Genomic DNA, 288358 nt, shown 5'->3' with positions numbered 1-288358 from the left:
CACCTCGTCCAAGTATACGGATGATGATGGCTCTTCAAAAGGCCTTTCTTTGCCTTCCTGAATTATAGGCTTAGATTTTTCAAAAAACTGCCTGTTGTGGTGGTGCATGCCAGTAGGATTTGATGAAGGAAGACCAGACTCAAATAGCATGTAAAAACAAAAAGCATTTGTTCTGCAGAAACAGCCTACAAGCAGGGCACAACCACTCTGACAAAATGGCGGCGACCCCAAGGGGTAGTTCACAGGCTCTTTTAAAAGCTAATAGGGAAATACTATCTGTCCCTACATGGCTCTGACTGGGATTGGCCAGCGCTGTGGAGTCAGGCCAGTAGGTTTCCTGGGAAATGTCCTGTTCTCACACGCCCCCACCCTGCCCCAGTATTTTTCTAAGTTTAAGGGCTGATACTGGGATTTCAACACCATGAGTTGAGCAGCAGCGATTCTATTGAGCTCACTCTGGGAACTCACTACTTTAGTTAAGGTTCTTAAATGCTTCTACCTCCCTTCTAACTCACTGACCAGAGGTAGGGGAGAATGAGGGTTAGCAGGAAAGGGGATTGTGGACTGGTTTAGAAGTAATTCCTTGGGGGTGATTCCAGTCTTCGTTGTCAGGATATCAGCAGTCCTGTCATGCTTAGTTGTGCTGTTGTTTGAGTTTTGTTTTGCTGCTGTTGTTTCGGCATGAGTTCTGGGAATAGAATAAAAGTCACTGTACTTGTGTTTTAAACACTTTGCTAACCAAACCATTTCCCCAACCCAGTAGCTTTCTGTCTTCTCATGCTTGTTCCAGAGGCCCCAGATCATTCTGCTTTCTGGACTATTTCATTTTACTGCAGGCAGAAACTAGTCAAATGGGAGACTGGGAAAGCTTAGGTTCATTTGGTCCAGAGTAGGGACTCTTCTTAAACATGGACAGGAATGTGGCCATCCAGAGACATCTGCCTTACAGCCTCCAGTACCTAAATCCTTGGTCACCTTGCTGCAGTTGGCAGAAGCTGCCACCCAAAAATGTAAGGATGAAGATGAGCTGTTCTGAAGCTGGCCTTCAGCCAGGCCTTTTGTTCTTAACTTAAACTTTATCACCATTTTCTAGATTTTTCAACTGTGGGGAAACTATAACAAAACTCTGTTTCACAGTTTTTCCTGATGCCTAGGATTGGGATCTCCTGAGCTTCAGCTTCTCCTCACATTTAGAATGGAGTGTGGTTCCTTCTGGTCTGGCATCACCAAGAAACAGCCCTCAAATTTTCCACACAGTGTTTTCTAGAACCTGGGCCCCCATGATCGGGGTAGACTTATTTTTCTGTTCCTCATGGTTCTTCAACCCAAAGCTTCCATGTGGCCAACTGGGAAGAGTCTTTTGACAGCTGGACATTGAGTACAGACTTATGAATCTGGTTCCTTGTTCCTTTCAGGATTTCTTTTATTTTCTTGTAAGCTCAGTTTTGCCAAAAGGGACACACACCCACCCACACCCACCCACCCACCCACCCACCCACCCACACACACACACACTCATAGCATAACATTTTGGGCTGTCTCATGCACCCACATTGCATATTTGAACTCTCCTAATTTGCCTTTCAGTCAGCACTTCAGGTGTCTGGTAATGTCCAGATACAATTTATTCCTAAAAATGTTTTTGGTTTTGTAGTTTCAGATTAGCTTGAGCCTATAATTATTTCAAATGAAAGAAAAAAAAAGATGTGTCTCAACCAATTTACCCACAAATTATTCATTAAGTAATGCTTATAATAATCCATGGAGATTTCTGAAAGTTAAAAAATATTTGAAATCCACTACATTTAATAGGCTCATTGATGAATTGTCAGGTTTGGTTTGTGGGGCCATCTTATTCAATGTCTCCTACGAGTCAGGCCATCCTTTCTTTTTTGTTTTGTATATCCACCTCTCTCAAAACATGTTTCCAATTTCACATTCCTTTGCGTGCCTTTAGAAGCTTTGCTGGACCTCTTTGGTTCATGCACTTTTTTTTTTTTTACACAGGCTTTTATATTTCTGAGAAGTCTTTTTTTTTTTTTTTGGTTAAGCATTGTGAAGATGTCGGCTATAACACAAGTTTAAACAATAGGTTGGAAAATGCAAGCAAGAGAAAAACCATGTCTTAGTTGGAACAACTGAGGATCAACTGTGGGTCTCCCACTTCTTGCTCAGATGTCTGTTCACATCTAAGTTTCACTGGCCCCATCAGGAAGATGTCTTATAACAGGATTTCAATGAGGATAGCACATACAGGAAATGCATGCAAGCCACTACAGGAAAATGTTGGCATGTGATAACGCTTTATTAGTAAGGGCTGTCTGCTTATGTCTGCAGATCCACTGACTTTTCTAAATAAGAAGTGAGAAATGTTTTGTTTGTTTGATTTGGGCTTTTTTCTTTCAGTTGTTGTTATTAAAAAGCATAGAAACAAAATTCAAAGAGGGCAAATAACTATTTTTATTTAATTTCTTATGTTTTATATTCCGTTTGCTGATTATATAACAAATCCCTCTATGGAAATGACCTCATTTTACAATTCTGCTAATAAATGATGCTATCTGCCTACACGGTGCCAGGCCCCAGGGCACAGAGCTACTTGCAAGAAAGAGCCAGCATGGAGGCTGTTGGTAAGCTTGATGCATGAAGTTTGTTCCCTCCCAGTTTCCAAGTCTGAGGGCCACATTTTGCTATTGTGTAAATGAGTTAGCTCTCCACAGTGCTCCACCTCCCCAAACTAAAGTAACCTCCTTCCCCAGGTCACAGCCAGCAAGAAAAGTAACTTTCTGATCATTTATGCTGATTACCTTCATGTAATTCTTAAAATATAAGCATAAATTATTAGGTCACTATGACTCATATCACTATATGAGGAAGTACAAACGCAGGAAGGCAAATTTTCTTTCTCTTATGAAACTTGATTGATCCTCAATCACTTCTTCATCTAACATCACATTTTTCCTTTACAAAAACAGTCTTTTACTTTCTTAGATGATGCTTCTAATGCCCCAAAGTCCAGAAAATCAGTTTTCCCCTTCTTTCCTCAGAGCTTGTGGTGGCTCTAAGGACAAAAGCCTTCAGGCTTCTCCTACACTTAGCAGAGAAGGTCATTCAATTTCACATCTGGTTTCTCTGAATAGACTCCGACAATATTTAACTGGCCAGCTAGAGGAAATCTGGCTTTAAGCTTCCAGAAATGAGCTTCCTCTCATTTTCTCCAGGAAGTCAATGGCAAACAAAAACAACAAAGTCTTAATACCCATGAGGAAAAAAGAGGTTTCAGTTGGGCTCGATGGTGCACTCAGGGAGGCAGAGGCAGGCAAATCTCTGTGAGTTCAAGGCCAGCCTGGTCTACAAAAACCCCAGAGGGGATTTTCTGGTTTTGTTCGATATATACCATGCTGAAAAGGGTTGAGGACAGTCAGGACTACACAGAGAAACCCTGTCTCAAAAACCAACCAAACAAAAAAGAGTTCTCATTCTGAATGGCTTCTAGACTAGCATTTTAAAATCATATATGTAACTGAAATTGTCTTTTATCTTTACTAGTATACATTAACTATGCATAATGGGTTTGCTATAACATTTCTATACATGTATATAGTGTGTTTTAATTGTAGTCATCTCACTACCTTCCCTTGCCCCATCCCTACTGACATCCCTCTAACAAACTAGTCCCTCTTCCACTGTCTTGCCTTTTATACTAAGTTAAATGTTTTCCATTGGGTTTCATTAGGGTTGCTTATGAGGTAAGGAAGAGGCTGTTTACAGGAGCGTGGACAACTTGCCAGTGCCTACACAACTGAAGTAAATGTTTCTCTTAACTTAAAACTTTCATGCTTTGCTGGAAGCTGTCTTGTGAGAAGGCCCGTGCTCTGCGGAAAACAGACACGCCGCGGTAAGATGGCCCTCTTTGCATCGCTGCGCCATGCAGCATTTTGCTGGTCTTCACTTCACAGAGAGAAACGCACCAGGGAACTTCTTGTGGGGTTGCGGCTGACCCTGGCCACTTCTGCTGACTCACGCCAAGTTTGTGGATGGCTCGTATCACCACTACTGATTCATGTTGCTGTTTGGTGTTTGATATTTGATTGGGGTGCTGGTATCCTAACAACAAAGAGTAAGATCACTCCAAGGAACTACTTCTAAACAGGTCCACAACCCCCTTTTCCTGTTAACCCTCATTCTCCCCTACCTCTGGTCAGTGGGTTAGAAGGGAGGTAGAAGCATTTAAAAACCCTAAATAAAGTAGGTTTTGAAACATCTAAGCTTACAGGTGTGGCCCAGGTGTGAGGCTTAGGCATAACGGGTAACTTCGGATAACTTCACTTCTAACGTGTTTGAGGAATAGGCAGGTTTTCATGGCAGTGTTGTCTAAGGAGGTCATCAAAATAGCAGCTCCTGCGGCTGGGTGGTCTCCTACCGTGCTCCCGGAGGGGGTTTTCTGGTTTTGTTTGATATATACGATGTTGAAAAAGGTTAGAGGGAAAGATGAAAACTCAGAAGGTTAGAAAAGACTGCAGAGTTGTCTATGCACTTAGAGAGTTTTCAGATACTGGTTGAAGGGCTTGCAAAGTAAAAAGAGACAGTGGGAGAACAACAGGAGTCAGACTCAGGGTCTGACACACGGAGTTGCCACACAATGAACGAAAGAAGCAAACTAGGCTGGAAGGCAGACTGCTGCCCCACCTGCTCCACGCACTTTCACTACCAGGTGCCCGCAGCACCTCCTGGAGACAAGGGGCTGGGAGGAGCCGGAGGCTTCAGGTTTAAAACTGTGTCCATATTTATTTTTATACTGAAATATAATTATGTTGTGATTAGAATGTTTTTTCATTCTTATAATTACCAGTTATTATTTACATAGATGTCATTGGAACTTGTAATTGCTGACTAACATATTAAGAAAACAATATATTATACTGTAAAGAAGTCATTAAATAATTTAAGTCAGTCAGGATGTAGACATGCACTAAATCAGTGATATACACGTGACACTAAAAATAACATGTTCTCCACAAACACATACACACACCCTGAGTACAAAACAAACCACCACATGTGACAAATGTTTACGTGCCCTGCCAAAAGGATCAAGATGTGTCCTTGGAAGACACGTGCACTGCTTTACTTGTTTGTTGTTGTTACTGAGACAAGTCTGTACGTTCTACACAGTCCCAGACTGGCCTTCAGCCCACCACTCTCCCCCTTCAGCACCCCGAGAGCTGGAGTCGAGTGTGTACCACCATGCTCAGTCACTGCTATGGTTTTTAAAGTTAAAAGTAAGCACATGGCAGCACAACAATCCTAACCACGTTTTAAGCGCCTCAAAGCAGGCTGCAACAGGAAGTACCATACTGGAACCTGCAGCCTCTGACGATGCATGCCGCGGTCAGATCACCGGATCATCTCCTGGTTCCAGCCCAAAGCCTGGATCAAAAAGCATCCAGTTCCTCAATTAAACATTTTTTCCTTTTAAAAAACGTTATTGATGCCTTAACTTAATTACAACATTTCTCCTTTCTCTTTCCTCCCTCCAAACCCTTCCGCATACCCCTCCCATCTCTTCTTAAAATTCATGGCCTCTTTTTTTTTTTCTTTTTACCTAATTGTTGTTTCATGAATATACATATATGTGGCTGGACTTTTGGCCACTATTGGATTCTTTTTCTTACCTCCCTACACTGTCTCTGTCCCTTCCAATTCCTCAAGACTAGGTGGGAGGGAAAGGTTGGAGAGAAAAGTGAGCATCAATATTCCTAGACCACTTCCTGCTGATTAGCGGTTTCGAGTTCCTGGGAGCAAATGTGATCTTTGTCAAGATATCTATCTCCAGCCAGCAACAAGCAATCTAGGAAATAGCAAACAAACAGCAACCAGCAACAGCAGCAGGTGCAAGCAGCAGCAGGAGCAGGTAGGGGCAGGAGCAGGAGCAAGGCAGGGGCAGGGGCAGGCAGGGGCAGGAGCAAGCAGGGGCAGGCAGGAGCAGGCAGGAGCAGGCAGGGGCAGACAGGAGCAGGCAGGGGCAGACAGGAGCAGGCAGGGGCAGGAGCAGGCAGGGGCAGAAGCAGGCAGGGGCAGGAGCAGGCAGGGGCAGGAGCAGGCAGGGGCAGGAGCAGGCAGGGGCAGGAGCAGGCAGGAACAGGCAGGAACAGGCAGGGGCAAGGGCAGGCAGGGGCAGGGGCAGGCAGAATAGGCAGGGGCAGGAACAGGCAGGGGGCTTGTGGGCTACTCTCCATCTAATTTTAAATGAATATTTTTAAAACACACATGAAAAGATGTTTTAAAAATATGATTAATCTGTAATTGATGGTGACTCTTCTGAATAAGGATGCAAAAGTGAAATATAAACTAAAGGTTAAAACATCTTAACTTTCACAAACTTGGCTTCCATTAATTCCATGCTTTTGTTCATTGCATAGTATATTAAATAAAAGTTCCATGTAAATCATTAACTAAGCACAGTATCTAGAATCAGATAATGCCCGCTTGATTTTTCTCTGTCAATGATTTTGAGCCAAAACAGGGTGGGGCTGTTGTCTTGAGCTGCTGCTGCTAAAGATGGGGGAGTGGCCAAGGATGAGGAACAGGCCAAGGGCTGAGGCTAGACTTCCAAGCTGGCAGAGGCTCCTATGCCTGCTCCTTTCCAGAGCCATGACTGCATCCCTTGGCTGGCTGGGTGCTCACAAATTGGAGTCATCTTTTCAGATTAGTGCTTTATTTTGTTGCCTTCCCTGGAACCACGTGAACCAGGGATTCTGGGTATCACGGAGGGCGTCACCCAATGAATTGAAGAGGAACTCTAGTAGTTAATTTGGAAGATAGAGAAATTTTCTTTCCTTAGGCATTCTTTGTGTTTCCTGATCAGGGGCAAAGGCTCTACGTTCTCACTTCTTTGATTCAATAGTTTTCAAAGCCTTGAGCCACTTCCACAGTCACAGCTGCTTTACGTGGGCCAAACACGGCTGTTAGAGATTACCACAGAGCCAGGTATAGAAGTTCTTAAGAGACAGAGGCAGAAAGACCACAAGTTAGGGGCCAGATTGGGCTACATAGTGACATAACTGTCTCAAAACAAAACAAAGTAATTACGAAAGATTGTCATAGGATCGAGATAACTATAATTTGAGTAAAGAAATCTCCATGAAAATCAAAATTAAGAGGTTTTCCCTTTCAAAGTTTGGTTCCATTATTACCTTATGGTATATAAGTCTACTGTTTAACCCTATTATGTAACTATTAATCATACCAAGAATCTTTCTATGATAAGTGAGAAAGGAGAGCTGAAAAAGTAAAATCCTGTGCTTCCTGGGAGCTTACTGTCCCTACGAATGTCATGAGTCTTCAAAGCATTAGTTGAGATTCTTTTATCTGTAATTTTAAGATGATGAGTCTGAAGTAATGACAAGTCAAATAGCTTTCTCAGGGTATAAAATTGGTCAGAGGATATTGGCGTTCAAATTAGCCTTCAGGTTTGGCGATTAGTCACCTTCCCTCTGTCATAGATGTGACAACGCATGTCTAGTTTTTCACTTTCATGCGACTCTTTTGAACAGAAATCTTGCTTATTTACACACTGCAGTTGACTCACATTTGTTTGTAAGACTGACGCAGTACCTGTGCTATTGATTGGTATTGATGAACTAAATGAAATGATTTTTTTTCCATTTACAGTTTGAAGATTGTCCTGCTTCCTGCTCTGGAAGAGCTCACATAAAACCCAGTGAGAGATGAGAAAATTAAATGTAAAGTTCTGCAGCCTACACCTACACGGGAGGGGGGGTAGGGGGGGGACAGGGCCACAGCAAGAGAAGGCAATAACGGAATGATGATTACACAGGATATACACTCTCAGGGAGTCCAGACGAGGTGGAAGATGTTGGATCGCACCGGTTTCGTTTCCTGACAATCAGAGGGTAAGGCTCCTCAGCCGCCAGCTCACACAGGGACTGATGACATGAATCCTAAAAAGGAAATTGAAGGACAACATAGAAAACATCCCACGCTGGCGTTATGAGACACAGAAGAGTCATTTAGATATTGGATTGTCGTATTATTCTTGAATAAGAGCAGCTGCCCTTATATATATTGACCTGATACTTGTTAAATCCTTTCCACAGGCTGAAGAGACACAGCACCACGCTCCCTCCAAGGCCTGATATTACACGGCTGGAGCCCAGGGAATGAAGACTGGCAGTTTATGTGCTTCAACTCTCTCAAAAGCAGATGCTGAAAAAATAAATCACCAGGCACATGTTAAATATCTATAAATAATGAGAAAATTCTATAAATAATACAGGATTTTCTGAACTGTTTGTCCAAGTGACAGCAACATGCTTTTAATAATGATAGGTAAAAAATAAGCTTGCCATTGAAATTTTCAGATGTGGATTTGTCATCTTGCCCAGACAGATTGACCACTTCCAATTTTCAGTGAGATTTGAGCCACCAGCCAGGAGAAGCAGTGGGGTATGGAACAATGGATTGTGCTGAGCATAAACTCTGTGAGGCACTATCACTCTTTCCTCCATTCTGCAGGTTAGAACACTGAGGCACAGGCAAATCAATCCTAACAGCTCTGAGTACCAAGTCTTCTCTTCCCTGACAACAAACTGGTCCCCGAAAAACCTGTAAACTGTGTTCCAAAGCACTGCATATAAGTAGCCTGCAAATGCATGTGTACATTGAGGTGGACTTTCCAAAGGGGTCCTCTATACTGCTATAGCCTATCATTTTCTAAAGGAAATCTGTTGGACACCAAAATAAATAATATAAAAAAGGAATTTAAGCTGGGCATCGTGGCACATGCATGTAATCCCAGCACTCAGGGAGTCAGGAGCAGGCAGATCTCTATGAGTTCGAGGCCAGTCTGGTCTACAAAGTGAGTCGAGGACAACCAAGGCTACACAGAGAAACCCTGTCTCAAAAAACAAAATAAAACAAAAAAACAAAACAAAAAAACAGAAAAAGCAGAAGGATTCCATGGAGCGGTTGAAGTTAGGTGTGGTGGTTCACACCTGTAACTCCAGCAGGTGGGAGGCAGCCAGCCTGGAATATGTAGTAAGATTCTGTCACAAAACCAGACCAAACAAAAAATGTTAAAAAGAAGTTTTACTCTCTTTTTTCCTTACTCGACACCTGAAGAGTGAAGCTTTTCTCACAGGGCTATTTTCTCTTAGCTGCTAAAGGAACAGAGGCCGTGAGTCAAGCGATGTCAACATCAGCAGGCAACCTTGACGGTTACAAGGTGGAGGAAAACCTAGTTTCCTTTTTCTTCTTCTAGTTAAGTGGTTACTTAAGTGCACACACATGCATTTTTTAATTAATTAATTTTGGGTTTTTCAAGACACTGTTTTTCTGTAAAGTCCTGACTGTCTTGGAACTCACTATGTAGGCCAAGCTAGTCTCTAACTTATAGAGATCCACCTGCCTCTGCCTCCTCAGTGCTGGGATTAAAGGTATGCACCACCACTGCCCAGCTTCAAACATGAGTTTTAAAATTAATTTTATAAGCATATCACATCAGATAACAGGATTCATTGTGACATTTCACACAGCATATACCATATTTTGACGTGTGACACACGCACCAGCATTTAGCTCTTACCTTGCTTCTCTCCTGATCTTTTAATAGTTTCTCCTTCCATATCATTTCCACCTCCAAGAAGTCTACACATGAGAAAAAAAGCCATGCGATACTTTGCTTTCTGAGTCAATGTAATTAGGATGGTGATTTCTTGTTTTATCCCTTTTCTTGCAAATGACATAACTTTTGTTTTCTTTACGGTTAAATATTCCACTGTGTGTATATGCCGTGTTTTATCTAATCAATCTATTGATGGGGATCTAGGCTGACTCCATGTCTTGACTAGTGAGTGTCATTAATGTACAATCTCACCTGCAGTAAATAACAGCTCCTCTTTTCCCCACATCCTCACCAGTGTTTGCTTTTATAAATTAAAAAAAAATTTATTCACTTGACATCCCAATCATAGCACCCTCTTTCCTCTCCTCCTGGTCCCACTCTTCTCCCCTCTTCCTCTATTCCTCCTCTCCTACTCTTCAGAAAAGGGGAGCCCCCCAACTCACTCCAGCACATGAAGTCGCATTGGGACTGAGAGCATCCTGTTCCACTGAGGCCAGACAGCCCCTGCTCTCTTTGCTAGGAACCCACATGACGACTAAGCTACCCATTGGCTACATATGTATAGGGGGTCGAGGTCCAGTCCACGCATAGTCTTTTGTTGGTGCTTCAGTCTCCTTATGCCCCCCCTAGGCCCAGGTTAATTGGCTCTTTTCATCTTCTTGTGAAGTTCTTGTCCACCCCAGGTCATTCATTCTTCCCCCCACTTTTCCACAGGGTTCCCCGTCCTCTGCCTAATGTTTGGCTGTGAGTCTGAGCATCTGTTTCCATCCACTACTGTATGAAGCCTCTCAGAGGACAACTATGATAGGCTTCTATGTGCAAGCATAGCAGGGTATCATTAATAGTGTCCGGAGCTGGCTTTCCCATGGGTTGAGTCTCAGGATGGCTGAGACATCCGTTGGATAGTCCCTCAATCTCTTTTCTAACTTTATCCCTACACATCTTTCAGCAGGTTAAATTTGGGGTCAAAATTTTGTGGGTGGGTTGGTGTTCTTCTCCCTCCACTAGAAGACCTGTCTGGCTAGGAAGTGTCCTTTTCAGTCTCCATGATCCCTGCTACTAGGAGTCCTAGCTAGAGTCAGCCCCACATCCTCCTAGAAGCCTACCCAGCTGTGGGTCTCCAGCCTGTCTCAGGGATGCCCCCAACCTCTGTTTCTCTTCTCCAACTCCTCTGACCTCCTGCCCACGCTCTCCCCACATCTGATCCCCACCCTCATTTTCCTCTGTACTCCGCTCCTACCCTGTTCCCTCTCTTCAACCACTTCTTCTGTCTATCCTGTTTCCTCCTTAGGCCCTCCTTGTTACTTAGGTTCTTGGGGTCTGTGAATTGTAGTATAGTTACCCTGGACTATAGGGTTAAATCCACTTATAAGTGAGTACATACCATGTGTGTCTTTCTGGGTCTGGGTTACTTCACTCAGAATGATCTTTTCAAGTTCCATCCATTTGCCTGCAAATTTCATGATTTCCTTGTTTTTAATAGCTGAGTAGTAGTTCGTTGTGTAAATGTACCACAGTTTCTTTATCTATTCTTCAGTTAGGGAACATCTAGGTTGCTTCAAGATTCTGGCTATTATGAATAAAGCTGCTATGATACATAGTTGAGCAAATGTTCTTGTTGTATGGTGGAGCATCTTTCCAATATATGCCCAGGAGTGGTATGGCTGGGTCTTGAGGAAGCACTATTCCCAATTTTCTGAGAAACCTCCAGATTGATTTCCAAGGTGGTTATACAAGTTTGCACTCCCACCAGCAGTGGAGGAGTGTTCCCCTTTCTCTGCATCCTTGCCAGCATGTGCTGTCACTTGAGTTTCTGATCTTAGCCATTCAGATGGTTGTAAGATGGAACCTCAGGGTCATTTTGATTCACAGTTCCCCAATAACCAATGTGGTTGAACATTTCTTTAAGTGCCTCTCGGCCATTCAATATTTTTCTGTTGAGATGTCTCTGTACCCCATTTTTAATTAAATTATTTGGTTTGTTGGTGTTTAATTTCTTCAGTTCTTTATATGTTTTGGATATTAGCCCTTTGTCAGATGTAAGGCTGGTAAAGATCTCTTCCCAGTCTGTTGGCTGTCGCTTTGTTCTGTTGACTGTGTCCTTTGCCTGACAGAAGCTTTTCAGTTTCATGAGGTCCCATCTATTAATTGTTGATCTTAGAGCCTGAGTTGTTGGTATTCTGTTCAGGAAGTTGTCTCCTGTGTCAATGAGTTCAAGACTCTTCTCCAGTCTCTTCTCCAGTCTCTCTCTCTCTCTCTCTCTCTCTCTCTCTCTCTCTCTCTCTCTCTCTCTCTCTCTCGCGCGCGCGCGCGCGCTCTCTCTCCCCCCCCCTCTCTCTCTCTGGCTTTTCGAGACAGGGTCTCTCTGTGTAGCCTTGGCTGTCCTAGACTTGCTTTGTAGAGCAAGCTGGCCTTGAACTCACAGCGATCCGCCTGCCTCTGCCTCCCGAGTGCTGGGATTAAAGGCGTGCACCACCATCGCCCGGCTCAGTTTCTCTTCTAATAGATTTAGTGTGTCTGGTTTTATGTTATTTCTTTGATCTGTTTGGACTTGGATTTTATGCAAAGCAATAAATATGGATCTATCTGCATTCTTCTACATGCAAGGATCCAGTTAGACCAGCACCATTTGTTTAAGAATCTTCCTTTGTTCCATTGTATGGTTTTGACTTCTTTGTCAAAAATCAAGTGCTCCTAGGTGTGCGTGTTTATTTCTGAGTCTTTGATTTGATTCTGTTGATCAATCTGTTTTTATCCAATAACATGAGGTTTTTACTACTATTTCTTCATAGTGCAGCTGGAAATCAGGGCTGGAGATACCTCCCTGACAGTTCTTCTTTCCTCCACATCTTCACCAGTATTTGTTATTTTTTGTTTTCTAAGAGACAGTAATTCTAATAGGTGAGTATAAATTTCAGTGTTGTTTGGATGTATATTTCCCCAGTGGCTAAGGATGGCTCACATTTCTTTGTATAATTATTGGCCATTTGAATGTCTTCTTTTGAGAACCGTCTTCCAGTTCATTGTTCATTTGCTGATTGGATTATTTGTTCCCGGTGTTCAATTTTTTTCCCAGTTGTTTCTAAGGTTCTTTATTAGAACAACATGCCATATAAAACAATTTTGTGGATGGTTTTGCATGTATGTGTTTGCATGCTTGTGTATGTATTTGTGTAGTTGTGTATTCATGTGTGTTAGACACTAGAGGTCAACTTTGGGGGACATTCCTCAAGAGCCACATACATTTTTTTCTGAATCAAAATTTTTCACTGGGTCCTAGTGTTTGATGATTTCAGCCCCAGAGATGTTCTTGTCTCCACATCTCCAGCGCTAAGATTCATGTGGTACTATACCCAGCTTCTTTAAAACACGGGTTCTGGGGATTGACATCACGTCCTCATTCTTGCTTGGCAAGATTTTATTGACTGATCCAACTTCCTAGCCCAGAAAGTACTTCTTACTACGATAGGCCTAGGAAAATGGGTGTACATGGGAAGTGAAAGGTCTGGACGGAGGAACTGTTGTGATTTGGGAGTATTGGTTAAGCTAACGATGACAAGAATTTTAAGTTATTCCGGCTGTGCCACTGTCAACAACTGCAGGAAAGAACCGTGCGTATAGCTGAGTGGTGGTGTTACACACCTTTAATCCCAGTACTCAGTGCTGGAAAGACCCTGCTGTTTGGCATTGCAGTCCTCCTCGTCTGGGTAGCCATTCTGAACTGAGCGTTCAGTGCAGGACACCCTCTCCCCAGCAGTGCTTCCTACTCTCTGCCTGAATTCATCTGGAGACTGTCTTAAACACAGATGCCCCTAACTACATTTGATATATGGCCTTTGACATGGCTTCTTGCACCTATCGGATAATTGGGTACTGTTGCCATTCGTATGATAGGAGCATGCTGTCAAATGCAAAACAAGCATCCATAAAATGCCTAGTTTCAACCAATTATGTGAACCTGCCCTGGAATTCCTGCCACCCACTCCTCAAGGACTATATAGTCTTTGTTCTCCCTGAGTAAAATTGAACTAGCTCCCTGAAGTGGTTCCCAGAGTGTTTGATTTCTGTGGTGCTCATGGCCATCCAAACTCTGCCCCTTCACCTACTGTATCTCCTGCCTTTGCACACTGGTGGCCAACAGCCTCATCCCTCCCCAGGGAGGAGAGGAGCCGCACTCTGAGTTTGAGGCCAGCCTGTCTAATAGAGTGAATTTCAGGGTAGCCAGAGCTACACCAAAAAACCTTGTCTCAAAAGAAAAAAAAAAGTGGGGTGAGTGAGAAGGAACAGCAACAGCAACAGCAACAACTATGTTGGTTCAAACAGTGATATGAGGACAAATGTAGACATCTTAAAGGTGGGTGCTTGAGAGCAGCAATGGTTCTATTAACCAGTCTCCCCACTTCCTTTGTTTGGGACCTGTATCATGAACACTTAATGTTTTTTATTAATACTGACAAATGTCATGGGGTCCTTAACTATGTGATAAAAATCTAAAGGAGGTTTCAAAAACATGACACAATCTGATACCACCTTTCAAAATTACCTTCAATATGTAGAATCAGTGGTAGGTCACCCATCTCTCCTGCCTACTCAGGTGTTACAGTACGGGGGCGGAGCTCTACATCTGTTAATTGCTTGCCCCTTTCCCCAAGATTCTTACTGTTTATGAACAAACCATCACATACCCCCAAGTATTGATGTTTAACCTTGCCTAAGAAATTATTCTTGATTGGCTGATTAAAAGGCCTAAACCTGGGTAGGGCAGAATGGAGTAGGTGTGGCCAAAGTTCATGGGCTTTGGGAGAGAAGGATCTTGGGAAGGAGAAGAGAGGTATCAGAGGAGGAAGAGGAAGAGGATCGCTGTGGGATAGGAAAGAGCCGCGTATGCTGAGAGGAGGAACTCTGAAGCTCAACAAAGAAAGAAATGGCCTATATGAAGAACCTTGGCAAGTACTTTGGGATTATGGACGGGAGGTAGCCCAAGTAGAAAGTATTAGAAGCAGATGGCATGGGGTGGAGGCTGAGATACAATGGAAGGTAGCTTAGGAGGTAATATCTGCCATGCCCCAGGTGATAAGGCTATTCTAAAATATATCAGGTCTGTGTCTTTATTGATTGTGGAAGCAGGTTAAATAATACTGCAGCAATAATTATAGGACTAATAATAAATGTTTATTAGGCCATACCATTAAACTAACCGCAAAATAATGGTGAACCAATGTAGGGCTTCCATCTAAGTTACACTCTGAGAAGTACTGGGTGAAAGGTGGTTTCTTGGCCAAAGGATCTAAGGTTAAAACCTAAAAACTCCCAGGTCAATTAGACATGCCCACAAGTAAAAGACAGCCTACTGAAGGCAGATAGGAGAGGACTTAACACAAGAGATCTGCCTGACAAAAACACAGCCTTGGCTGCCTCTAGCTTGTCCTGCACACTCCTGGGAGTCACAAGCTGTTTTTAAGGCAGAGGAGAGGAAAGATTCTTTAACAATTATGTTTCCCCCCTCCCCCAAGCCTTGTGTGGTTGCACGCACTCTAATTTGGCACACGTGCTTCCACTGACCTCACTAATGTGGCAGCTACTGCTCACAGACTCTCACAAAGGGCAACTGCCATGAAGGGAGGATCTTTGATGAGCCTGCAGGCACTATCCCTGATCAGTTCACACAATGGAACCTCGGAAAATTTCCTGGAGACAGCCCAGTTTGGGTACATGTGGGATAAAATACAAGGAACTCAGACTAACACAAAATGTATAATTAATTTATACTCTGAGCAGCCTAACAGTTTCATAGTATGGAGCTTTCACGGGAAATGAAAGGTAATTTAATCAGTGCTAAATAAATACTGTAAACAAATAATTAATTAATGCTCAGAACAACCTACATCTCACAAAAACTCATAAGAACTCTAACCAACACAAAATATTTAGTTAATGCCTTTAATCCCACCACTTGGGAAGAAGGCAGAGCCAAGGCTAAACAGGAAAACCCTGTCTCCAAAATAAAAAATAATTGTGTCTCTATAAAAGACTATATTTTAACTCCTTACACTCTTGTTCTAATTTATCAACATAATGCTGTTTCTATATTCAATGATAATATTATTCATCCCTTTTGGGGAAAATCAAAATGTAACAGAGTTGAATAAAAACCGGACTTCTAAACTGGATTAATCTATGCTTACAATAACTTCAAAATGGAGGCAAAGACTATATTATTCTGGAATGGAAGTTTTTATGTTTATGTTAGCAGGAAAAGGAAAAAAGACTTTGAACTCCACCCAGAATAATAAGGATCAGATATAACAGGGGAGACCTCCTGAATATCTTGGCTACAGACACAAGAAGAAAGAAATCTAGAAAACCAAACAAGACAAGCAACATAATTGCTGATCCCTCCACATGGGAACAGCTCTAAGACTGACTGAGGCATAAAAATGTCTCCAGCTAGAACATCCACTATGCCAATAAATCCTCGGCGACAATATCCTAAACACTCATTGTGCATTCTTTTAAATGGCATAGATAAAATTGGTATTACAGTTTGGTTTACAACCCAAACTGACTTATGGAAAGATGTCTTTTCTTCGTTTATACAAAAAGCAGAAAACCATCCCTAATTGATCTGTGCATCCTGCACATCTCAAACATTTATAATATTAGGACTTTAAAATGCTTATGAGAAATGATATGTTTTTAGAACAAAAGAATTGGACACTGATGACACTGGATCAGACCTGACAGGATTCATCCTCCAGGACGCTCAATGCACTGACACAGCTGTTCCAGCATCCTGTATATTCCAGCCTCAACTGCTGTTCCTCATCAGAGCCTGCTCCCAGGAGAGTTTTGAAGAAAGCAGCTGATCTCAAATGCTCCAGCATTTCAGACTATTCCAAAAATGACTTCTATTAAGCCCAAAATGTCTCAACATTTAGAGACTGGACCACAAATGTTATTGCTAGCTTGCTTTTTTTTCTTTCAATTTTATTCTCCTCCCACAAAAGGTATTCTTTGTCCCAAAGTCAGTGAGAAGCAACATTGAGAATGATGCCCCATTTTCCTTAAGGAGGGTTGAGCTGGCTTTTGGTTGTTTTCTTGGACTATGGATGTTAATTGTCATTGGGAGTTGGTAATAAGTTATTAATGGTCTTACTCAAAGAGAAAACAAAGTTAGACTTGGGGATTTCTCTCTTTTTCTTTTCTCTTTCATTCTTCCTTCCTTCTTTCTTTCCTTCCTTCCTCTCTTTCTTTCTTAGGTATGGAGATAGGGGTTTAAAAGAAGGAAGGGAGGATATATAAAATATATAGAGATGGTAGATCAAAAGGTAGATTATTGAATTTACTCCTCAACTTAAGATTTTAATTGTTATTCTCAAATAACGTTATTTTAATTCATTGGTATAGAATTTTGTATATTGATGCAAAAATACCTCATCTTCTTTGAGATATGGTGGGGGTGCTGCCAGGAGCTGATTTGTCTAGTCAACAGAGCCTTAAATTAATAAAAAAAAACTTTAAATGCCATATTCTGTACATATCTGAGGTTTTTGAAGACCATCTACTTATTTACTATTAAATAGTGCATAATCATATCATCTGTCATCTCTCTATTTATCTATTTGTATATCATCTATCTATCTCATCTACCTATCATCTATCTCATCTATCTACCTATCATCTATCAATTATCTATATCTATCTATCTATCTATCTAGCCATCTATCTATCTATCTAGCCATCTATCATATATTAGAACAGAGAAACATTGCTTGTTCCTAGCATTTTACTATCTGCTTAACGTAGAAAATATATACAAGAGACTAAATGAAGCTTATTTCTGTAATTAACTAAACTATTACCTAACAAGACTTCAAGTAAGATTATTCATAGATGACTGACTACTAACTTGCATTTCTAATTATCCTGAACAGTTTGCAATAGTAGCTTTCATAAGACTAGAATTTTACATAACATTTTAAATGAGTTTCATGTGTACCATACATTAAGCAAGAGTTGAACAAAACAATCTTACATTTCTATCAATATACAATAATCATACTAATGTAACATTTGAGACTAGTAGATTCTATAATCTACCTTTTATCCTATAATCCTATAATCCTCCCCCCCCCCCATTTTCACTTTTATTGCTCCCTTTCTTCCTCCTTCCCTCTAACCCTAGATAAGAAAGAGAGATAGAAAAAGAAGGATAGAGGGCAGAAGGAAAGAGATCCCTGATTTTGACCTTTACTTTGTTTCCTCCCTAACCATGACCAATAACAGCTTATATTTTTTCATTCCCTGTAGACACAAAAGCATAACCATATCCCCATCTCAAAACTATTTCAGGTTTCCATTCTAATGTCAATGCATCTTTATAGTATATGGGTTGATCTACTTCCACAGTTTTTTCCCCCTATAACTCAGTGTCTCTCAGCTGCTGTTCTTTTTTCACTAACATTAAGAAAATTTAGAGTTAACAAAGCATTATTTAGTCTGTCCCTGGGGGTCTTTACTCCTCCTTTTTGTTTAATAAGCATCTCTTTTAAAGTACAACTAGCTCTTTTTATAACTGCTTGCCTTGTAGGATTGTATGTTAAACCAGTAATGTGCTTTATATTGTAATATGCAAAGGACTGTTTCATCTTACTGGATACATATGTGGGGGCATTATCAGTCTTAATTTGTACAGGTGTCCCCATAATTGCTGTTATTTCTCATGACTGTACAATTATAGAATCAGCTTTTTCAAAGCAGTGGCCCATTGAAACCCTAAATATTTATCAATGGTTTGGTGTACATACATTAGTTTTTCAAATTCTGCAAAATGAAATACATCAATCTGCCAGATTTCATTTCTTTTGGAGACCCTAGGGTTATGTCTGGTGGGTAGTGGAGTTTGGTTGTACAGAGAACAAGCAGGTGCATGTGGAATTTATGGATGACACCAGCCGCTCTATCATCTGACATGTCAAAGGCCCCGTCCAAGAGGGTGATGTGCTCACCTTATAGGTGTCAGAAAGAGAGGCTCTGAGGTTGCGCTGACCCTGCTTCTGGGTCCTGAACATCTACCACTTAACCCATAGGATGACCTGCAACTGTTAAGTTAAACATATTAAAAAAAAAAAAAAAAAGACAGGCTCTTGGAAGGTTATCTCTCTTACTTTACTAGCTTAGGAGGTAATAAATATCAAGTAAAAAAAAGTTGACAATTTGACCATATATGCCAGCCATTTTTCATGTGACGTTTTGTCTGATTCTTCCAAAGCTTTATGAAGTGTTTATTATCTTAGTTTTACAGATGAAGAGACTAAGAATGTGCCGGGCCCTCACCAGTGACATATGGTAGGTTCTAACTTAAGACTCTAACCAAGAGTCTTGCTGGAGGTATGTGGTCACGTGACTTTACTTGCTGAAGTTAGTTCTTAGTTTTGTATAGATTGAGCAGAGAATTTCATGCATTTGTGGAAGCTCATCATTCCTTATTTAAATGTATTTTGTTTTGCCATGGTACAAATTCATCTCCTGGGTTTATTCTAGCATGCCTCTTTACTGTGAACAGTGGAACAGGCAGGAAAGATGTTTTGGTTTTGTTGGGCAGATATGCTGTCTTGTTGATTTTCCATTCCCAACTCTTTTCCAGAATCTTCCACTGTAAAGCAACTATAATGTGATTTATAGTGAACACTCTCTAACCTGAATGCTGGTAGAGCTCATCCTATTTCCACTGCTGTCCTCGTGTCTTCCGTGGGTATGCTTAGCACTTACCTCTTGTCTGTCCTCTTGCTCATAGATTGAATTTCCTGATGCAGGCTCCACCATGCCTGTGGCCTGCCTTTCCAATACTCTTTCCTGTTTAAGGCCTGTTACACACTGTTGTGTAAGCACCAACAAATTCCATCGGCAGCCAAGGAGAACATCTCCAGGACTTCCACTTCTCTGTTTTATGGATGCTTGGTTTCTTTCGTCATTCTATTTAATGTCCCTTTTATACAATGCATTGTGCTGTAGCTTCCTATTTTCCTTTCACAGTCTAAGCAATTTACGTGATCATTTGAGATTATATTGCTTTTTTTTTTTTTTTATCTTTTCATTTAGGCTTTTAAATTTGTTCTTGGCAGTGCTGAGAATTAGTCTATCCTGGTTCTTCATCTCCCCTCTTCACTTGAAAAGTAACAGTGCACTGAACAGGAGATACAGCCCTTGCAGCTCATCTCAGGGGCTTTCTGCAAGAGGCTTTTTACCTCTTTGCAGGCGTCTAGATGCCCTAGTCCAGATTTTACTGCTGTGGACTTACATGGTTTGCCCAAATGACTTGCTAGTTATTTTGCAAGGGGGTGGGGAGTAGCTAGCATTTATGCCCATTATGAATTTCAGAAAGAACATTGAGTTTACTGACATGAGTTTGGCTGAAGTGCAGCCAATAAGCATTATGGTTTCTCTTTGTAGATGAAGAACTACGGTGTTAAGCAGTTATTTCCCTGCCATCTCTCGTCCGCTAATGGCACACCACCCATGGATATCAACAATAGCATGAAAACTTGCAGCAAGACAAAGCACTTCCCCTCACATTGAGGCTGGACAAGGCAACCCAGTAGGAGGAAAGGGCCCCTGGAGTAGGCAAAAGAGTCAGAGACAGCCCCTGCTCCCATTGTTGGGAGTCCCACAAGAGCACCAAGCTATAGAGGAAGTGGGAGGGAGGGACTGGAAGGAGAGGAGTGAGGGGAAACTGAGGTAGGGATGTAAAAAGAAAGAAAATAAACGTATTTATGTAAAAATAAAATAAAATAATTATCTAAAAAAAGTAATTTCTCTAGTTATACAAACTAAGTTGCAATATACGGACTTTTAATTTTTATGTATGTATGTGTGTGTGTTGTATGCTCTTGCTGAGATCTTATTATGTAGTCCAGGCTTGCCTTGAATTTCATGACTCCTGAGCTCAGACATTACAGGCATACACCATCATGTCCAGCCATTTTCTTGTATTTTATCAATATTCAGGTGTATCCAAGTTATTTATGGCTTCTAGTAATCATATTGTTATTTAGAATATGTATAAATAAAATAGTGGGAAGCAAGAAGGAACAAATACATGGGGGAAATAGATGAAAATTCACAGCTTTCTAGTCCTTAACCTGAACTGTGCCATTCGTCTCCTAGTGCTGCATAAGACATTACCACAGACACGGAAGGCTAAAAAGAACACGCACTTTACTTTTATTTATTTATTTGTTTGTTTGTTTCTCAAAGCTCTGTAGGCAGACAGAGGCCTAGTGTGCCTTTGCTCCCTGCCGGAGCATCTATTACTGAGTAGCTGTTGTGCAGGTTGACTCTGGAAGCGCTAGGGAAGCGCTAGGGAAGTGCTAGGGAAGTGCTACGGAAGCGCTAGGGAAGTGCTAGGGAAGCACTAGGGAAGCGCTAGGGAAGTGCTAGGGAAGCGCTAGGGAAGCGCTAGGGAAGCACTAAGGAAGCGCTAGGGAAGTGCTACGGAAGTGCTAGGGAAGCGCTAGGGAAGCGCGCTCTTCCAACTCACAGTTGTCAGCAGACTCCTGTTCCCTGTGGTTGTAGGACTGATACCCTCACTCCTTGCCAATGTTAGGTCAGGGTTGCTATCAGGTCCTGTAAGCTACCCTAGTATCTTGATTTGTACGCCTCTATCTTCAGGGATGGGCCTCATGTTTCAAGGCCCTTAGCTCCCTTTCTGTAACCACTTAATCATCATTGCAGTCCTCAGGTGGAGCAGGATACACTATTTCAGGTGGAGGAGCAGACGGCCAGGGGGAGCACCCTCAGGTAGAACCAACGTTTTGTTTTTGTTTTTCTTAATTTATGTGGATTACATCTAAATTGTTGTCCTCTTACTTGTGTCCTCCCATTCTTCCCTCCCTCCCTCTTTCACCTTATTCTCCTCCCCTAGGTCTGTGACAGAAGGGGACCTTCTCCCCGACCATATGGTCACAGCCTATCGAGTCTCCTTGGTAGCCTGCCTATTCTTTCTCTGAGTGCCACCAGGCCTCCCCACCAAGGGGAAGTGTCAAATATGGGGCACCAGAGTTCATGCTAGAGTCATTGCCTGCTCTCCACACAACTGTGGAGAATATCCTGTCCATTGGGTAGATCTGAGTGGGGGTTCAATGTTTACTGCATGTACTGTCCTTGCTTGGTGCAGTAGTTTAAGCAGACCCCCTGGGGCCAGATTCGCCCATCATGATGTTCTTGTAGGTTTCTAGGACACTCTGGATCCTTCTATTTCCCCATTATCCCATACTTCTCTCACCTTGAGTCCCAATAGGGAGTCCCCGCATCTATCCCAATCTCCTGGTAAGTGAAGACTTTCATGGGACATCCCTTTTGGGCTAGTGTTCAATTATAAATGAGTATATTCCATGTGAGTCTGTCTGAGTTAACTCACTCAGTATGATCATTTCTCCTTCCATCCGCTTGCCCTCAAATTTCAGGATTTCCTTGTTTTTAATAGCTGAGTAGTATCCCATAGTGTAGATGTACCACAGTTTCTTTATCCATTTTTCAACTGAGGGACATTTAGGTTGTTTCCAGGTTCTGGCTATTATGAATAAGGCTGCTATGAACATTGTTGAGCATATGTCCTTGTTGTGTGGTGGAGCACCTTCTGGGTATATTCCAAGGAGTGGAATAGCTGGGTCTTGAGGTAGCCCTATTCCCAGTTTTCTGAGAAAGTGCTGGATTGATTTCCAAAGTGGTAGTACAAGTTTGCACTCCCACCAGCAATGAAGGAGTGTTCTTATTTCTTCATATCCTTGCCAGCATGTGCTGTCACTTGAGTTTTTTGTATTTCTCAGATGACTAAAGATGTTGAGAATTTCTTTAAGTGTTTCTCAGCCATTCAATATTCCTCTGTTGAGAATTCTCTTTTTAATTCTGAGCCCCATTTCTTAATTGGGTCATTTGGTTTAGAGGTGTTTAATTTCTTGAGATCTTTATATATTTTGGATCTTAGACCTTTGACAGATGTAGGGTTGGTGAAGATCTTTTCCTAGTCTGTAGGCTGTTGCTTTGTTCTGTTGACAGTGTCTTCTGCCTTACAGAAGCTTCTCAACCTCATGAGGTCCCATTTATTAATTGTTGACCATAAAGCCTGGGATGTTGGAGTTCTGTTCAGGAAGATGTCTCCTGTGCCAATGAGTTCCAGGTTCTTCCCTGCTTTTTCTTCTAACCAATATAGTGTCTCTAGTTTTATGTTGAGGTCTTTAATCCACTTGAAGTTTTGTGCATGGTGATAAATATGAGTCTACTTGCATTTTTCTACATGTAGACATCCAGTTAGTCCAGCACCATTTGTTGAAGATGCTATCCTTTTCCCATTGAGTAGATTTGGCTTCTTTGTCAAAAATCCATATGTATGTGGATTTATTTCTGGGTCTTCAATTTGATTCTATTGATCAACCATCCTATTGCTATGCCAGTACCATGCTGTTTTCTTTACTGTTGCTCTATAGTATAGCTTGAGATCAGGAATGGATATTCCTGTGGAGGATCTTTTATTGTACAGGATTGCTTTAGCTACTCTGGGTTTTTTGTTTTTCCATATGAAACTGAGAATTGATCTTTCAATGTCTTTTAAAAATTGTATAGGTATTTTGATAGGGATTGCATTGAATCTGTAAATTGTCTTTGGTAAGATGGCCACTTTCACTATGTTAATTCTTTCGATCCATGAACAAGGGAGAGCTTTTCATCTTCTGATGTCTTCCTCAATCTCCTTCTTCAGAGATTTGAAGTTTTTTTCAAACAAGTCTTTCACTTGCTTGGTTAGGGTTATCACTAGATACCTTTTATTGCTTGTGGGAGCCAACATTTTTACTTTTGGTTTTTCTCTATCTGATTGACCATTTGACTGAGGCTCTCAGCTGTTTAATAGATCACTCCTGGGCAAATATTTCACAGAACTTCCATCAATTCTTCTTCTTCAACTTCCCAAGTGCAGGATTTGCGCAACTATGCCAAGATTTCCCATTTGTTTTCTTAGACTTTGTTTTTAGGAAACATCCTGTTGCAGCCTTTGATGGTACTCTACCCTCATTTCCAGCTCTGAGGCTTCTGCTTACACACCCTAACACAATGCAAAAGGTTTCACAATGACTAAAACAATTCTTAAAGTATTTTATATCACACACTGTCAGAACAAGGTAAAAGGAGATATATATGGTGGACAATGCCTTGGGGAACAGTGAGAGAGGATCAGGGGAAACGACAGAGGGCCCTTTACCTCGGGTGCATTTGTTCCCTGGATTGTTCTTGGACTTGATTTCATGCCTGTTGTTGTTAAGTTTACCAGTATGGCCTAATAACTATTATTATTAGGCCTATAACTATTATTATGACAGTATTTTCTAACCCACTAGCAACAACCAAGACCCAGACACCTGTTATAGTTTGAAATAGCCTTAGTTAACCTGGGGCAGGGCAGATATGAATCCCTTAAACTACTTCCCGTAGTAGGGCAGGTATGAGATACCTGCCACAATACCATGCCATCTGGTTCTAATAATTTCTATCAAGCTACCGCCCATCCATAATCCCATATACTTGCTAAGGTTCTTCATCTGGGCCAAACCTTCCAACCACACTGGCCATGTGCTTCTCCTCCACCTAAGCCATGGTGACCTTTCTTGTTCCTCTCTTCTCCTCTGGTCTCTCTTCCTCCCAAGATCCTCTCTGTCTCCCCTCACCATGGAACCCTAGCCATGCCTATCCATTTGCCCAGTGTGATGGCCTTTCATTGGTCAAACAGGTCAGGCTCTTAGGCAAGGTGGGTCACAGAGACAGCAAACAGTAATTAGCATCAAAATACATTAAACCAACCTCCAACACATGCCTCCTGTGAAAAACATTTACATTCAATTCATAAGATATGTTTATTCTTGTTGGATGTCAGAATATAGCTATAGAACTCAATCTGGTCAGTGTGCCTTGAATCTGGATATGGCCTTCTACCTCGCTTTCCTCATTTCCCAGATATGATCTATAGCATATGCCAGGAAGTTGTGTTTAAACTGGTCTGTCTTGAGAAAGTTCTGGAAAGGGCTGCTCTGTTAATGTTTAGCATGTGCTCCCTAGCATTTATTTACATGTTTTTCTGAACTCAACCTTTCTTGGATGGTTGTTTTCTTGTTACACTCATGTTATAAAAGTGCACTAAAACTGAAGCAAGGTTGTCTACAGCATTAGACTGGAGTCTGCCCCATGCTTTCCAGTCCTCAGAGGCCAGGTCCAGCAGACAAGATCTGCACAGGTCAGCCAGCAAGTCAGCAAGTGGCACCTGAACAGGGACCTGAATGATAACTTGGGCGAGCATTTGAGAACCCTGCAGAAGGAGGAAAGCAGGTGTTAATGTAGGGCTAGAAGTAAGAAAACCAACACCACATACCGAGTTAATATATCATTTCCTCAAAAAGAGGCGTGCTGCAATGCCTAAAGCCCTTCTACAAGAATGTTCATATTACTAACAGAATATAACCCTTGGTTTCCTGAAAAGGACACTCTAAATCCTGGAGTACAGCGTCAAATTAAGGCAAATGTAGTGAAAGCCCATAGACAAGGAGAAAGTGTCTCAGTACAATTCTGGATGACTTGGGCATTGGTCCATATTGTGACACAAACAATAAATAGAGACAAGACAAGAGATTTTTAAAAGGCTATGAAAGGTTCTCTGCATGAGTATAATCCAGACAATGGTATACAAGAGAAAGTCTTAGAAGTGAAAAAGGAGATTTTTCTAGTGTAAGGTCAGAAGGAATCGGATGGGAGAAAAATCAAAAGTAAAATCGTAGGCTCCGCCTGAGGGTGCTCCCCCGGCCATCTGCTCCTGTTCCACCTGAGATAGTGCTCCACCGGAGGACAGCAACGATGACTGGGACAAACGGGAAAGGGGCTGATGAGGCACTGCTGTTCCTGAAAGGAGCACTAGTGTCTTCCGTGAGCGAGGACACACGGCACAGTTACCAGATTTTGGGGAAAAGGAACTTTCTAAAATCAGACATGGGACTGATAAGCTATACCAAGATTTTGTTTCTCATCTTTTACAAGTGGTCAGTTGCCTTATGGCTGATGGAGAGGCAGAAATACTTATTGTTAAACAGTTAGCATATGAGAATGCTAGTGCTACATGGCAGACTGCCAAAAGAAGGGAGAGATTAATAATTACATCCACCTCTGTGCTGACGTTGGGCCTTCGCATACTCAAGAGTTAACTCTGGCTATGGCCCGCCAAGGGCAGACAGTGCCTCAATTGTTGGCAGTCATTCAACAAGGAAAAAGGAATAAATAATGACAAATACTCTAGGTTTATGTCAAAAGGGTTTTTTGTTTGTTTGTTTGTTTGCTACTGCGTTATAAAAGAGCTAAAGAACTGTGTCCCCTTGGTTTTATTATACATTATATGGATGAAATTCTCCTTTATACAGAATAACAATATAATGAAATAATAAAATAACAACAGCAACAACAACAACAATAATGTTAAAATATCTGTTTAAAAAATTAAAATTAATTTAACCACTTAAATTTGTATTCCTCAATATAACCCACATCACAGGCATTCCATATAGCCCACAGGGCTACCTTTTGTAGAAAGAGCTAATGGACAACTTAAATGTTATTTAAAAATAAAGGAGGAGGAGGAGCGGGGTAATAGTATGAATGCGCCTCACAATATCTTATCTTCTGTTCTACATACTTTTTTTTTTTTTTTTTTTTAAGATTTGGGCAAGGACGGGCTTACTGTTTGGAACAATCCAGGGAAGAAAATGCACCTGAGGGTCAAAGGCTCTCCGCCTTTTTTTTTCTGGAGCTCCTCTTATGGCTCCCCAAGGCATTGTCCTCCACGCATCACTCCTTTTGATCACGTTCCAAAAACACACTTGCAAGAACTATCTGTAGTCTACATAGTTTGGATAGCACCAGTTTTCTTCCTGTGTGGAGATATTTTGTGAAGCTATGTGCAGAGGTGTGACTGGGGGCAAAGGCTCTGGCGTCTCGCTCTTGGGTGTGCCATGCCTTCACATCACAGAGATCTGACTCAGCATGTCTGTTTCATTGTTTCCCTCTGTTGTCAGGTCTGTCGTTGTAGCTTCCAACTGCATTGTTTCCTTCTAACGGAGCCTTCTCAGACCATGGCTTGAGAGGCTGAGTAGGGTTGGCCATGTACTGTATCCAACCTTGTGATTCAAAGACAATTAATCCACAGAAGAAACAGGATGGATGAAGTGAGTGTTATGAACATTTTCCCTATCAGGAGCCAACTGACTAAGGGGTTCTCTTTCTCTGAACTGGAAGTTGTTGAAAGAACCAACCAGTTGGTGGAAAGAGAGGACAGAAGATATAAAAAGGGGCATCTAATAAGAGAGTCACTGAGCCAATCTTAGCAGTGAAGCACTATTAAGGCTTGAAAGTAAAATGTTCCCCATAGGTTCCTAAATTTAAAAGATTGGTCCATAGCTAATGATGCTATTTGGGGAGGTTCCAGAAATGTCAGAAAATGGAGACTAGGTGGAGGTATGCCTCTAAAAGTCATAACTGGCTCAGTTCCTGTCTCCTGCTCTGCTCCCTGCATGGTATGAGGAGAACAGCCTCTGATATCACATGCTTTTACTGTCATGGTACCTTTCCAAACACACAGGGCCAACCAACAATGAACAAAGTCATCTGAAAGCATAAAGAAAATAAAATTCACCTCCTTTAAGTTGTTATCTCAGGTTATTTTCATCACAGTGGTGCTAAGTAACACAAATATTGAGGCTCAAAATAAGGACCTTCTGAGACATGGAAGTTCCTTAAATGAGCAAGATGACCCAGTGTTTGTTGAGAGTTTTCAGGAACTCCAAATCTCCTGGTCTCTCTTTGCTTAGCCAGACTTCTCTTTCTGTTTGCATATTCTACTGAGAATCATTCTCATTAATTGTATCTAGTAGGATATTTTGAGCTTCAAGTATGGAAAATGTTTCATCTCAGGTAGCAAGACACCGGAGGCATTCATTGAATCTTGTGGCTCAATAATGTTGAGAGAGGCCATGTGTTTGCTAACGTTATGCCTGACCACCTCAGGGTTATGCTTGTTCCAGCCTATGTCTTTCATGGCTGTAGAGGCCTGCAGGAATTCCAGGCAAAGACACTGAAAGACAGAAAAGGAACTTTACCTTTCCTGCAGGAATTCCAGGCAAAGGCACTGAAAGACAGAAAAGGAACTTTACCTTTCCTGCAGGAATTCCAGGCAAAGACATTGAAAGACAGAAAAGGAACTTTACCTTTCCTGTGTCCTATTAAACAGGAAGACGAACCCTCCTTCAGCTCCTCAGCATGCTTCTCCCATAGCTGCTTGGGCAGCATATGTTTACAGTACCCCATGTTTGCTCCTAATCATTCACGGGAGCCAGGGAGGAAAAACTAAGCCTCCCTGCAGCACAGGCACTCTGCCCAGAAAGCACCATCTTCTATCAGTTGAGACAAAGCAAGTGGCAGAATTTGTACCACTCAGGCAGGTGTGGTAGTTTGAGTAAGAATGACCAGCATAGCCACACAGAGTCGAATGCTTGGTCACGGGGGCGGGGGCGGGGGCGGTGGGGGTGGTGGAGGTGGTGGTGGTGGTGGTGGGGGTGGTGGTGGTGGGGGTGGTGGTGGTGGTGGTGGAGGTGGTGGTGGCGGGGGTGGTGGTGGTGGAGGTGGTGGGGGGGTGGTGGGGGTGGTGGAGGTGGTGGTGGTGGTGGTGGAGGTGGTGGGGGCGGGGGTGGTGGTGGTGGTGGGACTGTTTGAAAGGATTACAAAGATTAGGAGGTGTGACCCTGTTGGAGTAGGCATGGCCTTGTTGGAGGAAGTTTGTCACTGGAGGTGGGTTTTCATGTTTCAAAATCCCATGTCAGCCCCAGTTTCTCCATCTTTCTCTGTCTCGTCTCTGTCTCTCTGTCTCTGTCTCTGTCCCTCTCTCTCTGTCTCTCTGTCTCTGTCTCTGTCTCTCTCTCTCTCTCTGTCTCTGTCTCTGTCTCTCTCTCTCTCTCTCTCTCTCTCTCTCTCTCTCTCTCTGCCTATGGATCAGGATATAGCTCTCAACTACTGCTCCAGAGTCATGTAGGCAGCCCTGCTCCCTACCATGATAAAAATGAACTAAAGCTCTAACACGTGAGTCCCAGTTAAATGCTTTCTTCTCTAGGAGTTGCCTTTGTCACCGTGTCTCTTCACAGCAATTTGAACACAATGTTCCCTTTCAGGAGACAGGCTGGCTGTATGTTTCTTTTTCAATTTGAAAGAGTCAAATAATGTGCTGGTCATCATTAACAAGCTGAGGGTTTTTGGCAGATATGCTTAGTGTTGGGACCTGAGAGGTTATACAAATGCAGTATTTCATGGAAACCTAACAGTCCTCATTAGTTTCTCATATTTTATAGAATCCTAAAGATTTGCATGTGTGCATAGTTAACAGAAACTGAAGAAGGGAACTTTCTCTATCACTGTTCTGTGGCTATGAAGACATACCATGACGAAGGCAACTCTTATAAAGAAAACCATTTAACTGGGGATTTGTTTATAGTTTCAGAGGTTTATGCCATTATCATCATGGCAAGGACAATGGCAGGACACTTAACACTGGCACAGTAGCTGAGAGCTACATCCTGACCCATAGGCTGAAAGAGAGAGATCCTGGGACTGGCATGGGCTTCTGAAACCTAGTGATACACTTCCTCCAACAAGGCCGGATCTACTCAGGAAAGGCCACCCCTCCTCCAGTAAGACCACACCCCCAATCCTTCTAATCCTTCTCAAATAGTGTCACTCCCAGGTGACTAAGTGTTCAGAAATATGAGACTGTGAATGAATAAGGCCATTCCTATTCAAACCACCACAGGACCTGTCACACCGCCCCTAGCCTTCCAGCTTCTCAGTCCATTTCTTGCCTTCCCAGGCCTGTGAAGCAGTGTGCCAACAGCCTGGTGGATGCAGGACATGACTCCAGTCTACACAGGGGCTTTTTTAGAATAGTGGCTCCCAAAACTTCCTTGTGTCTCACAAAGTCACCTGGGATATCTTTGGAACATGAACTATGAGTCTCTACCTCCAGAAAGGTGCTGACTCACAGTTTAGAGAGTTTGTTGCTGTGCAGGACCAGTGATGACCAGTGTCCCATATGAGGGCCTGATATTCATCCCAACTTGCAGGGAAGCATCTAAGACGGTCACTGCGTAACTTTTGCTCTCAATAAAACCTACTTCAGTGACAAGCACTCCACCACACAGCAGGGATGGCTGGCCAAAGTCACAGAGGGCTCTCTTCCCCAGCAACCTTGAAGGTTGCAAAATTGCCAGGAGGAAAGAAAGGAGAAAGTTTTGGGTCTCAGAGCCCACCTAGGTGAACTGCCACAGAACACCCTTAGCTTCTTCTACCCAGAAACAAGCAGCCTACTTACCAACCACAAAGGCTACACAGGAGGAAAGACTGGTTGAAAGCACCGGTAAAGGCAAAGCTCCCCAAACCTTGGGCCCTAGTCACAGTGGAGGTGCATGGTGGTGGAGTGGGCAGAGCTACTTAAAGGCACCATGTGGAGAAGGAGCTGGCACTGTCTCCTCTGTGCTCCCTACTAGTTCACATGCTCTGAAAGCAGCTGCGCCCATTAGAAAGTGCACTCCTACCAAGCATGCAGGTGTGCCTGTGGTTTTCTTTCACAAAGAACAACACTGTGTGTTTCCTGATTTCCTAGTTCCCCTCACATTCAACTCCAGATCCCTGCAAGGACTGAGAAACCTAGAGAGACAAATGGCAAAAGAAAGCTGCTGTCTGCATGCACGAGAAGACGCAAGCAGGCTCTGGGCGGTGTCCTGGGACGCCAAGTCAGTGCCTCCAGTGCTTCTGCAGAAGACATGGGGGCTGTAAGCAGGACAGCTCCAAACATCGCTCATAGCCAGTGTCAGCCTTGGCCTGGTGCAGGCCTTTGGGCTGTGGCACCGCGGAGACCTTTTCCCTACGTCCCCACTTGCAAAGCAAGGGCTGTGCCTCTGGGTTTATGCCCAGGTCTGCATTCGTGACTCCTTAAACTCTAAGCTCTAGTCTGCAGTGCACACACTGCAAGCATCACACAGAGAGCTCCTCCACAGAGCTGGAGCTCCCTACCACAATGTCACCCTCTGTGCCCATGCAGAAGTTGCCACAGCAGTGGGCAAGAGAGAAGCCCAAGACTTCCCCTGCACAGTTGCACAGGGACTCGAAGCCCTGGGCTACAATTGGTGCTTGGAGTAGAGGGTGGGGCACAGGGGCAGTGCTGAGTTCCCTGTTCTGTTTAAGTGGTGGAGGGGCTGGCCTGGAGGCCTCTCCTAGAAGGAGGCTTGGTTCTCAAGGGAGCAGAAAGGTCTGTAGATGACTTTTTAATCTTGGTTCCGCCCGCCCGCTGTGTACCAGCTGTCCAGCCTTAAGAAATCACCTCCCTCTCTGTTTTTTTGAATATAACTAACTATAGCTACCATTCGAACTCTTAATTATTTTCCATGTACTTCACATATATTATTTTTATCTACACAACGATTTTGCAGACTTGGTGCTATTGCCCACGTTCCGCAGATGGAGAAGTAGGATTGTACCCAAGAAGTCTGACTTGCCAAGTGTATAGTGCTGCTAAGTGGGGACACATGACTGAATATGTCTCTGCCTGTGCTATCTCTCTGGAAGAACAGCAATACTAACCATACAGTTTTTAAAAGGTGAGACGCTGACGATATCATCCTTTTCTGGACCTGTCTCCTGACCAGGTCCTGAAGGCAGGGTGGGTAGCATGGCCATCCCGTGTGGAGGTTAGAGAGCAAGAGGAAAGGATTAGAGTGCTAGCAATCATATGGCCAATAATAAGAGGCCAAGGAGGCCTTGATTATTTGTTTGTTTGTTTGTTTGTTTATTGTTTGTTTGTTTGTTTTTCAAGATAGGATTTCTCAGTGTAGCCTTGGCTGTCCTGGGCTGACTTTGTAGACCAGGCTGGCCTCGAACTCACAGTGATCTGCCTGCCTCTGCCTCCCGAGTGTTGGGATTAAAGGCGTGCGCCATCACACTCAGCAAGGGTGCCTTGATTTTTATTCTGTGTCTCTATTCACTTCCTGGACAAGATGTAAAATGCTAGAGAGAGAAGGGGGGGTCAGTGCTCGTCTTATAAAATCAAATGTGTTGGTATTAATGCCAGCCTTGCCTGGCCCACAAGTGGTGATACTCAAAGTGGATGATGGACAAATACGTCCTTTGGAAATGTGAAACGCCTCAGGAGTACAGATGACGTGTTATTTATACAGGGCTCTGGAGGGTAGAGGGATATAAAGGTGAATGCCACTTTGGAACCTTTCAGGCAAGCATGGCTTTGCAGAAAAAAACACTGATGCACCACTAACGGGAGTGTAAACTAGTATACCTATTGTGAACAACACATGGAATTTCCTTTTAAAGTAAGGCACTTTCTCAGAAAACTGGGAATAGTGCTTCCTCAAGACCCAGCTATACCACTCCTGGGCATATACCCAAAAGATGCTCCACCACACAATAAGGACATTTGATCAACTATGTTCTTAGCAGCTTTATTCATAATAGCCAGACTCTTGAAGCAACCTAGCTGTCCCTCAGCTGAATAATAGATAAAGAAACAGAATGGAATACTACTCAACTATTAAAAACAAGGAAATCCTGAAATTTGCAGGCAAATGGATGGAACTAGAAGAGACCATTCTGAGTGAGGTAATGAGACCCAGAAAGACACACATGGTATATACTCATTTATAAGCAGATATTAGCCACATAACACAGGATACCTACACTACAGTCCACAGACCTAAAGAAGCTAAGTAACAAGGAGGATCTTAGGGAGGATGCTTAATGCTCATTCAGAAGGGCAAATAGAACAGACACTGGAAATGGTTGAAGAGAGGGAACAGGATGGGAGCCTCCCATAGATGTCCTCTGAAAGACTCCACCCAGCAGGGGGTTGAAGCAGATGTTGAGACTCAGTCAAACTTTGGACAGAGCTCAGGGAGCCTTATGGGAGAGTTGGAAGATGGAAGGACCTTACAGGGACAGGAGCTCCACCAGGAGACCAACAGAGCCAACAAATCTGGGCCCAGGGGGCCTGCAGAGTCTGGTGCACCAACCAAGGACAATTGCTCAGATGTATTCAATAGACAGCGCAGTGTCTTGTGGATCCCATAGTAGAGGAGCAGGGCTGCCTCTGACATGGACTCTGTTGCCTGCTCATTGATCACTTCTTCCTGGCGGGGCGGCCATGCCAGGTCACAGAGGAAGAAGATGCAGGCAGTCCTGATGAGACTTGATAGGCTGGAGTCAGATGTTAGGAGAGGAGGGCTCCCCCTTTCTGAGGACTAGGGGATGGGGGTAGCGGGAAGAGGGAGGGAGGGTGGGACTAAGAAGAGATGAGGGAGGGGGCTACAATCAGGATGTAAAGTGAATAAATTTTTAAAAATAAAATAAAAAGAACTAAAAAAAAATTAAAAGAAAAAGAGCTACCACTGGATACAATTACCCTACTATTGAGTAATCAAAAGGGGATTAAATATGTCAATCAGACATGCATCTGCACACCATGTCTATAACAGAATTATTAACAATAACCAAGATACAGAGTTAACTTAAATGTGTGAACAGATGAATAGATGAAGAAAGTGATGTGTATATGTGCAGTGAAATATTATTCAGCCACAAAAGAATGACAACCTGTAAATGTTACAGCAACATGGACGGAAGTGGACAGGCATAGGGAAAAAACAAGTGCCAAGCCATCTCATTATTATGTCTAATCTAAAGAAGCAGATCCCATAGTGTCACCCAAGGCTGGGAGTGGCATGGAGGGAAGGGACAGGTGCTGGCCCAGGTGGATGGGAAGGGAAACTAGCACCACGGGGCAAATTCACAGAAATGTCACGGTAGTTAGTACAGGCTGGTCTGCTGGTGCATTTGCTACCAAGGCAGGAGGATCAAGAGTTCAAGGCCAGCTTTGAATACACGAAACTCTGTCTAAAAAAATAGCTGTGCATTACACATATATTTACATATGTATCACATGAAATATCACAATGTACCCATAATGTATAATCCTGTCGATTAAAAATATGTGTTTTAAAACAAATATGAAGTAGTTAAAACATGAGCTACAATGCATCCAAGCATTACATGAGTACATACCTTTTTGTGAACTTAGCTCTTTTTGAAATAACAATGAATATCCACATCTAGTCTTTGTGTAAAGTTAGGATTTTAATACTGGAAGAACTCCTTTTTACAATAGCTACTGTCAATTCATCTCTCCAGTTGGCCCCGCGTTTCCCCTCCTGCTGGTCTGTGGTAGGAACTTTCCCCCCTCTTGTTTCTATAACAAATGTCCAAATTTAGGACTATAAAACAACATACAATTTAGTGCTTGACAGTTCTGGATATTAGACATCCAACATGAGTCTTACTTGTCTAAAAGTGTTGGCAAGACTATCTCTTCTGGAGGCTCCAGGGAATTGTTCTGGGCCTCTCTCAGGTTTTATAGAGTCTGTGTCTTGTTCACAGAGAATCACTGTGCTCTCTTTCATTGGCAAGTTCCTGTCCCTACTCTAAAGCCCACATGGACGCTAGAATGTAACCTGCCCAGCTGAAGGTTTTTAAGTTTTTCACGTATATTCTTTGAGGTTTTTACACATGTAATGCTGATTGTGCCCATCTCCAATCCCCCAGATTCTTTTCACATCTCAGTCTTTTTCTCTATAACCCACTAAGTCCAATTACAGCTTCCTATAAGCATATGGGTATAGGGCCATCTAAAAAGACAGGGCAATGTCCCAGAGATTCTTTGAAGAGAACTGATTCTTGGTTGGTTTTCCCCAGCACTATTAATTGCCAATAGCTATGAACTAGGGACAGGGCCTTGGGCCATCTCAAGATTTTTACTTTCCTCGGCCTGACAATGTAACATAGTCACAGGCACCAGAGACTAGGACTTCTTTGAGTGTGGGGACGGGTGGGGGCATTTACAACAACAAAATCTAGAATTTCAGATACATATTTAAAAAGAAGTATACTTGGGTGAGGCAGCACAGATTTATAATCCTAGCAACTGATAAACAGAGACAAGGGATTGTTTGAGAGCACAGTGGGCAAAAAAAAGAGAAAGGGGGGGGACCCCAAACAAAAAACGACAAAAACAAAACCAGAAAGAAATAGTTATATACTAGGAGAACTCTCCCTCTTCTTTAAATAAGTCACAGAGTAGCTTTCTCTATAAAGACTTTCCACTACCTTTATATAACCTATAAAAACAGTCCTATTGCTATCAGAGAAGATATGGGTAGCATCACACATAGATCCCACAGGAGGGGAAGAAGAGCCTCTCAAGGTTGGAAAGTTATAACCCTGCGTGCACCTCACTAAGAGCTGGTCACCGCCTTTAGAAATCACCAGTGGTTAACAGAGGTTCACCACTCTTCAGCTGTTTGATCTACAGTCCTCTGTCTCCAAAGACTTCAAAACATTTAAAAAAATCATTAAACTGAATTTTGTACAGCAGTTTCAGGTTCACAATAAAACTGAGCAGAAGGTACAGAGAGTTTCCATATACACAGGCCCCACGCCCACACCCTCCTCCACAGAAAACATTTTGAAAGCAGAGTCCTTGGCTTCTTTTCTTTTCCAAAAGTAATACCAAGATTAAAAAAAAAAAAAAATTCAAGTGTAGCGGCTGTGGCTGAAGTGGCATTTTCAGCCTCTCAACCTACGTTAGATAGAGCCTTTATGTGTTTTGAATTGTTTGTTTTAAAGTCCCCCTACAGTAATGAAATATGTAGAATAATATAGGTTAGAAACTGCTCTCTGAACTACAGAAGTAAGAATATGTTGGAAATTATTCTTCAGGCTGAAGAAGCGATAAACAACAATGTTCTGCCAAGAGCTGGATATGAACAGGCTTCCATTCCGAGACTTGATTTCCAGATCTGCCACAAAGCACAGGCTCTTTTATGCTGTGAGTCAATTTATTTTAGCTACAAGAGTGAACAGGCTGGTAGGCTACTACTGAAATGTACATGCCACCCTCACAGTTGATCTGACCCACTCCTTATGCACTTAGGGGGTTTCTTGCTGTATAGTCCTTAGATGCAGAGGGCAAATGAATCAGTTGTTTTGGGGAAAGGGGAGAGCCAAAGACATACATAGAAGTAAATAGTGAGCTCCCCTAAAATGCAGTGTTGGAAGAGCTTCCAAGAATGGCACAGGGAAGGCCTAGGAAGTCTTGTGTTTTGGCCAGTATCAAAAAGATGGAGAAGAGTTAGCATATGTGGAGGTTAGGCAGGCTGGGATCCCGTAGCTGAATGATCAAAACCTGGAGATGGAGAAGAGCTAATATAGTTTTTGGTGTTTTTGTTTTTGTTTTTAAGTAAGCAGTGTATAACTGACATTTCAGGGGAAAGGCCCTGGCTCCAGTATTGTGGGAAAGGCTAAGCCTGGTGCACTCTAATACACTGACGTATTGGTAAAGAAGAGAAAAGGAGATTTATCAAACGCATTAAGAGGAGGAACAGATAAAGAGGCAGTGACCTCAAGTCTACAGGACACTGCAGGAGCTTTAGGTTTAAACTGAAGAAGCACTAGAGCAGGAGTGAATCGCATCACTCAGCAGCCATAAACATGCAACCTGGCTGCTCACTGTTGTCTAATGCCTCCCGTCTCAAGTGCTAAACTACAGGTGTTTGCCCCACACTTGGCTCTGTCTCAAGTCCGGTTCTGAAAAGTGAAGAAATTGTTAGGGTTAACATCACTTGAGGGGTACAATGCTGGTCCTGCAAATAAGGATTTCTTCTGCTCCGAGACGCATCCTTGTCTGGGGTGGTGGTGGTGGAATGGTCCATTCTAAAAGGATTTAATTTTCTTGAAATGCAAAGTGACTGTAGTTTGGACAGCAGCTTCCTTTATGCCTTTGTCCTAAAAGAGGAGGAGACAACTTAGGCAGACAGAGTCCTTGAGTGATTAGCTTGCCTCAGCTGGACCCAGCAGGTGACAGCGACAGAGTGAAATGAAAACAGCTATGCCAGGCTTTCACCCGGCTTTCACCCTTCTTAAAGAAGTAAGGATTTTTAGCAAAAGCATCTTCTAAGTGCCTGCTATAGGGGAAGATATTGCCAACAGACCTTGAGGCCTATTTAGTTATGGACTTTCTCTAAGAGCCAAGGCAGTCCTAAAGAATTAACGGGGAGTATGATTTGCTCTTCCCTGCCTTCTCCCAAGAGATTGACCATGGAACCCCGAGGCTCTTTCCTTGCTGTGATCCTGAGCTGTAAAATTTGCGGCCTCTGGGTTGATGGGGTTCTGTGAGAAAAAGATTAAGGCGACTTGCTCATGTAGAATAGAAGACCAAAGCAGGTCTAAAATGGTCTTTGGATTTCCATGAACTATGGTTACAGACTGGGGTTGAGCGCCTCATCGGAGGAGAGTTAAGAGTTGAAATGTTGTCGAGGGCCAAGGGCCAGTGTTGGGGTATCTGAGGGTCAAGATGGAGGTTGAGGGTTGGTAATGGGGCAGCTGAGGGCAGGAGTGGACTTGCTGAGGGCCTGGACTGAAACTGAAAGCCAGAACTCACTTTGAGGGCCAATTTGGCATAGAACAGCTCTGAGGGTGCACTCCCAAATCCTCACGCCACCTCAGTTTCAGCTCTTGGCCTCTATGGAGCCTCTGGGCCCTAGATAAGGGATTCAAGGCTTGAAACCCCTCAACTTGCCCTGATCTGTCCCTGGACCTCAGTGTCACTTCTCAGGCTAGCAGCTGCTGGCAGCGCTCAAGCGTGTGCTGGCCATTTGCGCAGGCGCAGGCTGCCGCTCCAATTCTGCTAGGTGGACACCGCAGCTCTCAGCTCGCAGCTCGCTTGCACTCTCTGGTGGATGCTCAGAGCAATGGCTCGTGGCTGAGTGCACAGATCCGCTTTAGGCGCCCTGCCAAACGGGGTGATTTTCCAGGTCCACGCAGGCCAGGAGGGCGGATTGCAGAGAAACTAGACGGAAGTGCCACGCAATCCGCAATCCGGCCTGTTCTGCATTGTTTGGGAGTCAGGTGGAAGCGGTGCCGGGAAACTCGGCTCACCCCTCCCCGCCTGGGCTAACTCTGACCTTGAGAGAGCACTGGGCTCAATAGCTTCTCATTTTGGAGGGTACAGGGGACAAGAAGTCCAGATGGAGACTAGAGTTGGCCTGCGCATTCCTCCTGGGGAGTGTACAGAGTACACATCACCTCTGCTAACTCTCATTAAAGGCATAAACAACGTGAGGAGAGACACTGCCCAGGGAGGCCAGACTTCTGCAAAACTGGTTGAAGTGGAAGGGTGGCCCATGTTTAGCAGAAAGGTCTCTATTAGTCAGGCTCAGTTAGGAGATGCGAACCTCCCCCCCAAAAAAACGAGAGTTACAAGTCCTTTTCGTTAGAACACAGACGCACACACACACACACAGAGAGAGAGAGAGAGAGAGAGAGAGAGAGAGAGAGAGAGAGAGAGGAGAGAGAGAGGAGAGGAGGAGGAGAGAGAGAGAGAGAGAGAGAGAGAGAGAGAGAGAGAGAGAGAGAGAGAGAGAGAGAGAGAGTTCATTTTTCTTCCTTAGCTGGTAGGGTTGAGGTGACTGTCTCCGGTTGCTGAGCTGGCCACTGTCCTTGCTTGATCTTCTTGGGGCCCAGCCCAGTCTGTCTCCAGCAGTCACTTTGGAATGTGTTTCCTCCTGCCTAGGGGTTGACGATTAGTCATTACCACTCACCTTCCCTTTTCAAGGGCATGTTGATTCTTTCAGTTTTCCACCTGAAGTTTTGCCATTTAGCTCTCTCCCTTTCTGACTTTCTCTGTATCTCAGGGTTGTTATCTCGACGTATAAGACCGCAGATGCTGTGTCACCACTATCTGCTGCCGCCTCAGTGCTCTCTACCATGTTGGTCGTGGACTCTCTGAAACTGAAAGCAAGCCTCCAGTTAAATACTTTCTTCTATAAGTTGCCTTGGTCATGGTGTCTCATCACAGCAACAGAAAAGTAACTAAGGCAGTCAGTTGCCTTAACCACATTCTCCAGGGGGAGCAGAGAACAGATAATAAAAACCACACCAAACATTTCATAGTCTGCATCTCAGCAGCCATAGCTCTGGTTCCTTCAGTCTTCTCTTAGTAGAAGGTAGGGTCTGAATACAGAGTAATATAAAGCTGGATAAGCAGATTCTAATAGGGTGCAGTTTGTAGGAGCCCTGATGGCTCAGCTTCCCACTCCCCCAACTTGTAGCATTTATGCTTTTTGGTAGTCATCCGTCCTAATTTGTTTCTCTTCCCAAGTGCATGCCCATGTAGACATGAGCATTCCAACGCCCTCAAATGTCAGAGACTCGAAAAGCTTGAACCAAATATTGACAGAGGAAAAGACCTACAAATGGGTGCTTACTCACTCCATCTTTAGTGAATTAAAAGAATTTGTTGAGATAAAAATAAAAAGGAAAAGGGTTAGAGATACTTTACAAACACACACATGAGGATGATGCCAGAGAAGTGAAGCCAGGCATGAGAGCGCACACCTGTGGTCTCAACAATTTGTAACTTGCCCAGGCTGTGGCGGGTCATAGCTTAACGTGAAGCCCACAGTTGGATACCATCCTTTAACACAGATGCTTCCTCAAAAAGTTATCATAGATGGTGTGGTGATGTGATGTGAATATGATTTGTCCTCTGAATCTTGTGCTGAAAACTAATCTTCTTGTAAAATGTTAAGAGGTAGAGCCACATGGAACCTTAAGAAATTAAAAATTAGGACTATGCCCTCATGAGTATATTAACCCATCCCCCGACTAATAAATTGTTGGGTTAATGGGTATGCTGGGTAGTTTTATGTCAACTTGACACATGCTAAAGTCATTTGAGAGGAGGGAACCTCAATTAAGAAAATGCCTCCGTAAGATCAGGCTGCAGAAAGGCCTGTAGGGTATTTCCTTAATTAGTGGTTGGTGAGGGAAGCCCCACCCCTGACTTGTTTGTTGGCCACAGCACATTTCGTAGCAATAGTATTCCTAAGACAACTGGTATCTCAAGAGTAGGTAGCTATGAAAGCCGCTCTGACCAGGTCTCAGGATCCTTTTCTGTGTCTTGCCATGTAATACCATACACCACCCAGAACACTGACAGAAGAAAACGCTCTTATTCACATCTCGCCCAGACTATGAAACAGAAAACGGAAAGGAGTGGGCCTATACAAAAGAAGAGTATCTGAAAACTGGGTCAAGATGTAGAAGAAGACTGCTGTCCTCCTCGATCAATGCCCAGAGTTTGTGAGGGTGGGGATGGAAGGCCAGTGACAGATTACACTAGCAAGGCGTTGTAGACAAAAATGCTGCTTATGCTACCAGGGAAAGAGGGAGTATTTGGCCTTCCCGAAAGGCTAAAGAGTAGGTCGGCCTTCAGACGTGGCTGTGTTCAGGACCCCAGCCACATCATCAGAACTTTCTCTTTCTATGTTCGGAACATAACAGCCTCCAGTAGTTCAGGGTTCGGGTCCACAAGGTTGTTAAACATTAGAAGACTAAAGCTGCTTCTCCATTAGCTTTGGGGAAAAAAAGCCTGAAGAAAAAAATATGATTGCAGGGAAGTTCAAGTACTGGTTTGTGACACAATCTGAGGAGTCTGGGGTGGGGGTGGGGTTTGAATGGTGGGGCCCGCACCTCTGTGGAAGGGTGCCCTTCCTCACCATCGGTGTTCACCCCCAGGATGAAGGGCAGGCCTTCCTCCCATGGTTTTGCTAAGGGCCCTGCTGCTTGGCATTATAATTCTGCCTTATGAGCTTCAGACCCAGTCATAGAGCTCTACCAAGTGTACATGGACTCAGGTCTATAGAACAGTCATACAAATGACCAGTAATACACGGAGCACTTGCTATGTGCCAGCTATTGTTAAAGTGCTTTACTGTGCCTCACATAGCTAATAAGGGTAGCAGTGGGGTTTGGATCCAGACGCCAAAAGAAAGAATATGACACCCATATATTTCACCCTGAAATCATAACATATGCCACTTGCTTTAACACCCCATCTTGTTGGGAAAAAAAAAAACCTGACGGTTTGAGAATAAGGAACATAAAAGCAGACTCAAAAAAGCAAATGGCCATTTGGGCCTTTCTGCCGGTCATCACCTCTAACCCTGGCCTTAAGGCCACACTGGTCTGCTGAGGACTATGTTGTCTAGAGGATAATTACTCACCAATGTACCCCATTCCCTCTTCCCATTCTCCTTTTATCTTGTTGTAATTATTTGAGAATTTACAGAATAGTCAATCACCAAGTCCTCCGTAACAAACTGACCATCAGGTTTATAAAACAACCTAACAAAGAGGATGGCATTACCCACTGGTAAACCTCCTCTGCGCCTCCTACCCCGCCCCGTAGCACTTCAGTGTCTCAGAAAGCTGACAGATTAGTCCTGAACAGTATAAACATGGGGAAAATTACATTTCCTTACCTCCATAATTGATAAGAAGGATACGTTAATTTATAAAGCCCAGAGGAAGGTCCATCTGTTTGACCAGACCTTCCTGGGGAGGGGGCGGTCCCGGGAAACAGGCAACTTGCCCATCTGTCTATTTGCCAGTCTGTTGGTCAGATACCCGATTCTAGTGACTGAAACCTTCAGACAGCAGCTCAGTCTGCCCATGAGCTGATGGGGACCAAGCGCCACACTCAGGAGTACGGGCCCGGGATTGAGATCGCCATGCCCTGCTTTCTACTGTTGCTTTTCAGTATTTAAAAAAGGTACACACTTCCTCTCCCTCCCATGCTAGAGGTGGCTGTGAAGCATCATGTCTCCTGGAGGCCTGACAGGGCTTTCAAGGAATACTTTACTGGCCAAGTCCTTTTTTCAGAGGCATGGGGTGGAATGGGGGTTTCTGAGAAAATTCTAGCACAGAACAAAGGGTCTCCTAAGCAGAGACGAAGCTGACTGGGACACATAAACACTGCCATGCCCTACCCCACCCCTGCTGTGGGTGGCAAGCTCTGGTCACCAGGCTTGAGGAGATTTGGGGTAGAGATGGAAGGAGTATGGGAGGTGGAAGAGAGGCTCGGGGCAAGTCCTGGCAGATGCCACTCTTGGTTGAGATGAGAAATAGGATAAAGAAGGAATGAGAAAACCTATGGCAGGAGCTTGTCATTCCTGCCCCTGGCCTTGGGATCTGTCCCCTCAGCGTCTGTGGTCCTGTTACCTCAGTGCTGGCCTTCAGGCAAGCAGGACACGTTTCTGGTGCTTATGCTCTGAATGGGCAGCAGGGTGAACTGTCCAGTAGGCTCTGCTTTACCACGTGCAGCTCAGCCACCCTGGGCTGCACAGGAGCTTCTCTGGGTGTCTCAAGAAGTGGCTGAAGATGGGGTATTGTGGCTTGAACTGAACCCCCTAGGCTACTTCTCACTACTGGGGCTCCTTGAGTGTGTCACAGAGGTTCCAGTCTATATCTGGGCATTAGGCTGTTTTACCGTCTGGAGTTTGAGAGTGGCTATGATGAGCTTCCCCACCATGTCCACAGGAGCTCTGAGACACCTAGCTGCTCTTTGGCTTCTGAAACTAGAGAACTGTGGAAGATGCTGAATTACATTAAACGAGGCGGTCTCCTGTCTTCATGTGAGTATATTTTGCTTCCTCCCTTTTCTATGGGTGATTTTCTCCACTTCTTTGTTTTTTTTTTTCCCCTCTCATCTCATCGTCTATATTATAAACTTAATACAGTCACAGTGATACTATAAATACTCATTTTGGTTTTCTTCTACCCTTTATAAAATAAACGATTAACTTCTACATATATTTAAATTGACAATTATAATTTTAAAGGATAAAAATGATTAGCAACTCTGACCCAAGGGTCTTTCAAGCTTAAATGTAATATCATTCCATTTCATTGACTGGTTCTAAAAAAAATTATTAAAACAAGAATTATAAAGTAATGATATGTAAATTATCTAGAGAAACCAACAAAGCACTTGATTTCATCCCTTAAATGTGGCAAATAATGTTGGATGCACATCTATGGTTTGGAGAGTGAGTCCTAATAGGTATAAGTCTGAGTGTTAAAATGAAGAACTTTAATGCATCCTGATCTGAGCCTCAAGCTACTTGAACCAATTAATTTGTTTCTGTTTAAATCAGAATTTTGAACTCTTTTAGTAGTGAAAACTGTGAGTTTAGTTTGTCTCTTTGTCTCCCCAGAGCTGCAAACCATGACCAGCTTCCCACATGTTGTCCAAAGGCCAGGAACTGTTTGTTGCCTTTCTAACATTATTATTATTATTATTATTATTATTATTATTATTATTATTATTATTATTATTATTACTTTTAGTTTGAAAGTTCTGTTTGTCATTCTTAGAAGATACAGCGGAAGTGGAAAGTGCTATTTATGATCTTAAGCAGACAAGGAAGAGTGAGACTATGCACTCCTCCTGAAGTTGCCATTAAGACTGAGTAAAACAAACAAACAAACAAACTAGTCAAAATGAAAAAAATAAAATAAAAAGTGTGATACAAAATGAAATAACAGTAGAGAATAAAGCACCTGGATGTATATGCATTACCTCCTGTGAGCCCCATAGGCAGCGCTCTACCCAGACTACCTCCCTTACAATCCGATTGTGCTTTAGTTGTTAAATGCCTTCTGCAGGCTCGCGTGTTTGAACGCCTGAGGTATATTTGATCACTCAAAGTAAAATTGATACTAGTATCTGGCATAGTATTCAGTATATGAGGTTATAATATAAATGTTGCTGCTGCTGCTGCTGCTGCTGTTGTTGTTGCTGTTGCTGTTGTTGTTTGGAGACAGAATAGCTCTTTATACAGGACACTGTCTGTCCCCAACGGGGACAAAACTGTGGGAACAAAGACAAACACCAGTGAAAGAGGGGATTTTATTAAAAAGAAAAACAACAAAAGGAAACCTGGGTTAGTCCATCGGGACCTTCAGTGGTGGTGATCTTGTCTTTTTCAATGATGTAGACAATGGCTCCCATGCCTGAGATGACGTCCCGGTCCACCACATTCAGCATGGCCCAGGAAATGGTTTCAAAGAGGAGTTCCAGTTCCATGTCAGGCTCCCAGAGAGACTCACACATACCATACATCTGTTTGGAGCAGGTACCACTGACTACAAGGTCCGCAGCCACCATGGGGCAGCCAGTGAGGTCTAGAAAGAAAATGAAGGGCTTAAAAGGTCTTCGGGTCCAACCCAGAAATGGCAGGCTCTGTGTAGCAGGGACCAAACCGTTTCTCATACAAGAGGTTGGCCACCATGCTCACGAGGGTGTACGGCTCTATCTGCCAACCTTCCTTCAGCTTCTACAGAATCAGCCAGAAGTTGAAGTGCTGGGCGACTGTCTGGATGTGGGTGTCTAGCCCGGCCAGCCCTATGTAGAGCCTATTGCCCACGGGAAAGATCTTCTGGAAGTCCGTGGTCACCATCTGGGCCTGGATCTGGAAACGCCTGTCTGCAGCGATGGCCACACAGTTCTTTCCTTCATGGCCATGAGGGCCTCTCCATTAGAGGACATCACAGACATGGTTGCACTGTAGCAGGTCTCCTATGGCCACTGTGATGCCTGCACCCTGGCTCCGGCTTTCTCTGGCTAAATGCAGTTATAACATGCAAGCCATTCAAGGGGACTAATAAAGAAACCTTATGGTTGTAAAGCTTCTATACTTGAGTTTTAAAGTATACATGTGTTGTAATCTCCCGAGAAACCACAAAAAAATCATTTAGTTTTGATTTTTATAACACTTTACAAAAAGTAAAATGGCAAACATGGTTGAGTGCTGTCCTGGCTAGGGTCAGCTGTCAAACCTGACAGCCTAGAGTCATCTGACAGGAACTCCTTGGTTGAGGAGCTGCTAGATCAGAATGGCCTACGGGCAATGAGACGTTTCTGGTTGTTAGCTGATGTACACATGGTTCTTCCCACTGTGGCTGTTACCGTTTCTGAGCTAGTGGTCCTAGACTGTATTAAAATAAAGCCAGCTAAACAGGAGAGAGTGAAAGAGCCAGCAAGCACCATTTGCCCAGGGCTTCTGTTCTGAGTTCCTGCAGTGACCTTGCTTGATGGCGGCTGTGACCTGTAGGCGGGAAATAAGCCCTTTCCTTGCCTAAGGTGCTTTTCTCAAGAGACTTTTGTCACAACCACAGAGATGAGACAAACATATGCAACACAATTATGCTTGATGTTTAACATCTCACTCAGTGATTAATATACTTTGAAGATCTATTGTCTAAACCATAAAGCAAAATATTTATAAAATTACCCACTAGATTAGAGGTAATTACCTACTTTGAAGCCAGCCTGCTTTACATAGGAAGTCCCAGAACAACCGGAACTATGTAGAGAGACCCTGTCTTAAACACACACACACACACACAAGACTTTGAATGGGCTGAAGAGATGGTTTAGCAGTTAAGAATACTGACTGCTCTTCCAGAGGACTCAGGTTCAATTTCCAGCACCCACACAACAGCTCACAGGTGTCTGTAACCCCTGTTTTAGGGATCTGACAATTCCCAGCACCCACACAACAGCTCACAGCTGTCTGTAACCCCTGTTTTAGGGATCTGACAATATCCAGCACCCACACAACAGCTCACAGCTGTCTGTAACCCCTGTTTTAGGGATCTGACAATATCCAGCACCCACACAACAGCTCACAGCTGTCTGTAACCCTGTTTTAGGGATCTGACAATTCCCAGCACCCGCACAACAGCTCACAGCTGTCTGTAACTCCTGTTTTAGGGATCTGACAATTTCCAGCACCCACACAACAGCTCACAGCTGTCTGTAACTCCTGTTTTAGGGATCTGACGCCTCTTATACAAACATACCTGTAACATTAATGTAAATAAAATAAGTAAAAAATTACCCACTATAGTGCTAATTATAATAAAATATTAGGAACAATTTACGATGCATGTAAACATCGTAGATTGGTGGAATAAATCACTGTTCATTCATATATATGAGAATATTTCTGCAAAATGGTCAGATTTCCAGGAGGTATTTTCAATTAAAAGTCATGTTACATTATTATAAGAAAGATGGTCAATTAAAATCCATAATGGTAGTTCTAATATTTTCATAAGTGATACTATAATAGATAATTTTATAACTTTAAAAAATTTATTGCCACAGGATGTAGGTCAAAGCATTTGGATGTTTGCCAATCTTGTAAAATGTGTTGTTCTGGCTTTCCCTTATTCTATTTCTTTTTATATATTTAAAGACCATTTGGCCATCTTTCCTTTTATTGTGTTATACCTTGATTTTTATGAATTGTTTAGATAATAGGGGGATTAGCCATTTATATTATGATATGCATTGCAAATACTTCTACAGCATATAGTGTTTTTTTCCTTTGGTGATGGTGAATTTAGTCATGAACAGTACAATTTTAGATGTGGTTATATCAAGATCTATTGTTGATTTGGACTGTGAGCCCTAGTGAGAAGCCTTTCCTAGTCACAGACGTGAGGTGATTCTCTAATGCAGCTGTGATTTCCGTTACGCATCTCTGACCTGGTTGCAGTTTACTTGGTGGTAGAATGCATCCTTTTCCTGATGGTTATTTACATCTTTGTTGAAAATCCAGGCAGAAGAGGTGGGTGCTGCAGAAACTGAGGACCAAGCAAGGACCATGCGTGGTGAGGACCTAGACCCCCTGCTCAGATGCAGTAGACAGGCAGCACAGTCTCCTTGTGGGTCCTGCAATGTGGGGAGTAGGGGCTACCTCTGACATGGATGCTGGTGCCTGTTCATGGATCACTTCTCCCTGGCAGGGCAGCTTTGCCAAGACACACACACACACACACACACACACACACACACACACACACACACACGTTAATGCAGCACTCTCATACTCTTAGTTTTGGAAAGAGTCTTTGTGTTTGATTTGGTCACATAAGTTCTTGTGGGAGTGCAGCTACTACTATACCGTTGACTGAAGACATTGTCTGGGTCATGTCATTGTCCTCTCCCACAGAGGGATTCATATGGAGTGGTAAGGGAGAAAGGAGACCCGGCCAAGTTACTCAGATCAGCCAGATCAACACTGTAGAAAAATGGGGTGACATTACAGTGTGTGTGTGGTAACTCTGCTTAGTAACCACTTCTGTTAAGTTGTTTTATGTTTTTGTTTAATTTTATGCTACATTTGCTTATTCTTGGTTTTCACTGGAAAGTTCAGATTTTCTTATATTGAAAGTTTTATTTTCTGCTTTTATTATCATATCTAATTTAAGACCTATGTTTAGGTTTCTTTCCCTTGGTTATATCTAAAGTTTGTAGCTTGTAGTTAAAAATATGCTTTAACTTTTTCTTAACTTTTGTTTGATCCTTTCTTTTTTAGACAATAATAAACTTTACTAATCTTTCATTATATTTCTCTTGAGGCACTTTCCTGGATTTATTGTTTTGTTTTTTTTTTTTTACTAGTTTTCTAGGAATATTAAAAGCCTGCAAGGGAAAAAGGCCAGTAACATATAAAGGCACACCTATTAGAATTACACCAGACTTCTCAACAGAAACTTTAAAAGCCAGAAGGGCCTAAGCAGATGCCTTGCAGTCTCTAATAGACTGCAGTTTAGATTACTATACTATATGGCAAAACTTTCAATCAACATAGATAGAGGAAACAAGATATTCTGTGACAAAGCCAAGTTTAAACACTATCTTTCCACAGATCCAGTTCTGTAGAGGATACCAGAAGGTTAACTACACCCAAGATAACATAGGAAATAAATAATTTCACATGAGCAAACCAAAAGAATGGACACACACACACACACATAACAACAACAACAACCAATACCAAAATAACAGGAATTAAAAACCATTGGTCATTAAATATCTCTCAACATCAATGGACCCAGTTCCCCCATAAAAAAACACAGGCTAACAGAATGGATGGAAAAACACAATCTATCATTCTGAAGCATATAAGAAACACACTGCAGCAACAAAGACAGACATTAACTCAGAATAAAGGGTTGGAAAAGGTTTTTCAAGCAAATCGACCCAAGAAGCAAGCTGAAGTAGCTATTGTCAGTTCCAAATATCTATGCCCAAATTTGAGGGCACCCACATTTGTTTAAAAAATTACTAAAGCTTATATCAGACATGGAACGGGACACATTAATTTGAGGAGACTTCAACACCCTTATCTCACCAATGGACAGGTCATCCAGAGAGAAACTAAACAGAGAAATAATGAAACCAACAGATGTTGTGAATCAAATGGACCTACTGGATATTTACTAAACATTTCACCCAAACACAAATGAATATACCTTCCACTCAGCACCGCATGGAACAGTCTCCAAAACTGACCATATGCTTGGACACAGAGGAAGTCTCAACAGATACAATAGAATTGAAATAACACCCTGCATCTCATCAGACCACCACAGCTTAAAGCTGAAGGTCAACAACAATGGAAACAACAGAAAGCCTGCAAACTCATGGAAACTGAACACTTCTCTATTCCATGACCAATGGGTCAAAGAAGGAATAAATAAATTAATTAATTAAAGACTTTCTAGAATTCAATTAAAATTAATGCAAAGCATACCCAAACATATGGAATACAATGAAAGCAGTGCTAAGAAGTGTTGCTTGTGTGAAATTATTTATTTACTATGTTATCTTGGGTGTAGTTAACCTCCTTGTGTTGGAGTTTTCCTTCTAGTATAACACTAAATGCCTTCATAAAGAACTTGGAGAAACCTCATACTAGCAATTTAAAAGCACACCTGAAAGCTCTAGAATAAAAAAAAAAAAAAAAAAAAAAGCAAGCATACCCAAGAGGAGTAGATGGCAAGAAATAATCAAATTCAGGGTTGAAATTAACATATTAGAAACAAAGAGAACAATACAAAGAATCAACAAAACAAAGAGTGGGTTCTTTGAGGAAAAATCAGTAAGATAGAAAATCCCTTAGCCAGCTGAGTTATGGTGGCATTTGCCTTTAATCCCAGCACTCAGGAGGCGGAGGCAGAGGCAGGCAGATCTCTGTGAGTTCGAGGCCAGCCTGGTCTACAAAGTGAGTCCAGGACAACACAGAGAAACCTTGTCTTGAAAAAGAGAGAGAGAGAGAGAGAGAGAGAGAGAGAGAGAAAGAGAGAAAGAGAGAGAGAGAGACCCTTAGCCAATGTAACTAAAAGGCAGTGAGAAAGCACCCAAATTAACAAAATCAGAAATGAAAATGGGGACATAACAACAGACACTGAATAAATCCAAAAAATCACTATGTGTTCAAAAGCCTGTAGTCCACAAGATTGGAAAATCTAAATGAAATGGCTGATTTTCTTGATAGATACCACTTGCCAAAGTTAAACTAAGATTTGGTAAACAATTTAAATAGGCCTTTAACTCCTAAAGAAATACAAGGTGTCATTATAAGTCTCTCAAACAAAAACAAACAAGCAAACAAACCCTGGGCCAGATGGTTTTGGCAAATAATTCTGCTAGAATTTCAAAGAAGAGCTAATACCAATACTCCTCAAACTATTCCACAAAATAGAAACAGAAGAAACACTGTCAAATTCATTCTTTGAGGCCACTGTCACCCTGATAGCCAAACAAGGCAAAGAGTCAAGAAAGAGAATTTCAGACAAATTTCCCTTCATGAGCATTGATGGAAAAAACACTCAAGAATATACATTCAAATGAAATCCAAGAACACATAAAAGACACCATTCATTCTGATCACATTGTCTTTATCCTAGGGATGCAGGGGTGGGTCAACATATGCATCAATGTAACCCACCATATAAACAAACTGAAGGAAAAAACACATGATCCTCTCATTAGATGCTGAAAATCCAACACGTCTTCATGTTAAAATTCTTGGGGGAGATCAGCAATATAAGGTGTATATCTAAACTCAATAAAGGCAATATACAGCAGCCAATAGCTAACATCAAACTAAATGGAGAGAAACTTAGAGCAATTCCATGAAAACCAGGGGCAAGACAAGGCTGCCCACTGTCTCTGTTCAACATAGCACTTGACCTCCTAGCTAGTGCAGTAAGGCAGCTAAAGGAATTCAGGAGGATACAAAGTGGAAAGGAAGAAGTCAAAGTATCACTATTTGTAGATGTTATGATAGTTTACATAAATGACCCCCAAAATTCTACCAGAGAACACCTACAGCTGATAAACACCTTCAACAAAGTGGCTGGATACAAGATTAATTTTGAAAAATTAGTGTCCATCCTGTACACAAATAACAGGCTGAGAAAGAAATTAGGGAAACAGCACCCTTCACAATAGCCACAAATAATATAAAATATCTTGGTCTAACTCTAACCAAGCAAGTGAAAGACCTGTATAGCAAGAACATCAAGTCTCTGAAGGAAGAAATTGAAGGAGATATTAGAAGATGGACAGATGTTCCATGCTCTTGGATTGGTAGGATTAACATAGTGAAAATGGCTATCTTACCAAAAGCAATTTGCAGGTTTAATGCAATTCTCATCAAAATCCCAACACAATTCTTTTTTGTTTGTTTCTTTGATTGTTTTGAGACAAGATTTCTCTGTGTAGCCTTGGGTGTCCTGAACTTCCTTTGTAGACCAGGCTGACCTCAAACTCACAGAGATCCTCCTGCTTCTGCCTCCCTGAGTGCTGGGATTATAGGCGTGTGCCACTGTACCTGGCTCCAAGACAGTTCTTTATAGATCATAAAAGAGCAATTCTCAACTTCTTCATATGGAAAAATAAAAAACCAGAATAGTGAAAATAATCTTGTACAATAAAAGAACTTCTGGAGGTATCACCATCTCTGATTTCAAGCTGTACTACAGAGCAATAGTAATAAAAACCACATGATACTGGCATAAAAACAGACAGGTTGATCTATGGAATTGAATTGAAGACTCAGAATTAAACCTACATGCCTATGGATGTTTGATTTTTGACAAAGAAGCCCAAACCATACAATGGAAAAATGACAGCATCATCAACTAAGGGTGCTGGTCTAACTAGATGTCTGTATATAGAAGAATGCAAATAGATCCATATTTATCACCCTGCGCAGAACTTAAGCCAAAATAGATCAAAGACCTCAACGTAAAACTGGATATACTAAATCTAATAGAAAAGCAAGTGGGGAGTAGCCTTGATCGCATTGGTGCAGGAGAAAAGTTCCTGAACAACTCAGGCTCTAAGATCAACAATTAATAAATGGGACCTCATGAAACTGAAAAGCTTCTGTAATGCAAAGACATCATCAATAGGGCAAAACAGCAGCTTACAGAGTGGGAAAAGATCTTCATCAGCCCTAGATCCAACAGAGGGCTCATATACAAAATATATAAAGAACTCAAGAAATTAAACTCCAACAAATAGTCCATTAAAAAATGGGGCACTGAGCTAAACAGAATTCTGAACAGAGGTATCTCTAATGGCTGAGAAGCACTTAAATGTTCAACATCATTGGTCATCAGGCAGATGCAAACCAAGATGACTCTGACATTCCCTCTTACACCTGTCAGAATGGCTAAGATCAAAAACTCAAGTGACATGCTGGCAAGGGGACGGTGTGTGGGAACACTCCTCCATTGCTTGTGGAGTGCAGACTTCTATAACCACTTTGGAAATCAGTCTGGTAGTTCCTCAGAAAAATTCTATCTCAAGACCCTTCTATACCATTCCTGGGCATATACCCAAAGGATGTTCCACCACACAACAAGGATACCTGCTCAACTATGTTCATAGTAGCTTTATTTTGTAATAGGTAGAAACTGGAAACAACCTAGATGTCCCTCAACCAAAGAATGAATAAAAATTGTATAAATTGAATACTAGTCAGCTATTAAGAACAAGGATATCATAAAATTTTAGACAAATGGATAGAACAAGAAAATATCCTCTGAGTGAAGTAACCCAGCCTAGAAAGACACTCATGGTATGTACTCACTTACAAGCAGATATTAGCCATGACATACAAGATAGCCACCCTACAATCCACAGACCCCAAAAAACTAAGTAACAAAGAGGGCCCACAGGAGAATGTTTAAATCTCAATCAGAAGGGGAAATAAAACAGACATCTGAAGTACATGGACAGAGGGAACTGGCTGAGAGACAGGGTGGTGAGGGGGACGAGGGTGGAAATCAGGTGGGGAAAAGGCAGGGGGGCTCTTAGAACTGAAGTTGGTAGGGGGACAGCTGTGGGGTGGGGAAGGGGCAGCAGGGAGTCCAGAAGCAAAAGACTGTTTGCCCTTATGCAGCTGAAGTTGTTGTGGTTTATTAAGCAACGAGTCCATTACCTCAGACCTTTACAGTGAAAGTGGCCACACAGAGCTGAAAACCCTGTGCTCTTTCTCCTGTGACTGCCTGGCACACTGGGCCATATATATGTTATCCATTTTTAACCTATGTGTATTCTTTTGTATTTTTAGATTGCTGTAATAATTGTCATATCTGTGGGGGTACAGTGTAGTAATCTGGTACATGCATACAATGTGTTAAATGAAAATAATTAGCATCTACATTTCCTTAAACATGTGCCATTTTTACTATTGAAAGCTTTCAGTGTCTTCTCATAGTTCTTTATAAAATACTTAATAAATTATTGTAAATTAGAGCAATCCTACTGTGCTGTAGAGCATTAGAGCTTCTATTTTGGTGCTGTTATCCAACCTCCTACTACTTCACGCCTTTCCCCTTTCTTCCCAACCTCTAGTCATCACTGCTTGCTCTGGTTTGAGCACAGCTTGTCTGCTCTGCAGCTCTTACTGAAGGTAAGTCCCCACTGTGAGTTATTAATAGAATGGAAACTCTTAGGTGGTTGCTTGCCTTGGAAATGGCTATGTTAGTGCACAGGACTGTCTATACACAAAGGAGTGTGTGTGTGTGTGTGTGTGTGTGTGTGTGTGTGTGTGTGTGTGTGTGTGTGCGCGCGCGCGCACGTGTGCATGCACTCCTGTGCTCAGAAAGAGGCATGGGGCTCTGTGTGGGTGGCAAGCAAGACCAGTGGAGCATCTATGCTTCTGTGGGAGTGGGGGCTAGAACTAATAGTGTCTGCTCACCCTGCCATTGATGCCTCTCCACTTATGATGGTTCTGTGTTGTCCTCTCATGAGCCATGAGCTACAGAACAGAAGAAGCCCAACAGCTCAGATTCCGTCTTCTATCCAGTGACTTTCCCTGACCTCCATTCCACACAACACACCTTGACAGCCTGTTTACTGTGTTAGCCTAGCCTTCCTATCCTTGACGTCCAGCAGAAAGACTGTCCCCACTTGGTGTTTGAAAATTCTGGCCTGGTGACAATGTAGTCCCCTTTCCAGAATCCCCCCTCCCACCTCACTGGCACTTTGCTTTGGCAGGTGTGAAATATTAATTGCTTCACTGGGGACTGGGCTTTTTCTGTCTGTCATGTCTGACCAGAATATCATTCTCTCTCGCAAATATAATTACGGGGATGAGAGGAACATGGGGGTGCTGGTAGTTGGGAGGGAGAGCCAGTCATGAGAGGACTATTGAGAGGGGGCTGTGGCATTTTTTCTTAATCAGCTCTCGCCTGTCTGTTAATTAGGAGCTGTGCTTTGCTACATGCTGTGATATTTTGGTTAATTATGAAAGAGAAAAGGACAAATTTGTCACATCTTTTGTTTTTGTTCCTCTAGTCTTACGGTGACAGTGGTGTGAAAGCTGATGGACTGCTCAGGCATAAGCTCCAGATGCTGTCATCTAACAGGCTGGAGGCTGGAAAGAAACACTAGCTACTGTCACCCAAGAGGAGCAGAGCTTGGGGCTGGAAGGAACCACCAGGCCAAATAATGGCTCTGGACTGTCTGGGGTAGGTTAATTGGGTCAATTGAAGACTGTGTCTATGGCAGTGACTCCACATTAATGGAGGAAGTGCAGCCTGCTGTGGACACTGCCCTTTCTACATTGATGTCCAGAGTAGAGTTTGGCCTTGAGGCCATGCTCATGTCAAAGAAGTTGAACTTGACATTCACTGAACTAAGACTGAGCATTGCTTGAGGCTGGTAAGGGGCATAGGCCCCACCACCCAAGGAATGTAGAAAAGTGGCTCATTCTCCCCATACCAGTGAGCATTAAGGCGCACTTCCTGTCTCAAGTTGTATACTGCATCTCACTATCACGGGATGAAAAGCTCCCAAGTTTGGGCTCAGAATTCCACTAGGCTTCTATTGTTTGATTAATTTTATATGTAATTGGACCAGTTTATGGTGTAGGACTGTTCAGGCAGATACCAGTTTAAATGTCATTGGGGGGATGTTTTTCAGATAATCTTGGTCACCAGTAGACTTTGAGTAAAACAGATGATCCTCCCCCCCCATGGGTGGGCCCAACCCAATCAGCTGAAGGCATTAAGAGCACAGACCATGGGCTCCTGAAGAAAGAATTCTTCTTCAAATCTCACAACTACAGAAACCCTGACTCATTATCTCACCTGTTGTCCTGGCCAACAAATTCATTGTTTCTCACAAATGCATGGACCGACTTTTAAAATTAATGCCTGTCTGTCATCTTTCTGTGACGTCTCCTATTGGTTCTGTTTCTCTGGTGAACTCTGACAGACACAGACTCTGATGCAGCTCTCAGGCCCCAGTGAGCTCTTGTCTCTTTGTTTCCTCTACTAGAAAGTAAGAATAAAATCTAACTTGGGCCCTGTGACCTGCAACCTGTGCTGTAGCCAGCACAGGGTCAGCCTGTGACTCCTTCGTATATATTTGTTGCATATTGAGCAAATTCATTTGGGAAACAAGAAAGACTTAAAACCCTGAATCAACACAGACATTTCCTGACTTATAAAGAACTTGCATTCCAAAAATTCATCTGATTTCGTTGTCTGGATCTTTTTCCCATAACAGCTAGGGTATCAGTGCTGGCAGGGCTCCTGGGCTAGCTGCCAGAAACCTATTTAACCACAGTATAGATTAAGTACTATGCACTTGCCATGAAAAATAGAAAACAACACACTTGCAAGGCTAGTAATTAAATAAGAAATATGATAGAATTAGATAAAAATAGGTAAAAAAAAATATTTTGAGTGTTAGAATTTGAGAAAAATGGTTAGAAAAGGCTGAACAAAAAAGGCTGGTAAAAAATATGAATAGGCCCTCTAAGAATTTTCAAGGATTCTGGAAGTCAGTGGCATGAACTCTTCTCATAGCTCAGGGTTTTGCCTCCCCTCCCACACTGCTATTTGAAGCTAACTCTCACTGATCCCAGTGAAGGTTTATTTGAGTATCTAACAGAAATGAGTAAAAGACTCATGAGGTGTTTGGGCAAAAGTAAGAGAAAGGGAAAGGACCATGTAGCACGTCCATGTGGAATGGCTGAGAGTGAATGTGATGGAGCCACAAAGGGCAGCAGTGGATGACAACACTAACAGCTGTGGAAGACTGGGACCAGATGGTGGATCATCAGTTCCGCAGGTTAGGCACCAGGTGGTGCTGCTGGTCTGCAATAGCTGAGGGGTAGTGGGCCAGCCTTTCAAGGTGGCAGCTTAAGCTGAACCTCTCCCAGCTGGGGGCTGAGCCTGAAAAGCCCTTCTCTAGTTTTAAGGATCCAAATGCATAGAAGAATGCTAATTCCGAACATGGCTGCTCTGGCAAGAGATCACATCCAAAGGTCTGTGTGATCCGGCTGGAATACAAACACGCCTTTAATCCAGGAGACAGAGGCAAACAGATCTGAGTGCAAGGCCAGCCTGGTATAGACAAGTATCAGGTAAAGAAAAGTTTAGATCCAGGCATGGTGATACATGCCTTTAAAGTTAAAGGTAAAATTAGTTTGTAGAAGGAAGTACCCACGTTTGAAAGTGATGTCTAATTGAATGGCAGAAGAGTCGAGGAAACAGAGAAGATTTGGCAGAATAGGATATGCCCAACTCTCAGGAAGAGAGAGGAAAGGGAAGCTACTTACAGTTTTACAGAGAGAGGAGGCAGTTTTACCAGGACAGTAATAGAGAGATGGGTGGCAGAGAGAGAGAGCTCAGGTGACGAAGGAACGAGTCAGAAAATGAGAAGAAGCCAGAAGGTTAGAGCAGATTGCTGAGTCAGTTAGCTTGAGGCCAAGGAGAGCAATTCTGGGACGAACGAGAAGCCAGATTAAGTCACCTGGGAGAAGAATTTGAACCAGAACAGCTGAGTTGAACCAGCCAGCCCAGAGCTCAGCAAGAACAAGTAAGGGTGAAAACATTCTAGGCCTAGGTTAGATTGTATGGAGGCTAGAAGCTTCCAGAACTAGGCCCAGGTTAGCAGAAGGAGGCAATTAGCCTCCCAGACAGCAACTGAGCCAGGAGAATAAAATTACTTTTACGCAAATGAGCAATGTGATCAGTAAAGCCACGAATGCTGAGAAGGAGTGTGGATGGCAGGAGAGTTTCTACCAGGAAGAAAGGCAGAGTGACTCCTCACTAAAAGGTGGGTCTGATCTGGGTCTATGAAAAGAGAGGAGAGCTGTTCTAGTTGAGACAAAATAAATAGGTTCATGGTATTGACTGGTGAGGTGGGATGTTTTAAATATAGATGCTAGAGTGGGGAAGGTTATTTTTTGGTGTTGTTTTGTTGTGAATAAGGAGAAACAGTGAGTTTTTTGGTTTTGTTTTCTCTCTCTCTCTCTCTTTCTCTCTCTTTTCTCTCTCTCTCTCTCTCTCTCTCTCTCTCTCTCTCTCTCTCTCTCTCTCTCTCTCTCTCTCTGTGTGTGTGTGTGTGTGTGTGTGTGTGTGTGTGTGTGTGTGTGTGTTTAGAAAAAAAATGTGAGCTTATCTTTCAGAATGCCACAGTTTGGAACTCAAATGCCTCCCCTAGGCCTGCTTAAAGGCCTGGTCTTTATGCTCCAGTGTAGGTTAAGCAGGTATCCGTTCATGGCCTGAGTGAGGTGAAAGGTTTTTACGGAAGTTCCTTTCTCACCCTAAGACATCAGGAGACATGCTATGTGAATATGACTGCATGGGACAGCAAGCCCTTCCAATTCCTGAGGGTAGAACAGCTCAGTTCCAGAAAAGTCTAGAATCTCTGCCTACACATATCTTTTTATATACACTAGAAAACGCTGTGTGTGTGTGGAGGAGGTGTGCATACATATGTGCTGATGTGTGTCTGTGGGCACACAGAGCAGCCAGAGGGAGACATCAGGTGTCTTCTTCTAGGACTCTTTACCTTCTTTTGAGACAAGCCTCTCAGTAAACTGAACCTAGGCTGGCTGGGTAGAGAATTCTCAAAATCTACCTGTCTCTGTCCCCCAGCATTAAGGACACATACATCCACAGATATACCTGGTTTTCACATGGTTGCTGGGAATTTGAACTCTGGTGTTCTTGAAGCCATCTCTCCAATTCTACAAAACACATCATTCTGGAAAATCCACAGAAAATAACAGCAGGTACTATTTTCTTAAACATTCTTGTTTTGTCTTGTTGTTTTGACAAACAGTACAAAAAATGTGTATTTTATTAACTCATAGAAGAGAGCTAAGATAGAAATTAGAACAGTATACACAATAATAATTTACATTCCTTATCTTTTATTTATTTTACATCCTGACCCCAGGGCCCCCCTCCTCCCCCTGCCCACCATCCATTCCTTCGTTTTTCTTCAGAAAAAGGCCAGCCCCAATGGGTACCAACCAGCTATGGCATTTAAAGCAGCAGTAAGACTAGGCACCCCTCTCCCATTAAGGCTAGACAAAGTAATCCACTAGGTAGAAAGGGTCCCCAAGGCAGGCTACAGAGTCATTCCTGCTCCCACTGTTAGGAGTACAACAAGAAGATCAAGATACACAACTGTGACATAGGTGTGGAGGGCCTAGGTCAGTCCTGCGCAGGCTCCCTGATTGGTGGCTCAGTCTCTGGGAGTCCCTATGGGCTCAGGTTGGTTGATTCTGTGGGTTTACCTGACCCTCTGTCCCCTACAATTCCTTTCTCCACCTTTTCCATGGGATTCCACAAGCTCTGCCTAATGCTTGGCTCTAAGTCTCTGCACCTGTTTCCACCAATGGCTGCATGAAGCCTCTGTGATAACAACCATGATAGACACCAACCTATGAGTAGAATAGAATATCATTAGGAATCATTTCATTGACCTTTTTCTCCCCATTCATGTTTGGTTCTACCATGGGTGTCTGGAATATCCAGCCTCTGGCTCCTGGCCCTCCAGGCAATGTTAGAGGTGGGCTCCCTCTCAGGGCATGGGTCTCATCTGGACCAGTCACTGGTTGGCCACTCCCCACGATTTCTGTGCCACCTTTACCCCAGCACACCTTGTAGGCAGGACAGACTACAGGATGAAGGTTTTGTGGCTGGGTTGGCGTCCCAACCTCTCCACTGGAAGTCTTGCCTGGTTACAGGAGATGGCCAGTTCAGGCTCAGCATCCCTTGTGGCTAGGAGTCTTATCTAGGGTCACCCTCACTAATTCCTGGTAGTTTCCATTGCCCTAGGTTTCTAGCTCATTCCAGATATGCCCCTCCCATCTCAGTTGTCTTTCTCAGTACTCTCTCCCTCTATCCTCCTACACCTGATCTCTCTTGTTCGCATTCCCACCCCACCCCACCCTAATGCAGTCTCCTCTCCCCATCTACCTGCAATGTCTATTCTGTTTCCCCTTCTCAGTGAGATTCAAGTGTCCCACCGTTGAGCCCTTCTAGTTACTTAGCTTCTTTGGGTCTGTAGATTGTAGTGTAGTTATTTTTTATGGCTAATATGCACTTATATGTGAGTACATACCATATTTGTCTTTCCAGGTCTGGGTTACTTCACCCAGGATGATGTTTTCTAGTTCTATTCATTTCCTGGCAAATATCATGATGTCATTGTTTTTAATAGCTGAGTAGTATTCCACTGTGTAAATGTACCATTCTCTATCCATTCTCTAGTTGAGGAACATCTAGGTTGTTTCCAGTTTCTGTCTATTACAGATAAAACTGCTATGAACATATCTGAGGAGATATCCTTGTTTTATGGTGGAGCATCCTTTGGGTATATGTCCAGGAATGGTATAGCTGGGTCTTGAGGTAGAGCTATTCCCAGTTTTCTGAGAAAGCACTAAATTGATTTCCAAAGTGGTTGTCCACTTCCACCAGCAATGGGGTGTTTCCCTTTCTCCACATCCTCACCAGCATGAGCTGCCACTTGTGTCTCTGATCTTAGCCATTCTGATAGGTGTAAAATGGAATCTCAGAGTCATTTTGATTTGCATTTCCCTAATAGCTGAGGGTGTAGTAAATTTCTTGAAGTGCTTATCAGCCATTAGAGATTCTTCTGTTGAGAATTTTCAGCTTAGACCTGTACCCTATCTTAAAAATTTCGGTTATTTGGTTTGTTGATGTCTAGTGTCTTGAGTTCTTTATATATTTTGGACATCAGCCTTCTACAAAGGTAGGGCTGGTGAAGATCTTTTCCCATTCTGTAGGCTGTAGTTTTGTACTTTCAATGGTGTCCTTTGCTTTCCAGAAGCATTTCAGTTTCATGTTGTTATAAGCAAGTCACTAAGTCCAGGCCTCACTCAGGGAAATGGAGATCTGCTGTCTCTCCTGGAGGGAACAGCAGTAAAGAACTTGTAAGGCTGTGGTAGAGCCTTGATATTGTTTTAAAATTACATGTATTATCAGTAGGCCTGGCTAGCAATCAATGAAGACACTGACACTTGTCATATTTTAAGATAGCCTTAGTTAACCTGGGGCAGGGCAGATATCAATCCTCTAAACTACCTCCCATAGTGAGGCAGGTATGGGATCCCTGTCTCAATCCCACGCCATCTGCTGCCAATAACTTCTATCAAGCTACCTCCCATCAATCATCCCAAATACTTGTTAATGTTCTTCATCTGGGCTGGGTTCTCCGTCCACGCGTGGGCCATGTGCTTCTCCTCCAGCTAACCCATGGCGGCCTTCCTCTCTTCACTTCTGGTGTCTCTCCTTTTTCCTCCTGGCAGTCTTTCTTCTTCCCCTGATTCCTCTCTCTTAGCCCCACCTATCTCCTCTGCCCTGCCCAAGTGGGATCGATTTTTTTTATTTAGCAAAAGGTTGGTCACACAGAGAACAAACAGTAATTAGCATCAAAATACATCAGACCATCCCCCAACACCTTGACATAATTATTTTTAGAAAGGTGATTGAAACCATCCTGAAATGCCATTTTAATGGGTTAGGTATTTCACTATAACAACAGAGATAGGATGTAGAAGTGAAGCAGAAAGCATTGTGGGTATCTAGAACTAGAGGCTTGTGAGAGGTAGAAAAGTTAATCTTTTTCCTGCAGCCAGTCATCCACTCCTGTTGCCAAAGTAGGTCTGGAACTGAGTGTGGAAAGCCTGATAGAGACCTGCAGAGAAAGCTGTGACAGTAGCAGGAGAGGTGAAAAGTTGGTACGGGAGGAGAAAGGCTGCTCCCCTGATGAATTTTGGGCTATTTTCTGCAGGGACAGGATCAGGAAGTCAGACAGCTATGAGGACTCAGTTTGTTTTGTTATGTGGCCCTGTCTGCAACGGAGGGATGGCAGAGCAGAGATGTTGCTTCTCTATGTGAGAGCTCTTCTTTTCCAAGCCCGTGCAGTAGCTATTGAAACTGCAGGCTGCAGGGTTGCTTGCCAGCACACTTCAATTTCCTGGTCACTGATGCTACTCTACTCTCAGTCAGTCTTTTCTGCCCTCCCTCCTCCCCTGATCCATGAACCCGTCACCAGCTGGGTTTGCTTTAGTTCTGTGTATGTCAGTAGCAGCCGCAGACGGAGACAGGAAGCTAACATCTCAGCTTTGGAAACATTGAAGACTGCAGCTCCTGTTTTTCACATCCCAGTTTTGGGCACAGCTCTCTGAACGGAGAGGCTCCCCTTTCTGCATAGGCAGATTTGGATCACATAGGTGGTACTTGGGCTGGTTAAGAACCCTCTTCTCCCTTAAGTGAAGTAAGTGTGTGTGTGTGTGTGTGTGTGTGTGTGTGTGTGTGTGTGTGTGTGTGTACATAAATCTACATGGATTGTATATTTATTGCCTCCTTCAGTATTTATTTTAAAGATTTATTTATTTATTATGTATATAGTGCTCTGTCTGTATGTACACCTGCAGGCCAGAAGAGGGCACCAGATCACATTACAGATGGTTTGTGGGTGTGGGAAATTGAACTCAGGACCTTTGGAAGAGCAGACGGTGCCCTTAACCTCTGAGCCATCTTTCCAGCCCTCCTTCAGTATTTTCAGACTTTAACTTATTAAATAACATTGATCTGATCCAACCTCAGCTCATCACCTCCAAAAAGTTTTCCTAGGTAAACTTTATTGTCAACTGAATTTGAACTTAGCTAAAGAAACTGTGATTCTGTGGTGCACTCTACGCCAGACTGAACTGTTTAAATGTGGGCATTCAGTCTCCCCACCCAGATCTTAAACTCCCTGAGGTGCTGCCCTCATTCCCAGGTCTGTGCTCCTGCCAGGAAGACTAGACAGACTTCCAGCTACATGATTCCCAGTGGCTCTGTATGACATGGGAAGGGTTGAAGATTGAGTATAGTTTCTGTGAATCTGTTGTTTTCCTGCCCATCTTTGCACCTCCAAGCACATGTTCTGGGATTAAAGACATGGAGAGACAGGCTTCTGCCCCTGACCATGTGGCCACGCCTCCATTTACCACACAAATCACCAGGAAACAGAATTGTCTTTCTTCTGTCCCCAGCTCTGCAGAGAAAGGTCCTAGTGACCCAAGGGCCTAGTACCTCAGAGCTGTCAACACCGGGGTAGGCTGGGGGGATTTTTCTACACAAGGCCTTTTCTTCCTGTTTATTCCTTGCATCCTTGTTTGCATTCTGTAAGGAGGTAACATATTCTAGAACATAACCTCCCTATTCCATTCCATAAATTTAATTGTTATTTTTGTGTTTGTGAAGGTAAAGGATTAAAAGGCAACATCTCACTTTACAGCATCATCTGTAAATGCTAATAATTATTTATGAAATTATCCCAGATTTTGTAGCATGGGAGATAATAACCTAAATTGATGTATTAAACATGCACAATCATTATTTTAACAACATGAAATGTACCTCTGTAGAATAATCATTTCATAAATATGAAGAAAACATTCAGATGTGGCACCTTAATTTAAAACTTTACAGGATTCATAGCACCCGAGTCCCCAACCCTTTTTCTTCAAGACAGATGGAGTTTCTTATCTGTACTATTCTTCTTTCTTGAAGTGAAAATAAATTCTTAAATTAAAAGATATATTATCAAGGTAATTTTGGCAATGTGGTGAAGCAGTGGGAGAGGAGATAAGACACAGGGTTCCTGGGAACGGAACAAACTGCGGAGACCTTAGCTGTGCTTACCTAGCACCCCTCCCCTCGATCCTCCTACCCCAAACCTCCAGAGGTTCCGGGTGTAGCGCCACCAGCCTCTGGGATCCCTGCAGGCCTGAAGAGGCACACTCCTGAACCCTTTGACTATTAAGGCTTGTACTGCTTTCAGCAAGGCAGACATCAACAAAGAAGACCCAGAGTTTCTGAAATAAAGGAGACAGTCAGGAAGGAAATACCAAATTTGACAAAGAGAGAATGAGAGAGAAAACACAGAAATTGTAGTTTGTTATATGTGTCATGCCGGTTGGCAGGCACGGCCATCTGTGTATGGTGCCCTCTGCCGACCACTTTTAGAATGTCAGCGCCACACATTCAGATGCAGCCTGTGGGTGTACTCAACCAGCGCTGGTAGTAAAGCATTGTTTAGGACTTAGGCCCTGTGCTAAAAGTCTTAAGAATGTGATATTCTTAGTTCTAACAACAACCAAAATGATGAAAACAAGTCTCAAGTATCTTCCAACAGAAGCTGTGACCCAGATTAGGAGCGGATTTTTTTAAACTCAAAAGATGTCATTAAAGGTGTGTCTTCCTACCTCAAAGAAGTAGAAGTGGAGGATCTTCCCACTTCAAGTTAAACAAAAATATTTCACAGGCGTGCCCCTCCATTTTGAGGTTTCAGTTAATTCCAGATGTAGTCAAGTTGCCAACGAAGAACAACATCACAGGGGCCAACGCTAGAGGCTTGAATATTACAAATTTCTAAAATCCACACAACCTCAGAGCTGAGCCGAACAAACTGCTCAATTTAAGACAGAGGCAAAAAGATGCTACAGACAGATTTTGTCACTTTCCGTGAGCTACAAGTCTTCCTCCATTTCCAGCCTCCTGCTCTATGTGTACTCGACCATATGCTATGGTTATTGACCTCGCCTCCTTCCACTAGAGCACAAGTGCTGGGCAGTGTAGTTTTCGTGTGCTTTGTACACCATCTGTACCGAGGACAGAGGGTACAGCTACTGACAGGGCACGAGCCTAATACTAAAGGCCCCTCACACACACAGACAGTGGGCTAGTTCCTTGAATTTGCAGCTCCTTATGAGGAGTAAACTGAGTTTCTATTTCCCTTCAAGTGGCACCAGCAGTAAAAATTATCGTGTAATGAAATTCTAGAAGAACAGTTATTTTTCTCAGCTGGGGCAACATACAGCTCACTCTGCATTGCACTCTGCCTCCTTATCCACCCCATGTGCCCCAGTTTAGTGGCCAATAAGTCTTCTAGTCTCCATGACCCATGGCTGCTGCCTCCACAGGGACTCCCAGCTGAGGGAGTCCTCATCTTTCCAGTGACCCCCGCTTCTTCCAACTGTCGCTTGTGCTAATAGATCCAGACTGGTGTTGAGGGCAGAGACTAAAGGCCAGGATAGAGAAAGCAAAAGCTGCTGAATCTGGGGTAGCATTTCTGAAGTGAGCCTGAGGCCTGCAGCGGAAATCAGGCAGGACTGAGGAGCTCAGGAAGGCCGCCTGGGAAGATAGGAATGCCCTCACATGAAGATGGGTGTGAGGAGCAGGGGGCAGAGGGCGTCTCATCTGAGCTGCCAGCATGGGGACATGCAGAAGACTCCCCCCATGCACATGTCATTGTCACTGATATCATCTCACATTGAGTCAGCTGGTCTGAACCTTGGTGTGGCTGTCTCATTGTCTTGAGCTATTGCCATAAAATACTATATACTGAGTGGTTGGACAGCAATTTATTCCTCTCAGTTCTAGAAGCTGAGACTATAAAGTTAGGATCCTGGTGAGCCTTTATTTCTTGGCTGATGAATCTCAGTAAGATTTTCCACCCCGGTATTGGAGACTGAACACAGGGTTTTGCTCCTGTTCTGCAAGCACTCCACACTGGACTGCCTTCTCAGCCCTCTTTTAATTTGCTTTGGGACAGGATCTCACTAAGTTTCCCAGGCTGGCCTTGCTCTTACTCTTCAGCACACGCAGGCCTCCCCTTGATTTTGACCCCTTACCTCTGCCTTCTGAGTTGCTGGGATTCTAGGTCTCTATATCCATACCCAGCTTTTATTTTCTTCTCTTCTTGTAAGGGTGTTGGCCATGTTGGGGTAAGGCACTGTACTTCTGACTGCATTTAGCTTCCCCAAATTTCTGAATAGGACCTGATAGGAGGCAAGTCCTTGGCTTTATTGTCCATTTGTCCTTCCCTCCTAGGTGCAGCCTAAGAGCCCACGGCACCAATGCCTGCCGTCCTCCATACCTACCTTTCATCTGCTGGCTGGACAGTCCTCAACACCAGCCCTTTTCATGGCTTGGCCCATCCTGGCTCTATGGACTGTCACCTTTGAGCCTGCCATACACCAACTGTCTTTCTTCCGGGCAGGCCCACATAGTGGAGTGACAGGTCTGGGTTGTTTCAGGGGGTGGAACTGGCACTCAGAGATGCAGAGTCACTGTGTTCCATATTTTGTCATTGAATGGATGGGTTGAATTATTGGCCAGGCTTTCATATCCTAGGAAAAGGGACAGGTGGTGAGTTTTTATTATGTTGTTATCAATTATAGGGGTCCTTCAGAAATTGCTGGCTTAGATGCACAGAATGAAGAACCCTGTGGTTTTTGTCCTAATTTGTTTGGTTTGGGGGTGGACCCCAAGCTTGGAAACCATAGTAATTAGCCCAGCTGCAGAACTGGGCAAACATATCACATGGCTGTCATTGCTCCAAGGGGCTGGGCTAGTACTAGAGCCACTGGCTCTGATGAGGGCTTTTGTCAGCTTAGATGTGTGACTGTAGGAACAGATGCAGAGGCCTCAGGCTCTGACCACTCAGCTACTCCCTCCAGATTCCCTCTTTAGTCCTTTGTGGCCCAAGGAACTGCTGTTATTGATTCTAAGAATGAGGGTTTGCGAAGGAACTCTTGGACTTAGGAAGGCAGAGGAACCATTTAGGGATGACATGACCACTGAGTGGTGTGGAGGCTCATTTGATGGAGAGGTTGGTATTGGGGTTTGGTGCTTACTGAACAAGAAAAGTGGAGGAGAGAGAGAGAGAGAGAGAGAGAGAGAGAGAGAGAGAGAGAGAGAGAGAGAGAATTTCAGCTACATGAAAAACGAGGCTATGTGTGATCTCAGAGCTCTAGGAAGAAAGCATCTGCAATTTGCCAAACCAATCTGACAATTAAAATATCGCTCAGCATGCATGCTGAAACTCTGGGTAGGAGGGTATTAGCAGAAGTCAGAAAAGGGAAAGCGCTGGACCTACTGGGAGAGGTTGTGTCAACCACAGGACTAACAGGACTTGGGCTGAGGGAGGGCTCTTCCCACACATAAGGCTTATCACTTTCACCTGGAGTTTCATATCTATGGCTTCTCTCTGGAGTCAAATATAGTGAGCTACATATACACGGGATGCACTGCACAGCTTTTATGGGAGCTCCCGAGCTTCTAAGGGAGCCTTCCTTGCATGGCTTTCCTTGGCCCTTCCCAAGCTCTCTTCAGGGCATCCGTCTTTGACTTAACACTGGGAACAGCTACTTCCTTCAAAGGGTTAATGGCTATGTCAATATATCATGAATCTGTGACATGTTGGTGACTTTAGCTCTTTGTTTTTCACTGAAGAAGCAAATGTTAGGAGAATGGGGTATCACAGGAAACTGTTACTGGAAACAATGGTGGGGATTAGAGGAACAGACTTTTCTAGTTTCCTTTTTTATTGCTGTAATAACACGACAAAGGCAGACCTATCAGAATTGTACCTGACTTCTCAACAGAGACTCTAAAAGCTAGAAGGGCCTGGCTGAATGTCTTGCAGCCTCTAAGAGACCACAGATGCCAACCTAGACCACTCTACCCAGCAAAACTCTCAAATGTAGATAGAGAAAACAAACAAGCAAACAAACCAAAACCCAAAACCAAACCCAGATCCTGAAGGACAGGTGAGAATCAGGACAAGAGTCACACACTGGACTCTTGGGCTGACACCTAAAGCCAGGGTCAGGCTTGGAGTAAGAACAACTTAAAGGGGCATTCTCTTTGTAGTGAGTCCCTGTAGATGAGTCCACAAGGCAACAAATGTAGGCTGTTGTGTTAGTGGGAGTGGCATCAATATTTTTTCTCTATTCGATGACATCCTCATGACCTGCCGTCTCTCCTGTGGCCTTTACTACACTGTTTCCAGCTCTGTTTCCCCATCTATGGTGAATTCTGAGAGAACAGCAACAATACTGCTTGAAGTCTACATTGTTAAAGGCTTGGTTCCCAAGGAGGTACTCCTGGGAGGTGGAAGTTCCTTTGAGATGTAAGGCCTAGGGGCAATCTTTAAGCCATAGAAGGTGTGCTATCTGATGATACTGTAGGACCCCAGCTCTTCATTTGCTTCCTGGTCATGCAGTAAGTAGTTTTGCTCTACCATTTTCTTTTACCATAAAATGCTGCCTTGTCACAGCCCAAAGACTCACAGACTGGCCCTGGACTCTTGTTCTTAACCATATACACAGCTGAATTCCTAGCCTATGTCCTCAATAGGCATCTCCTCAGGGCATAATTCAATGGAGAAAAAGTCAAGCAAACAAAAACCAAAACCTGTTGTCAAGTACTCAATGCACATTCTTTCCATAGACCATCCCAGGATCCTGCTCCCCTCCATATCTCCAATGCATTCTGAGAAGACTGAGTCTGGCTTCGCTCTAGGCATCAGAGCAGCCAAGGATAAGCTATGACTTGATGTGTGGCCACTGAGACCACACAATGTGTTCCATGGTCTCCCTGGACTTGCTGATTCTGAGAATTCTTTTATGAAAGTAGAAGCAATCATGAAAATAAAAACCCTTTGTTTTACTAATGGGATGTATCATTCAAGCTAGTACTATGAGAAAGTATAGACATGTTAGTACCTTTTGTGTGAGGTCTAATGTGTGGGATAGAAAAGTCATAGAGGAAATGATGTGATAGTGAGATATGGGACAAAAGTCAGGATTCCATTAGTAATTTGATCAGAAACTCAACAAACTTTTAGAGATGATCTGAGAATTGGGTTTTAGCTATCCTAGCTGTGTACAGCTTCCACCTTGACATCTGCTGCTAGAGAAAATGATGACACAGATGCTAATGAGCAAGCTGGAGATTCTGTAAGATTCTCACTCATTGAAGAAGGTCACCCCACATATGCACACCTGTTCTGCAAATCCTGCAATACTTACTTATATGCAGGTATACAGGTATACATGTTCAAGTGTGTGTGTGTGTGCGTGTGCGTGCACGCAATTGCCTATGAAGACCACAGGACAATCTTAGGTGTTGTTTTTTAGGTGATGCCTTCTACATTGCGTTTTTGAGATAAGGTCTCTCAGTGGTCTGGAGTTCACTGATTAGGCAGCTCAGTGCATCTCAGGAATGTGCCTATTTTTTTCTACTGTGTACCTCAATGCTTGGCTTAAAAAAAAAAAAAACACATGGGTTCTAAAAAACAAAACGAAACCAAACAAAACAAAAACATGGGTTCTGAGATTCAAACTCATGTGGGTCCTCATGCGTAGGCAGCAAGTACCTTTCCAACAGGGCCATATCCTCAGCCCTGCAATAGTCCTTTAAATCAAGGCTTCTTGTGCTATAACCAAAGGAGCTCCGTTTTATGCTAGGTGTCCATCTTGGTACCCACCAGCCTTTTGTCTCTGGCCCCAGTCCCTTGAAGATAAGTTCCCAATACCCATGACTCAGTGACTCCCAAGCAAAAATGTACAGCTGTGACTATCTGCTTGTTATAACATGACTAACGGCTTTATTTTTTGCTTTCGTAACTTGCTTGTACAGTTACCCAAAGATTGTTTTGAGTTGCCTTAACCGCTTATATTGTCAGAATAGAACAGTTTCTGCCTGCTTGAGTAGATGTTGAGGCCTTCGTGTGGTTTTCCCATGTAAAAGTGCTTCCCCATACTTCTCCTGGACAGCAATCTCAAATTTGGCCAGAGACTGTTGATCTTGCTAGTAGCTGATCAATAAATCTTTAATTATGAATAGATTGGGTCTATAGCCTTTTCTCAGGGGTCATAAACTCCATAACATTTGAACTTTTCCCAAATGCAATGTTTTTTGCCCAATTAAAAAAAAAAGATGGCCTGAAGTACATAGGTATATATAATAGGTAATTAAATCAAATGCTGACTGATAATAAATAATACAAAAAATACTTCTGAATTGTTAGGACCTGCTCTTTGTAACAAACTGAAGCCATTTTTTATTCATCTCCATCTTAGTTTATCAGATGAAATTAAGTTCAAATGTTTAGCTCTGCTTCCTAGAAATAGTTATTCATAACTGACACTAAGAAACCCTTCTAGAAGGTCAACTTGACCTCCTGTCTTACTATACTCAATGGTGTCATAACCCATGCTCTGTTATCTCCACACTTGGCTGCAGTCTGGCTGTCCTCTGAAAGACCCTAACCACCACCTCACTTACCTCATGTGGGACCAATCAGCTTAAGGGTTAGCTGACAGCACTTTGTCTAGTTAGCCAAAATGTAGCAGTGCCCTCCCCTTGCCTTCTGCACTTGGTTTTCCTGTAAAAATTTTGTTGCAAGGGCAGACCAGTGTCATAGTCTGGAGCCAGGGTTGACTCTGTGGACTCAGTCCTGGGGTGTCTATACACTAAACCGTTTATATCTGACTGAGATCAGTGTCTGAGTGGTTAGTGTGGCTATTTTTCTTGGGCTACAACACAAATAATTTTACCATTTACTAAATTGAAAGCAAAACCGTGTACTAATACTTGTTTAGTTTTACATAGTAACTAAATCTTAGCTGCATAGGGCATACCACACAATGCAGATCTTTAACATTATTCAAAGTTGATCATTATTCAAACATTATTCAAGGTTTGATTATTCAAAGTTTTTAACTTTTAAAAACTGAGAATAGATTCTTCTCTCATGCAATACATCCTGGCCATAGTTTGCCCTTCCTCTACTTCTAGCTCTCCCCACCTCCCCTCCCCCCAAGATCCACTCCCCCTCTGTTTCCTCTTCAGAAAAGAGCAGGTATCCAGGATATTAAAGCCAGACAGAACAAAAAAGATACTGTAAGACAAGGTGAAAGCCTTGCATCAAGGCTAGACAAGGCAACCGGACAGGAGGGGAGGAGTCAGACACCTGCTCCCACTGTTGGGAATCTCATCAGAACACCAAGTGAGCATCCAAACCATACCTGCAGAGGACGTGGTACATAGCCAGGAGGGTCCTGTGCTTGCCGTTTCCATCTCTGTGACCCTTGTGAGCCCTCCTTAGTTGATTCCGTGGGCCATGTTACTTGGTGTCATCCCTCCCCTAGGACAGTCGTCTTTCCTCCCTCTGTTCTGGGGTGGATGCCCCAATCTCTGAGGACACAGACCCAATGGAGAACTCCAACTTAGCCTCTGTCTCTGCATATGCACCTGCCCTGGTCTGCTGCTGGAGGAAGGCTCTCTGACGATGACTGGACAAGGCACCAGTCTATGAGTCTGTCAGACTATCATTAGGAATCATTTCATTGATCGTTTTCCCAGTCCTTTTTAGTTCTATCTTAGGTCACTGGGCTGTCCAGTCTCCAATTCCTGCACATCCAGGCAGTGTATACTAAGAATACTACTTCAAATAAATATATGTAGTTTTCTTTTTAAAAGGAAGAAATATATTTAGAATCATTTCGGAAATCAATGGAATTCTGTCCTAATCCCAAACAAAATTTCACATAATTTATATTAGTCAGTGTTCTCTAGAGTAACAGAACTTAAAGAATGAATATATGTATATGTATATATTCACACACACACACACACACACACACACACACACACACACACACACACACAGGATTTATTAGGATGATTTACAGTCTATGGTCCAGCTAATCCACCAATGGCTGGCTGTGAACAGAAAGTCCACTAGTTGCTCAGTCCACAAGGCTGGATGACTCAGCTGGTCTTCAGCATATGCAGGAATCCTGAAGTATTAAGCACCAATGCTAGTGAAGGAGTGGACTTGCTAGCAAGGCAAGGGCAAGCGGGCAAAGAGCAAAAGCTTCTTTCTTTATGTCCTTATATGGCTTCCAGCAGAAGGCATGGCTGAGATGAAAGGTGTCACCCAGAATAAACTTGTATCTTCCCACCTCCAGATCCACATTAAAGGAGTGTCTTTTCCCAGCTTCAAAGATCTGGATTAGAAGTGAACCTTTCTACTTCCAACTAAGCAACATTTCCTCACAGGTGTGCCCTCCAATTATGGGTTTTAGTTAATTCCAGATTAGTCAAGCTGGCAAATAAGAACAGCCACCACATAATTTTAGTTACAATTTTTACATTTATTTGTTTGTGTGACTGTGCATGCCCTGCCTTGCAGCAATGGAGGTCTGAGAACAACTTCTGAAAGTAGCTTCTAACCCTCCACCATGTGGGTTCCAGGGGTGCAACTCAGGGGTTCAGACTCAGTGGTAACTGTCTTCACCCACCACGCCATGGCTTTGGCCTCTATTTTACAAAATTTTAAAAGATTTCTTTCTATGTGTGAGTGTTTGCTGCATGCATGCATGTGTGCCATGTACATACCTAGAGTCTTTGGAGGCCCAAAGAGGCAACAAATCTCTTGGAACTTTAGTTACAGGTTTGTGAGCTATCATGTAGGTCTGGGAACCAAATTGGGTCCTATAAGAGCAGCAAATGCTGCCAAATGCTAAGCCAGCTCTCTACCTCCCTATTTAACTTAAATAAAATAAAATAAAATAAAACTCAACAATGTTTAAAGTGAAACATGCTAATGCCACATAATCCAAAGACACACTAATCTGAAACTTACATGATAAATGATGGCAGGAAAATGTTAAAATGTTTTTCAGAAGTAACCATTGTGTTTTTGTAAGAACAGAACATTTTCTATGTAAAGTGACAACACTGCAGTTCAGAACATACAGTAGTCTTGAATTTGAACTGAGGTATTTAAGGCAGTGTCCAGTGTTATTATGTGGTATGACAGACACTTACAGCGCAAATTGTGAATGTTATGTGTTCAGAACCAAAGGTGCAATGTGGGCAAGTACTGGCAAAAAACGCCCTGAGTTCATATGTGTTTGAATTTCAGTCAATTTTTGGTTGCTGTGTATTTAGAAAATATTTACTGTTTTCGTGTGTGTGTGTGTGTGTGTGTGTGTGTGTGTGTGTGTGTGTGTGTGTGTATCCTTTAGTATTTAAAAAAAACCTGGCTTAAAGTGAACCTGGTTTGTCCACACATTCACTCGTACTTTTGGGACTGTAGGTCCCATACTTAATAGCAGACAGCCTTTAATTAAGATGGACCTTTCTTTCCTGTCTTGGTATTCAGTCACTTGAGTAACTTCTTCCCACCTCAGAACAGGACTTACTGACTTGCATCTGAAAAATAGAATATAGGGGAAGTAGTGGCATGTCACATTATTATTATTATTATTATTATTATTATTATTATTAATTGAGATAGAGTTTCTCTGGGTAGCTCTGGCTAATCTGGAACTCACTTTGTAGACCAAGGTGGCTTTGAAATCAGAGATTTACTTGCCCCTGCCTTCCAACTGTGAGGAACTCCCAAGGTGTGAGCTACCATGGCCTGGTTAGATTAAGTTTTAAGGAGAGTGTAGCGTATGCTTTGGATCTTTGACTTTCTGTCTTTTTCTTCAGGTACCATAAGCCCTGCCTGAGGATCCCTCAGCAGCTCACAGGGAGGCCAAAGCCCTGTAGACTTTTCAGCTACATAGTAAGAGAATTCAGAATCAGATCCGTCCTCCCATTCAGGCCCCACCTAACCTGTATAGAGAGTCCCAGCGTGCTCTTCAGTGTGACTCCAGCCTCACAGGAGGCTTTGGGCAGGTAGCACGGGGCTCTAGAAAAGCCGCAGGCTCTAGAGAAGCCGCAGACCTGGCCCACAGTTTTCTTGTCTAAGGTGAGGAGTAAAAGTGTCACTTGAAGATTTTTGCTTCTCCAGAAGCTTTTAAGGGACTCTATACACAAAGCCACCCACAAAATTTAGGCTCAGAACCCACTGGGGGTATGTGTGGATGCCACAGCTGCTTGGAACAGCAACTGCTCCAGTCCCCACAGCCCTGAGCTAGCATATGGGACACCCAGTTAGCCATTTCATCCCTGCCATTGGTATTTCTCCAGACACAATGCTGGGGAACTGCCCTTGGATGTCAAGCTTTATAACCTTGTATAAGCAACTATCTCCTGAACCATACCTGTGCCTTTCACCAGCCCCATCTGGCTTATAAGCAGTAGTAGAAAATGAGCTGTGCTACTCGCACAGGAAAGCTTAGCCAGACACTCTGGTGAGACTTGTAATGAAAACTGAAATAACCTTATCATGAGAGAATGCATGGCACAGTCGCCCTTCGCCCTGTTCTCACAGTTTCCCTATCAATCCAGACTTTCTTGCATTTGTTCGCTGATGGATGGCAGATAGTTGGTCCATTACTTTATGAAAACAAGCTGTTGTTTTCAGACATTTCTCTTTCCTTGTCTTTTTCCTACCCTTGCCTCACTTAAGAGGCTTCATTTTTTAAGTCCAGTCAGCATGTCAATCATTAGTATCTTTTTTTTTTTTTTTTTTTGAATCTGAGTTCCATTACTAGGCTCTGGTGACTTAGGGTAAATAGCGCTGGGACCGAGGGAACATTTGGCTTTGTTTTCTCCGTCATCTCAGTCTTACAATAGCTCAGTCCTTGAAGTAAATCAGAGACCAACCTAAGGTTAGGCAGTCCAACCAGGATTTATTTAACTATTTATGATTAAATTAAACTTAGTTTTTCTGCGTGAGTTGCAGCACGTTTAGTCTAAGCTGGGAATTGTACGTGGCACTCTTCACCCCCTGCCACTGGGAAGATAGCACACTAATGGATTAATGAATGAGATGAGAGGCGACAAGAGATAAACACTTTGCAGGCAGGAAATGTGTGGTCAAGGTGGGCTGCAAGGAAAACTAAGATGCCAGAGGCCACTGGAGACCTATGAGGTCACTCTAGCTCCTCGCCTAGGTGATTTCATGTATGCCTAAACTTCATTTATCGTGTATGGCCTGATACTTTGCAGAAGATTTCTCCAGGTGCTTTTCTCCCTAGAGGTCATCTGGACCATGAAGCTAGCGATTCAGTGAACACCTGACCTTGACCATCCATTGGGGACCGAGGGCTCTTAACGTTTAAAGTTGAGCTTACTGCTTTCTGTCCAAAGCTGCCCTATACCCCTATCCTCTCTTTCCCATTTTCTGGAATCCCTTCTCTTGGCTCAAGCCAGAAGACCATGGATGGACACTGTTTCTCCTTTTCCCTTACGTTAGACTTGTGGAAGTCACCGCACTCAGTGAGTTCTGGGTCTCGTTATCTCTCGAGGAGGCTCTTCTTTAATCCCCACTGTCTCTCCTCTTTTCTCTCTAGCATGACTCCTTACTGGCCTTGGCTACCAAGATGACATGTGTCTGGCCAGTGTATCCTCCATCCCTGCCAGAGGAACTAACAGGAGAAGCCTGTTCATGGCACTTACTACTAGAAAATTTCACTGCCAGTGAACTGCTCAAGCCGCTGGCCAGAGCGTAGCCAGCAGGGCTCTGCCTGGATTGATCCAGCCCTGCGTAGCTCTCCCGCGTTACAGGGTATTTCAGCTGTTCTCACACACAGTTTCCTTCCCTTGGATCCTTCCTTCATTTTGCCACTTGGCTGGAGTCACCTCTCTGTGCTCCCAAACAGCAGAGATGTCTGTCTGTCTGTCTGTCTGTCTTTCTTTCTTCTTCTTCTTCTTCTTCTTCTTCTTCTTCTTCTTCTTCTTCTTCTTCTTCTTCTTCTTCTTCTTCTTCTTCTTCTTTTCATCCACTTGTACTTGCTCTACCATCATAAACACTTGCTTGCCTCCCTGAGAACATAGGACAACCATAGTATTGCAGGGCTTGAGACAACAGTATAGTATCTCAGCCCCAGGACAGATTAGTGAAGAAGTGATTGGCCAACACAAAATGTTGAAGGAAGTTTCTACATTCTACCTGCTAGGTAAGTCATACCTACTAAAACCCCCACCTGCCTAACTTTTGTCAAGGAAAATCAAGCCTGCAATGGAGCAAATGCCTGCCCAAATTTGAGGATCTTGGGGCCTTGCTTGCAGCCTAGCTTTGACTCTTCATAGGAGATAATTCTGACTATCTAAGTCTCAGTGTGCTCCTCTGCAGAGCAGGCATTGAAACGTGTCCCAGGCAGCGCTGGTGCAAGGCGTGCCTGAGGACATATTGCAAAACCGCCTTCCTCAGTGAGCGCTGGGAAAGGGCTCTGCAGCTCTCTCCTCTCCCTCGAAGCCTGTACTGGGGCCAGTGAACTTGTGCTTTCAAGAGTGGGGCTGACAGGGCAGGCTTGATTGGAGCCTTGGTTGTTGGGTATGATAATAATAATGTCATTTATTAATATAAAAGCCTACTAATAGAGGCAGCACTTTTAATTAGCCAACACAGCCATAGTATTCATTTTTATCCAGATTTATTTAAGTCTAGAAGCCTTCCTCCTCCTCCTGTTAGCACTTAGCTAGAGGGCGATTGAGAACATTTGTAATTGGATTTCAGTGCAGGACTTAATTATAAAGGAACAGTAAAGTCCCTGATATGCAGCAGGTTCTACCCCAGTAACTATTATTTTCCAGAGACACACTTGGGCCAATGAATGCACAAATTCTTCTAAATTATAATATTTAAACTTAACAAAGCTTTGCCGCCCCTTCCCCCAGGCCCAAGAGGAATCTGCTGGGAGTGCAGACTCTCCAGGAGGAGGCAGAAACCTCACTCCTGTAATCAAGTCTCTTGCTCCATGGGTCACTAAACCATTTCCAGGCCCCTTGGGATCTCAGAAGTATGCCCTTGGCCAAATAGCTTATTAATAGGATTGCTTTATTTATATTTCACCCAGAAAAAAATCCCAAAGTGATACAGCAATAGGGAAGTATCGAGCCAATTAGTAGCTGTGCTTTTTGGTGTGTGTGTGTGTGTGTGTGTGTGTGTGTGTGTGTGTGTGTGTGAGCTCTAGTTATTAATTTACTGCTTTTCACTAGTAGTAGAATTGATTAAGAGGAAACCAGAGGGGAAAGGAGATACATGTGTTTCAGACCACCTGAGACAACTCAAGGAAACAAGGTTACACTGTTTGTGTCTAAAGTACAGCCACCCAACCTTTGGGAAGTGACAGCTGTAGGACTTCTCTGGTCAGTAAGGATGCTGTGTAAACCCAGAGTGACAGCTGACTGGGCTGTTCACCTTCATCCTCATGCACAGCGGTCACCGCCCACAGCCAGTCTGCATTTGTTCATTGGTTCAGTGTTTGTTGTATTCTCTCTAAGCCAGGTCTTAGAGACACAGATGTAAAAAAAGAGAAGGATATCTTTTCTTATCCTTTTTTTCACTTGTCCAGAATGGAAGTAGTTTGATTGCAACAAAGAAAATGGGTATTTTAAGATTATTGGACCTACTGCACCGTTACACTGCAGAAACTTAGTGTGGATGGTCATGAAGGTAGGGGCATATGGAGGCATATACCTCTCTAGTCATTGCCCTGTGCTTACTCTTTGAAAGGACAAACTGATATTTCATTATTCTACATTGATTACAGTAAAACATTTCAACATTGCTTTGTTATACCCCATTATTTGTATTTATTACAACAGCCTACTTGAGGGGGAGTTAATAGGGTTTTTGTGTACTTATAAATGCTATTTATCATATTAAGACTATAATTTTTTAATTATTATTTATTTTATTTATTTATTTGGTTTTTTGAGACAGGGTTTCTCTGTTCGCTTTGGATGTTCTGGATTCGCTTTGCACACCAGGCTGGCCTCAAACTCACAGAGATTTGCCAGCCTCTGCCTCCCCGAGTGCTGGAGTCACAGGCGTGCGCCACCACACCTGGCTAGACTATGAAATTTTTGATGTTTGTGTTGCAGATATTTTTCTCAAGTTGATTTTATTGTTTATTTTTACTTTCTAGGGTGTTCTTTTATGGAGATGGTTCCAATTTTTATGCAGCCAAACATATCGCTTTTCCTTTGTGATTTCTCCAGTTCTTTTGCGGGTTGGAAATATCATCGCCATGCGAAGATAGATGTGCAAGTTTATGTTTTACTCTGAGCATTTTACAGCTTCATTTTTTTAACCTTTTTATTCTTTAATTCATCTGAAGCCTATTTTGTTTTACATTGACAAAACTGAGGATTTAATCTGATTACTCTCTGGAATAGCTACTTATTCTTCCTAGAATTGTTTATTAAATAATGTTATCTTGGATGCCACCTTTATCACATAATAATTTTTTTAACATGAAGTAGACTATTCTGAGCTGTTTTATTGCATTCGATTGGTTATTCAGTTACAAACATACTTTTATTATTGTACATGTATATTTCCATGTATTTTAAAATATGACAGACACATTTATATATGAAATATAACATTTTTATGTCTTTGGGGAAACACTTCTTACAATTACCTTGTTTTTAAGGAGAATCCTGATGATATGTTTTCCAAATGAATTTTAGAATTATCTTACCTAGATCCAGGTGGGGAAAAAACTGCCCCTGAGGTAAAGGGACGGGATTCAGTATGTGTTTTACATCCTGAAGTTGCTGCGTTTTTGTAAGATTCAGTCTTGAAGTTCTGAGGTAGCAGATTACACTTTTGGGTGTTTTTGGTTTTCGGGTGCTGCTGTTTTTGTGGGTTAACTCTGATTAAAATGAAGTTTTGGTGTACACCATGAGATGAGAATTGAAGCAGATTCCATTTTTAACCTGCCTCTTCTCCTTAAGTCCAGTGTTTATATAACTCGGGCCTTCTGTAGTGCTTTCCAGTGCTGCTGCTCCCCTCACAACCTCTCTTCTTTACAAAGTGACATGGTATTAGCACAAGAGCGGATGCATAAACTAGTGGATCAGAGTAAAGTCTCTAGAAGTAATACTGATCTTTGTCTGGGGTATTAAGAACCCACAGCCAGTGAGTGCTTCTTCTGTGTATCTGTCAGAATCTTTTTTCCCTTAAATTTCTTTTTAAAAAATGTTTAATTATAATTTATTCAGATTACATCCCGATTGTTGTCCTCTTGCTTGTATCTTCCCATTCCCACCCTCCTTCCCCCTCCCACCCTACTCCCCTCCTCTGGATCTCTGACAGAAGGAGACCTCTTCCCTAACCACATAACCACAGCCTATCAGGTCTCATCCGGATAGCCTGCCTCCCTTTCCTCTGTGTGCCGCTGGGCCTCCCTACCAAGGAGAAGTGATCAAATCTGAGGCCCCAGAGTTCATGGCAGAGGCAGTCCATTGGCTAGATATGATAATGGAGTCCAGATTCACTGCATGCATTGTCCTTGCTTGGTCCAGATCTGCCAGCCTTGATGGTCTTATTTTGGGGCTCCTGAACCTTCTTGGTCCTTCCATTCACCGCCCCATTCTCCCATACCACTCTTATCCGCAGTCCAGCAGCGTGTCCCAGCATCTGTCCTAATACCCCGGTGGGTGGAGTCTCCCAGAGGACATCTATGTTGGGCTAATATCCACTTATAAATGAGTGTATACCATGTGTGTCTTTCTGGGTCTGACTTACCTCACTCAGAATGATCTTTTCTAGTTCCATCCATTTGCCTGCAAATGTCAAGATTTCCTTGTTTTTAATAGCTGAATAGTATTCCATTGTGTGAATGTACCACAGTTTCTTTATCCACTCTTCGGTTGAGAGACATCTAGGTTGTTTCTAGATTCTGGCTATTATGAATAAGGCTGCTATGAACATAGTTGAGCAAGTGTCCTTGTGATATGGTGGAGCATCTTTTGGATATATGCCTAGGAGTGGAATAGTTGGTTATTGAGGAAGCACTATTCCCAGTTTTCTGAGAAAGCGTGAGATTGATTTCCAAAGTGGTTGTACAAGTTTGCACTCCCATCAGCCATGGAGGCGTGTTTCCCTTTCTCCACATCCTCGCCAGCATGTGCTGTCACTTGAGTTTTTGATCTTAGTTATTCTGATGGGTGTAAGATGGAATCTCAGAGTTGTTTTGATTTGCCTTTCCCTGATGACTAAGGATGTTGAACGTTTCTTTTAGTGTTTCTCAGCCATTCAATATTCCTCTGTTGAGAATTCTGTTTAGCTCTGTACCCCATTTTTTAATTGGGTTATTTGATTTGCTGCTATTTAATTTCTTGAGTTCTTTGTGTATTTTTGATATTAACCCTTTGTCGGATGTAGGGTTGGTGAAGATCTTTTTCCAGTCTGTAGGTTCTCATTTTGTTCTGTTAACAGTGTCTTTTGCCACATAGAAGTTTTCAGATTTATGAGGTATCATTTATTAATTGTTGATCTTAGAGCCTGAGCTGTTGGTGTTCTGTTCAGGAAATCTCCTGTGCCAATGAGTTCAAGGCTCTTCCCCACTTTTTCTTACAACAGATTTAGTGTGTCTGATTTTATGTTGAGGTCTTTAATCCACTTGGACTTTAGTTTGTGCAGGGTCATAAATATGGATCTATTTCTATTTTTCTACATGTAGGCATGCAGTTAGACCAGCACCATTTGTAGAAGATAAAATCTTTTTTCCATTGTATGGTTTTGGCTTCTTTATTAAAAAAAATTAAGTGTTCATAGATGCATGGGTTTATTTCTGGGTCTTGAGTTAAATTTCATTGATCAGCCAGCCTATATCTGTGCTGGCACCATTCTGTCTTTATTACTGTTGCTCTATAGTACAGCTTGAGGTCAGGGATTGAGATTCCTCCCAAAGAGCTTTTATTGTACAGGATTGTTTTTGCTATTACTGTTTTTTTTTCATATGAAGTTGAGAATTGATCTTTCAAGGTCTATAGGTGTTTTAGCAGGAATTGCATTGAATCTCTCTATTGCTTTTGGTAAGATGGATATTTTACTATGTTGATCATCCTGATCCGTGAGCATGGGAGATCTTTCCATCTTCTTTCTTCAGAGACTTGAATTTTTAAAATTTTATTTTTATTAATTTATTCAGATTACAACTCAATTGTTATCCCATGACTTGTATCCTCCCATTCCTCCCTCCCACTTTCGCCTTATTCTCTCCCCTAGGTCTAAGACCGAGGGGGACCTCCTCCCCCACTATATGGTCATAGGCTATCAAGTCTCATTTTGGTAGCCTGCTTATTCTTTCTTTGAGTGCTATCAGGCCTCCCCACCAAGGGGAGGTGGTCAAATATGGGGCACCAGAGTTCATGTCAGAGTTAGTCCCTGCTCTACACATAACGGTGGAGAATGTCTTGTCCATTGGGTAGATCAGAGTAGGGGTTTGGTGTTTACTACTTGTATTGTCCTTGGTTAATGCAATATTTGAGCAGACTCCCCTGGCCCCTGAACCACTCATCAAGATGTTCTTCTTGTAGGTTTCTAGGACCCTCTAGGTCCTTCTACTTTCCCCCATCTCCTATATTTCTCTTACCTAGAGTTCAGTAGGATGTCCTCACATCTATCCCAATCTCCTGGTAAGTGAAGACTTTTGTGAGACATGCCTTTTGGGCTAGTGCCCAATTATAAGTGAGTATATACCATGTGAGTCTTTCTGCCTCTGGGTTAACTCACTCATTATGATTATTTCTAGTTCCATCCATTTGTCAAAAAATTTCAGGAGTTCTTTGTTTCTAATAGCTGAGTAGTACTCCATAGTGTAAATGTACCACCCGTTTCTTTATCCATTCTTCTACTGAGGAACACTTAGGCTGTTTCCATGTTCTGGCTATTATGAATAAGGCTGCTATGACCATGGTTGAGCATATGTCCTTGTTGTGTGGTGTAGCATTTTCTGGGTATATTCCAAGGAATGGAATAGCTGGGTCTTGAGGAAGCCTTATTCCCAGTTTTCTGAGAAAGCGCCAGATAGAGTTCCAAAGTGGTTGTACAAGTTTTCACTTCCACCAGCAATGAAGGAATGTTCTCCTTTCTCCACATCCTCACTAGCATGTGGTGTCACTTGAATTTTTGATCTTAGCTGTTATGATGGGTGTAAGATGGAATCTCACAGTCATTTTGATTTGTATTTCCCTGATTATTAAAGATGTTGAACATTTCTTTAAGTGTTTCTCAGCCATTCAATATTCCTCTGTTGAGAATTCTCTGTTTAGTTCTGAGCCCCATTTCTCAATTAGGTTATTTGGTTTGGTGGTGTTTAATTTCTTAAATTCTTTATATATTTTGGATATTAGACCTTTGTCAGATGTAGGGTTGGTGAAGATCTTTTCCCAGTCTTTAGGCTGTTGCTTTGTTCTGTTGATAGTGTCTCCTGCCTTGCAGAAGATTCTCAGCTTCATGAGGTCCATTTTATTAATTGTTGACCTTAAGGCCTGGGCTGCTGGTATTCTGTTCAGGAAGTTGTCTCCAGTGCCAATGTATTCCAGGCTCTTTCCCACTTTTTCTTCTAACCGATTTAGTGTATCTGGTTTTATGTTGAGGTCTTTAATCCACTTGGACTTGAGTTTTGCACATGGTGATAAATATGAGTCTAATTGCATTTTTCTATATGTAGACATCCAGTTAGACCAGCACCATTTGTTGAAGATGCTATCCTTTTTCCATTGAATAGATTTGACTTCTTTGCCAAAAATCAAGTAACTATATGTGTGTGGATTCATTTCTTTGTCTTCAATTAGATTCCATTGATCAACCAGCCTATTGCTGTGCCAGTACCATGCTGTTTTAATTACTATTGCTCTATATTACATCTTGAGATTGGGTATGGAGATTCCTCCTGAGGATCTTTTATTGTATAGGATTGTTTTAGCTATTCTGTTTTTTTTTTCCATATGAAGTTGAGAATTGCTATTTAAATGTCTTTTAAAATTTGTGTAGATATTTTGATAGGGATTGCATTGAGTCTGTAAATTGCTTTTGGTAAGATGGCCATTTGTACTATATTCATTCTCTCAATCCATGAACAAGGGAGATCTCTCCATCTTCTGATGCCATGTTCAATCTCTTTCCTCAGAGATTTAAAGTTTTTTCAAACAAGTCCTTCACTTGCTTGGTTAGAGTTACTCCTAGATATTTTATATTGCTTGTGGCTAATGTGAAGGGTGTAGTTTTCCTAATTTCTTCCTGTGCATGTTTGTCATTTATATATAGGAAGGCTACTAAGTTTTTTGAGTTAATTTAGCATCCAGCCAATTTGCTGAAGGTGTTTATCAGCTGTAGGTAGATATTTTGGGGATCACTTATCTATACTATCATATCACCTGAAAATAGGGATAATTTGACTTCCTCCTTTCCCATTTGGATTCCCTTGATTTCCTTTTGATGCCTTATTGCTCTGGCTAGAATTTCAAGAACTGTATTGAAGAGATATGGAGAAAGTGGGCAGCCTTGTCTGGTCCCTGATTTTAGAGGAATTTCCTTGAGTATCTCTCCATTTAATTTGATGTTGGCTATTGGCTTGCTGTATATAGCTTTTATTATGTTTAGGTACATGCCTTGTATTCCTGATCTCTCCAAAACTTTAAACATGAATGGGTGTTGGATTTTGTCAAATGCTTTTTCTGCGTCTAAGGAGATGATCATGTGGTTTTTCTCTTTCAGTTTTTTTATATGGTGGATTAAATTGATAGATTTCTGTACATTAAACCATCTCTGCATGCCTGGAGTGAAGCCTATCTGGTCATGGTGAATGATATCTTTGATATGTTCTTGTAATCGTTTTACGAGTATTTTATTGAGTATTTTTGCATCAATGTTTGTAAGAGAAATTGGTCTGAAATTCTCTTTTTTGTTGGGTCTTTGTGGGGATTAGGTATCAACATGACTGTGGCTTCACAGAATGAATTTGGTAATGTTCCATCCATTTCTATCTTTTGGAGTAGCTTGAAGAGTATCAGTATTAACTCTTCTTTGAAGGCCTGGTAGAATTCTGTGCTGAAACCCTCTGACCCTGGGCTTTTTTTGGTTGGGATACTATTGCTTCTATTTCTAAAGGAGAAATAGGACTATTTAATTTGTTTGTCTGATGTTGATTCAATTTTGGCAAGTGGAATCGATCAAGAAAATTGTCCATTTCTCTTAGATTTTCAAATTTTGTGGCATATATGCCTTTAAAGTAGGATCTTATGATTCTTTGTATTTCTTCAGTGTCTGTTGTTATGTCTCCTTTTTCATTTCTGACTTTGTTGATTTGGATAGTATCTCTCTGACTTTTAGTTAGTTTGGCTAACAGTTTGTGTATCTTGTTGATTTTCTCAAAGAACCACCTCCTGGTTGGCTCTCTGAATTATTCTCTTTGTTTCTAATTTATTGATTTCAGTCTCGAGTTTGATTATTTCCAGATGTCTACTCCTCTTGGGTGTTTCTGCTTCTTTTTTTCCCCTAGGGCTTCCAGATGTGTTGTTAAGTTGCTTAAGTAGGATGCTTCCAATTTCTTTATAGAGGCACCTAGTGCTATGAATTTTCCTCTTAGCACCACTTTCAACGTGCCCCCCAAATTTGGGTATGTTGTTCCTTCATTTTCATTGAATTTCAGGGAGTCCTTAATATAGTTCTTTATTTCTTCCCTGACCCAGCTGTCATTAAGTAGAGAGTTATTTAGTTTCCATGTGTGTGTAGCCTTTTTGTTATTTCTGTTGTTGTTAAAGTCTAGTCTTAGACCACGGTGATCTGATAGGATGCAAGGTATTATTTCAATCTTCTGTGTCTGTTGAGGCTTGCTTTGTGACCTACTATGTGATCAGTTTTGGAGAAGGTTCCATGGGGTGGTGAGAAGAAGGTATAATCTTTGGGTTTGGGTGAAAAGTTCTGTAAATATCTGTTAGATCCATTTGACTCATGGTGTTGGTTAATGATGTTATTTCTTGGCTTAGTTTCTGTTTCAATGACCTATCCTTCAGTGAATGTGGGGTGTTGAAGTCTCCCACTATTAATGTGTAGGAATTGATGTGTGGTTTAAACTTTATAAAATAGTTCTTTTACAAATGTGGGTGCCCTTACATTTGGAGCATAGATGTTCAGAATTATGATGTCATCTAGGTTGATTTTACCTTTGATGAGTATGAAGCATCCTTCCTCATCTCTTTTGATTAATTTTGGTTAAAAGTCTACTTTATTATATATTAAAATGGCTACACCAGCTTGCTTCTTGTGACCATTTGCTTGGAATATTTTTTTCTAGCCTCCTACCTTGAGGCAATGTCTATCCTTGAGGGTGAGATGTATTTCTTGAATGCAGAAGAGTGTTGGATCTTGTTTATGCATCCATTCAGTTAGTCTGTGTCTTTTTATTGGAGAGTTGAGACAATTGATGTTGAGAGATATTAATGACAAGTGACTGTTAAATCCCTTAATTTTTGATGTTGGTTATAGTAGAGAGTTTGTGTGGTTGTGTTTTTGTGATGGTGTAGTTATCTATTTTGAATTTTTTATATAAGTCTTTCACTTGCTTCTTTAGAGTTACACCAAGATTCTTTATATTATTTTTGGCTATTGAGATGGGTGTAGTTTCCCTAATTTCTTTCTCAGCCCATTCGTACTTGTATACAGGAGGGCTACTGATTTTTTTAAATTAATCTTGTATCCAGCCACTTTGATGAAGGTCTTTATCAGCTGTAGGGGTTCTCTGGTGGAATTTTGGGGGTCACTTCTGTACACTATCATATCATCTGCAAATAGGGATAATTTCACTTTTTCCTTTCTGATGTGGATCCCTTGATCGCCTTTTTTGTCTTATTGCTCTAGTAAGTACTATATTGAAGGGATATGGAGAAAGTGGGCAACCTTGTCCAGTCCCTGATTTTAATGGGATTTCTTTGAGTTTCTCGCCATTTAGTTTGATGTTGGCTAGCAGCTTGCTGCATATAGCCTTTATTATGTTTAGGTATGTGCCGTGTATCCCTGATCTCTCCATGACTTTAAACATAAACAGATGTGGAATTTTGTAAAATGCTAAAGAAATCATTGTGTTTTTTTCTTTCAGTTTTTTTATGTGATGGATTACATTGATGGATTTCTGTATATTGAACCATCCCTGCACACCTGAGATGAATCGCATTTGGTCATGGTGAATGATATTTTTGATGTATTTTTGTATTTTGTTTGTGAGTATTTTATTGAGTATTTTTGCATCAATGGTCATTAGAGAAATTGGTCTGAAACTCCTTTTTTTTGTTGGGTCTTTGTGAAGTTTAGGTATCAAGGTGACTGTGGCATCATAGAATGAGTTTGGTAATGTTCCTTCCATTTTTATTTTGTGGAGTAATTTGAAGAGTATCACTATTAGTTCTTCTTGAAGATCTGGTAGAATTCTGTGCTGAAATAATCTGACCCTGGGATTTTGCGGGGGAGGGGGTTGGGAGACTTCTGATGACTGCTTCTATTTCTGCAGGAGAAATATGACTATTTAATTTGTTTACCTGATCTTGGTTCAACTTTGGCAAGTGGAATCTATCAAGAAAAAAATTTCCATTTCCTTTAGATTTTCAAATTTTGTGGCATATGGGCTTTTGAAATAAGCCCTAATGATTCTTTGGATTTCTTCAATGTCTGTTGTTATGTCTACCTTTTCATTTCTGATTTTTTTTTGATAGTGTCTCTCTGCCATTTAGTTAGTTTGGCTAACGGTTTATCTATCTTGTTGATTTTCTAAAAGAACCAGTTGTTGGTTTTGTTGATTCCTTGAATTGTTCTCTTTGTTTCTAATTTATTGATTCCAACCCTAAGTTTGATTATTTCCAGCCATCTACTCCTCTTGGGTGTTGCTGCTTCTTTTTTTTCCCCTAGGGCTTACAGATGTGTTGTTAAGTTGTCTCTGTGAGATATTTCCAATCTCTTATGAAGGCAGTTAGTGCTATGAACTTTCTTTTTAGCGCTATTTTCAATGTGTCCCATAAATTTGAGTATGTCATACCTTCATTTTCATTGAATTTTAATAAGTCCCTAATTTCTTTATTTCTTCCCTAACAGTTGTCATCAAGCAGAGAGTTGTTCAGTTTCCATGTGTGTGTAGGCTTTTTGTTATCTCTGTTGTTATTGAGGTCCAGATTTAGTCCATGCTGGTCTGATAGGACACAAGGTATTATTTCAATCTTCTTGTATCTGTTGAGGCTTGCTTTGTGAGCTATTATAAGGTCAGTTTTGGAGAAGGTTCCATGAAGTGCTGAGAAGGTATAACCTTTTCTGTTTGGGTGAAAAGTTCTGTAGATATCTATTAGGTCCATTTGACATCTGTTAGTATAATTATTTCTCAGTTTAGCTTCTGTTTCATCAACCTATCCTTTGGTAAAAGGGGGGTTTTGAAGTCTCTCACTATTAATGTATGGGGATCTATGTGAGGGTTAAGCTTTACTAATGTTTCTTTTACAAATGTGGCAGCCCTTGTATTTGGGGCATACATGTTCAGAATTGGGATGCTATCTTGGTTGAGTTTTCCTTTGATGAGCATGAAATTTCCATCCTCATCTCTTGTGATTAATTTTGGTTAAACATCTATTTTAGTAGATATGAGAATAGCTACTCCAGCTTGCTTCTTCTGTCTATTTGCTTGGGAGATCTTTTTCCAGCCTCTTACTCTGGGGTAATGTCTATCTTTGTAGCTAAGATTTGTTATTTGAATGCAGCAGAATGTTGGGTCTTGTTTACGCATCCATTCTGTTAGTGTGCATCTTTTTATTGGAGAGTTGAGGCCATTGATGTTGAGAGAGATTAATGACCAGTGACTGTTATGTCCTTTGATTTTGATGTTTGTTGAGGCAGTGTGTTTGTCTGGTTTTTGTTTTGCTAAAGTGAAACTATCTATTTCCTATGTTTTCCTGGGTGAAGTTAGTTTCTTTGGGTTGGAGTTTTCCTTCTACTATCAGTAGGGCTGGATTTGTGGATAGATACTATTTAAATTTGTTTTTGTCATGAGATTTCTTGTTTTCTCTATTTATGTTTCTTGAAAGTTTTACTGGCTATAGTAGTCTGGACTGGCATCTGTGTTCTTCTAGGGTTTGCAAGACCTCTGCCCAGGCTCTTTTGTCTTTTATGGTCTCTGCTGAAAAATATTTGTTCTGTTCATTTTGTGTTTTGATTATTATGTGGAGGGAGGATTTTCTTTTCTGATCTACTCTATTTAAGTGTTCTGTAGGCCTCCTGTATGCTTATCTGTATCTCTTTCTTTAAATTGGGGAAATTTTCTTCCATGATTTTGTTGTAAATATTTTCTGGGCCTTAGTGACAGGAATCTTCTTTTTCCTCAATTCCTATTATTCTTAGGTTTCTTTAATCTTTTCATGGTATCCTTGATTTCTTGGATATTTTGTGTTAGGATTTTTTTTTCTTAGATTTAACATTTTCTTTGATGGTTGCATCAAATTCTTCCATTCTATCTTTCTCTATCTCTTGTATTCTGTTGGTGATGCTTACCTCTGCAGTTCCTATTTTCTTCTCTCAGTTCTGTCTTTCCAGGCTTTCCTCAGTTTGTGCTTTTATTATTGTTTCCATTTTCATCTTCAGATCTTGAGCCATCTTATTGATTTCCCTGAGTTACTTCACCTGCTTGTTTGCATTTTCCTGAATTTCTTCCAGTGATTTCATTTCCTTTCTACAGGCCTCTGTCATGGCCTCTCTAAGGTCCTCAGTCTGTTTTGCTACATCTTCCTGTATTTGTTTATGGATTTTATTAGTTTCCTCCATTATCATCTTCATTATGAAGGATTTGAGGTCATTTTCTTGTGTTTAAGTTGTGTTTGAATTTCAGGACTGATTGCTTTGGGATAACTGGGTTCTGGAGATACTATATTACTTTGGCCTTTGCTGTTTGTGTTTTTAACACTGGCCATTAGCCATCTTGCTGTCTCTGGTTTTGGGTGGTAGTTTCTGGTGTCTTTCACTGGCTATTGAGAACAGCTTATAGGTAAGTGGCTATAGGTTGAGACCCCTCACCTTCTGGGATCAGGGAACCCTTCTGTGGATCAGGCGCATGGCCTGGGTTCAGATCCCGACATTTTCCATGTATTGGCCAGTTGGACTGAGGTCAGATCCACTTGTGCTCTACATTGTGGAGTCTCATCTAGGCTAAAAGACCTAGACGCTGGTGCCTTGCAGCCCACAGTTCCATATGAAACACAGAGCACAGGTACTATGTGCTGGCCAGTGTGTGGCTAGCTAGGTTTCGGAGACTGCGCCTGTGCATGATTGCACCTGGAAACTCTCTGTGGATTGAGTGTGTGACCTGAAGTCAGATCCACCCATGTTCCACACTGTGGGGTCTCTTCTGGGCTAGAAGCCCCAGACACTGGTGCCCTTTGTCCCACTTCCTGGTCCAAGACAGAAAGCAAGGGTGCTGCTGCATGCTTGCTGGTGTGCAGCTAAGGTTTGGGGATTGCTCTTGTGCCTGTGCCTGCTTAGACCTGAGAACTCTCTGTGGATTGGCCAGGTGACTTAAGGTCAGATCCACCCGTGCCCCATACCTTGGGATCTCCCCTGGCCTAGGGTACCCAGAAGCTGGTGCCTTGCATCCCACAATTCAGTCCAAGACACAGAGTCCAAGATGTAGAGCACAGATGCAGCTCCCAGGCAAGCATGCATTCAGACTCTGGTTACTGGGCACACACCCACAGGGACCCAGGGATTCCTCCATGGACCAGCTGGATGGCCCGAGGCCAGACCTACCCATGCTCCACATAGTGTGGACCCCACTCACCCAGGGAACTCCAGATCTGTACTCTGTAGCTCCCAGCCCTGTCCGTTGGCTCAGTCCTACCAATTAGACAGTGCATAATCAGCGCTACCATCTTGGATTTCCTTTCAGAATCTGTTTTTAATCTATTTATTCCCATCTCTTTGTTGTAATCTTATCTAATCCATACTACTTAATATTGTCATGGTCCTTCCAGCATGAGTTTGACCCATTTAGATGGCCCCTGGAGGTACTTCCTTCTTCCTCCCACAACAGGATTTACTGCCTGAATGTAGTCAGCATTGTGACATAGCACTTTATTTTTTTTTAATAGCTTAATTGTATTTATTAAACTTTTATGTGGATATGTATTGCACATTTAGCATATGCCTTTACATTTTTACATTTCCTTTTTTCTTCATTCTTCCCCCTTGTTTGTTGCTCTTATTTCTTTCACAATCCTGAGCATTCTTTTTTTTTATTAATTTATTAAGATTACATCTCAATTGTTATCCCCTTGCTTGTCTCTGCCCATTCCTCCCTCCCTTCCTCTTACACCCTATTTCTCTCCTCTAGGTCTGTGACAGAAGGGGACTCCTCCCCCACCATATGGTCACAGCCTATCAAGTCTCATCTTGGTAGCCTTCCTATTCTTTCTCTGAGTGCTACCAGGCCTCTCCACCAAGGGGAAGTGGTCAAATATGGGGCAGCAGAGTCCATGTCAGTCAGTCCCCACTCTTCACACAACTGTGGATAATGTCCTGTCCATTGGCTAGATCTAAGTAGGGGTTCAATAATTCCTGCATGTATTATTCTTGGGTGGTGTAGTAGTTTGAGCAGACTACCCTGGGTCCAGATCTGCCCACCATGATGTTCTTCTTGTAGGTTTCTAGGACACTCTGGGTCCTTCTATTTCCCCATTCTCCCATACTTCTCTCACCTCAAATAGGGAGTCCCTGCATCTATCCCAATCTTCTGCTAAGTGAAGACTTTCAGGGGATATCCCTGTTGGGCTAGTGTCCAATTATAAGTGAGTATATACCATGTGAGTCTTTGTGGGTCTGGGTTAACTCATTCAGTATGATCATTTCCATTTCTATCCATTTGCCCACAAATTTCAGGATTTCCTTGTTTTTAATAGCTGAGTAGTATTCCATAGTGTAGATGTACCACAGTTTCTTTATCCATTCTTCAACTGAGGGACATTTAAGTTGTTTCCAGGTTCTAGCTATTATGAATAAGGCTGCTATGAACATGGTTGAGCATATGTCCTTGTTGTGTGGTGGAGCATCTTCTGGGTATATTCCAAGGAGTGAAATAGCTGGGTCTTGAGGTAGTCCTATTCCAAGTTTTCTGAGAAAGGGCCAGATTGGTTTCCAAAGTGATAGTACAAGTTTGCACTCCCACCAGCAATGAAGGAGTGTTCTCCTTTCTCTACATCCTCGCCAGCATGTGCTGTCACTTGAGTTTTTGATCTTGGCCATTCTGATGGGTGTAAGGTGGAATCTCAGAGTCATTTTGATTCACATTTCTCTGATGACTAAAGATGTTAAGCATTTATTTGTTTCTCAGCCATTCAACATTCCTCTGTTGAGAATTCTGTTTAATTCTGAGCCCCATTTCTTAATTGGGTCATTTGGTTTGATGGTGTTTCATTTCTTGTGTTCTTTATATATTTTGGATATTAGACCTTTGTGTAGGGTTGGTGAAGATCTTTTCCCAGTCTGTAGACTGTCATTTTGTTCTGTTGACAGTGTCTTCTTTTGTTTTACAGAAGCTTGTTTGTTGCTCTTATTAACTATACAGTTCTTTTTCAACTTTTATGTGATGTATAAATGAATGATTCTGCATAACTACATAAAATCTTAGAACCATGAAAGAGAGAAAATATGCAGTATTTGTCTTTCTGAGACTAGTTAAATTCATTTAATATGATTGTCTCCAGTTGCATCCATTTTCTGGTAAATGACATAATTTTGTTAATTATGGCTGAAAAATTTTTATATACAGATCACATTTTTTTTTTAAATCTTATCTAGTCTGCTGAGTTGGAACTCCTAGGTTGGTTCTGTAATTTACCTATTGTAAACAGTGCTATAATAAACATTGATGCATTGATGTGCAAGAGTCTCTGTGGTCTGCTGATTTCAAGTCCTAGATGTGTGTGTGTGTGTGTGCATGCATGTGTGTGTGTGTGCATGTGTGCATGTGTGTGCATGCGTGTGTGTGCATGCGTGCGTGTGTGTGCATGTGTGTGTGCATGTGTGTGTGTGCATGTGTGTGTGCGTGTGTGTGTGTGTGTGCATGTGTGTGTGTGCATGTGTGTGTGCGTGTGTGTGTGTAAATATATAGCGCATATTGCCTTTTAACTCACAGTGCTCCTGCCTTCATCTTCAGACTGCTGGGATTGTACCTGTATGTCATTACTCCTTGCTTATAGTCAGATGCTTCTTAGGGACTCTTGGAACTGAGCAGCAGTTCAATGCCAGGTTCTCAGATTTGTGCTCAGAGCATTCTCAGACTGGCTTTGCTCAGCCAGATACGCTTCTGTGAAAGGACACCAGACTCATATCTTCCCAGGGAAGAAAGTGAGGCCAAGTATTTCAGGGGTGATGGGGATAATAATTAGGAACTAAAGACCTCTGTTTTTCTTAAGTGCTTACTTGGTGCCAGGCCCTGCCATAGGATAGATACTATGTACATCACCTCTAATTTTCACTGTTGCTTTTTTAGTTAATACTGAGTATATTTTATATCAGAAGATCACCTCAGAGGAAGTAAGAAATGTACTAAATACTCCCTAGTTTCTAGATGGCAGAGTCCATTTCTCAACCCAACTATTTGAATTCCAGACCTTTATGCTACATGTAGTCAGAGCTCTCAGGATGGCCCTCCTCTGAGTATTCATCTGACTATGGATTGATCGCTTCAAACCAAAGTTCAGGCTCCTTGAGCTTTGAAGATTCTAATCCCTGCTCTTCTTGGCGTAGAATCTGGTGAAGTCAGGTTTAGATGTTTTAGGTTGTTGACGTGAACCGCAGCCCAGGTCATTTCACTGCCTAGCCAAGTGTGGTCCGCAGTCCTGGCTGGGGTGGAAACTCTGCCTCCCACCCCTTACTCTTTTCTAACTACTTTCCCACTGTCCATCCTGCTGAGTTCCATGGCTGAGTGTGTTGGGAGAGCACTTGCAAGGATGATAAGACAGAAGACAGAAGTGGAAGCTTAAAAAATACTCCACATTTATTGAATATTACTGATTGTATTCTAACCTGTCATTTTGGTCACCAAATTGTGTGCCCACTTTTCTGCTCATGTAATTACTATGAACTGGTCACACTGAAGCTTGTCACCCCTTCAAGTTAGTGGGTGTTCAGATAGCTTTATTAACTCAGGTTTTTAATGGACCACACAAGGCACTCAGTAAGGGTGACAATGACAATTCACAGTTTAATTGAGAGACATACTTGGAGCTGTATTGAGTAGGTACAAGCAGACCAAAAGTAAAGAATCTCGTCATGGGGAGGAGAGATAAGCTATTTCCTTTTAAATTATTTTATTAGGATTTACTTTTGTTGGAGGTGATATGTATGCGTATGACATGTGTATGTAAACATGCATGTGTGTGCCAAGACACATAGAGACCAGAAGACAGAGGCTTGTGTGGTAAGCATTTTTTTTCCTTATTTTAACCTGCTGAGTCATCTCACAGGTCCTACTTATTTATTTTTTTATTTTTTAAGGACACTCTTTTTTTTTTTCTTCAGCGTCCTCCCTAAGATTTATTACTTGTTTTTTTGGTTGTAGCCATTTTGATTGGGTTGAAATGAGACAGAACAGTTTTATTTCCCTGATGACTACTGGTGTTAGTGTTCTGTCTGCATGTACACCTGCAGGCCAGAAGAGGGTTCCATTATAGATGGTGTGAGCCACCATGTGGTTACTGGGAAATGAACTCAAGACCTCTGGAAGAGCAGGTGGCACTCTTAACTACTGAGCCACCTCTCCAGTCCTACTTATTTTTTAATATTAGTTTTTAAAAACAACCAGATTTGTTAAGAGAACAGAGACCATTTTAGGCAAGCTTTTAACTGTATTTAAAATCCATGGCATATTTCAATAGCTGAGAGAGGGGCCCTTCTAGTGATCTGGAATTGTCAATGCACAAGTTTACAAACCTGAAAAGTAAGTGAAGTACTCAGAGAATTGCAGATCTAGTTTAAGTGGTCATTAAACTGGACACCTGAAGGAAACCAGCATCAGGAGAAGAATTCAGCCTAGAAGTTGTCCTTCTGTCCTAGTGAAGTTGCTCTGCAGAGTTTTGGCCCTGCAGTTGCCTATGTTCTGACCTGTCTTCTAGAGTATTCAAAAACCGTAAATATCACGTCAGCTTGTTTTAAGAGATTTGGGTTTGGGGGATATGGGACATTGAATAGTACAAATGGCTGTTCTTAGAATCTGGGCAGGAACTGGGGCATCCCAGTTCTGACCTTAGCTTTTTGTTGTTTGTTTGCTTTGTTTTTTTTTTTTTTTTTCAAAGATGCATTTTAGAGAGATGAGGGGGATTGGGGCCCTGAGGTTGGAGTTTTGCACTGTGAAGTATTGTTAAATACTATATAATGTTAAATGCTTTAGGATTGCTAGCTCCTGCCCTTATGCCTGACAGCCTTGAATGAGAAACATCCCTCAAGTAGCCCCTTTAAAGGCAACTGGACCAACTGCCCTTGCGACAGCCTACAAGCTTTGAGCACGTTAAAATTACTGTGAGAAATCACAACCACAGCCAAAAATGAGTTGCAGTCATCAAGATGCAGAGCCAGACTGTGGTTAGGCAGTCACAGAGGCCAGTGTTATCTCAATGACAGCTCACCAGGGTCACACTATTGCTTTTGTAGATAAATAGTCACACCTTCATAGCCAGGGTGGAACAGAGCAACTTTGCTCTGGGTTTGCATCCCAGACAGCAGCAGAGGGTGACTCAACATTAGCAGAATGTGGTAATGCTCCTCAGATAAGCTGTGCTATTGAACACAGTGCACTCTTTCCTCTCAGGTCCTGTACTCTCCTTCCACTGGGGGAGATGGAGAAGGCAACTGAGAGGTGAATGTGCAGGGGACACAAATTTCCAAATTCCTGTTTCATGAGCACCAGGCTCCTTCGTGTGTGCTGGCTGTCCCTATTAGACTGAAGGTAGAAGCCACAGAAGCCCTGCTCACCAGAAAACCTTCCTGGCCCTGTTGTCTGGAAAGAGAAGGGCTGTACACTTCCGTAAGCCTTTGGTTGGCACAGGTTTTTGAGTTGTTCTCATGTATCTCACCAGTAAGAGGGTGAAAAACGACTTACACCAGTGAACTGCAGGACAGAGCCAGAAAAACAAGGGTAGATGGGAGGGAGAGCACCCAAAGGCTTCTCCCCTCAGCCTCATTACAGAGCTTCTGAGGTCCATTTTCTCTGTTCCCACCCCACCTCCAAGTCTGGGTCTGTCTTCATATTCCTCCCCTGGGCTGGATCTAAAAGTACTCACCGCCTGTGTTCACTTTTAATTTCGGAAGCAAAAATAAACACCACTGCCTTTCTCGATGCCTAGCTGAAAGTCTCTTTCAGAACCATCCCGGGTGCAGTGGCGGCGAGGGCCGTGCTTTTCTCATCCTCACTTCACCCCAGCACCTCCTCCACGAGGAAGTGTTCTTTTAGGAAGGGCTGGCCTTAGAGGGTCTGTTCTCACAACTCTGGAAAGGAGCCTATAGTAGTCCAGGCTCCCCCAGAGGCAGGCTGTATTCTGAGGTCCTGCCCCTAGGCGGCAGTGTGCACCAACTGGTCTGACTAGAACAGACTGCGTGTGTGTAGTTAGGATGGACAGACACCAATAAGCTCTGGATCTACCGAGTTTTCTCAGATTCACTCAAAACAACCCAGTTGCTCTCTCTGAATATCTGCCTCTTGTATAGGCCCCGAAGTTATTCTATACCTATGTGGCCAAAACACTTTGCTTATTTGAAGATTGAAGGAGAGTTTTTTTTTTCTCTTTTTTTTAATCCAGTAATCTTTATTTATATATAACAACAGTACAAATTGTGTCCTTGGCTTGCAAAATAGGAGCTTCATATTTACAATAGATAATGATAATATATTAGATAACAAAACCCCACTTTATTGAACATTTTAAATACTTCATTTTCTTATTATTTCATAACACCTGTAAAAACAACAAAACCAGACAACCAGCATTGTACTTTCTTAAAAATAGATATAATACAGATTCCAGTGTGTCATGGGGAAGGGTCTGTAGGAGGCAGCTTGGCTCAAGGCCCTCATGTGCCTGTGTAAGAGCTTATCTCTTTCTCTCCCATGCCTTCAGGAACTTTGGTCCTGTTTGGTGGGGACCACACTTCCTTATGCTTGGATGTAAAAATGGAGACCAAGAATGTCAAAGTGATAACCCAGACCGAGTCTAAAAGAAGCTTCTTACTTCCTTCTCTGGGGTCCTAGCACAGAGGCGGGGAGGAGGCAGCTCAGTTTTGGGAGATGGTGTGAGTGGAGAGTGAGTTGTGAGTCTGTGCAAGGCAAGGGAAATCTGTATTTTGTTTATTGTGTCGAGGCCTGTCTGACAGGCACTGGCCTTGATTGTCTCTCAGGGCATCCCCTAGACTAGTGAGAAAGTGCCAAGAGAAACTTTACCATTTATTAAAAGCATCACTGGGCCTCAGATGCTAAATATCTCTAGGAAATGAGTAGAAAACAAAGAAGAAAAAGATATGGAGTATGAAAATGATGCTACTGTCTTGTCCAAGCACTCTCCTGAGACAAGGCATCAGAGGGACCACACTACCTTCTTCCAACCCCCTCCCCCCGCCACCCACCAAAAGATCCACCCCATGCCCTGGGTTCCTGAAGCCGCTTTGCATCTCCTTACCCTCATAGCCTTCTGTGTTTCAAGTCTTTCCTGTCTGTGTTCAAGTTGCAGGGCTCTTAGCCATGGCACAATGTGTTTGGAAAAGGCCTTTCTAGAGTAGCTGCTGGCTTAGTAGTACAAGACAGCAGGCGTGATTACATAGTTGTGCAGTACCTAAAAACTGGGCAGTGAGGGGTTTCCAGCTTGTTGTAGTAGACCACTGCTAGTTTTCACACAGCCACCATTGTTTTTATCTCATGCTCACCAAGGTCAGGGGCCTTAACTGCTAATGTTTATCCTCATCTTGGTGGATCTGAAGGAAGGTTAGGAGCTTATGCAGCAAGGCTATGCTCACTAAAGAGATGGTAGCGGCAGAAATGAGAGCAGATCTTGCTGCTAGGGGGCCTGTTTCCAGGATGAGATAAGGTGCCTAGGTGGGTAAGACTTCTTCCTTCATGGCGCCCCATTTTCTAGGTACCTGGTGCTTTTTTCCGGGAAAGGTGGGAGAGCCATCTGTATTGAGCAGCTTAGAGAAGATCCATCTGCTGGGAGGACTTGCTTGGCTTTATTCACCCTATTTTTCAGAACCTCTAAGAACTTGGCAGATGAGTGTCACTTACGAACCTTCTCCGAATGAATGAATGCAGTACATAGTTCCCTCCTTTTGTGAGGACCACAGTGTGCCCATGACTTGGATGACCGCTCTGTAAAGGGGGATCGGAGGTGGTTTTGAAGAGTCAAAGCACGGAAAGAGGTAGAACACAGACGCAGAAGTGCCTGACCCACATAGAAGGCAGGAGGTGTCGCCAAATCCAGTTGAGGGATGCATCTCCATATAGTCCTCTTAAATTCTGTCTTGCCAAGCCCTCTACTGTCCTGTTCCTTTCCTAGAGAATTGGCTTTTGTGTAGATTAGTAAAATAAAGCTAGGTAGGGCTGAGAGACACTTCATGCCCCCTCCAACAGCAGATGGCTTCTTGTAGGGAAGGGTGGTAGCTTTAATACTAAAAGATAAAACCCAAAACAAACAAACAAAAACCCACAAAGGGTAAAATATCCTCAAGTTGGGTAACAGCAAGAAGAGTGACCACTAACCACCTCTCCATCCCCCGGAGAGCAGAGTCTGTCAGTTACTGTTGAACCAAAGCAAAGAGCTGGTGGATGGGCTGGTGGGGAGCTAGAGTGAGAAAAACACTTTGCAATCACTCACCCTCCTGGCCTGGTCTGTCTCCCGCCGTATTTTCTTTCTTAATTCTTCTTTAACTGTGCCCTTGGCCACTTCTGTTTTTCATCCCAAGGTGCCCAGCTCATGGAATCCTTAGCAAAGTGGCCAGAGCACCTTTCGGGGCTGGTCCTGTTCCCTTCATCCACACCCTGATCTTCTCTCCCCACCGTTCTCTTCATACTTCCCAGGCATCCTTAGTGAAGAAAGCACGCCAGAGGTCGTGAGGGAGTACCATCCGAGCTGCTGGGAGACACCAGGTAGGCACACCGAGGAAGGTTTGGGTAAGAGGATATTGGAAGAGACGTCAAGTTTTTTTTTTTTTTTTACTTCTTGATGGAATGGCACTCTGGACTTCAGCCTGAGCAGTAGCAGCTTGCTCAGAAAGCCTGTAACAGAGCTGGGGTGGAAAATAGGGTGCGCTGGAGTTTGTTCTGGGTAGTGGCAGACCTCTGTCCGTATTCTTGTTTTGACTACGTAACTTCCTTCATTTTCATAAATTACAGGCTCTAAGATGATAAGCTTTGGGTGCTGTGAGGAGCAAACACTTTGGCTTGGTGTGGAAGGCCAGTCACTAGTAATTTTTTTCCAGGCTATTAATTTGGCCCCCCCAAAAAAACTTTTGACATGAGTAGATTATGGTAAGAGAAGCAGTCTTGTCATGGCTGGTTGTGAATCATAGAATCAGCAAGTTTCCTGAGTGTTTTGCTGAATGCAATGCTTTTCTCTTTCCACTTGTCAGTTGCATTCAGGCAAGAAACAAGCTGAACAATCCAGACGGCATCTGCTGTGTGAGAGACAGCCATCTGAAGACACACACACGGAATGGAAGCCACCTTCTTGACCTCTCTTCACTGCCCTGTGCTGGGAGCCACATGTGGTCAGCAGAGTCCCAGAAACTGGAGTCAGCTGGAGGTATAACCAGAGGCCTGAGTTAACTGTGAAGGGAATAGCCCAGTCCAGTCTCTCTTGGGATAGTTGGCCTAACTTCCCAGCCCCATAGCCTGGCATTCCTGACCCTTTGGAAAGTAGAAAGCAAGAAGGGGATGTCTCTTCAGCATTCCTGCGCCAACTCCTTGCCTTCCTCTTGTCCTCCTGAGACAGATGCTAATTGAAAACCCTTTACGAGTTGGCTGGGAGGGGCCACGCCGAAGGAGGAGGACCGAATTCCCTGAGGGCTTACCAGCTGAATCTCTTGTCCTGCTAAACACAGATTTTGCTTCTGGGCCCAAGGATTGAGCCTTGGCCTCTGCTTGGAAGATATACTCAGGGAAGCTGGCTGTCTATAGCATTAGTAATCAGGAGACAGAAGGAAGGGCAGGTGCCTTCTCAGGAAGCAACCCACTTTCACATCTATGGTTCCATGGCAGAGAGAGGGAGAACAGAGATGATGGGGTACCACAGTCATTTCTACTGAGGCACATGCAGTGTGCCCAGATGGCAGGAGCTTCTGTGAGTGAAGGTTGGCCTCCCCTCTCCAGGCACAAAAGAAAAGAAAGTATAATAATAAATACTGCTGCTTCTTAAACCTACACTCTTCAAGTATTGCTTACTGTAAACAGTGTTTGAGTTTATTCTCTTTTTAATTGCCATAAACTGGTAGGTGGTTGAATGGAATCCAAAGTCAAATACCCATGTTCCCCATTCAACCAAGACCTAGGGGGCCTGGTCTGTATGGCCCCTGGGTGCCTGGCTTATGACAGAGGCTGGCATGGGATCTGCTCAGAGTCCTTAGGGAGGAGGTGGCTGGTCTGGAAGAGGTGAGCCTCTCCCATTTCTGATATCAACTCTAAGGACACCAAAAGAAAAAGTACCAAAGACCAACTCCTCATTTGTTGAGGGTAGGGATTAAATAAAACAAACCAATGGTGTTCCCACAGGTCCGTGTCAGCTGCATTCCTCACCTTAGGAGATGAGGATACACAAGGGCAAAGCAGGGTGGATCCCATCAGCTTTCACAATTCCCACAGAGGCCTATAGTTCTCAGGCTCTTCTGGCTGCGGTGGGATCCAGGCCTTCCTGGATTGTTTGCCAAATGCTTAGTACAGACTTCTTCTATCCTTCCTCCCTCTCTTCCTTTCAGTTCAAGGGAGGGGAGAACATTTCCATACTGGTTTTACTCAGCATCAATCAGGGATTTTCCGACATCGAGAAACCAACGTTACAGAAGGAATGAGAAATACTACTGAGAAGGGAACAGAAATCAGGTTAAACAGAAGTCGGACTGGATGGACAGGACGGCTTTACGTTTTATTTTTGTTTTTTCCCTTTTTCTTAAAAAAATTAAATAAAATTCTCATTATTTCCCAATATACATCAAATGAGTTTTCATGCAAAGCAGCAGTCACAGAGGCAGAACCATCTGGCTCGGGCCTCTCAGGTTAAGGGGCCACCTCCTTGCCTGTGGTGTCCTGAGCTCACACTGTAATGGGTGGTATTTACTGTCCTTGTGGAAGGAACTGGCTGTGACAAAACATGGCTGGCACGGAGAGAGGAGCCTTTCCCTCTCCCTTCAGTGAGGTGGTAGAGGACAGCCAGCTCTGGGGCCTGGTGCCCTTCACTCATCCCGTCCTTCCTTTTGAGACGCCAGTGTTATAGTTTGTATGTCTCACGTCCTCCTTTCAGCTCTCGATGGACATGGCGTTGATGAGATGCTCCACCTTGTAGGCCAGTCGTTGCCGCCGGGCCTGCTCATCCTGCTCTAGGGCCCCGATGAGCTGAGGGGCAAAACAAAGGTAGGTGACTCAAGACCCTGCTTCAAATGCACTAACTTTCTGGAACCATCAAACCAGCATCTGTCCCTCTACCCTCCACTCTGCCTTTAGGAATATAAAGTCAAACATGATTAAATGAATAATCTGTACATAGTCGTGCTTTACTTAGCCATGAGAATACTTTCAGAGAGAGAAGAGTCCTTACATGATTTTGTCATCAGTTAAACAGCCTAGAGCACTCACGCATAGGAGACTGAACCAAGTGCAAGGGAACACATGCAATGCACGGCTCTGCTTTCGTAAGTAGGAGTGTACTCCAAACAGCAACACAAGAAGAGCATAGTAAACACAATTCACACACAGTTACTAACTAGTAAGAGCACAGACTGCACTTAGTCTTGTAAGTTGCATAGCCAGCAGCTTACATGGCTGCTCATTTACACAGAATGGCCATAGGATCATGGGTACTGTGAGATTCCAATGGCTCTGAGGTCACACAGGAAGTGTTCAGCTCCATTTACTCTAGTGGGGACCACTGCCATGTGGGTGGCATGCCACAAAGTCAGCGTGCAGAGCACACACCTACAGACACGTGCAGGGATAGACTCATGCACGTAGGGCTCGCATGTGCTTAAAGTACACGTAAGAGCTACTTCCGTGTGGGCTACTATTATTTTGTTACTTCTTCCTTTAGGTTCAGTGCTAATGCATGGCCTGCCACCTTCCCGCTTAACCTCTATTCAGGTCAAACTCCACCCATCAATCTGAAATCTAACTGACAGAATCTGTCCAAGTGTAAACTGATAATTCTATTCATTGCTTAAGAAAGAATAAAATTAGTCACGCAATACTTGAGTAAGACAGATAACGTACAGAGAGTTCAGTGAAGCCAGGGAGATTTCGCTGTTTTCTAAAGAAAAGATGATTTGGGGCTCAAAGACTTTGACTGTGGACTGTGACTTTTAAAAGTGACTGCTACTGTTATCGTTCCAGGCCTGGATCAAGACCCTGTCTTACCTCCTCGCTGTACTTGCTGACATAGGAGTAGATCTCGTTGAGGGCACTCAGCATATTGAACTCCGTGGCATGCAGGCGGGACTGTTCCGCGAGGTAGGCATTCATGTCCTGGTCGCTAATGGCTGGGAGTTTGGCAATATCTGCATAGTATCTGCCATGGACAGGAAAAGTCTGTGAGGGAGCTTCAGTTAAACACCCACCAACACCCACCCTGGCCCAGGTCCCTCTCGCCTCTCCTGTGGCCTCTGCTTCAAGCCGAGCCGTGAGTCTAACATGCACTCCAAGTTTCTACAGGACACTCCGGCCAGCTAAGACTCTGGCAAGACTTCTTGTGTGCATATCTGAGCTCTTCTACCTGCTAGCTGGTGACTTGGGCAAGTGACATAGCTTTTCTGTGGCTCCATTCCCTCGTTACAGGGATAATCATAGCAACTATAAATGTCCAAACACTGGACATTTCTGTGAAACAGCACATACAAAAAAATCCTTATCACAGTAATGTTCACATGCTCTGTAAATGTTAATTAGGGTTACAATCATCAGACTTCCCAGGGTCCAAAGCACCCTTCCTTCCCACAACACAGGGGGCACGAGGTCCTGGTCTTCAGCGGTCACCGGTGTCCACAGTATGTCTTGAGGGAATTACTAACCTTTCCACCCAGTTCTTGTAACTGGGGATGTCCTTGGCATAGAGCAACTTATTGGAAGGCGAGTCCTTGCCCAGTCGGTGCTCCGATGTGGAGCAGGAGTCCATGAAGGTCTGGGCCACCACCGAGAGGCAGGCATCTGTGATGCTGCCCTTGTGGATGTCAAACACGAACTGAGGGTTCTTGATGACGTTCACCCAGAAGCGCAGAGGGAGGCTGTAGGAAAAGGCAGAGTACCCTGAAGAACGCATGTTTGGCACTGTCCTTACTAATACCCTTCCCTCACTGCTCAATGGTAGAACAGTTGCCCCATTCTTGACAGGCTTCTCCAAAGGCTTCAATGCTCTAGGTGAAGGCTGACCAACAGAGAACAGCACAGTTTCCTCAGGGTGTCAGACAAAGCCATCAAGCTCCTAGAGTCCCTCCTTGTCTAAGAGGGCAGACAGTCCCTAGCACTGCCTGGGGGTCGGGGGCACTACCTCTGCCTGCCACTGAGCCACTTCCCAGGTCTTGGCCAAAAAACAGGCTCCTCATGGGGGAATTTAATTCAGGGGTCCCCTCCAGGGGGTAGAGGGAAAGGAGGGAGATGTTGGCGGCATTCCAGAAGAGACTGGCTCACTGTGGCTCTGAGCCAACAGCAGTTAGGAGACTGCTTCTGAGACTCTGAAATCTCAAGGCAGAGAGGAACAAACAGCCTTCACTGTTCTTGAGGCCGTGAGGCAATAAGCCCATTGCCTGCCTTCAAAACCAGAACCGCTTCTGCAGCTGCTGTTTAGCATCTTTCTGCAGTTTGTGTTCCCCGCTGTCTTCTAGCTTTTTCTCTTCAGATGCCTGGGTGGCATGGACTCTGGCTTCTGGCCTAAGATAGTGTCCTTAGCTCTTGCTTTTCTTTTCTCTGAATTCTGCTGACTTAACCAATTCCCAATTTCCCAAGTGTCTTTATAATGATAGGTGTAAATAAATGTCAGTGTTGGCCCCGCCCCCAAGCCTTCTGTTGTCAATTTTGCTTGCCCTCCAAGCTGCAACCCTTTCTTGAAACCTAGGAGGAGCCGCCTCAGGCTCCTTTGGCGCAGCTCTTCTGCCCTGTTTTCCTGTGTCTAGGCTCTCTTCCTCGGACTTTTGTTATGTGAGGTGTGAGCCACATGACCCAGCTTTATCACACTATCACGCTGGGGGAGACGGGTGTATTGCTGTTGCTTGAGACCAGTCAGAAGCCGCAGAGAAGGGAATAACCTTGAACTTTCTCCAGATTTTCCACAAACTGCTAGTCCCAGTCCTGGGCTGGGCACCCTGCAAAGCTGAGGAGATGGCCATGGCTCTACTTTGGTAGAGCTTACTGAATGTTCTTCTCCTACTGCCACTGTACCATGTCACTGCCCTATGTCCAGAAGCTGTAGATGAGGAGGACCCAGGGCCGCAACATCAAGAGAACGAAGGTCTAGTCCAAGGCCCCGCTGGCTGGTTCAAAGTGTTTTGTGGTTGCTAGGACTTTTGATTTCCAAATGACAGCCTGAGTCCATCTGCATCAGCTCTGTTTTCTGGGGATTGCTGACTCCAGACAGCTGTGTGGGCTTCCTGCCCAATCCAAATGTTTTCCCCCTTTGTGCTCAGTCCTAGAGGAAGCCTTTTGACTCTGGCTTTCGGCTAAGCCCTATCTGGTCCATAAGCTAGTCCTTAGCATGGTCTGTGGTCTAGCTCAGAACTAGGGAGGGAAAAGGTCCTTACTGTGGACCGTCAGCAGCTGCCCCTCCCACCACTACTCTGCATGTGGAAGTGACACAAACAAAAATCATGCCTTCAGGATATTCTTTGTGTTGCTTCCTGAAAGCTATGCTGCTTGGGTTATCAAGTCTGCTTGGAAATCCTCACGCCAGTGGGTTTGTCAAGTCTAGCAAGCTACCAACCTCAACCCCAGCTTTGCCAAGGGTCCCCGCTCAGAAGTGCATCTCTCAGAAGGCTCAGTTGTGTTGGACTGCAAATCTACATTGCAGGTTTCACACACAAGCTTGTAAATATGCCCTAGCATCTACTCCTGGTAACTACTGAACCCTACATCAGGGAGAGTGGGCTCTCCCGGAAGGAAGATTCACAGAAGTTAAGGCAGAGATCAAAAGCATATGCAAAGCTCAGGCCAGACTAGGCCCACCTGGAGCAGCCAGCCTTGGGGACGATGTTGACTCTGTGTGTGTGTATGTGCTGGAGCAGCCAGCCTTGGGGACAATGTTGACTCTGTGTGTGTGTATGCGCGTGCACGCCATGTTGCAGGAGCCTCATATCACCCAGCCCCAGCTGAGACTCAGTTACCTCCCATCTCTAGTCTCTGCTGGGTCCCCAAGCCCCCAAATGCTGGGCCTCCCCAGGTGACACTCCCACTGAGCTCCCCTGGGATTACCAGTTGCTTTTCCAGGTGTGCCGCACATCTGTGTCGTGGATACTGTGTCTGTCTGCCTGCTCATCCAGGAAATCAAACATGTACTTGATGGCTAGGGGGAGAGCACTACCCCGATGCACAGTGCTGAACAAGGTCTCAAACAAATCATCCACAAATTTCTGCAGGGTGCCCTGTGGGAGCAAGCGGGGGACGGACATTGAAATGGTGGGTGGGTGCCAGAGGGCAGCAGAAGGCATACCAGGTGGTGCCATGGCACCCATCTTACCTTGGAAATGTGTATGAAGTGCAAGAATGTGCAGCTAGAGGGGCAGGTAGACACTAGATGGGATGCTGAGGAGTTGGGAGGGACTGAGAGGCCAGGGAATCTCCTCTCCTCTGACCTGTGGCAGCATGCCCTGAAGGCATGGGCTCAGGGCACTGGATGGGAAGATAGGAAGTGAATTTACTAGAACAGATGAGAGGGCTCAGGGCTGGTGGCAGTGTCTACAGAGGGTGCTCAGGGAGTCTGGCCCCTGGTAGGGCTTAGAACCTAGGGGTGGGTGTTAGCATATAGGCAGCTGCCTCTAGGTTGCTTAGCCTGCCACTGCAAGGTGTGTGCCGGACTATAACGGGGACAATGTGGCACCTTGTCTCTTTCTCTTACCTTCTCTTACTCCCTTACTGTCTCTCTCTCTCCCCTTTCCTTGCACTTTTTATGTCTCTCTGTGCCCCTGGGGATCTCCTCCCTTGTTCCTTCTCTCCCCATGCTTCTACAACAAATTTATTTTCTAACTGTTCTCTCTCTCTCTCTCTCTCTCATATATATATATAGTTTTTAATGATAAAAGACAGCTTTTAGGTGTTAGTATGAAGAGCATAGACTTCAGGTTTAGCTTCAAGCCCTGATCTATGCACTTCATGGATTCTGGAGGCGGTGACAAGCCTGGACCTGGGTCCCAGTTAGCAGGCTCAAGACACCCTTTGGAGAGTGGTAGAAGCTTGAGTTTCTCTGGTGTTTCTCGCTGGCCTCTTATTGATATACTGGGTATATTTAACAAAGCAAAAATTAGACATGAGTCTGACAGACTTGTTCTGAGCCATCCAGGAAGAAAGTCTTAGAGCTTTAAGAGTTCCTGCATCATTGCAGTGGGATCAGCAGGAAAACCATTTGGAATCCAGCCTGATCTCTAAGGCATATCATCCCTGAAGGCTTGGTTTGTTCTCTCTGGGGAAAGCCAGAGGGTGCTGCCTTCATCTCCTCTTCGCCTGAGATACAGTGGGTCAGGGGTGATAAGATAGATACTCTTTCCTTAGATTGCTGGTCCAGCTAAGCCTTTCTGTTTCCTCCCCCACTTGACTAGAAAGCAGGTTTAAAGGGCAGAGATAGCGGAGGCCACCAGAAGCACCTGTAGCGTGGGTGTTTGTGCCAAAGTGAAGGGAACAGCTCGGGCTGAGTAGTACAAGGGTTACCTTCGTGGCTAGGAGCCGGGTCAGGTAGATCTCAGACACCATTTTGCTGCCCCGGTCACCCTCCTTCTGGTCGCCATGGTCATGGTTCTTCACGAGGTGCCACACCTTGACACCGCTCTCTAGGTCTGGAGTGATCATGGGGACCCGGGACCGGAGGCTGTCTGGGCTGCCTGTGTATCTGAAGGAAGAGTCTGGAAAAGGGTGGGGGTGACCAGTGTGAGGCAGGCCAGTCTCCTGCTGAAAGCATTCTTCAGGAATCCTACCCACCTGCTCCATCTATTCAGCATAAACCTGCATCACCTTGAAAGGACTCTGTGACTACATATTTGGCAGATAGTTTTAGAGATCCTTAGTTGGAAAGAAGAGCCTACACTTTCTGGGGGGAAAAAGAGTTGGAAATTTCAAGAGCTCAGACACACATGAGAACTTAAAAGTCCTCTCTCTTCTGCTATTTCCAGCAATGACCAATAATCAAATAAACGTCAGCTGGATGTGTACACATGAGCACTCTAGATAGTGCCGGGTGGTGGCAGGGCACACGTTTAATCCCAGCACTCAGGACACAGAAGCAGGCGGATCTCTGTGAGTTAGAGGACAGCTTAGTCTACAGAGCTAGTTCTAGGACAGCCAAGGTTGCACATAGAAACTCTATTTCAGAAAAAAAAGAAAACAAAGAAACTCTATTTCAGAAAAAAAAAAGAAAGAAAAGTCTAGATAGTATGGGCTCAAGTTGTAATGACCTTCTCTGGCATTAACAGGAACTTATTTGGGGTATTAGAATACATTTTCTCAACCCTTTTTGGAGCTACTGTTTCCGGTCCTGTAGCTTCTTTCAGCTGGGCAGTCTAGTGCCTTTAAGTGTACATGCGAATGAAATACAGTGATCAGAGGCTGGGAATGCAAATGAAAGAATCATCAATTTTGTGTCTAAAACTAAGACACTTTTGACAAAAGAGGCTACGATTGCTGATTCAGCCAGGACCATCATTATAAAGTACAATAGAGAAACCTCCAAGCAGGGTGTCCCCCTCTACTCGGCTGCTCCAACCCCTTCACCTGCCTTCTCCTCTCAAATGAACCACGTGGCCCTTAAGACTTCTCAGGAAGAAGACAAATAAGCCTGTTCCCTTTATATGAAGGCGTGGTGGCAGCAGGAGCTTCTGGCTAACGGTAGGAACAGGTGGCCCCTGAGGACGACAGCAGCCTAGACCTTGTGTTCTGCCTGCTTACCGTATCTGCTAATGGATGTCCTCGAGATGCTGGCAGAGGCAGGAATGTTGTAGGAGGAGGTCTGCTTGGGGACCAGAGCCACCACTGACCTGTCTGACACCTAAGAAGGACACAAAGAACAGCATGGGAGATCCAGGTGCCTTGAGAAGCTAAGGACTTCTAGAGACTGTGGGGCCAGTAGAGCTTGAGAGAGATTACAGACAACTATTATTTCATGTCATGAGTCTGGATCACCTGACATGTAGCCAGTTTTAACTAAGCATTTGAGTTCACACACACACACACACACACACACACACACACACACACACACACACACGTGGGGGGGGGACAGACAGAGAGAGACAGAGAGACAGAGAGAGACTGAGAGACAGAGAGAGACCCAAGATTTCAGGAAGTTAGTATGAATGAAAGAATATAAATGATGTCATTAATAAGTCTTATATTGATTATACATTTGGACTAATTCTATTAAGCTGAGTTAAATAGAGTATATTGTTAACAGTATTTTAACAGACTGTTTCAGCATTTTTAATAGGACTAGTGAAAAATTTAGAATGACACTTTCTTTCTATTGGGCAGAAGAGTAAGACTCATCCTCCCATCAATCTTGTGTTCTGGGTGACTATTTCCATTTTACAGATGAAAGAATAGAAGCACGGGTGGGCCAAGTCACTGCTTCAAGGGCTCATCATTACTATCCTGAAGAGCTGATATCTCCCTCAGACCTGCACATCACTAGAGCACACATTCTCCTCATTGTATTTCCTAATTTGGGATTTTATTACAAGCCACATTGGTGTGAGCCCCATCTTTTCCTCTGGCTCCACTTGCTTGCTGGCCAGTATTGTATTATGCGTTGGCCACCTTGAATAGGTTCATCAAAAGGGCACCTGCCCTTGGGGAGCTGGAGAAAGATGGCACAATGCCTTGTCCTCTGAGAAGATGCCAGGCCTCGCACCCGGCAGCTGGGGGAGGGCTGATGAATGGAGAGCCAGAGAGAAGGCATTTGGGGCCATCTTGATTTAAGATTGCCCTCCATCTAATAAAAACGGAGAATCCCCAGAATCGTGGTGATCCAATTAAAGCCCTAACGCAGAGGGAATAAAACAGCTATAATAATGTTATGGGCCATAAAACATTCCTATTAAACCATTTTTTATTTTAACAATTTTTATGAACTTTCTAAGTTTGATTTATAGCTGCACCAGACATAAAACCATCTTTCTGGGTCTTAAATTGTCAGTTCTTCTCTCCCACCAAAAAAGAATTAAATGTTGAGAAGTCAAACTATAAATGAACATCAGCGTTAACGAGATTCCCTGATAGCCAGCTTTAGTGTGGTGTTTAACTTTACCCTCCCAATAAATCTACAGAAGCCCAGGCAGTTTTTTACCCATCTCTTTGTTAATTAAGATGATTTTCTCTTCTGCAGGGGCTCCAAAATCCTTTGACTCCAGGGAAGGTAGCAAGAGGTCAGAGCAGGTTGTGAGCCCTGTGCAGCCACCATTGTTACCCGGAGGTACCAGTGTTCTGTCACTTCCTGACTGGAGAAGCTCTGGATTTGCCAGTTATGTGTACTTAGTCTATGACTGAGGGGGGCTTTAGCCCTGTCTCTCAATAATTCCTGTCACCCACAACCCAGAAATGTTACTCCAAAAGCCTGGCAAGGCCAGAATTTTATATTCCCAGTAAAGACAGATAACGTTATTTGTGGTTTGTTGCCATCTTTAGAGAAATTCACAAGGTGACTAGTGTAACCAATTCCAAGGCTAGTTACTAAAGATGCCTCCCTCCGGCCCCATGCGCGTGCGCACGCGCGCACGTGTGTGTGTGTGTGTGTGTGTGTGTGTGTGTGTGTGTGTCCCTGTCTGTGTCTCACTCTACTCTGTCTCTCCTCCATACCCCTCCTGTTTTTCCCTCTCTCTTTCAGCCAACAGGTGATATAAAACCATGCTCAAAATGCCTGGTTGCATCTGACCTCAGTTCTGCCACTACTTAGCAACCTTAGCCTGTCTGGGCCTTGGTTATCTCATCTGCCACTAGGTTTAATAATCATGTCTGATATCGACTGTCGTGATGACTATTAAAGAAATTAAGACACATAAAAGGCTGAGTGAAGTACCAGGTACCCAGTGGGCACTCAGCATGTGTTGGTATTCATGCTGCCATTTTGAATAACAATACCATCTTCATCATCTCTCAAAGGAAGGAAGATTCCCCGCTGTCCCTGTCACTCATAACTGGAGTGTGGGAAATGCCTTGTGCTCAGTAAGGCTCAGCAAGTATCTGAGGAATGAATGACTGTATGAACAATAAATGACATGAGGGAGAATAGTAAGAAATGGGTATCCTATTCTTATTGGAAGTCACAGGTTGTGTAACCCAGAAACAAGCTTTAGGCCGTAAGAGATGGACGGAAGCAAAGGTCCCATGCTGTAAGAGATGGACGGAAGCAAAGATCCCAAGCCATAAGAGATGGACGGAAGCAAAGGTCCCAAGCCTTTCAGGAGCAAGATTTGGTCTCTTTTGACTTTTCTCATTCACTTCTAATTGGCTCACTGCAATTGTTCTGGGTGTATTCACCATGTGAGTGTGTGTGTGTGTGTGTGTGTGTGTGTGTGTGTGTGTGTGTGTGTGTGTTGAGAGAGAGAGAGAGAGAGAGAGAGAGAGAGAGAGAGAGAGAGAGAGAGAGAGAGAGAGATTGATTACATGTATGGAATTAACACAGGGTGATTTGGTTATTCCTGATTGTATCAAGTGCAAATCTTGAGTTTGTGCATTTGTTTCTAATTTTTCTAACTCCCTTCGTGACCTCCACTGCCATAGGTACTGGCTCCAGTGCACAGATGAATAGCTCAAGATTGGGAGAAATTATAGACTCCCACTACCAGAGTGAGTGCTTGTCTACACACCTTCCCTTACTTGTGACTGAGACCCAGGTGCAGCATGGGGAAGTACAGGGAGAAGTACCCCCAGCTGTGTGTGTGTGTGTGTGTGTGTGTGTGTGTGTGTGTGTGTGTGTGTTCATGCAGGCGCAGGAGTGCTTTGAGACACTTGACGAGCTTCGGGGCCTCCCAGTGGCTGGTTACTGGTAGCTCAGCCTAGCCTGTCAGCCTTTCTTTGTAAGCCAGACACATAGGAGGATATTATTAATCAAACAGTCCCATGGGTCTTATAGCCTAAGGCACTTCCTCTTGTTGGCTTAATTTCCCCCAGTGTCTCTCATTTCCAGTTCCCTTTTTAGTCCTTTTCCTGAATCCCAATCTGTCCACCTGTGCTTAATCTTACAGAGACTTCCAAGCTGTGAATGGTTCCACAGGACGGACGCAGGTGGGTGGACACTTACATTCTTCTGCTGGAATTTTTATGACTGTCCATTCCATGTGACTGCTGGTATTACAAACATGTTCCTTGTCACCTTCTATGCTGAATCTAATCTACATGCCTTCTGGGGCACTCCATACAGGTAGAAAATAAGAGCACTCAAGTAATTTTTCCAGCTACTGTGGATCTTTAAGGGCTAAAGACAAGTCTGTGCCCTATTCTGCTACAAGTCAGAGAGCTAATGACATCAGTAAGAAGCCAGAAATGAGCACAAGGCACCTTTCTGAGTTGTCAAGGGATAGGATTTTGTAGTATGTTGTCCCTTCTGCTGCTGCTATAAAGATGCACAGGAGAGAAATGCCAAGGCAGTTAGATCTATTCTGAGGACCCATATAAATTCCTCCAAGTTAATCTAATGGGCATTCAAAGCTGAGCATCACTGTTCCCAACCTAGGAAGAAGAAAACGGAGAGGAAAGTACCTTCTTGGCTTTTGAGGACTTCTAACAGAGAAAAGGGGACATTCTTGGGGGTGAAGGCCACAGGGAGGGCCTGCCCTCACCTGGTAATGCATCAGTGTGTTAAGCCGCTTCCAGTCACCCTCTATCTTGGTGGTAATGTCTTCGTCCTGCAATACCACTCTGGCAATCCGGCCTTGGCGCCACTCTGGGTGGAAAGGAAGGTACAGGCAGCAGTGAGAGGGCCAGGGGCAACCAAGGTCACACAGTTTGTGTGTCCTCTAGACGGCTAGTGATCTTGTCTGCATTTGCTGATGTCAGTGGCAGAACTTTGGCACATTTAAAGGGCAGGGGCGAGGGGATTGGGAGGCGAGCAAGGCAGATGTGGAAGAGACTCACATCTGAGTGACAAAGCCTAGGGGGTAGGGGCTTCACCTGGCCAGGATCTAGGGCTAAAGTACAAGGCAGAACTTGACATCCCTTTTTTTCTAGCTATCTCATGGTCGGAGAGCTCTCTGGGAAGCCACGCCCCCCTCTTGCCCTCCTAAGTCCAGCGCCAGGCTTCCTACCCAGGTCCATGTCCACAGCCCGTGGTCGCTGGGAGTAGGGCACATTCTTGTATACCGCGTCAAGGATCTTCTCCTTGACTTGGGTGATGGTGTCACAGTTTAGCACCTTCACTGGGATCTCTGGGCTGTTCTCATTGTCAGGGTTGACGCAGTTCAGGATCTGTAAGTAGGGGATCAAGGGTGAGCTGGACACACTTGGGAAGGTAGTACGGGAAGAAGCTGAGGCCTCAGGAGCTTCTTCCAAAGTCTGCTCTGCTTATGAGAAGAATGAACTTCTCTATCGCTAGACTTGGCTTCTTCCTCTTCCTGTCACCTACTGTGAGAACTGAAGCCAAGATGTTAATCCCTTTTCAAGAAAAAGGGAATCTACTTCCTAGATGGGTTGGAGGAAAGGCCATCTTCGTTTGAGGCACTTCACAGGATTCAAGATGGATCCATGGGTGTCAAGTGCAGGCCTCACATGTCCTCAAGGCTTCTATGCTAGAGACCAGCACACTTGCTTTCTTTACTTGCTGACTATGCAGTTGCTAACGGTGAGTAAACTTGTTCTCCCTCACATCATCTTGGGTAAACCGAGGCACAGGCAGCTCTTTTGGCTCACCAGATGAGGGAAAGTCTGCCTTCCTCTTCATATACTTGATATGCCTTTTGGATTGCCCCAGATCGGTCCCTGGGCCTCTTTTTGATAGATGGCCTCATGGGCTAGAAGGTAGAGTAGGGACAGTCCCAGGTGGCACTAGGGCTAGAGCCTGGCCTTCGGCCTCCTCACCAGCGTCTTGTACTCGATCTGCTGTCGGATGAGCTTGTCCTCACTCAGGGAGTAGCGAGCCTCGCCAGTGATGGCATCGATGGGGCCCTTCTCCATCTGCTGCTTGATGGCGCAGTACAACATGAAGAGTGGTTCCCCAGCGCACTCCTGTAAGCACACAGGGTACAGAGTATGGACTCTGCCTGGACCTTCATGCCTCCATCTGCAGCCAGGGGAAGAACCCAGGCCTGCTTTGCTTGGGAGCAGCCATGTCAAGGAATCCCTGTTGCCCATGATGTTCCCGCGGCCAGGGTGTGTGGGAGGCTCTAGCCCTGCTCACACCCTCTTACCTTTAAGAACTTGTGTAGAAGGAAAGCAAACCAGTTGGTCAGCATCTTCTCAGCCACAGACTCAGTCCTGGAGAAGGCAGAGGGGTGGAACCCTTTACACAGGAGTCTTGTGGTACGTCATGTGTGTGAGAGAGAGCATAGGGCCAAGACTAGACCCTAGCAACCCAACTCAACTCCGGCAGTAACTGGAGGTGACTAGCCAGGAGTTACCTTTTTCCCATACTTATGGGGAAGTTGCCCAAGGTGGGGCACAGGTTGGGGTAGAGGTGGAGTTTCCCAGGATTTACTTTTCTAGGGCTATAGTCAGGATATTTCACGTTTGCTGCTGTTGGTGACACCTGAGGTGGGTTGTAGACAAATGCTTAATCCCTCAGGTTACATAGGACTAGGTCCCTATTCCCTCTGGCCTCATGGTGTTGAAGAGAATAGGACTGACTGTTCCTCTGTGGTTTCTGCATCCTCAAATACTCTGTGGTACATGGTTGGTACCCATCTCTCCAAATGTGGACGGCCACCTGTTCAAATGCTATATTATTTACTGTAAGATTTACTGATTGTGTAACTTGGGGCAAGTCATTTGGCCTCTCCGGGTTCACTTTCGCCATCATTACATGGACACAGTCATAATTAATTCATGCTTTCAATTGTTAGAGTTGAATGGGTTAATGCAAAGATAACATGTGGCCCCACAGTAAAACATAAACATGAGTGATTAGTACTGTGATTCACATGCTCCCTAGGCCTGAAGGTAGAAAAGCAGTGCTTAACAATGTAGCCAACGGGGGTGGGGGGGTGGGGGGTGGGTGTCTGTTTCTTTAAGAATCGCTTCCTTCCCCTCCCCCACTCCAGGTTGCAGATATGGGACTTGGGAAGAAACAAAGCCAAGCACTGTGACAGACCTTGTTGATGGGGGCGCCAAGGGGTATTTTAACTCCCCACACGTGGTGCAAATTATACCCTCTGGCTGAAGCAAACCCCAGGCATTCGCCAGGGCTGCTTAGCAATGCTGGCTGGGAGAGAGAGGCAATGGCAGGAGAAATTGCAGCTTTCTCTCTGGGCCCTCCCAGCACCCTCTGCCTGCATTGTGTTTGAGATTAGCTCTAATTTAAATACAACAGCCCCTAATGAAAGCTTCCAATGTTCGGACTGGCAGGATGGGGCCTCAGTGCTTATAAAACAAAGCCACCCCCATGTGTGGCCTGAAGACCAGTGAAGGGTTAGGAAGAGCCTGCATGTAGGTGACAGACCCGACTCCTGCAGACCTGGAACCGTGCTGGCTCACTATGGCCTAACTGAGGATGGGCGCAGGGCAGAGACAGGGGTCTCTAAAATCTATGCCCTGCCAGAACGTGGCAACTGAGGTAGGTGGTATATGCTCTCTAGCCCAGCATGTCTGTCAGATCTAACTCTGACGCTGGGAAACGGTTTTGTCTGTGCTGTTCAACATGGCGGGCATGCGCGGGCGCGCGCGCGCGCACACACACACAGTGTCTGGACACTGGGAATATAACCAGTGAGATGGAGAAACTAAAGTGTACATTTCATTTTAGTTAATAGTGGCTACCATGCTAGGGCACACAACTCTGGAAGATGACACATTTCTGTCATCTTGTTTATGAGGAAACCAAACAGCAAAAAAGGCGGAAGTCCTGGTGTGAGGTCACAGAGACAAACGATGGGACTGGGGTTCAGGTTGAGTCCCAAGCCAGGGCCTATGCACTTGGACTGGAAGCCACCTGGTTTGCCATATTCCATACCAGGCTAATAGGAAGACACAGGCAGCCCTGCATGGAAGCCATTTCCAGGGTTGAGGGTATATGGGGGCCCTTTCCCCTGTTGTGGGTCAGACCTGCGGAGCAGCAGCTTGGGGTGGTTCTTGTTTTCCAGGTTCTTCTCGATGAGGTCAGACAGCAGCTGCTTGAGGACATCAGTGGCATACTCCAGGCGGCCCTGAAGGCCTGTCATGATGAGCGAGGCCACGTTGCCCCGGTCGCGCATGGAGAAGCTGCGCTGCAGTTCCAGCGTGCGGATGAAGGTCAGTAAGAACACCTTGTTGTTGATGAGCTGGGCGAAGAGTTTCAGGGCTTTCTCCACGTGCTGCTGCCCATGTCCCTGAACCTGGGGTGTGCAGAGTGACCTTGAGGGTGTTGGCTCTGCATAGCCACCCAGGCCCCTGAACCTGGGGTGTGCAGGACGACCTTGAGGGCGTCTGCTCTGGACAAGCCACCCAGGCCCTTAGGAGCTAATGGTGAGACGCCTTCTCTAAGACCCTCTGCATGAGAGTGACAGCCACTTTATCCCCCAACTCAGTTGTTGGGGGTGGTTTTCTGTGAAGGTCACAGTCTCCTGTGTCCCCTCTACTGACTGTGAGGTGAGATTCTGTACAGCACTGGCAATGATGTATCTCAATACCCAAGGGCCCAACAGGAGAGCCATCAGACCTCGCCAGCTTATTCATTTCTCTGTAGCTTCCTCTGCCCTGACTCATTCTCTTGAGTAAACAAACCAACAAATGTACAAACAACCTCAGATTCATTTTTAAAAAGCCTGTTACAAACTACTACACTCCCCTCCCTCCTCCCCCACCTCCCCACCGGCTGTTATAAACCACTGGCCCTTTCCTCTCATAACCCTATACCTGCTCCCTGGCTTGCATCACTATAAGACACGCAGTACCTCCAGCTCCCGTAGGACAGGATGGTCCTCAATGCCTGGGAACAAGACGCGCATGGCATAGGTGCGGTAGTCCAGGTAAGGGATCCCTGAGCGGTCCAGGTCACTGGTTAGCTCATTGATGTCTGTCTGAAGCTCTGCGAAAGCTGTGCGAAGACAGAGAAGCTCAGAAGGAGTTCAAGTCAGGGAATGGGAGAGAGGGAAAGGTTTGTCTGAAGGAGGAGGGAATCTGGGGTACAGAGGCAACAGGTTGAAGGCGTGTAATGAAGGGGCCCAGGTGGCTGCTAAAGGTTGTTTACTATATAGGACTTTAAGGATTTCCTAAAGCCATGGCCCCCAACCTGGAGCTACTAGAAGTGGTGGGAACTTGAAGTGGAGGAGCCTGTGGGCAATCTTAGGAGGTTAGGGGATGTGCTTTAAGGGGAATGTGGGACTCCGGATGGATTTCCCTCTTTGATGGTTCACTTGGCTGCACGCTCTAACCAGTATATGCAGCCTCCCACAGCTATCGGCAGCATGAGTAACTAATCATAGGCAGAATTTTTCCAAATAATTTTCTAAAAAGTGTGTGTGTGTGTGTGTGTGTGTGTGTGTGTGCGCGCGCGTGCGCACGCGAGTGCAGGTGAATAGGTATGTGCAAAAGTGTCTACACACCTGTGTGCCTTTGGAAGCCAGAGAACAACCTCAGGTGGCATTTTCAGAAATACTTCCTTTGAGACAGGCTCTCCTTAGTTGGAGTTCACAAGTTAGGTTAAGATTAAGCTGTGTGGCCAGCAAGCCCTCCAGTTTCTGCTTTCCCTGTGCTGGGGTCAGCAGCACATACCACTGTACCTGGCAGTTTTAATGTGTGTGAGGCGATCAACCTCAGGTCCTCACACACGTGACTGGGCTATCTCCCAGCCCTCCTCTCAGGTCCTCATTCACGTGACTGGGCTATCTCCCAGCCCTCCTCTCAGGTCCTCATTCACGTGACTGGGCTATCTCCCAGCCCTCCTCTCAGGTCCTCACTCACGTGACTGGGCTATCTCCCAGCCCTCCTCTCAGGTCCTCACTCACGTGACTGGGCTATCTCCCAGCCCTCCTCTCAGGTCCTCACTCACGTGACTGGGCTATCTCCCAGCCCTCCTCTCAGGTCCTCATTCACGTGACTGGGCTATCTCCCAGCCCTCCTCTCAGGTCCTCACTCACGTGACTGGGCTATCTCCCAGCCCTCCTCTCAGGTCCTCACTCACGTGACTGGGCTATCTCCCAGCCCTTCTCTTTTCTCTTTACGATTACCTCCAGGGTTTGTTTTAGTAAACAGGATCTGGGTAACATGCTATGATGAGAAGATGGGCACTTTTTGTGACTTCCATGTTTATAATTTTGTTACTTCTACATGTGCAAAGGTGGCTAAAATGTAGAGAAGCGGCCATCAAGACTCAGGCCCTTTGTAGGTGTTAGAAGCAAGGGGGCTCAGAACTGCTGGAGGTCAGCAACGCTCAGAGTAAGCAAGTCAGTCTCCTTCCCCTAGGAAGAAGACCAACCAAAACATGAAAAGCCTGGAAGGCCTCTGCCGTCAAATGCTCATCCTATGGGTGTCTAGGCAGTGAAGAGTTCCCAAGTGTCTTCCTGGCTTCCCAGGTCAAGAGGTAACTCTTCAAGCTTTGTGCTGGGGCATGAGGGAGGTGGGAGGGCTCTGACCCAGCTCTTCCAGGGCAGTCCTTACCTGCTGTTCAGTAGCTGCTTGCTTGTGAAAAGCCACTTGCAGCAAAAGGAAAAATGTTTTGATTCCTAATTGAGATGTTTACCCTGAGGCCTGTCAGGTCCTCAGCCTGAGAGAACGGCAGGTATGCTTATCACCCTGTGGATGTGTCTGTGTGGGAGGTGAGAGGAGACACAATCTCTACTTCTACACACATTCACACCCAAAGCTGTCAGCAAGTATGGCCTTCGGAGCAGTCAGTCTTCAGTAGAGATAGGAAACAAATCCTGGATGGTGGGCCAGGAAGGAAGCATGGCTTCCTGTGGCTTCTGCGAACTCCAAAGGTACTCCTGAGGATATCCGGAAAGGGATAAACACTGGCAACTAAAGGATGTGGTCTGAGACGGTGAGCCCTGGCAGATTCTGACTGTGAGGGCATGGTAGTCCTGAGAGGGAGAAGCAGCTGCCCAAACTGTGGGCTAAATTGGGGTAGGGCAAGGACAGTGAACTAGGCCAATGGACCCAGTTCCTCACACATGGCCATACTCCCAGGTCCTCTCCAACCCCAGGGACAGGGGAAGTTCCTCACAGAGTAGAATATGAAGTCTTACGGAAAGAGGATTAAAAAAAAAGACAGGGTTTGTATGTAAAATTCAGTGAGTAAGAGTGCCGCTGAGTGCGCACGCTCCAGAACTCACCTTCCTTGCACTCCAGCGCCACCCTGGACTCCAGGTTGTCCATCTGCATTTGGAGCCGCTTGAGTGTGAGGTCATTTTCCCTGGACTTGCGCTTGTACGCGATGAGGACGATGATGACAATGATGAGGAGTAGGCTGCCGCCCGCTGCGATGCTGACAATGGCTGGCAGGGTCAGCAAGCTGTCGGAGACGACACTCACGGAGCCAGGTGAGAACACCATCCCGCCCACGTGAACCTGGGAATTGTACACACAGAGACACGCCCAATGCACACAGGTACAGGGCTCTGGGATGCCGCCACATCCTGCAGTACTATAGTGTGAGGAGAGACAGCACAGACTGCAACAGGACAGTGCACAGGCATATACTAAGTGAGAGCTGCCTTGGGGTCTGTGTGTTTATCTGTGTGTTCCCAACTGCTAAACGTCTTAATGTAGGGCACGGAGGGCGTGAGTCACAACTGCAGTGGAAGGGAGCCTTTCTTCATGAATACGTGGCAAGGTTGGGCAAAGGGCAGAGACAGAAGGGGGTTCACTCACCATGACCTTGTGCTGCCCCGTGAGGTTGGGAGGTTCACAGAGCAGCTGGGTCTCAGACACAGTGACTGCACAAGGTGTCTCTCCAATCATCACTGTGTAGTTGAGCTTAGCCCCTCCAGAGGCAGGAGGGCAGAGGTTTTTGCCCTGCAGAGAACAGGCATCTTAATGAGGAGAACTGGCATATGCATGCAGAAATTAAATGCCTACTTAAATAGAGATAAGGGAAACAGGGCAGGGCAACAACGTGAAAACCAGTTAGCCTCTGTGACAGGCTTTAAAAGAAGACTTCAACCAGCCACAGATTAAAGGTGACCAAAAAGGGGGGGAAATGGCAGAGAGTGAGAGAGAAGGGTGTGGGAACGGAAGCGGAGAGACAAAACGATGGACAGATACAGATGGACAGGGAGGTACAGGAGACTTTCAGGGAAGGTGGGGTGTGACAGGACTCCCAGATGCTAGCACCTGGAGCTTGGGCCTTCTCAGGAGGGAAGGGCCTGCAGCACTCTCTGCTCCCACCGTCCAGGCTTTCCCTCCCAACTCATGATGTGTCCTACCTTCAGGATGATGGGTGAGCCTGGTTTCTGATCCAAGATTCCAGTAGGACTGAGCAGTTCAAAAGTTGGGTTGGGGTAGTAGATGAACTTGGTGTCGTTATAGATGAGTAAGGACTGGACATTGTTAAAGAGAAACCCAAACTCATCTGGCCGCTCCACAGTGTCCAGGCCTGGACGGTAGTCACTGGTCAGAGAAGGTGCCAGACAGGTGAGGGTGGTTGTGTTTACCACTGTACACACCTAGGAGGCAGAGAGCAGCATTCAAACCTGACCACCTGGAGAGTGAAGGTGGGTCTACCATCTCCTCTTACTTGCTGTTTGCTTGACTTCCTTTGCTACATATGAGGCCCTTAAGAAAAATGTGGTGACGATGCATTTAACCACACACATTTATTCATTAACACTGTTTGGAGCACCTGTTTTCTGGCAGACACTGGGCTGAGTGAAGTAGTCTCAAGGGACAGCTCTGGATTAATTAAACAAGCATTATAATCTAGTCCGCAGAGAGACCAGGGCAGCACAGGGCACAACCCTGTGAAATGCATGAACGCGTGAGGAACGCTCTGGTGGGAAGGACCAGATGCTCTGGACCGTCCGTGGGTACACACGGCCTGAAGCAGGGTTCATGAGAGAGTTCCCTCAGAAGGAGCGAATGCTTTCATCTGAAGAACAAGAGGCTTACCTAGGCCAAAGAAGGACAGTGCAGAGACAGGTTTCAGGGGGAAGAGATAGCAATGCAAAGGGCTGCGGTTGAAGATGTAAGACCGTCCGGAGGGAAAACCGTTGCAGTGAGAGATTGTGTTGGGGGGGGAGGGGTCGTGGGGTGCGGTGCGGTGCGGAGCAGAAAGTGGTGAGCTGAGCATTGTGCGCTTGAATAGTATTCAGCTAGTGTTTCAGGACTAAGTGCTAAGCAACCAGGATCCTGACACTCAGGGCCTTCCTTTCTCTTCTCTAGGCATGTAACCCCTCCACCTGCACTGGGGAGAACCTCAGAAGCCACACTGAGTCCAGGCTTTCCTTTGTCTCTTGACAGACCTCTGCTCTGCCATCAGAATCCTACTGGCTGGCCCCTATGTAGCACAGACTGATGTTCTTTCCTGCAGAGGCTGTTTCTGAGGCTAAGACAACAGCCAACCAATGAAACTGGCTAGAGAAAATGATTCCAGCTTGCCCTCCTCCTAACTTCTATTCTACACCACAGTTAACTCAGTTTCACTGTGGGAGCTGGGCTGTCACAGGACAGCCTGGGATGATGTCAAGAACTCTAGGAGCTGGAGAGATGGCTCAGTGGTTAAGAGCACCGCCTGCTCTTCCAGAGGCCCTGAGTTCAATTCCCAGCAACCACATGGTGGCTCACAACCATCTATAATGTGATCTGATGGCCTCTTCTGGCCTGCAGGTGTACATGCAGACAGAGCACTGTATACATAATAATAAATAAACCTTAAAACAAACGAAAAATCCCAAAATATTAAAAAAAAAAGAACTCTAGTATTTCCTGCTTAGCAGGTCTCGTGTGTGTGTGTGTGCGCGCGCGCGTGTGCGTGTGTACACGCACGCACGCGTTTCATGACTAGAAACAGGTGCCTGTGTAAAACAGTTGACAATAGAAAAGAGCCGGTATGTAGAGGTGATGTCAGAACCTCAAGTCCAAGTCTTAACCCTTCTAACAAAACAGCCTCCCCAGCCTTTCTGCTGTGCTGGGAATCAGTTTCCACTCCTGTCCTTTCATTGCAGCCCCGTTCCAACTTAACGTCACAGTGCATCTGAGGATACTGAGGCATAGGAGAAGCAACAAGTCAATTAAGTAAGCACAGCTTGTCAACAACCCTATGCATTTGGAGGCTGTGTGCCATTCCTCCTCTTTATGTACTACGAGGAACCTGGAACACAAAGGAAAGGGCAGCCCTGGGCAGGCCGAGGCAAAGCTGCGGCCCAGACAGAGCAAAAGGGCACAGTGTTTCCTTCAGTCGGTCTGTAAACAGAGGCACCGGGCAGCACTGTGAGGCTGTGTTCTAGGGACACTGCCTTCCCTGCACCTTCCATCCAGGCCTGCCAGTCTGGATACTATCAGGCAGGACACCATGTAGGCCTAGGGCCCTCTGATTCCCCCCAGAGGGTAAAACCACATTTTAGTGCCTGGAAATACTGTAGTTTCGGTGTGTATGCCTAGTGGCAGTGAGGGGATAGTCCTCCAGATGTGGATGCATCTTTGGAGGGGAGAAGGGACCTCACCTGGCCTGTGGCTTCCATAGGATGTCAGGTGAGGGGGAATCTTTAGCTTTATTTTTTTCCATTAAGAACAAAAGCTGTAGCTTTTGGGGGCCACCCTCGTGTGCCTCAGGCCAACTTTGCAGTATTCTCTCTACACTATATTCACATCGCATTTAATGTGTATTGGTGCCTTATCATATTAACCCTGTTAACCGGGGAGACTGTCCTCTAGCTTGGCCAATTCCTCGAGACAGCAAAAGCCTTGCCGCCAGGAAGCACTCCATGCACACAGGAAACAATGGCAGAATCAGCCTTAGCCCAAACTGCCTCATGTCACGCTGCACACATGCCCTAATCATCCCGTGACTCTGTACCAAGCAGCCAGGAATAGACCCTCATGCTTAGAGCCAACTGACACACATAAATCAATCCTCTGGGCCTATAGCACCTGTCGTTCCTGAGAAGACCCAGAGCAGCCAGAGCTGCTTTTTCTACCGCCTCTGCCTGAGAGGTGGCTGGCTGCCTTGGCATGGGGCTCACTTCTCTTAAGAATTGATCTGTGGGTTATACTCTGCTTGGCCACATTGGAACGATTAATAAAATCTGTATTTTAAAACCTTTACTTAATTTTTAACCTCTGAGCCATCTCTCCAGCCCCAGCCCCCGTACTTAGTTCTTTGAGAACAAATGGTTTATCTTCCCTGGGTGTGAGTTCAAGGCTCCAATTTCTAACAACCCAGGCCCCAGAAACTTGACAGAGCAGCAGTGCCTGGGATCTCAGAGAAGACTTAGCTGTCAGGAGGGGGGAGGGTCCAGGCTCTTCCCATGGTTCAGATTCTATACGGATGAAGGGAGCATGTGTTTACCTAGCTAAAAGTGCTAAGAATTTCTAGCATGCTGGGGAAGTCAGGCCATGAATACCTTGTGACTGGGGCAAGCCATCCATTTGGCCTTAATTTCTCCACTATGCAAGGAGGGTGTGAGACTGGATAATTCTTAAGACATTTCTTGGCCTAGCCTAGCATTCTGTTATTTTGTGCATCTCTGTTTTCCAAGAAAGCTGCAGCAGGCTGGCCATGTGTCAGGGATAAGAGGAAAGACATCATTCCCCCTTTCGTGTCCATCTCGGCTTTACCATTATCCCAAAGGTCACAGAGTAATGATGGCAACATACAGTAGTAACAATGGCCAACACAGCACCTCCTGTATTGTAATTATGAATATAATAATGCTCAGAAGATGCTGGCTGAAAAACGTGACATGGCGCTGCAGGAACAAACTGAAAATTTCCAATAACTTATCAGATACTCTGTTCTTGTCAGAATAACAACTTTTTGAAATTCAGAGACACCCATAGCTAAAAGGAATAAAGCCATGCAGCTGTGCAGAGGAGTGAAGGTGAAATCATCTTGCCAGTCAGAATTCTCTGTCTGCTGACATTAAATATAAACATTAAGCCCATGGCAGGCCTGTTCTGAAACTGCAAAGCAACAGCCACTTACCCACGAGGACCACAAGATCACAGAAGTTAAAGGACTTGATCAGAGCCCTACAGCTCCTGAGTGGCAGATTCTTGCTTCCAATACAGAGCTTCTTTCTGCCTCCACACAGCTCCTCATTGAGCCTCTAAGTAAACACTATCCTTGTGTGTTGCATCACCCAGCAGCCGGCTCTTTTACACCCTTGCTGTGCCACCTGAAATTATGCTGCCATCACGTTAGCTTCTAGAAGGCTTAGGTATTTGGAAACATGACTACCGGAGCAAGGCTCAGTACAGTTCCCTGTATAGTGGTCAGGCATACATATAATACCTTATGCCTAGCTCCCTGGCCTTGCAAGATGTGGCCAGAGCCGTGGTTACCGAGGCCAAGGAAGGGAAGACCAAAGGTTACTCACATTGACAGATTCTTTGCCATTAAACTTGACTCGGATCCTGGGCTCCTGAATGACATCCAAATTGAAGCCTGTGATGGTTAAGGGTGTGTGGCCACTGCAAACAAGCAGAAGCTAGGTCAGGCAAAGCCTCTTAAATCCTGTACACTGAAATTCAGCCACTAGGATCACCAACATGAGCCACCCTTGGGCTATAGGGCTTCTGCAACCTAGTCTCCCTCGAGGTGAATCTGTTACTCTCACCTTCCTCCAGATACACTCCGCCAGCCACACTGTCTCCCAGATGTTGTGTCCTGCCAACCTCATATCCCTCCAGATGTTCTAGCCAATCTCACCCACCTAGTGATGCTCCACTCTGGCTCAATACGTTGCACCCGAGGGTCGTCTATGTACTCAAACTGCAGGCTGCTGTCTACCCGGGCTCTGTCAACACTCACGGAGACAGGGACTGGTCCTAGTCCATTGGATGATGGAGGTGAAACGCACACAATCTCATTCATTGACCTCCTTATGGGGACACAGAAAAGGGTTAAGACAAACGAGATGAGATGAGCATGAGCTAGCTTGAAAGGCATGTCCTCACCTCATGTGCGGCCCATGACACCATTCTACTGTTTTCTCTACTACAGAAATATCCTTCACCAGTGTCTGTAAGCACCTTCCTTTTACCCTAGCTGGGTTAGGAAGGGAGCGCGGCAACGAACAGGGACAGGGACAAGGCTCTACAAGGTTTTGGAGAACTCGTTCTTCTGGATTTTTTCTACAACATGACTAATCAATGCTCAGGGTCTAGTCAGGCTGTCAATGCAACACCTGTCCTCTGTTGTGGTAAACACACAGGGCTTGAGCTTGCAGAGTTTATAGTGCAAAACTCTTATGTGGGTAATACGAGGCAAAAATGGGGCCTCACCCGTGGATTCCTTCAGAATTCTCTATAAGTCTGCATGCGTCCTTAGGGCTCATGGTTGTGGCTGACAATATTAAATATGTTGAGGTTGTTTGGTTGTTTTTTCAATGCACAGAAGACAACCCTGAGGACAAATCTGTGCTTAAATTGTGAAGACCGTGTGCCCTCCATGAGTCCCAAGTCCTTACAGAGAAAGCCTGGGGAGTTCCTGGGATCTGATCTTCCCTCATCTGTTGTAGTCACCCTTACCTCCAGTTCTCTTTAGATGTTACCAATCCCTCTGATCTATGGGACATAAACTGGTAAGTGGCATACATTTCTGACAATGGCTGGCATGTCTGAGCCAAGGAGAGGGCCAATGATGAGGAGATAATGGGCATGCCAAGGCAACAACACACCACCTTTCACTTTTACCTTACCCATAGAACTCGCAGGTCTGATTGCCCAGGTACACTGCCACGTTGCTCCCAGCACCAAGGTAATGGCCTGTGATGGTCACCATGGTACCTCCTGACTCTGGTCCCCTGATGGGGCTGAGTGACAGCACAGAAGGATTCTTTGAAGAGAAGAGGAGAAACATTCCTAGCTTAGATCTAAGGCTAGACCTAACGGTGGGAGGGATAAACATCATGATGGGAGCTAAGGCACTTTTCCTGCCCTCTGCAGCTCCAAACATCACTGCGAGGGGTGAAGCGATGATCTACATTGGAATTAACTAACTTCTGGTGGAGTCCAGTACTCATAATACTGAAGGAAAATGTGACATGACTCCAACTAATCTATCAATTACTTTGCAAATTGAGAACAGCTTGGAAATGCTACTTTATATAGAGCCTGTTCTGAGGTTTTTATGTTTTATTTAATTTTATTTATTATTATTTATTTTTATTTTTATTTTTTATTTTTTTGCAGACAATTGATAGGGCTAAGTAAAATGTTCTTGCTTAAGTTGGGCAGCTGATAGACATGGTCCTTATACATGTACTCTTGTCCTGCCCTAAGCACTGAGGACTCTTGGTGCCATCAGTAAATGTTAAATATGGTTTCTCTGACCATTACTGGTGGATGAGAATATCAGTTGCTAGCATGCTCAGTAAGTTGTTCATTAAGCTAAAGCTTAAAACAATCAAACAAACAAATAATAAAACAAAAACTCTAGCCAATGATGCACCAAGCAGTTGACCTAAATCAGGAAGAATTGCTTCTGCCTACTGGGCAGTGGAAAGCATTTTTCTTGTTTTTGTTATCTTGCTATTTAGAGTCTCATCATATAGCTCAGACTGGTCTTGAACTTGTGACCCTCCTTTCTCCATCTCCCAAGTGCTGGGATCTAAAGCGTGTGTTGCTGTGCGGAGGCTGGAAAGTGCATTTAACATAGTGAGCAGATTCTAGGCTGTACCAGACCTTCAGTATCTATGGCCCTGTGGTAAGTCTTGAGATTTTTCTGAATTTCAGTTCGTTCCTTGGTCCATCGAGGAGGGTATAATGGGCCTAGGTCCCTTCCCAGCACTGATATTTACAACTCTCCTCGTATCTTATATTTTCTCTTTGCTTCCTATGTCCCCTAGGAAGAAAATGAGGTACAGTGGCTGCAGAAAGACTGGCAAATCTGAGAGAAAAAATGTACAGGGAAAAAAGAAGTGAAGCCAAAATGAGAACACAGGCCTGGAAGCTTTAGACTAAGTAGTAAAATGCTTTTGAGAGAAGAGAGTTTCGTGGCCTAATGACTTTTCAGAACTCTTAGCAAGGCTGGTTGTTAAGGCTTTTTAATGAAGTACTCGATGTAGGTAGGATTTAGAAAAGGAACTTAAGGGCACCCAATACAATGTATTGATTTAGGATGAATTGAGCCTCCGCAGACTGCAGGGCCCAGAAGCAATTTATTGACTTGGCATGAATTTAGTGCCAGCCTCACAGAAAGCTGTGGTAACAAAACTGCGTGTTGTGTAAGCATGATGAGATGTCTTTAGGGGTGTGCACACATGTACACACAACCATATAGACACACAACTTATATACGACACACAGCTTATATGTTCCCTCTCCGGGTCTCATGCATAGAGGCACATCTCTGCCATATTACAGTGACTCTTCTAACCTTAGCTTAAAATATCTCACCTGAAAGCAAAGCATATGGATAAATATAAACCACTTAGTCGGTGTGTCCTCATTAGGCTGGAGTTAGATCACAATGCCACATGGAGTGATAAAACACAGCCTAGTTTTCCATCTAGAACCCATTTCCTAAGCAAGGCTTAAGTTTAAGCCTTATTTAGAACTCTGACCTATGGTCTCCTGAGACTCAAAAGTCTCTGGGAATTTTGTTTTGTTTTGTTTTGTTTTTTTTTAAGTAAAAGTGATTATTCAAACCCAGAAAGACAACCTTCTAAAAGGGCAGACAGAAATGCCCTTTACTGGTTACCATGGTCTGTCTGGCTGGGAGGGGCAGATGAGAATTTCCTAGGAGATGCCCGAAACAGATGTGTGTCCTTGCTGGGTATGTGGCCAGCCTTACCCTTGTACTTACCACAAAAGTGTATTGCTGGTGGGACTTGGTCATGAACTCTGGCTTGCATTCCCCAATGCACAGGCGCACAGGCCCAGATGTGGTGCCCGCGAGGGCATGGCCCATCTCACAGACGATCCTGAGGAAACAGCAGACCTCCCAGTGAAGAGGCTTAACAAGGCTGCAGCCCCTGCTCACCTGCTCAGCAGCAGTCAGTGAGTGGCCCATCACCGCCTTGCTGTAGTGCTGTGCCATGGCTCAGATTAGCACTCACGTGACCATGGGTTTAGTACCGGCCTCCCAGGCTTTGTCTTATCTGCATGGTGGTTGTGGTTATATGTAAAAGGCTGTGGGTAGCTCTGGGTACCACGCAGCTCAACTCTGCCACCATTTCTGTGAGCCCTAGCATAGTGTCTTCCACCATGGGTCATGCCTAGGATTGTGGGATGAATGGATTGAGCAGCAATACTTTGCTGGCCTGTTCTGCTATGCAGCAGCTCTCCATAAGAGCACTGGTGAGTGATTATTTGTCACACCGATTCAGTTGTAGCTTGTTTCCTGCAGTGAGCCTTCAAAAGGGACTAGGTAATTTGGTGAGATAACGTGAGCATTCAAACAGCATCTCCCAGAACAACGGCAGAAGTTCAGGTAATGGGTGGTGGCTGAGTTCATTAGGTACCGAGTGACACTTAATCAATGCTAAGCATGCTCAGAGGGTGGCATGGCCTTGGTCAGAAGTCACACCTCACATTGTCAGGAGCACTGGAGGAAGATGCTCTGTACTTTCTCAGCAGGCCAGATCAATACCCACTGGTGATTTTCCTGGCTCCTGAGATAAGCTACAGAATAACATTTAAACATTGGTCCCTTAAGTCACAGTGCCTTATGGAGAGGGTGGGTTTTAGGGGATGGGTAGAATTGAGGAAATTAGACTTTTGGGTGGATCCTTGCCTGAAGTTAATGGGCCTGGGATGGATAGGAGAGGGTCCTACCGGTTTTCTCAGATAGGGGGCCAAGAAATGAGGAAGGAAAGCCTCTTCTTGCCTCATGACACCATTTCAGATGGCAAGAGCAGTGTCCATGCCAAGCATGCTTAGTAGGTTATCAGAAAAGCAACCCTCCTCCCCAGTAATCTCCTGTATTATCCTGGCACAGTGGGAAGACCTGTGTTTAACAGAGCAATGCTTATCTGAATCATTTCTCTAGGAAAGAGATTCCATTTCAATGTGATAAAACTAGCATTAAACAAATAACACACACACACACACACACACACACACACACACACACACACACACGGCATGCCGCTAGTCTTCATTTCCTTCGTTACAGTTAATCCTACGTAAGTACACGGATTCCTGGTAAGTATTTACTTAACATACAGTAACTATCTTTCTACGTTCAGCATATAAGATGCAATAAGAAAGCACCTCATGGAAGGAGGTTCTCCCTTTATCTCTGATGAAATTAATTCACTATGAACCCACATACGCGTGGTAGTAATAATTGATTAGTGTCTGGCATGCAGTCCAATCCTTAAACCTCATTAGCATCGCATCAGAGAAGCTTAAGCTAAGGCGTCTGGTTATTTTCATGCTGCTACTTGCTTGGAGCGACAACGTAAATGCCGTTTCCTGGTGCTGGACCTTGCTTTTGTTTTGGGGTCCCTGGTTTTCTATAGCCTACTCTTTCACCCCTAAAAGAACCTTGGCTATTCAGCTTATTCTTGTGGGGGGTGAGTGTGGGGACTGGGAAGAAGACACGCCTTTCAGTTTCTTCTAATCAAGCCTGGATTTTTCCTCATTCACTGTACATGTGTACTTTGTGGGAAAGATCCTCCACTGGAAAGGGAGGAAGCAGTTACTGTCAGCATCAAGTTGTGGAAAAGGAAACTGGGGGACACGTGAAGGTTACAGGCAAGACTGAACTCTTGTTCTTAGGCCTGTTTCAGAGGGAAGAAGGTCTACTCAGGCCTGTTCAAATGTACATGAGGGCTTAGGAATTGGCTGGGCACATTATCTTTCTAGGTTCTACACAGTTCTTTGCTTGAGGTCCATGTTCCAAAAGCGAAGCTTTATGCATGAAGCACCAGGGAGAAGAGTGACAGAAGGAGATGGGGCCAGGCCAGCGTTGAACTAAGTACCTGTGGCTGGCTCTGAGTGCCGTGCTTGAATGGGCCAGAGGCATGAAGTTCTCATTTAGCATCTGAGCTCTGTCTCACCTGGGGTATAAATAGGGAGAAGGCTGGGTGACAAGCAGGCTATGAACAAGGGACTACGTGGGCATGTCTCTGTGGACATGTCTACACGGGGACGTCTATGTGGGCATGTCTCTGTGGGCATGTCTACACGGGGACGTCTACGTGGGCATGTCTCTGTGGGCATGTCTACACGGGGACGTCTATGTGGGCATGTCTACGTGGGCATGTCTACACGGGGACGTCTATGTGGGCATGTCTCTGTGGACATGTCTACACGGGGATGTCTCTGTGGGCATGTCTACACGGGGATGTCTATGTGGGCATGTCTACACGGGGACGTCTATGTGGGCATGTCTCTGTGGGCATGTCTACACGGGGATGTCTATGTGGGCATGTCTCTGTGGGCATGTCTACACGGGGACGTCTATGTGGGCATGTCTACGTGGGCATGTCTACACGGGGATGTCTACGTGGGCATGTCTCTGTGGGCATGTCTACACGGGGACGTCTATGTGGGCATGTCTACGTGGGCATGTCTACACGGGGACGTCTATGTGGGGATGTCTATGTGGGCATGTCTCTGTGGGCATGTCTACACGGGGACGTCTATGTGGGCATGTCTACGTGGGCATGTCTACACGGGGATGTCTACGTGGGCATGTCTACGTGGGCATGTCTCTGTGGGCATGTCTACACGGGGATGTCTATGTGGGCATGTCTACGTGGGCATGTCTACACGGGGATGTCTACGTGGGCATGTCTACGTGGGCATGTCTTAGAAGCTAAGTGGGTTTCCATAAGGTAGGTGAAGTGGAGCTGTCTCCCTCTTCTCTCCTTTCACTCATGAGCTCTGTAAGGCAGGATGGAGACAAGACACCTGTCTTAGATCAGAGGAATGAGTTACAGGAGAAGGGGTGCTGCAGCAGTGGAAAGGGCTAAGTAGAAGAATAAGGATTGTGCCACAGTAGACTCTATAGCTTAATAACAAGAGCTACAGCTGCTGATGGCAGAGGCATCCCATAGGATGGAACCCTGGACCACATCAATCCTCTGTGTCAGGAAGGGTCTTGTTATTTCTGACTTATGGTCAACCAAGATTCAGGGATGCTACATTCCATAAAGTGAAGGAGCCCCGATTGAAAAAATAGGTGAGCCTCAACCCCAAGTCTGTGCCTTTGATCACTCCACCTTGCAGACACTGGAGTGAATATGGGTGCATATATGTATGTACCTTAAACAAAGTCTCACTACATTTTTCAGGGTGGTCTCAAATTTCTGGGTCTAAGCAGCATTCCCGCTTCAGCCTTCTAAGTAGCCAGAAGTCTAGATATGTGTGATCACACTTGTCTCAGATGATGGGTTTAACAAAAAGCTCTGGATGCCTCAAGGGGCAGATGGCACAGGCATTATGGTAAAGACAGATTACGGCAAACACAGGGCACAACCCCACCTGTTTCCTAGGGCTTTGAGACTCAGTCACTTGGTGTCTCCTGACCTGGCTGTGGCCCATCACAGGCACAGGTGCTCTTCACTTCCTCCCCTAACCTCATTTGTGTTCTCTGGTGTAACTTCCATGTGTTCCTGGTGGCTCCAAGGCTCCTCATGTATTAGGAGGCAATGACTAGAGATGGTGTAATTTCACCGTATAAAATGGAGTTGGGCCAAACAACTGTCCAGTTTCCATTTGAAGCTTTGACTTTTAATTAACAGACGGAGTCTGAAGTCACATCAGTGCCACCGATAATCTTTCTAGTTGGCAGGGGAAGGAGGTTCACGTGCTCTCGCCTCCTGAAGACCACTTGGGGAACTGTACACATCAGCTGTTCCTAGTTTACAAACAGGCCATTTGAGAAGCAGAGAGCAAAGTGACCAGCCCAGTGCTATTCAGTTCATCAGTAGCTGAACTATAGCTTGTCCCCAGGCTCCGGGAACTAGCTCAGTTTTCTCATTATCCCATAGTACACCATCTCCCAGAGACATGCTAAGTGGTGGCTCACTTCCTGTATGGGAAGCCCAGAGGTCCAGCACTCATCCAGTGTGTGGGTGAGTTCACAGACAGAGCAGATGAAGAGGGCAAATGCTTGTCTCTGGAGATGCTGAGTTGAAGTCTTGACCTGCATTCCACTTGCCCAGAAAATGTTCTGTGGCTGAAGCATCTTGCCATCCACAGACATGTAGGGTGCTGATTGCAGGACTAATCAGGGCCTTTAAACCAGTATTAATCTAATTGTGGAATGATGGATGGCAGACGCAAGCATATGGCGAATCAGTACTGCACTCACTAATCCTGCTTGTGCCCAGGGTTCTGTACTGAGCCCAGTTAGCCACATTCATCTCTTGCAGACATTTGTAATGATTGCACCTGCTGCTCACTGCCCAGGATGGAGGCTTAATGATGTTAACAAACTCCGAAACCTTAGAAGTGGTAATGAGCTGGCACAGCTGGAGACCAGGTTGCAACCAGTCAGGCCCAGGGTGCCATTCCCTGCTTTCTGTCTGTCCTGTGCCTGAAGCAAGGAAAAGGGCCGGCTTTACAGAGTCACCACCGCCCTGGGCAGGCTTGGAATGACTGCCTCCCCAGGGTCCTGTCACAACCACACTTCCAGTTCATCTGGGTACCATCCCCCACATCCCTGGGTAAAGAAGTGCACGTGACTTCCAAAGCAGAACTAGAGTTTCTTGCAGCCCATTAGGCAAAGGCCATAGATTAAAAGGCTTGCTGAAGTCTCAAGGCTGGTTAGCAGTGGAGCCAGGGTCAAAATGGTTTAACTCAAACCTTAGAGGTTTGAGTTCGGCTGCCTGACGGTTCACGCTCCTTACCCTGAATTCTGAGTCCTCCATGCCCCCCTGGCAACTTGAGGTCCAAGTGCCTGGTGCAGCTTGGCAAGGCATAGGACTCTGGACAATGTGACCATGCGGCTTCCTGCAGGTGGTCCTGGCTCCCAGTGTTAACTTCCTAATGTGGTTCTCTAGAAACACTTACGGCTTTCTGTAGGCCCAGTCACCATGCCCTCAGAGCTCACCCTTCATAGGAATAAGGTTGTCACTGAAAACAGGACCCAGAGAACCAGAGGGATCAAGCCAGTTTTATCTCCTCCTCCTGGTAGCAAGCAGCTCTTACCCAGCCCCAACAGTCTGGGGATTTGCCCTTTCTGCCACTGACCGTTTCTCTGAGCTCTGCTAGCATCAAGGCCCTTTGAGTTCAGAGCCAAGGTTGATGATGACCCACAGAGGATCCAGGCCTCTTATGCCCAGGAGGAGTCATGGCTGCTGGCTGCAGTGTCAGGGAAAGAGTTCTGAACTAGGAGTTGGGAGATTCAGGTGGGGGTTCTGTTCTGGTACTTACTTCCCAAGTGACTGGAGAAAATCAGCTCCCGAATTTTGCTCTTGTCAGCTCTTACAATCATTTACTTGCCAAAGGTCAGAATAACGGGGGAGGGTGTGTGTGGGGGGGGGAAGGAAATGGGAAAGTGTTCTGTATACTAAAAATTGCTGATGGAAAAAAAAAGTGATGTAATTTTTACGACTGCTATTGAGGACTGGCTCTCAGAGGAGCCTGAGACTGCAGAGGAACAGGGCGAGAGAGAAAAGCCCAGGTTAAAGTCAAGCTCTTATCAGCTCCTGACACACACAGAGTTGCATCCTCGGTGGATGAAGAAGCCCTTGACCCACTGTCACATGACAAGCAAGCCATGAAAAATGCTCTGGTGGCTCCCTTCGTGTGTTCCTTCTTCTCTTTACCCCCAGCCTCTGGACCACTTCCCGCCCACCAACTCGCAGACCATAGTTTCCACTTCCCAGGGAACACCCCACATTGGAACATATGTCACTCCTGAGCGTGCCTGCCTGCCATCCACTACATGCCTATTTTCTAATTTCCAGCTGACATTTCCCTTAGTGAAATAAATGAATCTGCTCCAGTGGAGGCCCTGCTTAGATTAAGCTGCTGTCAGAGTCCCAAACACCAAACAAATGGTTGCCCAGAGTCTACCCTGCAGAATGCATTTCAATGGGGGCCAGTAGGAGGGGCCAAGATGTCCCAGAGGGACAGGCAGACAAAGACTAAGTGAGTGGTCACCTGGAGCCTTGATGCCCGAGGAGACTACCACAGGGAAGCAACTGGAGCAAGGTCCCCTGAGGGGAGAAGCCCCCTGGAAAGACCTCTTGGGGCATTTTCCACAGGAGGAAGTGATGTGGAAGATGCTTGGCAACGCCCCAGAGTAGGAAGTACAGTGACTCCCCACTCTGACGCTCACATGGACAAAGGCCAGCAGGGTGGACTCACTGCTCAGCGATGACATATTCCCCTGGGAGGGGTGTGCAGGGCACTCCAGCCACCTGCACGTGATGAGCGATCTCAGAGAAGTCCAAGCCCAGGTTCACGCCATGGATGGTCACACGAGTCCCTCCTTCAGGCGGCCCTGACACTGTCAAAATCTGTAGGAGGGAGGTAGAGTTAGCCACTGACTGAGTTATCCACAGAATAGAACAAGTGCTTACTAACTATGATGAGACCATGAGTGTCTTCTATTCTTTCCATCTTGTGTAGAATACTGGTGTCATCTTCGATCTTACACTACTTCCTTGGCTCATTTGCCCATCCAGCCATCCAGCCACCCATGCATCCATTCATCCATCCATTAAAGAACCTTATCAGAAAGAATTCTGACCTCTGACCTCTCATAAGAACACCACAGATTTATGTACACTTTAAACGCGTTAGCTGCCTGACTATAATCAAGTTCCATCATCTCATGAACTTCATTCAGTTCTTTTTCTGTGAAGAGAGTATTATCATGTCTACCAAATTTGAGTAGGCCGAGAGAAGCACCAAACAGTCAGTTCTTGAAGCTCTGTGTGTACTAGGAAGTTTTGCAAGTGTGCCACTGTTATTATTGCTACTTCTGTGCTGGACCCAGTGGTGAATGCATGACAGATTTACCCTCAAGGAGCTTATAGTCAGGGATGCAGTGATAACAGAGACTCATGAATAACTCCAGACAGACATAGAGAAGCAGCGGGGACCTGGAGCAGTGGGGTTAGATGCAGCTAAAGGGGAACACCGTAGACCCACACTGATTACCATTTAAAAAAAATATATCATAACACATGTTAGAGTCAAGAACTGACTTTAGGTTTCACAAACCTTTTCCGGCTTCTGATACCAAGGACCATTGTTTGTCCATTCTTTAATTCAGCGGCCAAATGATGATGATCTCATTTGCTTTAACCCAAAATGAAAGGGGTGGCAGAACCAGGGTGGCAAAGTATAAACATCCCAGGAATCCAGCAAATCCCATGGATAAAGTCTGCACTCACCTGAAGAGGAAGCAACTAGCTAACTGTGATCCCGAGTGAATCCAGACAGTGTCTCAGGGTATCTACTCTAGGAAATCGTATTTTATAGTGAGATGGACCCCAAAACCTCAGGCAACTTGTGCACAGCAATGAAAAGGCAGCTTATTACTGCATTATAAGAAAGGCATGGCTTGATTGAGACCAAGGGTCTGTTAAGATCCCAGGATGGTGCCTCTGGGCCAGAGGTACTGCCTTTGTGTTCTTGGACACTGAACAGGGTCCTCCTTAAGCCTGTACATGCCAGATGGCTTAGAGTTTTTATTGCTGTGATGAAACACCAAGATAAAAAGCAAGCTGGGAGGAAAGGGCTTACTTTACTCACAGTTCTATATAAGTTTATCATCAAAAGACATGAAGGTGGGTACTCAAACAAGGCAGGAACCTAGATACCAGGAGCTGGTGCAGAGGCTACGGAGGGGTGCTGTTTACTGGCTTATCCCTCATGGCTTGCTTAGCCTGCTTCCTTATAGAATCCAGGACCATCTGCTCAAGAGTGGCACCACACACAGTGAGCTGGGCCTTCCCCTATCAATCACTAACTAAGAAGATGCCCTACCCGCCTGCCAATCTTATGGGGGTATTTTCTCTATTGAGGCTCCCTCTTTGATGACTTCAGCTTATGTCAAGTTGACATAAGACCATCCAGCACAATTGACCCCTGTTAGGGATGGAGCCGCAGTCCAATATGAGTGAGTCCAGGTGATGGACTCTGGTAATGGAAATACCCTACCACCCTGTCAGACATGGACCCCGGTGGTCTAGACAGCAAGGAAGAGATGGAGTGTAGGCAGGAATAGCTCTTCCTCCCTTATTACTCATCAGTGGCATCCTAGTCAGACTTTGACTCTGTGGTAGTTGCCAAGCCAGGATTCATTCGGCCTGCAGGTCTCCCTTCCATGTCAGCAGGCCTTCAATGGCTCTGCTTCCTGAATTCTTGCCTATACTACCCCGAGGACACTATTCTGAGGACTCACTTCATGTAGGTTACCTTGTCTATGACTCTGACTCCCCCTCCTTTTTTTTTTTTTTTGGAATAAAATATCCCATCTTATAAACAAAACCAGACATATGAGCTAGATCAAGGGCGATACTGTCAAGGAGACTGACAGGACCAGCCATGAGCCGGGGAGATGGAAGGAGGAAGGACAATGTGGCAGAGAAAAACCCAGCAGGAGTAGGAAGCTCTGTGGCTCTCTGTCCCTGGGAACTCTAAAACGTGCAAGAACAGTGTGCTCTGGAAGTTCTGTTGGCCTGGGATTCTGCCTTGTGAGACGGCCCCTTGTTGTGAGGTGGGGAAGGAGCTGCTTTTGTCTTTGTATAGTCCATCAGTAGGAGAGAACAGGCCTTTAGCTCCTGGTTCAGTTGGATCCTTTTGTACTGGGCTTCCCCGTGCTCCGCCCACTAGCATCTGAAGGGCAGGAATCCTCCTCTGCACTGGGCTGGACTGTGCTGTTGGTTACTTTCCTTAGTTCCTTTCCCTCTTCTTTTACTTAAAAAATAAAAAATAAAAAAAGACCAAACATTCTTTTGTTCGCTGCAGTTAATTATAACCTTTCAGAAAAAACTGAAATGAAATCTTTCTGGAAAGCCTAAAAATATTCTCATCTTGCAGGTAGCACGTGAACACCTAGTGCCTCTGGAAGGTTTCACAGTGCAGCTCTCTCCCCTGCTGTTCAGCTGTAACAGTGGCTTCTTCCGACCTGCAGGGTTAGCTAGACCCAGGCCACAGGTGCTGAGCTGTGGAGTCAGGCTTCCAGCCCAGAGCTGCTCAGAGGTGTAAGTCGGCACAGAGAAGACGCAGGTAAATTATGAGCAGGTGTTATAATCTTGGATTGAAGGTATATGTGAAAGACAGTGCCCCGCCTGCAGCTGCTGGTGTGCAAACTGGGACCTCTCTAGATCGTCAGCCCGCATCCCCAGGCTTGGAAGGAGCGAGGGAAGCTGGGCCCTCTCTATCTCACATTGTTGTCACTTAGAATAGGTGGCCCAATAGCTCAAAGTAGAGAATCACCAAGCCACACACAGTCTTGGGCTTAAAGAAATGCATAGCTTACAGTCTTGATTAAAAAAAAAACTTGTCTGTAAAAGTCTGGGTTTCCAAAATATAAGTAAGCTGGTGCTCATCTGATTTGCAGGAGGGTTCTCAAGGCCTCTGTTACTGATGACCTCCAAATCTTTCCTGTCTGCTGACACCTCTCTCTTGAGCTCCCTAGCTATAAACACGACTGCTGCAGGACATCTCCACTTCCATCTGCACGTCCACAGGCTGCCTTAAGTTTCACCATATCTAAAAATGAACTCCTAATTTTTCTTTCTTCTACCCACGCCCAATTATCCTTCCATGTTTTCTTTCAAGGTACATGGGGTCACTATGCTCCTGGCCAGAAATTCTGCAAACATCTTCAATAGCTATTTCCCTGTCACCTGTTATGTGTAATTAATTAGGTCAAAGTCCTTTCAGTTATTGTTCCTATGTGTGAACGGATGTTAATCAGCCTTCACCACCTCACCTACTCTAACCAAAAGGGTCTCCATGTTCATCCATGTAAACCTCACAGCTGCCAGGGGTTCTAAACCTCTTGGCTCTGTGGTTGTGATCATTACTGAGGCTGAGTTCCCCTAGATTCTAGGGCATGAAGAAATGAGGGCATTTCTTCAGCTGTATCTTCCAATCTATAACATGGCCTCTGTGTCCTACCAGAGGTTAGTACTTCCTCCACTAGATGATGCACTTTAAACATTACTGTGTCAGGGATGGAGAGATGGTTCAGCTGATTAAAGCATTTACGGCTCGTGCAGAGGCCCAAAGTTTGATTCCTGCTGCCACACTGGGCAGCAAACAACCTTCTGTAACTGAAGTCTAGCTCAGGGGACCTGACATCCTCTTATGGCCACTGTAGGTTCCATACATGCACATCCTCTCTCTCCTCTCTCTCCCTCCCCCGCCCCCTGTGCATTTCAATGCATTTCCTTTTCCTAAGTTCAAAAGTCAGAGAGAGTCAGGTTGGCAGTTTATGCTTAGAACAAAATAACAGAAGAAAGCAAAGCATCTTATACAAGCCCGTCCACCATAATCTTTCCAGATGTCAGGCTACGCTCGAGGGCCATGATGTCTGCACGGTGGCTTGAGTCCCAAGAACCTGGCACGCGCATTCTCATTCCTTCCCAGAACCACCTGCACAGGCTGTGGGAAGGAGGGCAGGTAGAAAGATTTGGTCTTCACAGAAGGAGAGAAAAATATCCCTCTAGGACACTTCAAACCAGGCAGCTGTTGAGTCCCAGGCTCCTCTCCAGTGAGACTGTTACTAGGGTGTTTTCTTAGAAGTAGCATGAAATCGTTGGATTCCCATAGCATCACCTTAAAAAGCCTTGAGGTTATTGGTAGCCACGTCTGGCCTCGTGGGTCTGTCAAGGCAAACTGCCTAAGTACCTAGTTATTGCCTGTGAAGGCCCAGCAAAGGGCTTCCTGACCTAAAAGGATCAGTGGAGCCTCATGGGCAGTTAAGAGCAGCCCCACTGACACAGGATAAATGCAGACATGGCTGGAATACCAGGCCCACTTGCCTAGATTGTCTTCAGTTTCAGATGGCCTGTGTGTTTCTGACTGTCCTGGGGTCAGGAAGCAAGGCCTGCTGGTACTCAGGCAGTGTCTGCAGCGAGGAGAGAGAAGGAAGACTCGGGTCTGGCAGACCTGAATTTTGGGAAGCAGCTCGGATGCTCCTGAGCTTATGCGGTCTTGAACATACTCATCTTAAAAACGATAATCACTCTGGTTTCAAAGGGAGGATGCCAGGATTAAGTTCGCTGGTGTTTAGAAAGCTCCAGCACGTTAGCTCAGAGAGCAGGTCATAAGAGTTGATAATTCCCTGCTCTGTGCTTCCCTATACACGAGACTTGCAGATCAGAAGAAGACGGTACATAGAGACTGTTGGGAAGCTACGGGATGACAGGAATTTTCCTCTGATCTGGAAGGAGAACGTGTGGAGCAAGGAGTCCACAGCAGATGCTGAGTAACAGGTGAACAGAGCACGTATGGCTGGCTACAGAACACATAGACACGCTCTGCAGGTCAAGCTCGGCCAGGAAACAGGTGGCGCTGAGTCCACAGGTGGTGCTGAATCTTGTACGAAAGCACAAGTGTGTGTGTGTGTGTGTGTGTGTGTGTGTGTGTGTGTGTGTGTGTGTGTGTGTGTGTGTGTGTGTTTCTGTTGGTCAGGCTCTCATGATGCTAACTCAGGCTGGCCTTGAACTTGTTGGAGATCCTTCTGCCTCGGCCTTTTGCACACTAGTATTACAGGTAGGCGCCACCATATTTACTCTATATTTGCATTTAAAATGGGCCTTAAGTTATCCTGTTACCTTGTCTGAAGATGACTGGTATCTAGTTATGGAGGGAAAAGGTAGCCTGTGGTTTGCAGAATCTAAGGGAAACAATTTAGGGCTCAGTCTAGTAGCAATAAACCCTATCTCTCAAAGATGAAGTGGCTTATCTAAGCCTTGGCCATGCACCTGCTAATTAGCACATATTAAGCCAGGATAATGGAGACAGCAGAGTGTAGAACATGGGCATGTCTTGGGCAGAGCTCATGGGCTCACAGTAGATGACTAATAGGAAACTTCTTTTTTTTTCCTGGAGCCTTCAAAGCTTTTGGAATCTTTGGCTTGGGGATCCACTTCTCTCTATGCTCAGACCCCACCCTCAACAGCTGTCAGTCAAATGGAGTCCCCATGAACACCCTAGAGGCACTTGAGTTCAGTTTGTATTCTCTCTGGACTCTTGTCATGTTTGCTTTCCTTTGTGGGTGCCATGACCTGGAAAGCAGCACAGTGATGCTACAACTGCCCTCCTTCTTGCAGCCACTAATTGAACATTTTGAGGGAACTGTGCCACAACGCTGCTCAAGGGCAGGAGCAGATGCAGCTGATTAATTACAGCTGGGGAGATCTAAAGGGCTGCATGAGAAAGCGGAGTGGGAGGTGCTGGAGGTCCTTAGGGCCTGGCAGCCTGGGGAGAGTGACTGGGCTGGTTTCACGCAATGCTAGACTCAGGCAGGAGGTGCTGGAGGTCCTTAGGGCCTGGCAGCCTGGGGAGAGTGACTGGGCTGGCTTCATGCAATTGTAGATGCAGGCAGGGCCTGGGTAGAGCCTTGGAGGGACAAAGTTTAGGCCTCCCTTAGAGTCAGAGGAGATTGAAGAGAGCCCCAAAGCTTGGTTCGCAACTCAGAAATACTGTATTCTTCAGGACTGTCTCCTGGCTTACAGGGACAAGGAGAAATAAGATAGAAATAGTCCATTATCTATAGGTGATGGTAGACTTCTTTGATAATGATACTTGCTGCTCCTTTACTTATGAAGTGCTTAGCATGAGACAGAAATTGCATCTAGAGCTTTCTATACTGTAGCCCACTCAGGGCTCAGAAGAAGCTGCTAGAGCAGTGCTGTTCTAATTCCCACTTCACAGACGCTGGCACAGCATTCCAGGGAGGCTGACTAACCAGCTCAAGGTTGCACATGGAATGACAGAATGCAGCAGATCTACCTAACATATGCATTTAGTCTCCATGTAACACAGCCTGGGCTAACTGTCCCTAGCCCTGTGAAATCAAGTCACCTGCTGTGAGCACCTGCCTTAGTCTCTCCCCTTTGCTCAGGGCGAGCTAGCCTCTTTCTCTTACTGAGGTTGTGCCTTCCTGGTTTCCTGGGAGCTGGATTGTAGGCATTGGTGTTCACTGTCTTTCTTCCTGTTCTCTTCTCCTTCGTGTGTTTCCCACCATCCATCTTCCTTCTCCCTGTCCACACTGCTAATTTTCCTCTCTACCCATGTATGCCTGGCCTCCCGACATGATCCTAGGGGGAGGACTTCCGGCTTTCTTCCCATCTTAGCAGAGGCTGGAAGAGCTTGTTTTCAGTTCCTTTTTCTATTCTGTTTCTAGACAGAGAATAATATTCTCTCAATGAGCTTAAGAGAGACAGCAAGGATGATGATGCCCAGGACAAATGTGGGGGCTCTAGAGCCAAGCAGCTGAGGGTTAAAAAAAACTACTGATGTAACATCAAGAAAGTTATCACTGCTCACAACCCCCATCTCTAAAATGAGCTTAGTAAGAACTATCAATCAGTATTTCATTCAGTGAATGCAGCTTTTATTTTTCTTATCACCATCTGAGAACTAAGAAATTCATGCAGAGACCTAACCTGGCCTCTGCAGGCTGGCTTAGGGCTGAAGGAGAAATGGTTTTGCTTTTTATGAGTCTTCTATGCAGGTGGGCAATGTTCTTGGTGGGGAGATGTTAGTTCAAAGTGTACATCCTGCCTTTGGCATTGGATGATGCCTCTCTGTGACCATGGCCGCCATGGTGTAAATTTCCACTTCTCAGCTTGCAAGAGAAAGGAGAGACTGACACCAGAACTTCTGAGTGGGAGGAAAAAGTACTCCCAGCCCCGGATTAGATGCTCCGTGTCGAAGACTGAGCCCTAGGAGCAGACAGACGGATGTGTGTTGGTACATAGCCAGTTCTTTTTTCTTCGTAACCCTTTCTCCCTTCCTGTAGCACAGTATGCTCCCGATGATGATGCCAACCGTACGCATGCAAGTTTCCATTCTACCCTGGCTCCCAAACACACCTACACACTGAGTCCCTGACAACAAATGATCACGTGCTTTTCTAGCTTGTTAGTGTTTGTGTGTACATGTGCATGCATGTGTGTGTATGTGCATGAATGTGTGTGTGTGTGTGTGTGTGTGTGTGTGTGTGTGTGTGTGTTGTGGCATGCCTATGAGCACACATTCTCCATGATCACCAGAGGTGGCTGAGGAGCTCTGCAGGAATCTATGGCTTCAACGGTACCAGCCCTTATGCCTGGGGTGACTCCTTGCAAGTGCTGTCTTAGCTGATAGTGCATTCAAAACCTAATTGTTATCTCAGAAGAGTGACTCCATTATTCATCCTGACACCATCCCCCGCTAGCTGTTTGTTGCAGTGATGTTATATTAATGAGGCCTGCAAATAAACGAGCAGAAGATCAGAGTGCTAACTGGTTTCTCAGGAAAGCTGGCTGACTTCTTTATTGGTAACTTTCCAGGGAGTCACTCAAGCTCTGGACAGGTGGATTTTAGTCTTTCTTAAAATATATATATATGGTACAGCTTGTTTAGCTAAATACTTGAAACTGTCCAAACTCCTCAAGCAATTCCATAAAGGGATTAGCACCTGAGAGAGTCTAGGAAACACAATCACCTTGAAATTGTTTGACACATGGAAAGCAGGGCAATGGGAGAGATGGATCACCCCAAACAGGTACAATTAAAAAAATTATTTATTTTTAGTTTTGGGGGGATTTAAATACTATTTTATACTGGATTTTTCTATCATAGTTACGTGTGACTGAGGTAAGTTAAATAGAATTTGTATTCCATAAGCATGGGCTAGTAAGGCTAGAGAAGTCACCAAGGTTGGAAATCAGTGAGATGTACGCAGCGGTCAGCGGAGAAATGGCCAGGCGTCAGCGCACCCCTGCTGGGAAACGCAGCACGTGGGCTGAGGCTGGAAATCAGTGAGATGTACACAGCGGTCGGTGGAGAAATGGCCAGGCATCAGTGTATCCTCGCTGGGAAATGCAGCACGTGGGTTTAGAAACATGGGAACATCCTTTTAGATTTCAAGCATGGACGCTTTCCAGCCACTGCCTGAGGTGCCACCTCTGTAATCCCTCCTCTTTTTCTCAAGACTTCTATGCCTTGCTTAGCCTGATCGCTGTCCTAGCCTGCAGGTGTGCACCATCTGTGTTCTCCCACCAGATGGAGATGCCTCCCTCAGAGGTCAGACCTCAACCCAGGGGACCTAAGATGGACTTCTATTGCTCTGGTGGACAAGACCAAAAAAACCAACTACACGTCACATAACACTTGGAGTAGGCATTAAATAAGATCTCTGCCTGAAGGAAAATAAGATACCGTTGCCTTAAGCTCATGATCCTGAAATTCTCCAACTATTTACCCTACTCATAGAAACGAGGTTGACCCTGACCATCTGTAGGAAGACAATTAAGTGCAGGTAACTTGAAGATTTGTTCCAAAGGGTGCTGAAGTACTCAGTAAGCATGACATCTGCTGCTGTCTTCCAATGGTTCTGATGCTGGACACTGCAATAATACTCTATGGTGGAGTGAAGAGGGCAAGTGCATGAGCACAAGGTACCCCATTAACAAAAGAGCCCCAGTTTTCAACCTTGGCATTGCTGATAACCAGGTGTCTGATTTTGGGCAAATTATTGACTTTCTCCAGCTTTTGTAATAATTTCAACCATCTTGTTTGCAAGGTGAGGATGAGCGGCCTACAGAACAGAGCCACGTTAAACGGGAGCTGTCATTACTGCCAAGTCCCAAATTAGATTTTTTTGCTCCTGCTTGTCTGAGGCGGTGTCTTCCTTACTTCTGGATACAGTAGTCACTTCTAATTTTAGAGAGGAGGCAGTTGCCAAGGGTGTGGGTTGAAAGTTTCTTTTCTAGGCTCTTTAGAGGGAACAGAATGGCCTGCGGAGAAGGCATTTTCCAATTTCATCCAAGTAGCCAGTGTTCAGGGTTGGGGCTATGCTAGCAGAGGCTATGTCCTTCCAGGTCTTAGTCAACCCTCCAATTCAAGCACAGTGTCTGGCCTGCAACGGTAACCAACTGAATGTTCACTGATAAGAGAATTTTTTTTCCTCAGTGAGCTGTGACAGTCTTTCTTTACTCAGAATCCTTATTTGATAGGCCAAATCTGCCCCTTTATATGTTGAAGTTCTAATTCCTAACACCACCACAGATACACAGAGAGACTGTGTCATGTGCATATGAGGAGGTTGGGTGTGAACATCTTGGAGAAAGGCCTCCTGTGGATCTTCCCTCAAGCTCTCTCAGGAACCCAGATCTCTCCACACCTTGGCTTTGGACTTGTAGCTTCCAGAACTCTGAGAAAATGTGCTTCTGATAGGTGCACCACGTTGTCTGCGATCCTTTCTTAGGCTACCCCAGGAAGCTAAAAGCAGGGTGTGGAGTGGGGTCCTTCACTGCATTTGTTTTAGAGCCTTTCTAAATCTTCTCCCATTTTCTTTCCCTGAGACCATCTTCTGCCTCTTCTCCCTTTCTGCTGAATCCTGACTATTCACAGCTTCTGAGACCGTTTCTCTAGTTGGGGGACTCATAAGAGTTTGTCAAACCAGTAGGTTCTGAGGTTCAGGCTGTGGATAGTACAAACATGGTTTGGTAGGCATGGTGTATGCTGTCCCATCCTTAGCATGTCATCTGTTACAGGGTCTAACAGGTGAATGTGCACAGAATCCCGGGTGACACCTGGAAACAAAAGCAACCCAGGGGGCCTACCCATGGGACAGAATCATTATTATCCCATGAGATGGTGAGAAGGAGCAGGCAGTGAGTCCCAAAGTGGTTCTAATCTGAGGTTTGTGCAATCTGTGAAATTCAATAGGCTTTACAGCTTGTCCTGTATGGAGCATCTATAACAGATGAATCTTTAGGAGTAGCCCTGGTTGCTATGGAGACAGTGGTGGTAAGAGGAGGGAAGAACATAGCTGTTCATGTGACTTCTCATGGGCCCACTTCCTTCTTTACAGTGGAGCATCTTTGAAGTCATCTCATTTATTTCCCTGCCCACTGGCAGTAGAGCACCACTGGAAGCCACATTTTATTTCCACGGTTAGTGGCTTATGTTGGCTGCCCTGAATAGCACTGAGGACAACATTTATTCTGAAGATAAATGTAAAGATTGTCAATACATACAAGTCTCATAATTATGAGATTTCAAAAAAGAGCAATGCCAGCACAAAGGGATTATTCAAGAAAGTTGACGAAAATGAGTTGATTCCTCTTAAAGAACTTTGAAAAATATTATTGTAAAAATGATACCACAGAAAAGACTCTTTCAGGGGGTCTTCAGGGCTTTTTGGTGATGTGAACACTGATTGGTCAGTTTTCTTCATTGAGAAGCTACTAGTGGTCCTGATGCAACTAATGATCTTATGGGAACATAGCACAAGATTGTATCAGGATCGTGTTTTTCATCAACTTTCATCTCATCTTTGCATCCAAACAGTTACAGCTATGTACATTACAATTGTGATGTTTCTCTTTCCATAATTCTTTCTGTACTTAGTAGTTGGGATTCTAGTGTGAAGATCAATCTTCCTTCCTGTTAAATGTTTGTCTGTTAATATCAGCAAGACCTGGTGGGTTCTCATTCCCGCCAGTTACCCTTTGAGCAGTTCCTGTGCTCTTTTCATTTGTATGGTTCTGCAAAAAGTATCTTTCCTGAATTAAACTATAAGGAGCCATTTGGTAAATCCAAATTGAAGAACATTGATGACATAACTCACATATAACTCTTTAATACTATGAAGGTCATTATTAATTAGGACAATGGAATAAAAGGGACAAGACAATGCCACAATGGAGCATCACACTAACTCCCAGATTAGACCTTAGACTGGATTTTAGACCAGAGAAAGGATGTCACTGTAACAATTGGGAAAATGCTAATAAGGCACGTGTGTTGGATGACAGTACTAGATCAACATTAACTGGTAATTACATTATGCTTCTTTAAGATGATAATTCTGGAAAACCTGGGTTAAGAGGATATGAATGTTCTTTGTACTTATTTTATATGTTTTTATAAGTTTGAAATTGTTTCATAAGTGATCAGTTAGAAGAAACAGAAAACGACTCACAGGTTAAGGATGGTCTGATTGGGGGTAAGAGAGACAACATCACAGAAAAAAGGACAGATAATAGTGACTAGTCACTCCAGGCCTGGGTACTCCCTCTGCCATGTGTCCTGTCTAGGGTAACCTCTCTGAGTGAGTTCAGAGCACAGCACAGGTGTGTCTCTTCCCAAAGATGCCCTTTTATATCTCAACATCCTCAACATGAAAATTAGGAGCCTCAGAACACCTTCTGTTGCTGATACATTCATTGGAAAAATCAATTATAGCCTAATTACCTCAGGAGGTTAATTAGCCTCCTGTAATTTGGGTGTCCTCTGTGAAGCCAGCAGCTTGCCAGTCCTCAGTCTGTGAACAGGGCAGGTGGTGGAGGCAGAGGCTTCCCTGTGAGCAGCTTGCCTTGGGCTTACAGAAGCTCCAGCTAGGCTGAGAGCAGACAGGCATCAGGCTTTGCAGTCCCAGAGCCTGTAGAGGTAGGAAGTGCTGATGACAGAAACCTCTCCAATTTAGGCTCAGTACACCATGGGTATTGACAGGCACAAAGTCTGACAACCACAGCAGAAAGATAATATTACAACAACAACAGCAGCAGCAGCAGCAACAACAAAGCAATAAAAGTTTTCAGGCCAGAGGTTACCAGAAAGTACTAGAACAGCTAAGGAACAGAGCTCCAAAGACTTCAAGATGCTAGCTGTATGAGGACAGAGGGTGAAACACACTTCATGTCAGTTCTCTTTATAGCATCCTCTTCCACTGAGGAAGTCAGCAGGCAAGGCCACTGGCCACATCTGCATGCAAGCTGATTGTAAAGCCACTTCCTGTTCTGGGGCAGCTCATCCTGTCCTAGAAGAGCACCATGATGCGGCAGTTCTCTCCCCTTCACATCAACTACACTCTTCTCTGCAGACACCCATGTACAGAAAAGGCACATCACACTTCCTCCCGGGGTCTTGTGTTCAACTCTTTGGGATTTTCGGGCCTCACCTTGGTGATTGGGGGCGGTGGGGGGGCGTTGGAGTTCTCACACGGAAGGACCACATCTATCTGGTCTATATTGGACTGGATATTAATAAAGACAAGACACCACTTATTCCTTTGCTATATTCTGTTGGTAAATCATGGAGAATTTGAAAGTGACTTTTTTATAATGAAATCTGAGCTTAAATATTGGTGCTGCCTCTTATCTGCTGTGTGAATTTGGGACTTGTTTTTCTCCTCTGTAAAATGGTTCTGAGAAAACTTATCTTCCTACAGTTGCTCTAAGAATTAAATATAGCAGAGCCAAGCATGTTAAGCAAAATATTTGCTCCGCGTTCAAACAGTCATTTGAAGGTTACATCTCTTGATCTTGAAGTTTTTGTTTCCTTAAACTGAACTAAGGCTCTGATTGGGTCAGAAAGGAATTCAAGAAATTTTCCAATATTCCCTAACACAGAATGGCTTTGGGTAAATGATGCAGAGACAGGGACAGTGCATTAGCTCAGGAACGATGAAGACAGAAATAGTTTCTCTCTGATATCACAAGTTCTGTAGACCACCATGGCACCTGCCAAGGCCTTTGTTCTTAATAGAGAATGCACAATTCAGATTCAAAGAAAATTGACATTATTGACTGGGGAGCAGCTGACAACAGCCAGAGTTAAACAACTCTGTGCCTCTGCAGACCGCTCACACCCTCTGCAGACCACTCACACCCTCTCTAGACCGCTCACATCCTCTCCAGACCGCTTATACCCTCTCCAGACCGCTCACACCCTCTCCAGACCGCTCACACCCTCACCAGACTGCTCACACCCGAGCAGTGGTTACTTCTCTCCATATCACCAAGTCATCCTCCTTTGCAATGTGCTATTTTTGAAACATTTTTTCTGGTATAGGTAATTATTTATTCCTATGAAAATGAACAAAACAAATTAAGACCAAGACAAAATATTGAAACATAGTATGTAGCTAACATATGGCCTGTCTAATTTGTCTGTTTCCAATTTTGCACCTCTGAACTACCCATAGTTCCCCAAATAGCACCTCTGTGGAGAAAAGCTAAAGCTGCTTTCTGGAATGTTCCTTCACCATGGAGTCAATGCCTTGCCCCTTCCTGGCTTACGCAGCCTAGCCTTGCAGCAGGGCTGGCTGTGCCTTCCTAATATGCATGGGCACACTGACATGTATATATCATGTATCAGATAGATAGATCGATCTTGCACTGCACTGGGGCATGGACAATACTCCTGTAACATGCCTATTTCTAGCCCATTGAGACACACACACACACACACACACACACACACACAATCTTCCTTATCTTCCCACCGACTATACACACTAGGAATTCATCTCCAAAAGTATTATTTCTTTCCTATATCTCTGGCTGTTCCCCTCTCTTCTGAAAGTTGGAGACTTACCTCTGTGATCTGGGGGTTGGAACATTTGACGTTGCGGCTGGACCAGTCGAGCCAGGGGCTTGAAGTGCTGGGGCAGTGCTGCTGGAGGGTACATCTGCGCTCAGCACTACACCAGCCACACTCAAACTTGCGGTCAGCCTTGAGGCAGAGACCACAGCTTTCCCGCTGGGCTGCACACTTGTAGAGATGTACTGCGAAGAGAGGGGGCCATCATGGATGGGACTGCACAGGCTCGACACACACACACACACACACGTTTGCAGGTCCAACAGATCTGCCCTACCATATACAACACTCAGGTCACCACCATAGCAGGAGTAAAACACAGAGAATGAATTAGGCGACTAGGCAGTCATTTGGAGGCACAGCAGATAAAAAAAAAAAAAAAAAAAAAAAATGAGTAAAAAGTTTCTGCTCCTGGACTGAGTCAGATCCCTGCTTTAATTGTAGCTTCTCTGCTTCCTAGCAGTGTGACAAAGTATTTAACTTCTCTGAACCGTGTTTACCTATATTTATCATGGAGATAATAGTTGGTTTGGGGGAAGGTTTGAATGAGGTGTTCTTCACTGAGTACTCGGCAGTGCCTACGACATGCTCGATGCTATAAACACCTATTACTTTTTCTTTGAACTCTAACAGTGATCTTAAGCTATCTCTCACAAATGAGACATATGAATTCATTTCCTCATTGCAGGTAAACAAAAAAAAACAATGAAGCTCAACTAGATATAGCCATTTCCCCAGTGTACGGTGGGTGCTGGTCTCAATCCTGAATCCTGATGTGCTTCCTGTGCTACTGACAGTGGGTCCTAGGAGGACAAGAAACTCAATTGGCACCCTAGACATTGTATGGGTCTGGGAACAGAGTCAGCTTGTGCTTAAACAAAGTCCACGTGGCTGAAGTAGGAGGCGTGGTACAAGGAGAGAGTGACACAGCGCTACCTATACCAGGGTAGACAAAGAATGTATTTCCAGAGAGGAGAAAATAGTTCTTGATAGATTACACAGTCATTCTGCAGGCATTTTGCTTTGATTTTTCTCTCACTGACTTGGAGGCCCTAGAGGAACTAGCCATTGAGTGAGTTGTGTTGTGAGCCCAGGGTTTAGTCCTTTCTTGTTAGTAATGGGAATTCAAGGCTCCAAGTGAATCCTCCAGATGAATATGATCAGCTGATGGTTTCAGCTTCTGAAAGTAGATGCATCTGTACATGTACAGACTGAAATTGTGCTCTCATTACTTAGTAACTAGCATGTGGCAACTCTTTCCCCTGCATTTATATTCAATTATACACTGTAAATTACCTAGAGATGATTTAGATATTTGTGGTTATGTGTAAATACTGTGCTATTGGATGTGGGTATCCTGGAAGTTCCTGGAACTAATCCCCTGGTGGATACTGAGCAATGACTCAGAAAGCCACTTTCCATCTTTCCCAGGCAAGTTGTCCTAAGCTTTTGTGACCTGGCTGTGCACTCAGCTGGAGGTCATGTACATGCCCCATGGGAGAGGCATTTTTCTGTCTTTCACAGCACTCCCTGACACCTCTGATCTGCCAAGGTTTCCCTGCCCCAGCCGGACAAACCACCCAGCACCCTAAGTCCTAAGTACTCGCCTGCCAGTGGTCTCCAAGGCACAGGAAAGGCCAGGAACTCCGAAACTGGACAAATGTTTGTGAAGCAAATCTGAGTCACCTAACCTTCATGTATGAGCTCCTCAGATCCCCAGCAATCCCAAGGCAGTGGGCTTCCTTCCCTCTAAGGACTATACGTGGACACTAGGATGGACAGTGGTGCCACAGCTGCTCTGAATTTGCATGGTTCCAAGTAGAACCACCAGCAGTGGAACTTGGCTTGCTGAGTTTGGGAACCAGAGTACTTAAAGCCACTTCATGTGCATTTTTTCTCTTACACTGAGGATCTGGTATATACAAGTGGGGAGGCAAGCCAAGGCTGCTCATGCAGCTACAGAGCCTGGGAGGTGTCAGGAGAGCATGATGTACTAGTCTGGACCTGGTGGCATTTCCTCCAGGTGCTGGTTGCAACCTCTGGGATCTAATTGATCTAACTTAGCAAGGAAAACATCCATCTTCTAGTGATGAAAAAAAAATCTAGCCTAGCAACAAGCCAACATAAACTACCTGGACTGATGCATCTTCACTGACTGTAATAGTGCACTTGGGACCAGAAGCTGTACTCCACAGACGCTAAAGCACCCACGGACCCTACTCTCCCCTTAACTGCCCTCCTGGAGACCTAGGAGTTGGAAGTAGAGGTTAGGACAAATCCATTTACTTGGAGCCTAATAGGATATGTGACTCCTGATGGGGGAACGGCTTCAATTCCCACCCTGAGCCCAGCAGCAATAGCAACAGGCTCATGTCTTGGGAGTGTACTAACTTGCATGCAGGCTTTGAAACAGACTATCTAAGCACTTACCATATGACTCAGCGTCACCATCTACAGGACGGGAATAATTATGTCTCACTTTAGAGTGACTGAGGCAAGTAATGAGGACAATCCCCAGTGAGTTGGGATTGCCTAGTGAGTGCCTCCTATGACAAGTGTTCAGTGGCTAGGTTGCTCTGAAGGGCTGCCCTGGGGGCGGGCCTGCCAGGACCTGCTTCCTGGATGAGCGTGATGTGAGCTTACAGGGCAAGAGCTTCAGCATTTCCATCTAGCTCTAACTCAGTTAGAGCTTCGCTGCTCCAGATGTAAGCCCGAGTCAGCACACCAACCCCCACTGTCTCAGGACTAGAGACTGACAAGCCATCTTTGTGCTGGGACAGTGACCAGGGCTGAGAACGTGGGCAGGGGAGCCTGCATCAGAGCAGTATCTCCACCTCTAGGGAAGCTGGCAGGACAGCCTGCCTGCTGTTCTCCTAGGTCCGACTCCATAGATACTTCAAAGTCACCAGGAACCAGAGAACAGCGCAGATGAGCGGGCAGCCGCCTGGCAGATGCTCTGGCTGTAATAAAACAGGGCTCCCAACACGACTCCTTTGATGGCTTCAAATGCTGCTTTAGGAGTCTCTGAGAAAGTCTGCTGGCAGAGGGGGTGTGCTGTTCAAGGCACAGCAGCAGCCTGCTCTGATCTCTCCAACCCCAGCCTTTCCCAAGGTCATGAAAAGAGCAAACTCACCTTTCAGGTCCTGAGGGTTGTCAATGATGAAATTGCCGTTCCACACTACAGCGAAGTCCACTGCCAGGTTGCTCATGTCCATCCCATCGTACTGGTACTGCGGGGACAGGACAGGAGCACACATCTGTCACGGTTCCCTGTCATAGGAAGCCAGAGCGCCAAGCAACTCCTCCTGCTGCCCGAAGGGACCCTAGGACATGTGACTTCTAGTCAACAAGGTCACCAGGAGCCTCTGGCTTTGCCTTTTGTTCTTTCTCCTGCTGAAGCCCCTCTCTGGGTACTGTTTGAGTCTGTATCTCATAAGGCATGCTGCTTTCTCCCTCTAACTGCCATCCTGTGGGCTTCCCTTTGTTCATTTACTCCACCTCACACTCATCCTCCCGTGTCCTTGCTGATATCCTTGACAGAAACACACACACACACACACACACACGCACACACCACATACACACATGCACACACACACCACAGACATATACATGCACACATACATGCACACGCACATACTCACACACATACACACACACACAAACACACATAACACACCCTCTTGCTCCCTCCTAGCCTTGGACTCTTGATCTTGCCAGTTTTGGTCTTCAGTGTCGCACTTTCTGAGAACTAGGCTGCATTTGTTTTTCATGCATTCACTTATTCTCTCTAAAGTCTATGTGTTTGGGGACTCAGAACTAATGTCCTCATTGCTTTCTCACACCTAAAGTCTATTAACAGGGCACGTGTCAACAGTTGTGGAGTGGCTGGTTGGTTTCTCTCTCTCAGGTGTATGTAATGAGTTCTTTATGTGTTTGTCTGCACATATGCTTGTGTGTATGTGTGTGTGCACATGTGTGTGCGCGCGTGTGTGTATGCATACACATGAGGAAGCCAGAGGTTGAGACTGGATCATTCTTCTTATTTTCTGAGATTGGTCTAGAGTTCATAGATTTTGCTAGACTGACTGCCCAGAGGGATCACTGATCCTCCACCACACCCAAGCCTTGGGATTACAGCTGTGAGTCTTTGTGACCCGCATTTTATGTGGGGATGGGGATACTAATTCAGGTCCTTGCGGTAGGGTGGCTGGCACTGGCTGACTGCGCTATGTCCCCAGCCTCCTCCTCTCCCTCTGCAGATAGGCTTTTACCTGGCTTAGCGTCTAAGAAAGTGCTCACTTCTTCCTGGATGTCTCATAGCACAGCAGAAAGAAATGCCTCCATCAGAGGCCGAGTCTCCTGTTCTTCTGACCGTACAGAGGACAACCTTCTGGGTGACTCAGTCCCCACTGTACCCTGCTAAGTGTCCTGGGCAGTCCTTCTTTATGTCTGCCCATTTCTAGCCATGGTCACTTCGCTCTGGGGGCATGTCGCCACTGCCCTCCCACCCAGCCTTCCCTTCCTCCTTGCTTTGTTGTGCTCTCCCCCTCAGTCTGGCTTCCTGTGCACTTGGCACCGATTACAAATTCTATCAAATGCTTGTGACCCCAGAAGCTGACAGCTCCCTGATAAGAGGCCCAGATTCTCTTTATCTCTCCCAGGCGAATTAGCTTCCCTCAACACCTTTGTCAAGTCCTTCATCTCCGAGCTGACCCCCCACAGTCAGAGACAGGGAGCTGGCAGATAAAAAGATCTTCTCTGGGCTGGAATTATAATTAAACACCTCGTGCTTTCCCATTCTGGGCAGGTTTAACCCTTGGAGCTCCTGAACCGCAGCATCACCTCTCTCTCCTCCCAGCCCTTCCTGTTTGTCCTCATCACATGGCAGCCCTCCAGCACCCTAACATACTGCATGGGCATAGGGTGCTGGGTGGAGTTGGTTCCTTTTGGCAGAAGTTTTCACCAATGGCAAAAATGTGATTTTTAGAAGGGAACCCCCAAATCTTAACTTCCACCATTAAGGTAAGGCTCAGTGTGCTTGCAGGTTTTCCTGTCCCTGGTAACTCGGGTGCTGCTTGTGATGCAACATGGTGCCTTGGCATGCGTAGAAGCTGCTTACCGAGCTGTTCTGGCACTGCACACTGGAACTGTTGAAGCGCAGGGCAGGGACCCGGTGGATGGCTCCTTGAATGTTGAGCACGCACTCATAGCCTCGCTGGCCAGACTGGGGTTGGGGCAGGTTTCGGGCCTTAAGGGTGATTGGTTTCACTTCTCCAACTGGGATCAGAATCTCCTCCGTGGGTACAAGCTGGGGACAGTCCTAAGTGAGCAAGCAGGGAGCACCATTAGCTCTCACCTGAACCAGGACAGGACCTTCCAGGCCAGCTGCCATGAGAAGAGCTGCACCTTAAGAGATGGGCTCAGAAAGTGGGGGAGGTGTGTGTGTGGAACCTTTCTTTCCTTCTGGGCTTTGATATTGTCACCACCACTCCACAAGCCATCCTAATCTTAGGGTGTGTATTAACTTTCAAACACCAGTATGGAGAACTGTGAGCTTTATCTCTGGAGACTTAATGAAAGAGCCTCCATGGGACCCTGTCTCCAGCTCAGCACCTCACCTCTGGTTCCATCTGGTTCCATCTGGTTCCCCAGCCCCTTGGCGCTTTGCCTTGTCTGATGCCAGAGGCAGCTGTAATGTACAGCCTCAGCTTCTCAGCTGCAGATGAGCCAGGCTTTCCAGCTTTCCAGGAAGGGGGAAGGGGAGGGGGATCAAGTAACCCCATCCCTCCCCTAGCTACCTTCTAGATACTTGCCCTGGCTTTCTATCTCATTTCATTACCTGGTGTGAATGCAATGTTGCTTTGGAAAACAAACCCAAACAGGGAGTGTAGTAGGGAGGAGCCAAGAGAAGGTTGCAGGAGAGATGGGGAGGTAGGGAGGGAGGGACAGAGAGGAGGAAGGGAGAGGGAGGGAGGGAGAGAAAGCGGGGGAGGTCAGTTTTGCTCAGTGTGTGCCCTGGAGGCAGAGGTCCAACACAACAGTGTTGACTGATTCCTCCCACAGGAAAGATCTGAGACTTGCTGCCTGCCCTGCCCCCTACAGGGGAGATGTGGAAACATTTCTTATCTCCAGGGATCAGTTAGGGGTCCCTGCAGGAAGCTCCACATTCCTGTCCTCCGGACCCCAGTTCCTGGAGAAGGAGGGATTTGAGGAATGTGTTGAAGCTCACATGGCTGGCTACAAGGCCTGCAGAGGGTACTGCTGGTATTCACTGCCTCAGTACCAAAACTGCTGGACTTTGGGCAAGGTATGGACAGTCTACAAGAAGAGACTCCAGATGCCAGAAACCATCCCCGTTAGAAAGCTTGTGTAATACAGGCTGTTGAGTAACTTCTACTGTAGATCTGCAGAGCAGGCCACCTTCTTTGTGTGGACATACACAGTCCCTTCTTTTTATTTCAGATCCCACTTGCAGACCTAACATACCCTGGTCTCTACCTGCCTGTAACCCTGCTTGTTTTCATACGTCGTCTAAACACATCGAGCCACATGGTTCTTGCGTGCCATCTCTCGTACTGATCACACATCTGGGCATCTGACATGTTTTTCTCCCCATCAAAGATTAACTCCTATTGATCACTGCCATCTGCTTCCTGGCCTTGCCTTACCTCCGCATAATCAGGTAGCTGATCATTGGTGTTACCCAACCTCCTAACTTGGTTCAGGAAAGCTGGCCTGACCCTCTCCTGTCCTGACTTGAAGTAGAACTCTGGGTATTGCCCCATGTTTGCACTGAATCTGTGTAGCCACAATTTCTGTGCCCCCTCTTTTTTGCCCCCCTGAGGTGTGATCTTCTCACAGACTGAGTCTGAGCATTTCCACCCCAAGTCTTCATCTTGTGTCAGATGTGTAGTGGACACCTAGCCATTGTTTGCAGGAGGGTGACTGTAAAAAAAGGCAATAAAACAATAAACAAAAGAATTTTGAAGTTTCTTTTAAGTTCCAACTGTGGAGGCTGATAAGGGAGAAAGGAGAAGCAGTTTGATTCCCAAGCCAGGACTACAGCTGGCCATGGTTTCTGGAGCTGCAGCATCATCCTCAGGCACAGCCTTATCTACTGAGGAGCACCGCCAGAATTTCCTATTGAGACGTGTCTGGGAGGACCAGGAAGACTTCCAGGGTAGGCTTGGCCACTCCCGCCCACTAGCACCTCATAGGAGGACTCCAACAAGCAGCTTTTCTGAGAGGGACAGGGTCATACGAAATCCCAGAGCAGATGGGTCCCAGTTTAGGAGCTGTTCAAGCTGTCGACTCATAACCCTGCTCTTTACTCTGCCCTTTTACTGTCATCCCCTGCGGGCGTCTTTGGCAGAGTCTTTCACAGATTTATGGCTGGGAAATCCAGGTATCCCTCTGAAAGGAAGCACATCCAGTCAGCAGCTAAAATTCTAGCTAGAGTATAACAAGCTAGAATGTGTGACAGAAATAAGTCTGATGCATAATGGTTTGTATGTGTGTGCTTGCACGCTTGCACACACACACACACACACGCACGCACGCACGCACGCACGCACAAGAGAGGGGGTGACTGATTCAGATTTTGAACAAAGTGCTGTAAAGGACAGGTTCTTATTTCTCTAATGAATTCAGAGAACACATTTAAATTTCAGGAGGCTTAGAATCTTAAAGATATGCTTTTGGAAGTATGGTGTCTCAGGTCAGCAAATAAGGTTGTAGCATCCTTTATTCTTTTGACAACAAACACCTCCCTGTAATTTTGCCCTCAGCATCCATGGATTCCATCAGCCATTAACCCTGTACTAGATATGTACAGGACCCCCACTGTGATTATTTCCCAAATAAAGAAAGCAGTGACTCACATACACTGACACAGAGTGAGAGATGCTGAGTAACCTAGAGATCATTTAAGGTACAGGACAGAATGAGCATTGTTTTGTGACAACGTCACACTCCTTAAGAGAAGGGACTTGGCATCTACAAAGGGTCCTGCAACTAGTTCCTGTCCTCTATGGCTACGGAGGAATAACTGAATATACTCGGATGTGCCGATGTATGTACAGCTTAGAGGAAAGTCATGGGCAGGAGTTATTTATAAGGTACTATATTTTTTCAAAGAATAGCCCAGAATTTTAGAAAACTTCCCTGCATTCCTTTGAGCCTTAAAGATGACAAATAGGCTCTTCGCTAATACCTAACTGTGCTTGAGATTGGCCTGGTAGTAAAAGGATGCATTGGGTTTTGTTTATTTGGCCATTTTTCTTGGATCAGACAGAAAAGAACTTTTCTTCTACTCCCAGGGTAAAGGAAAGAAGTGGTTGGTGTCCCAAGTGTACAATCTGTAACTTCAGCAACAAGTAAGATACAGACTTGGTCTGTGAGGTGGGTCCATGAGATGACTAGAAGTGGCAATGGTGAAAGCAAGGCCAGAGGCAGGAGAACTGACAGCCAGGAAGTCTTAGAGTCGTTGGACTGTCAACACATCTGGAGCTTGGGAAGGTGACAGGTTCCATCGGAAGCCATTTCTATGCCACTTGTGTCTGTGCACACACCACAGCATGGGGTGAAGGGGGGGGGAGAAAAATAGAGTAGAGGGGGAGAGCAGGAAGAGAGAGGAGAGAGAGGAAAGAGAGGGAGAGGGGGACAGAGGGGCAGAGAGAGGGGGAGAGAGGAGGATGGAAGGGAAGGGGGAGGAGAGGATAGAGAGATAGGGCGGGGGGGGGGGAGAAAGGGAGAGAGAGATGGAGGGAGAGAAGGAGAAAAAGAATGTTTTGTCCCAGTGACAAGAAAAAAGCCAATAACTATAAACAACGGGACAAGAAAGCCAGTAACTATAAATAAATAACTTTTTTTTAGAATGTTAAGATTTTAGTTAACATTTAAAAAATACTGATGGCCCCTGCTGACCACATGGACTTCTAAATAACCACCTTAAGTTATCTCCTCTGTCTTCCCCACACTGGAGCCAAGTCTCTTCAGCAGGTGTCCCAGTTTAGACGATGGTAAACGGGCGTCCTGTTTGAGACCATCCAGGGCTGGGTGAGAGGCAGGCCCATGGCCTTGCTGCCCACTCAGTTTGTCTGGGATCCCCCTGATTTGGTGCTGGGGACCTGCTGGTCCACAAAAGGACTTCTCCCATGTGGAAATGGCATTATCTTCACCTACTGGACTTCAAAGAGTGAGAGCAGCCAGCATCCTGAGAAGCTAATCGGATTTATTTGGTTCTATCTCTCCCTTGGGATGGGTGTAAAGAAGATATTTATGTATCTACATCTCACTGGGCCTGTTTCAGCTATGGAAGGAATGAGCTTTCAAGGCTGATAGCTGTACATATTCCTGTGAGCACCACCTGCTAACACTGCATTGCAGCCAATAGCGGTTTAGGCAGCTTGTCAGAAAGCTGGGGGGCTACATGGGAGAGACTGTAGAGAAGATGAGGCTCGTCACCTTAAAAGGGCTCGAGAGATGGTCTGGATGAAGTTCTGCTTCTTCATGTGCAAAATGGCGTTACGTTAGTAATACCTGACAAGTAGATTACACAACAGAGGGATTTACAGTAGCTCTGTGGTAACAGGCTGGGTTAACAACTGTTAGTATGATTACGTGTACTTCTTGTGTATGTATGTGCGTGGCAGAATCAGGAGAGCCAAGCTTCTTCAAATCCACTTCACTGGATTGAGTTCTGGCATCTGCATTTCCTTGACCAACCATCAGAGGAATACTGAGCCTTAGTTTTGTCTGTCACAGAATCAGCTCAATAGTCAAGACTAAATAAAATCAATTCACAAATAAAGTGATGCACACATGAAATATCCATAATAGATGTAAGCTCCTACGTTTATATTTCAGGATTGCACGTGCTGTGGCCGAGCTCGTCACTTCTTCCCTGTCAGTCCTAAGCACGGATTTGGCCCAACAGATTCAGAAAGGACAATGTGGGTAGATGGATTTCTGGAAATGGCCCTTCTGACCTTTCCCTAGGAATTATCTCTATCTGTGGAGATAGATGTGTGATGGATGGGCCAGCCACAAGTGGACCCTCTTGACCAACAGCAAGGGGGCAGGAGCCAAGCCATGCTTGTTAGTATAACCATGGCCAAGGAGACCAATATGCTCACAGCTCCCAAGCCAGTCTGATTCTCCTGAATGCTGAATTCTCCATAGCCTGGGGCAATACCCCCGGATTGGTGTCCTCCTGGTTACTACTGATGCCACGTGAGAGTTACATTCAACAGAGAATGAAATGAAATGCCACCTGTCAGTGGGTCTCTACCTTCAGCTTTACCTGGGGTAACACCTAAGAATTTGAATTTCTAGCAAGTTTTCAGGTGGTGCTGATGGCACAGTCCTGGGAAGGCACACTGAGAATCGTGCTACACGTGCGACACTACGACCACATGAAATGTGACCGTGGCGGTGCTGGTTGGCGGTGCTACTCAGTGATACACTGCTTCTACCAAGTATACAGGCATGGAATTTTGATTCAAAGTTGGGAGGAGGGCCTGATGGAAATGGTAAAAAAGATATTCTAGTAACCCCAAACAGACATCTAGGGGATTTATGGTCCCTAAAGCAATTTTACCCAAGCTAGGGAATGTACTTTTGTTATTCTTGGGTTCCCTGAAACAGAAAAGCTAAGCCTGGAAGCCACTGATCAGGAAGGAATGTGTTATCAGCTGTGGCTAAAAGATTCCGTTGTATTTGAGGATTTTGAGAAAGTGGCCCTAGCCACTGTGCTGGGAGCGTGTTCAGAGCTACCCTCACAGCCTCCGTTTAGTTCCGGTGTTGAGCCAAGAGGCAGCATGCACGAGAGCAAGACAGCAACTGCCTACACAACCACATGGAGAGATGCGAAGGAGAAAGACGCAAGAGGGCAAGGCACACACACCAGAGAGCGAAGGTTAGACCACACCAAAAAGGACAAAAATCTGGGTTTGCCCCCAAGATCTTTTGGTGATCATTGAATCCTGAGTAAACAGGGTGGCAGTGGCCCCTCTCTAGCCAGTTCTCTGGGACTTTCAAATCCCTCACTTGCTGGTGGAGAGGAGCTACGCTTCACTGGCTCCTGTGGTGAAGGGGGCTGGGCCTGCTTCCCATGACAATCTGCTCCCACTTGTTCCAGCTGCTGGCCCCTGTGAAGCTTGGCTCTGGACGTCCATCTGTCTACTAGGATGGCCTACACAGACACAGAGCTGCTCTCTGTCCTCATCTGCAGCAGCCGTCCCCTGTGGTCCCAGATTTCCTTTCTCAGTTCATGAAGGAACTTCAGTAGCCACACTCTAAGTCGCTTTCTGAGACAGAAACGACTAACATTTCACCGCCTAGCCCTTTGCTCTTCTGGAGTGGCTTGCTTCACACGGCCATTCTATCACTGGCTCCCAGGCTGTGCTAACCCCTGCCTTAAAACCTTCTGCACTTAAGCTCCATCCCCAAGAAGACTGGTTTCAAACTATTGCAGAACCCAGGCCAGGAATTAATTCCCAGTATCTACTAATATCAGTGCAGCATTCCAGCATGCCATTTCTAGAGTGTCCTAGGGACTGGAGAGCTGGCTCTATAATTCTGAGGCAGCTGTGGGTTGGTCTGTCTTCAATACTAGTTAGGGGGCATCTATCTCTTCCTCTTAACACAGAACATTTTTTAGGGGGTGCGTTTTCAAGACAGGGTTTCTCTGTGTAGCCTTGGCAGTCCTGGACCTCACTCTGTAGATCAGGCTGGCCTCAAACTCACACAGATCTGTCTGCCTCTACTTCCCTGAGTGCTAGGATTAAAGGCATGCTCCACCACTGCTCAGCTTTTTTTTTCTTTACTTTTAAAAAACTGCATATAATATATCATTTCAGAAAAGGTTTCAAAAATATTCCAAGATATACTATATGTTTAGCCATAGAAGCAACCAGCACAATTGTGAAGATTGGGACAACTAAGAAATTCATTTAAAACATTATCACTGACAGACAGCACAGTCTCCATCACTTAGACTTAGGTACAGAAGTCACTCACTATTCACGGTTTCCTCCCATGTATGTGTTCTACAAATGTTCATTGGTAAGGGATTAGGATATAAAGATAAGACGTGGCCCTTGCTTTAAAGCAATTCTAGCTCAATGCAGGAGGAAAATATATCTAGAAAGGCTACAGTAGAATATGAAAACTCCACAGTCACTCATTAATATCTGCAAGTTTTTCTTGCACACACACACAAGGTCCCAACTGCCTAGTTCTAATTGGCTAACCCTGGACATGAAAAATAGACAAAAGAAAGGGAAATTGAAAAAGCAGCTTCATGGAGCTGAGGCATGTTGGGGAAATGTGAATCAATCTCAGTGAATAACTGGTATTAAGTGGAATATGCACAGCACAGAAGAACGAGACGACATTTCACTGTAGCAATGACAAAAGCAGGTCAGACCGTCGGGAAGGAGCTTCAACTAGAGAACATAATAGGACTTTGGCAATGCTTGGTGTTTCCTACTAGCTGGATTTCTCTGTCTCCAAGGCCACCCACCCAGTAATACAACAGTCAAAGAATCACTGATTTTTAGAGTTGGAAGAAAAGTTGGCATGAAAAAATGGTTGGAAGTGGAGGTTCTATTGAAGCACAGTAAGTCTATAGCCAAGCAGAGGGCTAGGCTCAAAGAATAGGCAGCACTCATTATGCTCTCTCAGCGCAGAGTCTGTTCACTGGGTGTGCTGCCTCTGAGCATTTAATTCCGACCAGCAGTCACCTTTACACTCGTGAATGCAGTCTTAGCAGTCTAGCAGACGCAGCCATCTGCTGCTACTTTCTTAAGCTTTGTAATATCACTTCTTTATAACATGTAGAAGCAGGACAAGACACAGTTAAGCCACTGGACAGGCCATCTGCGGTATAAGGTGGCTGCTCTTCTGGGAATACTGTCATGCCCCAGGGAGCTTTCTTACCTCTGAAACATTGATCCTGCCTTCCTGGAAGGAACAGGTAGTGGGGTCATGTGTGCAGAGGTTGCGGTACTTGCACCAATGGCAGCGGAAAGCGCTGTTGACACAGGACAGGCACCTGCGAGGGAGAGACAGTAAGAGGGCTAGCCATACAGTCCTGACGTGAAGGAAGGCTGTTATCCTTACAGGCGCATCTCACTCTGGGAAGGTAAACTAGTGGAGCATCTTCTAGTGCTGACAACTGTGGACTCTGCAGCTGATAATGGGGCAGAGAAGTAGGAATAAGCTGGGCCAGCAGTAGGGATAATTTAACCTACAAAACAGTGGTGTGCTAGCTTGTATTTTCAGGAATTTTGCAGGCTAGAATTTCATTCTGATGGACTGAAATCAGCTATGGCAGAAGCATTTAAATGACAGAAATTGGTAGATACTATGAATTAGATTTCTAAAAAGCTGATTGCTGGTAGGTAATGCCAGCATCCCACTGTGTATCAGTCAGAGTAGCTCAGAGAACAGAGAGGCAGAAGTTAGGCAGATCTGACTCTAGTCCGGATTCTGCTGCCAGCACTGATGTCACCCTGAATAAGTCACTCACTCTGTGCATTAAAGTCTCTCCATCTGTCTGTAACAAAACATTCCTGTGTCGTCCACAGGGCTCCTTAGTGTTGTCAGATAATATATGGGAAATGGTTTTGGGGAGAATAATGTTGAATGTGATTATTATTTTCCTTCCTTTTTAAAAAAGTGTACAAGACTATTAACAGCAGCATTACTCTTTTTTCTGAAGATTATTTATTTAATGAATATATGAGTGCTCTGTTTTCATACACACCAGAAAAGGAAATCAGATTCCATTACATATGATTGTGAGGCATCATGTAGTTGCTGAAAATTGAACTCAGGACCTATGGAAGAGCAGCCAGTGCTCTTTATCACTGAGCCATCTCCCCAGACCATGATTATTATTTTCAAGAAGTTAAATCAGCTATTATTTCAACTTCTTGAATGTCACCTGAATATCAGCAATTTGGCTCACAGAGCCTGTGCTACTGAGCTTGGGGAATTTACAGTATTGAATGGTTATTTGTCCCACATCACTAGAGCGCCTAGCACGGAACAATACCCTGTACGAATGGCACACATGCTTTTCCAAGAGAGAACACTTCTTTCTCTTTGGGTTCACCTGGAGGCTCTCTGTGTGTGAAGACTACTGTGATGAAAATGTACCGAGAGTTCTGGCTTCCTCCTCCTCCTCGCCTTTCAGGAATATTCTAAGCAGTTATGAGCAGAGACAGGTGTGCAATCTGGCGCCCCCTGGTGGGGTTCCTATTAAGGCTGGGTGGTAGGGACTTCCATCCAGGGGTCTCAGGCTAGTAAGACCAAGTGTGAAGGGACTTGGTCCATACACACCCCAGAAAGGATGCTTTCCTAGCCATGTGCACTCTAAGGTCAGTCATGTCTAAAGGCACTTTGTTTCTGAGTTTGAGTCAATGCTACTTCATGTACTCGATCACTGATGGATTCTTGATAACGTCCTATGATTCAACAAGTAAATAATGAATATAGCCCAGGGTAAAAGAAACTCTAGCCTGACTCTCTTACTGGCTGATTTTTTTTCACTGTCACTGTAGCACTTATTGTCCATGGGTCTCAGCTTTACCGCATTTAAAAAAGAGAACTGGACTTGATACTGTGACTTTTAATAGAACGCCAGGAGTAGAGAAGGGTAAGATAATGTTGAGCAATGAAATAGACTCTTGACTGTCAAGGAGACCTGTTTTTCTCTGCTAGAGCTTGGTGTCTGTGGCAGCATCTTCCTTGCCATAACAATCCATCACTGAGTGTGGTGACATCACACTGGATTGCTATGGTGAGGCCAGTGCTCTCACCAACAACAGTTTTCTGCCTTAGATTATGAAGGTCGACAGGTCCTCCCTCCAAGAAGTCTGAAATTTCCAAGCAGAGTTAGCTAGGGTTGGAATGTAGTGGATAGTGCTCTGCTTTTTTTTTTTTTTTTTTTTTTTTAAATCTAGGTTTTTTATTTTGTTGTTGTTGTTTTTAAATCTAGTTCTAGTCTCTTTGCCGGCCTTGGTTGCCTCCAGCCATTTCCACCTCTTGTTCTGTCTTACTCGTATGTGTTAAGGAGGGGTGTGTTGAAGTTAAAGCCTCTTCTAGGCCAGGCCCTGTCACTGGGTGCTGAGGGAGGCTGCTGTTCTCACACCTGTTCTCCTCCGTGTGCATAGCAGACTCCTCCACACTCACTGTCAGTTCCTGCTGAAGTGAAGAGCTCTTCTTACAGATCCTAGGTCAGGGCCCTTTCTCCCCTTGCCATCTAGCTGCAGAATTGGGGGCAGAGTGTGCTAGGGTGGGGCCAAAGGAATGAAATTAAAGGCTGTTCAAATGAAACCGTTCAAATGAACATGCGCCAACCCCCAGAGAGAGACTTCAGTGTGACTACTGCAATGCCTTGCCCGAGAGGGAGGACGTGGAATCCCACACACCCACAGCCAGACCCAGGAAAGGCTCCTTCGGAGGCATGCTTACAGTTGGTGGGCACTGCAGTTATAGAACTTGAACTCAGTGCTGACGAAGATCTTTCCTGTCTCCTTGGATCTCAGCTGCAGCTCTAGGCCAAACCAGTCTGCAAGAGAAGACAGAGTGAGAGCCACCCTGAGGGCCACTTCACAGAGCTACCCAGGCGTAGAGATGGTAGCCTGCCTAAGCCTGCTTTGCCTCTGGAGAATCTCAGACAGTTCCTCAGTAACAGATTCCATGAGTTCCTTGACTTGGTTAGGCATGCTCAATTACTGACAGAATTTCAGAATATTAGCGCGGAGCCCATTAAGACAAGTTCTGTGCAGAGAGCTCAGTGCAATCTATCGCCCAAATCCCACCTATGCCTAGAAGGGGTGGAAAGCGGGCACAGTGTACATGATACATTCTCAGTCCAGAAGGAACGAACATTTTCCTCCTCGAAATCTCACTTTAGGCAAAGCAGTGTGCTTCCAAACTCAAACAAGTTTCACAGGCCAGTTTTAGAATCTGGAATGTGAAGACAGGCCCTGGTAGCTTCATGCCTGTATTTGTGACTTCTATGCTTACCATGGCACCGGCATCCATGGCTCTTGTGGCACCACAGTCCCTTACCTTGATCCAGAGGGATGACGGGGACATCCTTGGGTCCAGGTGAGATGCAGATGACTTGGCTCCCAGACACCTGGCCCTCCACCTCAGTCAGGTTCCCAAAGGCACAGGCGATACCCTCAGAGAGGTTGGGGGCATCACTGACAACCAGGCTGAGCTGTGGAAGAAGCAAGAGCTCAGGAGAACCAGGCCCCAGGTAAGGTTCCCTGCAAGGACTTATTGCTTAAGGACCTTCTTGATCTCATCTATCAAAGAAGGGCACTGGTCTAGTGATCTTCTATCTTTGACACTGAGTAATTAGAATAACAAATGGTTGTGTGGCATATGAGGTCAATAGTCTTCATAACAATTATTGTTAATTCTTCAATCTTGTCCAGCATCAGAAAGCACTTGGTATTCAAGAAAGTAAGGGTATTTGTACCAATACTCATCTCAGGCCCTGTTCTATGTGACATGGAAATTAGTTGCAAAGCCCATAGGGATCTGCATGTGAGTCATGAACTTAGGACTCTATCACAGGCCTTAGCTTGAGCGCCTCCTGGCACGACCCCAGTTCTCACTACAGGCACAACCTCCCGAGTGCTTCACCAGCGTCACTGTAGTCAAAGCCTCTTGTTGGTGTGAATGAACTGAGACTACTGAAGGGTTCATTACGTAATTAACATTCACGAGTGGTCATAAAGCCTTCTTAATGGAATTATAGTCAGAGCCTAAGGACATACAATATTTTGGGTTGTGCCTTGACAGGTGGTTGAGGGCTATTTTATTATGTTTAATATTCTCTTTAAGCATACACTTTGAATGAGTCTCAAGTCTTTTTTTAATCTCTCTCCTGCTTCCACCAAACACAATGGCAAGCTGAGGCTTTCTTGAATAATTAACAAACAGAAGATTGAAATCATACTATGTCCTAAGAATGTGCTATAAATTTTTTTTGTTGCTAAACTCAGATGTACAAAAATAGATCTGTAGATAATGAATTTGCAGCGTGTGGTAACTGTACCCTTTACAACAGGAAGTACCAAAGGTTTTTTGTTTTGTTTTGTTTTTTTGGACACTGAAATTCTGATCAATATGTGTAATGGATGGAGCTGGAAAAGATCATCCTGAGTGAAGTAACCCAGACCCAGAAGGATACACATGATATGTACTCACTTATAGGCAGATATTAGCCATATAACACAGGATACCCACACTACAGTCCACAGACCTAAAGAAGCTGAGTAACAAGGAGGACCCTAGGGAGGATGCTTAATGCTCACTCAGAAGGGCAAATAGAACAGACACTGGAAATGGTTGAAGAAAGGGAGCAGGACGGGAGCCTCCCATAGTTGTCCTCTGAAAGACTCCACCCAGCAGGGGATCAAAGCAGAATCTGTGTCTCACTGCCAAACTTTGGGCAGAGGGCAGGAAGTCTTATGGAAGAGTGGGGGGATAGAAGGACCTGGAGGGAACAAGATCTCCATAAGAAGACCAACATCACCAAAAAATCTGACCCCAGGGGGCTAGACTGATGCACCAACCAAGGACCAAGCATGGAGTGTACGTAGGCCCCGTGCTCAGATGTAGCCTATAGGCAGCAAAGTCTCCATAGGGGTCCCCTAGTGAGGAGAGTAGGGGCTGTCCCTGCCACTGACTCTGTTACCTGCTCTTTGACCACTTCCCTCTGGCAAGGTGCCTTACCAGGCCACAGAGGAAGAGGATGCAGGTAGTCCTGATGAGACTTGGTAGGCTGGGGTCAGTTAGTAGGGGAGGAGGGCTCCCCTTCCCTGAGGTCTACGCGAGGGGCATAGGGAGGAAGAGGGGAGTGAGGGTAGGACCAGGAGGAGGCTACGATTGGGATGTAAAGTGAATACAATTTAAAAATAAATTTAAATGTAAAAAAAATCCACGTGCGGGTACTGAAGCACTATGTCTCTGTGTGTACTTACCAGCCGGCTGTGCTCTGACACCGAGATGCTGCTGGGGTGCACCTCAAGGCTCATGCACTGGCTGATACTGGCAGCGAACCGGTTGGCTTCCCAGGCCCGTTGGCATTTGTCCCTTCGGGAGCACCTACATGAACACAGATTCATAACAGGTCATGGTGCCACTGTCCCTGGGTAGGAGAGGTTCATGGCCCCAACACTGTACCCTGCTGCCCTGTGTCGACTTTCACTGTACTCTCAGGTGTCCACTGTGGTATGCATTCTCAACCAAGATGCTAGTTAGGTATAAAGGATGCCATGCTAGTACTGTGGGGGGGTGCTCAAGTAAGTAAGAAGTTTGGGGTACTTGAGAAGCAGGGCTGTGACCATGAACCCTGCAATTAGAGTGTTAGGTTCTAATACCAGGCCTGGTACCTGCTAGCTGGATCCCACTGGGCAAGCTGCTTCAACTTCCTCTTCTCTGTTTCTTCAAGGATGATGATAATAACCTACATGGAAGGCTACTCTAAGGGTAAAGTGAGTTAGTACGCAGAATACAGCCTGCCATCTAGTGGATGTATTGTCCTGCTAGCCCTTGTGATATTGAAATTAATAACAATGAATAATAGCATTATCATTTCCCCCACCCCCAAAGGTATTAACAAATAGGAGACAGACTTAGTGAGGAGACAGGATGCACGTGATCTTTGGCTGGATTAATGGCTCCTTAAAGGAAGAGAGCATGTTTTATTCAATAAGATGTTCTGTGTGTTACAAGGTATATTTTAAATAAATTTTTGTGCCTTAAGTCAAAGAGACATATGAAGCATGTATCCAGGGCTGACTCTTTCAGAAAGCTCAAGTGGCCATTTCTCCTGACAGCGTCTCCAGCTCCAAGCGCCTCATTCTATAGTGGCAGGTGAGTGAGGCGTTGTCTGAACACAGAAGCTTGGAGATGTTACTTGCTATGTCTTATGGGGCAGGTTCAGGGCCAGGGCAACTCCAAACACCAGGCACAGGACCCAACACTATTCCACAACCAAGCAATAATCCCTGCTCTGGCTCCCCAAGCTCCTCCCCTCCTCCCTTCCCAATACATAATGGATTCAAATATGAGTGCTGTCAAAGGAAAGAATTATGGAGGTTCAAGTGAATTCTTCTGATAGCTTTAAAGTGAGCTCTTGACTGGAGCCTTTATCTCACTGACTCACTGAAATGGCTTTAAAAAATCATACTATTTATGGTAACAACCCTAACAGAGATAAAAAGTCTGGGAGACAATAACACATTTGCAGTGGCAAATAGTACATAAGAGGCAGGTGGGGTTCACTGCCCCCGAGACCCAGAGGCTCTCAGTTACCAGGCCTCTGCTTCAACCCTCCACTTTCTGAGAAGAGGCTGGCTTTCACGCCTGGGGATGAAGTTGCTGGGTCCTCACTGTCCTGCTAGCTTGGCAGCATGGGGGAGTAGGTGAGAGGATAGTGCAGGAGGGTCTGCTGAAGCTGAGAATGCCAGGCAAGGAGAGACCTAACCATAATAGGCGCATCTTCTGTCCCCAGGCAAGCTTGGCAGATGGACCGGCTAGAAGGTCCTGTACCCAGGTAGGTGGGGAAGATTCTCTGAAGACAAGTGAGGAGCTCAGTGGGCAGAGACAACCTGGGCTTTCCTGACGGGGCTCCATCATTCTAGAAGGTACATCTGACCTGAGCCAGGAGGAAGCTGAGTATTCTAGGGTAGCTGAGAGATGGCACCACTACTGATCCATCCATAGGTACTGGTATAAGCTGGGGGAAGCAGTGCTCTCGCTGTGAATAAATAATAACACTGGCCTGTAATTCTACTATGTTCTTCCTGCGTGTCCCTGACGCCTGGAGAGAGAGGCAGGGAGGGAAGAAGGGGCAGGATATAGAAGGCAGCAGGAAGACATGACTACTACAGGGTGAGAGGGCTTAAAGCCTAGGACCTTCCCACATAGCTGTGAGTGAACTGTCAACTTCCTCAGAGAAAGAGCCTGCAGACTGTTGGGTCAGACTCATCGGAAGCCAACAAATTTACTGGCTTTTCCATTCCTGGAGCAGAGCTACTGGCTCTGGTATCATGACCTCCACCTCTGTCAGACTTACACAGAAACTTCCTGTCCAGGTTTTGTTGAGGTCGCTTTTGTAAAACTTTTTGAGAAGTCTTGTACCTCCGAACCCCAAGCAGGGTCTCAGTCCTCTGTCAGTGGGTTTAAATCCAGTCCAGATTTTGCATCTGTGAAGCCTCCCTCCCTCCTACCAGAGCCCTCCCAACACCTGCTGCAGAGGCTGGAAGCCAAGAGCTATTGTGCAGGACCCTGAACTCTGGCCCTCTGCCTCCACCCCCGCCCCAAACCCAGCACATCTCATAGAGACGCCTTGCTAGCTGGCATGATGCCACGGAGTTTCCAACACTATTGGGCAACAGAATTCCCAGCCAGGCTCCTGCTTTGGGGCTTTCACGCTTTTCCCTTCCTCTGGGGCTCTTCGAATTAGGAAGTTTAAGTGTGATTTTGCATTTCTATTGAGCTGTTGTTCAATGGCAGGGATGTGTCTGAATAGGGACATGAGACCAGTTGGATGCATTGCAGACTTCTTGGAGTCATGAAATAAAGAGGCCAGAAGGGTCCTCCCAAGGGTACAGAGTCCTTAATAATTATTTTGATTTGTGTTGTCTCTTCTCTATTCCCAAAGCACTTATTATTTCATTTAGGCTTCACAATTCACCTGTGAAAGAGGTGCTTTCCCTGTTTAGTGAAGGAGAACTTGAGGTGCAGAGTAGTCAGGGAGCCTGCCTAGGGTCACACAGCAGCTAGCTGGAGTGCGAATTCCACATTCCAGCACTCTGCCATCTGGTCTGTATCCTTTAGCCTGGCTTCCTATCCATCCACAACAAGAGGCTTTTGAAAATTTTGGGGATTCTGTGGCTATACTGTGACTTTTAACAATGACATGAGAATATAATCATACAGTTTGGTTTCAAAGTGGTTGCGAATATGAGCAAATAGCTGCATGCAGGAAGCAAACTGTGTGGCTTCTTCTTGCCTTCCACACCATGCCTTATTTACGATCGCTATTGTTCAATAGAGGGAAATCCCTTTACTGTCCAGTCCATCACAGCAGGAAGCTCCCAGCCTTCTGCATGCTAGGATCACCTCTGGAACACCACAAACTTACATGTTGTGCAGGGCACACCAGCCACAGTGAGGATCTCCTGAGCTCAGACACTCTCCACAAGTTGTGTATTGTTCGCATGATTCAACAGGGACCCTGGTAACCTGTCAGAGAGAGGAAGAGTGGCATGGGAAGGTCACATTTGACAACCGGAAGGTGTGCTTCACCTTTATCCCCTAAGGTGTTCCCATCTCGCTGTGGGCTGAGTCTGAAGAGGCTAGCCCCAAGTAGAGATTTTCTGAATGGTTAGCTCAGGACTCTTGATTTTACCCAGGGTACAAAGAGAATCCTCCAGCCTATTGCTTCTTTCCACCAGTGCTTTTCAAGAGCCTGGCAAGTTCCTGGCAAGTGTTGAAAATGGTTAACTCTGTTGAAAGGCTATTGAGTGGCACAAACTCATCTCTGAAGAGCTTTCAGCTGGGCTCAGTCTGAGACATCCTTCCTGCACAGCACACACGGAGGCGGGGGGGCTTTCCCATCAAATAATATTCATAGCATGGCACTGCACTGTATAGCCAACCAAGTGTACCACCTGGATCCAATTAGCCCATTCTCTGATGTCTGCATTCAGTTTCCCCAGTAAATCTCCCATTCTTTGGAAAGTCTGGCAAAATCGGAACCTCCACAGGGAAGGGCTGCCTGCTTGATTCTGCTCTAGTGGGAACTGGCAGACCAAGTCCCTGCGGGCTCCTCCCTCCCCAGAGCCCATCTTTTGAGACCCCCCTACTGGTTTTCTGAAGGGGCTAAGGGGCTTCGCAAGGGCCTGAGCTGCATGTGTGTGGACGCCACTCTCCTGTACTTGCCCAGCACATGAGACAATAAAGGCAAAAGGATTGGAGTTTTCCAGTTGACATATCTTAGGTGTTTGTTGTTGGCTGGGAAAGAAGCTTCTGAGTTGCAAAACTTCATGCTGGGTTGGAAATACAAGCTCATTTGCTAGGCCAGAGAGGACTGTCACCTACTAGAAGCATGAGGCCGGTGAAAACATGACCTGCGGTCCGATGACAGAACGTCCGGCCGGCAGCAGGGCGACAAAGGTGTGAGGGGAGCATGTTCACAAAATATTTCCCAGAAGATTAGAATGGATCCTAAGACGGTAAACTCAGTGAGAGCTTACTAAATGTGAGTTGTAGTAGCCTTGATGTTCAGCGAGAGACAGCCCATAGCAAATGGCATAGATTCAGCCAGAGCAAAGTCCAACAGTTCAAGGGAGTCGGCAGTCCCCGACTGAGATTTACTCTGTCTGTTGCTCAGTGTTGGGGCCTAGGATTGGTGTGAGCAGTAAGTGCCTAGGGAGCTCAGGAGCAGGTTAACCAGGCTAATCTGTCAGGAAGGTGGAGACAGAGGTTAAGGGCAAGTCTTCAAGCACAAGAATTCAGCATGTTAGCATATGTCTGGAATTCTAGCACTTGAACGTTGCTTGGGAGCCAAGGTAGGAGTATTATTCATAAGTTACCTAGCCTGAGCTACATAGTGAATTCCAGGCCAGCCTGGGGGACCAAATAAGACTCAGTCTTATAAAACTAATAGGAATAGATGGAGAAGAAGGAAGGGGAAAAAGAAGAGAAGAAAAAAGAGGATGATGATGAGAGGAGTCATCAAGTGAAGAGATGCAAAGGACTCTCTCAGCTGAGGGTTATCATGGGCAGAAGTGGTCATAGGCAAGTTCATTCGAACTTGAACTTGTAGGCAGAGAGGGACAGTATAACTTTCTTTTCCCGTTATGGGCCCACTCACTCCTAGTACACCATAGCACTTAATACAACTGAGTGACATGGTGAGCCTGAAAAACCAAACCTCTCTTTGATAAGGAAGTAAGATGGAGGGAATGTGGTTTTAAAAGTAGACACCTTAGGTGTAGGTTAGGGAGTCACTGGTTTAAAAATCTCAACCATAATATATCTGAGTGTCTGAGCTGATTTGGATCCGTCCCGTATGTCCTGATAGGGTGATGTAACAGGGAAAGAGGCTAATGGTGTCATGGACTACCAAAACATGCTCACAGTATCAGATGAGAAAGCTTCACATAAATTCAGGACTGTCTGATCTGCAACAGTCACTCTGTCCAAAGTATACCCATCATGGGGACGAATGGCAGGCAGGGCAATATTCCTCTGGGAGGCTATGAAAGGGACTTTAAGCCTGGAAGGAGACTGTGCAGTCTCATACAATGTTAATATCCAAGAATTTTCTCTCTAACTTTTACTCACATCTCTTTGAGGCCATTTCTTTAAAACAGTGCTCTCTCACTCCCCCCCACCCCTTGTGTGTGTGTGAGAGAGAGAGAGAGAGAGAGAGAGAGAGAGAGACAGAGAGAGAGACAGAGAGAGAGAGAGAGAGAGAGACACACACACACACACACACACACACACACACACACACACACACACACAGAGTGCGTGTGTGAATGCAGGCATGCATTTGCCATAGTGCACATGTGGTGAGAAGACTCAGGTGTCTAACTTTCCTACCTTGTTTGCCAGAGAGTCTCTTGTTCACTGGTATATACAAGCTAGCTGGCCTGTGAGTTTCCAAGGATCTTCCTGGCGCCACCCACTATCTTACTGTAGGAGCACTGGGGTTCTAAACCATGCTACCAAGCCTGGATTTACGTGGACTCTAGGGATATGAGCTCATATCCTCATGCTGTGCAGTAAAAGATTTGCCTACTGAGCTATCTAGCCCAAGGGTTGCACATTTGACAGTCGAAAGACAGCATCCAGCTATCACTACCAAAGAACAATCCATGAAACCTGCTCACAGACAGCAACACCTGCAAGAAGTACTTTTTTGACAGATGCCTCCTGGAGAAATGGGTGCTAAGCCCAGGCCTGATGATTCTCAGTGTCTCAGGGTATCTGGGACCTCTCTAGTCTGGTCTGCAAGGCCTGAGAGCAAGGAGTCCAGTGTCCATTCCCTCTCTTGGGTTTCGGGCTCCTTGTGAGTGATGTCTGCATCTGGCTGGAAATTAAAACAACTGTCTGCATTGCATTCGGCCCGTCTGTCAAAACACAGCCCGGCTCTCAGCAGCTGGGACTGGGCCCTGAATGAAAGCAGTGTCTCCACCAACAAAGCCCACTTTCACGCCAAGTGCCGTGGAGATACTAAGACCCTGTTCTTCTCCAAACACGAGACCCACAGCACAACTATTTTTCCTGTTTCCTGGGCCCTCCTGGTTGGACTTTGTTTTTTTTTTTTTTTTAAATAAAAGGCAGAGTAGAGTGAAACAGGAAACTTAGAAGGAGGGCAGGCTTGAGAACTTGCAGTATTCTTTATGATCTACGAGCTGGGCACAAATCAGAGGAACAGCTGTCACAGTGACTGGGAGGGAGGAGACCCTTACAGTAAGATGCTCCCGTGGACCTTCCCTGTGTATACCATCACGTAATTTTTGTTTCATCCATTAGCTAATGACTGTTGACCTGGTGCTCCATATATGCTAGCAGTACACATCAGAATTATAAAAACAAACAAACAAAACAGCATTAAAAACATAGCTATCACTCCAGGCTGAACGTGAAGTGTCACGAGACACATAGTGCTGTGTTCTAGGGGTAACATGAAAAAACGCAGAAGGGATTCTGAGAGGAGACAGACTTTGGTGTCTTCACTGCCTGATATGATCACTACTAGCTCCGTGTGGCTATTGAATATTTGAGAGTGTTAGTCCAAACTGAGGTGTGCCATAAATAGCCAGTGTACACGGATCCTGAAGATTCAGTAAAGAAAAGAAAGCAAACATCACACTAGGAATTTGATGTTGATGTCTTCAAAAGTTAATGTTTTGCATACATTAGGCTAAATCAGATCTTTTACTGTGTGAAATGTAGCTACTAGGAAAGTGCCAAGCCTGTAGCTTCTGTCCGTGGCCAGCATTTGGTTTCTGTCTGCCTGTGCTACTGGGAGGCTTTTGTGTGAGTTTGGCCTGGGCCCTTCACGATGACTGTCTTTAACATATTCCAGGAGGATAGTCCCACATCCCAGGAAAGCAGATCCCTTTTAGGAACCAGTATGAGGTCAGGGTAGAAGAGTATGAGTTAGAAATGTGGGCTTATGTTCCCATTGGGAAGGCTGGGGAAGGCCAAGAGAGCTAGAGTGTAGAAAGGCTCTGAAATCTTCAGCACATTTTACACAGGTCAAAAAGAGTATCTTTCATAAATAGGTGGCTATGAGTCCATTCAGTGGGACTGCCAATTCTCCAGTTGGTTTGCGGGTGTACTGAAGTTTTGGAGGGTCTGATATAGCTGACTTAAGCTTCTTAAGACATCTTTAAATAGCAGGTCTTGGGGTCAGAAAAAAGCAGAACCAGACTTCTCTTGGGCTATGGCAGGAAGTAATGTTTTAAGAGCCTGGATGCAAACAAAATAACTCTGGCCACCTCTTCAAACTCAGGTGGAAATGGGCTTCCTCCATTATTTTAAGTTTTATTTTATTTCATCTTTTAGACGATGATGTTGATTCTGACATGCTTCATTAGGCTGCATTTTCAGGCCTGTGTATCTTACAAAGCTGTTGCCATTTTAAAGACCATGAAGGGATGAATACCTAAAGAGTTCCACGATGCTCTATAAAATGGTTTCTTTGAAAAGTTTTATGAAGTTATTTATTTACTTTTTAATCACTATCACTAGCTCAGCTTCTCCTCCTTTCTCTCCTGAGTCCCTCACTCTCTCCTCCCCTGCCCCTCATCTACCCTTTCTTCTCACATTCTTTTCTTTCTTTCTTTCCTTTCTCTCTCTCTCTCTCTCTCTCTTTCTTTCTTTCTTTAGACGAAGTCTTGCTAAGTACTTAGGGCAGGCTCTGAAGTTCCCTTCCTCCTGCCCCTGTGTGCCACCACCACACCTAGTTGGAGGAATTAGGTTCTTTTAAGTTTCAGTCTCTGGAATCTTCAAATAACTATGTTCAAACCTGGGAACAGGTTTGGGGCAGCCCTGTGTGGAGCACCAGGTGGCAGTCTTGCACTTGCTGGAACCCTGTGCACCAGGCCTCTGGACAATGGGCATTTCCTCCCAGAGCGGCCATGATATGTTAGGGGCAGGGCTTTTCCAGGACTGATTCAGAGTCTAATGGGACACTCCTTGGTTCTTTACTCAGTGTTTGCTCATTATTTCATCTAAAGTCCCTCCAGTAGGTTCCGGGCTCTGAGATTCCTGGGTTGGCTTGGGAGCTCTGAGATGAATTGCATGGGAGGGCACCAACTCCTGCCCCTGCCTGCCCGATGCTTCCTGGCATCCACGCTCAACCTCTGACTGGGTTCCACCCGCACACTCCACATTCTTTCCTGTTTGAGCTTATGTCTTATAATTACACTTCTAATGAATATAACTGTCCTATTAAGTCATTTACTTAAGAAATACTCTTAATTAAAGATGACTCATGCTATGTTCTCATCTTCTGTGGCCTAGGGGGACCTGCATCCTTGGTGTTTTCTAGGACTTTATTTAGTAGGGCTCAGTGGGGTATATGTGGGGTCCCTTCACCCAACTCTCTCCACTCAGTACACCAGGCAGTCCATCAGGGACACCCTAACATTATGACTGGCTGTGGGGACAAGTCTCTTGGGGACACTAATAGAATCTTCCTTGTTCCTGAAGTTCCTGAAGGCCATTGCTGAGGCAGGGTGATCCTGTGATCCTGATAGAACTGTCACCCTCAGCCTGGGCAGAGACCCTGGGACAGTTCCTGTCCACAGAGAAATTCATACATTTCCAGATGAAAGAAATCCCAGAAGGAGTGCAGCAAGACCTGAAAGCTGACTATCCGAAAGGACAGAGCACTAGTGTTCATCTTTTACCCTGTATGAAGACCTGGAAGGAGCAAAAACGGTTTTGATACCTGGAGGGCCCTTTCAGATAAACACCTGACTTCCAAGTAGAAATCCTCTATGATACAGATCACGCCAGAGTCCCAGGGTCTCTGAGGTGGTCAGTGAGCCTTCGGTCATACCAATTCCTCTGCTCTGTTAGAACCCACAGTTCAGTGGGTACCAAGACTCATTTCAGTGGAGCAAATGCTAAAGTGGAGGTAAAATCAAGGTGTACCAGTGTCTCAGAGGCCAGAGCATTGCTCACCACTTGCTTCAGGGGTAGCAGCTGGAGTGCAGTATCAGAGTCTCACAGAATTCCTTTGGGCCATGTAAATGCGAGGCAGAGTAGGAGGGAAGGGATAAGGGAAAGCTGTTCCCCAGACAGTAAGCATCTAATCCTCTGCTTCTCTGGAATTTGCTTGCCCCCTGCCAGATGGGACACCTGTCCCTACATGTGTGCCCTGCTCCTAACACAATGAAAGAAACACAGGCCTTGCCCGTGGCTAAGAGCCAGGTGACAGGGTGGGAGGTGTCACAGACAGCCTGGCTGGAGTGTGCAGTTGGCCTAGTCAACAAAGCTCAGATCCTGAGGGCCAGGGGCAAAGCACACAGCAGCTGAAACTGAGGGAACCAGCTCCCTCACTCTTTCCCTCCTTTGTGCCTTTTTGGAGCCGTCTCTTCCTACAGATTGTTCTACCCCAAGTTTGTAGGATTCCAGCTGAGTCTAATTTTCTCCTCTTTTCCCCATTCCAGCTTCGATTTTGAAAAATGATCTGACAGTCATTGGTAGGCAAGGGAATGACATGGCAGAGAACCATTCCCTGGGTGCTATGTAGACAAGGGGTTAAGTTCACAGAATGATTTCATTTGATCTGCACAATTCCAAAAAGAGCAGGCCATTGGGTTTTGTTATATACTATGATCCACACTGGATCCAACAGAAAATTAAGGCTCCAAGGAGCTGTCTTCACTGGGTCTCACACTAAGTAGCCTTTTCTACCTCTGGAACAAGCTGCATAGGTTCCTGATGGGGCACAGGAAACATCAATTCCAGGAGAGAAAGGATGGGCCAGATCTGAAGCAGGAGCATAGTAGGTCCAGGAGGCTGGAAGCAAGAGGTACCCAATAGTGCTGGCTGACAGGATAGGTGATGGGCGTCCCTCTCCCTGAAGCCTGAAGTCTTGTTGGCACTGCTGCAATCTGTTGCAAACACCACAGAGAGCCCAGTGAGGATTCTCCCTAGAAGCTATGGGTCTGTCCTGCTTCCACACCTGATGATGGTCAATGTCCTCATAGAGAGCATAAGACGCTGGTGGTCAGGAAAGCCCAGCCCAGCCTATAGCCTATAGCCTCTCAGGTATGCATGGGATAGCCACCTAAGTCACGGCTATAGACCCACCTTGTACTACAGCCCTCAGTCTCCATCCCAAAATACCCACATGTCTCTCTTTTCCTACAAAGGGACAAAACTGGTTGAGTACTGGGTATCCAAAGCCACCCAGGATTAGGGTAAAGACGTGGAGGTACCAATGGGGTCACATCCCTTCCTTGGATCTGTTCCTTCCTTCAGGGAAGAGGGGCCCAGGAACTCCACGGGTGGCTGATAGGCTCCTGGATGACATCACCTTGCTCTGAGCTTAGGAGTGAACACAGGATGTGGAATGAAATAAAGCAACAAGAACAACATACCAATGGCGGATACTGACCTAGCAGCTAATGCATGCCCGGCACTTGGCACCTATCATCTTGTTTATCTCTTATGCTCACTTTTCACATATATGCTTTTACTCTTGTTTTCCCATTAGAAACACAGTCTCCGATTAAGTAACCTGTCAGGGTCACATGTCTTGTAGGTGGAAGAAACAGTCTAGATCTGTCTCCCACATAAAAGCAGCAGGAAAACACAAGAACTAAAGGAAAGCTTCTCCTGCCAGACTGCTCCAGGCCTGACCACCAGACTGTTCCAGGCCTGACCGCCACACTGCTCCAGGCCTGACTGCCAGATTGCTCCAGGCCTGACCACCAGACTGCTCCAGGCCTGACCACCACACTGCTCCAGGCCTGACTGCCAGACTGCTCCAGACTGCTCCAGGCCTGACCACCACACTGCTCCAGGCCTGACTGCCAGATTGCTCCAGGCCTGACCACCACACTGCTCCAGGCCTGACCACCAGACTGCTCCAGACTGCTCCAGGCCTGACTGCCCCAGACTGCTCCAGGCCTGACCACCACACTGCTCCAGACTGCTCCAGGCAGCCAGACTGCCCCAGACTGCTCCAGGCCTGACCACCAGACTGCTCCAGGCCTGACCACCAGACTGCTCCAGGCCTGACCACCAGACTGCTCCAGACTGCTCCAGGCCTGACCACCAGACTGCTCCAGACTGCTCCAGGCCTGACCACCACAATGCTCCAGGCCTGACCGCCACACTGCTCCAGGCCTGACCGCCAGACTGTTCCAGGCCTGACCGCCACACTGCTCCAGGCCTGACCACCAGACTGCTCCGGACTGCTCCAGGCCTGACTGCCAGACTGCTCCAGGCCTGACCACCACACTGCTCCAGACTGCTCCAGGCCTGACCACCAGACTGCTCCAGGCCTGACCACCAGACTGCTCCAGGTCTGACCACCACACTGCTCCAGGCCTGACCACCAGACTGCTCCAGGTCTGACCACCAGACTGCTCCAGGTCTGACCGCCACACTGCTCCAGGCCTGACCGCCACACTGCTCCAGGCCTGACCGCCACACTGCTCCAGGCCTGACCGCCAGACTGCTCCAGGTCTGACTGCCAGACTGCTCCAGACTACTCCAGGCCTGACCACCAGACTGCTCCAGACTGCTCTAGGCCTGACCACCACACTGCTCCAGGTCTGACCACCAGACTGCTCCAGACTGCTCCAGGCCTGACCACCACAATGCTCCAGACTGCTCCAGGCCTGACCACCAGACTGCTCCAGGCCTGACCGCCACACTGCTCCAGGCCTGACCGCCAGACTGCTCCAGGCCTGACTGCCACACTGCTCCAGTTCTGACTGCCAGACTGCTCCAGACTACTCCAGGCCTGACCACCAGACTGCTCCAGACTGCTCCAGGCCTGACCACGACACTGCTCCAGGCCTGACCACCAGACTGCTCCAGGCCTGACTGGCAGCACACCCTTCCCACATGCCTCTCTGCTGTTTTGTTTTCCTCCCACATAGCAATGTTTCTGTTGGTGAATCAGAAACCAGACAGCACAAAATGAGGTAAGACTGTAAAGAGAGAGACACATAATGGAGGAAGGTTTGTGGCTGAGGTGTTTCCTAAGCTGATCATGAGCAGAACCGTAACGGACGAACCCATGAGCAGGCCCCACCCATGTGGGTCTCGTGATCTGCCTCTCAGAAGAATGACTTTTATCCCTGCCTGGCCCATGGCTCTAGGTCTTTGTGAAGACCACACCAAAGCGGGTTAGCACTCCTACAGCAGATGATCTTGGGAACTCCCTGCATGTGGGGCTCCTGGCGGCCCCTTCTCCCAGCATCAGCATCAGGGCATGTAAAGAAATCATTGTTGTTTGCCTTCATGACTAGATCTTTATCCTTAAAGCGCCACAAAGCAAATGCCAAGGACCTGCCTGTCCTCTAAGTTATCCAAGTCTGTGCGCACTGCCACTAAGCAAAAAGAAGGCACAAATTCCAGCAACCCAGAAGTAGTTATCAAGCCTGTGGCCACAGCTACAGAAATACACAGCCTCCTGACCCAGAGCTGACCTGAGGCCCTGTCCTAAGACTCCTGACTATCTGCAGATCTGAGTGTAGAGTGCAGTTCAAAGAGAAAATCTATTTTTAATGACTTGGGTGAGAGGGTAGCGGCTGAAAAATACAGAGTAATTAAAGCTATCTATCACTCTGAGGGAAGCACAAAGTTGGTTGGGATTTTTCAGGGATGTTTCTCACTGTTTCATAAATTTCAGCAGAGGTCCTACAGAAGTCAAGATGGAATGAACAGGGACCAAAGACTCTGGTCATAAACAGTGCAACTCAACCCCCTCGTGAGCAGAGGTCCCTTGAGCCCTACTCTAGTATTGCAGCCAGGAAGACCTTGGCCTATCTTGGAACTCCCTCTAGAGCAATGGACGTCATACATGGCGGCTAAGAAGTAGTTAGAACACAGTCCTCGTTTGAAGTTCAGGTCCTGCTATCACTACCTATAGCACAGTAAGCCTAGACCTCTTTGAGCCTTAGTTTCCTTTCACACAGTGGAAACAATAGTATTATCAGTTCTACTTTAAGATTGTATGACACCTCTTCACAACTGGCCTCGCACCACTCCACCGTTTCTCTAATAGCAATCCTCTTGAAAGTGGCAGCATGTGCCTGGGAGTATGTGAGTGTCCCTGAGCATTCCACATGGCCTCTCTGGGCTGGGACTGCTCATCTACCCTAAGGGAAGAATGCAATGCCTGGACCACAGTGCATCCCCTCCAATCAGAGTCCAGACACAATCCCATCATTGTACTAGCATCTAGGATCCTTGGCTGAAGTGCCAAATTAAGTTTAGCCTCCTACGGGTGAATGTAAAAGAGCTAGAGTAAAACCGATTGGGTAGAAAGGCAAAGGGCAAACACCCAGGATCTTCAGTACCACACCGTGTTCCAGCAAGACTCCTGGGCTGAAAACACAAGGGAGGCAGACATAGGGCCCTTTCTAGTTTAGAATTCTGGAGGAATCCACAGAGAATCAGTAATGCTGGTGCTGTCTTGTCTCCATGACAACAGTGGATTTATTCAGTTAGGGAAAGCAGGTGGGATAGGAAGCAGGGGATGAGGAGGATTGAGGGAAAGGGAGCTAAGAAATAATTCAAACAGATCGCCTACCTTGAAGCCAGATGCCTGAGATTAGCAATGTCCTAGTTCCCTAAAGTGTCGGCATCAACTCATAACCAAGGAAAGGAAACGTTTAGTGGGGGGAGTGGAGCAGCAAGGTAGTGACACCCCTTTACCTGGCCATTCCGATCCTTGCAATCCATGATGGATCCTTGTCTAGAACTGGCTCCAGCAAGGCTCCTGGCCATGGGTTCAAGTCCAGCCTTATCACATTAAGGCCAGCTTTATCTATGTTGGGCTTCCACCTAATAGGCCCTGGGCTCTGGCATTGCCCTCTAGTCATGGTTCTAGGAAAATATGAGAGGATGGTAGACCATACAGCTAAGTTTGATCCCAGATCCCTTTAAAAGAGAAATTGCCTATGGCCTTAGGTATAAGGAGGTGAGGTTAAGGGGTCAGACATCTCAAAGGAAGGAGTCTAAGAGGAGGCTAGTGAGGTACTCAGGGTAAGACGGTCTCTTAGTCCTGTGTAGCATCCTGCAAGAGCTGTCAAAGTGGCCACCCCTCCTTCCTGCCCCAGCCTGCTGCTGCCACAGCCACAGGAGCTATCCACGGTGGCGACACCTCCTTACCCCTCAGCCTGCTGCCATTGTGAGGTACCACCACAGGAGAGGTCCACGCTGGCTGCACACTCTTTCCCGGCTCAGCATGTGGTCTGCTACCACAGGAGCTGTCCACCATGGAGGAACCTCCTCTCCAGTCTGCACAGTGGCTGCACAGTGATGGCTCCTCAGCCAAAGCCACTTGTGGCTAGGAAGGTCTTCCCATCCTAATTCCTGGGCCCAATGCAGGGGAAAAAAGAGAGTGGGGGGGGGGGGGAAGCCACCAATCCCTGAAGAGGAAAACTCATCAATCCCTGGGCTCCCCAAGCTCACGTCTTGAAATCCCACCAATCCTCACTCTGGCAATCTCTGACCTGAAAAGCTCCATGCCTAAGAAATCCTATAAGCCCTGCTCTTTGTTCAATTGCCTGGTGTCCTGTCCAGGGAGCAGGGATTTGTTCCTCTACACCCTGGACCCTCCTAACAAGTCTCTTTTATGAGATTTGCTGCCTGGTGTGACTCTCATTGAAAGAAGCCAAGGAAGAAGCAAAGAAGTGGAGCTGGGCTGAGGTTCCTGAGCTCCTGCGCTCAGCTGGGGATGCCCTCCCCTGGAAGCTGCAACACCTCTGCAGAGGAGGCTTCCTCTCAGAGCTGTGTGGCTCCTGGGTTCCCGTGTCTTGTGATGCCCTTTCACTGGGACACTGTCCCACCTCAAAGAGCTGTGTCGTTCCTGGCTTCCTGCTTCACAGGATAGCCTTCCATCTGGACAGGAAGGCCAACAGCTAGCCTGTCTTAATGGAGGAAAAGGGTCCTACCATACAGTGTAAGTGGAAGCAGATTGTTCTCCAGCCTCCCAGGACTCCAATGTACTCTCCACCCACCCTCCATGTTCGTCTTTAGAGAGGCATAGCTCCTGACTTCTGATGGTCTGACTTCAAAGCTGTACAGAAGCAGGGGCTCTCAACAGACACCATGCTCAACTTTCCAGTTTTGAGCTTAGCTACACCAGTGCTGTACAGAGAGCTGCTCACAGTGTTTGACAGGACAGCAAAGTGAAGTTCTCAGACGTGACTGAGTGTGGACGACTAGTATTCCACAGTGGATTATGTTACCAGTGGTTTTAAATAGAAACCTGTCTCAAAAACACAAAACAAACAAAACACCAAAAAAAACTAACCCCAAACCCCCCAAAACAAAAATACCACAACCCCCACCCCTAAAACTTATTCTATCTACAAAGAACCTATTTGTGTGTCTGTGAAGGACTCAACACATTGTTACAAGATGGTCCTGTGTGAGATGGGTTTGCCCAAGTGCAGGCTCACGTAGGTGTCCTGAGCACATTTGAGGTAGACTCATCTAGGATCTTCTTCCTTCTCTTCCTCCTCTTTTTATCTTCCATCTCGGCATCTTCTTTCTTCCTTCTTCCATTCCTTCCTTCTTCCCTCCATCTTCTTTTTTTCTTTCGATGAGAGAACAGGATCTCTCTACATCGCCCAGTCTGGTCTTGAACTTGTGAATAACCTTCCTATCTCAGTCTTTCCAGTGCTGGGATTACAGGTAGAACCATCACGCCCAGCATTTCATGCAGTTTTGATTTGGCGCATCTATAAACCCATCACAAGCCCTGGATTATCTGCATGCATGGGGCTTTGCTTCCATTCTCTTCCCCTGAGACATTCTCTATGGTCCACATCAGCTCTTCATATGCTGGGATTCTGTATACAAACACCTGCTGAGAAGCGAGTCACATGTGCCCAACAATCCAGGTTTTATTTTAAGCCTCTTGAGTATATTCTTTCTCCTAAGGACCACAATGTATGGCTGAAATCTCCAGGAATTTTCCTAGGATCCATGAGGTGGCAATGTCTTCAGAAGCAGAAGCCAATGCTGTCATGAAAGGGACACAACTGTCACAGCAGAGTCTCGCTCAGCCTTACCACTCACTCAGCTGTGCTAAGTGAGTCACTGCGCCTCTCTGAACTTGTTTCCACATCTGTAAATGTTATCGGATGCTAAAATTGAAACATCCATTAAGGTAATAATGGTGGCAGAATTTCTGCAGTTGCTCAGGATCCAGTTTTCTGATTCCATCCCTTTCCCAGGGTCCCTTGGCACAGGCTAATAACATAAAAGGGCAGAAGACACGAAAGGAGGGCATTCTATGAGCTCTTAGAGGAAACTCTTGGAATTCCGTGCCCAGGAACACTTCAGTTGGACTACTTGGAAGGTTTGAGTGGCATGTCCTCCTGGGCTGTTGGGACAAAGGGGACAGGAGTCTAGTAGGTAGGGGGCCAAGTGACAACAGGAGTCTGTAAAGTTGTGATTCTCCTCACCCACATGGAAGACTCCACACAGGCCACCACAGTAGGAAAAGCTAGCCTGGCACTTTATAAATTGTCTAAGAAGGGTCCCTGAAGGTGGTACTAAGGGAACCTCTAGAAAATCAGAGCTAAGTGTTGTCAGCAGGAAAAGCAACTCCACTTGGTGGGAACTGCAGTTATAGATGCTGTGGCTAAACCCAAGGTCACCAAGTTTCCAGGCATGAAAGATCAGAGACACTGGCCAGCCGGAGATCATGGAACTATCTGTGACAGTCTCAGCTGTGTACCTCGCTAACCTCTGGAAGGGTCAGGACCAGCAGCTCAGACATAAGATGTGAGAAAGATCGGTGGCAGGAAGGCAGGGAGCATGCACCAGGCCCAGGCTCAAGGTGGTGCAAACAGAAAAAACATAAGCTCCCATCAATGCAGTTAAATTCTGGTAGGGAACTGCCATCTTAACCCTCAACAGACACTGTGCTTGAGATCAGACCTAGAGATAAGGGTATTTTATTACCCCAGAGTGAGCTTCTTGCTGCTCAGCTATATTAGAAATCCTGTATGACTCTTCCAAGATATGCCCTCTGAAGGGACAGTGGGAGTTTTTAAAAAAGTTGCATTAAGATGCATCTCCCAGCATTCTTGGTGGCAAGATAATGCCGATGACTGTTGTGCCACGGGAGCTACGGGAAGTGAGTTGCCACAGGCACAGCCCTGCACAGTTCCAGACTTGCATCATGGATCAGAGGGACACAGCTATTACTTCTAGGTGCTGCTTGTTAACTTCATAATAAAATGATTTTATATTGAAGAAAGTTCTGGATGCCAACTCTCATTGGGTTTTGAAACCCGGTCCTTCTCAGACCACATGGTCTTCAGTGGAGTTAATGGCTTACAGTCTTTATCTACTAAAGTGACTCAAGAGATGTTCAGAACTAATCCTGAATGGCCTCTTGGGTTTTTTGTCTCCGTCTTCTGGGAGCTATGAGTGCTAGTCTTCAACAGAACACCTGCTCCTGGCCAAATGAAAGCAAGGCTGAGGTGAGCTGATGTGGGTCAGGGGCCTTTTGTGTGCTGACAATGTTCAGTCAGCCAGGTAAAGTGTATGATCACTGGTTGGAATTTGTAAGTATCACTTGGTAGTGGGGACTTTCCAAAGATCTTTGTATTCTTTGCTGCTCTCCTGGCTTTTGTCAATGGCTGCTTGAACTGTAATCTGTGTTTTCAAGCCTCTTGAGATGCCAAGGAGTAAAGGAAGCTTTGGAGAGATGCAAGGGAAAGAAAAGATACCCTCCTCAAAACCACAACTGCTTAGGAAATTAATTGAAGAAAATAATCACCAAATCACCTGAGTATTTTATTTGGTGCATTTCTAGTTGAAAAAAATCAGAATTTTAAATAACTTTGGAGTTATAACTGATGTAATTAAGAGCTCAGTGAACACTTAGCATTGAGCTATGCTTATTAAAATTACTGTTTTAATTAGGACATTGCCCGAGAATCATTAATAATACAATGGTTTGATTCCCTGGAACTCTAATTAGACCTGGACTTTTAACCACCCGAGTGTAATCGGGTTCCGTCTGGCCACGCACCACGGGTGATGCATTGTCGTTCTTCGGCATGAGAGGCTTAGAGCACCAGAACTTCTATGTAGTGACTGCTGGGTTCTCAGTTTTGGAGAAAGAGAAGGAGCTGGGAAGGCTAACAGGTGGTGGTGATGACGGACATCTGTAATGGCAGACAGAGACCCTGCCTCTTGCTGGGACGCATTGACCATGCTCCTCTACGGGGAGCAAGAACTGGTATCAGGACTGAATGAAAAGCTGTAATTCTGGTGCTGCCTTCCCATATGCTGCCTCTCGTAAACTCAACACAGCCCACAGAACACGCAGCTACAGTGAGGTTAATATGCCAGAAGACTGGCCATTTCTTATTGCTCTTGTAGCACTCTGTGTAACCTGGCTCTAGAACGCCCTTAGATTTCAGAGACATTGTCCCCCAATGAAGTCGGCTGCTGGAGGGAGCTCTGTGAATGTGCCCATGTTTTGCTCAATACCTGGTGCAGCTGGTACTTTGGGAGAGAGCTGTGTGGTTGATCATATGGTTCTGAACACGGGGCCTGGGCATCTGCCCCTTCAGCTGACATGCCCCTCAGGATTATGGGAACTGAGAGGAGCCCCATGAGGCAGATCCTCTGAAGATGTTAAGGGGTGGCTGAAAGCAAAGGAAGCAGAAATGTGCTCTCTCTCCTGGAGCATGCTAACTGAGAGGACATAACAGATGTGAAAAGAGATGCATGCTACAAGGTGAAAATTAAAACAGAGTTTAAAAGGGCAAATGTACTGAGTAGAAACCAGAGAAGGTGTGGCAATGGTCAGAGCAGAGTGACGCTAATTGAAGAGGTGGTGGTAGTCATTAGAGTGGAGTGGCAATAACCAGGGAAGAGTGGGGGTGGCCAGTGTGGAGTGACAGTGATCGGTTGGGGTGCTAGTCAGAGAGTGGAGAATGGCACTTACTGAGGCAGGGTAGAGGATCTAGACTTTATCTGCAGAGGCCCGGAGCAGACAGTGTTCCCTGTGTCTTTCACTAAGTATTCCCTTCGCTGCTAGTAGAGGTCTGAGACAGTGCGACTTAGCTTACTGAGCACCATCAGACTAGCAGGACACGTTTACACAGTTAAATAAAGGTGACGCTCTAGGTACATTAAGTGCTACAGCAATGAGGACCCGCTGGGATGGAAGTGTCCATCCCTGTAGAGCTGGTCAGGACCTCTGGGTCCTTTATGAGTGGTGCTGAAACTCAGTGGACCCTCTAGTGCCAAGCGGCCCAGCTTCCTCCCCTGCAAGCCTCCATGAGTCAAGGGGGTGTCACTATGTACTGTAAGGTAGCTCAGAAACAGTCTCTGTGCTTTGGAAGTGCATAGTAAGGTCTTAATTCAAGCATTCTTGTGTTTCTAAAGAAAGGTTACCATATGCGAGAGCTCCTGACATACCCACAAATGTACCCTATGTATTTAAGCTGGCATACAAACAAATATTCCCTACTATACAGTCATGACATGCATCCACATGCTCTCACAGCACACGCCCACACTGACTTACCCCACTCACATTCATGGCACACACTCAGCACACCTCGTCATGCAGACATAAAGAGAGCCATCAGGAGCTGTCCCCCTCGGCTTCTCCTGAAGAAGGATTGGACTAACCAAGATTAAACAGAGGAGTTTAAAATGACAAACAGACTTTTAAAACAGGCTTAACGCCTTAATGAAAACCACAATGAGTAAAACAACCACAAGGACGTATTCCATAAACAGCCATAAATATCAGACTAACAGATGGCATCCTTGGTACTGCAGTTTTGAACTCCAGCAAACTGTTTTACTTGAATGGTTCAATAAATAATATAACCCGTCCCAGTGCTTCTCACCAACGGAGCCTCAGAGGATGTGCACTGAGGACCAACAAGAAGGCTTGGCCTGGAGAAGCTGGTCACGCGAATTTTCTGGTTAAGTCTCCGTATAATCTATAATTCTGTACATGCAGTGGATTATTTCCCTAAGAGGGTTGTTGGGAGGGTTTCAGTAAGTCCTAAGTAGCTATGATAGTAACAACATTAATGACGTTATTATTTAATTTCCATTATCATCATCTCCCACCACCACCCCCAGCTTCTTGGGGCCATGGAAACCCATGCCTTGTACACATTGGGGTGGTGACTGGTAAGGAAAAAGGAAGAAAGGATGAGACAGAAAAGGAAAAGGAGAACAAGGAGGGAGAAACAACTCCAGGACATCAGATCCCATAGAGGCCTCACATAGTTGCCCATCCACAGTGTGGATGTGTCTTCTAGGCAGAGGGTACCAGAGAAAGGAGAAGCCACTGAGTGGCTGGAAAGGCCACTGAGTAGCCAGACGGAGTGCAGCCTCCTTAAAATTTACAAGCATTTTTATCAATATAAAACTGTATGTCCTCAAATTCACCCACTGAAGAGTATATGCCCCAAAGGTGCTGAATACATTCATGGTATTGTGAATAAAATAAACAAAGCACAATTAATTTTAGAATACTTTCTTCACAACTTTCCCAAAGAGTAAGTCTTGCCCATGGGCAGTCACATCCATCCCCTGTGTCTCTAGCTTCTCAACGCCAGGAAACCCACTGGTGGATTTTCTGTCGTTTGTTTTGTGCACGTCCTATTCGCCAAACCGTCCGACACATGACTAGCTTCTTTCACTTAGCACAGTGTTTTGGATGGTTCTGTCCACATCCTAGTAAATGTTCGCAACTTCTCATTTAACTCAAAGCCAAGAAAAGTACAGGAAAGAGCTTAGAACCCACATATGAGTGAGTTTTGTTACGCAAGCTACCAACCCGTTCACCCTAGACGCATCACTGAATCCAGGTTGGTCATTAACTGGCCAACTAAGGGATCCTGCAGCTGGGTCTCTCATTTTTACCACAGGGGAAACCAGAGCACTGTAAAACGATTATGTTTTGAGTGTGGGCTGTTTATAGCCTATGCACACTTTTCACAAAGAAAGGAGCAGAGTGGGCTGTAATGTGAGCATGCCTGGTGTGGCCTCGGAGTTAGATTTAATGTTGAGAGACAAATAAAATTCGCCTGGTATTCTGTCCACATGTCTCTCTCTTAGCTCTTAAAAGTGACAATTCCCAGCTCAGTTTTTACAGCATACAGGCTGATTCTCCTGTAATGGCTATCTGCCATTGCTTATGGTTAAGGTAATTTTACTTGCTAACGCTGTAGCTTCAGGACGCAAGAGGCAGGAAGTAACAGCCCTGGATAAGGGCTAGGAAAAGGCCGTAATAACTGGCTGGAAAGGATCAGGGCCACACGTGTTCTATAATGGAAGTGGCACGGACTTGTTCCTTAGCAGCTCTCCTGAGAATTGCCAGAATAGCGGGCTACCTATTCCATCTAGTTGACAGACATGTAAGATGGGAACATTTACAGGCTGTGTAGGGTTATTTCTCCACGAAGAGGCCGACCAGCACTTCCCTGTGCCCACTAGGTGTTAGTCTAGGGCCACAGGTAAGAAGAAACTAAAAAGCATCAGAAACAGAACCAAAGGTTCCAGCTTTAATATAGATGCCGTAGGCAAAGCCAGCTGAAGACAGTGGAGGATATGCTTCCTGTGTTTGTGAGGCCATTTTTCTTTTTCTATAACTTTCCGGATTGATTTAGCTTGAATTATAAGGAGGGAAGCTGCTAGTAGGTAGGCCAAGATAATGCCACCGTCACAGTGGTTTGGAGGCTGTGGCAGGATGATGGTGGAAAACTGGAAAGAAGTCACCAAATGGCCTGTGAGCACACAGTTTGAGGAACAGTTCTTATCTGTGGTCTACACTGGCTAGCACCCTCAGTCATCTTAATGGACTCCATAAAAGTCTCACACCAAATTAATATTTAGAAGCAAATTTCTTTCAAAATATAAAACTAACTAACTTTATCAAATGGCCTTTGAGGCAGGGTCTTATGTCACGAAATAAAACAATACAGTATGACTGATCTAGAAAGGTCAGGCATGACTAACAATGCCTAGGTATCGCATTACAGAAATACCCTCAGGCCTCTGCTTCACTGCTGGACCACAGGAGGAGCAGCACAGGCCTCCTTCCATTGACTAACAGAAGCCCCTGCTCCATCTGCCACCAACACCCAGGGGCTCCATCCATTACTTAGCCTCTCTAGGAGAGACACCAGTCAAACTTCTGTTGCTCCAGAGTTCCTCCTCCTCTTGAAATTTTGCCCTGAGTGCATCTTTGGCAAACAAGTAGGTAATCCAGTAAGGTAAATAGGATTCTGGGGAAAGTGGGGTTCCTACAGTTTCTTCATTAATCTAGACATGCTCCAATTTGCACTGGGAGCATAAATTTGCATGTTGAATCCCAGAAGCCCCAAAGTTGCACAATATTAGATAAAATAAAATTAATTTTTATAATCCTTTGTGATCATATTAAAACCCAATATTCTCAGCTTGGCACATGGAATAGGTTTGCCCACCTGCCTTCTTATTAAAATTGTTTTCTCAAATCCTGACTGAGTCCGGCTGTACAGCTGGCAATGTAAGAGGTTGGGGGTCCCTGGACTATCTGGTCCTTTAGTCACTTAGAGCCTAAATGGGAAGGAACAGAAGTTCATCAATGTTAGCAAGGAGGCTGGAAGACTGTGGTCATCCTGAGGATGGTTGAGTTCTGCCTGGTGTCCAGGAGGCAAAAGACCGGGAAGAGGTCGCAAGCAAGGATGTTGCCTTTAAAGAAGATTAAAGCTTCTCCCTCCCTCCCTCCCTCCCTCTCTCCATCTCCCTCTCCCTCTCCCTCTCCCTCTCTCTCTCTCTCTCTCTCTCTCTCTCTCTCTCTCTCTCTCTCTCTCTCTCTCTCTCTCTCTCTCTGTGTGTGTGTGTGTGTGTGTGTGTGTGTGTGTGTGTGTGTACTTAAAGCCTTCTGGAAAGGCTTGCAGAAGAACTGCATGAGCTAAGATGGCCAGCCACCATGACTGCAAAAAGACACGGGGACTTGAGGCAATGCACATGAAGATGAGTGACTTCTGGGCGAGGTGAGGTAGAGACCTGACCAAAGCAGAGATTAGCCTGACCCTCTGCAGAATCTTCTAGGTCTTGGAAGCAAGCTTCATCTCACCAAGATGAAAGTTGACATTTTGAGTCCTCCATGAACTTAGGTGTCGCCGGTGGTTATACATATATACATGGGTTTTGTGTTATTTGGTGCTGCCAGACAGACTTCTGCATATAGTCCCTTGAAGATAGTGACCTATTGACTAGAGGGCTTGTCTGCCAGGGCTTGTCCATGACAGTGGGAGACATTTTATAAGATCTACCCTTTCTCTCATTTGCTGTATGCTAGGCACTGTGTCCAGGAGACTCTTTATACCACCCTGACAGTCCTCAGTGGAGCCATTTCTCAATTGCTTCCATCAGCAATTTCCTTGAGGGACCGTTGTACCTAAGAGGCAACCTGGGGATGGTGGAGTCAGAAATCATACATACCCAACACAAGGCTGACGTCTGCTGTCCTCTTCATCGCCCAACCTTAGGAACAAATCCTGAGAATGAAGCTCATGAGAAGAGCTCCAGGCACACCGTGTCCCAGGCCCAGGGACAGCTGACCTTTCTAATTCAGCGCCTTTATAAATCTTCACTAATGAAGTTTGGGGGAGGGTTAATGAATAAATGAAGATTAAATCACTCCCTGCAGAAAGCCGATGCTGACAGCCATGTCTAAAAAGAAAGCTTGAAAATCCTGAAGTGGGCATGCACAAAAGTTTTAAAACTCCTTACCAGATGGAAGAGAGAAATTTTGCCAACACAGGTGACAGAGGCCAAGAGAACATCAAGGAAGATGGCTTGAAGAGTAACAGAGTTTCTAGGAAAACATTTTTGAAGCTGATTTGGAAATGTTGTAACACACACACACTCACCCTTACACAATATACACATATGCATACACACTGTACATACACACAGCACGCACACACTATATACACACACATCTGTGTACACACACACACACACACACACACACACACACACACACACACACACACAATTAATTTCTGCAGCTAGGTCTATCTGGCTCATTCCTAGTCTCTTGAGGACCTGAATGTCATGTTTTCTTGTCCGTACATTTGTTATTTCATTTTTCTTGACACCACTGACTGTCTCTACAGACACCCTCTACTGTCTGCTTTCTGTGCACACCTCAGTCCAATTGGCTTGAAGAAAGTAAGGCTGCCTCAAGCCAGAGACAGAAACACAGACACAGGAGCTGGCCAGAGCAGGTCAGCTAGATGTAGAACGGACATGAAAGTAGATGCAGGACAGACACAAATAAAAGGAGGAGGTGCCCTGTAGATCCAAATAGAGACATTCCTTGATGCAGGCTGGGAGGGACTAGAATAAGGCTGCTGAGTTACTGAGTGATGCCAGAGCACATGGCTTGCTCACCTTTGCCTCATTTTGCATCCTGGGTGAAAATGGGCCGTGGAAGAGGATTGGTGGCTTTGCTATCCTTGTTACACACCCACTGGCTTTAGGAGTCTGGCCATGGTAGCAGTGATGCTCAGAGGACACAGAACAGCTCAGCCACATGGCAACCTACTGATGAGCAGGATTCAGGGAGAGAGCACCAGGCTGCTGAGGAATGGGCAGCTAAGGGTGGGCTGGGCACTGGTAGACAGAGATCCAGAGACAAGAGACCCACATTGAGCAGTAAATCAAAGGTCAGGCTGATGTTTCCTCGCACCCTGGAGATGGAGCAGGAGAGCTTTCCCGATGGCAGGTTCTGACACCTGGCAAATGAGCTTCTGTGGTTATCTGTTTTCCTTCCTTACTCTTGTCTCCTAAGACACAGGCTGGAAATAGATGCAACTGACACATGACTTCAAGATAAAAAATGAGCACCTTGTTTGTTCTCAGGGGCTTAGTACCAGAGGAACGGATGCTCAGGAGTGAACCGGGGCAACAGGCAGGGCTGAGCTGCCTCCGTTCTACAGGCTGAGTTCTCGCTGTCTCAAAAGTCCTATGTGAACCAGCCATTTAATTTCTCCAGCAATCAAAATAGTAACCATTAGCATTGTCCCCACTGTACAGAAGAGAAAACTGGTACTTAGAGAGGCTAAGCCAAGCCTTAGGGGAAGGCACAATTGCAGAGCCCAGATCTGGATACAGGATGATTTGCCTATAAGGGCCTTTGCCATCCTAGGAAGTCTTCTTACATAACAGCTTTCTTTCTCTGGTGCTTTGGCTCACAGCCTACACCAAGTATGTATTAAGCACCCAATAATTATTGAACATCTCTTGGGGAAACAGAAGTATCTCAGCCAGACAAGGTCCCACTGACCATCAACATCCCTGAATGAAGGAACTGAAAGCAGAGGGGAGACATCTTTATCTTCATCCGATTAGCTGGCATGGCTAGATGCCACCCTTGCCACCCAGCAAGGAGTAAGACTATCTTAGGTGGTTGTGGGCAATACTGGCGTCTTTCTCTTGATGATGTCCCTGGGACCCAAGACCTGTCTAGAAGCCTAAAGGTAGAGGGAATGGAGGGCCTGTACCGTGGACAACCCTAGTGACAACCCTTGTGCTGGGCACATGGTTTTATATTGCTGACACTGGGAAGACTGAAGTCCCTTCTTTCCAGGTTGGGCCCCTTTCCTCTTGGGAACGGTGGTGAACTGAGCTGACTGGAAGGCTGCACACTTATATGCCATGTGGCTTCTTAGGGACTGATGCTTCCCAACCCTTCCTCGGTGTTAACAATCTCAAGTCTGGGAAATACTATTCAAAAATTTCAAATATTCTGATTTTTCATTCTTCAAGAGTTTTTTTTTTTTTTTTTTTTTTTTTTTTAAACTTAACCACCTGGGTGAACTCCCTCCCCTTTTATGGGCCAGCTGGACCATCTTCTCATCCAGGAAGCCATCTCTGATTCAAAGCTGGGCACAGCCTGTTGTGTTCCCTGTATACACTGCGCCGTCAGCATTGCTCACTTACCCCTTTGTGTGTCTGTGTGACTGGATTGAAGACAGGCTTCGCGCTCTTCGCGCTCCATCTGAGCCCTGAGTAGTAACTAAGTGGCTTGGACACTGGCCTCATCTCTGCTCCCTTTCAGTCTTCTTTCTGCTGCATCTACCCTCTACCCCTCACATTCGCATCTTTAAATATTGCTGAAGGATGGAAACCGAACCTGGGTTGTTTCCTAAGCTTCCTCCAGCAGACGACAGGTGGTGCTCTTCCATGTGCTGACAAACCCCAACCTGTTGTAGAGGGCAGTGTGGAGGTATGGGCAAGGAAGGTTAAGCGGTTCACAGTGGCAAACACTCAGGGAACTGAACCATGAAGCACCAAGTAGAGACCCCAGGTTCCTAAACATGGCACAGAAAAAAGAGCAAAGGGCCAGGCAGAAAAATGCAGTCAAGTTTGTGTCTGAAACAGAAAAGCCTTGGAAGAGAAGTGCCAACCCACACTGCTCCCCTGTAACACAGAGAAAAGCCTCCTTAGGACAGACGCTGCTGCTCCTCACCCATGCAGGGACAGTCACTGCACTACACTAGTATCCACCAGCAGGCTTCCAAGCACAGAGTACCCAGTGCCCTGTGAAGGAATTCATTCCACAGTGAGGAAACTAAGGCTGCAATTGGCCTTGACTCAGCCTCCCAGACAAATCATAAGGCAGATGCGTCATCTCCTGCCATTCTTGACCTACCCTCCCCTGAATTTCTTTACAGACCTGAGTTTGACCCTAAAAATTCCTGCTTGGGCATCTCTCGAGAGAATTGCTGCCTGGCATGAGTGTGTAAGCAGCATGCTAGGCTCACAGGCAGTGAAGACAAGTTCCTACCTTTATGTGAACCTGCACAGCCGGCCATGTCTAGATGAGGGCTGAGGCATCATGAGGGTTGAAGAACTCACAAGAGATCAGCTTCCTACCTCCTAAGGGTCATCATTCAGAGTATCTGAATCCAAATTCTATGAGTGTCTCTGTGCCTCCGTCATTTTGAATGACAAGCTTGTAGGTTAGACTGCCCTACTCCCCTCCCTGGTCTCTACACAGTCCTCTTATGTACAGCTTGCTCACCTGTCCCTGGTCTCTACACAGTCCTCTTATATACGGCTTGCTCCCCTCCCTGGTCTCTACACAGCCCTCTTATGTACGGCTTGCTCCCCTCCCTGGTCTCTACACAGCCCTCTTATGTACGGCTTGCTCCCCTCCCTGGTCTCTACACAGTCCTCTCACGTACGGCTTGGGCACCTGTCCCTGGTCTCTACACAGTCCTCTCACGTACGGCTTGGGCACCTACTCAGGAAGAGGCCCAGCACTGCAGTTGCTTCCTCTTCTCCTGCCTCTTTCCTTGGCTGACGAGTGTGCTTCTCAACACCTCTCATCATTGTCCCAGCCTTTGGCAGATAAAGATAAATTTTTTTGTTTTGTTTTATGACAGCTCCTCTGATGTTGCCCTCTTTTGTGTTGATCAAAACAAAACAAAACAGACTGTCATGGCCTGACTGGAGCCTAATTGGAAATCCAAAGTGGCACTAAATGTCATAGCCTAAATCAAATACATTTAGTTACCAAAACTAAATAAAGAGAGTACTAGCATCTGTGTCAGGAAGGGCTGAGTTCTGGGCTATCATCCCAGCCCTGCCCCACCGTTTGTCTTGGGAAAGGCTTTCTGAGCCTTGGGACTCTAGCTGGGACCGGCAGAGACTGAATGCTGGCATACCTGGTTCACTCCTGGGAGGCACCTGAGAGGCTGGATGAGGCTGAGTTGCAAATGCTTCTCGTATTCTGCACCTGCCCTCCTTGCAAGGATTTCCTTTGTTGAGTAAGCTGGGTTGAGGACAGGGCGGAAGAACGCACAGGGAGTTATGAGAGCACCCCGGGGTCTCTGAATGGCATTGGTGGTAGTGGGAAAGGCAGGAAGGCCAAGGTTTTACCATTGCTAGACTTGAATCTCACTCACAGTTCTACCCTTAAGAGCCCTATACACACCTTGTTTAAGTTATCAAACCTCAAGGGGCCTCACATTTCTTATTGGTCAATATGGGTAACCAACTGCCTTCCAGTTTGCCTAAGGAGGAGAGAGTATTCTTGGCAAGACTCCTTGGGCAGAATTTTTTTTTTTTTTTGGACTAGGGGCATTTCTTCTGCTGTTCCTTGAGTGAGGCTGTGTTCTGAAACAGTGTTGGCACTCTTTAACTGAGTTTTTAAACAGACTACCACTTCCTTGGGAGTGCCAGGTTAGGAAGGCCTGTGTTTCCTTCCTGGAACCTGAAGCTCTTGATAAATTGCAGGGTGGAAGCAGGGACAGCAGGGGGCGCTGTTTTCAGCGACAGGAAGAGAGCGTTGGCTGAGGAGGCCTGGAGCAAAGGCCCAACCTTGCTGTTTGCCAACTTTGCTGCTCTGGGCAAATTAGCAAGCCAGACTTAATTTTAGTTCTCTTATCTATAGGAAAGGCTGGGGAAATAATACTCATTAGCTGAGGTCATGTTTGTGAACTAAAAGAAGAAAAACATTGGCATAAATATTAGATTTCAACACATCTTAAATGAAGCAGAGCTCAGAGGCCATGCAGACAGTAGAGTTTATACTATAGGTGTGGCTGTTAAGTTGAGTCTTGCTCTGCAGGGCTTGGCTTGGTGATAGGATGGGACATAACATACAGACATAATTGCAACGCTAACATGTATTAAGCAGGCGTGCCATGCCAGATGCTTCTCTGAGTGCTTTTAAGGCACTCACTGGGGTTAGTTGCGAAGCTTAGCCTGACCAAGTTCTTAATGGTGACTGCTCACAGTCGCTGACTGTCAGCCTCTTTAGAGCTGTTCTCTTTGTTTTCGACGTCACTTCTGAGATCTAGGCTCCCTTTCCTGTGAAACAAAAGGCTGGCCCTGTCTAGATAAAGGCTGACTAGCTCTGCATCCCTGTGTCACTGGTCCCTTTTCTGGAGGGACCAGTGAGAGAGCGCCTCCATGAGAGCTTGAGCTGCCTCAGTCACTCAGTCACTCAGTCACTGAGCACCCTGCCCACACTCTCTACAAACTACATTCCACTCCCTACCGGCCCTCCCCAGGGTAGAACTCTGGGTTTTTCTTTTGTTTTGTTGTTGTTTTTTAATTTATATACAAACCCCACACTTAGTGCTGTTGCTGTAGTGAAAAGAGCAGGAAGAAATCACAAGACTATCTCTCCAGGGCAGACCTATTTATAAGATATTTGCTGGACCATTCCTTAGAAAGCCAGCCTTGTCCAAATCTGCATATGCAAATGACTTACCAGTGGACAAAGCTATGCATTATACATGGTAGACACTTAATGGCCTGCTGAATGAAAGAGGCTATATATGCAAATGATATGCAAATCTCTTACAGTTTAATTTGACTCTTGGGAACATCTTCAGTGACTCTCAGGGGCCTAGGTTGTTTTAAATTTTTAAAATTAAAACCTTGTACACACAACCACTGCTTCCTTTTGCCTGTGCTGAGCAAAGCCACAGTCAAGTCGCGAAAAGAATGCTGGGCTGAGCATCTCTGGTTCTCCAAACGACACAGATTATACCCAGGACAAGTGAGTTCCACTCTGAGCGTCTAGAATTAAGATCCAGTAATTTCCTATCATCTTGTCCTTGGAGAATCACTACGGGCAGTCAGGGGTCAGCCACCAGCAGCTGCTAGAAAGAGGAATCAAAGTCTCTACCCAAACTCACTAAGTAGAGTCCACCGGTCCTGCCCATTTAAAGCAATGAGGGGTTTTGGCACCAGTTTGTCCAGCCTGAGCATTGTGCATAATCACTTCTTTCCAAACCAAAGAACTTTAAAATAAGAGGTAGAAATTGTCTCTCAAATACAGCCATCCAAGAATCTGATTAATAGAGTAGGTTAGCAGTTATTCTCCCTCAGGTGAAGACATTTATTTTTAAAAAATGCTCCAAGAGAATATTAATGGCCAACAATGATCTGGGTCAGTCTCTGGGCTCCTTGATGCTGGGAACACAAAGCTTGGGAGGAGGCAGCCACGGCCGACTCCTTGCACTGTGCTCCTAGAACACACAGGGTTCCACATCCTTAACCAGAAACACATGTGCACCAAAGGCTTGGACTGAAAGCGACACATTCAACCCTTTTATCCTCACTTTCCTAATCTCAAACTCCATAATTCATCAAGTCTCTCTGGCTCAACCCTCTGCCTACCCCCAATCCCACCTTTATGTCTGCTCTAGATCAAGGCTTCTGGGCCAGGAAAGGGGTGATTGATGCCTGTGACAGACACTATTGGCATTGTTAAAACACACATAGGCATGGAGAAGTCTTCTTCCCTGGAATAAATACCCACAATCAAAATTAGCAGTCTGAGGTGTCAGAATGCCAGGGCCAAGGGCTCTGGAAGTGGCTATTTCTTCACATTTTTGTTTCCCTTACAAGGTCCTTGGATAACTTAGGGGTCTTGAAAATTCAGTAGCTTTGGCAACAGGTAGCAGGCTTCTTATCCCAGGTTTGAACTCAGCCCTTTTGAAAATGGCTCTATTTTTGGTCCTAGATCCAGCTTAGTAATTATTCAAAGGGACTCCTCCAAACTAGTGAAAACAATTTGTTCTTTCATGAAGCTGGCTGGGTACTGCCATCTCATCAGGCAAGAGACTGGCCTGACCTCCAGGTTCTTCCCAAACCCATACAGGGAAAAGTGTGTGTGTGTGGGGGGGGGGGGGGGGGGGGGACAGGCAGTGACACACACATAGATAAAGGTAGAGTCACACAGAAAGATACAGAGATAGGGAGAGACAGAGAGAGACACACACACACAGAGGAAGAGACACACAAAGAGAGGCAGAGATACAAGACAGAGACAGAGAGACAGAAGGAATGAGAGTTAGTTATCTGTGCCCTGGAGACTGGGGGGAGGGGGACTTCATAGTCTGTCTCCGTGCTGATCTTTCTGTCCCACCACTTGTAAACTTCTTCAGACATGGTTGTAAGTATGTTATCATCCTGTAGTGATGCAGACTGAGGAATACCTGTCTGTGTCCTGAGGGAGAGCTATGTCTGAGAGCTGGGACAACGTTGTCACAGTAAGACACACACACTGACAGGAAATGTCCCTGTGCTGTGACCTGCCCCGTACAAGTCCATTTCCCAGGGGCACTTTCAGGGAGAACATCATTGATGGCCCCCTTCCTTTTGTGGGGACTTACACAACCTCAGCTAATAAGCAATCTGATGGAAAACCATTGGTGTGTCCTTACACACTTGTGTTGACCCTGTGTCTAAGTATTGGATGCTTGCAATATTAAAAGTTCCCCTCTGAGTATTTTTCTCCTGGGATTAGCATAGGACATCTCTGAAGTCCTGGCCCGCTCTGGTGTTCCGTGGTCTACGGCCCTGGCAGACGGAGATCCATGCAGCCGATCGCTCCTTAGCCTTGTTTCTTAAGTTGTATCTATGGATACACACACATAAGTCTCTGGGGTGATGGTCACTAGAGTGAAGAGGCAAGTAAAAGGGAGGAGACTTCTAAAGCCAATTTCTGTCGTTACGTGTGCGTGTGCGTGGGGGTGTGGGGTGTCTCATTTTCAGAGTCTGGAGCTAACATGTTTGACAAGTTAGAGAGTATGTCAGAGCCTGTGCTGGGACTAACATGGATTGATGTCCATCTGTGAAAAAGTCCAGATAGTCTTAGCCCCTTATTTAAGTCTCATGTATGCATGTGGTGTTGGTGGAGGTGTGTACATGTGAGCACAGTGCCCATGGAGGCCGGAGATGGAGCTGAAGTTAACTGTGATTGTAAGTGACAGGTGGGAGTGCTGGGAACCAAGTTCAGGTTTCTCCGCAGCAGTGCTACATACTTTGTGCTGAGCCATCTCTCCAAACCTCCTACCATCATTCTGGTAACCCGAGATGCTCATGTCAGTCCCCCAGGCTGTGAAAAGGTATCTGTGCTATGTTCATAAAGTGTGGGATTGTTTGTAATACAGCAAACAGAAACAGTGTATACATAAGGACACTTGGACTATGTCTGAGTGTTCACAGACAAAAGAGGTTTATTCCTGTCTTTGTCACTGATCTTGGAGATTGGCTACATACTTGGAGAGGCCCCTGCCCTGGAGAGCTCTTCCCAAACCAGATGTCCATACATGTGGCCTATGGCATGCAGATGACCTGACTTGAAATCCCTTCCCTCATCTTTCAGATGCTTGCGTTCTGGACTGTGGCCCTCACATATGGGCTAGAGGCTGCCTCTCTGTGTTCTGAGAGAGTGGGACTGTTTAGTCTACTGGGTACATTGCTGGATTTTTAAAAATAAATACCAGATTATGAGCACGCAGCACAGTTTGGCCAGGCCAGAGTCTTCTGACTGGTCCATTGGGACGACAGGTGGCAGCAGCAATGACAGGCTGCAAGCCATTCTTGGGAGCAGGACATTCCCTTTTGTAACAGACACTTCTGATCCTCCGTGAGGTATCAGAAAGTTTTACTAACAACACCACTGATGATGAAGCCCAGACTGTGTGATAGACACACACTAGGCGTTTTATGTCTGTTTTCTTATCCTCAGAACACTGCCTTATTAGATCTATTTCACAGATGAAGCAGCTGAGGCTTAGAAGAAAATTACATAATTTTCTGAAGCTGCATAGTGTCCGTGCAATGGTGGTGTCAGTCAATCACACCAGATCTTAAACTTCACGTGATTCACCCTTTCTGGGCTTCCAAGTAGAGAGCAGCTGAGGCCCCCACCCTCTACAAACACATCACCCCCTCCAGCCCTCTGCTCTTCCCAAGGCTCTCTCCAGCCTGCACAGAGCCACTCTGCACACTGGCTCCCCATTTCCATTTCACCCTTCGCTGGATCATTTTATGCCTCTATTCCCTCTGCTAATTCAATCTAATTAAAGTATAAAATAGAATAATTGCTTCCATTCCTACACTCTTTCCCCATCTACCCCGAGGACAGAGTGGCACTCCCTCTCTGGGAGTGGCCAGCCTGACAAGCTGGGTTGGAATCAGGCTCTGCCTCTTCTTTTCATCTTCTCACTTTCTGTTTTACTTGGCTCCCAGCCTAACTTTCCCGGCACTTGCTGACTGACTTCCATTAGACGGTGAGGGTCTGGGAGCAAGCTGTATTCATGTCCACGGCATCTGCTGACTTACTGGGGATGCTGGGGTAGCTTTCTAGGGAAGAGCCAGCCAGCTCTTGATGGAGCACCTGGGCAATTAGCAGCAGGACTGGAATTCTGTTTCCAAGTTCCCCCCTGGGACTGGCCAAGCCATAGATCCATTAAGAGTACATTAACATTGACTTGTTAGGCAGTGGCACTAACGACCCAACACTTCCTACTAGTACTATTTCTTAATTACATATAGTTATTTGACACATATGAAGGGAGGGAGGGAGGGAGGGAGGGAGGAGAGAGAGAGAGAGAGAGAGAGAGAGAGAGAGAGAGAGAGAGAGAGAAGGGGGGAGAAGGAGAGAGGGGGAAGGGGGAGGCAAAAGAGGAGACAGAGTGCGCACTGACTGCTAGTTGGAAGGTTCTAGCTTTGTGAAGAGATGGAACCTACTCCAGGCAGAATTGGAAACCTGATTCTATTCTCACATGGTCCCATGGATATAAGAGGCACCATATCTTTGAGAAAACATCAGTGTAGAGGAAAGACATGAAATTACACTGCCATTGTGTGTTGTAAAGTGAAACTACAGAAGAGATCCTTACCATCATACCCTATGGAGTTTGAATATGGCTTGAGTGTGCCGTACAAGGCACGCAAGCTGGAAATTACTGTAGAGCCTTTAAAGGGGATGGATACTGGTGTGTAATGAGATCACTGAAGGTGCTGTCCTTGGGAAGACCTTACAAAAGGGTTGCTAAGAAAGAACAAGCCTAGCTCCTCCCCCCGCCTCTCTGGCTTCTGGTATGTGATCGCTTGTCCTCAAGCGTGCTCATGTCATTGATGATACCTACGATGTTGTGACACAGGCAAGTGGCCCCTACCAGGAACTGGACGATACTGTTTTGACTTTGGCTTACAAACCTCTTCACTTTATAAGTTACACCTAATCTCAGTTATTTTGTCACAATCCTGCAAAACAGATATGCCACCTTGCCCCACAAACACACTGATTATCAATTAGTAACACCGTACTCTCTGTACAGTGATCACGGTTCAGGGAAGATGCTTATAGGAGCACTTGAGTGCTTCCATCTTTCCTTTAGAAAGATCTTGTGGTCTAATGTCAAGCCTACCTATGCTGCTACTGAGTACAGTATTTGTAAGAGAACATGACATTTGATTTAGGTGTCAAATGTGTTCCAAAAACTGAAAAAATAAAATCCAAATTATAATGAAGTTACCTGCAAAAATAATTCAGAAAATCACTAATGTATGTTTCAGAGGACATTTTCAGTAGCAGAAAAAACACTTCACAACAAGTAACCTAATTGTAGTCATTTCATCTCTCAGAGCAGTGGTCTTCAGCCATCCTAACGCTGTGACAGTTCCGCATGTTGTGCTGACCCTGTCCATACAATTATTTTCGCTGCTACTTCATAACTGTAATTTTATTACTGTTATGAATCATTTGTAAATCTCTGTGTTTTTGATGGTCTTAGCAGTCTCTGTGCGTGGGTTGTTTGAACCCCAAAGGGATTGCAACCCATTGGCTGAGAACCACTGTATTAAAGAGTATCATTTCTAATCTCCCAAATGACCATAGGAATGAAGAGAAACAACCAAAATTCACCCAACAATTGACAAAACATATCATTTCTCATTCATGACACAGACACTTTATAAACTGAGTAACAAACATCAGAGAAAAATTATCAGAACTCAAGGATAGTTTCTAAGGACTTGACAGTATAAGAAATGTCCAAGACATACTGAAAAAGGATAATATTAAAATGGAGAAGGAAAACACACATTAAAGTATCAACAAAGAGAATTTTATGCTGTTGGCTCAGTAATAATAAAAATACATTTATTGCCAATGTTAGTTTTAAAAGTCCCAAGCCAGGACTCTGCTAAGGTTTGTTAATATCTGGGAGACGCTGGAATTAGACAGCCATCACTGTTTTGGAAGCAAGTCCCTGAGGAGCTGATGGACCAGGCCAGCCATCTGGGTCCTCCTAATAGCCACATGCCTCTGCATTTCCAGTAACGGGACTATGGAGAGCAAGGGCTGGGAAGGCATGTAGAGCCCTCATGGTGAGTATGTGGCCGTTGACGCTGAGTAAGAAGAAATTCTTCATTTGTTATCTCAACTGATCTTGCACTTTCCTTTTGATTGAAACACTAGAGTAAGTGGCTTGTCAAAGGCAACTCAGCCATAAACTGTGAGGTGGGACTCAGGATGTGGGGCCTCAGAGATACCCCATTATCTGATTCATACCCTTTAATTAATAAAGGATAAGCTAAGGTGGTGGGGTCATGTGGACAGTAATGGCAAATGCTGGGAGAGAAGGCAGGCTGCTGTCCTTACCGACTATCCTCCTGGCACACAGTAAGCCGTGTCCTTTCTGAGGCAGTGCTGAGTGTCAACACTCTGTTCCATGGCCTCACACAGATGGCCACGTGAGCTGCTCTTGGCCCTCAGCCCTGGATGACCCCTGAGAAGTCAGCTGACTACCTCTTCTACATCTGGATGACCCCTGGGAAGTCACCTGACTACCTCTTCTACATGATTTGCAGCTTCCCAGGGGACAGGCTTCGGAGCTCCACCACAAATCCCCCTCAGCCTCAGCCTCCACTTGGTATGGGGAACTCTTACTAATATCTCACTTGACCGAAGATAGCTGACCCCACAGCATCAAACACAGAGGCTTCCAATTTCAGCCCCCGGTGGCTGGCTGTGGCTCAGTGTGTCTGGTTCTGACTAACAAGAACCGGGCATCTGACACAGAAGATAGGAGGAAGGGAGGGATATTTATAAATGAGATACTTGGGCACTTGGTGTGGCTGGGGCTGATGCTTTCAGATGTGTAGCCTGAAGCCCATTCAACAGACAGCCTCATTTCTGACCCAGCTTCTCTTCTCAGCCACCTGTGTAGTGCTAGGAATGGTGCCCAGGGATTCAGAATATCTGAAAATACGACCAATGCATAGGCTCTTCATTTTGTGCGGCTGGCCTTTCGCTGGCTCCGTGGATGCCACCCCTTGGTCCCTTCTGCCCCTGGCTCCGTGGATGCCACCCCTCGGTCCCTTCTGCCCCTGGCTCCGTGGATGCCACCCCTCGGTCCCTTCTGCCCCTGGCTCCGTGGATGCCATCCCTCGGTCCCTTCTGCCCCGTTGTTCATAGTTAGTTCTTTGCAGGCATCTGGGTCTTGGCAAAATGTCAACAGGGAGGATTTGTGCAGGAGGATTTGGTGACTTGCGGCTGTTCTTAAAATGTAGTGCTTGGATCTGATGGGTAAGCACCTTCTACCTTCTTTATTTAAAAATGACTCTCTGGGGGCTGGGGAAATGGCTCAGCGAGTTTAAGTGTTTGCCATGTAAATGTGCAGACCTGAGTTGGACCTCCAAAACCCAAGTAAACAAAAAGCAGGCACACATGTATCATCGTAGTAGTAGGGGGCAAAGTCAAGCTAAGCCCTGGGGCTCACCTGCCAGTCAGCCTAGTGTGCTTGCTAAGGTCTAGGCTACCGAGAACACTGTCTTAGGAATCAAAGAGGATGGTGCCTCGAGATGGCCACCGGAGGTTGGCTCTAGCCTCCACACACATAACACATGAATATATAAATGTATTTCCCCATAAATCAAGTAAGTTTCTGCCTTAAAAAACAAAAAAGAATCAGAGGAAAATGTGGAATATCCAGAGACTAATGGTACAGATCTCTGGCCACTTGTCTCCTTCACTAGATTGTAATCAATTTAAGGATAGCAACCAAACCTCATTTATTCTGATTATTTCCCCTGTAGTTTGTGTGTGTCCAGTAACACTGTTCCAAGACCCACTGGCTATTTTACTGGGTTGATAGGCCAGTGTTTATTTCTAGGACTGTCCTACCCACTCTGGGTTGGCAAAGCTTCCCTCGGTTCTACTAAGTCCTCACCTGGATTTGTTGGTGCCTCAGCTACAGGGGCCACAGGAATAAAGGCGGCAATGACAGGTGGGGTCAAGAGTATCTAGATGTAATTTGCATGCAATTAGCATGTGATTTGTATCATCTATTCTCAAGAAGTACTTTTCAAGTGCGAGCTGCATCACTGCTCTCCTTGATGCTCCCAAGCTCCCAGGCCCTTTCCTCACTCCTGCTCAGCCCTTGTCTGTCATCCATTGATCCAGATTCTATGTCTTTGAAAAGAGAGAGCACAGAGAACTCTGGGAAGGGTGAAGCTGACCAGGGATATCTGAGTCTTTCAGGAACATTCATGGAAAGACACCGGTATTAGGAGATGCCCAGTGATGGGGTGTGTCCTGAAGCTCAGCTGTCTCCCCGGTTTCAGTCAGTACCCTCAGCTCCAAGACAGCCCTGGAACCCTTGTCTTTCTTTTTCATCCTCCTCGGAAAAGGATACTAACTTGGCTTCTGCAACGCCATAGCTACCTCCTGATCAAGAGGGATCAAAGAGCCACGGCTAAGAAGTTTGCTTAGTTTCTGTCCTCCGGGGGTCTGGTAAGTCCCACCATCCCCGATCCCTTCCTTCCCTGTTGTCCCTCTGCTCTCACACTGGTAGATAAAATATGAGCTGAAGAATGGCTTTTGCTTGGGTCTAGGAAAATAAGGTTTGTACAGTTGCTACTTTAGCAGCGGACTGAGGCTTCTCCTGTGGGGTTTTCAACCTCTGCCGTAGTTTCAGCTTTCCAGAACTGACCAGCTCTTGCATCCAATTTCAGATTCAGGACAAGATCTGATCTCCTTCCAGGGCCCCGTCTCATCTTGTCTCCCAGGAGCCAGCCCAGCCTAGAGGCCTGGATTATTTACACCTCTGGCTCCCATGAGCAGCCAACTCTGTGGGCCCAGGAGCAGTAAATCTCCCTCCTAATCACGCCATGCTGCAGGGCTCAGTCTAACTCTTTCTTGCAGGGCTTTTCATCATTCATCCAGACAGGGGCTGTGGCCTAGAGAGAAGCCTCCGGAAAGAGGCCTGTAGCTTCCCCCTAACTCTCTGCAGATGCCACAGGACTCAGCTTTTCTCAGAACCCCTGCACAGCAAACTCAGAGTCTCTTCTGTAGGATATATCAGAATTCAAATTATGATCAAAGGAGACAGGTTAGCATAGGTTTCCTAGAGTTCAGAATGGAGAGATGTGTGTCAGCCCTTACCTGCCTCTCGGACATAACATACAGGTAGAACTGATTGATAGAGAAGTCCATGTCCCGGAGTATGGGGCTCCCATCTTTGAACACGGAGACCATCTCATACTGGACCCCACCATGGGGGGGACCATCAGCTCGAATCTGCAAGGAAACAAAATTGCCCTTAGTACTGGCGTGCAGCTCTTCCATGGACAACCTGCTTCTCCTTACACAAGATGGCAGCCACGTCTTCAGGTCACTGCTCCAGGAAGAAGTGCTACTTACGTCAGACTCTGCAGTCCACTTACACCCACTTTCAGAACGCAGGATCTGAGACCTCCTTCTCCGTCTCTCTCCTCCTACCTGTTTCCCCCTCTTCTCTCTCTTCCCCTTCCCTATGTCCCTTTTCTTCTTTCTTTCTCTCATTTATTCGGAGCCAGGGTTTCACTATGTAACCCAGTCTGCCTTCTAACCCATGATCCTCCACCTTCAGCCTCTGGGGTTACCCGCATGCACCATGCACCACGATGCCCATTGTGGGTCTGGGATTGCTAATGGTGGTTCATTTGTGGTTGAATGCACATGAAAGATTCTGGCTGTCTCTCTGCAGTTGTTTTTATTTACAGAATGTGTGATGTACATATGCAAGTGAGTGTGTTTATGCATACTTGTTCTAGATTGGAGAGCCAGCATCTATACGCAGTATCCTTGTGTTAGGCTGGCATGGGGGAACAATTATGCACATTATCAAAAGCCTTGTCATCATCGGGCGCCTGAAGGTTTCAGGTCTCAGAAATCTGTCTGCCTCCAGATGCCAGGTGGTTCTATTTTCAAGTTACCTAGGGAATGAAGTATATTCCTCTTTCTTTTGCCCCACCCTAAGACAGTAAACAAAAAGGACCTGAATGTTGTTTACTTAATGCTCCTCAGGCCAGGCTACATATGTTGTTTGTTTGTTTGTTTGTTTTGTTGTTTTGTTTTGTTTTTTAATGTGAATGTCAGAGTTGGATCCATGCATCAGAAACTTTAAAGGTGTGTCTAGGCGTTGTCACCCGGTTTAAAAGCTCCCTAAGTGAAGGCACAGCCAAGGTTGAGCCCAGCAAGATAACCTAATGCACTTAATCCTGCTGCTCCCAGAACTGCCTGGAGGGGATGGAAAGTTTGTGGCTGGGCTGGACCACAGCCTCTGTTTTGGTGGGATATTCTCTTGTCTAAGGTTCCCAGTGATGCTGAGGCTCCTGGCACAGGTGTGGAGAAGGACTAATCTGGATGAACCAACCCTACATGTCCCTGAGGAAAGAATTTCATGTAAGGAGCTGCTGGTACGGAGCTCTTGGTGTGAATGGGCCCCATTCACAGTGCTGTCCCAGATCACAGCCTACCATGCGCCCCTACCGTCCCCTCCTCCAGCTGCCCTGCCCTTCCTGTCTGCATTCTTTCTGACTCAAGTCTTACCTGCTCTGGGAAGCCTCCTTCTTGCCCCTGATAATTAATTACACATGCCGGTGCCTTTTTCTATTAGGCACGTATCCTAGAATTGTAATCAATTGATTCACTCATTGTATATGTATTAGCTAATGTGTATTGACTTACTATTTCAATTGTTCTCTAATTGCGTCTGATATGTGTGGAGTCATCAACATTGTGAAGGTGGGTATGTGTTTTCTATGTTCCCTGTAACTCTCCGAGGACCTGCCTGAGGCTGGGACAAAAACCGTGACAGACATGGGGATGCTTGAGAAACACCCTTTGAAAGGATATGGACTATGAGCCAGCTGACGAGAACTCTGGGATCTTTAGTGAGATCAAGAGACATTTTCTCTAGTAACACAGGGAAAATAGCCTTGTCTTCCACATCCTTCCTGTTCTGTCTCGGTTCACTGTCTCTTCCCTCTGCTCGCCTAACCCTGATACTCTGAGAACTTCTAAGGGTGGGAGACCATGATGTATTTACCCGAAAGGACCACCTTGGGCCTGATAATACAGTATCCTGGGAGGATGCTGAGCAGAGAACTCAGTTCTGCCTGCCGGGGTGGGGAGGGTCAACAGCAGTATTTACTACAGAGTTGAAGGAATGGGACCCGAACTATCATTTCCACCCTGCCCTTCCTGAGAATGGCCTAAGGTTGGTTATGGTGGGCTGCTGAGATGTGCCAGAGCTGAGCAACAACATGAGCCTATTGAAGTTGGGTGCCCAATGGCCTGAGGCTTTGTATCTGGATCTCATGGCCTGGAACTGGGTTAGGGCCTGGCCTGAGAGGCCATGCTCCCACTGCTTTGGCAGGTGACCTGGGATCTCTAACTTAAAACTGCAGGGGTTAATGGAACCGAGAGTATTCTTTTAGCCGTTACTATCCATGGTCCTTCCCCCTTTGAGCTGATTCATCTTTCTGCTAAGCTCCACTTTTACTCTTTTTCTATCATCTTCGTAGTCTCTCTGCATTAAAGACAGTTTCTTGGACAACTATGAGCCAAACTCGTCCTTCAAGAGGTGGGGTGAGCACTTATTTTCACAGGACTGAGGAAAGCACTGTGAATTATCCATGCTGTTACAGGGCAGAAACATCCACGCTCTGCCCCAGAGATTTAAGGAGAAGGAAGAACTAATCACTAGTCTATACCTAGTATCACCCCCATAATTAAAAGGAGCCCCTTTGCCATTCAAATCAGATTTCTCCTTTGGATCAACAGGCTTAAATTTCTAAAAGCCTTCACAAAAAAATAAAGCAGCTTTTAATCATAGAAGTTGTTGGGCAAAGGAAAGACAAGATGGCCGCGACTTCCTATTGACTGGGCTCAACTCTGTCTCCATGACATAGGGCATTCTGTTTATGGCTCCTGGCAGAGTCAGCACAGTGCCATCTCCAATGGCCAACTTCCCTACTGTCACACCATTTCTTCTCTCAGGGAGAGCTGTCTCCTCAAGGCTCTAGCTCCACTCAGGATCTACAGAAGCAGTGCCTTCTCTGAGGCCAGGCCTGGGGTATCCTGCCTCAGGAAGCTGATTTCCCCTCTGCCAGCTGGAGCAGCCACCTTCCGTGCATCTGGAATAGGCCAGGATCCCCAGAGCAATGTCTGGATACAAAGTTAGAAGGAAGAATAAGCACAACAGGCCAGACCCTCCTGCCGTGGTCCCAGAGAGCAGGCAGTGCCACGCAGAGCTGGGCTATACAAAGAACAAGACACATGCTGCATGCTGCTGTGTTCCAGGATGATTAGCCCCTTACCTTCCCACTGCAGTGGCGACCTAACGTGCGATCTAATTCCTGGCCTGCCACAGCCACCTTTTAATGAGCCAGAAATTCCAGAATCAAGTCTGTGTAACTCTTAAATACCAAACCAAAGAGAAAACAAACTAGAAGATTCCGGGCAATCACTTGAAATGAGCTAAATTTCATTCTGTCCAAATCCTAGAAAGGCAAGTATTAGTCAAGAAATCAGCACATCCTTAAATAGGCCTCTGCTCCCTGTTAAGTGCCACAAGCTTAGGAAGCATTTCAGATTCTCAAAGAAGGCCAGAGAAGATGGAGATGGAGCAGGAGGCTGAGACCAGAAGGAGGAAAAGGGGCGTGGTGGGTTCGGATAGGAGACTGGGCAGCAGCAGAGGTTTTTCCCCTGGAAGAGGCACACTAAGAGTGTGGGACTGGGACCTGGGTGATTCCCTTCTGACTTTCCCTAAGGCATGGTACACTTTTAGATGGAGCTATCTCTCTCTGAGACGTGGTGGAATTTTTCTGTGACCAACAAGCAGCAGCAAACTGCGCAGTCAGTATCTGGCTCAGAGAATTACATTCCTAACTACCTCCAGAAGTTCAGGGCTCTTGGTCTTGCCAGTTATCGAAGTGATGTAAACATATACTCGAAGGCTGCTTAGTAGCAAGCAGGGAGCCCTGCCCTACCGTGTTGTCCTCCATTGCTAATGAAAGGAAACTTCTGGGGTATAACAGGACAAGGGGGATATTTATTTATTTATTTATTTATTTATTTATATTATTTTTTTTTTACATGAATGGGTTTTTGCCTTCATGTATGTCTGTGCACCCCATTCCTGCGGTGCCCAAAGAGGCCAGTTCCTCAAGGAACTGGAGTTATAGGTGGTTACGACCTGCCATGTGGGCACCTTCCATCTTCTGCAAGAGCAGCCAGTGCTTTTAACTGCTGAGCAATCTCTCCAGCCCCCGAAGAGGGATTTTAAAGCCAAGCATTTTGGCCTATTCTATGGTATCCCACAAAGTAGCAGCTTTCTTCAGTATTGTACTGCCTGGGGCAGGTTTGAATGAGCAGAAAAATCCTAGCAAGTTGAAACAGACCACTTATCTACTCCAATCAGAGCAGGGCCACAAAAGAAGTTCTTGACATCCCACCAGTAAGGAGGCTGAGATGGGGCAGAAGAGGGAGGTAACCTGGGAAGGTGCACCGGGCCACCTGAGCCTGCTTTCTAGCAGGACGACTTCTCTCCTGAGAAAGCTTGACCTCAGTGGCCACGAAGCCAGGCTGTGCTACTTGCTCAGGGCTCAGAGCACATACAACTTAGTACTCAGGTTATTATAGTAAGGGACAAAATATGTCTGAGTTCACCCAAGGATACTGAGGGGTATTCCAGCAAGAACCATTTCTGTAGGGACACCTAACTGTAGAAACCTAACAGCACCAAGAGACTAGGCCTCCTTTTCAGGTTCTCAACGATGACACCCACTTTGCTTCATATGCCGACGTGACCCTGTCTGAAGGGACAACATGCCTGGTATGTTTCAGATCAGTGCTGTTGACCTGCTAAGTGTACTGACAGCTACCGCCTGTGTTGCTTTCACCATGTGCTGGTTACTGTTCAACACATAACAAAGATGAACTGATTTATCCTTTCAGGTTCCCCCTGTTGTCAATCCTAGTATAATTCTCATTTTATAGATGACAAATCTGAGGCTAGCAGAGTTGTGTGAGTGCATGATCACACAGGTAAGGAGATTCATAAAGCTGGAATCCAACCACAGGCCTTGGTGGGGTGACTTTTCGCATGAGAGGGTCAAAAATACAAGTGTAACTGAGCAGGGTAGATGGGAGGCCTGGAGGGCAAGCATCCCTACCTTCTCATCTTTCGGGCCTCTCCCAGTCACAGTACAACTGTTATCTATCTTCCAAGTGGCAAAAATAGTTCAGAACCTAATTGGAGGATTTACTCGGAGACTAAAATTTAGCTTTGGGATAGGAGTGAGTAAGATAGAGCCCAAGGGAGATGCAGTGTCTGCTCTTGGAGGGCAAGGGGCAGGGGAGAATAGACTTTAACACTATCACTTCTCTCCTGTAAACACAGCTGTGCTGGGACAGAAATGACCAACAACTCCTTTCCCTGAACATCCCATTCAGATCAGCACGCAACTGGCTTACCTGTGGTCCCTCAGACTCCCAGGAATCAGTTTCTTTTCTAGTTAACTCTGTTATGGCACCTGCCCATGAGTTTGGCAGTCTGTTAGTAGCAGAGGCGACGGTCACAACGGCTTTCAAGAACTACTAATCGGCAATAGGGTTACGGATCCTCTAGGGCATCTATGGAGAAAACTGGGTTTGGCAGACACTGCTGGGGCCTGAGGCTCTGGTGACAGGGGGGACTAGTCCCAACTTCTGCCTTAACTGGAGTGTGGCTTCCAGCAAGCCATTCTATTTGTGCATGTAATAGTTCTATAGTAGCTGCAGATGAGGGTGGCTACTCTTCCCTCTCAGCACAAAACGGATACGGTGGAAATGGAAAGAGTTCTTAGTTAAGATTTTTGGTATGGCCCCCTGTTTATTTGTTACTTGCCTACCATGAACCAGGCTACACTAGGGAATGGAAGACACTGATAAAGGATCCTGCATTCCTGTAGAGAGCTCGGGAGGGAAGCGGGAACAGCCCAAGCCATCTTCGCAAACTCAGGGGTGAGCCTTGAGAAGTGATTTCCACAAAAATGGAAGTCTTAGGAACAGGGATGGCCCAGCTGACTTAAGGAGGCCCTGAGGAGAGGCTTCCTGGAGAAGAAGAGGCCTAAGCAAAGGCCTAGGGTGCGAACGGCATCTGTGGGAAATGCGAAGGTTGCCACAAACCTGACAACAGCGTCACTGACGGTAAACCCAGATCTCTTAAAAATGTGGTTTTTTGGACCTCAGAACTTCGAAAAGGATGAGAGTTTAGGTGCAAAGTGACTGAGGCTCTACAGTAACTTGAGCAGACTCACAGCATCTTCTGTCCTGGGGTTAATGCTGGCTGGCTCTGGCTCAGAGCTGCATAGTAGATGATACATGCATGTGGGGTTGTGGCGGGGGAGAGAGAGAGAGAGAGAGAGTGTGTGTGTGTGTGTGTGTGTGTGCGCGCGCACGTATGAGAGAGAGGGGGGAGAGAGAGATCTGAAACTGTATGTGAATGTGTTTACATATATCATGTTTGATGTTTGACATGGTGCATGTATGTATTTCTGTGTTTATATGTATTTGTATGTATTTGTATGTGTGTGTAGTATAGTTGGTATGGTGGATGTGTATTTGATGTGTGTGTATTTCTATCTCTGTGTAGTGTGTCTCTGTGTAATGTATGTATGTGTGTGACGTATGAATGCCTGTGTATGTGGTGTAGTGGGTATGTTTGTATTCATATGCATGTTTTGTGTGTGATATGCATGTCTCTCTGTGCGCCTGTGTGTAGTGTTGTGCATCTATGTCCCATGCCTGTGTATAATGTGTGGTGTGTGTGTTTGGTATATTATGTGTGTTCTGTGTGTATCTGACAGGTAGTGCTTGTGTGCTTATGTGTGCCACATATGTACATTCTGATCGTTACAGAGCAGGTGGGGTGTTTGGCTGCTCTCACTGGATGCTGGTGAGTTAATGCGTGCATGTCTTCAGCTGTGCATTTAGTGCTGTGAGAGAGGATTCAAGCTGAAGTTTATTTTTATAGGACTTCATGACCCGAATTATTTATAGCTTGAAATCTTTGGTAAAATCAGTCTCCGAGATCTTCCCTCCCTCCTACACATACTGTTTGTGTGTGTGTGTGTGTGTGTGTGTGTCTCACCTTCTCTCTCTCTCTCTCTCTCTCTCTCTCTCTCTCTCTCTCTTTCTCACGCATACACATGGGGAGGGGGGAAGACAAAACCTCCCAGAGTACCTTGCAGGTTTTTGTTCTGTCCTCGGAGCTCTGGAAAGGTAACAGAGTGTACAGAGTCACAGCCCCCAAATACTCTGGTAATTGGTGAGGGACTCAGCAGCCTGTGGGTTACACTAAGCCAAGGGAATAGAGAAAAAGGGGATATGAGGTGAAGGATCCCGCTTGTCTTATCTATGAAGAAGGAGGCAACTAAGACATGCTGAGCTAAGATGCCTGCTGTGCGGCACACACACTCCCATGCCTGGTCCTTACAAAGTTGTCAGTCAATCACAAAGGCTTTCACAGTGAAGACTGAAACTTTCTTAAATAATTATTTTTATTTCTGTTTTATTCAACAGAGAACAGGGGGTGCAGCAGAGAGCTAGAGGCATCTGAATGGGGTGATGGTGGCTACGGTGGCTTCTTCCTAGGATGCAGAGAATAGTTTTTTCAGACTCTGGCATCTTGGAACGGTCTGAGCAGCGACAGAGTGGCATGGAAGGTAGAGGGCACTGAACATTTACTGAGCATTGCAGTGAGTAAGAAAAATATGCAGGCAAGATTGGAGGAAGTGAGAGCACTGAAGACCAAGGTTTTGCTCTAAACTGGGTCTTCTCTGCTCCTCCTGGGTCAAGAGAGGCCAGGCAAGGGCCTCTGATACATGCTACTTCCAAAATAAGATCCCAACTCCTAGAAGCACTGAGGTTCCCAACCTGGGGTCGTCCCCCTGACTGCTCATGGGGGAGTGACTTTAAGATCTGGAAGTAAAAAGAATTTATATCCTTAGGTCTACCTTGTTAAGGTGGGTTTGAACTACAAAGAACAGAAAGGACCAAGGCACTATCCAGCTGAGCAGCTGCTCTAACGGCCCAGCCCTGTACCTGATCCACAAGGCCATAGCTGTACGTTTGGTCAGGGCTGAGGATCCAGAAACAAGAAGCTGTCAGGCAGAGGAAACACTAGAGTGTTCTGGGAAACATTAAGATGAACACAGCAAGAGTCAGCCGAAGCATTAAGCAGTCGCAGATAAAATCACATTATTCAGAGGCAGGACTATAACTCACAGAGTTGGGAGGTGGGAGGAGGGAGGGAGCAGGAATTAATAGAGCAATGAGCAACTCTGCCCAGACCAAGGAGTCTTTACCTGAAGCTCATGCAAGGATCTCTGTTCACAACACCATACACATGCGCTCTCTTCCTGGGGATGCCCGGGCAGTTTGGCCAAAGAGCGGCCCTGTGGCCACGTGGAGGGCAGGGCAGCCTTCTTCAACAGGTGCTGGGGCGGGTGGATAGTAGGGTTAGAAATAGGTATATTGGGAGGGGCTGATTTCCTTTCTCCAAAAGAGGTAAGGCCATACATACGCTTTGGAAAAATTTTTCTCTATTAATTTAGAGCCATTTATTTGTATCTATTCTACCTCATCCACAGTGTAAAAGGGTTATGAACATGAATAATGTCCAAAACTTCGTGAGGCAGAGCCCTCCCGTTCATTTTACAAGGAAGAAATGTTAAATGCGTCTAGCTGATCACAGCTGCAGAGGGACAGAGTGGAACCTCAAGCTGCTTGGTCCGGATTCTGAAACTCCCACTCTGCTGCTCTGTTGGGTCTTGGTTTACTTCAAGCTGAAGGAGTGGAGGCCGCCTTCACTCGGACTAGGCACTCCATCCACACAACACAATATGGAGGAGCTCTAGAGAGCCGCCTTAGGAAAGGGGGCATGGCTGTCTCCTGCAGGAGGACAAAGAAGGCTGTCGCAGTTTTGAAAAAGAGCAGAGGGTGGAGACCTTAAGGACGGGTTTGCCTGCTCAAACCAGCCAGTTCATTAAAAGCCTGACTGTCCCGCCTTGTGTAACCTGGAGCAGCAATCTTCACTCTCTTCAACACTGAGGGTGGCCTGTAAGCTGCAGCATGGAAGTCTGGGGCTCTGAGTACCATGACCTGACCCCAGGGTCTGTGTCTGGATGCAGGGCGACTACCTGATATTTTTTTTTTTAAAGGCTTAAAACAACATGCGTGGTGCGGAAAATGTGCAGTGACCAAGAGAAGTGGAGGCCGTGTTCGCATGCTGTATGTGTCTTCTCTCTGCTAACTACCGAGGGTCTGGGTTTTACTGCCTCTCACCTCTGCAGCTGCAATAACCTGAGAAGTCTCCTTGCCTCCAGCATACTCGTTCTCTGATCTATTTTACCCAACACCACTGCCAGATTAATCTTCTTAAAACACGTATTTGATCCCAACTTTTCTGTATGCAAAAATCCTTAAATTTCAGATGTTTGCAATTTTCTTTCTCTTACTTATCTCAGTCTCATAATTTAAAAAAAAATGATGAGTGAACATCGCTCTGGGGATATTGAAAGATATAGAAAAAAATCACACACACACACACACACACACACACACACACACACACACACCATCCTTAACTGTCCCCATGGACAGAAAAGCCTCCCCAGTTTGTCACTGGAGTCTAGCTGACATGGCCTTCTACCCCTTTCCAATTATGTCCTCAGCATTTTTATCTTTGTACCTTTAGTTTTCAATTTGTTCTACCTTTAGAATACTAATCCTCCCTGGTGATCTGACCCAAAAGCTTCCTCCCCTTGCACTGACCACCTTTCAGCCCCATAGCTACTTGTGTATCTCCTAGTAAAGTTACATGTGTGAATACAGGTAGCTGTCTTTCTCAGACTAAGGACTGGGAGAAGAGACTAGGCCATACACATCTTCGTGCCTTTCCAGGCTTGCTGCTGCTTTGTACCCTGGCAGCTCCTCCACTGCTTGATCGCTAAAGGCCTGGGTCCATCTGCTCAGACTGGCAGGGGTGGACCCAAGTTAAACACCAGGTGCATTTAGTGCCATGGTTCTTACCTGTGGTAGCCTTCTCCATCATCCTCATGTTATAAATGAGAAACTTGAGGCATGAGAGGTGAGGTGACCCTGCCCCCACCCCCCAAAGTCACACAGCCTTGGGCAGAAAGTCAGGATTTGAAAACCCTATGTCTCTGTCCATCTCTAAAAACAAACACAGAGGAGGAGAAGGCTTCTTATCCTACCTCATTCTTCCTGCCACAGATCTTCAGACCCTGGCAAGAGACTCATCCCTGGAGATGACCACTGGTCCCCAGCGTACTGGGAGAAGACCTCACGAGGGAGTGCTATCACAGTCCAGACACTGCTATGGAAGGAGCCGCAGGGCCTCCAGTGCTGGAGTCAGGAAGATAGACCAGAGCTGGGATGGAACAGTGACCATAGGAGGAAGAAAGCCCTCATGCTCTCACATCCCTAGTCCCCAGCTCACAGACCCTGGTCGAGCCTGAGGGCATAGCCAACTGAGCCAGTGCAGCTCCAATAAAGGATTCTGTTTGAGTAGCTGCCACCTTCACACCACTCCCCACCTCTCCTCCCAGGAGAGGCCTTTTAATAATGAGCTGCCTCTGACAACAGACCCCTAATTAATTCATTGCTAGACTTTGCCTCCTGATCAAGGTGGGGTTGGGGAAAGGTGACAAGCAAGGACTGTCCCCTCCACTGCATCTGGCTTTGTGGCAGGCAGATGCTAGTCTTGCTCCCTGGCGTCACCTCACTGCTGGATACCTCCTTCTCCTCAACACCCATGTCTGCTCATGCCGATACTCTTCAGCAGCTGGGCACAGTGCCAGAAAGGCAGGCTCTGCTGGTGGCAGCAGGTAATACAGCAGGTGCCAGGTTCTTACTTGGGGTGACTAGGAGAGAAGTGAGGTTGGCTTTGGCGTGATAAGGAATAAATTCTTCGCTGCCTTTCCCTGAACACGAGCAGATGTCCCACGAGCTTGCCAGTTAGCAAAGCAGAGTGGAAGCTCTTTCCCTCAGACTGCCCCATCCTCCTGATGCCAAAGAAAAGCCATCAGCTGTTCAGATGCTGGATACTCCCGGACCTCGATAGCCAGGACAGCACCATTCCCAACATCTGGCTGTTGCTGAGGCTGTCTTAGCTCGACAGAAAGAGACCCAAGAACAACATGGAGCAAACTGACAGTAAGATTTCCCCTAAAGCTGGGTCAAGCTCACAAAGGCTAGAAGCCGCACTGCACAGGACTTGTATCAGCAGCGACTTCCCAGGGTTTATTGCTTCCCTTCTAGATCTCCAAAGTCCCATATGTCAATCTCCCGGCCCATGAATGTTATAGTCCCTTGATAGATGATGACTTAACTGTCTGGGGTAGAGATCAGGCCAGGGTTCTCAGTCTCAGCTGGGGGCAGGGTAGGGTGCTAAACCCTAATCTCCTCTGCTACATAGCCAAGCCACCCGTATGGCCAGGGCCCAGAGCTGAGAGGTGAGGAATGGAAAGGAGTCAGAGAAGCTAGGAAGGGATGAAGGAAAGGCTCTTCCCTCCACCCTGTTACAGATGTGGATGCGACCAACCCGAGGAAGGCCAGGTAGGGAGGGAATTTTCAGGAAGCAGGGGCCATTCCACACTGTCCTTTCCAACAGAGCAGGCTGGGAGAGGGTGGGGGAGAGGGAAGGGCAAAGGCACCCAGCTAGGTATCCAGGGAGGCGGAGGGAAAGGGTGCAAAGGTCTCCACAGGGTCTGTGTTGGGGACCACTGGACCCACCAAAGGATGACAACATTCTGAGTCTGACCCTTTTTACTTCCTGAAAAGGAGTAAAGTGAGGGGTGGCTCTAGTCCTTCACCCACAAAGAGAGCAGCTGGAGCAGACCTGCCCACTTCTAATCTGTGCCTTAGAAAGAGCAGGCTTTTGTGCCAAGCACTAAAGCACCCTCTCCGCCCCTCCCATGCCCCCACTCTCCCCTACACTTGCATCTCTTAGAAGAGCTCTGTACCTCTCCTGGGGCTGGGATCATTAACTGAACAGCACTTTGCCTCCTGGTGCGTTTGACAGTTTGGCAGTGATCTGGGAAGTACCAGAGAAGCTGCACAGAAGCAAGGGAGGGGGGGCAGAGCCCTGTGTGTGCTGACTTCTGGCTCTACACCCGGCCACCGCGGTCCCGGCCGTGCTAGGTGAAGGTATACGGGAAAAGGAGTGGGATCACGTGGATTTTCATCTTGGCCCCTTTGTTTGTCACCTGGAGGCTTCAGGGTACTCCAGACAGAGATCCCTCCTGGTTATAAACATTCCTTATTTCGTCTGATACCAGAACTTCCTAGGGATGAGCAGGAAAAAGGCCTGAAGGCTGAGGGCCGGGTAGCCTGTGAGGCTGTCCAGGCAAGAGACCAAAACAGTGACTATTCAGCGCTACACAGGGCCTGGGCCTCTTCTAAGAGGAAGGAAGGCGGATGGAGGCCACAGATGCCATCAAACTGTAATATGAGCAGATCCAATGTCAGGGAGGAGATGCGCTCTGGCTCCTGAAAATCCGTCTATGGTAAAGCATCTCCAGAAACGGCCTGGAGAAGTCTTAACCACGAGGAAGGAGATGGCTCAGACATGTAGCAAGTCCCCAGCTCCCCAGAAAGCTCTACTCCCTGTTTTTCTTGTGGATCCTCTATTAATGCTAAAGGCTGCTATGGGCGCACCAAGAGCCTTACACAGCCCTCGCTGTCCCACCAAACCCATGTCACACACGAAATACTGGGGCTCAGACAGCAACGCAAACAGCCACAAGTCACACAAAAGACCAGTCCCAGCAAGGACTCAATCAGTTTATTTGTCTCCCTGAAAGATGCTTGTATGATATTAATGTCTTGTTTTCCACTTTCACACTCTTCAGATACCATCTGGGTCTTGATCCAAGTGCCACAGTAAATTATAAATTTCCAGAGGTGGAAGTTAAATCCATATAGTTCACGTTATTCAATGTTTAATAGCATGCCATGCTCAACAGGGAACTTTAAACATTCTCCCTCCATCCTTGATCAGTTTTGAGCTCCAGAAAGCCACAGACTTGGACCTCCATGTCGCTTATGCTCTCACTGGGCGTTACCCCCTGAGAGTGGCTCCTCGGGTACTGGCTGTTGTGTGGATCTCATAGCCTTGGCACTTGATGAGGGGCTAATATTAGAAACTGACATTTTAAAAGAACTGATTTTGATGCTAAACTTCTGTCCTGGATTCTGCACAAGGCCTTGCATGATCATAAATTATATATAGAATGTAAAGTCTGGGAATATTCTTTTCTGGAAAATAGGAGTGAGTCCTTCCACCAAAGAGAGAGGTTTTCCTTTCCTTTTTTTTTTTTTTTTTTTTTTTTTTTTTTTTTTTTTTTTTGTGCCGCTGGGAATCTCAGTTCTGAGTTTCTGCTAAGATTAGTAGTGTATTCCCCTCCCTGACCTTGTAGAGGAAGGGGCAGGGGTATTCTAGCTCCAAGTTAGTTACTGTTATGTTGTCCAATCTTTTGTTTTCATTCTTTAAATGTATTGACTTTACATCTTGATCATAACTCTTCCCTCCTCTCTGCTGGTTCCACTCTCTGTCCCTCTTCCCCTAGTCCCCCTCCACTACTCCTCAGAAAAAGGGGAGCCCCCATAACCCACCCCATTCCAGCACATCAAGTCGCATCAGGACTGAGAGCATCCTCTTCCTCTGTGGCCAGGCAGGCCAGGCTTCAGTCTCCATATGCCCCCTCCCCCAGTACTGGGCCCTGGTTAGTTGACTCTGTTGGTCTTCTTGTGGAGTTCTTGTCCCCTCTGGGTCCTTCTGTCCTTCCCCCTACTTTTCCACAAGGCTCTCTGTGCTCTCCCCAATGTTTGGCTGTGAGTCTCAGCATCTGTTTCAATCCACTGTTGTGTGAAGCCAACAATGCCAGGCTCCCATTTGCAAGCATAGCAGAATATTGTTAATAGTGTTAGGGAGTGGTCCTCTCTCCCATGAGGTGGGTCTCAGTTTTGGGCCGGGCATCAGTTAGACATTTCCTCAATACCCAAAAGAGGTTCCACCATTTAACAAGGACATTTGTTCAAGTATGTTCATAGCAGCTTTATTCCTATTAGTCAGAACCTGGAAACAAGCCAGATATCCTCTCTCTACCAAAGAATGGATAAAGGAAACGTGGTACATTTACACAATGGAATACTACTCAGCTATTAAAAACAAGGAAATCATGAAATTTGCAGGCAAATGGATGGAACAAGAAAAATATCATCCTGAGTGAGGTAACCCAGACCCAGAAAGACACACATGGTATGTACTCACTTATAGGCAGATATTAGTACAGGACAACCATACTGTAATTCACAGACCACAAGGAGCAAAGTGACAAGGAGGGCCTCAGGGAGGATGCTTAAATCTCCCTCAGAAGGGAAAATAAGAAGAAGATGAAGAAAGAGAACAGGGTTCAAGGGAGAGTGTGGAGGGAAATGAGGATCAGATGAGGGGAGATCATGGGTAAGAAGTCAGAGGACTTGGAGAGAGAAGATAAATTGAGGGCAGGGGCATTGGTGAAGACAAGCCGAAGACCTACAACTGGGTAGGCCTCTGGGACGGTATCAGGGTGACTCTAGCTAAGACTCCTAGTAGCGGCGGGTCATGGAGATGGAAGAGACCACCATTGAGCCAGACAGGGACTCCTAGTGGAGGGAGGGAAACACCAACCCACCCGCAAAAATCTCGACCCCAAATTTATCCTGCCTACAAGATTGCAAGGCTAAAGTCCAATCTTTGCTTATGAACCACCTTAATCCCTTTGAAAAAAGTGAGGTTGAGTATGTGCAAAGGGCAACGCTCACCTCTTCTCTTTGGGCTGCATAGGTACCTACAGTGTCACTTTGCGTCAGAGATGATCTTTGCACTGGGCATGTGTGCGTGTGCCTTTGTAGGCAACACTGACCCAGTGGGTGTTTCTGAATGAGGCCCTGGAATGACTTAAGTACCAATGAGTGGTCACAAGAGTAAGAGAATTCTCAAGATTTGGAGCCAACTGGCCAGGGCTCTACACACTGACAAAAGCCTCAAGACTGATCATGGGTCAGCCTTGACTGAGTAATAAAGTTTTGAACAGCAATAAAGTTCTGAATGAATTTGAAAAGCAAAAGGAGAGAGAGAGAGAGAGAGAGAGAGAGAGAGAGAGAGAGAGAGAGAGAGAGAGAGAGAGAGAGAGAAGAAAGATGGAATGAATGAACTTAGGAGCCAAGGGGGTCTTCTCAAAGAGAGATGATCAGGGAGAGATGATCAGGGATGCAGGACAGAAAACCCTTTTAGGGGGCACAGAAGATACCCAACCTAGATCATTGAGGGCTGGACTATCACCCTGTTTTTGCCACAGCCAGACCTCAGGCTTTCAGCATCTGCACCTTGTGTTGCAAAACTAGGTCAGTGTGCTAGGCGTCAGCGGAGAGCATGTGGGGAGAGACAAAGAGGGAGGCAAAGCAGAGGGAGGAGGCAAGCAGTGTGCCACTTCTGCTGCCCTGGCTGCCTTCCCTCCAGAAAGCAACGAATCAGGAAAACTAGCCCACAAAGCTCTGGGGGTGACAGAGCTCTTGTTTCACTGGCCACTTCCTTCATTTCTTACTTGTCTCTTTTTCTCCTCTGCTCCTGATCTTTCCCTTCTCAGCCCTGGAGGTTCTGCTTTTCTCTTTGTAAACCTCTATCCCTCTGCCTCTTCCGTCCTCTCTCACACCCGCATACATACAGCAGTTCTTCCAGATCACCAAGAAAGATGCTCTTATGAGCACTCTTCCCACATCTGCCTGGAAACTCAGCATCAGCCACAGCTAGGAGGGACCAGCTTCAGAGCTCAGGGCATTCCCACCACCCGTATTGACCTATGTCCAACCTAGACTTCTAATCTCATTGGCTTTGCTGACATCAGGTGGCTAATTATTCCATATAATTAAAAGGGATAACCCCCCATCCCTAATCTCAGATAATTAGCTTTCTGATTGCCTGTGCTGGGCAGGAAACTTAGTATTTGGAGAAGGATTTGGGGCAGACAGATTAGACAAACACAATTCAGGAAGCCGTACTGTGAAAACACACTGTTCCCAAAGAGTTTGTTGTTAAAGAGATTTGGGATGGGCAAAAGGGCCTTCCTCCCTCTAGGTGGTCTGAGGTGCCTCTCACTCATGGGGCTTCCCAACAGGGGGTAGTTCGCTTGGCTTTAGAATCTCTTCAAATAATAGAGCTTGAGCTTAGTTTCCAGTAAGCCAAGCTAGTCTATGGTGTCTCCTCACATCAGTTCCTTCCTGTTCCCTGGTGCAAGAGGACCCAGTAGCCCCCAAGGAATGCCCACTTCTACATGCTGGATGGGTGCTCACAAGTTAACAAAATATTAAGAATTGACAATAAATGACCACAATTCCTTGCAGCCCAAGACATGGCAAAAGAAAGTGGGGAAATCTGTCAGAAGCTTTAAATGACATCCTGGAGCCAGCATGACTCTCCCAGGCAAAGCTGCTCTGGGCCCCGGTAACTGATTTTGTGTTCTAGCTGCTCTTGCTGAGGTGCGTTTTGGTCATGGCATAGTTTTTCACCTCTGTCATCTAAGTTTCCTTTCCATTATCAGGAACATGATCCTCACGTTCATCCTGAAAGGAAGGGGGCCTCTCACAAAGGAAAACAGTCCTGGATGATTCAGAAAATAAGCCATGGTAGACCAGTGCCAGGCTGGAAAGAAACGGTGCCCCCTGATCTTTGTGTAATATCATGCCCTCTAGTTCTTAGCTCCTTGTGTCTCAAGAGTATGGGCTTCTAGATTTTACGGTGTTGGGCAGTGGGGGAGATTAAGAACGCCAACAGCTGAGGGCTAGTGGGCTCCGGTGGGCTCCGAGAGCCCAGCGCTAATACACAGGCTGGCTGTCCAGACTTCTTTCCACCAAGGAGCTGGCATTCGAGGCCCGGAATAGCTAGGCATGGCTGGGACTCTGTTGTCATTCATTCTTCTTCTGCCTGCCCTAGTCAAAGCCTTGGATCAGGTCACAAAGAAGGGGCAGGAACTGAAGCGGAGGCAGCTCATGGGGCCTGTGCTCTCAGAGCAAGGAGGGGGAAGCAGGGGCTGAGATCTGGCACCTGCAGGATTTATCTAGCCTAATGGCTGAGGTTCTTGGCCCTGTTCCTCCACTGCAGCTCCGCCAATGAGATCAGGGTTTGGGGGAGGACTCATGGTCATGGATGAATTCCAGATGGGCTATCAAGTTTGCCCACAGTCGACTCTCAGACTCCTTTGGTCTCGGCATCTCCCTCGCCTCTGATTCAGCTGCCCAGCAAAGACCTGCAGTGGAATGCCAGTGAAACCCAACCCACCATTCCCTTGCCTCCTGCTTCCCTCTGCTACCAGGGGCAGCACATGCACTTCTTCTGCCCCTTCTCTTCCTCATGATCACAAACGCTCCCCGAAGTAGGAATGGCTGGGGCTAAGAACCTGGCTGTCAGCTGGCCTCCCGCTCTGGAGCTCTGACTCTCATCTGCCTGGGATAAAGCAATAGTGTAAGGCCATGGGTTCAAGTTTTAGACATGAGAACAAGGTGCCTGCCTGGAAAGCCTGGGGGCAGGGCAGGAGGCCCTCATGTTCCTCTGACTGTCTGACCCATCTAGGTGGTAGTAAGCCAGGCACGGGGCAGAAGACAAGAAGATGCAGAAAGTAGTAGGAGAAGAACGGCTCTCTGCTATTACCAAACAACTCCACACCGTGTCTTTTTCATTTATCATGTGCATGGCTATGCTGAGACTTGGGATGCTTAAAGCAGACTTAGGCTTAGTCCATTGTACGTTGCCACAGAGGCAGTGGAGACCTACTATGTGCTGGAGATAGTGTATGCTCTGGAGGATGGAAGCAAAGGAAACATGGATCATGTCGTATCAGCTGGTACTATGGGCCTGTTCACACTGATGACTCTTGGGATCTGATAGGTTTTGACATGTCCCCCTCCACACACCACTGTTTAAAGATCACATTTGCTTAGGCCTCATAGAGAAATGGATTAATTATTCCAGCTTACATGAGGGGCCACTACAAAACTGCACGAGAAGTGTACCATTCCTCAGTTTCCCCAACGTTGTCAAAGTCCTGCTCTACAGCTGTTTGAATTTGGAGTTTCTAGATCCTTCCATCGTGTCCTTTACCTAGAACTAGTGTTCCTAGGGTCTAGGGTTTGCCCTGGCAGGCATGGGTTAAAATTTGCATTTTACTTCACTCTGGGATCTATGGCGAAGAGCAGCAGGGTTACAGCTTCAGCGGCAGAAGCACTGAGGCTGGCATTTGAGCTAAGCTTTCGGAGGCCCTTTCTCCATTTTCCTCTACTTCCTCACCTCTCCTCTCACAGGAGGCTGACTACCTGCAGCAAAGGGCTCTCTGAAAACTCTTGAGAAAGAAAAGCTCTTCTTCTTCTTCCTCTTCTTCTTCTTCTTCCTTCTTTCTTTTTCTTCAAAGAAGACACAAAGCTCCCTCCAGCCTCCCTGGAAAATCAGTGAGGGAACAGTCTGTCTCGAAATGCCATTAAAACAGTCCTGGAATGTACAACTTCATGAGAGAGCAGCTCAGTGATACACGAAAGTGCTGACTACCTAGGGGTGTGGAGGGTGTGGGCAAGCATCATACTCTCTCCCAGGGCTGGGCCCTCCGCTCTGTTCAGTGATGCATGGTGGGATATGCATTTATTCAGTCTCTCCGAGCCTCAATTTCACCCCATAAATTTTAAAAAGGGAAAATATTATTTTTCTCTCCCACCTTAGTTTTGGTGTGCTTCAGCAAGCACTGTGTCCAGCATTCCCAGAGCCATGGGCCTTGCCATCTTCTGACTGACCTCCCCTGCCCTTCCTCTTCCTACACTCACGGTGCTATTTTAAGTTGAGGCTGCCAGCCAAAACCTGTACTTTATTAATTACATGTCAAGTGCTCTGTGCAATGTTCAATGCGCTTTCCAGATTGCTTCAAGCCTGCAGTGAAAGCAGGCGCCTGACTGCAGCCTGAGCGCCTGGCAGGCTGGGTGGTGGGCCCACTGGTGTCCCCTTCCTGCTCTGAATTCTCTGCTCATACCAAGCCCAGATCCTGCCTGCAGGCCACTTAAAGATGGCATGGAGGAGGCTCATGCTAAGCACGGCAGCCTGATGAGCAGGTGGGGAACCCTGTCTCCCTAGGACATGCCAAGGGCAACGACTGGGAAAGTGACCCAGAGACACCCTAAGAAAGAATGGAGACATGACACCGACCATCTGCTCTGCAAAGAGAAGCTAGGAGCCGCCTTGCAATGAGCAGGAGAGGTGGGAGGGAACTCCTTGTGGCTTCTTCCTGGTAGCTTGTTCTCTGCCTTTGTGATTTGGGCACACTGCTGGCTTCTTCTTGGCCTCAAGTTTATCACCTATAAAATAAGCACTGGCTCCTCATGAGCTCTTAGTAATGCTCTCATCTCATCTTCTTCCTGGGAGGATACAAAGATGGCATCCTCTGGCTTCCTAGCCTGAAGGAAACGGTGACCCAGTGGGAAAGGTGGAAAGTAACAAGGAATAATTAAGAGCAATCATGAGCTGACCCATGTGCTTGACATGGAGGAAGACACAGGAGCCCCTGGCATCCCTGTGAGGAAGGTACATACTGCTGTTTGATGTAGAGAGAAAAGGCAATCACACACAAGTTAATTTAGTTGTCCAATGCCATACTCCAAGTACACACGCAGAGCAAAGTTTGACGCTCAACATTTCACATTGCAGAAAAAAAAAAAAAAGGCACTGATATAGAAGGGTAGGTCTTCTCAGCACTGTAACTAACTACAAGAAATGCAGGATTCCGTGGGTAACCCTTGTCCTAACTGGGCCAGTCTGGGAAGGCTTCACTGTGAAGGCGGGATCTGAGTGAGGGCTGGAAGGACAGGGACGTTTTAGGCAGAGGTCAGGCGACTGGCATGAGCCAGGGCTTTCGTGAACTGTGGATGGGAAGGGAACCCAGCAAAGAGAAGAGGGACAAGCAAAGGCGGAAAGGAACAGGAGGCCCGCAGAGAAAAGGCCTGTGGGAGCAAGTGCAGGTTTCCGGCCCACACCAGGGCCTTGCTCAGGAGCCGAGCCATATCCTGAAAGCTGCAGGAAGCCTTTCAGAGGTTTTTAAACCTGTGGAAGCCAACATGAAGGAGGCAGAACAGGAGACACAATACACCGTCAGGACCAGATTATGGAAATGTCAGCCTGAGGTGGGACAGGGCTGTAGGAGGAGGTGGGGTGGGATGGCTGGCAGTGATCTGCAGAAAGCAAACAACAGACAGGACCTGTGGGTGATGAGGGTGAGAAGCAAAGGAGGAGCCATAGGAGTGGAGCCTATTGCTCCTGATGACAGACGTAGGCAGAGAGCCCAGGAGGCCTGAGGTGGAGGTTTCCAACCATGCACATGAGAGCCACAGGGAGGTGCACCAGCATGTACGACCTAACTGTCACCTCCCCAGGAAGCCTTCTCTGCATAGCACTGGCTCCCTCGTGTCAGCTCTCAGTCTGCTGGAGGGACTTTGTGCATCTTTCCAGTGCTGGCCTCCAGTGCGACAGCAACCATTCCCCCATCTCGTGAGCTACTCAACCCTGTGTCACACGCAGTGTCTGCTTCATCTATGCACAGTAGCACTGCTTAGATGAACAGCTGCACTCAGGCTCTGCTGTGTCTTCCTCTCACCCTGGGCTGTACCCATCGTCACCTCCCCACAGAGCAGAGGAAGGCAGATGTGCGCTCACCTGTCCACCTTCCCCAAGCCTATGGGTCCTGATACTTCTGTACATTACTGCCGGGTGGAAATAATGAACAGTTTAGTATGGAAACTGGCCTTATCGGGAGGAGGCTGACTATGTGCGTATTAAAGTACCGGGGAGTGGGATAGCCAGCCCCGAAGACTCCAGGGCAGACGGCTCTGACTGCTCTTCCCAGAAAATCTACCATATTCCTTCCTTGCTCCTCACTCTGCTCTGTGCTCCATACTAACAGCACCCACCCTCAGAGAGGAAGAAAAACAGTCCTGCCCTTGCCCCAGCCTTCTCCCAGGACTGGGAGGTATTCCCTGTCCCCACCCCAACAACAGCTGTTCTTTCTCCTCTAAATGGGGGGGGGGGATTCACCACCAGGGGCCTCCTGGGGTGTCCTCTTTTGACAGCCATCTCCTGACATCATGTGCAAAATATTCTTCCCAAATCCTAGGGGATTACGTGGGACAAGAAAAAGTGGTAATATCTGATACTCGAACAAAACAAAGCAAAACAACCAGGATGATTTGGTTCTTTAAAACACAAAGGCGAGCAATGTGTTTTTAAGACACAAGAAGGATTTTCAGAGTGAAGTAGACGGACTGCACATGTCCAGGCAGCCTACCAGCCTGGTCCCTGATCTCTGTCCCATGCAGTGAACTCCATGACGAGGGAGCTCCTAAGGAAGCACGTAACAGTCACCACCTGACTCTAGCGGCACTAATGGGTTCTGTTATCTCATAGGGACCCTTGTCTGCAGATCAGCAAAGCGGAAGGAGGTGGCAGGTTAAAAATACTCCCTTAGCAAAGAGGCTTAGGTAGGAGCTGTTTCCTGGGGATGTCAGAGAGAGCAGAGGGAGGGAGGTGAGGGAACACAAACAGGAGGACCATCTGGAGCAGAATCCAAAGCCATCAGACGCTCAGCTTCTCTCCTCACCTACAATTTGAATTTCCCCAGTGGACTGGGAGAAGACTACGGTCAAGTTAATTCTGACTAGACAGTCATGAACTGGGTCATGCGGCTTCCCCTCCACAGCATTTGTCCGGTCATCACTGTGGTGGTATGCTACAGGCAGCTACGGGAAGGGAGAAGACACCAAAGCTGATTTATTTTTTATCTCATACCTCTTACTCAGGAGAGGCAGTGGAGGGGAATATTTTTACACTCCCTTCAGACAGAATTTGCATTGAAGTGTGTGCATATTGATGATCATCCATACATGGCCTAACTGTAGCCTTGCAGCATTACCATGGAGTGAGAATTACTAACCAGTAATTATTCTGTTTTTAGAAAAACAAGGCTTTAAGAGTTTGCAACTGCCCACCTAAGAGACAGTGGGGGCTTCCACGGAATCCTGAAACTTCCCAATACAGTTCCCTCTGTCTCTCACCCCTGTTCCCTTAGGGATGGCCTAGGGCTGGTCCAGCACTAAGCTGGCAATAGGACCATTTGTCTCCATTCCCAGGATATAAGGGGAGGGGAGGTTCATGGTTTTCATGTGCTTGCCTCGGGTCAGGCTCAGGACTGAGGCCAGGGAACCTGAAGCTTTGAGATGAGACTTCATTCTCTCACGTGTGGGTCAGGTCACCTGGGTCTCATTTGTCAGATGGCGACAGCACATGCCCTTCAAGTCCTAAACACGGACCCACCAAGACCAGCTGTTCTCCTTATTGCTGAAAAGGTCCTCTCAGACTGATTTCTTGTCACAGTGGAGAGCCATGAGCTGAGGGTGGCTTTCTTGAGTACTCAGCCTCTTCTACAGTGGTCCAAGAAGAGACTCTGAAAAAGAGCCTCCCTCCTCACCCCCGCCAACACTTACCCAGCACACAAGAAAGATGGTGCGGGCATGCTGCGTTTTTCATGTTGAATTTAAGAGCATGAGAAGGCTCTTAACAGAAACAGTGAGATTTGCAAAGAGTGACCGCGGAGGCTGGCAATTAGACCCTGGAGTTTTATCCTCACTCTCTGCTCTGTGTGCTTAGGGTTTGGGTAGCTGCCTGGAGAAGGAGCGAGGGCTGGGGAGCTCAATGAGCATGAGCAAGCCTCCGAAAGATGAAAAGTCTTGGTTTTGGACTGGCTGGGGTTCCCTGGGGAGGGGCTGGAAAGGCCAAGCTCACCCATCACGTCAAATGTGCTTGAATGCCTCTGGTACACAGTATGGTGGAATCGGACAGTTGGCTAGGCTGGCTCCTGCCATAGCACCATCTACTGAGAGGGCATGACACGGATGTCCACGAAGCTCAGTGACAAAGGCATATGAAACCTCCTAGGAAATGTTTTGACTGCCTCTATTGGAGTCAAAAAACAAAAGACAAAGTACAAGGGTCTGGTGGGTAAGGAAAGGAAAACCCACCAGTGTGTGTGGTCACACAAGGAGAGAACACAAAGTAAGGGCTTATGCAGAGATTTAAAGGTCCAGGGCTGCGGAATTGGAGAGCTGGAGGAAGGTGGGGGAATGCAATTGGCATGGACTTAGGAGAGAATCTTTTCCCCTTCCAACGCTGTGGATGCTGACCTCTGGGTCCAGCTTCTTCCCTGACTTGGTCTACTCACCCATTCTGTCCCCTAGTTCTTAGCAGCATAGGATTCTCTCTGCTGCTCCTTCAGCGCTGCACAGCAGCAGAGTCTGCACCTGGGGCTACTGAGTGCGGGAGAGTTCCCAAAATAGAGAGGGAGCTTGGGGCTATGGTGGAATGTGTGTGCTGTCTCTATGTGTTTCTAGGTCACCAGGGAGCATCAGTCAGACAAAGGAAATCCACATATAACTTCCGAGCTTCACATCTCCTGACGTTGGCTTTAACCCCCTTCTCTCACCACATAATGCCCCAGAATTGCTAACGCGGACTGTCCCAACTGTTGAGAGTTGTCAAAAGTTTCTGAATGAAAAGAGCCCAGGGGAAGAGACGAGCAAGCAGGAGAGGAGAGCGAGGGAACTGTGCCCTTTCTCCACACCCACTCCTAGCAACGTAAGCGCTAATACATTAATTACCTAAGTAGTTCTGAAAGGACTCCATATACCTCATTCTCTGTAGCTGCCATTCCCTGCAAGGGCTGTAATAGACTCTGTGCACACTATATAATTAAATAGCAACACACGTGTCCCCTGCCCAATGCTGGGATGCTTGTTTACTTGTGCTAATGAAAACTGGCATGACCCTGCTGATGGGAGGCCTACTGAGTCAGGAGAGGACAAGCAGTTAATCTCCTGAAGAGGAGGGGCTTACACCGCAGCCTGCCTTTTCCTCATGGTACCATACCCCCTTCCCCACCTGCTGCGCCTGGAAGAGCATCTTAGAACCCACAGTAGAAGTTTCTGACTAGAGCCTAGGCCCGGGTACCATGGATCCACCTCCCTTGTCTCTAGGGATGGAGATGCAGTGGCTGCAGGTGTAGCGTGATGATCATGTTTCTGTTTAATACAATTTTTGGTTACTAAGCAGGCCCAAATATCAACTCCCTACTGAAATTCCTGCTGTTCAGCCTTCCTCCCTGGACTCAGCAGCTGAAATGCAAGAATTTATCTACTCACCTGGCCTGGCTCTTCACAAGACTGTACTCTGGCTTCTGTGAGCCCAGGTTATGACCACTGGGACTGGTTAACAATGCAGGTTTTCTGTGTCAATGCAGTCTTAAGGGTCAGAAGACTTCAGTGCAAGCCCTAATGTTGCTGCTCACTGGCTGAGAAACTTGGCTATGTACTCTCATCCTAGAGCTTTTATTGACTTCTTTCTTAGTTATTTTCTAGTGCTGTGATAAAATAGCATGACCAAGGCAGCTTATAAAAGAAAGCATTTAACTGGGCTTACAGCCTCACAGGGCTAACATCCATATGGCAGAGCAAAGGCATGGTGGCAGGAACTGCGGAGAGCTCACATCTTAAATCCCCAATCAGGAGGCAGACAGAGCACACTGGAAACGATGCAAGTCTTCTGAAACCTCAAAGCCTGCTCCAACAAGGCCACACCATCCTAACCCTTCCTACGCAGTCCCACCGACTGGGGACACCAAGTAGTCAGATGCATGAGTCTTTGGATGCCATTCTCACTCAGATCACTGTAACTCCTAAGGACAGCCGGGGCAACAATTCCTCGGGGAAGTAAGGACTGAGCACAGTAGCCACGGAATGATTGTTTGTACATCTGTCCCGTGTCTATCCCTCTGTAGATGTGGCCACATCAGCAGGAGTCAGGGCCTCTGCCCAGGACAATGAACTTGCGCCCTTGTTCTTGGCTTTTGTGTAGCAAGCAGACCACTCTAAAGACAGACAGATGACGGTAATGCATCCACCTGCGATCTGCTTCGTCCTCTGATTTATCCTGAATTTTTTAGGAGAATGGCCAGTACACAATAGATGCTCAGTAAACACAGAACAGCTGAATGCTCTGTCTTATTTAATTGTATAAGCCCTTGTGCTCAGTATCCAAGTCCTGTTTTGCAAAAGTGTGCATCAGCTCAGAAAGGTAAATGCTTCGCCAAGTGTCCTAGTTTGCTTTCCTTGCTGTGATAAAACGCTGGCCAAAATCAATTTGGTGAGGAAAGGGTTTATTTTACCTTGGAACTCACAATCTATCATTTCAGGAAGTCGGGGCAGGGGCCCAGGGCAGGAGCTGAAGCAGAGGCCATGGGCTGACGCTGTTTATCGGCTTGCTTCTCCTGGCTTGCTCAGCTGCCTTTCTTACACAACCCAGGACTACCTGTCTCGGGGTGGCATCACCCACAGTGGGCTATGCCTTACTCAATTAGTAATGAGAAAATACCCACAGGCCAGTTGGAAGGAACCAGTTCCTTGATTGAAATTTCTTCTTCCCAGCTGATTCTAGTTTGTATTAAATTGACAAAAACTAACCAGCACACTGGGGCACATGGCTATCCTGGGATAAAGCATCTTAATCAATTTTTTTTTTTCTGTTGCTTCAAGATCTGGGGAAGTCTTGATTTATGAAAAAAAAAAATTACAAAAAATAAAGACAGAAAGAAGACAAACAATGTGGCTTTAGAAGAACACCAGGCTGAGTTATGAAGAGGTTAATGAGCTTGAACAGAACTTAACTGGCCCTGTATAGATAGAGCAGGGAACCCCAGTAAATCTAATTTCAACACATGGCGGTGAATTCAGGACTTCGAATTCTAAGCAGATACAAAAAGAGAGACACCTGGGAGGCAGACAGGCTCCACCAAGACCATGGCCTTCAGGCTCCACCTTAGGCCTGTTTAAAAGCTGCCCGCGTCTCCATTGGTTGGCTAGTGCTAGCCTGCATTCTGTAGAGTGACCTCCCTGGAGAGGGTCATGGTTGCTCTCCCTGGGGCCTGATTGTTCCTAGATGAAGCCATTGGTCTTAGAACAGCTGGATTGGGCGCTGGATCGACCTTCCTTGTGGGAACTCCACTTTGACCTTTGGGGAAGGGTCAGATTGGGATGACAAACCACACACTGCAGACACTGGTGTGTGTGTGTGTGGGGGGGGGGGGGCTAGGGAACTCCAGGGGGAATTCAGTCTCCAGATGCGTTCTATGTGGTCAAGAGTCTGGACTCTCCACTTTCTTGCTGGTAGAAAGTTAAGACATTATGTTTCTTGGACCTCACAGTGGACGGGATACGGCAGAGGCGGCATTGGCTGTAAAAGCGTATTTTGGGTGCACCTGGCTGTGCTTGGGAACAGGTCAGGGTCATCTTCCTGGAACATAAGCTGGGGCATGGAAGCCAAGGGAGACTGGGCCTGATGCTCAGACTGGGGCTCACGGTGTGGGGGGTGGGGGGGAAGGGAGAAGAGAAAGGGGGACAAAGCAGCAGGTGTGTCCCAAGAGCAAAAGGAAAGCAGTGAGTAGAGAGAAAGGGATCTGGAGTCTACTTCCGTGCTGCCCTGGCACAAAGCAAGTCACTCTCCCTTTACATCCTTGGGAGGGGGAAGGGAAGAGGGAGGCGGGGGGAGGACGGGGAGTGCAGTACCCAAGCAAGAGAGCAGAGGGTTCAAACTGAATTAATTCAACAATCTTTATGACTCTTAGGAAAAATCCTCAATTCCAGGCTGATAACGCTGTCCCTAATAGCTGAACCATGCTAGCCAGTGATCATAAAAGCTAGGACCTGGGCAAACTTTTTCAGCTATGTGTGGGGTGCATGTGCCTTCTCATCAGATATTCCCTGACTCCTCTCATTCAAAGCCCTTCATTTCCTCAAATGCAGATGGCTTTGTTTCCCAAATTTGATAGATGCTGACAGGTATATTGTTCCCAGCACCTCCAGACTGCCAGAGGCTGCTTAAGTCAAATGGGGTTTTTTTTTTCCCCTAATAACATGGAGGGGTTTTTTTTTCTTCCTCTTTAAAAAAAAAAAAAAAAAAAAAGCCTTTTTAAAAAATGCCTTTTTTACCTTAAAGAGACAGAGCGCCATTTATCTTCCTCTTTGCTCAAAGTCAAATGAACATTAAACAAAGCCCAATCTGCCTTGAAGCAGTCATTTGTGACTGGAAGCTGAGGGGGGGGGGGGACTTTGGAGACTACATCCTGGGACTGGTGACTGACAGGCTTGTGTGGGTGTGCACAGCAGTGGGGAGGAGAAGCATGGTCACCCATGGAGCAGGAAAAGAGGGCCGGAGGAGACTGGACAGTGGCCAGGCATAAGGGGTGGGACTGGCCACCAGGGGAAGGGGCTGGCTGGACAGTGGCCAGGCATAGGTGGTGTGACCTGCCATCAGGGCAAGGGGCTGACTCAACCAAGCACAAGAAAAAGGGACACATCTGGTTACAGCCAAAGCCCAACAGATCTCACAATGTGACTCTGACGTCACAGGATCCCTCTGGCCTTCCAGGCTGCCTTGAGTGCTGACAAAGCCACCTTTTAATGAGCATCGAAGCCACTATTGGCTGATTTGCCAACCAGCGGTTTCCTAAAGCCCTATTTGAGTGATAAATATCCTCGTACAAAAATAGAGTCCTGGCTCTCAGGAGCTCCACAGTCTAAGCGAGAGAAGGCAGTGAAGAACATCCTGTCAGTAAGCTGATGCCTGACAGGGTGTGGATGTTGAGGCTCTAAGACGCCAGCGTGCTTGGGAAGCACAGCTCCTGTGTACTGTCATGGCGGTACCATGTCAGGACAGGCTGCACTACAGTCTGTTATCTCAAGATGGCCCACAATAGGAGCCATCTTGGAACGTGTGATGATGTGGGTCACCTGTATGAAGGTGGATGTACAATGGACCAAGGACAAATGGACTGAATGACAGTGAGGAAGTACATAGTAGTTGGTCCACACTAGAGCCACAATGATGGCCTTGAGGAGCTGCCTTGCGTTGCCACTGCTGGAACGTACAGACCAGTGGGCTCAGAGCATGCGTGGTAGGGTTGCTTCTATCGTAAAGGTAGTTAGGCAACTGTACTGGGTCCTAGATTTCACTGAATACATACTCTGGAAAGATGTGACTTTGCGTGTTTTCTGCATATCCCTTCACATTCCTAAAATAAATGTAATCTTTAAAATATGAGTTGCCATCTCATTTTAGAGCTGAGAAAATAGAGGAACTGCAAGTGTTAGGAACTTGGCTAAGTTACCCAAATCATATTCTAGACGGTGTTCTCTTTTAACTATAAAATGGTAATAGCTTTTAGAGTCCAAAGATGGGGATTAAGTGGGCAAATGTGTGTGAGGTGGGCAGCACATTGCCCAAAACATAGATGGTGATTGAGAAACACTGGCCATTGCTGTTGTGCCCCGCGTCTGAGGGAGTGATGCACAGTACATAAACAGCCTATCACAAACCGAACGCTGGGTCTCTGCTAGCTCCACTACTGTGTACGGCTCGAGGATGAGCACTTAGAAGGGCAGGTGGGATCCTACTGTGAATAGCCAGGGAGAGCAGTGCTGGGCTTTGTGGAACAGTGTGTCCTGCTCCTTCTCTACAGTGACACTGTCCTCAGAGAAGGAACTCCAGTGTCTTTCCAGTCACTCCTGCTATCTCCTCTTCTCTCTCCCCTGCAGTGGCTACTAGACACTGCCGCAGCACTGCTCAGCTGCGACTGGCATCTAGGGCTCACAAGGGAGTGCAGGCAGCCGAGCTGAGCACATGTCCTAACACTTACCTCAGAGTTCACTGGTTGCTTACTGTTCTCAAGTTTGCTCCCACCTTCTCTAAAATCCTAGATGTCTGAGGGGCTGATTACAGCAAACCTTTGGCCAGCACAAAGCGTGATGCCTGTTCCCCTTCACAGATGTGCAACTGTGACATTCTTCCTCCGACAAGGACACACATCCAATAATGCTGTTCCTTATGAGTCTATGGGGGGCATCTGCATTCAGGGCATCCAGTGAAGAGTGTAACCACAGAAGGCTTTGGGCTAGTCCAGCGCTCTCTCTGTATAGCTGCCTTGCTGGCTCATGCAAACGGCCAAGAGCAGATTTATCTAAAGTACTCAGAATACGAGCTGGTGCAGGGACCTTTAGATGCGTCTGTTAGCATTGCTGCCATGTTTCCACAACACCGGGGGCATGGGGTTGGTGAGGCTTCTAAAGGTCTCTTGAAAGTCCTACGGTTCTAGTTTCCTGCACTGTGAGCCCTCCTTAGATTTTAGATTATTTAGGATTTGCTGAATGCTTACCATATATGAATATATTATCTTGCTTAATTAATCTAAAAACAAATTCTGTGAGCCCCATGTCTTATCCATCAAGGGCCAATACAAGGAAGGCTCAGAGAACCCCAGTGAAGTTCCCAATATCACACAGCAGATATGTGACACAGTGAGACTCTCCTAGTATCTCTCCAGAGTGGGACTAAGGAACAGACTGATGTCTCATCTGCTGAAGATTCAGAGACAACTCCCTGCCTCCCACTATTCAGGCGTATCAAGGGCTGGGGAGACGTGTGCACTGAGCCCATCTCAAGGGTAAGTGGAGGGCTTGCAATAAAAATGTTACCAGCTGAAGCAGCATTAGGCAGCCATATTGGGGATGAGATGAGGGGAACTAACATTAATCCTCTCATTACCAGCCTGACATGCAAGAGGGCAGCCAGTTAGGACTCAGGCAACATCTGTTACTGTAGCCTGCTCAACTCTCATTCCTGGAAAATTTTGCCTGAGCACGGGCAGGATGTGAGGGCGTGTGTGCATGGAGACACTGCAAGACTGTGTGCATCCATGCAGATACTGTGTGAAGACACTGCCTATATGCAAACACTATCTTTTGCATGTACAAACACTGGAAACACATGTGCACACATGGAGACACAGTTACTCGCATGCACACTGTGTACATATATGTAGACATTGCATACATTTGTGAAGAGCTTGTTATGCACATGGTGACACAGTATGCCCATGTGCAGATATTTATGCATATATACTGTGCATACATCTGTAATCATGCATATGAATACAGACATTTTGTGCCTGTATTTAGACATATGTGTATGTGCACTGTGAGCAGTTGTACATACACGTTCATACAAACACTGAAACACATACTTCAAAGAAAGAAAGACCCATAGGTTCAGCTCCTTGAACAAAAATTAGTGGAGTGCATGTGTCATGTCCTTCAGCCCAAGTGTCCCCTGGGAAGTCCTTGGATCAGATGCCAGTCTCATAGTTACAATATAACTTGTTTTTGCAAATGTGTCTGTGGCTTTCCTAGCACTGCAGGGGCTGTGCCTACAAACTTGTACCAGCTACTTTTAGCAAGAAGCTTGGAATATGGAAAAGAAGGGGGTGGAGACTTGAAATGCCTGGCAACTGTCTGCTTGAGTTGTGGCAGGGGACAACTCTCTGGAGTGCTGTTCTATTCTTGTAGAGGTGCCAGGGGGAGGAGGAGGAGCACAGAAGGTAGAGTCATAAGGAGCTTCAGTGGGTGGAGGTAGGAGGAAGGGCCACTAGAGAGAGGGAGGGAGTCACTGTCCAGTTCCCCAGACGCTCACCAGCCAGATGGAGGAGGTTATAATGTGAGACAGAGGCTAAGAAAGAAGAGTGGACAAGACAAGAAGAAGTCTGCATGTGTAGGCCATCAGCGGCAAGTGAGAGGACCTGCCCCGTCCTTGTTAGGAAGATGCCTGGCCAGCTGGTAGGCCCCAGGGGTCTGACAGGCTCCACTTCCCCAGTGCTGGGAGTAAGTACTACATGAACCATTATGCCTGACCTTTATTCCATAGATGTTGGGGACCAAACTCATGGGACATCTCCCCAACTGCTTTGTTTGCTGTGAGTTTCTCTCAGTCCTACACCCAGGAGGTTACCCTGCTTCTTAATAGGCTTCTGGTTTCCTCTTTTCCAAACAAGCTGGTGTTTCACAGTCTTAGTGTCTTTGAGATGGAAGAGAAATTGGAGTTGGTCCCGGCTGATCTGAAGCCTGCCCAGTGCTGTCAACTCTCTGGCCTGATTTGGCTTGTTACTGTTTTGGGAAAGCTGGAACAGCTGGGAGCCAGTTGTGGGTTAGTACGTTGAACACTAAAAGCTTTGTGGAAGTCCCTGAATGCCTTACGAACAGATCACCATGGCTGTCCACCATCTGTCCCCAGAAAGGAAATAGCTAACTCAGCAGAATCCAGGAGGTGAAGTTGTGAGACATGAACCAGGACACCTGGAGACCTGTCCCTGAACAGGACATAAAAACTAAAGTAGCACGACATGAGGGGAAGGCTGCAGGGAGCAGAGGGAAGTGTTGATGGGGAGGCACACTGTGCTCTTTCTAGCCCACTATTCAAGATGATCAGCTCACAGTGAGACAGAGTCTCAAGCATAGAACATGGACACTCTACCCTGAGGAAGCACCTCCCTTCCCCTCTGCTGCATCACTCCAGTCATGGTAGGGCTCATGAACCAGGGCACAGAGGTTCTACAAGCTCTAGGAAGGGACAGAAAATACTGACTTGAAGGAAGCTATAGTGTGACCTCAGAAAGACCCCATCAGGGCAAAGAAGGCCCCTTAACAACTTAGACAGCTCGTGAAGCTTCTTGTCTCCTTGGTTCCACCCTGGTCCTTGATGCATAAGATGGAGGCCTGGAGCAGCAGTGTCTTCAACAGTAACCAGAACTCTCCTGGCAAATGAGCCTGAGACTGAGAAGACTATTCATAGACCCAATGGGGGATAAGGTCGGGGAGAGCAGAGGTCAACCATCACGGAGGGGTAAGAATGGTCTTCCTGGGAGCGTGCAATAACAACTGACATCCAGAGCCTGAAGCCTTACAGCTGAAAGATACCCAGAGGCGTAGGTGGGGTTACAATGTGGACCCAGGTTGACTTCCTATTCATGGTAGTTTTGTCCTTGTCTGAAGCAACTTTGCAGACCCTTTCCTGCTTGGCACTTTTAAGTTTACAATGGCTTTAATTTGATCTAATGTCATAATGACTACTAAATACATGAGTAAGAAATGAGTCTGCCATTTTACAAGTGAGGAGATGGAAGTCAGAGAAGCCATTAGTTTCTATAGCATGTTTTTGATAGAGATTGAAACTCAAGAGGGACCCTAGTGCTTTAAACTAATTCTGGGACTTTCCATAGAAGGTGCCTATGACCTATGTATTTGTTCAGGATTATACATACCAAATTCAATCTTACCTTCTGGAGCAAAGATTCAGCCACCCTGGGTGTGGGCTCTGGGACTGTATAGCTGCAATGGGGTCAAGGACACAGGCTCCAAAGAGGATGGAATGTCATTGTCACATGCTGATGAAGGCATAGAAGCTTTAAGAATAATGTTCCCAAGTGCAAAAGACTGGGAAGGGACTCTGGGCAAACAGAATGTTGTAGGGAGTACCTAGACTTCACTTAGGAAATGTGTGTGAGTGAGTGAGTGAGTGAGTGAGTGTGTGAGTGTGTGAGTGGGTGGGAGGGTGGGGGAGTGGGTGGGTGGGTGAGTAGGTGAGTGGGTGAGTAGGTGGGTGGGTGAGTGAGTGTGTAAGTAAGTGGGTGGGTGAGTGAGTAAGTGAGTGGGTGGGTGGGTGAGTGGCTGGCTGGGTGGGTAGTTGGGTGAGTAGATGAGTGGGTAGGTGGGTGAGTGAGTGAGCAGATGGGTGGGTGAGTGAGTGGATGGGTGGGTGAGTGATTGAGTGGGTGGGTGAGTGGGTGAGTGGCTGGGTGGGTGGGTAGGTGGGTGGACAGTTTGGTGAGTCCAGAACATAGCCCATGCTGAATTAAAGGCTGAACCCTGGAATTATCTTTCCTAATTGCACATCTGCGTATGCTCGTCCTTATTCAAGGATCTTGGTGGTTCCCCTTGGTAACTAGAAGACAGACCTTCTAGCATGCCTTTCAAGATCGCTATAAAACAGGGCCCCAACAAGCCTTTGGAGCCAGCAGCTCCCAGAACACCAGATCCGAGTTGCCCAGACTCCCAACAATTAACTGGACCTGCTTGCTGGGCTCAAATCCATACGCAGTGCCCTTGCACAGGCTGGCTGCTGTTGAAGAGTAGACCTCAGTCTGTTCTCCAGCTCTGAACTCCCTTAGGTCTCCAAGTCAAGTACCTGGTTTTCTTTGATGTGTCTCTGAATCACATAGGCTGTTTCCGGCCCTCAGCACTTGGTGCAGGTACCGTCTGCCCTGATGTTATCCTATGCTGTTCATATTGTTAATACACAGTCATGCTATGAGTCAGTCACCTTTCCATTTTTCCTAGCTAGCCTATGCAGAATCTAACACGGGGCCTCACTGTTCTCTAGATGGAAAGACAGATTCTAGACCGAGACTGCCTGGCTGCAGGCTTGCCCCACACCCTGCCAGCTACACCACCCAACATCTCCCTGCTTTCATTGTCTCATTTAGAAAATGGGGTAGTACCCCCAGGGTTATTAAGAGTATTACAAAGGAATATATGCTGAGCTCTAGGAAAGTGGCCATGAGTAAGTCTCACGAGAGTTTTTATTTACTACAATAATCACAATCTTCTGAATGAAGGTAACATAGTATGTTTTTTTCTAAGTGAACTCAAAAGAACTTGGGAAAACAGCTATCTGGTCCAGGGATGGGCAATGCAGTTCTGACAAGTGACCCTTGTAGGGCCTGTTAGCAGTTAGCCATGGCCTGCACAACTGGGTTAGTGGATCTCCAAGCAGGGTCTCTAGTCAAGCCATAGTGGTCTCATCTGAGAACTTGCTAGAAATGTCAGTTCTCAAGTTTCCTCCCCAGTCCTGTACACTACATTAGAAACACTGTGGTGGTGGCAGTGAAATTCTACAGTGATTCTGACAAATTCAAGTTTGAGGACCACTGGGCTAGATGCCGCCCATTTCTTGCTCCCACGGTGTGAAACATGCGTTCAGATTTCTAATCTGTCATTAGAAGGTAACCGTGGGTTTCTCCTGAGGTTTGAAGACACCCAAGATGGAACATGCTCCTTCTTCTAGGATATAACATGAATGCGTATTGCTCTACATGACAGTGCAAACTTGCATGCTTGTACCTGTGTGCAGAGGGGAAAGCAGAGAGAAGACAGACTCCAGACATAAAGCAACAACAAAACAGAAACAAACAAATAATAAAACAAAACTCTAAGCTCCCTGGAACGCCTGGCTCCAAGGTGCATACGACGTACTTAAGGCTGTCTGATGGCTGTGGGACAAAGCGTCACTCTGCTGTGCTTGAAGCTCATCTAGAGACAGGAACAGGTGGGGAACCATGACAGCAGGCCTGACTGTGGGAAGACAATTTGGCTGTGGTCCAGTGCTCCCATAAAGGCTTATGTGCTCAGTCAGGCTGGCTGGCCACAGCCTCCTGGAGAAGGCCTGGAATGCCAATTTAGGGCGCTTTATGCCCCCACCTTCTCTACTGGGGTCCAGAGAGAGAGAGAGAGCTAGCAACACCCTGTCCCCACCTCACACTGCCCTCTTGCTAGGGACTCAAGTTTGAGTGTGTTGACAAGACACAATGTAAACACCTGTATCTATGAGGGTGGGGGATTAGACCAGTTCCTCTGACACTCTTTAAATACAGCCAGTTTAGGGTGATGAGGGGAGGTCAGGGTCCAGGCCTGGCCAACAGCATTAGCATGAGCAGGAAGCTTGAAAGATTAGCATCAGGAGATAAAATGTTCAGACTCCATGCCAGAGCTGGCCAAGGAGAATTAAAGCCTCGCATCTCCATCATGAGCCTTTCAGGAGATAATAAATTCTCACCCAACAGAACCACTGTCTTGGGACACAAACTGAAGTCTTTTTCTTGCTCCCTGCCACAAATGCTCCTGTGCTTTCCCTAGCGTTGACCCCTCCATCCAGTATCCACCATGATTGGGGGTGGGGGTCAGGCATGGGCAAGGGAGTCTCTGGAGATACAGAAGGGGCAGCAGTACTGAGGGTAGTAGTGGCAAGTGGGAGGCGAGGAGGCTGCCACAGCTCATTTTCTCTTAACATGAAGGCCCAAGGGAGGCCTAAGCCTCCTTGCCATTGAAACTGGCAAATTGCAGGATGATGACTGTGATATTACCAGTAATGAGGATAATAGCACTAATCAGGCAGGGTCAGGCAGGCACTTTTCTGTCTTGGGTCAAGGGGGAAGGTTCCAGCTTTGGGGCACTTGCTTCTCAGTTAAGAGAAACCCTGGATTCTAGCCAGCCCCACTCCCATACCAGGTGTGCAGCTGAGGTCCCCACTTCCCTGTCCTCTTCCCTCCTGACAGCTCCACTCTGTAGTCAGTCATCCTGGATCAGGTGAAGGCTGGGGAGGTAGCAGAAGTAGCAGCAATGTGTCTGTCCTCTCCTGAGTATTCCCAGGGTCACAGACTGGAAGTCTGTCCTGGAGCGCAGAGGGCAACCTTCACTACAGTCAGGTGAGGGGCCCTGTTAGCCTCTACCAGTGGTATACGAGGTGTCAGCCATCCTCAAATGGTTTAGATTAGACTTTTCCTTGATGGTCTCTCTCTCTTTCCTCTACCCAAGAAGGTGGGCAAAATAGAAAGCGCTGACACGCAGAGGAGGAGGTCTGGCAGTACCTTCCACCATAGTTCTCAGCTATCTGCCTGGCCCAGGGACATAGCTTTTATCTTTGTCCTGCATGAAACATCCCCCCACCCCCCCCCACCCCAATGCTGTAGTTTCCAGAAAGAGCAAAGGGAACTGGTCTCCTGGTCTCTTCCTTCTAGCAGCCTAAGCCTAGCCCCCACTGTGGGGCTTCAAACAGGAGGAAATTAGCACAAGGCCCCCTGTCATCACAGGCAGTACCCTGTAAACATGTGGTCAGGTTGTTTCTTCTGGACAACTGAGCAGTTCACTGGGGTTCGTGCTTTTTTTTTTTTTTTAAATAACTCTGTGTATGTTAAAGTCATTAAGGTTGGAAAGAGGATGGAATGGGGAGTAAAGGCCATTATATGGGAGGAAAAGAAAAATGACCTGTCTTCGGGCTGTCAGCAGAGGAAACGCCTCTGCATCATCAAGAAGAGAGGGGCCAGGCAGAGGCAGATGCGGGCATCTCTTGAGTACAGGGAGGTCAGAGAGGAGCTCTTCACAGTGACATCATTCAACTTATCTGGAACCTGCCAAGCAGTGGCCATGACCAACTGGGAATGAACTGTCTCTGTTCATGTATTAGAGAGCCACCAACAGAGAAGATATGGGGCGAGAACAGCGCAGGGATGATGCTAAAAAGCCTTTCTGACTGTCAGGGCGCTCCAACACACTCTGTAGTCACTCCTGCAATCAGCCTCACACACAGGAAGGTATGATTATCACCCTTACCTCGCAGAGGTGGAAGCTGAGCCACTGGGTTTATAGCCTTCCCAAGCCAGACAATTTACAGGAGGTGGGCTTAGGATGGAGACACGGGCTCCTCCCGTCTCTATACCTGAGTCTTTGGAGACTTCGCTGTGGGTTAGATGGGCCATGGGTTGGGGCCCAGAGGGGAACAGGCAGTGACAGAGAAGAAGAGCAAGTGGCCTTTGCCTAGGTCATCTTGGATTATGGTGTCTCCCTGTGTGAGCTGTGAAGGGTGGTGGGGCTGGTCCCTCTGGAGCTCCAGACTCTCAGCCTTGTGAGCAGAGATACTAGCTTTTAAGCCTGAATCTTTAAACTCTTCCCGTTAGGAAACAAAGATGGAGGTGTTAGGGGCCACCAGAGACAGAAGAGTAGCGCCCGCCACTGAACTCTAGGGACACCACCTAACATGTATGGCAGCTTTATCATTCTAGCCACACAGGCCAACAAGACACCGAGGACCAGCTGTGCCTGGGTCTCCTCCTGGGGCCGAGGAGAGAGGGGCAGGATGAGAATAAGGGAAGGTGGTCGTGTCTGCTCATCCTTCCTTGGGTATGTACTCCTGAAGTCTTATGCCTTTATCCCCTGGAACACATGCTCGCAATCATAGTTCAAACGACAATGTTAAGGGAAGTTTGGGAGGATGCAAGTCCAGGCCAGGGCAGCCCCCACCCTTCCCCCACCCACAGCTCCTCTGCCAAAACATACTGTGAAACAACCCTTGACCTCCATCTCGTATTTTCTCTGCTCCAGCTCCTGTCAGCTCTGTTCACTTCCTACCTCCCTGAGGGGTGGACAGCTCAGTAATTTAAGGATCACCAGCAAGAAAGTTGTAAAGGTCAGAAGTCAGGAAGGAGGGTTCTGCCTCTCTCCTGTGTGTGTGTGAGGCATTCCTCTTAGAGCCTAAGACCTCTGCTAGGCCAGCAGCAAGGCCTATGGATGAAGGCTGTGGAGAGTCTGAAAAATAACTTAGAGGGTGCAAGTGTACATGTGGAAATTTGTTCTGTTTTGGAGTCCTGCTGGAAAGCACACACTGCCGATGGTTTGCCTACAGTTCTTCAAGTAACTGAGTCCCTGATAACGCACCCAACCCTATGACCAGCCCTAAACACAAATACATATAAGCAACACTTAATGGACTCTGTGGTGTGCATGTGCGCATGCATGTATGTGTGTGTGTGCGTGTGTGTGCACGCGCATGCGTGTGCCTGTGCAGGTGTGGTATTGTACAGTAATAAGAGGTCATGCATTTGAGAGGAAGTAGGAAAGATTTAGGAGAAGTTGAAGGGGGTAGGAAAGTGTGGAAATGATTTAAATACAGTACTCATGTATAAAATTCTCAAAACATTAAATAAAAATAAAGAAAGGAAATGCTATATTCCTGGGAGATTTCCAATTTAGGAAATTCTTTCTATTATCTCATTTCCTTTCTGCTATAGAGACTAAAGCTTGTTTATTCCTTGCCTGTCCTTTCTCCCTAGATTAACTGTTTAGATTAGTTTAGTTCAGCGAAATCCCAGGAAACAGCGATATAAACCAGCAGGGAAAGGCACAGCCAGCTAGCCCATCTCTTCTTGAGTTCAGGACCACCAAAGCTCTGCCGAGGATCCACAACAGGCCTCCAGATCCTATGAATGCTATGTTCTCCATGGCAGCAGAGAACCCAGCAAATGGCACCTATGAACAGATGAACACAACTCTGGAAAGGCCTTGCTATGCAACGCAGAGAGGTAAACTGGGGGGTAGGTGCTGTTATTTTGTAAGCTAGTTGCTAAGCAGGGGCTCTGTGCTCTCTGCTGACAGAAGCAGGGAGTTTTTGCATCTAATACTCTGGGCTTTCAGGACCTTCCTAAGCTGGGCAGCTTAATCAGAGGGACCCAACTGGCAGGCCTGGTCGGTGAATGTACATTCAAAGGGTCCCTGTCTTGAGAAACAAGTAATGGCCAGGGGGCTGAAGTCAGAATAAACAACAGCTTCTTTCCCACCAGGGTTTTCCCCATGTGGAACCCAGTCAGCTGCCAACCTCCTGGCCTGAAATAACTGTTCTCCCTTCCCCGCCGCCCCCCGCCCCGCCCTGCTTGCCCCAAAGGCCCCAGGAGAGTTGCAGCCACAGGGGAAGGCTTATGGCATTTAGTCTGGCAGAGCCAAGGAGAGCTTTGCTAGGGTACAGCTCCTCCCTCCCTAAACTAAGGGTGAGGTCAGAAGAGCAAAGGTCACAGATGGATCTGCCTCAGCTTGGAAGGAGGCACATGTGTTTTTATGTACATGGGAAGGAGCAGACTGGGAGCTTGCGTGTCAGGCAGGGGGAAGTCACCAATGGCTTATAAGCCAGACAAGGTTCAACTGAAATGAGAAGAGGGCAGAGAGGCCCTATGGAGCCACGTTCTTGAATGTCACCAACATCTCATTTCACCCCCACTCTGTCTTCTGCTCTCTACTTCTTTCCTCTCTGACCTTTCTCTGTAGGAAATGGGGGAGGGAGAAGGAGCAGAGGGAGCTGGAAACAGTTCTGCAGGGCCTCGTGGACTCTGCTGACAATCAGCACCTAAGAGTCAGTGCTGACAGAAAAGAAATGAAGAGCAGAGGTGGGGGCAAGCGGATGTCGGCAGCTGTACCCCCAGTCCACTATGTCCCAGCCTGGTCCCATGCTGTGGATCTGGAGTGGGATCCAGGTGCAGCGATGGTGTGGGGCATCCCGGGGGCAGCAGAGGCCTCACTCTTTAACTCTGCCCCTTAGATTCTTTTCTTTTGCCTGGGAAGCAGATCACAGAAAGGGCCTGTGTGATGCTTGGGACTAGGAAACTGGCTTCCTTGGAGGCCAAGAGAAAACAACTGTTCCTTTTCCCTGGGCATCTGAGCAGTGGAAGGCACTATGTCAGGCTGCAGTAGAGTCTTCGTCTTCTAGGTTCTTCCTACCTTACTCTGGATGACACCACTTAATGCACCAGCCACTAACCACACAGAGCACTTTAAAATAACTGAAGATAAAGAGAGGAAGACTCTAGAGCTTCGGGTGCATGGACATTTCATTCCAGGATCCCAATAGCCACTTACTTGAAACAAATGCAGTGCTTTTTTTTCTTTGTCATAGAAATATAAAGAGGACAGTGCCATTCTACAAAGTTCTTACTAGAAAATCAAAAGAAGGGACAGTTTACAGACTAGGGGGAATCTTTACCAGCTATACATCTGACAAAGGACTCATATTTATAATATACAAAGAACTTAAAAAAAAAACCCAACAACTAAACAGGAAGAAACCAAACAACATGGGCCGATAAAATGAACACACAGTTTGCAAAAGAACTATGAAAAAAGACGCTCACGATCACCCACCGTCAGAGAAATGCAAGTAAAATTACACTGAGATCTCATCTCACCCTCGTCAGAATGCCAATCACTAAGAAAACAAAAACCGAGAAATGCTGGCAAGGATGTGGACCAAAGAAAACCTTTCTGCAGTGCTGGTCAGAATGTGCATTAGTCCAGCTGTTACAAATATTAGTACTGATGCTTCTCAAAAACTGCAAACAAATCTTCTGTAGAAGCCAGCACATCCTACTCCTGAGTAGGCACTGAAAGGACACTAAGTCAACACATCACAGAGACATCCGAACATTAGTGTTTGCTGCAGCACTATTCACAACACTTAAGTTATGGAACCAACCTAGGTGTTTAGCAAGAGAGGAATTCCTAAGAAAAATGTAGCATATACACAATGGAAACTTTTTTTCAGTCACACAAATCCCAACAAAGTTATGTCATTTGTAGGAAAATAGAATAATCAAAGAAAATCATAGTGAATGAATTAAGCTAGCCTCAGAAAGACAAATATCAGATGTTTTCTTCATTTGAGCTTCCTAGATTTTATATAGTTGTATAAAATCATGTTTATGTATATATGACATGAAAGTACAAGTGAAACTAATAGAACTAGGGAGACAATCTGCAGGAGGAAGAGGAAGAAAAGTGAGATTAGAAGAAGGGGGAAATATGCTCAACATATTTTAAAGTTGATGTGTAAAAGCTTCAAAGATAATTTTAAAAAGAAAGTTCTTACTGGAGTCCAGTTTCTATTCTTTTCCTTTCCCTTAGATATTCACAGTGTGCTCCTGAGAAATGAAGCATCAACACCCCTGAGGGTGGGTGGGGGTGGACTGAGAAGGTGGGAGGAGGGTCTAAGAACCTTCTTCCTGCCAGCCTGTAGGCTTTCTTCAGCCCAGCCCTAAACTTTTCAACCCACCTGGGAGGAGCTGAGCTGTGCGCAGCAGAGGAGAAACCCAGCAAGCCGCTACAGCCAAACAGGTTTTGCAATAACACTTCGCCTGGCATCCACACCCCTGCTTAGAAAAAGTCAGAGAAAGCCTACCAGGCCCAGCCTGAGATAAGGTGGGCGTGGTGTCATTAGCTGGCTTACTCATTTTGCCCCAGGCCTCCACTAAAGCAGTGTAGGCGAGAACACGCTGGGGGACCCAGGCTGGGATCACGCTGTAATGCTTCACTTGGTTTTGAAAACTGTTGACATGATGGAGATGGAATGAGAGATGTCACAGGCACGGGGCACACCCAGCTCAGCTGCCTGAGGCACGGTCTGCTTACCCACCTCAAGAGGTCGCTTGGTGGAGAGAAAGCTAGGAGAGTGTGTACACAAGTGTGCACACATGCATGCACCATGCAGTTCCAGGGAGATTTCTGGAAAGACTCTTTCATCCAGTTTCTCAGTAAGCCTCAGCTGTTCCTACAAGCTCCAAGGAGCCAACAGATGGTCCCGGCAAAACAGGCTCCAGAGTCTCTAAATCAGGGTCTGTGCTCCTACACAGCCTACAGTGCAACTAAGCCTTTTTCCCATCAGTGGGGGAGGATCAAAAATGAATTTGAAGCCATGCCTTCCCTTCTTTCAGGCACCCCATCACAGTTTGCTCTGAAGACAGGGTTACCTAGGGACACTGAATCCCAGGCAATCCCCCCCCCCTCCCCGTGCTATCCTCTAGGTTGCAAGAACCTAAATGGATATCAAAGGCGAACTTGAGGCTCAAAGCCTGGGTTTCTGTAAGGAAGCATTGTCCACAATGCGTACTGGGCTCAGGCTAACCAGAGATGCTGCGGGGAGATCCCACATCAGGTTCCTATTCCAGAGACCCCTCCTCCTCCTCACTGCAGAGCTGACTGGTACGCCTGGCATAAACAGAGTTAAAGATCTCTCTATAAACATATACACGTGTGTGCATGTTGTGTGTCTAAAGGCTTGGCAAGAATCCCCTAGAAACCTTTTCCATGACACAGCAAAATAAAAACTAGTGTGCTCATTGGTTTGATGGTTCCTACAAACACAACTAGAGTTGACTTTTGTAGAATCGCCACCAGGAACCTCCAGCCCCTGGCAAACATAACTTAGTTTCTTAAAGCTGCTACTTTATTCTTGTTGGTCTCCTTCTGAAGGGCTTTCAAAAATCTATTCCTTTCAACCCATGACCTTAAGAAAAATAACAGGCCTTGTATTTGAGTTCCAGCTGATAGCAAGAGGAAATAAGTAGGGCAGTGGAGCCTCATGCTGAGGGCCTGGTGCAAGTGACGGTGGGACCCTTGGTGACTTTACAGTGGGCACCATATCTTGTGGGTGGATGGTAGAGCATATACAGAAAGCAGCTTTCACCATTAGGGTCACAAACAAAGACCTGGTATGTCTTCTAATGAGGACACCATTGATAAGCCGGAGAGGTACTAGAAATACAGCTGGGAAAGTGGCACTGCAATGGCTTTCAGGGGACGTTATCTGTTTTCCTTAGTGCATATTTTCACTGTCTTCATTGCCCTTCATCAGCATTTGTTGGAGCGAAGCCAAGGAAGGGTAGGGGAAAAGGCTTGGATAGTTCTTCTACTTTCTTTTACTTTCTCCACTGTTACAGCCTTGTGTGGGTGGAGACAGCCCCTGTGACTTTTCTTGGAGGTATTAAGATTCTAGCCACATGTTGACATGATATTTAATCTTGAAATATGCTTTCTTTCATTGGTTTTCAAAGTGGGAGTTGAGAGAAGGGAATTCATAAACAGAGGATGGAAATGCATGAGAAAGACACAGCAAATATAACAGGGGAAAAATAAACCAGAAAATAATAAAACCAAAGCTGACTACACTTCTGTGGCCTTCCTGGTGAAGGCAGCAGGTGCCACATGCGCTGTTTAGTGACAGTGCTGAAAATGTCTTTCAGGAGGGTGTCCTGAGGGCAAGGGGTGAGGGGGGAAGTGGAACGGGGAGGGGTAGCTCTACATCTGCAGAGAAGGAGCTATGGAGTGGAGTATAGCCAAGGAACTGTGTTCAACACAGTTTCAGTGGTTTTGTTTGTTTGTTTTGTTTATTTTCAAGACAGGGTTTCTCTGTGTGACCTTGGTTGTTCTAGACTTGCTTTGTAGGCCAGGCTAGCCTCTAACTCACAGAGACGCACCTGCCTCTGCCTCCCTGAGTGCTGGGATTACATTCCTGTGCCACCATGCTTGGCTTGTTTGTTCGTTTTTTAACTGGAGTGGAAATTACAAGTTTGGTGTTCTTGGGTAAGTCCCTGTGCTTCTTGGCTTAGCATATCCTGTGCTTTCTTTATTGCTGTGACAACCGTGAAGATTAAATAAAAGAACCTGGAGACCCTGGAGAGGGAGCCTAGCAGAACTGGAGTGTGGTTAGTCCTGCAGTTACTCCACATCTGGAAACGGTAATGGCTCTCAGACCAGAAGGGGTGTGCCAGCCATCCAGAAGAGAAAGAAACTAGACTCCCAATTTCAGAGATAACAGCAACAGGGCCTTAATGACAGTCAAAGAAATGGCCATGACCACATGACATCAAAATATCTGTCCTGTTCTCCTTCCATTCTCTAAAACTGACCCCATCAAGCCAAGTCTTCTTAAGAGAGCTCACAACGGCCAGAGCTACAAAAAAATGTCAGCAAGATGTAGAGCTATGGGACTCTAGGTAAGATAAGCATGGGAGAATGGGGAAATAGAAGGATCCAGAGGGTCCTAGAAGCCTACAAGAAGGACATTATGATGGGCAGATCTGGGCCTAGGGGTCCTGCTCAAACTATGGCACCAGCCAAGGACAATACGTGCAGTAAACTTCAAACCCCTACCCAGATCTACCCAATGGACAGGACATTCTCCACAGTTGAGTGGAGAGTGGGGACTGACTTTCACACAAACTCTAGTGCCTCATATTTGACCACGTCCCCTGGATGAGGAGGCCTAGTGGCACTCAGGGGAAGGATAGCAGGCTACCAAGAAGAGACTTGATACCCTATGAATATCTACAGGAGGAGGAGGTTCCCCTCAGTCTTAGGGGAGGGGCGTAAGGGGAAAATGGGAGGGAGGGAGGAATGGGAGGATACAGGGATGGGATAACCATTGAGATGTAATATGAATAAATTAATAAAATATATTGTAAAAAAGATGTAGAGCTAGAGAAAAATGTCAGCAAGATGTCCTGCTCTCTCTCCTGCTCAATGACGAAGATATGAGGAAAGCTCTTGGCATATATGGTTTCTTCTTACGTCACTATCACATATACTTTACAGACACAGCCTGCTGACGGCTCATCCTCTCTATAAGGCCCAGACCAGCCAATATCTTTTCTTTTTTCCTTTTTGGAAGTTTGTGTCTTTTCCCATTATCATATACAGGCCACTTGTCACCAATGGGGAGAAAAACAGAGGATCCTGACCAGCAATCAAAGTACGTAACTGAAGCTGACTTGACATTAGGACAGAGGAACAAGACACAACAGTGCTTAGCAACAAAAATGTCTAAGTGTGTAAGGCTGACATTCAGAAAGCCAGGGAGGCGAGGGAGCAAGAATGCTGAACCCTATCTCCACTCAGTGGTGTGTGTGCCAGACTGTCAATCAGAGGGGCTAAGGAAGGAATGGGCAAAAACATTAACTCCTCACTTTAATTCAGTGGTATATGGCCTAAGTTCTTCTACATCTAATCTCATTAACTCCACCTAGGAACACTGCAGAGCAAGACTGAAAAGTCATCAAAATCTCCATTTCAGAGAAAAGGCGACTGTCTTCCCCAAGACCAACTGCTGTCTGGCTGGAGTCTTTGTCATCTGATTCCGAGGCTTCCTCTTGCTGCACATGGTGTGTCACTGCCTCAGCACCAGCACGTTTTCTCAGAGGGTACACCCACATCCTGTCTCAGGAGGGAAGAGAAGTCTCATGCCTTCAAGCAACTATGGGTGCTGGAGAAACAAGACTGCTGGACTATGCTTTCATCCCCCATTGTTAGGGATCTGCAAGTGTACCACAATAGGTACTGAAAGGGTAGGGATTGAGTAATGTACCAATGGAATGGCAGCAAGGGCAGCAGGAGTACTGCCTGACACTGTGGGCTTGCTGAACTCTGAGGCCTTGGTCTGGGTTGCACTGCTAAGGTACCAAATAGCCTACTGGACTTTATGCTTTACTGTTAACATGGGTGTGAGGCGCTCAGTGCTTCACTGTTGCTGACATGGGTGTGAGGCATTCAGTGCTTCACTGTTGCTGACAAGGGTGTGAGGCGCTCAGTGCTTCACTGTTGCTGACATGGGTGTGAGGCACTCAGTGATAAGATGGCTGCATGGAAGCCGGGCATGGTGGCGCACGCCTTTAATCCCAGCACTCAGGAGGCAGAGGCAGGTGGATTGCTGTGAGTTCAAGGCCAGCCTGGTCTACAAAGTGAGTCCAGGACAGCCAAGGCTACACAGAGAAACCCTGTCTCGAAAAACCAAAAAAAACAAAAAAAACAAAAAAAACAAGATGGCTGCATGGAGGAGAGCCGTTAACCTGTGTGCTTATTGCAATGTGTGAAGTTGGGACCTGACCTGAGTGAGGTCCCAGAGGTCACCACAAATAAGGCAATGGCCGTGGGGTGGGGTGGGGTGGGGTGGGGGAAGTGGGAGCTCCTTTCTGAGGTAGAGCACAGCATGCCCTCCTGTGCTGGGAGATGGGTAAAGTGTACTGGAAGGAAAGATGGCCTCGTTTGAATGGCGAAAGGTCTCCTGAATGGCAGGTTCTCAATTAGGAGCCCCTTTCTCTTTCTAGAAAATCTTCCTTAACGTGTGTGTAAAAAAGGCAAAAGGAGAGTGGCTGAGCCTAGCTGTTAGAAGCAGGTGTTTACAGGAACTGTACCAGCCTGATTTCAGGAGAAGCCAATAAAGAGGTCAACCGGCACAGCAGCTCAGCTTTTCCATGCCGCTCCTCAACTCTGCATGGTTACTATAAAGAGTAGGGCTGTGATGATTCACAGGCACATGGCCATCCTTGGGAAGGTGGGGTGGGTAGATGTGGTCCGAGTCACTGACTCAATCACAAACACAAGACATATTTGGGTGGCCTTGTGGTTGACCCAGGGGTCTAGGTTGGCCTATATGCAACATCCTTACAGAAGGCCCAAATTTACTGGCCGTGTTTACCAGGCCTGCCACACGAGTGCACTGGCTCCTGCTCACACCTCTAGGCCTGTGAAAAAGATCCAACCTGAGACAAAATGATGGGCATACTGGCATATTCTCATATTCATATTCTCATTTTCTCTCTCTCTCCCTCCGCCCCTCTCTCTCATATCTGTCTATCTCTCTCTCCGTCTGTCTCTCTCCATCCACCCCCGTGTGTGCATGTTCTTGTGTTTTGTGGTACACATCTGTGCAGGTATGCACATGTATGTATGTATGCATGTGAAGACTAGAAGACTAATTTGACTGTTGATCCTTAGGATGTTGCTTACCTTGTTTTTTAAGACCAAGTATCTTATTGGTTTGGTGCTTGCTCATTTGGCTAGGCTTGCCAATGAGCCCAGGAAGCTTTTGGTTTTTGCCTCCCCGTAACTAGGATTAAAGGACACCACTATACCTGGCTTTTTCATATGAGTCCTGGAGATCAAAGACAAATCCTCAAGCTTGCATGACAAACACTTTACTAAGTAAGCTACTTCCCTAGCCTTGTAAACAGCTCTAATTTCTGGATCCCTCTCTGCCCAGTATCACTTTCCAAGAGAACACACTTGGCCTTGTTGTTAGACTTTTGTGAAGTGACTCTGCAAGGCAGGCATAACCGTTCCGACAAAGAAGCCCAGACTCAGTGGCATCACCTGACTCGTTCAATATTGTCTACTTCGGAGGCAGCAGAGATGGGAACTACAAGAGTGTGTGAGTCTAGCATAATCCCTGTCCTAGTACATTCTGCCGCCGCCCTACCTCCCATCAGTCAGGAGCTTCAGACAGAGCCCATGCAGTAGGCCCAGACTCAGCATCAGCACATGAAGAAGCCTGAGGTAGGCCAAGTATGAAAGCTTGCTTGGTGTGTGTGTGTGTGTGTGTGTGTGTGTGTGTGTGTGTGCGTGCACGCGCGCACGCACGCACACACACATGCGAGAGAGAGAGAGAGAGAAAGATATATATATATATATATATATATATATATATATATATATATATAGAGAGAGAGAGAGAGAGAGAGAGAGAGAGAGAGATTTTTATTGATTGATTTGGGGGGAATAGTAAAATCACCAGCTAAAAATCATGGCAGACACTAAAAGACAAACCCGAGCCTCAAGGATTCTGTTCACTGCAGTTTATGTACAAAGTGATTAGAGATGGGAGGGCAGATGGTGGGAAAAGGGTGTCTTCTTCAAAGAGAGTGGCATTTATGAGCTATGCGTGCCTCCAGAGATACACGTTACCCTCCCACTCACTGTCTCATTCTTTTCTGACCTCGTATGGAGACCTAGGTGCCCAGATGACTACTGGGTAAGCGGACAGAGAGAGATCTGAGCATCTTCTCAAATATAGGACTCACTCAACTGTTCAGTAAACATATCTTACGTGAACGGATGGGAAAATAATTTCATCTGGAGTCTTAGTTTTCTTCTTTGGAAAATTAAGTCATCTTGGCCCCTATATTGTAGGTAGGAAGATTTATTAGTGGTGCTTGGAACCATGGTTGGCACATGCTGACACACAGAAGATGCCTGTTCTCCTGAGCAGGGCTTCTTAATCTTAATACTGTGGGCACTGTGGAGCCGACCATTTTTACTGTGAGTGCTGTGTGGATCTTAGGAAGATCCGAAGAACCCTGGCCTCCATTCAGTGTAGGTTGGCGGGATTCCTCTCTAGGACACAGCACACAAGCAACAGTGCAGATCTTGCATATGTCTACGAAACCAGCCCATGCTGAGACACAGGGAGGATGTATGTGCGTGTGGCAGAAATCCACGGCTGGGTCCACTCTTTTCAGGCTTAGTGAACAAGCATGTTTACTAAAGAACATACTAAGCAGCAGAGACACTGAAAGGCACACTCCCAGATTTCTCAGGGGTTCAAATCTACTTTTTCAGGTCCATAACTTTAGTCTCTGTCTTTACACCCTACAACCACCAAAGATTTGAGGGTGGCCCTCTCCACTTGTCACATGGCTGACTCAAGTCAGTCCAGCTGGTGTAACTAACTTTCTGGCCTGATCTGGTTCCCTGGATCCAGACTTGGACAACTTAGTAGTTTCTCTTTCTGCAATCTGTGTCTCATTTGGCTTTATAACCAAAACCATGAGCCAGCTTCTGTCTTTGGAAGGTAATAGTCCTCAACACCCAACTTTGTATGCAGGTCTTATCTGGACTCTGGGCCCTGCAACTGACTTCTTGTAAGTATGCCTTTTCCTCCTGAAACTGACTGAGTTTGAAAAGAGGGAGTGTGTATATAGGGACTATGTATGTGTGTGCATAGATATATGTGCAAATGCACATGCATGTGCTTACTATATGCATGTAAGCATAAATGAGTTCATACAACTGTATGTGCATGTGTGTGCCTGTATGTACACATGTGTGTCTATGTACAAGGTTGGTAGTACATATAGCGAAGTGCTCCTGTTACCTGGGGTACACACCATGTGATGATCAAGCAAGCCCAACATCTCTTCATCTGACGTTTGAACTACTTATTTTTAGTAACCAAAATCTTACCCAGTCATGAACCTTGAAAGCTACAGCAATGAGCATTGGTGCAAAAGAGGCATAAATATTATGGGAGTGACCAATCACTTTCTGGTTAGGGTTAAGGCCCATGCCATGAAATGGATCTCATACCTGGTACTGCCGATGAGTCCAAGACTCTGTGGCTATACAGACCATAGGCCCTAGGGGAGAACCTGCTGCATTGTTCTGATAAACAGATACAGCATTGAAACAAACCCTAATGCTTTTTCTATAACCATAGAGCAGTGCATCTCTCAACCCTCAACAGAGAAGCTTCTAGCAGTAAATGACTATTAATATAGAGACCCACAACTAGTCATTATGTAAGAGCCAGAGGTGGTAGATGACTTCAAAGAAACAATGTTTTCCTGATACAATAGGAAAGTTGCACATATGAATTCATAGTGATTGTGACAGCATACGTAAGATGTGCACAGGCTCAAGCTCGATAAAATCTCAGCATGGAGGGAGGGGCATGTGGGAACAAAGTTACACCCTTAGCTAAGGAGCTACTGACATCTGATAGCTGGGGAGGGAGAGGGAGGGGCAGAGGAAGAGGGGGAGGGGAGAGAGAGAGAGAGAGAGAGAGAGAGAGAGAGAGAGTGTGTGGGGAGAGAGAGAGAGAGAGAGAGAGAGAGAGAGAGAGAGAGAGAGAGAGAGAGAGAGAGAGAGAGAGAGAGAGAGAGAGAGAGAGAGAGAGAGAGAGAGAGAGAGAGAGAGAGAGAGATTTCTTTAGCCCTGGCATATCACCGCACTCTAGGACAGGTCCAAGATACTTGGTCAGTATAAACTGGACTCCATGGACATAAGACAGATGGATGAGGGAGGAGGGGAAGGGAGAGAGAATGTTGGTAGGGAGATGTGAATGGATCTAGAAGGAGCTGGGGTAGGGCTTTGAACATGATCAAATACATTATGAATTTCGCAAAGAATTAATAAAAAATATTTGAAAATTATATCCTTATTCTTGATATTTAAAACAGATGAGAGCAAGATGCTTTGACTGAAGGATGGAACTGGGGTAAGACTGTACCTTAGTTAGCTTTCTCCTGCTGTGATAAAATACCTGACTGAAAGAAACTTGGGAGAGGACGGGGCTTAATATCAGTTTACAGCCTTTAGTCCATCATCCAGGGCAAGATCTCAATCCAGGAGCATGGAGGCAGGAGTGGTCACAGAGGCCGTGGAGAAGTGTTGTTTACTGGCTTTTTCCCTATGGCTTGTTCATCTTGCTTTCTTATAGCACACAGGGCCACAAGCCAGGGGTGGTACGATCCCAAGTAATCTGGGCCCTCCCACATCAGTCAAGAAAATGCACCACAGGCTTGATCAGAGGTGAATCTGTTGAGAATGTTCTCAGTTAAGGGCCCCCCTACCCACACGACTCTAGCTTGTGCCAGGTTGACACAAAACTAAGCCATCCAGACCGATCACTTGGCCACTTCAAATACACAGTCCAGAAACTACGTTGGTGTCAGAGACAGCTTTGAATCTGATTAAAGTAACAAACCCTTTACCCTAAATATTTTACATACAAATGTTTGCAAAACACGTTTTCTCGTTTGGTTCTATCATTGGCACACAAATCCTGGAATAGAAATTAAAAATAATAGGTGATCAGCCACTGTGCTGAGCTCTGCTTGGGCCTCCCTACTCAGTGATAAAAGCCAGACAGTCCTGGCCTTGCCCCTTTCCCTCAAAAAGAACGGAAGCTCAAACATGAAAGCACAACCTTCATTTCTGTCAGATTTCCACTTCAAGAGCCTTGGTGTTGATCTTAGTCTTTCATGCCCAGTGTATTAAAATATGAGAGAATATTTGTGTCTCAGCTTCCATACTGGCCCCCTGCTCACACACGCTGACACATGTATATAATCATCATCATGGACAGAGTTCTGGAACCTGCGAATATTGGTGGGGTCACATGGCGACTCCGGACTAGCGTCCTCTTCACGCACGCTTAGTATGCTCTTTAACATGCCCATAAGGTCAAGGAAATGCATGCTTAGTATGCTCTTTAACATGCCCATAAGGTCAAGGAAATGCATGCTTAGTATGCTCTTTAACATGTTTGTGTACTCACTTCTGAAAAAAAAGTGGATCCAACCATGGGCTTCCGCCATGGGGTTTCAGTACCACCTCAAAGACTTTGCATAACTTGAACCCCCTAAACAAGGCTAAGTAAGGGTACTGTCACTATCTTAGTCCTTAGTCCATGGCTAGCAGACTCATACTCAGTTTAGTGCCCTCAGGCCTAGGAGCTAGGAAGAGAAAGAAAAGTTTTTTTTTTTTTTCAATTTAAATGTAAAAGAGGCAAGCCCCAAGATTTGAGGGGGAAAAAGGCATGTCACAGCTTATGAGACCTGGCTTTGGTCTCTGAGTCATTTGCTTTGGCTCTTGGGACTTCTGTCCCTCAACCTAGCAAGGACTGAGACCTTTTGGCATGACCCGAGATTTGTGTGTGGAGTTTTTGACCCCAGTCGGCTAAGCATGCAAATCTATCTCCAAGATGCAGTGATGGCAGACAAGAAGGAGCTTCCTAGGATCTAGAGACTTCTAATAAGCTTACCTTGGGAAGGCCGAGTGAGAACAACTGTTAGATGGTGTGGCGAGGCAGCAGCCAGCTGGGGGTTTTACACAGTGCTCAGGCTGCCAATGCTGGGGGCCTGAAGGCAGGTTTATGAGATTAAAGCTCAGTGCCCAATAAATAATTTAGCAGCTTACTACAGAACATATGCAAAGTATAATAGCTACTATCTTTGGCAATCTAATGTGTACACACATTTTAGATGCACACCTCTTTACATATTCCATATGATGTGGAGTCCAAAACCAAATAAAAAGAAAAGAAAGATCAGCCCCCAGTCACAAAGGCTGGGCAATGGGAAGAAATCCATCCTACACCCTAATTATCCAGGCCTCTGTTCTGGTCCCCCTCACCCCCACACTGTCTCCTCCTCACTCATTTTTCATTTTTCTATCTGTACATTTGGAGAGAATCTAAGATCTCTCATTATTCATTTAGAAGTTGGTTTTCTTGTTTCAGGGGTTCTTTTTTACGGAACGAAGCCAGCCCCGGGCGCTATTTCTCACAGTGTCGCAAGTGACTTACTTATGTGTGCAACTCAAGAGCTGAGAAAAATAAATGTCACTGCCACAACACTGGAGTCCAGGCTGGGGTTTTAATGATCCAGAAGAGGTGTGATGGATTGGTAAGCTTTGGTCTTGGCTGTGAAGGAGAAGAGTATTGGAAGGAGAAATGAAAGAAGATGGGAGAAGGAAAAAGTCTGTGTGGATGCTGCAAGGAGAGCAGGTAGCAAAAGGCAGAGAAACGTGAAAGAAGTTACTTCAGGATACATAAGCATGCGCGCCGATGGGGCATGTCTGTGCGGCCACCGGGATGGACAGAGAAGTCCACAGGAATCTTTCTTCTCCTGACTGTAAATTGTACCAGTTACAGGATGAGAGGCTTCAGGCACTAAGATGAGGGAGAGTGGAAAAACTTCCCTCCAGCCTTCACGGAGTCCTGGAGAGCAGTATCACTCCATGCTGACACAATGGCCCTGACGCCCTTGTGAAGGGCATGGTCCCCAGGCCCCCAGGTTTGTCTGGTCCATACACCCAACTCCTACCTCACCGTATTCTGAACCTGACTCAGCTTTGGCTGCCAGTGGCTGTGGTTTATCTCCTGTTGTTTATGGCCTGGGATAGGCTGCCATGAATAGCTCCCCAAAGAGTGGGGAAATGCAGGCATCTGCCACTGTGTGAAGCTCTTTCTAGAAATGAAAAGGACAGTCATAAAGTGTCCCAGGGGTGAGGTGGGGGTAGGGAACACGCATCATAAAAAGTGTAACGGACTAATGCGGAAACAGACTGGCTGCGACCCAGGGGTGTCTGCTGAGTGCAGACATAAATATCAGGGAGGCACCAAGGAGACAGCCTTTTTATTTCTTTGATTTGATAGTTGTTGGAGGCTGGGCAAGGTTTTCCTCCATTTCTCTGTCTGGGGTCATTCTTCTGGGGATACTACCAATCTCACCGAGACTGAAGTTGCCCACAGTTTATGACTTACGTAGCTAGATTACTGGCAAGACTGAAGATAGGGGGTATTTTAGGGCACCTGACACAGTCATTTAGGATAAGCCATATTTGGGGATTCTGGCTGTACTACCCAAGACTTTGCAAGTGACGGGATAAGAAAGTAAAATGAGTACAGATATGTTGAATACAGAGCAGAACACATGTGATAGGAACTGTGGGCTTACTTGCTCTGGCATCAGGACAACTTCCAGTACTAAAGAGACTAAAACCAAGAGCAACTCCTACATTTATCTGAGAGAAATCCCACCTCAGATCAACATCACGTGTAAGGGAGAAACACCTGTGTGGTCAGTGATGAAAACGCAGGTATTACGGCTTCACCTATGCACACTGTTCTGGGCCGTTCACATTGAGGAGTGACCAAGCTCTGTGCCAATGCTGTCTGCTCGCCCTTCGCTGTCTTCATGCACACTTGCTTTTAAGTGTGTTATTTACACAGAATGGTAGACATGCAGGGTATGAGTGGCAGACAATGAAAGTGCTTAAAGTCCTGCAGACTGAGGACAGTAGGAGCAGTGACCAATTTTTGCTGATGCTCACATACTTTCCCCATGTCCCCAAGTCCCTGAATACTTGTCTACCACCAGGCCATCTTTCAGAAGTCCAGGGACTGATTAATGGTCTGTATTTGCGAGAAACATGACAATAGCAATTTCAACAATGACCCAACAGAAATTTCATCCATGAGCAAAGTTTCAAGGATTCTAGTTTTTAATCAATAAAATGGTATTTCTGAACTTGGAGTTGGCTTTAGTTCACCCAACATTCTGGTCTCACTGAGAAGGAAAGTAACACACAATAGTATCAGCACACCGAAAGCCCCTATCAAGCTCAGCACATTAGTGTGTGGGGAACTGAGGGTTCTAGTGTGCAGCTTTCATCTGGGGAACGTCCCTTCTGGTCATTATTCCGAAAGGTGTGGAAAGCAAAGGAAAGGTAAGAGGGACCAGGATCTGGGCGAAGCAGCATCTGTGTTCACTTAACTTCACAGATCTCCTGTGAAGACCTGACAATCCCTCTAAGCAGGTGAACCCCCAACTCTGTTTCCCAGAGGCTAACTAACTTAGGCAAGGCCACATCTTCAGCAAATAGAATGAGAGCTTGAACTCAAAACCATGGTCTTCTTGCAACAACTGAAAAGTACAAAAGGGGGAAAAATAAATGATGGTTGCGAAGAGGATATATTTTCAGTCTTAAGGTCAAAAGAGCAGTGCTAATGCAGCTCTTATGTCACTGGGGGCGCATACATACTGTTAAGTGACACTGGGTCATCACACAGATGGTATCAGAAAGGGTTAGATAATCCTTGTGCTTGACAACCACAAGACGACTTAGGCTGAGGGCAAATGAGGCATTTGGTGTTTCTAGGGCAGAACTGTGCCGTTTTCAGTGAAAATCCAGTCTTTCCAGTGACTGAACATACTGCAAATGTTCCTGGGACAGGATCTCAAGCACCACTCTCAAACCCACCCTGGTGCACAATGAGCTTTTTGATGTATGTGACTGCTAAGTTCTCTGTGTCTGTGGAGCTCCCTAGATGGGGTTGGTGGAACCAGCTGTGCGTAAAAGCGTCCGTCCCAGCCATGCACTTGGAGGTGGTCACAGATGATCTACCAGTAAGGTATGGCTAATGACCTTCCAGCTCCAGGGAAACATTCCTCCTTTGGCAGGCACATTCAAGTCTGCAATCTAGTCTCTGGGTGACGTCAGGTTAGAATGAGGTGAAGACCTTCCTGGGAGCAGAAATGTATTCATGATCAGCCCAGTTTGCTCTGGAGTGTCCTAAGACTCCAAGAGCAGAGACCTGGCTGCTCCCAGAGCACTGTGTGGCATTTCCCCTTCTCCGGGTTCGCTGTTGCTCACTGGCATTTCAGTGGAGGCCCAATACAAAAATAGAATGTATAATTTCCACATCATTCCTGGCAAATCCCAGGTGTGCCCTATTAGTAGAGTTCCAAGGATGCCGTTTTCAACCACGAGAAAGGCACCTGACATGGTGGTACTTAGCTTAGGGACCTATTAATAGAAATCCTAATTATAGGGCTGCAAATTTAATTCGTAGCAATGATTAGTGTCAGAATCAAAGGGATCAGGCATCAATATTGATGAAATTGTGTAAGCCTCATAAACAGAGACTGACGCCCATGCCCGTCCCCTCGGCAGTGGTCGGCTGTTAATACTGCATGGGTGTCCCTTCCAAGTCACTAGATCCAATGACTCCATCTCTCGGCGTACTCCTCACCCACGCTGAAACTTTGCTCAGCATCTCTGAATGGGTATGACTGGCACATAAAGGACCCTAAACAATGATTTTGAGGATGAAACCAGGGGCTCTGAGGGATGCATGGGTAACAGGCCAGGCCCCTTGCTCTACACAGAAGCCGTTGGCTTTGTCAGTAACTCCCTTTGTGTCCCCTTCAGAAAGCTCTGAGCAAATAGTGATGCCTGGAGAAAAGGGTGTCAGCTGGGGATTGTGTGTGGCACAAAAGGCTGCCGCCCCACCTACTGTGAGTCCAAGGCAGAGGCCAGAAGAGAGTGAAAGAAGACAGCATGTGCTGAGCTGACAGCTGCCATGTTCCTGGTTTCCTGGGCACCTCTGCTCCATAGAATGCAAAATGTTAATCTATCCGCCCTTCTCTCTTCTTTTGGCAGTTGTATGAAAAGTCAGGGGACACTTGTGAAACAGTTTCCTCTGAGATTGAAACTTTCCATCCTGCAGGAAAGCTCCTTAAATACAAAGGCAAACAACTCAAAATAGCTTCAAGAAATCCCTGAAACTGACCAGATTCGCCAGCAGAGCTTCCCGGAAGAGGCTTAGGTAGAGTCCCTCAGAGAGGACGTTCTCTGACCTGTTGAGTTTCCTGCAGTCTGTGTAATATGTCCCAGATTTCCCAGCTTCTATGAGCTATCACCCATGCTGGGGTGGGCCTTGGTAGCATGGGTTTTTTGAGCCATTTCTCTTCTTGTAAGAAAACCGTCACCCATACTCCTGTAACTAACCCTAAAAGCCTCAGGGTGGACTTTGGTGGTATCCACACTTCAGTCTGTTGCAGGATCCCTTATTGGGGAGAGAAGTGAGTGTTGTGTCTCCCCAGGAAAGGTCTTGTCACACAGCAAGACTGAGCTGGAATAATTGGTTCTTAGAGAAGGCTGATGAGGTGTAAAATCTAGTGGTTAAAAGCCCACATCAAGATTTATGGTGATGTGGATACAAATCCAAGGCCTCTGCTTTGTGGCAAAAAACTGCCACTGACTTTGTTGGGACCTCATTCAGTTTGTTCGTATGTAAAATGGACACACTACTTACCCGGTGAGAGTTACTGAAACGTAACTGCAAAGACACTCAGCTCAGGGCTTAGTACACAGGAAGGACCTAGTGGACGGTGGACAGAGTCGCCTGCCAGGAGAGAGGCTTAGCATGTCCTGCAAGGAGCCCTACTGCTGCGACTTGTCAGAACTTCTCAGCCTCAGGGCAAACATTTGGGAGCGGAGTCGCCTTCCTGCTAGACAGGCTTTGGTAAGATTCTAGACGAGTGGAATGAAGGGCCAGGAAGTCAGCTCACTCTAGATCAGGCTACACGGTCAGGCCTGCCAAAAGCTAGATGGAGCATGCTCTGAGAGAATAATCCTCAGACAGAAGTTGGGCTCTGCTCAGAAAATGTTTGATTTCTAGGGAGGAGCAGCAGTCAGTCTAATGTTAAAAGCAAAGGGGAAGGTTCTTTCCCTTGAGAGAAGGGCCCCAGAGATGGGCTACCTAAACCCAGACTCCAGAATTTCTCTGTTACTAAGAGCTTATGTGAGTTTGAGTAGACCACCCAACCTTTCAAGACCTGGTATGCTTCTCCAGGAAGGGGAATGATATATCCATCCCTGTCCAGGGTCTCTAGGCTGGACCTGGTTTTAGAGTCCTCTCTAGCTGTAAAATCTGTTCACAGTTATAAGAAGGCTCCTGATGTTGCTTGGCAGTGAGCGCCTTCTCCTCAAGGATCCTGATCCTGTCACAGGTCCCAACTCTGTAGTCTCTACCCTTGTCTGTACTGACTGCTCACAAACCCCAGAGCAGCCAAGCAGGGAAGAATCTGATTAAACAAAGCCTACTGACGCTAAGTGTCCTTCCAGAGAAAGTGACGACACTCAGCTGACGTTCTAGCTTTTGCACAGAACCCAGAAGAGTAGGAGAGCAGTAAATAGTTGGGATATGTTGGCATCAGACCCTCAACTTCTCCACCTTAAAGCCTAAGAAGCTTCCTGAAGGCTGAGACCAGATTGGGATAGATTAGGAGGGCTCAGAACTGCAGGCTCATCCTCTCTGCCTTTCATCTCACTGGACAGAAGGGAAGAAAAAACTAGGTATTCCAGCAGCCAGGAGCTTTTCACTTGATCCTCTTGAATTATGCAAATGACTTAAATATGTGTGGGGCTCATCTCAAGCCTGAGATGTTTGTGATTCTGTCTCTAACATCCACATCGTCCCTTGATTAGCCATCTGGCCAGAGGAAGCGGATGGAGCATTACCAGATGCAACAGAGCACAGAACAACTCCGACTCTTCTTGCATCTAAAATGGATGTGAGATTAACAAGCTGATAGGAACAAAAGGAACTCAGTAACGGTATAGGAGTGAGTAAAGCCACACAAGCAGTGAGGATGCCAATGGCAACATCTGCCATCCACTAATCTCCTGTAAGCTCCACACAAGGTTCCCTATCAGATAGTCCACATCCTTCAGACGCTCACAGCAATGGTGTGACAGACAATGGTGGTCCAGCTGAAGAAACTGCTCCCTGCATCACAGAGCCGAGGATGCGATGCAGCAGAGCTCTGCGGCACCACAATATTGTGGTTGGCTTGCGTTCAGGCATACAGAGTTTGTATGGTTTGGTTAACTCTGCAAAGCAGCAGGCACAGAACCTCACTTCCTGCAGGCCTGCCCTAGGGAGGGCCAGCACATATTGTTTGCTCTCACTGGTGACTCATGGAGCTGGATGCCAAGGTCCAGCAGGATTAGGTTAGATGGGCTGAGCTGAGCCAGTCTTCCATCCTTTTTTCCCATGACTCAGGACTTGGGGCAGGGGTGTCTTCCTTTATCTGACCTTGCAAACATGTCACTAAAAGGAAGCCTGATCTGACAGTGTCACTAACCCCAGGGAACCAGGAAAGAAGAAGCCCATGATCACAGAAAACTTCTTTGTAACAATCACTATTAAGTAATTTTCATATACCGTCTTTTTAATCCTTATGGCACATATCCAAAGCGGTTGTTGCTACCGTATTCCACAAAACAAAAGGACCACATCTGTGATTGTGCCAAGCTCTGCCCTCCGTTGTTTTATGTGAATCATTCCTTGGACCATTTTTCCATCAGCAGTTACCACGCACAGATGGAGATCATGCTCACCTCTAACTTATGTCTCTCTTCCCACAGTAGGTAGCATCTCTGATAGAATGAGTACTTTGGGCAGTGTTAAGACACTACTGTATTACCTAGCTCCTGACACATCTGCTCCTATGATGGGCCACCACAGGCAAGGCAACATAGAGAATCATTTATTGGGAATTACACAGAGCTCGTGATCATCACGGCAGAGAATATGGTGGCAGGCAGGACGGCATGGTGCAGGAACAGTAGCTGAGAGCATCCATCAAGCACCAGGCAGAGAGAGGAGACAGAGAAAGGCAGAGAGACAGAGACAGAGGTAGAGACACAAACTGGGCCTGGACTTTTGAAACCTCAAAGCCCATGCACTGTGACACACCTCTTCCATCAAGGCCACACCTAGTAAGTCTTCCCAAACGGCTTCACTAACTAGAAGCCAGCATTCAAACCTATGAGCTGATGGGGGGCATCCTCATTCAAACCACCGCAACAGTCAATAAATACTATTCCAGTAACAAATTATAATTTCCTGGAGCAGGGATAAGAATCACCTTTGCTTTCTTTACAGGACAGGTCACTAATGTTCAGAGATGACATTGCTGCTGGGTTGTATTCAGAACCAGAGCGCATGGAACCACAGAATTTCCATTGCGTGCATTAGTCCCTTTAGGGAAGGGACTGGGGCAGAGGGTCTCTGAAGTCCCTTTTTGACAGAGACAACTTGTCAATGTTCCTGCTCATAGGCAAGCAAGACCTAACTGCCTAAAGTACATGTATATGTACGTGGTGAACTCCTTCCCGGGGACATGGCTTCTACACACGAGCACTTTGACCTGTAGCAAATTCTACAGAACCTAATGCGGATCATCCGGATGCTGTGCACTTGAATCACTATCTCCAAGCTCCTGCTCCAGCACACAGTTCCATGGTTTTCACCTTCTTCTAGTAAGTCTCGAGTTTCCAAGACTGACTGTTGGACTGCGAACACCCAGCAGAACACTCAGCTCTATACCCCAAACAGGAGTCACTAGGATTGAACTATACAAAGTGCACAAAAAAATAAATAAGGCATTAGCTTCCCTTTTCATAAAAGTTCTAGGAGACTGGAAGTCCTTTCCCTGAGGCTTGGTGGGGCTCTGGATAGAGCTAGAACTCTCTGCCTACCATCTGTCATGGCTGAGCAGGAAGAAATACGTAAGGGAGTATCTGTTAGTATGGCGTATTCCTTGTGCCAATCAAATGCCTCTTTCCTCTGCTTTGGGAAGACCAGTCCTCTAGACTCAAGCGGTCTGTAAAACAACAAAACAAACAATGAGTTTGGTGGCAGGAGTCTGGGCAAAGAGCCATCTCATGATAGTGATTTGGCAGTGATCTCTGGAGCCAGTACCCCACCTCTGTGATGCTGGCTCTGGGGAGGTCAGAGAGCATCTGCTAGCCCAGCACTGCTCCAGCCCTCAGCATTGCTGGGATGCCAGGGGACCAGGTCAGATGTTCTAGTCTCAGGATAAGCAGTAGGGCTTCTGGAACTACCTTCCCAGCTCCTATTACCGGCTGTTTACAGGATCAAGGGTTCATGCAGAGCATGTGGTGAGTCACCTGCCCTTTGAGGAACCAGTGGCTATTGTTCAGAAGGAGTTGAAAGGAAGAAAGTCATGTTTCCCAGATTTTTATGCCACTAGGCCTTCCCAGCTGCCACAGTGAGCCCATACCACAAGGGGAGCCAAGTTAGGCACCTAGGTGTTAAGGAGGAAGTCTTCTGTCAGTGCCAGTGTGGCTATGTGTGGAGAACAGTGTATAGATGTGGACTTTTATCAAAACTTTAAGAACAAACCCTGAGGCCTACAACAGAATCCTGATCAAGTCTTCAAGGCCTAAGCTGCTAATGTAAGAAATTCACATTTGTGTGGTTTTGCTTACAAAATCTATTGTGGGATTATAAGAAGACAGGGTAGGGAAGTCAGGACTTCTGGTATATTGGAGACTAGAAATAGCACCTTGGTGCATTCTTTGGAAAAGGCAGAAACAATTTCCCTTAAGAAAATCTTGGTATGATAGTGTACATAAGTGACTCTCAAAATTCCACCAGAGAACTCCTAAAGCTGATAAACACCTTCAGCAAATTGGCTGGATACAAAATTAACTCAAAAAAGTCTGTAGCCTTCCTATACACAAATGACAAGCTTACAGAGGAAGAAATTAGGAAAACCACACCCTTCACATTAGCCACAAGCAATATAAAATATCTAGGAGTTACCCTAACTAAGCAAGTGAAGGACTTGTTGGAAAAAATTTTCAAAACTCTGAAGAAAGAGATTGAAGATGACCTGAGAAGATGGAATGATCTTCCTTGCTCATGGATCGGGAGAATTAACATAGTAAAAATGGCCATCCTACCAAAAGTAATCTACAGATTCAATGCAATCCCTATCAAAATACCTACACAATTTTTTAAAGACATTGAAAGTTCAATTCTGAACTCCATATGGAAAAACAAAAAACCCAGAATAGCTAAAACAATCTTGTACAATAAAAGGTGCTCCGGAGGAATCTCCATACCTGATCTCAAACTGTACTATAAAGCAATAGTAATTAAAACAGCATGGTACTGGCACAGCAACAGGCTGGTTGATCAGTGGAATCGAATCGAAGACCCAGAGATGAATCCACACACATATGGTCACTTGATTTTTGACAAAGAAGCCAAATCCATTCAATGGAAAAAGGATAGCATCTTCAACAAATGGTGCTGGTCTAACTGGAGGTCTATGTGTAAAAAAATGAAACTGGACCCATATTTGTTGCCTTGCACAAAACTCAAATCCAAGTGGATTAAAAACCTCAACATAAAACCAGAGACACTAAGTCACTTAGAGGAAAAAGTGGGGAAGAGCCTGGAACATGTTGGCACAGGAGACAACTTCCTGAACAGAACACCAACGGCCCAGGCCTTAATGTCAACCATTAATAAATGGGACCTTATGAGGCTAAGAAGCTTCTGTAAGGCAGGAGACACTGTCAAGAGAACAAAGCGACAGCCTGCAGACTGGGAAAAGATCTTCACCAACCCTACATCTGACAAAGGTCTAATATCCAAAATATATAAAGAACTCAAGAAATTAAACACCACCAAACCGAATAACACAATTGAGAAATGGGGCTTGGAACTAAACAGAGAATTCTCAACAGAGGAGTATCAAATGGCTGAGAAACACTTAAAGAAATGCTCAACCTCCTTAGTCATCAGGGAAATGCAAATCAAAACAACTCTAAGATTCCATCTTACACCCATCAGAATGGCTAAGATCAAAAATTCAAGTGACACCACATGCTGGCGAGGATGTGGGGAGAGAGGAACACTCCTTCATTGCTGGTGGGAATGCAAACTAGTACAGCCACTTTGGAAATCTATCTGGTGCTATCTCAGAAAAATGGGAATTGGGCTTCCTCAAGACCCAGCTATTCCACTCCTTGGAATATACCCAGAAGATGCTCCAGCACACAACAAGAAACTTTGCTCAACCATGTTCATAGCAGCCTTATTCATAATAGCCAGAACATGGAAACAGCCTAAGTGTCCCTCAGTAGAAGAGTGGATAAAGAAACTGTGGTACATATACACTATGGAATACTACTCAGCTATTAAAAACGAGGAATTCCCGAAATTTGTGGATAAATGGATTGAGCTAGAAATGATCATAATGAGTGAGTTAAGCCAGAAGCAGAAAGAATCAAATGGTATATACTCACTTATATCTGCATACTAGCCCAAGGGGCATGTCCCACGAAAGCCTTCACTTACCAGGAAACTGGGACAGAGGGGAAGGCATCCTATTGGGACTCTAAATGAGAGAAGCATGGGAGAATAGCAAAATAAAAGGATCCAGAGGGTCCTAGAAACCTACAAGTAGAACAATATGATAGGCAGATTTGGGCCCAGGGTTCCCGCTCAAACTAAGCCACCAGCCAAGGACAATACAGGAGGTAAACTTTAAACCCCTCCCCAGATCTAGCCAATGGTCAGAATATTCTCCACAGTTGAGTGGAGAGTGTGATATGACTTTCTCACGTACTCTGGTGCCTCACATTTGACCATGTCCCCTGGAGGGGGAGACCTGGTGGCACTCAGAGGAAGGACAACAGGTTGCCAAGAAGAGACTTGATACCCTATGAGAATATACAGGGGGAGGTAATCCCCCTCAGGAACAGTCGTAGGGGAGGGGAATAATGGGAAAATGGGGGCAGGAGGGAGGATTGGGAGGATACAAGGGATGGGATAAACACTGAGATGTAACAAGAATAAATTAATAAAAAAGAAAAAAAAAGAAAATCTTGGGAATTTCAGTGGCGACTATTAGCTAACTGTTTTCTTAAAAGTGACTTGTAAAAGGCCAGGGCCCTCCCTAAAGCTTGAACAGTCTCGGTGACTTTGAAAAACTGTTCCAGGAACTGAAAAGCAAAGGGCTGCTAGAAGAACAGGATTCCTGAGGCCTCTGCACCTGCTTACTGAAAGGTTTCTGTCTGATCCAGGTGAGGCAGATGGCTGTGTGTGCTATTCCAGAGTCTCTAGGCAACACTGGAAGTGCTGTCCTCTTCTGCCTCACCAGCTAATGTCTCAGAGCACCACTACCCCCTCTTCCAAATATTATCCAGAAATCATCATTCTTTCCTGTAATCTAGTAGGAGTTCTTCTGTTGCCATCCTTCTCATCCACGGCCAGGCAATGGGTATGGCTACCCATCCATCATGAGCGCTGTCCTCTCCAACAGCCCCATCCGTAAGCATCACTCTTGGCATCTCATTCTATTCAAGTTATTGCAATAGGACTTGGCAGAGTACAACCAAGCACATTTGAGGTCATCTTACAGAGTCCCTAATGTGAGGTATTTTATCTAGCAGTGGGGTCAGATGCTTGGGGTGTGCAGCAGGCACTAGCCTCAATGGTTGAAGTAACGGGGTGGAGAGTGCAGCATGTGTCACAAGTGTTAGGCAACAGACAAGTTTTCTAGGTGGCTGGGGCAGAGAAACAGCAGTGTCCACACTTGGTTACAGCCTCAGTTCCAAAGGACTGGAGGGCTGAAGCACAGTGCCACCTGAGCTTCTGCAAGAGTGTGTGGTAGGATGTGAAACACTGGGGTGGGCTAGTGGGCAGAGCTCCAGCCGCAGTGCATGATGGGAAGGAACAAGAGCAGTATCGCTCTCAACCTTGAGCTGCTCCCTCCCACACACACTCCTGTCTTCCTTGATTCAGCATAGCTCCTGGCTCTGTGCCCCACTAACTTGCATTTAGACTGCATACTCCACTCTTCCCTGGAACAAGAAAGGCATCTGAAAAGAGTTTTTGATTCCTGCTCCAACTCCTCCTCTGCCTGCTTGGGCATTAACTCCAAGTGCTTCTTGTCCCTGAATTCCCACAGCCTCCTCTAACTGGGAGGACAGCATTGTGAGTAACAATGTCTGGGCTCTAGGTCACCACATATCCCATTCCCTGAATCTTGCCTCAGGCACCCTCACCACTTAGTCCTGCCCTGAACATACCCAACATCTCTCCCTGACCCTGAGAAACTTTCAGCTATGCTACAGGCAGGCTCAACTCAGCTTGAACTGCAAAGTCCACATCTAGGGCACCCTGGCATTCTTGTTTTCGCTCCCATTCTTTGCTGTTGCCTTTCTTTTATTGTCACATTGTCGTAGTTACTGTTCTGTTGCTGTGAGGAGACACCATGACCAACAAGGCAACTTAGAAGGCTAGTTCATGATCAATCATGCAGGAAGTATGGCAGCAGACAGCCAAGCAGGGTGCTGTCACAGTAGCTGAGAGCTTTCATTTTATCCACAAGATGGAGGCAGAGAGAAAGGCTAGCTGAGCCTGGTGTGGGCTTTTGAAACCGCCCCCATTACCACATCTCCAACGATGCCATACTTCCTACTCCTTCCTAAACAGTCCACAAACTAGGGACCAAACTTACAAATGTATACGCCAATGGCGGCCATTCCTATTCAAAGCACCACATATATGTTCCACTGAGGAGCCAGAGTCTTCCATAACTGTAGCGCCATGGAGAGTTTCTGTAGTTGGCTGCAGGGCTAAGCTTAGGGTAGGTTACAGTCAGCCTTTCTGCAGTGCCCTTAAGGATATAGCTATTGACTAGGTATTATTATTCCCTCAAGTAAGAAATTTTGATTATGATGACTCCTTCCCTGTCTTATGGGAAAAGCTGGTTCTGAGCAGCAGCAGCTCCTGCACTTCAACCTCTAGGCCACAGTGACTGAGCCTACTTCATGTTCCACAGCTAAGCATGTCAACAAATAAGTCTGGGCTAAGCTGGGAACTGGACAAACCTCTTTACCTTTCTTGGCCTTTATGTCCCATCTGCAAAGTGGAGCTGGTAACAGCAACCACCTCAGAGTGGCCGCATCGGAGTTCAGGGAGTTGGTAGGTGCAAAAGTCTTAAAATAGTGACTAGAACGTAAAAGGTGATCAGTAGATTGCGTTACTTGGAGAACTGTCTTTATCTATTTGATCTGGCCTTTTCCCTTTGGTTTCCAGCCTTGTAGGAATACATTTACTATAGCATGACTCCCCCATGCTTACTGCCCTTCCTTTTCTCATCCTTGGTTTCTTAGCACCCTGACATCACCTCCCTCATAGAGTGGAGTCCGTGGTGCTCACGGTTGACAAGCAGTTCTTCCACTTCTACGATGGTGACTAATGGGTTCCGCTGAAGCCTGTACCACACACATGGCTGGGCTCTAATCCTAGGTCCTTTTCTCACATTGCTCTTTGGGTTCAGAGCCATGCACAGATCTGACTCACCTTTGTGAGGGCAAAGCCTGGCTCTCTGTGTCCTTTATGAGACCTTGAAGACTCCCCTGACACCCACTGCCTGAGCTGTGCACCCTGTGCTGAAGCCATGCCTGCCTTTCCCACTGTGTAGGCCTCTTCTCCCTGTCTTCCACCCGCTGGTGCCTCAGAAGACAAGAGCTTCCTATGTGTGTGAGCACCTAAGATCACACTGTGGTTAGGCCACTTTCGGTGAGTTCACTTCCTCTTCATTTCCCTACTCAGGGACATCCTGTTCCAACCAACCACTGTAGATGAGGGCAGGACCGTCAGGGAGACGCCTGACCAGGCAGGGAAGAAGTGGGCAGCTCTGACGCACCCAGATTCCCTCCCCTTGCCTGACTCTTAGCTATTTTTTCTTTATTTTCCTTCCTGTGTTGAAAGAGCCTGGACCATGCTAGAATTTCCTGGGGACATTCCATAAATTCTTCATGGGATTTTTCTCTGGAGAGGGTGGGGATGAGTGGCTGAGTAGTGGGAGGCCACGAGGAGCCAGGTATGGATAACAAGTACCTCAAAGCAGTATGGGTGGAGGGAAGGGTGAGCTCCTCTGAGGAGAACACAGGGACATCGTGAGTTCTGAGAAGCAGCCAAAGGCACACCATCTCACAGTAAAAAAGGCACAGACAACTTGCAGATTGAGACATGAAGTAGGCAGCTATGCCTAAAGCCGTGCCCTCGAACCTGCTACCTCCTCAATGGCTAGTCTGCTAGGGCTCCTACAAGGGAAGGGAAGAAAGGGGAGAGAGGAGAGAGGGAGAGAGGGAGAGAGATATGCAAGCAATCCCAGATGCATACCAAGCAAGATGCATGAATACTGGGTAGTCAGTAGATGTTCCTGTGAGATCTGGCTGGGCCATTCTTCTTTTACCTGGCAATATTGATTTCTTAACTTAGGTCCAAGGCCAGAGAGAGTAGAGACATTAGTCCTTGACTGAACTCTGTAGCAACTCTGGACCTGAAAATCATCTCAGCCCCTATCCCCTGTGCCAATTTTGGAGGTCAAGGCAAGAAACAATTATCCTTAAACCTCTTTGTCTGGATCGGGCACTTTTCTAAGTCTCAGTGAAACAATGAGGGTGGTGGGCTAGATGGTGTCAAGGCTTTTCAGAAGACAGATCTATTTTGCAGGGAGGATTCTACTTTGCTAAGCTTACCCTATTGTGAAATGTTGGTGATAGGCTTGAAGAGAATTAGTATCAACAGTCCATTCCCTAACAGAACATCCAAGAGAGAAAGGAGATGGAGTCTGGACCAGCACCTGGAGGTGAGAAGATGGACAAAGTGCCCAGCAGCACAGCAGCACTGCTGCACCACAGATAACCCTTCTGTGTGATTTTAGAGAAGGTACTTCCTTTGGCAGACTTATTAGTAATAGAGGCTTCATAGGGCAGATGTCTAAGACCATGGCACATGGCCTGCTGAGAACTGCTTGGGTGATATTCCAACTCTCCCTTTGCCCAAGTCCCATGTGTCAGGTTAGTGTGCCCAATTGGATGATTCTGAGGAAGGAGGCAGACAGAGATGTGACCAGCAGAGTACAACGCTTGCCAACTGCTGGGAGTAAGGACTCCTGCCCTCCCCAGCTTAGGACCACACACACCCTGTCTTCTACAGGCTGAAGCCAAGTCAGGTGCACAGCTGTGGGGCAGAGCGAGGGTGCAAGACAGACACAGAGCAAGGGAATGGTCAAACAGATCTGCAACTACAAAGACCAGAGAAGCCTGGAAGGTTCTTTATCTTCTCACAACTCAGACCAGTTCTTTCCACCTCTTCTACAGCAACTCGGAACAAGAAGAATATGGAAATTCTTCCTGACTCTCTCCCAGCTCTCTTCCTTCCACATTCCCCAACAACAACCTCCCAGGGCTCTAAGTGGATTAGGAGGAAGGAGTCTGGTAATGTCAACATCAAAGGGTGAGGTACAGCAAAGTCTTGTCTGTGCCTTGATCCGCAGGTGCTAGGACTAGTAAGGGGTGGCAGGAGAGTAAGCTTGGGGAAAGGGATTAGCAGGGACCGGAAAGAATGTAGCTGCTATAATCCCACATAATGAAGGCGACTGCTCTGCCTCTCCACACCCTAAGCACTTGACAAGCAGGTACAAGCCATTGGCTTCAGTCTCCCTCACCAGAGGGGCCCCTTGTTGCCAGTCCCAGATAGCCTGTTCCCTACAGCTTGTAGGGGTGCACAAGGAGACCTGGGAGATATCGCCTTCCTGCTGGCTCCTGGGGTTTGGGTAAGAAGGGGGGGGCAGTCTACAAGTGCTGGAGAAGTGGGTAAACCGCCGTGTATGTAGGCGCCAGTCATGCACCTTGAGGCCAGCATCACCACTACAGTTCGCAGGACTCAAACCCTGCTCTAGCCAACTCCTTTCAGCTTAAACCAGTGTCTGGGTCCTAAGTAGAAGCTGTGATGCATGTGATTCACAATGTGGACAACAACAGTGACAACAACAAAAGCTGTACTTGATTTGGGAATTAAGAATGTTTTATCAGACAACACCTTTAATCCCACCACTAGGGAGGCAGAGGCAGGTGGATCACTGTGAGTTTGAGGCCAGCCTGGTCTACAAAACAAGCCCAGGACAGCCAAGGCTACATAAAGAAACCCTGTCTTTAAATTAAAAAAAAAAAAAAAAGAGTGCGTTTTCTCTTTAGGCAAACTACCTTCCCAATACCTCAATGTTTGGCAAAACTGAAATACATTTGTATTTTCTAGGTGCTCACTGACTGGTGGCTGGAGAAACGGAGTCCTGTCATCCTCCCCATTCCCTTCCCTTCCCTAAGGAAAACAAGAAGTTGCCTGTAGTTATTTTCCACTGAGCGCTGTCTTCTAGAAGAGTCCCTCAACTGAAGACTCAATGTGCCAGATCAGTCCCCACCCCCTACAGCCCCCGACACTCTTACCTTTTTCAACTTGCCGCTCTTAGTCCCCACAAAAACCACACTGTAGCCATTGTAAACATAGGAGGCCACCGAGGTGAGGCGGTCCCTGCTGGTGGTGTACAGCGTCAGTCCCTCCACAGGAGTGGAGCCTCCCAGAGGCTGGTTGATGTCCAGGCCACAGAAGTTATCATCGATGGGGACTGGCTGGAAGGACAAGAGAGAACTAGAGTAAATCACAGGCAAAGTACGGCAGGGTGACTCCAAGTAACCCACCACTGCTGCCAGCCTGAGGGGGCCAGGCCTCAGAGAGACTCAGGCCTGGAATCAAGGGTCTGACATGTTAGGAGACGAAGCTCATTGTCTACTGGCCCACCGTGACATACAGGCTCCCATGGAACCAGACTGTAAATGACTAGCCATCTCCACTCTCCCAGAATCACGTGTCCACTTTTTACCTTTCTGCCAGGAAAGCCAGGCTCAAGTGGCAAAGCAGACTGCATGGACTCACCTTCTGGTTCTTTCATGTCCCCTTAGACCACATCTGTTTTAAACAGGGTTCCCTCAAAGAATATTTAGCCTAAAGGTAACATCGTACGATTCTACAGGCCTACAGGTTTCCTGTTTGTTCTCTGAGCAAGCTAGTGTTTCTTGGGCTGTAGAGGTTTTTCCCTGAGGCATGAGGAGTTTTAAGCCACTAAACTATCACCACTACCTGCCATATTGCAGACACACTGGAAAAGTGCCACAATAGCTGTCTTTTGCTTTGTGATCACGCACGCTCGCTCGCACGGACCCCTCCCTGTTCTCATCCCTCTCCCCTTTATTTTTGGAGCTGGCTGTGTGTGTCAATCTGGGATCTCTTGCACGCTAGGCCAGTCCTTCCTCAGTCGGCTAAGATACTTCCTCAGTCCTCTTTCTACTTTTTATTTTGAGATAGGTTCTCACTAAATTGCCCAGGCAAGGCTTGGCGGCCATGTAATCTTCCTGAGTTAGCCTCCCCAGTATCTGAGATTACAGGCCTGTACCACTGTACTATCACTGGGCTGTGATGGAAAACTTAATCTACACTAGGTTTTTCACTTGGAATTATATATCCACCACCCCCCTTGGGAAGAATTATGGAGGATTAAGCGAAACATTGTATGTAAAAGACTTTTATCAGTGTGTGCCACTATCTCTTGCACATTGTAAGTGTTCAAAGAGATTCCTTTTTATATCAGCCTTTTGAAGGGATTAGTGGGAGACCAGGAGGAACCGAGTCACTTCGAAAGAAGGCCTTCTTGAATAAGTGAGAAAACTTGCTGAACAGGGAATGAGAAGACTAGGGGCTCCACTGGGCGCCACCACATTCTCTTCTGGAGCTGTCAAAGGAAGAACGGATGGCTAGCGTTGCACTTTGAGTGAGAATGTCCCCACAGGCTGGTGTATTTGAATGTCTGGTTCCCAGTCTGTGGATTGTTCAGGAAGGATTAGGAAGTGTGGGATTGTTGGGAGGAGGTATGCCACTGGGGGTGGGCTTTCAAGTTTCAAAAAACTACAGTAGGCCCAGCCAGCCACAGTCACAGCCACAGTCACAGTCAGTCCTGCACCCCCTCTCTGAGTGGGGAGAGGAAAGAAGGGAGGGAGCTGCATGACTCTTGAGGAAAAGGGTTGCATGGTTCCTGGCATGAGGCTGTGCTTCGGTGGGTGCCCCAAGACACGCCCACTAACTACCCAGCACAAAGTCTTGCAATAAAGGCTGCAGACTCTGAACCAGAAAACACCCTGCATGCTGGGGGAGCTGTTTCCTCTTGGTCTGGAGAAAGCTTCCCAGAAACTAAAGCTATAGCTGTGAGCAGCACAGAAGCCTCCCCAAGTCGTGCTTTTTCACCCTCATGAGGGAGGAGCAAAAGATGCTTCACTTATTCAGAATAATGGGTTAATAAGTTGGAGTACATTCTTTTTTTTTCCTCCATCTTGTGTTCTCTCCTCAGCTCTGGGGGCAACCAGGATAAGTCTCTGGGACCTTGGTGCTTGTGGACAGCTGCCACTCCTACTACCGGCAAGAACAATGGTGCTAAAAAAAAAATGCATGAGCACTCATAAGAAAGAACGCCAAGTTTTAAAGTAAGAATGGCCTTCAACTCTAGGTGGCAGAGATTCCACACTGCAGCTTGGAAGGAGCAGAGCCACGGAATGCTACTGCCAGCTCATGAGAGATGGCTATGTCTAAGTATACCTCCATGTTCACTGATGCCACTCCTGTTTGAAGCCATCCTCCCTGGCAGTGTTACAAATGCTGTAGACCCAGGCTCTCCCTCTTCCTCTGTTGTAAGGAGTCAATTGCTTATTATTTTTACCATGTTACTGGGTAGTGCGCCAAGCAGGTAGTCACTAGCTCATGTCTTTCTCACCCTGGTTCTATAAGCAGTGGCTGCTCAGTATGAGTTAGGTAATCTAAATTTTAGCCCTGTTCTTATTGTGATAGCTGCATATCCTTATATGCCCTCACTGGGCCTCAGGGGTTTTTTGTTTGTTTGATTGTGGGTTTTCTTTGTTGTGTTTCATTTCATTTTTTTCATCTATAAAGTAAGAGTTGAGTCAGGTCTTCGTCAAAATCCTTTATAGATTGCTTTCCTGGCTTCAATGTTTCCCACTCCTTTTTCCAGAGGCTTACAGAGTTGTGACCTAAAGCGGTTTCTGAGCTATGGTGACAGAAGTGATAACCTGTTGCTGTCAACTGTGGGTTTCTCTGCATTTTTCCTGATGCTAGACTCTCCAGGGTTGGATGGCGATTTCCTCCTCAGTATCTTGTCGGACATTTCTAATGCCTAATGCCCCTTTTCCATTTGTGTGGACTGTGAGTGACTGATTTTGTAGAAACAGTGACTACCGGAGCCAGCATCAGGAGTCTGTGAAATGCCTTGAACTCAGACTCTGCTTTCTGGTTCAGTTATTTGGATTAAATCGTTTATTTACGCTCTGAGTCTTGGTTTTTCTACCTCCAAGAGGGTATATTAAAGCTTTACTTGTGAGGACTGGGTGAGGTAATCAACTGCTCGAGACAGCCCTTCTTGCATAGCTGCTAGCTAGTGAGTGACAGGCCCCTTCTTCATGCTTTTTGTGAAAACGAGGTTCAAATCTTTGACCTGAAAATTTCATGTTAGTCTACAGACTATGTTAAAGTCAAGCTCATGGCCATGACTCCCCTGTGATCTCTCAATTTCTCAAAAGGCTGCTAAAGTACCTCTAGCGCCCCATATCTGGGATCCTTTGGACTCTATGTACCCGAGGAGACCAACATTTTACAGACCCTACTTATTTGGTGTTTGAAGTGTTATTCCCCCCACCAGGGATGATAGGAACAAGAGTTGTTTCCTATAAGGTAGTGGTTCTCAACCTATGGATTACAAGCCCTTTGGGGGTCACAAATCAGATAGCCTGCATATGAGATATTTACATAACAATTCATAACAGTACTAAAATTACAGTTATGAAGTAACAACAAAATAATTTTATGATTGGGGGTCACAACAGCACGAGGAACTATATTAAAGGGTCGCAGCATTCGTAAGGCCGAGAACCCCCTTTATAAGGCATCTGCCCTTCTAGCCATCACCCAGTATTTCTAATGTCCCGTGGTCACAAGCCTGGGCTTGTCTCTCTGTACCACCATCAGAACACAGCACAGTGACCTCTTCCTTTGAGTTTTGGCTGAAAGGCAAGCAGGAATCAGCAGTTTCCTCCTGACAAGGCCTGCTGTGGGCCATGGGAACCAACCGGAGTGGATGCTGAAAAGGGTTAACCCTTACACTTCCTTGCCACTTCTCTTGCTTGAAGAGGATCTTTGTTCATAAAACTGTAGTGCTGTAAATCAAACTGGAGATCATCTAAATTCATATTCCTTATCTCATGAAAGTAAGGTAACTAGGCAAATAACTAGTTCTTCATCATCATCGTTAACTGTGGTGACCCTAGCTGCTCTGTGTGCCAACCATGTCATCTTTATAAACCACTGGTCGTCATGTAACATGACCCTCAAAATAAAAAAGAGCAGTATCATTTCTATTCTAGCACAGCTCAAATAAAGCACATAACTTGCTCAAGGACACACTGGATCCAGGGGGAAGAACTGATCTTTAATCCAATTGATTAGATGGCAAGGCTTAAATTCCTAACGTGAATGCTACGGTACCCTCCCTCATATGCCTGAATCAAGCTGTGGGGATTCTTCTGTGTTTCTATGATACTTAGGCATACCCAAAGGTCTTGGATTCTTCTGTGTTTCTATGATACTTAGGCATACCCAAAGGTCTTGGCACTTGTTGCCCCTGAGATTCCTCCACCCCCTCACTTAGCCACTGCTCCAAATATTACTTTCCCAATGGTAGATAGTCTCTAGTACTGATCTCTCCTCTGTTTTATTTTCCTTTATAAAAAATTTACCATTTGGCAGGCAGTGTCGTTTTATTTGTCTGAGAGTTTCTCAGGCTAGCCTTGAACTCACACTCAACGTAGCCAAGGTGACCTTGAACACCTAATCCTCCTGCCTCACTTCTTCCAAGTGTTAGGATTAGAAGGGTTAAGACTACAGGCTCGGGTGTTCTGTGTGTTCACTTCTCTTGCCTCACTAGTAGGTAAGCTCTCGAGAGGCTGAGGCTTCGTCATGTGGCTCACCAGGCACCTAAAGCAGTGCCCGGCACACTGTAAGCACAGAAGGGTACACATTAGTATTAACTAAACCAACAAACTCATCCCAAGAACCTAAGGTAGGCAAGACTCTGTGCAATTGGTACTCATGCCCTGGTTACCCGAAACCCTTTCTCGGCCCCAAGTCCTTACAGGCCCAGGCATGGAGTGTGCAGAGCTGCAGAGGAACCGGCAGCGAAGCATGGGGGGGCTCCTTACCGCCTTGGTGCATTGCACATCCTTTCCCAGCAGCCAGTTGAGCTCCAGGTTGCCTTCTCCGTGGTAGCAGGACTGCAGCCTCTCCTTGATCTGCAGGTTGATGGCCCGGATGGGGAAGGCACAGAGGGCAGAGTCGTCAGGGGGGTGGTGGTACTGCTTCTGCCCCTTGGAGAAGATGGCAAACAGCACATCCTCCTGGCTGCTGATGTTGAAGGCCTGAGCCAGAGCTTCCCCAGGCTTTGCAAGGTAAGCTGCCTGCAGGAGGCGGTACTCCACCCCGGCACGCGTGCAGCCGAAGGGCAGGGACACGTAGGAGTGGAACTTGGGGTCATCCTTACAGAGACGCACGATTCTTGAGGTATAGAAGAGATCACCAGCCGAGTTGATGGCCACGCCCTCGGGGGTCTCTGGCTGGACCGTGAGAAAGTAGACAAACCCTCCGCTGGCAAAGCCGTAGATGTAGAAGATGTCAAAGTGGGAGACGAGGGCTAAGGTGTCGGAAGGGATCTTGATGAGGGAGGAAACAAAATCACTGTGGAGCTCGTAGTCCAGCATGGCTGAAGACTCGGGGTCACGGGGCAACTTGCGGCTGGAAAGGGTAGGGAAGTAATCCTGCTTGCCATCCACGGCGGTGCCAATGAAGAGCTTGCCGTCTTCCCCCTCCGAGCGCACGATCACACCATACATGGTGCCCGTCTTATTGACGCTGGACAAGTAGTGCTCCTTCTTGTGGGATGGCTCCACCAAGATGAAAAGGTCGTCCAGCCGCAGGAGCTTGCAAACGCCCTGGTAGAGGCTGCCACAGGCGAGCAGGCGGTTTTCAGAGTAGTCAATGATGAGCAGTTTGTTGACGTTGTTGGTAAGTGTGAGCACCTCACTGCAGGGCTGCACAATGAGGGGAGGGTAGCAGGCTTTGTTGTCCTCTTCTGGCCCTGTTTTGTGAGCCACCTGGATGGTGAGGTTGCCTGTCAACTTGTAGACGCGGTTGATGGCCCCCACGTACACGGCGCCTGTTCTCCTGTGTACAGTCAAGTGGTTGAAAGTCCAGTCACGGTTTTCAGAATGGAAAGTGCTGAACTGGGGCATACCTGTGGCCCCGTGAGCCAGCAGCAGCCAGGCCACTGACAGCAGCAACACAGACAAGTTGTCAGGCTGCACGGCCCACAGCTGGGACCTCCTCCGCTCCATCCCTAGAGGCGTGAGGGAAAAGCTCCTCCGTGTGTCACTCCACTGTTCCAGATCAGCTCTCACATGGTTCTGAAAAACACAAGGCAAGGGGTCAGACCAAAAGTGTTCCACACGAATAGTACTGTTCTACCAGAATCCCCAAATCCAGCTGGCCCTATGAGTCACTTTTAGTACATTTCAGCTTTTTAAACATATTTTCCCCCTCTGAGGGATGCTAAGGGAATCCCATTATCATTGGTCTTTAGCCATTATGATCTATAATATGCTTTTGTTTGCATGTTTTATTTGCACTATACAAAGCATCTCTACTGCAAGTTTCCCAAGACACTGTATTTTCCCCTCAGAGAGGTTGAAAGACTACAGTTCATTCAGCCAGTCAGTGCTGGCGTCGGAACTGAAATGTGTTCCCCATGTACTCACTTTAGGGCCCCCTACTATACAGTCTGACATGTCAGTAACATCTCTCCCTATCTCACACTCCTGGAGCCTGCACTGTCTCATGCCCTGGTGTCCACAGGGAATGAAAAGCGCTGGTCGCCTCTTGTGGTGTCCTCATAGTTCCCAAGTGAAGGCACCTGCTCTTTAGCAGTTACGACTTATGCAAAGTATGCTACTAAACTTGCTATCCCAGAGCCAGAAAATCCCTCTGTGACAGCCATAGCCACTGCCTCCCTCGAAGGAGAGGAGTAGCTGGGTTTTAGGAACTTCTTGGCCTTTTTCTCTGCAGGCAGACCACAGCACTTGTTTTCTTTTTCTTTTCTTTTCTTTCTTTTTTTTTTTTTTTTCTCTTTGTTTGTTTGTTTTTCCGCGACAGGGTTTCTCTGTATAGCCTTGGCTACTCTAGGCTTGCTTTGTAGACCAGGCTGGCCTCAAACTCTCAGCCATCTGCCTGCCTCTGCCTCCCAGTGCTAGGATTAAAGGCGTGCGCCACTATGCCTGGCTCAGAACCTGTTTTCTTGCTAAAGGCCTGGGTGGATGGTGGAACTCAGCAGCAGCACCTGAGACAGGAGTTGTGGGGGGGGGAATACCTGGGTGGCAGTAGTAGAGGAAGAGGAGTCAGTGTCAGTTTCATCTGGTCACTGCCAGGGAAGTCTGGCTGGTTAAGCGTCTGTGAGTTTAGCCCTGGGCCTTGGTCACAGTGCCTAAAGCGCTGCCTTTGCTCTTGAATGCTTTGATCCAGTCTGCATTCCAAAAGGTTGTCCAGTCAGCAGAAGGGACACCTGAGGACACCCGTTAGGAACAGCAAGGGGAGATCCCAGGCAAGGGGTTGAAGGTCAGGAAGCACAGTCATCCTTGGATAGTCTTGCTTCCCCTGAGTTTTTGGATGAACAGTGGTGGCCTGGAAGCTGCACCAGACAACGCAGTAGCCATCCAGCTGAGAGAGCTTTTCTCAAGCTGGGTAGAGTGCCTGTGCTACCTTGCTGACAAGAGCTGACAGAACTCTGGGTGCACTGACACCAGGAATGGAAACATTCCGGCTGGGAAGGAGAATTTGCTCCCAGATAGCTTAGCAGAGGCAGCCTGCCTATCCCCTCAATGCCTCGGTCTGACACCACCCCCACTCGTATATTTAGAGATTCTCCTTCCTGCTCCTCTACTCTGCAGCATAGGTCCATGGCCACCATTGTGCCTGTGTGGTCTCACCTGACTCCCTTCCTCCAGGGGGACTCTACCGGTGTTCTGGGGTGATTCATGTGGCCCCAGACTTCCTTGGAAAGAGGAAGGCAGCGCAGGCTGGGGTTGACCTTAGCTACTCTGACACGGCCCTTCCGGCCCTAGGAGCAAAGCTCCCAACTTATCCAGCTTTCAGTTTGAAAAGCAGGTTATTTTTAGCCACGTCCTGAGGCCGGTAGCAGGACATAAATTCCTCAAGAGGAGCTGCAGAAAGGAAATAACAGAATCCTCATGCTCTCCTGCTAAGTGGAGGAACTGCAGGAGGCTACACTGCATGCCCCGTTCTAGAAGATGGGGCCACCGGTGGGCTCCTCTGCCACCACAGGTGGCTTCAGATGAGGGCTGCAGCATGAGAGCAGACTGTCCATCTAAGACAAGCTTTGAGGAGGAGGTTGCCTGTCTCCATGCAGGCAGGTGCAGGTGCTTGCAGGACAGACGTGCTCTCTGACACACAGTGGCACCGAGTTTACGCACCGTAGTTCACACACCGTACCCCTCTGCCTTCCCACCACACACAACCACAGACATGCCTGACTCTTGCACACAAAGAGTTTTGACAGTAGAGACCAGCATGGGAAGACACAGTCAATCATCTCACTTCCTCCATGGTAATTTTCCATTTCGGGTAGACTGAGATAATGAAATAATGGCAGTACCCAGCGGCCATGAAAGCCAGGTGGCACTGCAGCGGCACCACATGATGCAACACCATAAGGCCTCGGAGGGGACGGCCCCGTAACGCCTGGCTTCTCCTCTTGCTTATGCTTTTTCACTCCATGGATGGAATATTATGTGCCCTGACCCTGTGGCAGAGCTTAGCTAGAAGGTCAGTGGCGCAAGTCTCAACAGAGCCTCTCTGAAGAAACTGGGGAGGCTGCTGAGAGCTGGTTCAGAGTGGAAAAACAGCTGCTGATTAGAAGGCCCTGAAGTCACAGAGCAGGAAGAAGTGTAGAGAATTCAGGAGTCCTGCTCCAGTGTCTGTCCCTCACAAATTCTACGGTGGGTGTTGCCTGGTCCAGCACTTTCCTGAGCTGTTATGACAAGCCAGTCTGTAAGAGGCTTTATTCCAGATGAAATGATGCCTTGAGGCCCACCTCTTTCAGTTCTCAGAGTCTGAGTTTAACAGCCACTGAGATCCTTGTATCAGGGCAGGCTTTTTCAGCACAGCCCTGTTGCAGGCTGGCTTTCTTCTTACTCCTCCAACTGCTTGATCCTGGTGACTAGCCAGAAACTCATCCCCAGGCCCAGGGGCTATCTATCCAACAGCTGCTACTGGACACTGGGGTCCAGAGGAGACATTTTCTCCCGTGGTGAAGGATAGAAAGATTTGAAATCTTGAGGGCCACAGATTTACTTGGCAAGATGGGTGGAACCAAGCTATTGCTCTAAAGAAGGGCCCAGTGGTCAGAGGTCAGGGCACCTGGGTGAACTCAGGGTTAAGGAAGGCAGACACTTCCGTGCCTGTGAAAAGCAGCAGTGTGATGTGGTTAGTCCCTGGGATGAGTGACTCAGATATCTGACCTTAAGCAGAGCTTCTTCAGCTGTGTGCACCTTGTCACGGATCACGGCCACTCCGGGATATTGCCTCTCCCTTTACCTGAAACAGGCTTAGTCCTGGGACCTGCCAGGCAGGACTGACATCACGGCTGCAAAGCCCTCAGCAGAGCACCAGCCGTGCCATATGCTCAGGAGGCCACAGCCTTTATTGCAAACTGATATTTCAAGCTCCTTGATTTTATCTACCAGTTTTCTCTCAGGCTGGGGCATGCTGTACTAGACTTCCGAGGCACCCACAGAGCCTCCCCAACATCTTCCCCATGGAGACTGTGATACCACGCCAAGTTCACACTTGCTTCTCTGGGAGGCAAGTGCCACTAAATATTTTATTTGCTTGTCTGATGACACCATCTCCCTGACTGGGATCTAGGCAGCAGGTGCTGGTGACAGCCACCTAAGGCATCTGATCTCTTCCTGACCAGCTGGCATAAACTCAGTGGCATCCCAGGAAGGAAGTGAAAGTGAGGCATTTCTCCTCCCACCATTGTTGCCCTTCCCAGGAAGTCAAGGTACAAATAACTCCGCACTGACACCGACCTCCCACATCTCAAGAGGTGGTAGCAGCAGGACTTTGCATGCTAGCTCTCGTGCCACAATAGCCATGGGCAGCACCACCATCCCCACCCTCCCTGCCACCACAGCTGCCGGCAGCATTTCCATGGGACTGATGGGCCTTCACTGCTCCCACTGCCCATCAGTGTCATCATCGCTGTCATCCCCAGTACCACTGCAATACTGATAGAGTGCCATTACCCACAAACCCTCCTTATCACAGTCAGTCAGTTGCCTCTAGTCATCTCTGGTGCCATCACAGTACTGACAGAGTTCACCATCCCCACCCTGTACATCATTGCCACCATTATGACTTCCAGCACCATTGCAGTGTTGTTTTTTGTTTTTTACATTTTAATTTTTGTAATTTATTCAGACTACATCCCGGATGTTATCCTCTGGTTTGTGTCTTCCCGTTCCTACCCTTCCTCCCTCTTCTGTCCTACTCCTCTCCCCTAGATCTCTGACAGAAGGAGACCTCTTCCCCCACTATATGACCACAGTATATCAGGTCTCATCGGGATAGCCTGCTTCCTCTTCCTCTGTGTGCCGCCAGGCCTCCCCACCAAGGAGAAGTGATCAGATCGGGGGCACCAGCATTCATGTCAGAGGCAGCCCCCACTCTCCACACAGCTGTGAAGAACGAGCTGTCCATTGGCTAGATCAGAACAGGGGGTCTATGTTCACTGCATACATTGTCCTTGGTTAGTGCAAGAGTTTGTGCAGGCCCCGCAGCAGTAGTGATGCCTACGTTGCCCAATGCTCTACTGAATGGTAGAGACAGCAGGGCCCTGAGGAGCAGAGGGGAGAGAGAGGGAAGAACACATCTGCAGCTCAGGACTCCCTGACCTTCCTCCTTCTTCCACGGCAGAAGAAAATCTGTCCCCTTTCCAGACCTTTTTTGAGTCAGCTGGACCTTGAGAGCTTTGCTTCAGGATGGGTATTAAGGGACATTTTACGGTTACTCTAATCTGCCACTTAACTCTGGTTTTAGATGGAAAAAAAAAAAAAAAAAAAAAAAAAAAACTCTACAGAAAAGAATTTACTTGTCCAGAGTGATGCAAAAATCTTAGTCAGGGATTTGCTTGTAGCACAAAGTTACATTTCTTCCCTCAGTGTAGGAAGTGCTCCTGGGAGCTGGTTATACTCTATCTGGAGGCTGTGTGGTCTAGGCCACAGAACATATCTTCCAGGGTTGGATTCAGCACATGGCAGAGAGGAATGTGGTGTTAGACTTGGACCAAGAGCTGGTGCTGGAGACAGATTCCAAACAGCCTGGGTTGCAAGGGGAAAGAGTCTAAAAGGTATGATTAGACCAGCCCCTGTCTAGTTTTGAGCAGTAGCCTTCTCTGACCCCTTTTGCCCAGGAATGGCATCGGGTTTCTGTCTTAGGAGCTCTGATGTCGTCCTCAGTGTCCCACCTTGTTAGGTTATGATAATTTCACAGCCAAGTCATATTTACTTTCAGCACAGAAAACTTCTTCTTCCAACAGAGTTAGAGCAGCAGCAAAAGAGACTGAAGATTGTTTTGGGGTTTTTTTGGTTGTTGTTGTGTTGTTTTGTTTTTTTTGTTTTGTTTTGTTTTGAGACAGGGTCTTTCTACATAGCCCTGGCTGTTCTGGAACTCATTACATAGACCAGGCTGGTCTGAACTCACAGAAATCCACTTGCCTCTGGAACAAAGCAGCACACCTGGCTGAGGTAAGATATTAAGAGAGATCTCATCTAGAAACAGCCCATCCCTAGGGTAGAGTACAGAAGAGGTTGTGGAGGCTTTTAAAGTGGAGTGTCATAGAGGTCTGGCAAGGGAGAGCTACAGGCGGTCCGGCCGGTGTGCCTGTGATGCCAGAAGACCTCACTGGGTTTCAGGGTTCAATTAATTAGAATCTAGGAGGAAAAAATGTCTAAACCAGAGATTTTGATGCACATGGTATCCAATCTTCCCTTGGCCACTGGGTTAGTGCAATGGAAGGATGGAGGCGTGGCTTCCCTCACACTAGGCCAAGCTCATATTGCAGCACCAACCTCAGAGCTAGTCCAGGCAGGTTGGTAGGCAGCACATGGTGAATAAGAGGGTGACTGCAAAGGCCCGGTGGACATTGGTGACCGAAAGGCCGCAATCAGAGTGAAAGAAGTTATCTGGTATTTAAATAATTATTCGATTGAAGGAGTAATCATGGGGTTGAGCTGATTTTTCCTCTACTGTCAACCTGATGGGGCCTATAATATTATTATTCAAATGGCCGTGATTCTCATTGAGAACAGACCACGGAGAAAGGGAAAGTGGGGGAGGGGGCATGGAATATGGTGGGGTGGGGAGAAGGCTCAATGAATCTCCTAGTGACAGGACTGCAGGAGGTACGATTAGTCTTTTTCTTATTTCAGCTGTCACTCACACAGAGACACCAAGATTGTTATTAGCGTTATTTTATGCACAAGATTTAAAGGCAGAGGGGGAGGGAGGAGGGGAGAGGGGGAATTTCCTATAGAAAATAACAGGACCAAAGGAACAATTTAGATGTCACAGTCCTTGACTCATGGTTACCACTAGAGCCAGAGAATGCAGATACATGGTGCTGAACAGGCGTTCTGGAGACCTGAAAACAGCAAACCATGCCCTGCCCTAAGCAGTGCACAAAAGACCCACTGCTCTGTAGAGGACATTGGGAACAAGTCTCAGGATTTGCTAAACTGTGCTCTTTTGCTGGAGTAGGCTTTCCTCCGTGGGACCCCCCTGCTCTCATCCTTCACTCCTACCTAGGCAGTGCTATTGTTATGTGCCAGCCCCCAAAATGATGAGACGCAGTAACTTCTGGGGTACGATTGCTGCTCATTCCCACCGAGTTCTTTTTCACTGTGGATTCTATCCCAGGACCACTGGCTATCGCTCCAGGGGTGGGGTTTCTGTTGCTTTCTTTCCCAGGTCTCTTTGAGGGTTCTGGCTGAGCCCTGGAAATCATACCAGCTCTCCTGGGGCCTTAGTAAAACATACACTGTTTGTCCTTTCCTCACACAGGCTATAAAAGTTTGGAGTTGTCTCTCTGACTTATGAAGGGTCCCAAGATATGCACTCATTTGAGGAGCTGGTGTGGGATTGGGAGGTGAGGGTTCTGTTCCTTTCTGGGGTACTGGCTGGGAAAGCTTTGTAAAGTCAAAACAAGATTCATTATCCTGGGCCAGGAGCAGGCAGATACACTGCCTGACCTTGCAGACCTGCCCCATATGTCATGAGCCTGTCAGAAATCTCCCAGAATTCCCTTTATTATCTAAAGGTCGCCACCAGGGCAGAGCTGAGAGAGCTACATGGTATTAACTAAACTACAAAAGCAATCAATTTCAAGCAGCTGCCTTCCCTGCCACCCAACCTGCCCCCCTTCATGGGGCTCTACCCTCTTCAACCCTCTTTGGGGAAAGGACAGGGAGAAGCTTGCCTTGATGTGGCTATCTCTTGTCTGGCTCCAAAGAATCAGGGCACAGTAGCAGGTTCTGAGGCTATGGGAGCTTCTCTTGGGGACATACCCATCCCATGGACTAAGGAGGACCAGAAAAGGTGGTCTCCATCTCCCCTGATCCTACAGAGGGCACCGTAGCAGAGGGTTGCTGCTCTGGTAAGCATTGCTAGGTTAAGGCACAGGAAGAGGAATTCCCAGGCTCTTTCCAAAGCGTATGAAGTGTAAGCACAGGACTGTGTTCTTGCTAAGTCAAATTTATGTTAGGAGACATCGAATCCTAAGGGCCATGGGTACGATGACCATAGAACTAAACCCATAAAGAGTGGTCACTGCTGCCATCCTATTAGTCACCAGCTGTATTTCTTGCACTACTGGGAGTCTTGGCATCTTGAGGTTCATGGGTTGTCCACAATAGCAGATAAAGAAGCCAAGTTGAGCGGGTTTGAGCACCTTGGGTGGTGTTGTCAGCCTGGAGACAGAGCTTCACAGGGCTACTGTGTTTCCCCCAGTGTTCCAAATGGTTCCATTTCTAAACTTACTTTTCAGCCAAACTCACTTATCACAAGTCTGAGAAAACTCACTAGAAATTAAGTAGAACCTGGTGTGTATTTTATCTGAAGCTATACAGACTCCTTTCAACTTACCCTAAATGGTCATTTATTGTAGTAAGGTGGCAGGATTGGAGTGGGGCTAACCTTAGTTGCATGTAGTCTGGAGTGCTCTGTAGTGGAAGGCTTGAGGGCAGGCCGTCACCTTTCAGAGCAACCTCCCAAATACTCTAGTGGGGAGTAGGAGAATGCGTTCCTCTTTCCAACTCCTTCCTGTGTAGGAAAAGTCTGCATCTCTTGCAGGAATGAAATGGGGCAGGAAAGCAGGGTTAAAAATCTCCCACTTCAGTGATGAAACAAATTGCAGTTATTCTACATAACACTATATTATGCTGCCATTAAACATAATGTTTTCAGAGAATGAATGACATAATTTCAGTCCACACCAGCAGGAGAGGAGAGAAACAAAAGGTTGGGAAAGAAAAATCCAGAGTACCAGACTACTGCTCCATTCTCCACTCACGGGAAGACTCGGTGGCTATGACTCCAAAGTTTGCCACAGCTTTTTATTCTAAGAGGGTAATCTTGCTACCCTGCTGTAACCCCCAAGCCAGGTCAGGAACTTTCTGCTCATTTTTTCTGCTCTTTGTGGATTTGGGTCTGTTGAATTGCAGACAAAAAGAGCTTGCTCCATCTCAAATGCCTCTGCCTTATGTTAGGAACAGAAGCCATCATGATTGCTGATTTAGGGCATCCACATCCAGAAGCTAGGGCTCCCTGAAGTCCAGAAAGGTGGCCCCATGCCCTGGAAGCTCAGCACTGCCTACCCAGGACTGTGTTTGTGTTAACAGTCTTATCATTACCGCTCAGGCCTTCATCTGTACAAGACTCCATTGAAAGTCACCTGCAGCTGAGGCCCAGGCTCATACCACATCCTGCAAGGGGTCCTGTCTCCAAAGAGCCTTGTCCCATGCTGCCAGGTACATGGCTGGAGTGAGGGACTCACTGTGGAAATACCTACCACAGCTCCCTAGTGTTGCCCACAAAGGCACCAATTCCTGGAAGGCCAGGATCCCGCCCCTCCCTGCTGGTTCATCTTTTTCTGCCCCCAGCATCGCCGCCAATCTCTCTAAGAGTGATTTTACTCCCAACAGAGTGCTGCAGTCCTTGGCTCAGCTTCAACTCTATGGGGCTCGCTTCCCCAAACCCCCATCTTCACATCACCTCAGCAAACCCTACCAGCCTTTCACAGCCCTTCACTCATAAAGTTGGCGGGATGTGCTGGTTTCACCATCTACTTACCGAGCCCATCTAAGTGCAGTGCTGACTTGTTTGTGTGATAACACAGTGTCTCGCCACTGAGGCAGACATTCTTTGAAGGCAGGACTGATCCCTGGGTCCTTCTGGGCTGCCGTGCAAGGTGGGCGAGCACAGTGCCTTTCATTCCCAAATGCACTCAGTCTGACCCTGAGCAGCGCAGGGAAGGAAATAAGCATTTCCACAGTTTTTCTCAGCCGACGTCACCCCTGATCACCTTCCTGGAGAATGGTTGATCTATCTAGCACGCCTGGTTCAAAGATTCGTCATAACTGATTACTTGGAGCTCACGGAGAAGTACGTAGACAGTTTAGAAAGGGTTCCAGCTATTGTTCACCTTGAACTTATGGAGGAGAGTCACTAGGTAGGTGTAGAAAGTGGACAGGAAGAGACAGAAGGGAGCTGACCAGCTTGTACAGAACATTTTAGCAAAAGAACTCCAGAGCCACAGACCACGGAATAATACAAGAAACAAGAAGCATATAGTAAAAAAAGGTAATTTGGCCAAAGTGACCGGGAACAGAACAGGCAGGGGAAGGTCCCCTAGGAAGGTTCAGATCATAGTGTGGAGGTTGCAGCAACCCACTGTGGTACCTGTGGTGTGTAATTGCTGCAGCGAAAATACATGGTCTTCGGGGACAGACCTGTGCTCAGACCTTACTCTCTCTAGGTTGGTGGCCTTGCACATGGTATTGAAGGAGGAAGAGAATTTTACTTTCCTCTCTAAAAAGATACCTAACAGGGTTGTGGTGAGACTTTGTTTTGTAATCTCTATAGCTCTGAGTAAATACCAGGTACCTTTATTTCTGTTTTTGAGGAAACCTTATTTACTGTACCATTGGCACCAGTGGCTGCTCGAAGATCAAGATGCTGTGTTACAGACTGAGTGAGAGCTCAGCACCCAGCACCTTGATTTGGAGACCTAGCCCTCCTGGGGACTGCGTCAGTGCTGCAGGCCCATTCCCTGTGCCCCACTGACCTCAGGTCTCTAATCACCTTGCCTGGTAGTCAGCTGGATGCAGCATGTTTGGGTCACCCTCTCACATCCTCATGGCCTTTGAATGAGTCAAGATGCAAAAGAAGAGTGGATGTAAGTGTCACCGGAAAAGGCAGAGGAGGTGCTGAGACAACGGCACAGCAGGCAGAAGCTCATGTCCCCTGACCTCTTCCACACTTAGGCCGGGCGTGGTGGCGCACACCTTTAATCCCGCCACTCAGGAAGCAGAGGCAGGCGGATCGCTGTGAGTTCGAGGCCAGCCTAGTCTACAAAGGGAGTCCAGGACAGCCAAGGCTATACAGAGAAACCCTGTCTCAAAAAAAACCTAAATAAATAAATGAAATTTATTTTCAATCTTATCTCCCTAGCTTCTCTTCCCTGGTTTGTTGTTTTTTGTTTCTTTGTTTTTGTTTGCTTGTTTGTTTGTTTTTCTGAACCAAGAACCAGCCTTAGAATAGGAGTCAACTCTTCTTCTCAAGAAAGCCAATTAAGCAGCACGTTCCTTCCCACCAGCAGCTGCCGTTCTCTCTTCCTTTAAAATCCGCTCTTGCAGAAAAGACACCATCAAGCAGCCAAGTGCACATTCACACACCCAGCAGAGGAGGGTAACATGAAACTAGGTAAAAGCAACTAGTAAAAAACAGAGGACTGGGTGGAACGTCGGGTAGAAATCTTGTCTGTTTTAAAATCTCATCTGTGGCAAAATACACAGGCACTCAGGCCCTTTACTACCTGCAGTGGTTATCAGTTTCTAGGAAAAATATTTTGTAGACCTCTGAGACATCATCCTTTCTAGACAGACATATCAAAGTCTAGGACCAGAGGACCTGGGGCTGTGAGGGAGGAAAAGGACTCCCTGGCAAGGAGGAGTGGGAGAATCTGTCCCAGCATGATGAATGGAGTGTGAGAGAAAAGCCTGGAGAAGGGTAAACAGCCAGGAGGTAGCTGCAGGGATGGGGAGCCAGGGGTGAAGGAAAAGAATGTGAAGGTCAGGGAGCGAAAAAAAGGGCCCTGCAGTGACAGGCCGGAGAGTCAGCCTATTACTCCCAGGCAATGCCTGAGCACCAATGGGCCTTCCCTCCCTCCATGCATGAGGGCAAGCCAGCCCTCTCCCAGACACCCAGACTCTTCCAGAAAACCTTTCTTATGTGTTATTCAAGTCTCCAAGGGATTCCACACTGTCAGGTGATTGTTGTTTCTTAAGGCACATCACCTCATTTCTATCCCCTCATGCAGGCCTGTGAGGGCCAATGGCCTTAGCTACACTGCCTCACAGGTGATAACACTTGGGGATAGCCCAGGGTTGACTATTTTGGTTAAGGTTCTAGGTGTGCAAGGAGGACATGGACTCTGGGCTCTGGGAGTTACATACACAGTCCTGCTTTTCCAATACCTGGAGTTGCCAGTGAATGCCACTACTATCTGGCATCTCCGAGAAGAGAGTACCTTCTCCAGGGGTCATCCTACAGTTCTGGGTGGGCAACACTGCGCCACAGTGTACCTTGCTACCATCCTTTGGGAATGAGAGCTGGGTTTAAAAGCTGTCAGAGTTGAATTCTCGGGAACCTCTGGGAGCAGCTGACCATCCATCAAATGCCACTTGGCTCCTGCCCAGGTCTTGCTATGGGAAGGAGGGCTGGGGTTTCTGGGGCTTAGAGACACCCCAGGAGCTGCACAGGTGTAGGTGGATGTGGATGGGGAGTCCAGAAGCGCTAATGCACGTGTTCTGAGACTAGCGTGCCTGAAGCCCCTCCCCAGCCTGACTTTCCCTGTGGGCAGGAAGCCTGCTGCCAGCTCCTTTCTCAAGACCACCACGTGTCTTCAGCAAGGGTAAACTGTAACAGCCCCTGAACACTGACTGCCCTGGGGCTTCCCTCTCCTCTCTTAGCTCTGAGCCCCGCCTCCTGCTCTTCAGTCCTCAGACATGGCAGATCACTGATTAATTCAGGACTCTAAAAACTCTATTTCAATGAAACAAGCTGTCTTGTTTTCTTTAGTTTTAACACCAACTTTTGTTTTTCTTGCTAAGCATCTTACTGTCATTTAAATTTCTCTGTCTCCAACCAAGCTGATAATAGACTGGAGTGAGCAGCTGCTTCAGTCCTGCTTATGGCAACGATTAGAAGTCAGAGCTGTGCTAGCAGAGGACCCACCAAAGCTCAGTTCAGCAGCTCTGCCCCTGCATGGAGAAGACAGTGCTAATTTTAACAGATTAGTAGAACTCTGGCTCCGAGAGAGGCCCGCCTTCCTCACACCCTTCTCAGAGGCCAGCTATGCTGACAAAGTTGTGAGAACCAATTCTACTTACGTGGGAGTTATGGTCAGTGGCTCTGGGTCGTTCGTTTGGACCCGAAGCTGCCCTGTTCTCTCTATAGCCTTTCCTCCAGTGGATTTCCTGAGCAGCAAAGCAAGAGACTCCTGCTTGCAGGGCCAGAGTGGGTAGAGAGTAGCAGTCAGCTGGTTTGCCTATCTTTATCACCTTTCAAATACTCAGAAACATTTCCCAAATATTCTATACATGACGCCTGTTTATATTTTTATCTATACATTTTTATCTATAATTCATTATTGGGAGACCTGGTCATCTTTGAACTGTTGCCTGGCTTCTCCAAATGATGCAGAGTATGGCCTCTGTGGATGGCCTCTCTCTGGGTTGGGTGGCTGTGGTTCATCTCTCTCTCCTGTCTTACACACACACAGGCAGGCACGCACGCACGCACGCATGCACACACATGCACGCACATACACATGCACACACACACACGCACACACAGATTGTGATTGTGCGTGTGCTCCTGTTCTCTGCTACCACACTGTCAGCACTTCAAGTCTGAGTGCTGACTTACCTTCTTTCCACCCTGTCAGCCTATGGCACACATTCTATAAACATTTGTTCCACCAAACTGAATTAGACAGTGCCGTGTTCAAACTCCTTGCAAGCAAAGAACATTTCCCCTACCTGGACAGACCCTTGATGATGACGTTTTCATTTCCCTCTGGGTAAGTGTATTTTAGCCCTTCCAGTGCACAAGCCAGCAGTCAGGTCCTCCGCTTCCCTTAGCGCCCTACCCGCAAGGCTTCACATCATTGCTAGTGGAGCTAGCTATGTAACAACAGTGTAGGG

General features: G+C 46.1%; 1 protein-coding gene and 1 pseudogene across 1 annotated transcript; both read right to left on the bottom strand.

Annotated features, from left to right (window-relative positions):
- Positions 1 to 7832: 7832 nt before the first annotated feature.
- Positions 7833 to 44231, bottom strand: LOC127191177 (proteasome subunit beta type-3-like; annotated as a pseudogene).
- Positions 44232 to 97685: 53454 nt separating this feature from the next.
- Plxna2 (plexin A2) lies at positions 97686 to 275147 on the bottom strand. The gene is made up of 31 exons (XM_051148171.1): positions 273950 to 275147; positions 269084 to 269266; positions 201524 to 201658; positions 166187 to 166287; positions 163017 to 163140; positions 161089 to 161242; positions 160486 to 160582; positions 157945 to 158059; positions 150122 to 150322; positions 148133 to 148229; positions 144994 to 145184; positions 130801 to 130952; positions 124337 to 124454; positions 122229 to 122365; positions 121242 to 121409; positions 120906 to 120999; positions 116796 to 117035; positions 116242 to 116385; positions 115704 to 115938; positions 113325 to 113467; positions 112498 to 112766; positions 110649 to 110715; positions 110320 to 110466; positions 109551 to 109710; positions 109086 to 109189; positions 105199 to 105298; positions 103969 to 104159; positions 102520 to 102689; positions 100131 to 100343; positions 99481 to 99631; positions 97686 to 98466 (listed from the first exon to the last, which is right to left on the bottom strand). Exons 1-31 carry the CDS (start codon positions 275135 to 275137, stop codon positions 98371 to 98373), a joined length of 5685 nt encoding a protein of 1894 aa, XP_051004128.1. The 5' UTR covers positions 275138 to 275147; the 3' UTR covers positions 97686 to 98370.
- Positions 275148 to 288358: the final 13211 nt, after the last annotated feature.

The sequence above is a fragment of the Acomys russatus genome, chromosome 6, assembly GCF_903995435.1.
Source record: "Acomys russatus chromosome 6, mAcoRus1.1, whole genome shotgun sequence".
NCBI classification, from domain to species: domain Eukaryota; kingdom Metazoa; phylum Chordata; class Mammalia; order Rodentia; family Muridae; genus Acomys; species Acomys russatus.
Note: the sequence above shows the minus strand (reverse complement) of the source record. Positions and strands in the feature narration are given on the sequence as shown.

Excerpts from the sequence above, each read along its gene's own strand:
- Plxna2 (XM_051148171.1), bottom strand. The coding sequence starts at position 275,137 with ATGGAGCGGAGGAGGTCCCAGCTGTGGGCCGTGCAGCCTGACAACTTG. Across the intron at positions 150,323-157,944 it reads GCAGGATCAATGTTTCAGAG|GACTGTCCCCAGCTTGTACC; the intron begins GTAAGAAAGCTC and ends TTGCTCACTTAG. Across the intron at positions 104,160-105,198 it reads GACATCCATTAGCAGATACG|ACTCTTCCTTCAGATACACA; the intron begins GTAAGCAGGCAG and ends ACCCTTTTCCAG.